Source organism: Enhydra lutris, unplaced genomic scaffold (assembly GCF_002288905.1).
Source record: "Enhydra lutris kenyoni isolate GAN:26980312 unplaced genomic scaffold, ASM228890v2 scaffoldscaffold22, whole genome shotgun sequence".
Lineage (NCBI taxonomy): Eukaryota > Metazoa > Chordata > Mammalia > Carnivora > Mustelidae > Enhydra > Enhydra lutris.
The window spans coordinates 39,523,119-39,811,476 of NW_019154106.1; the positions used below are offsets into that span (position 1 = coordinate 39,523,119).

Below are 288,358 nucleotides of genomic sequence, written 5' to 3' on the forward strand. Positions count from 1 at the left end.
AGCGTGGAGCCCAACTCGTGGGGCTTGAACTCAGGACCCTACGCTGAGATCCAGCCGGAGGCTCAACTGACTGAGCCACCCAGGTGCCCCTTTATAATTTTTTTTAATTAGGAAAAACATTTTAAAAGACTCAGTCATAGACAAAAGGGGGAGTCCTGTTTTCATAAACCTATCTGCCTCAACTGCTTAACGAAGCTGCACCCCAATGTCTGAGGCTACCGAGAATGGGGAGGGACAGGTAGTGGCAGCTCCTGAGTTCTCGATCTCTCTGGCAGGGTCACTACGGCCCTCACGCCCTGAACTGGGGACCCCAGCGCAGTGCGAGCTTCCGAAGCCCCAAAGCTGCCTCCCGCATCCATTACCTGGCACTGCCAACCGGTCTCCCCATCAGCACACGTGCACCCGCCACAGCCCGGCTCGCCTCGCACGCCTAGGGAGCAGGAGGCGGCGCGGGCTGAGCGCTACCTGCTTACCTGGGCGACAGCGGTGGCCACGCTGCCCGGGAGCACGGACGTGATTCCATCCGTGCCCAGCACCACGGTGCTCTGGCTCATATTCACCCAGCCCACAGCCGGGGTATTGTTCCGCTCCAGGGTGCCCTTGCCCACACTCACGTTAGCATCCCCCTCGGGGCCGCGCAGGGCCGGAATCTTACAATGAAGAGCGTTGCCGGGCCCGGCGGCCCCAGAAGGAGCGGCGGCCTGCGCGCTGCGCGCCTCGTTCAAGTCCCTCAGAGCTGCGGAGGCCGCCGGCGCCCGCGGGCTACTGAGTTTGCAAGCCCCCGCTCCCGGCCGCTCGGTCTCGCAGGCTCGCGCGTCAGGGGACTGGAAAGTTTGGGCGCCCGTGGAAGCGGACCTGGGCACACGCGGCGTTGGCGCGGCGGCGGCAGCGGGAAGCTCCAGCTCCGGGCTCGTCCTGGGTGCGCACGGGCCATCGCGGTGGCCCACCGCCATCGCCGCCCCCAGGCTGTTGACTGGTTGTGTGTTCATTTCTTTGGGAGCACCGCAATCCTGCAAATACAATGTGAAGTTCGTGCACAAACACAAAATCACGGCTGCTTTAAAAATACCTGTACCTGCATATAAAGACGTTCACCACTCAGGTCCAGACACAATATCTACGGAATAAACTGGAATCTGAATTTTTTTTCCCCTCTCCAAGAAAAACCGTATTTCTCAATTTGCCCGTCTTGGCAATAACCAGATGGCATAAAGCGGTTACTATTCCTCTCCTTGATCGTGGGAAAACTAAGGAAATAGAATTTTTTTTTTTGGAGGGGGGGAGAAGAGGAGGGTGGAAATAACCCTACAGCCATGAGCTCCCTGCTCTCTTTGGATTTCACATCACGGCTGTAGGTGCCCACCTCCCCATCACCATTGTAGAAAGATTCTTTAATTTTCCGCCCCATTTCCTTTGTCATTCAATATTGCACATTGCCTTTTTTTTTTTTTTTTTTTTTGCGATAGGCAAGCTGTGGCCATAAAGCTGATGCCCTGGCACCAGCGGGGTTTTCAGACCAAAGCAGTTGTGCAAATCCCAGCGCACCATCCCTACCCTCCAGGTAGCAAAGGTAGGGGTAAGGGCTGCAATCAACACAACAAGAACAACAACCCCACAACCACCATAATAAACCAGATGTAAAATACAAGATAGTAACCAGGTTTGTTATCTTACACAACCTACACACTTCCAGATTCCCAGATATGTAAAACAGCATGCAAAGTTTTTGGATTCTCCTTCTTCCTCCAATAACTAATCACAGGAGTCTAATGTCCTTCATGCCCCTACACCTGCTTGGGGGCCAAAACTCAGGACTAATTTTCATTTGCTTTTTCTCAATTGAGTTTCAAATGAAGAGAAATGCCTGCAGTGCTTTTTCTGTCTGCTTCCTCTCCTCCTGTTATCTTGCAGGGCTCCCTAAAAATTAGCACTAATATTTACTACTATACTGTAAGAATGGTCATATAACCTTCACCTCAACAGCACACATCTCATCTAACCATCTTTCATAAATGCACAGAACAGAACTCATTAATTTGCACCCGATCTAAGCACCGTAGCTCCAGCAAGCGTTCTTATCTCAATAGCCTCTAGGACTCCCAGCGCCTAGCCTCAGCACCGGCCCCTGGCTTTCAGCACCGAGGACAGTGCCCAGGATCCCAGTTAAGAGCTCTCTCCAACCTCCACAGCCTCAGGAAACTCTTTCGGACCTCAGGTGATGTTCGCAAAAACAAAATACCTACAGCTGTGAGACCTGCCCCCCCCGCCCCCGTTCCCCTTCCAAAATGCACGGAACACTTCAAAAAGAAGTATTCTAAACGAATCTGCCCTCCCTCCACCCGCAGCTCCCTCTTCTCTTAAAAGAACAAAAGCAAACACTCACCATGTCTGACACGGGCAACAGATTGAACCGGTAGAGAGTGAAACCAGCTATTGACAAGACTGGGTTTGACTCCAGCAAGAGAGGCGCTTTCTATATCTCCTTGGGAAAGGCCAGGCTTGCGTCAGTGCAAAGCAAGGTGCCCTTCGTTTGACATTTTCTTGATAACACAAGTTTGATAAATCATTACCCCCTTGGATTCGAGTTTTAAAGGGACAACAGCCGAGAGTGCGCTGGCCAGTTGTCCCTCCGGCGGGAGGGGGCTGCGTGTTCGGCGTGACTCATGTGGGTCTGATTACTAAACCGAAGCCGGCGGGAGGGGATGACAGAAGTTTGCCTCCTCCTAATTAAGGGAAACATGGGAGGGACACGTCCCACTGCACCCAAGGCGAGGCGCAGCCGCCAATAGAGCGGATTGGGCTATGAGGTGGGAGAGGGGGGAGGAATTAAATCACTGTCATGTTTCCGTCTTTCTCTTCCTCTAGATCCCATAGCTGCCTCTCCAATCTGCAGGCGGCGGATTCCACAGTATTACCCAGAGATCGAGGGTCTGCACGTAGCACCACAGCTCTGGGATGGCTGGTGCTCACTCGTCCTTCATTTATAAAGATGTACCTGCCCGCGTGTATGCAGACTTCAGATCCTCACGGCCTTACCCTAGGAGACAACCAGTGCTAGAGGGCTGTTAGACAGCCCTCCCAGAAAACTAGGGGTTTCGCTTACAAACTGAGGTCTAATATTTGCCTTCCTATTTAAAAAAAAAAAAAAAAAAGATTTTATTTATTTGACACAGAGAGAGACAGCTAGACAGGGAACACAAGCAGGGGGAGTGGGAGAGGGAGAGGGAGAGAGAAGCAGGTTCCCAGAGAGCCCAACTCTGGGCCAGATCCCAGGACCCTGGGACCATGACTTCAGCCCAAGGCACACATTTAACCACTGAGCTACCCAGGCGCCCCTGCCCTCCTGTTTTATCTCTATTAACACAAAAGACATTCTGGGTAAAATTGTGACTGTTCTCGTCGTATTTTTTAGGCTCCTCTGAAAATAGTTTCGAGAAATAAAGAGGAAATTACTTTCAACAGTGACTTCGTTCTTAGGTCACTTTCAAAGTCAAAAGACACCCATTCTTTATTCATAGCCCCTCAATAAAACCCCACCACGGCCCGGCCTGTGGAAGTGCAATGTCTGCGAGATGCTTCAAATCGCGATCTCCAACAACCAGGCAGCACGGCTGGGCAACCGGGAAGCCACGGGAGGATAGGATGATCTACCGTACTGCGGCAGGAGCGAGGGGTGGCCCTAAAGATAAAAAGATGGACTTTTCTGTTAGTACAAAGCAATGGCTATGATCAGAAGAAAGGGAAGACACCTTTACAAAGACGACTAAAAGGGGATTCGTAATAAAACGCTTCCCCTCTCTCCTTTCTGGCCGGCCTCCTTGGGGGAACCCCTGGCCTCGGGGGTTGGGAGTCTAGGAAGGCACTCAGTCTCTTCCCTGCCGTCCGCAGTCCGCCCCACCGCCTCGGGGTCGGCTCCGTCGCACTCCGCTGGGCCGTCCCAACGCGGCAGTCGGACAATGCCGCGGAGGCCGCAGGGGGAGGCTGCGGCGGCAGATTGCGGTGAGCGCCCCGGGCGCTGCGGAGGCCCCTCCCGCCTCCTTTCGACCTGCTCGAGAGCGCTCGGGTGCCGCGGTTCACTGGCTAGCCCGCCTGGCCCTTTCGAGGGCAACCAGCTGGGACCCACGGTCTGCACTAGAATGGAACGAGCATAGGTTCCCTGATAAAGCCTTCCTTGAGAATCGCCTTGCTTGCCGGGTTTCAGGTCGCTTTTTATTGTAGTTTGGAGTTAGCATTTATTAAGCTCTCAATATTGAACCATTGTGCAAGAGCTTTCCATGAATTATTACATTTAGCTTTGGCAACAGCCTTGGGAAACTAAGGTTTAGAAAGTCTCATTCACACCCCAGAAAATCTCCCCCCACCCCTCCTACAGGGACGTCGCGGGGACCCACTCGTCCTCTCTTTGGAGGCGCTCTCCTCAGGAAGCCAAGCGAGGTCGGGGAGGAGGAGTAAGGAAGACCCGGGTGGGACTACGCTGGGCTCTGGCAGTAGGAGGGTCAACAGACCAGGCGGGGCCCAAAAGCCCGCAGGAGCGCGTGTTTCCGCCTCGGGGGGGGGCGCTAGGAAACACCCCAGACTCTGGGAGCCCCGGGGAAAGCCGAGGGAGGCTTATTGGAGCTTCTTCTGAAACAGACCCCAGTTTCCAAGGAGCCAGACCAAGATGCCAGGGTAAGGGGCAGGCTTGACAGCCCCCACTTCCAAGCCACGAGGCACGGCCCTGGGTCGGGTAGGTCTTCCCCGTCCTCCCCCCACGCCACCCCACCGCTGCTGGCCCGGGACAGACTTTCTCCGCGGGCAGTCACGACTTGGAAAGGCTCTGGCCTTTCTGCGTGCATCTGAGCCGCCCCGCCGTGCGTGGGAGCGGGTGGCGCGTCCACTTGCACCCCGACGTTCCGGGGCGCACTGACGTCCCAGGCTGGGGCGGGACCCGGGAGTACTGCGGCCCTGGGCACAAGTGACGCTCCCGCCCCGGCTCAGCCCCCAGGCCTGACGTGTCGCCAGCGGGCCCTCCCCGGCCAAATGCGCACTTGGGTTCCCGCGTGGCGCCCGTCACGCGTCGGGCCCTTCCCAGGCGGTTGACGCGCAGGGAAGGCTGCGGGGTGGGGGCGTGGTGGTGGAGGCGCTGGTTGAGCTTCCCACCTCTCCCCACTTCCAGCCGCAAGATTCTAGAAAGGAGGGGCTGCGTGCCGAGTGCAGGGAGGGTCTGGGGCGGGGAGGCCAAGAGGGGTCGCTGTGAAGCCGGCGGGGAGGCGGGGTGCCGGGCCCGGCGGGCGGCAGGGTGGGGGTGTGCGAGGGCGGGAGGGAGCTAGCGTGGCGAGCCTGGAGGCCCGGAGCAGCTCGTCGGATGTGCTGCTGGGTGTCCGCGCTTGGGCGGCGCCGGGATGGAGCCGCAGTATTAAAAAAAAAAGAATTAGAATAAAAGGTGCCAGTCCCGCGGTCTCGGGCCTCCGCCCCCGCCCTCCGCGGCGCCTGTTTGGAGTGATAATCTGGCCCGCGCGCCGCCGCCAAAGAGGCCGTAAATCCGCATCCATCACCGCGTAGCCATTCGGTCGGAATTAACCAGTCACTACGGACTTAATTACTTTGTCAAAGATGAAAAATAGTAATTGATTTCGCCCTCGATCACTTTGCCCCCCGCTCCCTGCAGATAAGCAAATAAATAGCTATTTTGTGAAAATCCGGGTCTATACGGCATTTGTGGGGGGAGAGGGTGGCGTCTACTGAAGAAGGGGCCGTCCCGGTCCGGTGTTTGTGCCACGACACGGGGGACAAACTGGAACCCAAGCAGGAGAAGGCCTGGAGTGCAGCCCGCCGCGTTCAGGGTGCTACCCTCCACCCCACGAGGGAAGAAGACAGGAGGGAGAGGAGTCGGGGGTTTTACCAGCGCCTGCTCTGGGGTTAGCAGGCGCTGGCGGTACCAGCCTCCTGTCCTCCTCGGGAGAGCAGGTGAGAAAGAGCGAGGGGCTAGTTTGAGAGAAAGGGGAAGAAACTTGCCTAAGGCCAGCGGGCAGAGCTATGACTTGAGCCCAGATCTGTGTTGACTCCGGTCCACCCCACCACCTGGGATGCTGGCGTTGGAGTGATTTCGGGCGTAAACACCTTGAACCTCTATAGACAGTAGATGCGGAGGCTCAGTGTGGATTTCAGGTGTCCTTGACAAGAGACAAGAAGTCCTGCCGTATTTTTGTCTCACTTGCCCACTACTGTCCAGTTCCACTGCAGTGTTGTTTTCTGCTATGAATATGGATTCCGTAGACAGACTGAGCCACCGCCCAGCCTTTGTGACCTTGAGGGTGAATTCTCCATCTGTAAAATAAGGATGATGAGGGTATTAACCTGACTCAAGGGTTGTTTGAGGCTTAAGTGGGAGTAGGCATGTGAAGTGCCTAGAAGGGTCAGCCGCCTGGTTTGCTATCAATAAGCAATTGCTATTACTCAGGCTGGAAAAATTATCTGTTCAAAGTCCATCAGATTTAGCAAATAAAACAGTTCCTTCTCCCTAGTCCAGAAGCTTTAAAACGGGTAGACATGCACAGAGTGGAAAGCCGTACAAAGCAGATAATCATTTTTGCAACATTTTCCCTTCTCATTCAGTGGTTTGGTCGTGCAATGATCAAGTATTTATCTTCATTAAAAGAAAACTGGGAGCATCCTGAAAAGGTACCCAAACACAGATGTGCTGTGACCGTTGTCCGGAGACACCTTTTGTTTAGATCAAGGTAAATCTCAAGAAAAAAAGACAGAAGGTAGGAGATTTGTAATGAGCTTTACTGTCCAGTTCTCATCTGGACCTCAAGTGTCAGGGAGAACCAAACCAATCAAGATCAGCTTCCCTCACCAAGGCATTACAGTAGAGTCCAAGGCTGGAAATCAGTGGCTCGGCTAAGTGACTAGTCTGCGTGCAAAATGTAGGTTCCAAATCCTGAGACTCAGACAGGCAGGACGCTTGTTCCTGAGTCAGCAGTGGGGATGATTCTCACTTCACTGCAGCAAAACACAGGGCAGTGGGCGCAGGCGCAGATGTAGATAAGTTTAGAACAAGCTGCAAAGGATATTCAAGGTCATCTACAGTCCCACATGTCTCCCTTGCCAGTGAGAAAACAGAGGTCGAAGGAGGAAAAGCAAATGCTCAAGGTCACTTATAAATCAGAAACAAAGTCTAGCATCTATTCTTTTAAAGGGAGAGAAAAAGAAAAGGACTGTGCTCTCCTTTGATCCAGCAATTCCACTCTTAGGAATCTACTGGAAGAAATAATGGCTCAGTACAAGAATGTTGATTTATAACATGGTTGATTAAAAAAAGCCCAGGGAAAAAATATCCACATTAGATAAATAATAGAGCTAAAATATGGAATGATTTGCAGCTGTTAAAAAGCCTGATTTAGAGCCACACAGTCAGCTCAGACAGATTTTCATGAGGAGTTGTGGGAGAAAAGCAAGATGCATTAAAAGGTGTATAACATGATCCGACTGTGTGTGTGTGAGAGAGAGAGACAGAGAGACAGAGAGAGATCCAGTACAATGTGAAAACACACATACTGGCACCCAGTGTGCTTTGGGGTAAGTGGAGTGGAAAGGAGAGAGAGAAGACATGAAAAGGACAAACAAACAAAAAACAAACAAACAGGAAAAAGAGGGGATAAACCATACTTTAAAAAAGGTTGCAATTGTCCTAGTCATCAAATTTATGCAAAAAAAAAAAATGTACAAACGATATTTTTAAAATTCAGCCCTAGAAACTACTGCTTTAATTAATGAGGATGTTCACCCAACAAGCTACTTCTATTACAAAGTATTCAGCCTCTATCCATTTTACTGTCTTCCTCTGAGGAGCAGAACTCAGAAAAAAGAATTCAGTTAATTAAGAACCTGAGCCACTAATATTTGGCTAGTCTTCCTTCTAAAGCCCTGGCATTTTTTTTTTAAGATTTTATTTATTTATTTGAGAGAGAGAGAGAGGTCACAGGTAGTCAGAGAGGCAGGCAGAGAGAGGGGGAAACAGGCTCCCCACTGAGCAGAGAGCCTGATGCAGGCCTCGATCCCAGACCCTGAGACCATGACCTGAGCCGAAGGCAGAGGCTTAACCCACTGAGCCACCCAGGCGCCCAGCCCTGGCATTTTTATCTCCTAGCTCTGCTGGGCTGGAACTGTTAGAGGACATGATGTGGAAAACATGAGAATGCTCTGAGCCTCCCACCCCCATCTTTGTAACGTACGCTCAACTATGAAATAAACTAAAATTACACTACACTGAAAATTTCCAGTTTCTAATTCTTCCATAATGACAATATCGATGCTTTCTGGTAAATAACATATTTACTTCTTTCCTCTGCTCCTTATTCTCATCATTCTTCAAGCAGTCCTGCTTTACAAGTTGTATATGTTTGATTAACTGATGAGTGTTCTCCTTCCAAGTTCACATTCTTCCCTGTTTATCCATCTGTCAAATTTCCCAAAACCCAAAATGGAAGATACCATGTAACAGAGGTCAAGTCTCAAATATATTCATTATTGGAAATAAGAGATTTCTCATATATCAAGTGCAAGAAAATTGTTGTTTTATGTCTACAGTGTTAGTAAAGAAGATTCTCTGTTTTCTCTTGAATGATCCTTTTCCCCCTGGCATTCTGTTGTTGTCCTAGTTAGTGAAATTAAAAAAAAAAAAAAAATGAGTTCAAAGTCATGCAGACCTAGCAGGAATTCCCACAAGTAGAGCGGAACAGATGTTGGGAAGAATCACTATAAAAGCAGTTGATGGAGTTAACCAAGGCTATTGAGTTGAATCTGAACGAAGTTCAGAAAGACACAGTGGTCAAGACAATGGTCCAGGACATGGGACTTTGAAAATTCAAGACTCTTTATACCAGTAGGTAACACAGATAAGTTTCAGGACTTACGATTTTGTCACTTGGTGGAACCCTTGTAAATCGGGCCTAAGGGGCTATGGACATTGGCACCAAATTTGGTACTGCTGGTTCCCGTAATCTGCAGCACTCAGTACAGGACAAGACCATATCAAACAATGGCAGCTCAGTCTACGATCTTTGAAAGGCAGCCCAGTGTTAATTTATTATGATGGTAGTTGTCTCCTGGGATATCACCATTAGAGTCTAGAAATGATTCATGAAATCTTTTAACATAATCTCTTCGGGTCTGCATTCTGTTTCAGAGTGTTTCTATTTTGTTTCTATTTTCAGTCTCAAGGTGTTCCTGGATGGGAGTAACATGATATATTTATAGATGTTGATCTTTTTACGGTAATTTAAAATTAGACCTAAGTCAAGAGTTTGAATCCACATTCAGCCACTTAACTAGCTGTGTGTTCTCCAGGGGTTACTTATTTTGTGAGCCTTGTTTTCCTTTTCAGTAAAATGGGGTTTCTTTGGTGATTAAATGAGATAAAGTACATGAAAACTTCTAGAATAGTGTTTGGCTTGGACAAAGAGCTCCTTCTATCTTGAGAAATCAGGTTTTAGTGGGCTTGAAAGTTACCACCTGAATTGTGACACTATTATTCCCCTAAACAAGTAACAAAATGATTTCTTTCTGTAGATCTAATATTACAGGATAGTTGCTAGGTATTACTCTCCCTACCTTTCCTTTAAAAAAAAAAAAAGATTTTATTTATGTATTTGAAAGAGCAGGAGCAGGGAGGTAGGGCAGGGGCCAGTGCAGAGAGAGAGGGAGAAACAGGTTCCCCGCTGAGCCAGGGAGCCTAAAGCAGAACCCGGGGATCCTGACCAGAGCTGAAGACGGATGCCTGAGCCTCCCAGGTGCTCCCTCCTTATCTTTCTTGATGGGATATGATCTTTGCCTGGTGACTTTTTTCTTTCTTAAAAGTTCCAGGCCTAGTCATGTCTATGCCTCTGCATCTGCAGTGTCCTTTGCCCAAAATGTTCTCTCCAGAGTGAATTCCTACCTATACCTTTAGACCCACTGCCCAAAACCTATCTCCTCTCAGAGGCTTTTAATGAACAGTTAGTATCTCCATCCTGTGTGCCTCTCTAGCACTTGGTGCATTCTAATTATTTTCATGCAAGAAAGACACTAGCCATCTGTGGCTACTTCTGTTTAAATTAAAATTAAATGAAAATAAAATAAAGTGTAAAATTCCATTCTTCAGTCACACTAACTACGTTCTTAGTACCCAATAGCTACTTGCACTGGACAGTGCGGAGGACATTTCCATCATTGCAGAAAATTCTATTGCAGTGCCTTTCTAACTTGTGAACACGTCAAAGGCAGACGGGCTTGATTTTTTTAAAAGCCCTGTATTTCTACTTGTACTGACATGCCGAAGGCACTCAGTGTTTTCGAATGAGTGCCTTAAAAATCATAGAATAGCCTCCTGATATCTTATATGTCACCTTCCTGTCTTCTCTAAAACATATTATTTTGTATTTTAATTAGCTTTTTATTTTGTTTTTCTCATTTTATATCAATACATGTTCATTAGAAAATTTGGAAAAGCTCAAAGAACATAAAAATATATAATCCCACCACTCCAAAATATATCCTATTAACATTTTGCTGTAAGACTTCCTAGATTTTCATGTATAGGAAGACGGTTTTTGTATTTACAATATTGAGATAATGCTGTTCATAGTCTTTTGGGATCTGCTTTTTTTCCCCACTTATAATATATAGTTGATATACTCTGCCCCATTGCCATAAAATCTACATTATCACTTTTAATTACTTTTACTTGCCACAGATATTTCATAGTATATGAGTACATCACAATTTAACTAACAAGGCATTATTTCACATTTGGATTGTTTCATATGTATATGTATTTAGAGAGGGAGGGGGAGGAGCAGAGGGAGAGGATGAAGGAGAAAAAGAATCTTAAGCAGGCTCCACGCCCAGTGCGGAGGCTGATGTGGGTAGAGCTCCCACGACCTGAGATAGATCATGACCTGAGCTGAAATCCAGAGCGAGACACTTAGCCCACTGAACCACCCAGGCCCCACCCCTCTCATATTTATTACAGATTATAATAAGTTACCATTTAAAGGAATTGCATTTTTCTGAAAATTGGATCTATCTTATCTGGAACAGTTTGAGGTCTGCCTCAAGACATGGATACGGACCTGTACATGAAAATGCACCCAAGCCCTGAGCACAGGGTCACTGTACTCTGGGGTTTTTCCCAGTGATGCTCACTCTCGCCAGTGATACCCAGCAATCTAGGGCTACAAAATGCCATAGAACAAAAAGCCATAGTACATTTCCATAAGACTAAATCAGCTTTCTCTTTAGCATAAAGGAATTTTTTAAGTGAAAAGAATATTACTTGTTAGCTACAAATATTTATAATTGTCAGTATGCACACTACCCAAATTTTACAACTATTAGGACCAAAGAAAAAAGCCCATCTGTTTACACAGGATCTAATTAAACTGTTGTGAGAAATAATGCAAACATTATTGAAATGGGCAGGACTTGGGAATGCTTCCTTTACAGTGGAATTGCCTGATTCAGGGCTCTCTCTCTGGTTTTTACAGATGATATGGATGATGGCATGTTTTTCCAAGTCATTAACTTGGACACAGCTTTGGGGCCAAATGAGAAGCTACATCCAAACCATTCTAAAAGCCTGGGTGATTGGTGGAACTGACAAAGGAAGGACCCTCAGTCATTCACTGCTGTGGGAGCATTTGGGGAGTGTGATTGCCTGTGACAACTCACGGTTCAGTGATTCCTTTGTTGCATGAAGGCCTGGTTTCACTGATACTAAGAGAAAATGGTGGGTTTGTCCTCACATGGGTTATTCAAGGTGACACTGTCAAAGACATTTCCAATACTTTTTTTCCCCTTTAGAACTTTGTTCTTTCAATTTGGCCATTAAATGGGTTTTTTAAAATTATATTATAGTAAAATACAAGCAGAAAGAAAAAAATAAACATCATCCCACCATGACTTTTTTATTTGCAAGGGACAGAAACCAACTCAAAACTATCTGAAGCTCAAGGTACCAAGTAATGTCTAGGTCAAAGTCAAAATGGAGCCAGCTTCAAGGTGGTCTGGATTCCAGGCTGCCCACAGCATGAGGATCCTCTCTCAGAGTCCTGGACCCTGTCAGTCCCTCTATCACATGTTTTCAGACTCACCCAGAATTCTATGGACCCATGTTTACATACTATCATCCAAGGGAAAAAGAAAGCTACATCTCAACCACAATTTAGGAAGCTTTGGGAAAGGACTCGAAGAGGCCAGACTCTGAGACAAGGTCTTTGATGCAGGTGGACTATTTGGGAAGGGGACCCCCTGAGGGAGCAAGGAAGGTAAGACAGGAATGGGAGAAGAGTCAGGAAAGACAGCGTTAGTGAGTTACTACTGTGGGCCATTGGAGTTTAGCCCCATTGGTCCCTTTGAGGCACCATGTCCAAATTCTCCCACCAGGGGACAAGGAAGGTAGGAGGCAATGTGTCACAGACCCTCATCCCTTACTGGCTGGGGCTTGTTCCGGAGGGTGTTCATCCCCAGCTCTTGTCAAACTCTGCCCTTGAGCAGAGCAAGTTGTCATAGCACTGGAAAAATATCTACGTTTCTAAAATGGAGATAGTTAAGTCCTGCTTACCTCTCAAAGCTGAGGTGAAGATCAAATAGGAAAAGAGAATGGTAAGAGCTAAGTTAACTGCAAAATACCGTGCAGTCCTAAGAACTCAAATCTCTGTTTGTGGACCTGAGGCCCACAGATATGTTCTCAATCACAGAGGTGTCAGTGTATGTGTATATGTTGCAGAACAAGGGTGTTTCCTGAAAAGAAGCATGATCAAGAAGGTCACTTATCTAAGGACAAGGCCACTAGTGGACCTCAGATGAGGAAAGGAACCCGTGAGCCAGACGTGGCCATGTGCAGGCTGTATTGGCCACTATTTGTTTTCTTCTTGTTCCACGGTAACCGAGTTTAGCTGGGTACCTGGCAGTTAACGATGACATATCCAAATATTCCTCATGGCTCAGTGAGCCCTTGTCACTAAGTTCTGGCCAATGGTGTATGAGCAAATGCTGTGTGCTCTCAGGGTCTTGCCTTAAGAAACCTGAGCATATACTCCCCGTTCCTGTTGGCTGAGAGACAACAAGAGCGGTGGTCACCACTCTGGACTCACAAGTAAGAGCCATGTGGGCTGGGCTGGGGCGCCTGGGTGGCTCAGCGGGTTAAAGCCTCTGCCTTCAGCTCAGGTCATGATCCCAGGGTCCTGGGATCAAGCCCCGCATCGGGCTCTCTGCTCAGCAGGGAGACTGCTTCCTCCTCTCTCTCTGCCTGCCTCTCTGCCTACTTGTGATCTCTGTCTGTCAAATAAATAAATAAATAAATCTTGAAAAGAATGGCGGGGCTGCCTACCATGTCTTAGCTATGACATAAAACACAAATACATTTCTCTTGTTTAAACTGCTGTCCTTTGGGGTTTCTTTGTTGCAGAAAATTAGACTTTTTTTTTTTTTTTTTTTTTTTAGACTTTACCCTAATACATGTGAAACTGAGCCTGCCCAGGTGGGAGCAAGAATCTCCTGTCAAACTGGGGCCATATCCATGCAATAGACTATAGGATTACCTGCCATTCTGGCTGAGTGGAAGACCAATGGGCACCATTTTTCCTGAATGCCGTTTTCTGTCAGCCTGGCCTGCCAAGGTCACTTACAAGAGGCAAGCAGCATCTGTATCCGACTGAGGGCAGAGCGTGAGTGACCACCGCTACTCCAGCATTCTGCACTGCTGTTGGGCTGGTTTCCACTCATTAGCTGTACCCCACTCATGAGAACAGGTCTTTGCCCGCCTGCAGGGATCAGGACTCTGTTTGGTACCTTGTATCCATAGCCTTAAGGTAGGCGGTATTTTTCAGACCAAAAAACAATCTCAGAAGTTGAATGAGTTACATGAGGCCATACAGAGCCAAGGAGTCAAGGCTGATGGGTGTCAGTCTACAGCCCGTGCTGCTTCCACCGCAGGCATGGCCTTCAAATAAACAGCCTACTTCCAAGTATGGTTTAGGTTGCTTAACCACGTAAAACTGGCATTTGCCTATTGAGATGAGAATCCTGGCACTTGGAAGTCCCCCACCCCCCCCCCCAAAAAAAAACCATTCATTAACTGCTGCCCACCTTCTAGGCTTTTATCCTTCGAGAGGGTTTTTATTCTCTGGAAGCAAGTGTGACCATGCACATAGGAGCATGTGTCCTGGATACTTCTGAGAGCTGATGAAAGTTCTGGAAACATCCACACTGTAATGGGTTGAATTGTGTTCTCCCCGCCCCCAAATATTTTGCAGTCCTAAGTCCCAGGACCTCAGAAGGTGACTTATGGGGAGGGTAAAGTCTTTACAGAGATAATCAAGTTAAAATGAGGTCATGAGGCTAGGTCCTACTCCAGTATGACTGGTATCCTTATGAAAAAGGAAAATTGGGACATGGAGACAGAACACCTAGAGGGAAGATCTTGTGAAGGGACATAGAGAAGATGGTCATCGAGGGAGGCTTGGAACAGATTCCTCCCTCACAGCCCTCAAAGAAACCTGTCTTACCAAATGATACCTCGATCTCAAGCGTCTGGCCTCCAGAACTGGGGGACAATGAATTTCTGTTCTTGATGCCACCCAATCTGTGGTCTGGCAAACTGACCCACAACTATACATATGCACATACACCTCGAGTTCTACACACAAATTCTAGGAATTCATCCTTCACTCCAGAATATCCATGGACCCCCTGGTGAAGGACTCAGCAAAGTTCTATTTCCTGAAAACATTCCTATGCCCATAACAGTGACAACACTAACAAATGAAAGACAACTGTTTTAAAGCACTCTTCTGAGGCCTTTCCATGTATGCAATCAATTAATTATTCCAAAAACCCCAGCAGTCCCAAGAAGCAAATAAGACATTCTGGTACCTGGAAGTGGGATGCTTTGCTAAGAAATGCCCAATAAACTTGCTGGTTTAAAACAAGAGATTTAGGGGCACCTGGATGGCTCAGTGGGTTAAAGCCTCTGCCTTTGGCTCAGGTCATGATTCCCAGGGTCTTGGGATCGAGCCCCGCATCGGGCTCTCTGCTTAGCAGGGAGCCTGCTTCCCCCTCTCTCTCTGCCTGCCTCTCTGCCTCCTTGAGATCTCTGTCAAATAAATAAATAAAATCTTTAAAAAAAAAACAAAAACAAAAAACCAAGAGATTTATTTTCTCTCAGCTCTGGATGCCGGAAGACTGCAGTCAGTATCCCTGAGCTACAGTGAAGGTGTTTATATGGCTGTTCTCCCTCCACAGGCTCTGGGGAGAATCTCTTCCTGCCTCTTCCAGCTTCTAGAGGCTGCCAGCATTCTTTAGCTCAGGGTCGAGTCTGTCTCCTCATCACCTTCTCTGGGTGTGAAAAATTTCACTCTGCCCTCCTTTTATTTAGGACCCTTCTGGATAACCCAGGATAATCTCACTATCTCAACGTTCTTAACCTCATCACATCTGCAGATTTCTTTTTTTCTTTTTTTTTTCTGTATAGGATAACACTCATAGGTTCCAGGGATTAGGACACAGATATCTTTTATTGGGGGGTGGGTGTTTTTCAGCCTCCTGCTAACTGTGCTCTGGACCCCAAAGATTCACATCTGCCTCACATGCATAATAAAGTCACCCCACCCCAACATTCTCCCAAACTTCAACCCATTAATGGATCAACTCAAATCCAAAGTCTCCTCTAAGTATCACCCAGTCAGAAGTCCCAAATCTCATCATTTAAATCATCTACATCAAGTATGGGTGAGGCTCTGTATGACCCATCCTCCAGCAAATCTCCTCTCCCTCTGGGAACTTGGGAAGTTAGGAAACAAGTTGTTTACTTCCAAAATACAATGGTGGGGCAGGCAGTTACTGACATCCCCATTCCTCAAGGGAGAAGATGGAAAGAAGAAAGGGGTCAACCTTGCAAAATTCCACCAGGTTTCAATGCCTGGAAATAATCGTCTGTGGCTGGAGGCTCTGCCCTCTGGACCCATGACTTGAGGCACGTGCTATTACTCCATTCACTTTGCAGGTGAGAAAAAGGAGGCATGAAGAGATGAAGGCCTGGGGCACCTGGGTGGCTCAGTGGGTTGAGCCTCTGCCTTCGGCTCTAGGTGACGATCTCAGGGTTCTGGGATCGAGCCCCGCATTGGGCTCTCTGCTCGGCAGGGAGCCTGCTTCCTCCTCTCTCTCTCTCTGCCTGCCTCTCTGCCTACTGTGATCTCTGTCAAATAAATAAAGTCTTTAAAAAAAAAAAAAAAAAAAGAGACGAAGGCCTGCACAAGATCACAGAGTGAGCCGGAGGCTGACGAATGTGATGTGCAGGGACTTCCTCTGCAGACATTCTCTGGTTTATGAAGGGACCTAGAAAGGAATGGGGATTTTTTTGTTGCAAATGAAAAAATACCTGCCTAATAACACTGTTGTTAAAAATGTAAAAAAAAAAAACCACAACATTTATTTATTTGAGAGTGAGCGTGAGCATGGAAGGGGCAGAGGGAGAGCGAAAGAGAGAACGTCCAGCAGACTGCCCGCGGAGTGTGGAGCCTGACCTGGGGCTCAATCCTACAGACCCTGGGATCGTGACCTGAGCTGAAATCAAAGAGTTGGATGTTTACCTGACTGAGCCACCCAGGCGCCCCTAAAAATACTTTGGGAGCAAGCAGAGTACCCATGCCAGCTGCACTTTGCACCTCTGCCTTCCCTCTTTGTGTGTGGCGATCTCTTTGATGAAAATCTTGCACTTGGAAGGGAGAAGCTCTGGGGAGATGGGAGGCACTCTTACAGCTCCAGGTAGCTGTCCCATGCTGGTAACCCATATTATATACGTTCCCACATTGGTGGAGAGAGGCACCTTCCAGTCAGACCTCTTTGGGGTCTTAGCTCCTCTGCTACTAGCTCCATGACTTCAGGCAAGTGGTTTTTAGCCTCTATGCTTTTATTTCCTTTTGGGAAGTGAGGGAGTAATAGAATCTCTCTCATGGATTTGTTGGGAGTGACTGAAGTAATGTATGCAAAGTTTAGCACAGTCCTTGACACATGAAAGCTGTTGCTAGTATTCTTATTTTTGTTGTTTTTTCTCTTTGTTACCAGGTGATCTCTGGAGCTGATACCCTCTGGAGAAGGTGGTTTAAAGTCTGATCAATGCAGAAGCTACAAATCTTTTTTTTTTTTTTTTTTTAAGATTTTATTTATTTACTTGACAGAGAGATCACAAGTAGGCAGAGAGGCAAGCGGAGGGGTGGGGGAAGCAAGCTCCCTGCTGAGCAGAGAGCCCAATTTGGGGCTCGATCCTAGGACCCTGAGATCATGGCCTGAGCCGAAGACAGAGGCTTTAACCCACTGAGCCACCCTGGTGCCCCAAGGCTATAAATCTTTTTAAAATATATTTTTAAAAGGGGGCAGCTAGCTGGCTTAGTTGGTAGAGCATGTGACTCTTGCTCTTGGGGTCATGAGTTCAAGCCCCACTTTGGAACTAGAGCTTACTCAGACAAAAAATATATACATTTTTAAAAGAAAATGCCTCATATAGCTTCACCCTTATTGTTATACAGAGGTCAAATTCTTGTGCCCCTTTTCCGGTTCTTCTTGCAAAGTAACTATGGGAATATTAAATAAGTTCAATTTTCATCTTCCTAGATCTCACAAAATACACACATTTTTCCCCCTTTCTTTTCTCTTTCCCTTAGTTTTCTGGTTGATGGAGGGGGAACCTTTAGGAAAGAAAAGGTTATCAGATTCATAAACCAGTTTTCCAATTACTGAGCTTTTGCAAAGCAAGATGCCATAATTGCTCAAGGTGATGGGGAAAGAAAAATAAGAAAGTGATTTATCAGGAGGGTTGATGGTAGAAAGTTTCTGAAGACCCAGGGCATATTTCTCCCTGGCTTACCTGTCAGCAGACACGAGGGAAAAGAAACTGCATACTAACCAGAAAATCTGAAATACTTGTATAGCAACAATTCTTGTGCTAGAGTTTTCTTCCCTATTTTCACACACACTGGGAAGGAGAACGCTGTCATGAAGCTCCAGCTCAAGTGAGGGGTAAGGATGAGTTTAAAGTCCAGAGAGTGGGAGGTCCTCTGCTGCTGATCTGAATGGCAAGGAAAAGCTTAATAAATCAAAATAAACCAAGAAAGATACTGGAGGAACAGTTATCTGGAATTGGTGTGCTTTGATTTATTGTTATTTCCCACAACCCATCTTTGCTACACTCCATCTTCAGAAGGCCACGTGTGGACAAGGCCAAGGCAACTGCTTACAGACACCTGGCTCAGCACTGGCTGTGGAGTATCTTTTGGCTGATCCTGTGGTTTTTTTGCTTGATGGAATGGAACTTGCTCACTGGGGGTCTGAGGAGCACATGGGTGTTTTGTCTTTTGAAGCAATGATGGGAATTTTTCCTGTGGTAGCTTCTAGAACTCACAAGGTAATGAATTTATAACTCCTTTAACTGACTTCAGGTGAACAAAGCCTTTCCAACTGGGTTAATGTTTGACTTGGTTTTCTTTTTGCATACTGTTTATATTATCTATGTTTATTTATTCAGTAAATATTTACTGGGCAGTATGTCTAGACAAAGTATCCCCGAGAGTATAATAAACTGGACAAAGGTACTCCTGCCTTCATGAACTTTACAACCTATCAGGGAAAAGGATTATTAGGCTGCTGTGATTGACTATGATGAAGGTAATATATTGCTATTTAATAACAGCAAAATTCAAGGGAATGATTATCAGGAGTCAGGTACAAAGTACATTACATATATTAATTCATTTACTCCCTGGGATAATTAGATAAAGCTAATAATTTCTTATCCCCATTTGATAGACAAGGAACCTGAGGCACAGAGAGGAGAAATAACTTGTCCGAGGTTACCAACTAGTAGGTGGCAGAGCTGGGTGATGGACCTGGGCAGTCCAGCTTCAGAGCTGGTGCTATTCACCATTATGCTATAATTAAAGAAGCTCTAGGTGCACGGGGTCAGGGACAGAGCTCTTTAATGAGCAGGCCCGAGGCTGATTAGTGTAGTTATATCTAACATACACACTTTCAGCTTCAAGTAATGCCCAGTCAGCAGTGGCATAGACCAGGAAGGAATTATTTTTCTACAGCAAAATGTCAGGTGGTGTTTCTATCAAGGGTGCAGAGGCTGTAGGAAGCCTGAGTTCCAGGAGGCACCTCTTTTCTTCCTCCCACTGCTTTACAGCGGGTCCAAGTGTCTAGCCCATCTTCATGGGGTTGAGAGTTTTTGCTTGCATATCTTCCTCTTATCAGGAAGGGAAACCCTTTCCTGATGTTCCATAGCCAGAACTCTTGCAAATAATTAGCCAGAACTGTGTTATACGCCCACCTCCAGACTAAGACTAGGGCCTGTCTTCCCTGAGACTGAGGGATTTCTAGGAATCTGTAAGTAAAAAGAAAGGGAAGAGTGAATTTTGAGTTGGTAACCAATAGGGTCTGTCAGAAGGAATCCCATGTGCAAAAACTAAACAGAAAACCAGAACATGACAAAAACAAGGGGTGGGAAGAGGCTCAGTATGGCTGGAGATAAGCTTGACAGGTGGCAAGAGATGAGGCTGGGAAGGGGAGAGCCCACACCATGAAGGACCATGCATGCCATTTTAGTGAGTGGATAAAGGAGAATTTTAGACAGGGCCATGACCTGAGGTAAGTTGTTTATAAAGATCATTTCTGGTAGCTCAGTGAAGAATATCTGAAGGGAACAAGAAAGACAAGAGACAGGGAAACTGGTTGGGAAGATGTCCTGAGCTCTTGCACACACATGGTGGCGGAGAGAGGGGGGCCACCATATTTGGGAGGGAGAACCAAAGACAGTGATTGGATTTGGGAGCAAGGGCCTGAGGGACGCAGGAGAACATTCAGGAATATTATCTGCATTTCCACTAGTAAAAACACAAAAAGACAGAACTGCTGAAACCAAGCTTTGGGAATCAAGTTCACAATAGTGAGTGAGTTGGCAATTACCACAGAAGGAAATCCAAAAAGGTCATCCATTTTGGTAAATCTGAATTTTATTTTATATATATACTGCAACTCCACAGAGGCATCTACTTAATTTGTTTGTTCTGAAATCTGTCTCTATGCATCCAACATATTCATTCTGCTATTTCTTGACTTCTAATCCTGGAAGATGGGATTTAGGTTTCTCCCCACTTTACCTCTTCATCCTGCATCACACGTGCGCCCGTGAGTCACACCTACCCCCAGCTTCCCAGTATCATTAAGTCATAATTCGAGGTTAAAACAATATTCAGTGTTTGCTTTATTATGGTTGTGTGGATATTATTCATAGATGAGTCCGGTCAAACATTAAGATGCATTGTCTTTCTTGTATAATAAATTTTGATTGTACAAATTATATTATTTTTTATTATAAATTGCCTAGCTTTCTATGAATGAATCTCAAAGTAAATCATTACTTAACTCTTCCCTAGAGGTGTAAATATTCTGTCAACATATTCAAACACATTAGTTTATCTAATGATATCATTTTGTTTCTTGAACACATCCATTGGTGAGCCCTGAGTCCTGCTCCAGTGTAGGTTGGGTGCTAACTAAGCCAGTAGATCAGCTAGCTATTTCTGCACAGCAATCGCTCTAAAATGTAGTGGCTAAAGGCCACAATTGTGGGGCGCCTTGGTGGCTCAGTGGGTTAAAGCCTCTGCCTTTGGCTCAGGTCATGATCTCAGGGTCCTAGGATTGAGCCCCGCATCTGGCACTCTGCTCAGCAGGAAGCCTGCTTCCCCCTCTCCCTCTGCTTGCCTCTCTGCCTACCTGTGATCTCTGTCAAATAAATAAAATCTTTAAAAACAACAACAACAACAACAACAATTGCTTCATTCAGCTCCCTGTCCTGCAGGTTGGCAATGTGGGCTGAGCTCTTTGCACTGGTCCTCCTAGGCTTAGCTGGACTCCCTTAAGAATCTGCGGTTAACTGCAGCCCTGCTTGGGAGGGTAGGGGTGGGGCAGCTGGCCAGAGGATGGCATGCCCCAGGATCTCTTATCCCCCACTGGGTTAGCTCAGACTGCATGGTGCAGATGAGGACTCCAAAGACAGAAAAAGGAAATACCCAAGACCTCCTGAGGTTAGGATTGGAACTGGTTCACCATGACTTCCATCTCATTTTCCCGGCCAAACAAGTCACAGTGGCAGTCCAGAATCAAGGTGCAGAGAAACAGATTCCATGTTTCAATGAATGATTCTGGAAGTCATCTGCAAAGAGCATAGATGAGGAAGGTCACCAGCTGGGTCTCTCCATTCAAGCGACCACCAGTCTGAAGCATAGCCCCTTGTGCTGGGGTCTCCTCTCACTACCATCAGGCTTCAGAAACCATGTGGTGATTTTAACTGCGTGTGCAGGCAGGCGGTGGCTTGGTGGGTGCTGGTATCTTTAGGGCAGAGTAAAGTAGATTCTGCAAGTGTTGGGAAAACTGCAAACTGGTTTCAGCTGTTGCTTTAAGGTTTTTCTGCCAGGGTGAAGGTATGGCCAGCATGACCCTCTCAGGAATTGCAGATAGGAGGCAAACAGGAGGGCGCAAGTCCCTTCCTCCTTCCTCTCCCTCCCTTCCTCCCTCTCCAGCCCTCCCGTCCCCCTCTGGAAAACCCCTTCCCCATGAGCACAACTTAACAGGGAGCCAGCAGGCTGAGGTGGAAGGGATTTTTCAGAGTCTCTGTCCGGCATCACATAGCAGACTATTACAAGTGTGGGTTTATAGTTCTGAGGTAAGAGACAATATGCTAATAACAGGCAGGTCCTGTTTTCTGGTTTCTGTGTCTTCCTTATTTCTTGTAGCTTCCTGAGAAACGATGCACGTAAGGTACATTTCTTCAGGTCTTTTAGGTCTAAAATATCATTAGCCTACCACCACAATTACAGCTTGGCTGAGTATGGCATTCTAGTATGAAAATCATTTCCCTTCAGTACGTTGAAAGCACATCTCCATTATCTTCTAGCACCTACTGTGGGCACTAAGTCTGTTGTCATGTGGATTTCTGAACCTTCGTGGGTCACATGTTCATTGTTGATTGTTTGTCTTATCTTTTCTCTGTGGAAGTGGTTAGGATTTTCTCTTTATTCCCAGTGCTTTGAAATTTCACAGTGATTTCCCTTAGTTCTGTTTTTTTCTTTTTCTTTAAAATTTTTCTTTTTAAATTAATTCTGCAAAGTGCTCAGTGGGCCTTTTCAATTTGGAAACTCATTTCCTTAAACTGTGAAATTATACTGAAATGTATTGAAGTCTTTGATAATCTTTCTCTCTCTCTCTCTCTCTCTGGAATTTCTAATAATCACTTGTGGCATCATCTAATTTTCTTATTATTGTTATTTTACTGTTAGCAGAGTAATCCCCCTGTTTTTAGTAGAGCACTCCCACCTTCAGCAGTGCCTGGTCTCCCGAGATAAGAATCCTTCTGGTTTCACCTTGCCCAGGGTCCTTCTTAACTCTGCGCTGTGGACGGGTATTCACGGGATCGTGCAGGGCAGGACCAAAGAGGCAGAGTGGCAGGACAGGGCCTCTCACAAGGGCGTTCAGCCCATTCCTTTCTTTACAGCCCCACCTGAGCTCTGAACTTCAGATGTACTTGGTGCCTTCCATTTCTGACTCTCAGGGAGAATCGTAGAAGGTACCAGTTTCCTTCTTGGTGCCCCCTACTTGGGACTTTGGCTTCTGTTTTCTCTGGTCGGCTGAGTCGCTCTCACTTGCCCACCTGCTTTCATCTCTTCTGCTCTGCCTCTTTCATCTCTTCAGCTCGGTCAGTACAGCTGGAGGACATCTCTATCCAGAGGCCACAGACACATGATCCTCTTCCCTGAGCAAGATGGCGAATGTGCTTCAGAAGTTGTGCAATAATGTTGCAGAATGTTCCCCGGTGAATCAAGGTATCCTGGCTCTCTGTGGTCCCCTCCCACACTGAATCTGTGACTTGCCAATGGGACATTAGCAGACGCCAATCAACAGAAGTTTGTGCACTAGGTGATAGCCTCTGGCGGCTAGGAGCTCTGAGACTGCTGGGGGGAGAAGCCAAAGCCAACTTACTTAGTGAGAGACCACGGGGAGGGAGAAGCCAAACCACACAGCAGAAACCAGCCCTCAGTCACCCCAGGTTCCCCCGACCGCATCCACCCTGAATTCAATTAGTACCAGCAGAAGCACCCAGCCCAGTCCAAACCACAGACTCACACAATTGTGAGCAAATAAAATGACTGTGGCCATCGTGTTTGGATGAGTTTGTTATGCAAGGACTAACTGACAGGGAGGTGTTACACTGACGGTTTCTTTTTTGCTTCCTGTGCCTTTAGGGATCACAGATCAAGGCTATGCTGCTTTTGTTCTATGTGTAAGTTTACAGTTCTATTTATCTGTTTATCTCCATTTTTACATGGTTTGGGGAAGAATAAAAGAGTAAACTTAAACGTACAAATCAATTTCATCCATTTAACTGCAAGTCTCCGTTTACTGCTTCATCATCCAAAAGATATTTACTGAGCACCTACTGGGCATCAGCCCTCGTGAGGCGGCTCTCGTTTCATCTGTACAATAACACGCTGCATTGGGCATTGTTTTCCCCTTTCACAGATGAGACAACCAAGACTCAGCGAGGTCAAGTGCCTTGCTGGAGGCCCCACAATTAATGAGGAGGACTGTCCGGGTGTGTTCTTTCAGATGAGTGCCAAAAAAGCCCCCCATGGTTCCAGTATATTTTGTTGAACTAGAAAACAGACCCTAGAGAAGTGAAAGTTGGGATGGATGTAAGACCCATCATCAACCAGCTAGCTGGCCAGATATGGGGGGTGAACAAGAAACAACGGGAATGCCACCTCCTCTCTGCCTTTCATCTGGAGACGGCCATGGGACAGCACCACGAACACAAGGGACAACAGAGGCATGGCTGTCTTAATCGGGGAAGGCAGAGCATCTGCTTCTGGGGGACTGTCTTGGCTCTTTCTCCTTTGTCCCCACGTCTTCTGCTGAGCGTGGTTGTCAGCACCACTGTGGTCTGCTTGTATTGGGGAAGATTGGTTGGTGCCACTTATAGGACGCTTTCCCAGGGTAAATGGTAGCTTCTGATCGAGCTCCTGGGTGGTGGGTGCGGAGCGAAGCCCCATGAGGCTCAATATGGTTTACGGCTGTCAAACGGTTAAAATTCCAGGCGTTGCTTGGGAGGTATTCCCAGAAGGCCCCCAGATGACTTCTGCGCTTGGCGTAAGGGAAATTAAGTGCCGAAGGAAGTGTGTTCAATTTAGATCCATCTGGTCTGTTACTTCTTTCCTTTCTTTTTCTCCAGCAAAGAGAACTAGTCAAAGATACTTTGGGATTGCTTTAACCTGCTAGGAACCAAGGGTGTTGTCAGCCTCTCACGCTGAAGAGCAGAGAGAAAAAGTGCTCTGATTCCAATGGGTAGCAAGCTCAGCTTGGAGCAGAGGTGGCCATCCGGGCTGCGGGCTCCCCAGGACACAGAACTCGGGAGGAAAGAAAGGGTGTGTGGTTCAAGAACACGTCTAGAAGAATGCAGAGGTGACCCCTGCTGGAAAACGGTCTGTTGCAGTATCTGCTAGCCAGCACGTGACCACCTGAAGCTGGGACGAACAATGTCACTGGATTCCAAATAGGAAAACCAAAGCCAAGGATCTGGGGTTTTCCAAGTGGTCCTAACTTCAAATACTCATTCCCATCATCAGATCACGAGTCTGGAGTAAATCTATAAACCACATGAGCTTGTAAGAAAAGACATCCAACTACGGAACCCTGTATGGCTGTTACTGAAAATGGGGCTGATAATAATCTCCCCTTATTAAGCATTTGACCATATGCCAATCGCTGTTCTAAGTGCTTTACTGCCTTTTTTATTTTTTAGTCCCTCCATCCCTGCCCCAGGCAGCCTCAAGAGTAGGTCCTGTTATTATTCTCGCTTTAGATATAAGGGTACCGAGGCTCACAGAGGTTAGCTAGATTGTCCAACATCTACACCTCATCAGTGGCAAAGCTGCGATCTGAATGCAGGTGACCTGCCTCTAGAACCCAGGGCGACAGGGGTCAGAGCTACGCAGCCAGCTGGTAGCACAGTTGCCTCGGAGACGGACGGAAGCAAAAACGGATGGAAGGCTTTCACGTTCCACTTGATCAAACGCCGTAACGTGAGTTTCCCCCCTTAAATATGTGTTTCTTGTTTGCTTTCAGCATCTATGACAAAAGGAAAAGCCATGCTGGAGAAAATGGGATAGCAATGCAGCATCCCACCCCCCCTTTTCTGCAATGTAGCTTTTGAGCCAGGACAAGGCACTGTTCCCATTATGTTAAAGGTAGGAATTTATTCAGACATGAGGCGAGACTAGGCAGGGGGCCAGGAGCTACAACAGAAGTCAGGAATCTCAGCCTTATGGAATTATCTTCAGAACCCCTAGAAGCCCCCCTGTGGGGAAGTGGGGCACTAGCAGGTTTAAAGCGAGCCCCTGAGCCACAGAGCGGTGGGCTGGCAATCACAGGTAAGGGTGAACTGAAAGAGTCCGGAGCCTGGAGGGCAGGGCCGTGGGATGGCTGGAAGAATGAGCAGCTGGAAGCCCGGAACCCCCGGAGTGACTAAGGGAGCAGGGGAGGGAAACGGATGTGAGGTCCCACGAGGAAGAGGACGGTGAGCATCTGCCTCAGCCAGGAAGCGTCTTGCAGAGCTTCTGGTAAAGTCTGAAGGTCCATGAAGGTGAAGGGGTAGAAGAAGGTGAGGAGGGTTCTAGCTGGCCAAGGTGGGAGTATGTGAAAACAGGAAGGAATGAGTTCTCCTAGCCGATGCCACACAAGCGGCTTGGCCTTCACACAGAGCCTCTACCTGCGTGATCATTTTGCAAGGTTTCCCTCCTCTCAGGGATGCACACACCTGGGAGCGTGCAGGTCACCCTCTCAGCCCAGCAGGAAGGAGACCTCTCAGAGGGGTGGCGGCGAGGCAGTGAGGCTCTTCCGGCCAGTGGGTCTGGGCATTTGACAGCACCTCATGTGTCTGGCTCGCCGCTGCAACCACACACCCAGCACCAGGCCGGTCCCGCAGTAGGAACTCAATCATAATTTGTTGAGTTAACTTGCTTGATAAACGTGTGAAATAGCAGAATGCCACTGGGAAAATTGTGCTGTATCTTGGGGTGAAAATGTCAAACCTTTATTTGGTTTTTAATTAGTAATCTTCTTGATCAAAACACTAATAGGACCAACTGCTAGCATTTATTGAGCACTTAACAAGTGCTAACTTTTTACGTTTTAAGTAACAGGAAGCCCAAGGCTTATTTCGCTTTAAAAGTCCAGGGACAGGGGCACCTGGGTGGCTCAGCAGTTAAGCGACTGCCTTTGACTCAAGTCACGATCCCAGGGTCAGGGATTGAGCCCGGCATCGGGTTCCCTGCTGTGCGGGGGAGCCTGCTTCTCCCTCTCCCTGCTGCTCCCCCTGCTTGTGTTCTCTCTGTCAAATAGATAAAAACCTTAAAAAAAGGACAGATCATACTGGGTCAGGTAAGGTTTGATGAGGGGTCTGGCTTGGTTTCTCTGTGATTATTTAGTTCTGCCCTATTCCATGTGTTGCCTTTCTGCAGGCCAGATTTTATTCATGGATGCAAAATAGCTTCTGGCAGAGGCTGAGGCCACGTAATGCCTCATTCACACCTAGGAGGAGAAAGAGACAGAGAGAAAAATAGTGAGGCCAAATAATGCCTCATGCACACCTAGGAGAAGAAAGAGAGAAAAAGAGAGAGAGTCAGTCCTCCTCCTACCACCAAACAACATTTCTAAACTTTGCTGACTGAACCGCACTGAACTAACCAGGAAAAACCCCCATGGTGATTGGCACAGCCTAGGTGACTCATCCCCGAACCAATCAGTGTAGCAACAGGGCTGGGATTACCCGCAAGTGATCAGATCAGTCGTGACCCCTCCTTGAAGCTTGGTCGCAGGCCATCCTCACTAAATTTCATGGCTACTTTCAAATGGGCAGAGAGATAAGTGGATATTTATGAGGCAGACGAATATCCATTCATTCAATCCTCACAACACTCTATGAATTAGATCCCATGGAGAAATAAGGAAAAATGACGTCTGAGAAGTTAACCAACTTGCTCAAGATCACCAAGCTAGTAACTGGCAATGTGTGGATCTAAATGCACGTCTGCCTGACTCCAAAGCTCATGCACTTGGCCACTAGACTCTCTTCCCCAAATCTTAGCCATTGCATGAGTCTCTCTGGTTCCCTCCAAGAGAAACCCGTTCTTGTGATCACATCCATCTGTGCTGGAGAACTACTTGGGTCCAGGATGAATTTCCTCTGATACACAACAAGGATTCTCCAGAGAGCCTAGGCCATGAGCTCAGCTTCAGAGGCCTCTGGATTCCAGCCTCACTTCGGGGGAGCAACACACACGAACCTACTTGGGCTCTGACCAAGAGGTTACTATAAAACCAGGACAGACCGTCCCTGTTCTTCTCTCAGTGGTCATTCATCAAGCAGTTACTGAGCATCTGCTCTCTGAGGACCCATCTGTCTGAACTAAAGGCGGAAATGTTGTTTCCAGTGTCCTTGTCTGGTCTTTCATTTTGGTCTGCTCCTTTGTTTATCACACCCAGTAGCCTTCTCCTCCTCCTCCTGGACTAATGGTGGCTCTTGGTCTCATACCCACACCCAACCCATTTCCTTTCTCTGGACCCAGCACTCCTAGGACAGTAACTATTTGTCTCTTCTGGAAATTTCAGTTCGTTAACCATGGCTGTCTTGAGAAAGCGGTGGAGTCTGCATCCGGTCTCAGAAGGCAGGCATGCCATGATCCATTAATAATGTTTGCCCCAGGAGGAGAGGCTGGACTGCAGTCTGCATGGAGGGTACCTGACATTGCTGGGCCCATTCTCTCACCAAAGCTTCATGTTTGGGACTCACAGGCCAGCTGTCCCTGTGGCTTGAGCTCCCTGAGGATGAATTTCCTGGGCTAGCATAATACTGACAATCTCTACATTCCTACCTGCCTCTTCAGTTACATAACTTTGAATGAAGCTGGGCTGTTCGCATGTCAGGTACCAGAAGGATGGAGCAGTCCAGAGAGAAAGAAAAACAGCAGTGATGATACAGGTCTGACCCAGGCCAGAGAATCTGAAGTGTGATTTAGAATGTCTGGGTCAAAATGCAGCCAAGCACTCACTCACTCTGGGATCCTGGGCAAGTTTTTGCCCGTCACCTGGCCTCAGTCTCCCCATGTGATGTTGGGTTACATCAGGAATTTTTCGGTGGGGATGAAACCACTTCTTAGGGGGTGATTTGGACTTCTATAGAGACATTTTCAGTGTCACAATGACCAGAGGCTTCTTCTGGAATTCACTGGGAAGGGGACAGGAATAGTAGGTAACCTACAATACATAGGACAGTCCCTCACCGTGAACTGTCCCTCACAGTGAACTATCCCATGTCCTACTGGACACTTACGGACAGGAAAAACTTGTTCATAATTATCTGATGTTAGAACCTGGCTCTGCCTTAGAAATGAATGTAATTCATTTTTGGCACAACCGGTATACACTGAATTTTTGGGAAAATGGCATTACCATATAAATCAAGATAGAGTACGGCCTAAAAACACTTGTATTGAGTTGTGATTTACATACTATAAGATTCACTCATTTTTAAAGCATTATCAATGCTTTACAGTGAAGTATGTAACCAATTCAGTGATGTTGGTAGGCTTGATAAGTCGGGCCACCATCACCACGATGGAGAGTCAGAACATTTCCATCCCTTGTACCTGTCTGTGGTCAATTCCTGCCCCACCCCCAGGCAGCTACTGATTTGATTTCTGTCTCAATAGATTTGTTTTTTTTTTTTTCTAGAAGTTTCACATATATAGAATTATACAACACATGGCTCTTTGAGTTTCTGTTTTTACTTAGCCTAGCATTTTCTGAGGTTCAGGTGTGCCGTGCCATGGATGATTAGTCTGCTTACTTCTTAGGATTGCTGAATAGCATTCCCCTAAGTGTACCACACTCTTCTTTTCAACCCATCACCAGGTGATAAACATCTGGAAGTTCCCCCTGTTGTGGTTGTTATGAATAATACTGCTGGGAGCACTCCTGTACAAGTCTTTGCACAGACACGTATTTCTGTTTCTCTTGAACATATACTTAGGAGTAGAACTTGTTGGGTTACTTTGTTATTATTACTTTAATCGAGAGTTGTTTAAATTCTTTTGGAAATGGGCGCCTGGCTGGCTCAGTCGGTTAGGCATCTGCCTTTGGCTCAGGTCATGATCCCAGGGTCCTGGGTTCGAGCCTGGCATCAGGCTCCCTGCTCAGTAGAGCATCTGCTTCTCCCTCTGCCCCTACCCCCACTCATGCACTCTGTCTCTCTCTCTCTCAAAAATAAATAAAATCCTTAAAAAAATTATTTTAGAACTCACTTCGACCAGCACAAAATGAACCACCAAACCACCAATGCTGGGACTCATTTTGGAAAACTGACACAACTCATGGGGTCTGAGTCACCAATACAATACCCTACATTCCTGTGCATTTGGAGCTCACGCAGGCATATACGTTGAATCATATACATGATTACATGCATAGGAGGAGGCTCTGACTTCTTTCATTATGTCTCTAGTTGGGTTGTACCCAAATACGTCCATATTAAAGTATATATTCCTAATAAATTACTTTAACTTCTCCTATTTAGGATGATTTTTTAAAAAATCGTGTATGAAGGTTACTTATGTTCTGAATTTCATTTCAGGATAGTAAAGAGGGTCCATGTATTTTAGAGAAAGGGCGTCAAGGGACAGTTTGGGAAGGACTGATGACTTGAAGGGCCCTGATACCTGTGAGTTTTAAAATCTTGTGCTCAGAGCGGCTTAATTAGAAAGGCTACTGCAGGTAATCCAGACTTGAAGCAACAGCAAATCAGAGCAATTGTCTTGCACCAATTGCTGTGATCATCTGATTGTGGCCTAGCATTTTCAGGCCAGAAGCAGAGAGACTGGCAGAAATAAAAAACCCCAGAGAACCATCTTGAAAATGAATAGGAAGAGCTTCGGATTCTATTACTGAGCCTGGGTTTCACAGTGAGTCACAGAGTGGCAAGCTAACCCCGCAGGTCCCATCCCACATGCTACAAAGGCAGAAAGGGAGGCCTGCACAAGGCGGGGATGGGCCGCACGAGCCAACCAGGTCTGGGGGATCTTGGAAGCCTCCTAACTGGACTGACCCTGGGGAGGGAAAGGCTGGGAGGAACACAGAGAGCAGGCCTCAGGCTCCGCTTGCCCAAGCAGCTCCGGCCCAGGCTTTCTCCTCTCCAGTTAACCTGACCCACTGTCCCGGGTAAGAAGGCATCGCTTACCTGGTGTGACTCAGGCAAGGGAGCTGGGGAGGTCTCACCACCTCCATCCTCTTCAGGCGGTTTACCGAAGTACGTGCGTGTGTTACTTCACCTCCTTGGAGCCCCGGAAGACGACCCAATCTCCACCGCCTTACGTTCCGCGCTGCTTTCTTGCCCCTCGGTAAGGCAGGAGACCGCTGACTGGCTCCTCGCATCTGACTGTACACGTGGAGCGCGTCGGGTTCTTCCCACTCTCAGGGCTGCTTCGCCAGTTAAAGAAACATTCGTTAGAGCAGAGAGTCTGATGCTGGGAGATCAGGCCACGCCGCAGGGGGCCGCAAGCGCGGCCTTGGGACCCTCTGGACCTGCCTGTAAATGGGCTGTAGACAAGAAATCCCAAGCCTGGACTCAGCACTACCCCCCAACCCCACCCCCCCCACGCAGGAGCCCTTGCAAGTGAGGGTATGGAGGGAGGGGGGAATCTGGCGTTCTGGGGCTCTTTTGTCATTCCCCCCTCCCCCGGCAGAGGTCATCGTACAACTCTGGATTTTCACGGTTTGGGTGTTTTTGTTTTTGTTTTTAAAACACACAGACCCTGACAGCTCCTTTGCAAAACGGCTAGATGCCTGCAAAGGAAGCAACGTCCCAAAGGAGCTCTGGTGTCCACAGCGGTCCACTGGGCCTTGGCGACTGGGCACACACCGAGGACACGGCTGCGGGGCCGCCCTCGGCCGCAGGCCGCGTGTGCGGGGCAAGGACGCGGCAGGAACCAGGAGGACGCCTGGCCCAGCGAGCCGCCCTCACGGTGGAGGCCCGGCTGTCCGCGCGGAGCCTGGCAGCTCACGCCCAGGGTGGGCACTAACCTTCCTTTTACCTGTGGCTAGCTCCAGAGCTGCGCCAGGGTTTCTCTGGCATAAACACCGGGCAAGCGAACGTTCTAGGCTGCTGCAGGGTGCAGCGGCACGAGGCCCGGCAGCCAGCGTGCACAGGAAGAGGCGGGTCCGGGAAGGGCACGAGTTAACTGCACCTGCCCCGCCCCCTCCGCGGGAAGGCCAGCGCCCGAGGCCGGGCCTTTCAATTTGCCGCTTCCTCCAGCTCGCTACCTTCCCAGAGCAGTTTTCCGGTGTTTAGGTTGGAGGAACTGCGGACTGTGGGACAGGCACTTTGAAATCTGGCTTCCTTAGAGCTTCTGGAGCAAACTCCCCAGGTGTGGAGTAATGCGGAGCTCCAGGAGCCCTCTGGGAAGCGCTTTCATTACAGACATTTACAAAGGAAAAATTAAAAAGAACAGTAAGCCTGGTTTCGATAAGAGGCGTGTATCTAGCCCTGCAAAGCTGTGAGCGTGTGCCTTGCAAGCAAATCGCAGTGCCTGCCCGAGCATCCAGGGAAGCTGAGTTCACAGCTTTAAAAAACGAATGAGCATACCACCTGCTTTTAAGAACTAAAGCTAGAAACGATAAGGTTATTTTTTTTAATTTAAATTTTATTATTATTTTTTAAACATATATTTTTATCCCGAGGGGTACAGGTCTGTGAATCGCCAGGTTTACACATTTCACAGCACCATAGCACATACCCTCCCCAATGTCCATAACCCCACCCCCCCTCTCCCAACCCCCCACCCCCATCAACCCTCAATTTGTTTCGTGAGATTAAGAGTCACTTATGGTTTGTCTCCCTCCCAATCCCATCTTGTTTCATTTACTCTTCTCCTATCCCTTAACCCCCCATGTTGCATCTTCTCTCCCTCCTATCAGGGAGATCATATGATAGTTGGCTTTCTCCGATTGACTTACTTCGCTAAGCATGATACCCTCTAGTTCCATCCACGTCGTTGCAAATGGCAAGATTTCATTTCTTTTGATGGCTGCATAGTATTCCCTTGTGTATATATCTTCTTTATCCATTCATCTGTTGATGGACATCTAGGTTCTTTCCATAGTTTGGCTATTGTAGACATTGCTGCTATAAACATTCGGGTGCACGTGCCCCTTCGGATCACTACGTTTGTATCTTTAGGATAAATACCCAGTAGTGCAATTGCTGGGTCATAGGGTAGTTCTATTTTCAACATTTTGAGGAACCTCCATGCTGTTTTCCAGAGTGGTTGCACCAGCTTGCATTCCTACCAACAGTGTAGGAGGGTTCCCCCGATAAGGTTATTTTTAAGTCCATTATATGCTTACTGCCGATTAAGCACATACTTGCACCCAAGTACAGGAAGTCAGGCAGGATGGAAAGAAAGATAGCCAAGGGCCTTAGGGTCAAGCTGTTTGCATTTGCATCTAACCCCTCAACTTCCTGTCTTTGCAACCCTCCATCCTCAGTTTCTCATCTGAGCCCTCCTGGGGCTGCTGTCAGCACGCATGCGCACGTAATAAGCAACTCATCCAACGTTAGCGGTTATAAAGTGCCTGACCGCTAGTTTGCATATGCAGCCGCTAACCCATGAATTAGCGAATTTTTTTAGTAGGGGAATGGGATTTGTCACTGTACGCAAGCTAAATTGACTCCTTCATGGTGCACAAACGTGAAGGGGGTCATTCTTTCCCTGTAGGGCCCAGCACCATTCCAAGATCCGCTTCTATTCTGTAACGTGTTAAACGGGACAAGGTCCAAATCAATCATCATGTCCCCAGACCACTGAATTTTTTAAATGTAAATTCAGTGGTTTTTAGTATATATGCAAAGTTGACCAACACTGCCATAGTCTAATTTTAAATAAGTTTCATAACCAGCTCACCGGGGTGGCTCAGTGGGTTAGACCTCAGACTCTTGGCTTGGCTCAGGTGCTGGTCTCAGGCTAGTGGAATCCAGCGCCTTTTGGGCTCTGTGCTCAGTGGGGAGTTTGCTTGGGTTTCTTCCTTCTTCTTCCTCCGCCCCTCCCCTGCCCTCTCTAAGACAAATAAATTTTTTAAAAATTCATTTTCATTACCACCCTGCCGCCCCAAGAAACTGTACGTTCCAGCAGTCATTTCCTACTTTCTCCCAGCCTTCTGGAGTCTGTCTCTATGTATTTGGCTATGCTGAACATTTTATAAAAATGGAATCATATCATATGTAGTCTTTTGTGACTGGCTTCTTTCACTTACCCTAATGATTTCAAGGTTCATCACCAGTCAGTAGACCTTTGCATTGTTTCCACGTTAGTGCACCTAGGTCATGAAGGACTTTGAAGAACTGTCAGACTGTTTTTCAAAAGTGGCTGCACCTTTTTACATTTTTTATACTGGCAGTATATGAGGGTTCCAGCTTCTCCACAGCTTCACTAATACTTGTTACTATGTGTCCTTTTCACAGTTATTCCAATAGGTGAGAAGTACGATCTTGTATGGTTTTTATTTGGAATTCCTTCTGACCGATGATGTGGGGCATCTTCTTGTATGCCTTTTGGCCATTTGTCAGTCTTCTTTGGAGAAATATCTATTCAAATCCTTTGCCCACTTGAAAATTGTTTTATTTGTCTTTTTGTTGTTGAATTGTAAGTGTTCTTCATAGATTCTGGATTCAAGTCTTATCTAATATATAGGATTTGCAAATATTTTCTACCATCCTGTGGGTTGTCTTTTCATTTTCTCATTTTTGTTTTGTTTTGTTTTGTTTTTTGACAGACAGAGATCACAAGTAGGCAGAGAGGCAGGCAGAGAGAGAGGAAGGGAAGCAGGCTCCCTGCTGAGCAGAGAGCCCGATTTGGGGCTTGATCCCAGGACCCTGGGATCATGACCTGAGCCAAAGGCAGAGGCTTTAACCCACTGAGCCATCCAGGCGCCCCTTGAAGGTGTCCTTTGAAGCACAAAAGGTTTCAGTTCTCATATAGTCCAACTTGTGAATCTTCTCTTTTATCACTTGTACGTTTTGTGTCATATCTGAGATCATTGCCTAATCCAAGGTCATGAAAGTTTACTCCTATGTTTTCTTATGAGTCTTATAATTTCATCTCTCTTATGATTTTATCTTCTAAGAGTCTTATAATTCTATCTTTGTTCAATTTCAGTGGAACAAAAAAGGAAACTAAAACCTTGTGAAGGTGAGCTTTGCTCCAAATTACGTTGCTAATAAGTGTCAGGTAGGTAATTCTTAAAAGAACAGCTTAATTTTATGCAAGCTGATAGCAATATAACTTCAAGACCTAAGACAGCCTCAAGTCATGTTAAAAATCAGAGTCTAAAACCAAATTTATACTCTTCCTGAAATGGAATCCACCTTTAATTGGAGGCTGATAGTAGTTAAGAACAGACCTCATTTCTCGAGCAATTAGTCTGGGTCAGGCACTGTGTTCTCTATCTACTTCTCAAAGCCATATCGTCAATAGGTACTATTATTATCCTTATTTTAAAGATGAGGAAATGGTTCCCAGGTGCTTTTTAAGTAACATGTCTGAAATCACACAGTCAGTAAGAGGCAGAGCTGGATTTTAAAGCCAGGGCTCTCATCTTCTTGTAGGGCAAACTATTAGAAAAACGAATGACTATGGCGGAAACCCAAAAGGGCTTCTGACAAGATAGGTACCTGCTGATGACATGAAGTGGACGTCAACGGCCATGCCCATTCCTTGTCACATCTGTTGGTCATTTCTCTTGGTGGGGTTGTGTTGATTTGTGGTGGCGAGAACCCAGACACCACAAAGCATCTGGGTTGCAATGGAAGTCCTGATTCGTTTTCTTTAAATCCAATTTTCCACTTGGTTTGGCTAGGGCAGGAGGATGTCAAATTCTGTGACAGAGGTCAGTCCTATAAGGTGTTTGTCTCTATTTACATAATTCACTGGAACATTTTGTGGGGAGGGGGAATCCATCTTCACTGACATTAGCCTCGGGAACTCTCCCTGGCTGGAGAGAGAAGCAGTCCTAGGGTTAGGCCCGTACAGAGGTCCAAGCTTGCAGTTTCAACCAGGCATATTTATTTACATGTGGAAACTCCCAGTGGGAAGCTGAAGAACACAACTTAGGAGTGGTCCCCAAGTGGGAAATTGAATAGTACACTGAGCTCCTTTTATTTCCATTTAATTTACCGTTGGTATCATTACCATTATTTTGTTAATCATTTCACTAGCAATGATGTAACTTGGGACCAGCCGAGGTAATTGCGGCCAAATGGGGGAGACACTCATCTGCAGTACTGAGTTAGCAAAAGCTTTCATTCACCTTTTTAGAGATGGATATTAGTTCTTTCCTTTATTCACGGAGCAGAGAGCTGCCGGGAAATGCTGAAGATATTCAGAGCTCCCTGCAGCTTAATGAACTCTACACTTGGTTGAAAAGAGGTTTCTGTAATTTTCAGCTTGCTGCTGCCTGAAACTATCACTCTGCAAAGCCAAGTGGTCTCCCAAGATTCTAACAAGCCCAAGTGAAGCCCCAGCACTGCCCCATGGTCTGAGCAACACGGAGTAACTGTTTACCCAAGGCCCTCAGACACCGGACTCTACCATCTGATAGGCTGTGTGACTTTGCGCAAGTTGCTTATGCTCTCTGGGTCTCTATTTTCTTATTTATCAAAAGGTAATACCACCTTCTTTTGCATGATTGTCAGGCAGTAAATGGGGAAAGATGGGTAAAAGGCTCAGAGCATTCCTTGGTCCATACTAGGTATTTGATAGATGCTGTTTCTTTCTTGAACATGTGTTCATATGGAGGACTTTCCCGCTGAATTCGAGGTTATTTGGGAGCCAAGTACAAGGAAGTGTTGAGAAACTAGTGGCTGGAAGGAAGGTCGGTTTCGGGTGGCAAAAGTGAAGATGTTGGAGAGGCTACATGGGTGTTCATGATGGGACTCAGCACGCCCACCCTGAGGCTCCAAGATGGTCTTTGTCTGGGCGCTGGAGACCTCCTGTGTTCCTGCCACTGCCTGCCACTGTGTTCCCTCTGTGCCTCTGCCCTCGCTCCCTCCTCCCCTTGGTTCACTGCTGTCTTTCAGTCCTCCCACGTGCTAGACAAGCCCTTCTCAGAGTCCTTCCAGAGACTGCCCCCTCTGCCAGTCTCCTCTCTCCCCTAACCCCCCAGTCCCCTAGGTCGTCTTCAACCCGTCCTCACTGGACCTGCCCCGATCAGCCCTCCCAGATCACCCTGTGCTTCACTGCCCAACACAGATTGGTTCATGGGTAAATGAGCTTCTGTTTGTGTGAGGTTTTTAATTTTAAAGATGTCTCACTATCTGACAGTTGTTTCTCGAAGCCTGGGTCTGAGATTATTTTGCTTACACTCTAGGAGGTGTTCAGTAATACATGTTGAAAGAGTGAAAGACAAAACTCCTCTTGGGGAAAATGGGGGAAACAAACAGTAGCTTTGATGATGACTGTTGAACTCTCAGTCTTGGGCTGACTTTTAAGCAAAGGCAGGAAGATGAAAGCTTTAATCCTAGTTGACACAGTGTGCTTTCTAGCTGCCAGGAGCTCTTCTAAATACTTCTGTGTATTAACTTCTTCAATCTTGATGATAACCCTATAATTACTGTCACCCCCCATTGTAAAGATGAGAAAACTGAGGCATGAAGAAGTCGTTCTCGGGCAGTAAGTGGCAGAGCCATGACTTGGACCCAGACACTCTGGCTTCCGAGTGTATGTTCTTAGCCATTATCTTATCTATTCGACACACATTCTCCTTTCCCCCTGGAAAATGCTTTCCTGCTCCAATCCTCCCCTTCCCCACACATATACATGTTTTGGGTCTCAGATCCCAGGTGAAATAGGTCTTCCTCAGAGAGAACTTCTCCATCTCCCACCCTAGCTCGAGCCCCAGGTCATCAATACACACAGCATCTAAATTTTGTATTGCCCAATCCTGACTGGTTATTTCCTCTCGATTACAGGGCATGGCTTATTTATCTCTGGACACTCTGCAGCCACTAGCACAAGGTTCCGCATACAGTAGGTGCTCAAAACTTGGTTATGATGGAATGCTCCCATATCCTCAGGAGCTACCTGTTAATAATAACCACCTTTGGTGAAATGTCATTACTTACAAAAATTGCTTGTATGAGGCTTACCCAGCTATCTCACATCTAGAAATTTACCCTAAGGAGATAATCATGCAAGGACAAAATAATGTTGATGCAAGTATCATTGATCATGGCAAAAACTAGGAACAACCTAAAATGGTGATCAAGGGGGGACTAGTTAAATAAATTATGTTCTTGCCACATAATGGAATCCTATGATGTCATTAAAAGAATAAGATAAGTACATTTACAGATGATAACTTAGAACTTTATCCAAGCTGTACTGGGGAGTGTTTAAAAAAAAAAAAGAAGAACAGAAGATTAACCAGCCCCTTTATTGAGAGCTTATTGTCAGGTGCTGTGTTAAGCCCTTTTATATATATCAGCTCATCAATCATCACAATAGTCCTATGGAATAGGTTTGTTCTGTTATAATCCCCAAGTTTACAGACAAGAAAACTGGAGAGTAAGTGGCGAAGCCATTTCAACCCACAGTTATCTCCTAGCTTGTAATCTGTATTATACTGTCTTTGTGATCCTGTTACATATTATTGCATAAACACTATGACAGAGACTGCCAGATACCTTGGATATCCGTTTCTCCCCTCTTTCATGGTAATAGGTTTTGTAGCAGGGCTCATGGCTGCCAGAACAAGGACTACATTTCCCAGTGTCCTTTGCAGCTATGTAACTTAGTTCGGGCCAATGGGATATAAGCAGAAATATATGTATTCCTTTGGCCTCTCTTGCAATCGCTCTCTCTCTCTCTTTTTGTTCCTTCCTCTGTTTTCTAGAATGCAGATGCTGTCCTTGGGAACATGAGATGGAGGCCACATAAAGTATGGTGACAAGATGGAATGAGCCGGGATAAGTGACATGCCGGAGATCCTTGCCAATCCTGAACCACTTATGCAGACGTCCACGTGAGAGAGAAATGAGCTGCGATCTCGTTTACATCGTCATCATTTTGGTTGTCAGTCGTTTGTAGGTGAATGTAACCTAAGGCATGCATCCAGAAATTCTTGCAAGGATGTTCATAACGTTAACGTTAATCCCTCAGGATTGCAGGATGTGTAGTGATTTTTAAGTTATCTTCGTAATTCTCTGGGTACATGAGCCACTTCTTACAAAAGCAGTAAATCAAAAGAAAAATATACCACAGTACCCTCTACCTTCTGCCCTACAGTTTCAGTTCAGTGGCCAAGTTCTCACCTGCTCTCAGCCCATCCATAGCACCGTGTTTCTGGATGATTGCTCCCCCTGACTCTCTGGGGTGCACTTCTGGCTTGCCTGACATTGAGGTTCAAGCTTACATCTGCAAAAATGCATCTGCAGTACTCCATTGGGTTGGGAGGAGGGGAGGAAGATTAGCTCAAGGCCCTCCTCCTTCCTGGGAAGGGACGAAAACCAGAAAATCAAGCCAGTTAGTGTCTCCAGAGAGAAGACATATAGAAATAGATCTGTAGGTCATTCATCTATTTAATAAATATTGATGGGGGGGGGCATATATGGTTCTAAACTCTCTTCCAGATATGAGAATACAGCAGTGAACAAGGACTCTTTGTTGTCACGAAGCATACAGTTTAGAGGAAGGGACAAGAAGCACTTAGATTCCTCTGTGCTACCCTGTCTTACTGAGCTGGTCTGTGTCTGAATCCATCTGATAGTCATAGTTCCACTTCCCAGAAGATCTCAGTGTTTTACCGCCTTATTCATTCACTTGAAAAGCATTTTCTGAGGGCCTAGAAGTGCCACACTGTAAACTGGGAATTTAAAGGCAAAGACAAGTTGTTTTCAAGATTTGACTGGTCTGTTGTTTTCAAGATTTGACCAGTCTGATGGGAGTGTCAGCACTAGAACTGATTGCAACATCGTCAGACAGGAGTCAGATCTCATACTCGGTTCTGTCTGATAGCAAAAGGAACTCCCAGCCTCGTTTGGAGGAGGGGTACAAGGAAGGCTTTGGGGCCATAACAGCTGAGCCAAGTCCCACTGAATGAAAATTACCAGGTATGTCTCAGGCCCAGTGAAACGATTCTGAGATGCAGACATCAGCACCAGTGAAATGCACGGGGCCCTTTATCTTTCAAGCACACCAGAGGTCTTGGCTGTAGTCTAAAATGGGGTTCAGATATCTGTGAGATAAACAGATGAGTTCAGTTTCCTAATCCTGAAAAAACTTGTTTAGCAGAAAAGACAGGGTTGGGGAGGGGAGTAGGGTACCTGCCAGGCTCTTAGTCCCTAGCCTGATCCCACAGACTTCTGTCTGAGCCCTACAGAGGGCAAGCAGAAGGACATGCTGGAACAGCCGTTTGCAGGGCAGACCCAAGCAGCCTGCCAAAGGGCTAGGTGACAAGAAATGGTTAGAGGGCATGTCCTCCTTCCCATGAGCTCTCCCTCTGCCATGAGGCTTCCCTGAGCCAATGTAATACTGCCTTCATTCCTCAGGGCTGCAGGTCTGGGAATGCCAGAACACAGTGCTTTGAGGAGGGGTGCATCCTCACCGGGCACAGGCAGGATCTAAAGGGACATCAGAGGACCTTAAGTGGCTTCTCAGGCAGTGACGATCAGTGAGGGTCCCAGAGCAAAGAACATGTGGGGAAGACACATGGAAACTGGGGAGCTGGCCTTGAGGATTCCCAGAAATACTGTGGGAGGAGGAGGGTGCTGGATTAGGGGGCTGAGCCTGAGATCCCGTGCTGGACACCAACATGTGACAGCTCAGATTCCTCTGTCCCCTTATGTCTTAGCCTGGGCTCCCTGAAGGCAGAGCCTGAGATAAAGGCCTGCGTGGAGTTAGTTTACTTGGGAATATGCTCCCAAGGAGCAGGAGGGAGGGACGAGGGTAGTGAAACATACACCATGAGGATGTGTTGCTGAGTCGGCCACCCTGTGATGTGTGGGAGCTGCTGGGAATCTAATGGCCTGCATCTCAGGACTGTGCCCAGGGATGAAGAGGGGGAAGTGTCTGTCCACTGGCTCAGTACCCCTTGGTCACAGTGGCCCGAGGGTGTTAATTGCCCAGCACTTCCGGCAAGTTCTCAGGCATCCCACCCAGGCTGTCAGGAGAGGGGACCCAACGGGAGGTACTGCCTGGTGCCCCCGCTCAAAGCAGGCTGAAGTCTCTGCTGCACTGGTCACCACACAGTGGCCGGAGTCCAAAGCGGGCTGGGGGGATCTGAAGGAGTAGACAAGAGGTGCCCAAAACAGGCACCCATGAGCTGGTGAAGCCTCAGAAACCCAAGTTACAGAAGTTTCCAGAAACAAGCAAGAATAATGATATGTTGTTATTGTTATTAACAAATAATAGCTAATATTTACTGGATACAAATTACATGTTAAATCCTTATGGATAAATCATTGCACATAACCTCACAACAACCCCTTGTGGAATGTGCTATTATTGACCTCTACCATGCAGATGAGGAAACTGAGGCAGCACATCACTTCCTCAAGGTCACACAGCTTGTAGGTAGGAGAGCCACGCTGCCTTCCCATAAGTGAGGGGACAGGCAGCTTGGCTCTGGGGAGAGGCATGCATCTCCCCAAGCCCTCTGACCTTCTGGTCCACTGTCATGGACCTTTCTCTCAGTCGGGGGCCTCTCTATAAGATTGTTCAAAGTCATGGTGAGTGCATGAGGGAACGACTTAGAGTCCTCTTCCTTGGGATCTGAAACCCCGGGCTCTGTCACTCAGCTATGAGGTGGGGGATTTGTGTTATCATCACACACCACATTCCTTGTTTGTGCCCCATCTCCTCAGCTTTACAATGAAAGGATTAGAATGCTGCGCCTACAAGATCACTTTGGCTCTACAACTCACTGGCATTAAAGATAACTCACGTAAGTGGGTCCAGGGTAATTGAAGACAGGAATAAAGACCCTCTTAAACAAGATACAGATGGTAAAGCCCTTACATGGAAAAGGATGATGAATCTATTCCAAACGAAACGTCTCCAGCCTAGAAGAGACGTCCATAACCAAAGCTAAAATGAAGACACATGGGGGAAAGTGTTCATGAAACGGAGACGAAAGATTCCCATTTAGATTATATAAGGAATGCCTCAAATCAATAAGAGAAAGCTAGCCCAAAAGAACAGTCATGACTAGGTGATTCACAGCTAAGGAAACTGAATGGACAGTAAAAATATAAAAATATGTTCAGGGGCGCCTGGGTGGCTCAGTGGGTTAAAGCCTCTGCCTTCAGCTCAGCTCATGATCCCAGGGTCCTGGGATCGAGCCCCGCATCCGGTTCTCTGCTCAGCAGGGAGCCTGCTTCCCTTCCTCTCTCTCTCTGCCTGCCTCTCTGCCTACTTGTGATCTCTGTCTGTCAAATAAATCAAATCTTTAAAATAAGAAACAATATGCTCAGATTTACTAGTAATGAAGGAAATGAAGACGAAAACATGAATGAAATACTGTTTTTCCACCTGCCGGCATAGTGGCACAGAAACGTTTGGTCTTACCAGTGATTGGCACACGTATAAGGAAGCAGTGCCCCCCCTGGGTGGGAGTAGGGGGCCAGTCTGCCACTATCTGTTAAAACGTAAAACACTCATACTGGACCTCTGTGGTGCTCTTTCCCCATATGCCTTCAAGAAGCACCCACACCTGCCTATGGGAAGCCATGTCCAAGAATGTTCCCTCCAGCATTGCTTGTATGCATGATAAAACAGAACGGAATAGCAGCAAACCTGGCAGAAGAGGAAGCAGCTTAGATGTGTGTCTGTGAAGGAACCTCATTGGTTCCATCTTACACAGTAATATGCAAAAAATAAGAAGAGCGTGGTTGGGGTTCTGTGCCAACATGGAAAAATCCATAGTACCTATCAATGAGTGGAAAAAAAGTGAGTTGTGGAACAACATGGAGCGTGATAGCTTCACGGGAAACCAGAATCAATTGTTCCCATAGAAACTGCATGGAAGAGGGTCTGAAAACAAATGCTGAACTTACACCAGAAATCAGCTCTGGGGAAAGGAAGCGTAGAACGAGTGCCGAGAAGGCCTGATTTCTACTGCTTTGGTTTGTTTAGAAGGGGATATAGTCATGGATTTCTTGTGTGGTGTTGCAAAGCATAAAAATAGATCAGTGGTTGATGGCTGACACCTCTTTCTTTTCCCAGCCGCTAAAGAACAGAATTCCCATGCTGGAAATTAGGGGATCATCTGGAATTAACCAGCTCCTCGGCCAGCTCCCCCCATCTGGCTCTGCACCCACAGTGGCCTCTCAGGCCAGGCACTCCTCTTCCCCTTCAAAGATTCCATTAGCGCATTTACAGTGCTCTGACATTTGTTCACCCAGGGCTAACTGCAGGGCGAGGCTACGATTACGGTGGTGTTTTCTGTTTTTTTCATTTTTCAATAAAGAGAAAGGTTGAACATGTACTGCTAACATTCAACCGGGTGTAAAATCGTTTCAACCAAAAGACTTTGGAAATTGATTTTTGTGGTGTGCAACCTGAGAAACATTTGTCAGAGGTTGCTCGTGTTTAGTTCTGTTCGTTGGCAAGAGGTGCTATGGGTGTTCGTTTACAGCAGGGTTCTCGAAGGGGGGCCCCAGATTAGCAGCACTGGCGTCCCCTCGCAAGCCCCAGCCCAGATGCGCTGAATCAGACTGGGTGGGGGGGGAGCGGTACATCCCAGCGGGGGTATGTGAGCAAGCCCTCCACGAGATTCAGGTGAGCGCTCAAGTTTAAGAACCTCTGCTTGGGGACGCCTGGATGGCTCAGTTGGTTAAGCAGCTGCCTTCGGCTCAGGTCATGATCCCAGCGTCCTGGGATCGAGTCCCACAGCAGGCTCCCCGCCAAGCACGGTGCTTGGCGGGGAGCCTGCTTCTCCCTCTGTCTCTGCCTGCCATTCTGTCTGCCTGTGCTTGCTCTCTCTCCCTCTCTCTCTGACAAATTAAAAAAAAAAGGAACCTCTGCTTGACCTCACCAAATAGGAACGGCCTTTTAGGAAGCTGATCACACCTCTGCGGGGGGACAACCTAAACTGACCTGTTGACATTTCCATTCATCCCTCAGATCTCTGCTGAATCATCACTTTCCCCGGAAACATTTTCTGCTTCTGTTTTCCTAACGCCATGTACCTCTTCTCTCTGCACGGATCACAGATGCATCTTACACTTACGTGTGTGATGATCTGATTGAAGTCTGTCGCCCAGCAACCCCTCCCCCAACAGTGCTTGAGTTTACCACAGTGCCAGACACACGGCAGGCACCGATGGGTGTTTGTGCATCAGTGAATGAACATCGCCTTCACAGACAGCCTTCCTTGCCACCAACCGACTTTTCAACACATTTTTCACAAATCAGCAATGAAGCTTTCTTCGTCAAGATCCTCATTATTTATCCAGGTTGAAACCTCGGTGACCCTTTAAACTTGTCACATTCATTCATCTGCAGGTGCCAGCCAGCTGCCAAGTCCTGTGGATTCTTCCACTGGAATGTCTCCCTGCCTTCAATATTGTGTTCCTTCAAACTGTAGCTTGCAACTGTTAGTATCTGTTGAGCGTTTTATGTTTTCCAAAAAGTGCTTTTACTTCTATTAAAATATTAGCAACCATTGACTGGGGGCTCATGTGCCAGGCACGGAAGTGATTCCCATTACTGTGAAGGAGGTATTTATTAATTATTCTACATTTTCGTGGAAGGATAAAGCCAGGGTTAGAGGGGCCTGGGTAAATGGTGCATAATCACTCAGCTCCTAAGTGTTAAGAGATACGATTGGGCCTCGGATTGTGGCTGATTCTCTGATACATCCTCTGTGTTATAATGCCCTCTACCTATCCTTTGTCCACAGCCCCTCAAGCAGTAAGAGCTCGCATGTTTGGATTCCATACCTAGTGCTTCCTTGTTATCTTCCATGCCGTTCCTTCCCTCAAAGCCATGCAGTGAGAATAAGCATGCCTACTGGAAGGGAGATGGGCTCTGGGGACGGATCTGGGCTCAAACACAAGCTGTGGGATCCAGAGCAAGTTATTTCTCTTCCCTGAACCTGTTTCTTGTTCTGTAAAATGAGGGAAGTTAAAATTATGACCTTATAGGGTAGCTTTGAGGACTACACGAGATTGTTCACTTATCAGTATACATAGAGTGAGCACTGATCAAGGCTAACGCTTAATATGTCTCTTTCTAGTTCTCAATACATCACACCTGAACTCTGTCTACCTTTCAAGGCTGCGGGTAACCTGGGTTCCTCTTTTCCTAACTGCATTTCTCTTTATTCTAAAAAGACTCGTCTTTTTTGTTCTCTCAGTATAGATCACAATTGTTGCCGTCCCCATGTTTCCAATCCTAAAAAACACGGGTGTTCTTTGAAAAATAAAAACAATATACAAAACCACAGAGAAAAGAAAAAAAAAAATTCCTGTTCCCACTCTCCAGAAATAACCAAAACATCCGTTCTTGTATCCGTGTGTGTGTGTGACTGTACCTAGATAGGTTGTGTTCTGAAATCTGATTTCTCTCACTTTACTATATTGAGTAGACATCTTTCCATGCCAGTAAGTAGAGATCGTACCATCGCCCGTCGCAGCTGTACAGTGTGGTATCGCACACGTGTGCTACCGATGGACTGTATTGGTGAGCAACTGCTGTTTGACAAATCACCCTTCGGTTGTAGTGACTTATATGTAGCTCATGTAATTATACATAGTCTATATAGATTCCACATAGAGATGCAGATGTTATATACGTATCACATGTCTGCAGGCTGGCTGGAGTTTGGTGGACTTAGGCTGGCCTCAGCTGGGTTGTTCTGCTTCAGTTTATAGGGGCTCTGTCTATAGGGGCGAGGGTGGCCCTCCTCCATATGTCTCTCATCCTCTTTCTGGAACCAAGGATCTGCCCACATACCATTCAAAGCATACCACATAGCCAAGTCCAAAGTCAAGGAGTGGGGAAATAGACTTTGCTTATGATGAAGAGAGACATGTGAGTGCAGATTGGGGTGAAGGACTGAGACCAACAATTTAATCTATCGCATACATAATTAGTTTTGTTTCCCATTTTTTTATAATTATGAGCCTTTTTGAGCCTTCTGTACCTGGCCCAGTTTTATTTTCCTGCGATAAATTTCTAAAGTCAAATTGCTGTGTCAAAGGACATATGCATTTCAAATACTGATTTGTACTTAATAGTATTCCAAAAAGATTCTATACTCCCTAGTAACAGTGTCAGAGAATGCTGGTTTCCTCACATGTTTGCCACTACTAGATTTTATCAATTAGGAAAAAAAAAAAAAAAAGCTTTGCCCTAATATAAGAAATATGTTGTCCTAAGTTTATTACATTTCTTTGGTTATTAGTGAGGTTAGAAATATTTTTATGTCAGTTGGTCTTTAAGGTTTTTTTTTTTTTTTTTTTGAGTGACCTCTTCATGCCCTTTGCCTATACTCATTCTTTTTCAAATAAACAGATCTCCCCAGAACTAAGGTGAAGTCACAGCTTGCGTCTCTTAACCCAGATCTTGTGAGATTCCATGTGCGGTCCCCTCCCCACCCTCCCTTTTACTCAGGCCGAATGCAATGTGCTAAGCTGGCAAGAAGGCAAAGCAGAGGAGGGGTTCGTGCCCTTCAGGTGCCCGGGAGAAGAGAGTGCTAGGAGGAGGAGGAGAGCAAGGAAGACCAGGCCCTGGAGCCAGTCTTCTGTGAAAGGTGACAACCTCTGCTCCTGATGATGCTGACTCAGACGGAAGAGGCCTGCTATAACGTCACCGTCTTCTGGATGGCAAGAGAAAACTCCTTTCCAATCAACCACCTGGTCTATCCAAACGGTTTCCAATGAAGGGCATTTTTATTTAAATGTAAAATCTAAAATCCCAGTCTGAGTTGGCAGGTTAAATGACAAATCCTAAATCCTTCTTGTGTTGGCTAGAAATGCTTTGAACCAGTGGCTTCCTCCCATACTGCTTGCTGGGAAACTGAGAGGTCCAGCAGGGTAAGAACAAGGTTGATCCTGGCCTGTACTCAGGTAGCACTTCTCAGGGGCCCGCCATTGCACTAAGAACTTTGTGTATCTGCTAACTCATTAAACCTTCACCATGACCGCAGGAAACAGGAATTACTATCATGCCTACGTCGGAGCTGAGGAAGTTTGTTTTTGCCCAAAGACCTACAACCAGGAAATGGTGGAACCAGGATTCAAACACAGGTGGTCAGCTCTGGAGCCAGTGCTTTAATCACTGTGCTAGGATTTCCCCAAACGCACCGCGTGTCCCCAAGTAGGCTCAGAGAAGCACCCACCTCGCAGGATGCTGAAAGCTGTTACATGCAAAGGGAAACTTGGTGTTGAGGTCAACAGGTCTCCTTACCTCAAAACTTCTTAGGGACTACAATACGCCAATCTAAATGGTAGATTTTTTAAAGATGCAAATCAACCACCCGGTACTTCCCAAACATATTTGATCTTTAAAAAGATTTTACAGAATTTGTATTCCACAGACCATGTGTCGCTAAACGCTGTTAGAGAGGGCTTTGGATCAGGCCCACTGGCTTGGGGCAGCTCGTGAGTCAGGTGTCCAGTTTTCAGGTGATTGTGAGAGCCAGTGGCTCAACTCAGTCATTATTAAAAATTAAACCTACAGCTAAATAAATTACATTACAAAAGTAATGGATACTTAAGACTTTACAGCTTCCTAATGACTTAATTGCACTTGATTGTAATCTAGGCTCTTACGTAAGGTTATGCCTGTAGCTCTACTCCGGACACTGTTCTGTACATGTGCAAAATTTGTGGTCTCTTGAGCATCTCCCCAGCTCCATGTTCAGGGATGGCATGTTGGTAACTTGAAATCAGCCACGGTAATGGTACTGACACCAACAAAACAGGCAGAGCCTCCACATCAGGGCTCTTTTCAGGGAAGGAGGTCTGTTTTGGGAGGAGTGAATGTTAAACATTTACCAGCACATCATGGCAGACATGATGCTTAACATACTGACTTCACTGGTAAGCATGATTTGGGGAAGATGACTCCATGTCTTTGAGCTTTGGTCTCTGTTTCTTAAGACTGCTGTGAGGGTTACATATACCAGATTGGATTAAAGCCGTGCTCTCACACCCAGTCAGAATGACGCAGGCTCCTGGCGCTGTTCAAGACCTAGAGCATGAGAATCTCTTGGATGGTACCCAGGGATCTGCCTTTTCAATCAAGTTCCCCGGAACACGCAGACCTGCCCTTGGGGACCAGTGGTAAAACTGAACAGTAGAGAAGATTTCTGACCCAACAAGCTCCTTAGTCATATATCTCTTCCAGCTCCAGCATAAGCAGCAAGCACAGAATCAAGATTTCTCTTTCTAAAGTATGATTCATTATGGGGCTGAGGCAGAGAAAAGGCCACCCCTCCCCGAGCTATTTGATGACTATAATCCTTTATAGGTAGCTTGACCAGGACAGGACCACTTCTCTAGGCCATCCGAAGGATGTGGAAATAACTCAGTTTTGAAACTGTACTTCGTAGTGCTCTTTACTCATGTGCTTTTACCTGTCTTGCATCCAAATCTGGACAGGAAGGCGGGACAGCAGGACCACTGCAGGCCACGCAAATTCCCACGCTCTTCATTCACACCTGAACAAGGCCAACAACTAAATCAGATACACTGTATCAGCCCCTTGGTGGGACATCCCAGACCCTGTTCCTTCTCTCTCTTCAGCCCCAACCTGAGTATCAGAGGGGGTCTGATTTACTACCTAAATATTTTATTTTTACTATGTATATTATACTATATTATTACATTTTGCTATATAAAAAATATTTTACACTATATACACATACACATATTTTACTATATATATTATTATATATACACTTGGTTATAAAATCACAGAGTACAAGAGAAGAATCATCATCATAATAAAACAAGATTCCCTTGCTCCAGTCCTCTGGAGCAACTCCTCCCAAGAGCTAACCTCTTTGAATTTATTAAATAATTTAAAATTTTTCTTGTGGTCACTTTTACATTCCTAAATAATATATCTCTATTTTTGGATACATCCCTTTAGGAATTTTATGTTCCTTTTTTCTATGATAGAGGAGGATTTTGCTTATTTCTACTGCCATAACCTTCCCAGTGTCTATTAATCTTATTTCCATCATTAGTTACTTTAAACACTTCACAGATACACTTTTATTGCTTATTCCACAGACACTAGATTACTTCAAGTTCTTATGGCTACCCACCCAGACCCCTCCCAGCTTCTGTCTTTCCATATTATCAAGGCTAAATGGACTTCCGTGAGATGTAGTCTGCCCATTGACCACTGTCATCTTCTTGGCTCGGCATATTCAGGATTGCCATCAAATACTGGTCACATAAAATAACGGCAGAGAAAATAATTCTGAATTTCCCCAGCTATCCTTTGTCTACTTAAGGAAAACACAGGCCCCTTTTTCTTTTTCTTTTTTTTTTTTTTGCCCTGGATCACAGGAGTTATCTCATTAAACTAAATACCATAGAACAGCATGAGGAGCCAGAGCAGATGAAGGTGTAAGGGGAATAAATCCTATTAGGGTCCCAGCAGGAGAGTCATTAGAGACACACACACTCATGAAAGACCTGGGGCTCCACTCATGTTCCTGTGGTCTATGGTCCAGTACCAAAGAGGGGAAAATCATACACTGCTTGCTTTCCAAAAACACCTCAAAGCCACCTCTTAAAGGCTTCTTTTTCTTTCTTTCTTTCTTTCTTTCTTTCTTTCTTTCTTTCTTTCTTTCTTTCTTTCTTTCTCTTTCTTTCTTTCTTTCTTTCTTTTTCTTTCTTTCTCTCTTTCTTTCTTTCTTTCTTTCTTTCTTTCTTTCTCTTTCTTTCTTTCTTTTTTCTTTCTTTCTTTCCCTTCCTTCCTTCCTTCTTTCCTTTTCTTTCTTTCTTTCTCTTTCTTTCTTTCTTTCTTTTTCTTTCTTTCTTTCTTTCTTTCTTTCTTTTTCTTTCTTTCTTTCTTTCTTTCTTTCTTTCTTTCTTTCTTCTTTCTTTCTTTCTTTCTTCTTTCTTTCTTTCTTTCCAGATTTTATTTATTTGACAGACAGAGATCACAAGTAGGCAGAGGCAGGCAGAGAGAGAGAGGAGGAAGCAGGCTTCCCTGTCGAGCAGAGAGCCCCATGCGGGGCTAGATCCCAGGACCCTGAGATCATGACCTGAGCCGAAGGCAGAAGCTTTAACCCACTGAGCCACCCAGGTGCCCCCCCACCTTTGCCAATTTTAGAATGCACCAGATTATCTACTTTTTGAAAAGGATCAACATGCAAGTAAAGTAACAATCATTAAATGTGGGTGAGTGCGACATATAGGCTTCCAGTTACAGAATGAGTAAGTCACAGGAATAAAAGGCACAGCACAAGGGACAGTCAGATATTTTTTAATAGTGATGCATCAGGACAGACGGCAGTCACACTAGTGGTGAGTATAGCATAAACTTGTGGAATCACTATGTTGTATACCTGAAGCTAGTGTAACATTGTGTGTCAACTATACAGAAAAAACCAAAAATCAGTCCTAGCTTGTTGGTTCAGAAAGCTTCTCTACTGGTAGCTTGTCCCCAAATACAGGTCTGCATGTTCTGGGGAGTTTTATTGAAAATGAAAATTCAGGGTTTTCCTTTGGGCTTAAAACAATTTGCTCGCTTAGGCTCTGAAGTTTTGTGTTTTCTTCTGGAGGGGGAGCATAACTGGGGGAAGGGATGGAGAAAGGGAGAGAGAGAGAATCTTAAGCAGGCTCCATGCCCAGCACGGAGCCTGATGTGGGGCTCGATCTCACAAACATGAAATCGTGACCAGAGCCAAAATCAAGTCAGACACTCAACCAACTGAGCTACCCAGGCACCCAGGCTTTGAAGTTTTAAAACATCACTGTGATTGAGAAAAAAGAAACATTTAAGTGTGTACTGATGATATGTAAAAGGTCTAATTCGGAGAGGTAAAATGAAGTATTTCAGTATCACTGGCTAATTGTGGCAAACTACCAGTCTAGATTATAGGTCATAGACGCTGCATTCATTTTTTTATTCAACAGATATATACTGAGGTCCTACTATGCACCAGTGCACACTACAGCAGTTAATGAAATGGACAAAAATACCTGTCCTCCTGGAGCTTACATTCTAGAGGAGGGAGAAAGACAATAGAAAAGATAAACTATAAAACATATAGTATATTAGAGGCATTAGGGCTCTGAGAAAAATAAACGAGGGAAGAGAATTGGGATTGTGAGCGTGGGTTCTGCACCTTTACTCTGGCCTGGCAGAGAAATCGTGTTGAGAAAGTGACTCTTGAGCCCAAACCTGAAGGAGATGACCGAGTGAGTTAGCTGACCATCTGTGGCAAGGAGGCCCTTCAAGTGTGAGCAGCTGAAGATGAGTCGGTGGGAAAGTGTAGGAAACGGTTCCAGGGAGGGAAGTAACAGTGTGAGACTACAAAGCATTTTGTAGGTGAATGTATGGATTTTAGCTTTTACTCTGAGATATGAAGCTTCTGGGGGTGTTTGAGTAAATGAGTAACAATCTGATTTATATCTTAAAGGGATTACCTCAGCTGATGTACTGAGGACAGAAGGGGGAAGGGTAGAATGGGTCAGAAGCACAAAGGAAAGTTAGGAATGTCTTAAAAAAAAAATCTCAGTCAGTGGTTCTCAAACTTTCTTGGTTTTAGGACCCTTTTACATCTTAAAAATCACTAAGAATCCCAAAGAGCTTTTGTTCATGTGGGTTACATCTACTGGTATTTTACCATATTAGAAATTTAAAATGAGAAACATTTACATTTGCTTATTAATTTACTGAATAATAAACCCACGTTAAAAAATTAATATATTTTTATGGAAATAACTATATTTTCAAAGCAAAAATATTTAGTAAGAAGAGTGATGTTCAGCATTTTTATAAATCATTTAATTTTCTGGTTTAGTAGAATACAGCAGGATTTTCATAGCTGCTTCTGCATTTAGTCTATTAAGATACATTGTTTTGGTTGAGGTAGATGAAGAAAATAAGGATTTGTATAGATAATCTTCTTCAATACCCAACCCAAACTTGACAAGCTGTAGTTTCTTAAAGGTCATTTGCAATGTGGAATCTGAAACTTATCAATAAACTTATATTGTTTCATTAAAATCCAGGGTTTATTTTATCCTTAGAATGAATATTTGTAACCTTACACATTTTGAGTGGGGGAGAATATTAGTTCACAGAGTTACGCAGATCTTTCAAATGTTGACACATTTCAACATTGTATAGTATCAACAATCAAGGATGTTATTATTACTTTTGATCAGGTACAGAACATGCTACCTGAAAATATGGCATATTGGCACCCTGAGTATTTCAAGCTGAAGGAATTTGAGAAATGGCATGTGCAGGAAATCTTCTTCCTCCCTCCCTTCCTTCCATTTTGTTAGCTCTGCTTGTGATTTGTTGCTTCTCAGTAAATAGGTGAACTCAGTGTTCAATAGTGGCCATTAGAGTGAACATATATTTGACTGTTCTCATGATTTCTCCCACCTTCAGAAAAAACTCTCTGACTTTCTCCTTAAGCAGGTCATAAAACCCTCATGTGAGAGGGGCTCTCTAGTCCTGGGAAAAGAGGAATAACTCCAAAAACGAAGGAACACAGAGAGTATAGGCCTCAAACGAACAGGCCTTGCTGTTTCCCCCAGTTTACAACATTTAGCTTACCTTTGTCCTATCACATCTTCCTACAACTTGCCACTCTTCATCAAACCTAGCATGAAACCCTCAGCCTTTTCTTTGGGTCTTCCTTTACTTCCTTGTGAAGGCTCCTGTGCTACGTAAAACTTAGAGGCATACATCAGAGATATTGTGGGTTTAGTTCCAGATCACCGCGCAAGAAAGCGAATATCACAATGAGGCCAGTCAGCTGAATTTCTTGTTTTTTTTTTTTTTTTTTGATTTGTATAAAAGTTATGTTTGTACTCTACTGCAGTCTAAGTGAGCAAAAGCATTACATCTAAAAACAACATATAGCCTCTAAAGATACTTTATTGCTAAAAAATGTTAACCATCATCTGAGCTTTCAGTGAGTCGTAATCTTTTTGCTGGAGAGTCTTGCCATGATGTTGATGGCTGCTGATTTAGTCAGGGTGGTGGCTGCTGAAGGTTGGGGTGGCTGTGGTAATTTCTTAAATAAGACAACATTGAGTTTGCTGCATTGATTGACTCATATACAAATGATTTCTCTGTAGCATGCGATGCTACGTCAGCATTTTACCTACAGTAGAACTTCTTTCAGAATGGAAGTCAACCCTCCCGAACTGTCACTGCCTTATCAGTTAAGTTTATGTAATATTCTAAATCATCTGTTGTCATTTCAACAACCTTTACCAGGGCCAGATTCTATCTCAAGAAACCACTTTCTGTGCTCAGCTGTAAGAAGGAAGTCTTTCGCTCTTCGTTTTATAATGAGATTTCAGAAAGTCACATCTCCAGGCTCCACTTCTAATTTTGTTCTCTTGCTGTTTCCACTATCTCTGCAATTTCCTTCTCTGCTGAACTCTTAAACTCCTCAAAATCATCCATGAGTGTTGGAATCAACTTCTTCCAAACTCCTGTTCATGTAAATATTTTGACCTCTTCCCCTGAATCACAAATGTTCTTAATGGCAACTAGAATGGTGAATCTTTTCCAGATGGTTTTCGGTTTACTTTGCCCAGACCATCAGAAGAATCCCTATCTGTGGCAGTTCTAGCCTTATAAAATGTGTTTCTTAAATAAACCTTGAAAGTTGAAATTACTCCTTGACCTATGGGGCTGCAGAATGGATGTGGTGTTAGCAAGCACGAAAACACCGATCTCGCTGTCCATCTCCATCAGAGCTCTTGGGTGCCAGGTGCACTGTCAATGAGCAGTAAGTAGTATTTTGAAAGGAAGTTTTTGTTTTTTCCCCCCCTGAGCAGCACATCTCTGCAGTAAGTCATGTTGTAGATGGATGTGCTGTCATCTAGGGTGTGTTGTCCCATTTTTAGAGCACAAGCAGAGTGGATTTAGCATAATTCTTTGAGCCCCTAGGATTTTTGGAATGGTAAAAGAACCCTAGCTTTAACTGAAAGTCACTAGCTGCATTAGCCCCTAATAAGAGAGTCAGCCTGTCCTCTGAAACTTGGAAGCCTGGCACTGACTTCTCTCTAGCTGTGAAAGTCCTAGATGGCACCTTCTCCCAACAGAAGGCTGTTCTGTTGCACTGGGGGAATGTTTGGTGCAGCCACCTTCATTATTATGCTAGCTGGATGCTCTGGGTCACTGGCGGCAGCTTCTCCATCAGCACTGTTAGCTTCTGCTCGCACTTCTCCCTTACAGAGAGGCTTCTATCCCTAAGCTTCACCACTCAGCCTCTGCTGGCCTCAGGCTTTTCTTCTGCAGTTTCCTCACCTTTCTCAGCCTTCACAGAGCTGTAGAGAGATAGGGCCTTCCTCTGCATTAGGCTTTGGCTAAAGGCAATGTTGTGTTTGGGTTAAGCTTGTGTTTGGGTTAAGCTTCTATCCAGACCACTGATAACTTCCTCCCTATCGGCAATAAGGCTGTTTCACATTCTTACAATTTGTGGGTGTGTACACGGGAGTGGCACTTTTAATTTCCTTCCAGAACTTTTCCTTTGCATTTACAAATTGGCTAACTGGTGCAAGAGGCCTAGCTTTCAGACTGTCTCTGCCTCTGACATACCTTCCTCACTAAGCATAATCGTTTCTAGCTTTTGACTTAAAGTGAGAGACAGGTGACTTTTCCTTTCATTTCAACACTTAGAGGCTACTGCAGGGTAATTAATTTTCTTCATTTCAATATCGTTGCTTTCAGGGACTAGGGGAGGCCCAAGGAGAGGGAGTGAGATGGGAATGGCCAGTCCATGGAGCAGTCAGAACAATCACAACATTTATCAGTTAAGTTCATTGTCTTCTATGCGTGCAGCTTGTGGTGCCCCAAAACAATTACAACAGTAACATCAAAGATCACTGACCACAGACCCTTATAACAAATATCGTAACAATGAAAAAGTCTGAAATATTGTGAGCATTTCTGAAATTACAGACAAGAAGTGAGAAAATGCTGTTAGAAAAAAAAAATGGCACTAATGGTGGTTGTCACAAGCCTTCCATTTGCAAAAAATCTGGAGACCACGATAAAGCAAAGTGCAATAAAACAGATCAGTGTTAAGTAAATTTGTATGCTTTTCTTTTGTTAGTCTTCTTTCATTACAGAGGTCATAGCTGAGAACTCAAGAAAAGAGCATAGGGGCACCTGGGTGGCTCAGTGGGTTAAAGCCTCTGCCTTCAGCTCAGGCCATGATCTCAGGGTTCTGGGATGGAGCCCCGAGTCAGGCTCTCTGCTCTGCAGGGAGCCTGCTTCCTCCTCTCTCTGCCAGTCTCTCTGCCTACTTGTGATCTCTGTCTGTCAAATAAATAAAGAAAAATCTTTAAAATAAAAAAAAAAGAAAAGAGCATAAACTTGTTTTTCTTCCCCTACACCACTAATCTTTAAGTCTTAAGGACTGGGAAGCCCTCAAGCTCGTAGTGATATAGATTTTTAAAAATTCCAATTTTAGCTTGAAAACCAACATTTTATCATTAGCAACAAATTCTACCACTTGTTCTATTTGAAATTATTGATAAGCTCATTTTTTTTCTCTTTTGCAAGATAATGCCTGCCATAGTTTGTCAGTCATTCTTCCAAGTAAAAATAATATTTCATGGAAAAAAGTGGCTAGTTTAGGTCATAAATCAATTGCATAAGTGCTTTCCCAGGAGACAAATATTATATTTTAACATGCAGCAAGTGTTTTATTAGTATCATTAAGAATATTAAAAGACACATATTCAAGGGTCAAGATCTAATGAAATTAGTATTTACCACATAACCAAGGACATTTTAAAGAGAGTATGTGGTAGTGAAGAGTAAAATGATTAGTATAGTTGGTGCCTCAATTTGTGCTAAAGGGCCAGCACTTTTACCTATAATTGCTTTTGCATCATCCGTGTAAATGCCAATACAGTGAAAAAGGCAAACAATGTGTCAGTATTACTGCAAGAAGAGTTTTGTTTTGGAGTCACCAGGGGTCTGCTGGCCACATTTTGAGAACCAATGATTGAGGTGAAAGATGATGCTGGTTTGGACCAGGATGGGGGTGGTGGTACTTAGAACTATTTTGGCTCTGGATATATTTTAAAGGTAGATCCAATAGTTTGCTGGCCAGCTTGGATGTGGAGTTGAGGAGAAAGGTCGAGGATGACCTTAAAGTTTCTGGCCTGAGCTAATAAAAGAAGAAATTCCATTAACTGAGGTAGAGAAAGACAGCAGGAGCAGGGTTTGGGGATGATCAGAAATAGTTTTGGAACATGTTAAGTTTTAGATGCCCAGGAGACATCTAAGTAGACACGGCATGCAGGCGGCTGGCTATAGTCTGCAGTGGAAGAAAGACGGCTGGAGATACACACTGAGAAAATATCAACATCTAAGTATTTAAAATAGTAAGATTGGATGAAATCACCAAGGGAAGGAAGATGGGCAGAAAGATGGGAAGAAAAGAGATCTCAGGACTAAGGTGACAACATGTAAAAAGTGAAGTGGTGAGGAAAAGCCAACAAAGGGAACTGAAGAGTGGTCAAGGTGGAAGAGAGTGGGGAAGGCCAAGAGCGTGATCCTCAGCATCCACTACTACTGGTAGCTCAAATAAAATGAGGGCTGAGAATTGGTCACTGGAATTATCAACATGCACACTTCTCTGGTGACCTTGATAAGAGTATTTCAGTGACGTGATGGAGGCAGTGCTTCTGGTGAGCACAGGCTTAAAAAAGATTTCTATACCAATGCTCGTAATGGCTCCAGACTGGAAACAACCCAAATGTTCACCAGTAGGTGAATGGACTATTGACAAAAACAAACTTGATGAATCTCAAAAAACACTATGCTGAAAGACAGAAGTGAAAGAGTACATACGATATGACCCCCCCTTACATGAAGTTCTAAAACAAGCAAAACAAATTTATCTTGATGGCAATCAGGATAGTTTTTGCCTGGAAGAGGGAGTGGGGATACATGTTGACTGCAAAGTAGCAAAGGAAAACCTTCTGGTGTCAAAGAAGTGTTCTAAATATTAACAGGGGTGTTGAGTATATGCATAAACTTGCCAAGTTGTTATACTGTACACGTAATGTGTGCATTTTATTTTATATAAATTATACCTCAATACAGTTGTTCAAAAAATGGAAAGCAAGGCAACAGAGACCATGAACATGGACAACTCTTTGAGTGGTCTCAATGTAAAAGAAAAACTAGAAATGTGGCAATAGCAGAGGGAAAAGTGGGGTTAAAATTTTTTTCACCATAGCGGTACCTGGGTGGCTCAGTCAGCTAAGTGTCCCACTCTTGATCTCAGCTCAGGTCTTGATCTCAGGGTCATAAGTTCAAGCCCTGTGTTGGGCTCCACATCCAGCATGGAGTCTACTTAAAAAAAAATTACCATGGGTGAAATAATGGCCTATTTGTATATTACCTTGAAAATAGTAGAGGGAAAATTTGATGATACAGAGAGACATGCTGAAGCAATTATCTTTGAACTACTCAGAGAAGGAGATGTGGGACACAGGGAGAGAAGCTAGCTTTGGCTAGAAGCAGTGGACGTCCACTTAGTGGGGAGGCAGTATACAGGCATAAAAATTGGCAGGGCATGTGGTATGGAAACCTGTGGAAGTTCTCAGATTCATTCTATTTTTCCTGATAAAATAAGAAACAAGGACTTCACCTGAAAGAATGAGGGAGGAGGTTCTATAGGCTGGAGGAGAGAAGTGTAAAATAGTCATTGAAGAGACTGTGAGAAAAACAGACCAGAAAATAAGGAATGACTTCTGGACACTGGAGATTAGGAGTCATAAATTAAGACCAGACCATCAGTATGGTTGAGTGCCTTCCTCCAGCCTTACTGAGCTTCATATGTGCAGTCATGGGTTTGAACTAGAAGCAGAATTGTGGTTTAGCTGAGTACAGAAAAGTGAAAGAAGAGGTGAAGAAGTAGCAGCGATATGAAAGGGGGGTGATTATAATGATGGACTAGATTTTAAACTGATCCAAGAGGGAAGCGTAAACAGGAAGGGGTGAGGGACAGATGACATGTGGTATGAATGAGTGGATTTTGCTCAGTGGAGTTGAAGGACTGCTGGAATTGGATCACAAAAGAGTGTGAGCTGAAAACAGAGGGAGTTAGAATGATACTTAATGTTGAGATTTACACAGGAGTTTTGAGTTCTGGGTATGGCCAGTTCTACAGGATGACTACAGGACTGGCTGAATTTAGGAAAAGAGTAAGATCACTGGATGAGGTCAATGAGCTAAAAGGTCAGGGTATAAAAGGATCATTCACATGAAATCTTAAACTCACTGATTAGGCAGGAGCAGTGTGGGGCAGTGGTGGCAGTTAAAACTTCAAGGAATGCAAAATTAATCTGGAGGTGGAGAGTTTGTGTTACAGTCTTGTTGACAGAAGATAAAGATGGGACTCTGAAGTCCTTCCTACTTTGGAGAGAATGGTCCCTAACTGGCAACCAAAAGCAGGCAAGTCATCTAATGCACACCCAAGTCTAGGGAGATAAGTGGTGTGGAAGAGGACAGTCACTATTTAAGAGGTCTTCAGGGGAAGCAATATCCTCAGGAGGGCAAGGGATTTCAAAGAGAAAAGAGGAGACATACAGAACTGCACAGGGATATGAGCCTGGGATGCAGAACAAGCGGGAGGCTGGGGTTTCATCTTCCTTTACTATTTAAGTTACTGTTATCTTAATTTTAAAAAATTACAATGAACTCAATGATAAGACTATTTTTACAATATATTTAGTTATACTCTAGAGCTAAATGAATGCTAACTACTCCACATTAGTCAAGATGTTGAGGCACTATATGAAAACCGTTTCTTTGGTAGGCTTTTTTTTTTTTTTAACACTGAAAACTTTATTGGAAAAGACAAGTGAATTGCTAAGATACTTTAAAAGTACGGGGCGCCTGGGTGGCTCAGTGGATTAAAGCCTCTGCCTTCGGCTCAGGTCATGATCTCAGGGTCCTGGGATCGAGCCCCGCATCGGGCTCTCTGCTCAGCAGGGAGCCTGCTTCCCTCTCTCTCTCTGTCTGCCTCTCTGCCTACTTGTGATCTCTGTCTGTCAAATAAATAAATAAAAATCTTTAAAAAAAAAAAAGTACTTTGCTTATTTATCATTTCGCTTGGAAAAATTTACCCTAACTTTATAGTAAGGAAACAAACACAAAATCATTAAAAATACATGAGCCTCCAAGGCTTGATAGCTGGGCAGGGTCTTTACATAGCTTCCCATGGGGCCTAGTGATTAGACACCACATTCTAGAGTGAGAACCAAGCAAGGCAGGCATTGGGAGCCTCAAGGCATGTTGAAAAGTGCTGATATAAAGCAATTTCCCCAACTGTCTCTCCTAATGTTGGCAGTTGGTTTTGGGTCCAGAGCCCTCTTAGAAACCCAGAGGTTAGTGAGATTCACAGAAGTCCTTCATTAGTTTAGTTTGTAGCTCGTGGGTGAGGTTCAACCATCTCTAACTTTGAAAAAGTTGTTTGTTACCTCTCTGTCTCATTAAAACTGTCTAACTGAAATTGATAACCAGCTACAAAGTTTTAGTGTACTAATTTCCTTTGCACAGGACACTGTTGCAATTCCAAACACGTCTCAAGTATGTAAATATTATATATATGTATTTTATTTATTTATTTATTTAAGATTTTTTAAATTTTATTTATTTGACAGACAGAGATCACAAGTAGACAGAGAGGCAGGCAAAGAGAGAGGAAGGGAAGCAGGCTCCCTGCTTCACAGAGAGCCCGATGTGGGGCTCGATCCCAGGACCCTGGGATCATGACCTGAGCCGAAGGCAGAGGCTTTAACCCGCTGAGCCACCCAGGCGCCCCAATATTATATATATGTATTTTAAATTAGGGTGAAGTCTTGGTTAATCCTCTAAGTTTCATAAATGAAGTACATCTGGTTGCTTAGCTTCAAGTTTATATAAAAACTACAGTGTTTGTAATGTGTTCTATTAGGTGTATATTCTCTGCCACTGCCGTTAACGAACCTTGTGAAGAAAGTCTACGTACACTATTAGCTATCTCTGCTCCAGTAAAACTTTATCAAAATGGACCATGGGGTAGATCTGGCCCCAGGCCATAGTCTGCCAACCCACTGTAGGCAATGCTTGGCCTCAGCTATCTCACTGACCTTGCCTTTCATCACAGATTCAAATTCCATGACAGCAGGGTAGATTTAATACTGTTTTTGAGATATTCGTCACAGAAAAATCTGAATCCCTAGATGTTCTGGATCTATGTACAGCTTAAAGGATCATTTCTGGCATGACTGGGAGGAGCTAAATGATACATGATCCTGTTTTAATCTTTCTTATTCTAAGTTTTTAGCGGTACTGTCAGCAAGCTCGCTCCACCTGATAGCGGACTGCACACCTCAGCTCGCTAACTTCACACAATACATTTTAGATATTCTACTTTAAAAAGAGAGAAAGGTAGGTTAATGGAAAACACAGGCAGACCAGATTGGTTAACCTAGATTAAGTGGTAAGAAGCAAATAACCCTACAGGACCAGAATTACTTGCCCTCCTTTTCAAACAGGGGTTATTTCAAAGGGAAATGACAGCTCCCTCATTTATAATGCGTTATAAATTTATAATGTGCTAGCAGTTGGGGCTCCTTACTGGACTACTTTGTGCAATGCTGTCCACCCTCAAGAGTTGTTTTGTTGAAACACTCCTTCCAAAATGCTCTGTTCAAAAATTACTCTTTGACTGAATAGAGATGACTAGTTGGATGAATCCTATACATTACAATATAACAATGTTAATCTTCACAAAGAAAAATAGGAGGAAAAATGTATTTTCTTAATGGAAATGAAACAAAATCCTTGGGACAGAGTAGTTTGCTATCCCTAAATGTGCATTGGTCACAGCATGAAAGGACAGTGCATTTATCACCGTCAGGGGCTATGAAGTTTTAATTGTTTGTACCAGCTTAACAGCTGAAATTCCAATCAAAGAGCTAACATTTGGACTCTCATGGTCTCATAAAATGTTTAGGTACACACATTAGAATGTTTTGGCCTGCAAAGGCAAACAGAGACCTACCAACTATCGTTGGCCTATTTATAACCAGGAGAAAATCAAAAGAGCCACTGGATGAAAATCTAGGCACATCAAACAAGAGTTTTCAAAAAAAATCTTTTATGAGAAATGCTTTTTTAAATAGTTGAAAAATTTGTTACTCACTTACATGAAGGAAAAATAAGGCAAAAAAATTATGCAGTATTTGGTTACTTTAAAAATCCATTAAATCTTTTTACAGGGCTTCCTTATTTTTATCACTCTACTATACCCAAATTTGTACCTGAAGTCTTTCCAGACAAAATTTAAAGTACTTTGAGCTAAATTATCAGCACCACACATTTCTAATAATGTTCTAAATTCAAAAACAAGCTGGCCGGTTTAACCCCGTGAAAACAGAAATTACGCTTATAGAAGAAGCCAAGACTTAAAAGACTATGATCTGAAATACATCATTTGAAGGGGTTAATTTTGCCATTACTAGTAGTCCAGTTCCCTAAGACCAAAAGACAATTTTTAAAAGAATTTTGCTATATTAATTTCTGTCAAAATATTCCCACCCATTCATGTACTTAAGGGCACTATTTGATGAGGGAACAATTCCCAAATGAATCTAATGTAGACAGCACATACACTGTGGAAGGGATCCTTGACTGACTAATGATACTATCACGTAGCATTTAATGGATGTCTTCTATGTGTCAGGCACTGATTGAAGTAGCTGGAATGTATTAACTCATGAACTGGTGTATTCATAAAGGGAGAGAGAGGTGAAGGAACAGGACTACGATCCAGTAAGAGCCTACACCTAGGCACCGACCCCAGAACTCATGCGGCTCAACACCACGCCATGCTGCCTTGTGTAGGTCTTATTTTGAAAAAGAACCAGCTGTCAAACTGAAAAAAGTGTATGAGCCAGCTGTCCTTAAATCCCCATTTTCTTAAAGATGATTCCTTTGATAAGACTTTTTTAAATACTTCTGATCTTATAAAAGGCTTTAGTATGTTAAAACATTTTATAATGTTAATGGTTGTTGTACACATTTTATTGAATGTTTTCTATTCTGCCTTTCAAATTGAGTCAATAACTGTAAACAACACAACTGTAAGTAGATTAACAGTTACATGTTTAACTTTGCATGTAAATCTCGTTTGAAAAAGATATATTAGTACTTATTTTTAAAATAAGTACTTATTTTTCCCGACCTTTAAAGACTTGTATGAAACCTAGGATAAACACATTGAAATTAGATTTCCTGGGCAGTACTAGAAAACTGGCGAAATAACATCTGCAAAGATGAGAAGTTCAGAACTAGAGGGTAATCAACTAAGCTGTCTTTCAAATATGATTTGTGTGATGTTCTTTTCCATATTTTAGTCCCTCCCACTTGCTCTTTATTTATACTCTAATATTCTACCAAATAATACAATTAAAAACTACTCCTCAGAGTAGAAATCTGCAATAAAATGTACAATAGTTTGTATATAGTTACTAGTTTAATAAAACATTACCCAAATAACTAATCAGTTACTAGTGTTTAAAATTTATAGTAAGAAACATTAAAAACAACAAAAGACTACTTCTTTTCAAATTTAGGCCTATTTAAATATTTTCAGTATAGCTAAACTCAGTGTAATGGTTACATTCGTAAAATCTTGCTGAACAGACTTCCAAGACTGTGATAATAATATAGGTGGTCCACTAGGAACTGATGTTCCCTTCCTTAGCTGAATTATATGAGATTCCAACCACATGTCTCTCATCTTCAGTAGACTCATTAGGAAAGATCCATCAGCAACATGCTCACATAAAACCCCCTCTTTCCACTCCTACCCATAACCCACCCCTATACTAAAAACTGCAAGTTAGTTGTGCTTTCATAGCCTTTTCACTGGAGACCGTAAGTTTGAGTTGAATTATTCAATGTGAGGGTCACAATGAGAGAACGTGGATCCTTCTTATTCTTGTGGACTGTGATCCTTCCTTTCAAGGCTTCACCTATGGAAGAGAGGCAAAAGATGTGTTTAAGAATTCAAGGAATACAGTATGGCAGGGAAATAATAATGTATATCTAGTACTTCTTGCTTATCATTGTGAGACAGTTCACTCATTTTGGAAAAAAATTAATAAATTTTTAGGACAATTTTATGTTTAATTTTTGAACAAAGCAGATCTAAAAAAATGAAAAAAATTAAAATTAATTTAAAACATAACTGAATATTTAAAGCATGAATAACAACAATGTATTGGGAGATAATCCATGTATAGCACCATCTGGGGAAGTGAAATTTTTCTAACAATTGCTCAAAGGATTGGAGGGGGTAAATGGAAGTAAATTACTGAGAGTCTTAAGTTATAAATGAAATGGCATACCAATGTTTGATGGTAGTCTGGTAAGCTAAAAAGGCATGCTGGAACTCTCGAGCAACAATTACAAAAACAAACCCAACACATATAGTTAATTAGCCAAGAGTGGAGATAAAATGAAATAATAAAGAGTATTCAATCAAAAAAAAAAAGTAGGGGCACCTGGGTGGCTCAGTGGGTTAAAGCCTCTGCCTTTGGCTCAGGTCATGATCCCAGGGTCCTGGGATTGAGCCCCACTTCGGGCTCTCTGCCTAGCGGGGAGGCTGCTTCCTCCTCTCTCTCTCTCTGCCTGCCTCTCTGCCTACTTGTGATCTCTGTCTGTCAAATAAATAAATAAAATCTTAAAAAAAAAGTAACAAGGAAAAAAGCAAGAAATAACAGGGATACAGGAAAAAAAAAGCTAATGACAGAATTAAATCTAGTATCACCGATACTAATATTAACTGTAATATGTTTAATACTTTGAATGTAGAGACAGCATCAAAGTAAAAGGAAGGAGAGCTATTCTATATAATATTCTATATAATGTAACGCTATATTAATCAGAGAGTCTGAAATGGCAGTATTAACGTCAGACAAAAATGACTTCAGGAAAAAATATACAACCAGAGATAAAGAAACACATTTCAAAATAATCATCCAAATCATAGAGACCTAATGACTTTTATGTATGACTATATGACTACAGAGCTTTAAAATGCATGATGCAAATCTGACAGAACCACAGGAAGACACATATAATCCACAATTATCACCGGAAATTTCACCTCTCCTCTGTCAATAATTGCAATAACAACTAGACAGAAAACCAGAAAGAATATGGAAGATTTAACACACTATTAACCAACTTGACCTGGTTGACATCTACAGAACCAAGACAGATTACATCTACATATGCTGGCTCATAAAACAGATCTTAATACACTTAAACATAAAGAAATCATACAGAATATGTTCTCTGACCAAAACTGAATAAAATTAAAAATAAACAGAAAGAGGGCACCTGGGTGGCTCAGTGGGTTAAGCCGCTGCCTTCGGCTCAGGTCATGATCTCAGGGTCCTGGGATCGAGTCCCACATCGGGCTCTCTGCTCGGCAGGGAGCCTGCTTCCCTCTCTCTCTCTCTCTCTCTCTCTCTGCCTGCCTCTCTGCCTACTTGTGATCTGTCCCTGTCAAATAAATAAATAAAATCTTTAAAAAAAAAAAATTAACAGAAAGATACGTGAAGATAACTTGAATAATCCCAAAACATTTAGGAATTAAACAAAAGACTTTTAAATATTCCATAAATAAAAATCACAAGGAAGATACTCAAAGAAAAGTAACTTGAGGCCCCTGGGTGGTTCAGTAGGTTGGGCAGTTGGGCATCTGACTCTTGGTTTCAGTGCCTATTGTAATCTTATGGATAGTGGGATGGAGCCCCCTGTCAGGCTTCACGCTCAGCAGGGAGTCACCTTAACAATTCTCTCTGTACCCCACCAAAATAAATAAATAAATCTTAAAAAAGAAAAAAAAGAAAGGCAATTTATTTTCCTTTTTTTTTTTTTAAAGATTTTATTTATTTATTTGACAGAGACACAGTGAGAGAGGGAGCACAAGCAGAGGGAGTGGGAGAGGGAGAAGCAGGCTTCCTGCTGAGCAGAGAGCCCATGCAGGGCTCCAACCCAGGACGCTGGCATCATAACCTGAGCTGAAGGCAGACGCTTAACCGACTGAGCCACCCAGGCGCCCCAAGAAAGGCAATTTAAAACACTATTACTTTGGGGCACCTGGGTGGCTCAGTGGGTTAAAGCCTCTGCCTTTGGCTCAGGTCATGATCCCAGAGTCCTGGGATCGAGCCGTGCATTGGGCTCTCTGTGCAGTAGGGAGTCTGCTTCCTCCTCTTTCTCTGCCTGCCTCTCTGCCTACTTGTGATCTCTGTCTGTCAAATAAATAAATAAAATCTTTAAAAACAAAAAAACAAACAAAAAAACAAACACTATTACTTCTATTACTTTCACTTCTTAGAATAGCGAATATTTAAAAAAACTGAATTTTGATTTGATTCCTTAGGATGAATGATTAGAGGTGGAATACTTTCAAAAAAGGCATAAAGTATATTCCAGTTTTTAATTCCTGCCATCTTCAACAACGCTGGTGTTACTAGAAACAAAACAAAAAAAATGAGTAAAAGAAAACAATACAATACTTTTGTTATTTAAACACTGCCAGAATCGGACTACTTTGATTGCATTTCAGTGATGATCAGTGGTGATGGGTATCATTTCAAATGTTTAACCACCATCTAAAAAAAAAATCCTTTGTGCATTCAAGTTAGTGATTTTGTTGATGAGGATATGAGGTATTGTTGCAAATGTTTCTTTTTAGTGCATGTCCTCTAATGGTTGCTGCTGTTTGATTTAAGTTCAATCCTTAAGATAAGGGTCAAAATGGAAGTGTTCGATAGAGCTTATGAAGCAGGTCACCAAATTCTTCATTTCAAGTTTAAAGGATACATTGAAGCGTTCTATGTAGCACAAGTCAAGATGAGCTAGTTGTGGATACTTTTGATAAATTTTCATGAAAGAAAAAAAATTTAAGCATCAATAGTAAACAAAACATCTGAATAATTAAAACATCCTAACAGTAATTCCCTTATAAACTAGTATAATTTTCATGTCTTAAAATGAAATACAAGCAAAGTAACTATTTCTATAATAATCCTAATTTCAAAATGAGGGTGCCAACAGCACTTATTTAAGTTAATTAAATAGCATGAAGGGTCGCAGTAATAAATACATAATTCACCCTGCTGAACTCCAGTCAATTGTTTAGGCCTGACAAAAGTGCCAAGTCAGTAGGTGTAATACCAGAAGGGATCGTAGTAATTAATCAGTGTCAAATAGATATAAAATGACTGATGCCGTGAAGCATGTGTACTGTATGGGAGCTACAAAGGACACTCTCTGTGGAGCTGAGCAGTTACCACCTTGTTTTTATCATCAGCAGACGGCCATTAGTACCACAAAGCAGTGTTGCAGTTCAATCAAGAGCAAAATTGATTTCATTTCAATTCTGTTCTAGTGGCTTTTTAAAATTAATTTCTTCCAGAGCAATGAAATTTCATTTCCCCAGAAGGGGGAAAATTTTAAAATCATTATTATCACTATTAGAGCTTAAAGAATGAAAGAGAAAAAGAGAAATGGATTTTCCATCATATAAAAGCTTACTAGATACATACGGAGAAAGAAAAATAAATAGCCTGACTTTAGTCATATTTTCAAAGCAAAATTACATGAAAAAGATATGGATTTTTACAGTAAACACTGCCATATAAGTTCATACAGTAAAAAAATTGTACATTAAATGAAAGGGGACAAACACATTGAATTTAAACTTTAAAGTAAGTGTTCTCTAACTACTTTAAAAGTATTAATTCTGGGAGGATGTTCTGTTACTCCCAGAATGCTAGAAGTGCTCAAATGTTAACAGCATTTCTTCTGAAATATTTTTAGATCTAGGCTGTGAAGAAAATATAATAAAAAAGCCAAACACCAAACAAAACAAACTAGGCTCATTATTTTATACTTCCATTTTGCTTTTGGCCAAATGTACAAGTCTTAGTCTGAGAAATTCCTTATTCACACAACATCTTTTCTTATTTTTTAAATATCAAGTCTACCCTTAAGGGTGGAAAAAGAGATTTACTATTACTGAAAATATTCACACACCCGCCCCCATGCCCCACAATCTAGGCAGCTTAATGAAAGACATATTTATAATATTTTATTTTAAAAATCTTATCATATTAGTTTCTAGATACTAAAACAAGGCTTATATGTACAGTAAATTATTCTGAATACACTCTTGGCTTTATTTAATTTTATCTAATAATTTTAAAGCATATGAGTCCAAAGTTACTTTTAGTTTTAATTAAACACAACTACAGAGAACTCTTCAAACATGCCAAGATAAATTTGAACACCAAGCTATTCAAGTTCAATACTATGATAAAGTTTTTGAGAACATCACAGTTGACAAAATGGGACAACCAAATAAAATGGCCAGTAAATGCCTTTGGCATGATGTCACCCAAGGTGATTAGAGGAAATGAGATTTCAAAACAATGCATATTACTATACTTATTGGTACATTCAGTAAAATATTTACAATATGGCAAATACTACCATCAGATCAAAAAGGAGAAAGACAACTTATCATCTATTAGAGAACCCTTTATCACAGCATACTGAGATGTACTAACACAGATGTATGCATGAAATGATCTAGGAGAACAAAGAAGACAGCAATTAATTTTCTAAGGTGGCGGAAGATTTACAGAAATAAGCTGGGTAATGCAGAGAAAACTGAAATTTATCAAGTGAAAGAGGTCAAACAGCTTTCTAGGTAGACTATCTTAGACTAAGGCAAGGAGTAAGAAAAGATAGGAAAGTTAGCTAAAAAATGCATGGTCTGTATAAGTCCATATGAGCTGGAGCATATTATGGGCTACTGATGGAATGTAACACACTGGGACTGGAAATGAGGAAAAATGGTCCGATTGTAAAGGGCCATGGAAAGAAATTTGGATTTTATCCTGGAAATATTGACAGTCCAGTGAGGGTGTTTTTTTTTTAAATTAACTTTAGTAAGGCATAACTGATGGTAAAATGTGCATATTTTATGTGTGCAGCAATGGGTTTTATCACTATCTCACCTTCCTAAACTTTTGCCTACCCCAAGTCTCAAAGATTATCTCTTACGTTATCTTCCAGAAGTTTTGCAGTTTTATACATTTATATTTAGGTTTTTGACCCATTTAGATTTGGTTCTTGAATACAGGATAAGGTAAGAATTAAGACCATTTTCCTGTACAAATACTTAAGTTGTTCTAAACCTTATTTCTTGAAGATTATCATTTTCCCACTGAATACAGTGACCCTTTGGAAAAAAATTAACTAACTATACAAAAGTGGGTCTATTTCTGGATTCTCTACTTGTTATAATAATCTCTATGTCTATCTATAGTATAATATCTTACTGTCTGGTTTAATATAACTTTTTAGTAGTTTAGAAATCACATAGTATAAGGATTCCAATATGATTCTTTGAAAAATTGCTTGGTTACTCCAGGTCTTTTGCGTTTGCATACAAATTTTAGAATCAGCCTGCCAATTTCTTTCTTTTTTTTTTTCAGCTTGTGAATTTCTATCTTGCTGAGTTCTCTTACTAGTTCTGTAGTTTTTTTAGATTCCTTAGAATTCACTGTGGACACAATTATATTATCTATAAATAATGACAGATTTATTTCTTCCTTTCCAATGACTTTTATTTCTTTTTTCATTCCTTATCACACTGGCTAAGACCTCCAATATAAGAAAATAGAACTGGTGAATGTGAACATTCTTGCCTTGCCCCAAACAGAGGGAAAGCATTCAGTTTTGCTCCATTCAGTATGACGCTAAGCTATGGACTTTGTGTGGATGCCTTCTATCAAGTTGAGGAAGTTCTCTTTTATTTCTAGTATGCTATGAGTATTTATCATGAACAGATACTGAATTTTGTCAACTGCTTTTTTTTAATTAAAGATTTTATTTATTTATTTGACAGAGATCACAAATAGGCAGAGAGGTAAGCAGAAAGAGAGGAGGAAGCAGGCTCCTTGCTGAGCAGAGAGCCTGATGTGGGGCTCGATCCCAGGACCCTGAGACCATGACCTGAGCCGAAGGCAGAGGCTTTAACCCACTGAGCCACCCAGGTGCCCCTCAACTGCTTTTTCTGCATCCACTGATGTGACCATGTGGTTTCTCTTCTTTAGACTGTTAACATGGTTGACTGAGCCTGGTGGTGGATGTTAAGGAGGGCACATATTGCATGGAGCACTGGGTGTGGTGCACAAACAATGAATCTTGGAACATTGAAAAAATAAAATTAAAAAAAAAGAGAGACTATTAAATGATTCTAAAATACTTTTGAATTTTATATTATTGACTCAGTTTTGGATTCCTGGACTAAACCCCACTTGGTCCTAGTGTATTGTTTTTTTAAAAAATATTGCTGGACTCAATTTGCTAGTATTTTGTTGACAATTTGTGTGTCTATATTCATGAAAGATGTTGTTCTATAGTTTAATTTTCTTGTACAATTTTTGTCTGGTTTTTGGTATCAAGGCCCTTATAAAATTAGTTCTCTTTTATTCTCTGGAAGAGACTGTATAGAATTGGTGTTATATTTTTTTGAAGTAGCTGGAAGAATTTGCAGTGAAGCAATCTGTGCATGGAGATTTGTTTTATGGAAGGCTTTCAGGCTGGCTGCCTGTTTTTGTAAATAAAGTTTAACTGGAACACAGCCACACCCATCATTTACATACTATCCCTCAGAGTTTAAGGTGTTTGTGGATCCCTACTGCAGCCACTGTGCGGTTATTTGGGGGCTAGGATATAAGAGAACAAAGAGAAAAAAAAAAAAGAAAAATGGGGATTTCTCTAAGCATTAGGAGATCCTTGCCCCATTCCTCAAGTTAGAATTAGAGGAGCTAGTTCATCTGTGCTGATGCCTTAATTCTGAGTTTCGGGCTGCCTGAGACCAGACTGGGGATACTGGAAGCAAACAAATCATAAATTTATTACCAGTTCAGGGTATTCGAATTCTGGTCTTCTCCAATTTATCTGATATTATTTACTTTTCAGGGATCTCAAACAGCTGTTCCACGCATTCTGGTTTATTCAAGGTGCATTTCGGTGAGAAAGCTTATTTTTATTGCCCTAAAAATCCTCTGTGCTCTGCTTATTTGTATCCCCTGCCCTCGGCAACCACTTCCCCCCCCCCGCCCCCACTGTCTCTACAGTTTTGCTTTCTCCAGAATGTTATATAGCTGGAATCACAGTGTGTAGCCTTTTCGGATTAGTCCTTTCACTTAGTAACATGCGTTCAGTTTCCTCCATGTCATTTCATAGCATCAGAGTTTATTTCTTTTCAATAATATTCCATTATGTGGATATACAGACCATTTAGTTTTAATATAGTTATCCATGTTTGAATATGTCTACCATCATACCTTTTCTTTTTTTTTTTTTTTTTTTAATTTTATTATTTGACAGAGAGAGAGAGAGAGAGAGTGAGCACAAGCAGGGGGAGCGGCAGAGGGAGGAGGAGGATCCCCAGCAAGCAGGGAGCCCAATGCTGGGCTTGATCCCAGGACCCTGGGACCAAGACCTTAACTGACTGAGTCACCCGGGTGTCCCATACCATTTGTTTTCTATTTCTTTATGATTGTATCTTCTTCTTCTTCTTCTTCTTTTTTTTTAAAGATTTTATTTATTCTTTTGACAGACAGAGATCACAAGTAGGCAGGGAGGCAGGCAGAGAATGAGGAAGGGAAGCAGACTCTCCGCGGAAGAGAGCCCGACTCGGGGCTCGATCCCAAGACCCTGGGATCATGACCTGAGCAGAAGGCAGAGGCTTTAACCCACTGAGCCACCCAGGCACCCCAATTGTATCTTCTTTTGAACCAAATCTTTTTCTCGAGATTCCATTTCATCTTCACTACTAGCTTATCAGTTATATTTTGTGGCTTAATTAAAATTTTTTTTAACTTGTTCCTCTGGTGTTTACAATATACATATTTATCATGATTTACCATTAAATCAGTTCATGTGCAATGTAAAAACTTAATATATTTCCATTTTCTCATTAATTTTTTTGATCACTGCCATACATTTTATGTCTCTGTTTTGAAACCCACAATATATTATTTTTGCTTTAAATTATCTTTTACAAAATTAAAAAATGAGTAAACAAAGTCTTTTTTTTTTTTTTTTTTTTACAAAGTCACACATTTACCATTTCTGACATTTCCCATTCCTTCGTTCAGATTCCACTTGGTGATATTTTCCTTTCACTTGAGAAGCTTACTTTATCTTGTATTGACAATCTGCTGGAAATGAATTCTTGCAGTGTTTTTCTTCTGGAAGAGTCTTATTTAGGCCTCATTTTTGAAATACATTTATTCTAAATATAGAATCTAGATTGACAGTTTCTTTTAGCACTTTGAAAATGTCATTTATCATCTGGCTTACATAGTTTCTGAAGAATATTCTGATATTATTCTTTCTTTGTTCCTCTGTTTCATTTTTCTCTAGTTCATGTTAAGACTTTTGATATTATTATCACTATTTATTGGCAACTTGTTTGTGATATGTCTTGGTGTTGTTTTCTTTGTATTGAGCTTACCTAGGGTTCACTGAATTTCTTCAACCTGTGGGTTATAGCTTTTATCAAACGAAAGAAAATTCGGCCATTACTGTATCTTCAAATATATTTTCTGTCCCTGCTTCTTTGGGGGACTTTTTATGACATTTAAATTAGTGTGCTTCATACTTTCCCACTGGTTACTGTGGATGTGTTCATTTCTTTAAAAAGTCTTTTATCCCTCTCTGTGCTTCATTTTGGATATATTTTACGCTGCATCTTTAAGAACACGGACCTTTTTTTCTGTTAATTGCATCGAATGGCATTTTCACTTCAGATACTATAATTTCCATCTCTAGAAGTTCTATTTGGATTTTAAATATCTTCTCATATAACAGCAGTTATGTTTCAATATGCTTGTGTGCTTATTTCATTTCTGGATCTGTTTCTTTTGATTGACATTTTCCTGCATTCAGCATTTGATTGGAAGTTTAGGCCATGATGAATTTTATGTTGTTCAGTGTTTTTTGTTTTCCTTTGTTGCCAATAAAGTTACTTTGGTCCAGTTTTTTTTTTTTTTTTCTTTCTTTCTTTTTTTCTTTTAAGGCTTGTTTTTAAGCTTTGTTAAGGAACATGCAGGTTAGCCTTTAGTTTAGGGGTAGTTTATTCCTACTATGAAGCTATGGTCCTTCTGGACTGAAGAGAGTCCAAAAGGAGTCCCCACTCTAGCTGGTTGAAACTCAAATACCCAGAGCTACATGGAATCTCTGAGAACTGTTTGTTCACAGCTGCCTCAGATGCTTTGCTTGACCTCAGGGATTTCACCCTACCTCCATGCATCTTAGTACTCATCTAAAACTCAAGGGGCAAAAAACCAAACCAAACCAAACCAAAACAAAAAGCAAAAAAACTTAAGGGGGCATTGTGTGTAGATTTCTGGAGGCTTTTGCTGATTAGCATGTCTTCTTTAGTACTCTGCCTGTCAACTTCTGCTTTCTACTCACTAGTACTACCACCAGCGGTTTAGGAGGGTTTTAAAAAAAAACAAAAAACAAAAAGGTGTTGTATTTCCTTATATAATCCCTTCTTTATACTATCATAGCTGAGAAGGACCACATTTTCCTTACTTTGAAATTTCCCTTTTAAGTTTTTCCTGGTTGTATTTTAGGGGATTCCAAAATTTTGTGGTGTACTGGTCTTACTATTTAAATATAAGCACATATACAATGGCAATGAAAGAAATACAGAATGTAGACAAGGCAATATTAAAATCATAAATCTCCTTCACAGTATTCTGAAAAAGCTGAAACAGTTACTCTAAGGATTACTGGGTAATAAGTAGTTAGGATTTCAAAATTTCACTAGAATAAAATAATATTTTGTTGTAATTAGACAGGAGAAAATTCAAATGCTATCTTAAATCTCTCTCAAGATTTAAACATGAATGAATTAGCACTACCTTTAAAATTTAGCACTAAGATAATAAAATGGGAACTGTGAAGAAAGCAACATTTTCAAGTTTCCAAGTATCAATCCAAATACCAAAGCTATACAAAACCCAACCAAACAAAAATAAATGAAAATGTAATAAAATTTCATTTGTGCTCATCACACTTCAGTTTTGCTGTGCTCAAGCTTTTTGGAGAAAGAGAAAATGAGACCATCAAGGTTTTATTTCCATAGCACTACAATCTTAAAGTGAAAACATGACAACAAGGTGCTGCTTTACTCTAATAGTGTTTATGTGCATCTACCAAATTCAATTTATGCACCAACAGGGAAATCAAACTATACCTGAATTTTATGGAATATTTGAAACACAGAGAGAACAGTATAATGACCACCCAGACCCACCACTCAAGTTTTGTCAAATCTTAACATTCTCCCACAGTTCCCTCAATTTCTAAAAGGAATAATTCAGGTCTATGACACTGAATCCCCTTTAAAGCCTTCCCTGATCCTATTTCTATTCTTCTGCAGGGGCAGCCACACTGAATTCCCCAGTTATCATCTTTAAGTATTGCTTCTTACTTTGACTATGTGTGTTTGTACAGGAAACTGTTTCACAGGTCTTTAAACTCCATATAAACAATGTAATGTAGGAATCACTCTAACTTTTTTTGCTTAATGTTGCTTCTGATATTCACAAATACATGATCAATCTGTTACAGAGATTTTACTGTATGCAACTATCATATTTATCTATCTTCTGTTAATGGACATTCAGGGTGCCTCCAATTTTTCACTTCTACAAACCATACTGTTGTCAAGATTGTTGTAGACAGGCTGCAGGGGAGACTGTTCAGAATACATCCCTAGAAAAAAACTGTGGTTTTAGCGATGGATACTTATACATCTATACTTAACTTGAAGGTAGCAAATGTTCTCTAAAGCTGTACCAATAAAGACTATCAGCAGAAGAATATAAAAGTTCCATTTGGCTACATGATTGCAGGTACTTGGCCTTGTTAAATTTTATGTTTTTTTTTTTTTTTTCCTCTAGTGATGGCTAAGAAAGTTTCTTACATAGTTTTAATTGGCTTCTCTCCCTGAGTTCCTAGTGATTTTGAGTTTCTTTTCGTGGAAGTCTGTTATACATTCAGGCTTCATATAGTCAGAAAGCTTTCTGTAAAGGTGGGGGAGGATAACTTATATGTAATAAACAATTTAAATAATAGAGATTCCACAGTCAAATTCTAACTTTTGGAGCTAAGGGTATAGGTACGTAAGAACTCTAGATGCTCATCAGAGTGAGCAATCGATGAGGTGCAAGACAGAAGAATGCAGAATTGGGCCAGTCCTTGAGCACTGTGTAAGATTTGAGTGGGTACAGACTGGGGAGAGCCCTCTAGACACATATACTGAACACTGTAACTACTGAATAGCATTCTTTTAAATTTACACTTCACCTCTATCAGTGATATTTCTCTTTAGTCACTTTGGAAGTGAAAGCATTTTTACTTATATTTGCAACTTAATATATACTACTAGTTAATACTTAAAGAAAAGTTGTCAGAATTACTTTGTGGGACTCAAAATAAAAGCTACATATTAAAGCATATTTTAACTGGCAGGAATTATAAATCTAATCTAAATAAGAGTTTTCTTTAAATCACTACTTTATTGAAATGATATGCCATCTAAAATTTATGTAGCTCTAAGAACATCTTATCTTACTAGATGTTGCATTGTTTCGAAGACAGTGGGCATACAATAAGTCACTGTAGAATGAAGGAATAATGTTTACTTCAAAAAGAATAAGACATTTCTCTCCCTTTTCTTTCTCACCTGCTTTAACGGAAAATGGCTTTTCCAATAGAAATATTGTTTGTTTCCAGTGTGTTCTGGCACTCTGGGGGCCCGTGGAGAACACGACCTGCATTGGTAAGAGTTCAAAAGTATCTGATGAAGTACAAGATTTTTAATATCATGCTACATTAATCTACTACATCAAATACAAGCTCCGATTGCTTACAACAGCAAAATGCTTATGATCAAACACCTTGGGGCACAAAAATAAAATACAATGTATTTCACATAATTAATTCTTATGGGAAAACTCATGATACTTACCCTGCTGTGACAATTTTTCTCAAAATATATATCAAAGTAGCCAGCAATTGCCTGTTTAAAAAAAATAAATAATTATTAAACTAATTACATGACATAACAATTATTCAGTCTTTCAAGATCATGGCAAAAAGAAACCATTTCAAAGAATAGATACCTCTTATACTTATGACAGGTCACTATTACCTCCTGGAAAAGATGTTACATGTGAAAATGAAGTCATATAATTTGGCTTTCCCCACAGAAACAATATAATAATAAGGGCAACAAGGCTAATCAAATAACCAATATGTGTTTTATTAGAGAAATGACTGTGGTAGACTACTGAAAAGTGAGAGACCACATGAAGGAAGAAGCCTCAGCCAGCCCCAAGAGCTGACCCATGCTCTCCCAAAGACAGCCTGCTGTGCAGGCGGGAGCCATCTTGGAGCTCTCTGCTCCAGTCAAACCAGACAACTGCAGCAGCCTGAGAGACCTGGGGAGAAACCAGCAGAAGAACTAGAGGACAAGTCCAGTCCGGACTGCAGAATCATACACAAATAAATCTAAATGATTGTGACTTCAAGGTACTTGGTTTTAAGGTGGTTTGTGACACGGCAATAAATTTAACTTAAACATACTCTTTTATACAAAGATCTCATTTAATTTCTTCTGATCTTGTGCATCTAATTTTAAAGCAAAGTACTATGAATATTTTTGTAATGAGATCAACAGAATTTTTAAATGCCACTTTTTTGCTGAAGATAAACTAAAAATATATAATAGTACTCAAATAAAACATATGTTTAAGCATATACCCAAAGGAGAACCTCTGAGGTAACTCTAAGGGTTACTGTGATAGTATAAAACGGTCTCTAAAAGACAAATATTCAGATTAGGATATGTAATTTTCATTTCTTTTTAAAATTTAAATGATACCATCCCTTTTTCTTTCATTAACAGCATTAGGTTTATCTATTTTTAAAACTGGCATTAAAAAATAGCTTATAAGGTATTAAAAATAGGATACCGATTATTGAAAAATCACTATAAAGCTAGCTAATTTGTGTACTCTGCTGCTTTTGTTGAGAATGTGAACTTTTATTGATCTGTGAGGTTAATACGGATTGGGCCCAAAACAATTTCGATATTTAACACTGAGGTTCATTACGTTTTAGATACCAAGAGAGAATCAAAATACTATTTATAATTCTGTCAAACAGACAAAATATAAAACAATGTAGTACTCAGGTACAGATTATTATAGAAAACTATGTAGTTACTCAGAACATTTCTAAAACATGACTTCTATCAGTTGATTTCCTGGTACTCCTCCATAGACTAATTCAACTATTTTCTTAAATTTATTCCTGTATGCCAGTCTTGTTCACCAGTGTCCAGAGCAGTGCCTGGCCCATAGTACACAATAAATATTTGCTGAGAGAATGTGCTTATTATATACAATTCTATTATAGAACTTACCATACTACTTATAGTTAATTGTGCTATCAGACTACAATGTGTGTGTGTGTTTTTAAAGATTTTATTTATATTTGTCACAGAGAGTGAGCGAGTGAGCACAAGCAGGGGGTGCGGCAGGGAGAAGAAGCAGCAGGGAGAAGAAGCAGCAGGCTCCTGGCTGTGCAAGGAGCCCCATGTGGGATGGGGGATAGGATCCCAAGACCGATCCCAAGACCGTGGGATCATGATCTGAGCTGAAGGCAGTCGCTTAACCAACTGAGCCACCCAGGCCAGGCAGGCGTCCCAGACGGCAATTTTTTTTTTAAAAACAAAGCCTATGTGTAATTCATATTGTTGTTCTCCTTAATTTGCATAGGTCTCTCATGTAGCACGTTCTCAATACATTTCAGTTAAGATTTTCAGTTTTCAGTTTCTTAAATTCAGCTAGTCTTACTATGTTGTCAGGACACTTTATGAAATCAGTGAATAACCAGACTTAGAACTTATAATTTTCAACTGAAAAACTGAAAAAAGAGAATGTGGGAATCATGGGGGGGAGGAGAGGAACCCTACTTTGTAGGGACCCAAAAAAGTCTCAGCCTGACCTCTGAACTACAGATTAGTTCCAAATCAACATAACAAAGGCTGAGAGAATGGAACTAAAATCTCAACCACGGGCACAGGCCTTAAAAATCTCCAATCAACAAAGATCTCCAGAACATAAGAGAGATTTGAAAAAGCTGTACAGAGTTAGACTAATCACTAATCAGGGTATGTGTAGAAGAGCCCAAAACACTACAGCAAACGTTTAAAGAACTGGACTGAGATGTGAACCACCGCCTGCCCAGACATGGTTGACAGGGCTTATGTTTTGGCTTTAACTGGGTTGACTGCCCGCTCACACCAAACACCAACAACATTCTCTAGATAATTATAACAGGACCGACAGTACACACGACATAACACGCACAACATCCAGAAAACAATCCAAAATTATTCAACACACAAAGAACCAGGAAAATGTCTTTAAGAAAAGAGATAATCCACAAATGCCAACTGTGAGATGACCCAGAAGCTGGTACTGAGACAAAAACTTTAAAACAGAATTATAACCGTTATGGGGCAACAGAAATGGGGCACTGAAATGAAGTGAAAGATAGAAATTCTTGTAGAGAAAAAGAAACTACTAAATAAATGAATGAAAGAATGAATGAATAAATAAATAAATAGATAAAACTAATGGAAGTTTTAGAATTAAAAAATGTAATAACCAAAATAAAAAGCTCCCTGGGCTAAACTGCAGAATGGAGATGACAGGGAGAAAAAAAAAAAAATCAGTGAATGTGAAGATAGGTCAATTGAAAGTATCTAATTTGAAAAACCAGCAGAAAAAGATTGAAATACAATGCAGGAACCTCAGGAGCCTGTGCAACTAACATACAGGTAAATGGAGGTCCAGATGGAAAAAAATATAGGAGCGTGAAAAACCTTTCAAAATTCTATATCCAGCAAAAATATACTTCAGGAATGAAGGCAAAATAAAGACATTTTCAAGTAAAGGTAAACTAAAAGAATTCATTGCCAAAAAACTTTAGAAGAGATGTTAGGGGCGCCTGGGTGGCTCAGTGGGTTAAAGCCTCTGTCTTCAGCTCAGGTCATGATCCCAGGGTCCTGGGATTGAGGCCTGCATTGGGCTCTCTGCTCAGCGGGGAGCCTGGTTCCTCCTCTCTCTCTGCCTGCTTCTCTGCCTACTTGTGATCTCCGTCTGTCAAATAAATAAATAAAATCTTTAGGTAAAAAAAAAAAGAAGAGATGTTAAAGGCAGTTCTTTAAGCTGGTGAGCAACAATACTGGGAGGAAACCTGAAACATTAAAAACAACAGAAAAACAACATAAATGATCAACAGTTTAAGATTACTTTTAAAAGATTACTTTTTCCCTCAGAATTTCTTTAAAATACTTATGATTTTTTAAGACAAACATGATATAACATCATTTGGTGGGGTTTTCCATGTATGCAGATGTAATCACAAAGATCAGTGCAGGGGGATGGGTGGTTAGGAGGAGGAAGAGTAAAATCCCACCAACATATATAAATGTTTATAAAACTGGGATGTGAAGAAGGCTTTCTAAGCATCACACATAGGCAGAAACTTAAGAGAAGCTTAAAACTTTAGTAACAAAGCCATAATGAGATATTACCTTACACATGTCAGAATTGCTAGAATCAAAGAGGCAAGAAATAACAAGTGTTGATGAGGATGTGAAGAAAAAGGAATACTTGGCTGTTGGTGGGAATGGAAACTGGTACAGCCACTATGGAAAACAGTCTGGAAATTCCTCAAAGTTAAAAACAGAAATATTATATGATCAAGTAATTATAAGATCAATCCACTGGGTATTATACAAGAAAACAAAACCACCAATTTGAAAAGATACATGCACTCCTATGTTTACTGCAGCATTATTTACAATAGTCAAGATATGGGAGCAACCTAAGTGCCCATTGATAGATGAATGGATAAAGAAGATGTGGTACATACAAACACTGAAATATTCAGTCATAAAAAAGAATAAAATCTTGCTATTCACAACAACATGGATGGGCCTAGAAGTTACTATGCTAGGTGAAGTAAGTTAGAGAAACACAAATACCACATGATTTCACTTATATGTGGAATCTTAAAAAAAAAACAAAAAAACCAAAAACAAAGAAACAAACAAAAAAAAACCCAGACTCTTTTTTTCTAAAAGATTTTTTTTTTTTAATTTGAAAGAGAGAATGAGAGAGAGAAAGTATGAGCAGGGAGCAGAGCAGAGGGAGAAGCAGGCTCCCTGCCAAGCAGGGAGTTTCGGTGTTGTACACCCAAAACTAGTATGACACTGTATGCTACTTATACTTTCATAAAATAAAATTTTAGTGTCAAATTAAAAGATGAAGAAATCTGAGAGTATTTGCAATATATATATATAACAAAGGGACACTGTCTTTTTTTACATTAAGCTACAACAAATTAGTAAGAAAACCATGTCAAAAGAAATTAGAAAACAAAGCAGGAAATTTATAAAAGAAAAATCAAATAATAAGCATAAGTAAAAGATGTTTGACCTACTTAGAAAAATAAGTAAACTAAAACAATCAGGTACGATTTTCCTTGATCACGGTGGGGAAAACTTTTTTTTTTTTTGGAACTTTTTTTTGGGAAGATTTTATTTATTTGACAGAGAGACAGGTCACAAGTAGGCAGAGAGGCAGGCAGAGAGAGGGAGAGAGGGAAGCAGGCTCCCTGCTGAGCAGAGAGCCTGATGTGGGACTCGATCCCAGCACCCTGGCAGAGGCTCTAACCCACTGAGCCACCCAGGTACCTTGGGGAAAACATTTTTTAAAAGATAATATCCATAGTTAGTGGGGAAAGTAGCATGCATACTGGGAAAATAAACTGAAATGACCTTTCTAGAGGGAACTTAGCAATACATAATAAAAGACAAAACATCTGTATTAAAAAGTAGTCACAGAGAAAATGGTACACACGCTATGATTCGATCTACATATAGAATATTCAAAAACAGCACAATTTACAGTGTTGTAAGTCACAATAGTAGTTACCCTTCAACAGCGGTAGAAACTAGAAAGGGGTTACACGGAGGGCTCCTGGGCTGCTGGTAATATTCTGTTTCTTCAGCTGACTGCTGGATACATGGTGGGTATTCACTTTGTGCAATTTTATCAAACTACACTTAAGATCTGTGTACTTTTCTGTTGTGTAAATACATGTTATGGGCTCAGTCAAAATGTTTATATAATGCATATACTCACTGACCCAGTAAATCTTAACTTCCAAAAAATATTCTATGGAAATTTATCAAGTATGCTTGCAACGATTTATCTATAAGATGCCAATTTTAGCCCACATTTTCAACAACAGGTGACCAGTTAACAAATCATAATACCTCCATAAGATGGAATAACATTTTGGCCATCAAAAGTAATCCTATAGGTAAATATTTATCAATTTGGAAAAGCAGTCACAATATACTATTGGATAAAAGAATAATATATATATTATCGGCACTTACTACATGCCATGCAAATGTGAATACATATGTACATATCTGAAAAGATATTCACCAAGCTATTGAAAGTAGATGATAGATTTGGAATGTGCATATTCATCAGCCTTACCTATAATTTAGATTTCCCATAAAAATGAACAGCTTCTGTGATAATAAATTATTTTTAACACTTGAGTTAAATGATCTATAGTACTGCATGGAGAGACATTCAATTTAATTATTACCTTTTATCAGTTCCCTTAGCAACGCCCACCTCTGTACACCCAAAGGCTAGGTAGGGCAATATCTAATATGTAATAGGAACTAAATGAACTTGAAAAAAAAATGACAAGTTTTTCCAACTATAATACAATAATAATATTACTATAATACTAACAACTTCCATTATCAGGAAATGTCTAAATACAAATATAAATATAAATCTGTATAAAATACACAAAGCAAAACTTCATATATTTAACTCTGGTAAAAGACACTGGCAATATTACTATGATAGAACAAATGTAATTATAATAGAGTATATAGGTCTAAACGAAGAGGGGAGACTGATGCATGAGTTTGCAACAGAATTAAAAAAATCAAAGTATTTGAGAATACAAAGATATTTTAGAACTGTCTTCCAATCCCCAAATTGAACTATCTATGAAATTCAGTTAAAAATCAAAGAAACTCGTCTTCCCCCAAGCTCCCCAAATACAGTGAAAAGAAATACTGGGTAGTCTGGGGTAATAAAACAGTGCTAAGCCTCAAGACAATAAATAAAAATAAAGATATAATTCACTTTGATTATGATAATTTGGCAGGGGCCTATGACAAAGATAAATCTGAAGTCACATCTACTTTATAGTTCCCTCTGAAATGCATCATAGTTTCTTCAACTCAAACAGATTTACCTCCCTAATCATGTCTGGTGGAGGGTAATACCAAAATCAGTTCTACAGCACCCATGAAGCAGAAGCACGAGAAGCTAGAAGAAATTCACCTGCAATAAAAAACTATGTGCAAACCACCCCCCCAAAAAACAAAAAAACAAACTATGTGCAGATAATCGACTCATCAGACTGTTAAGATTCACATAAATGGGGCACCTGGGTGGCGCAGTTGGTTAAGCAACACACGTTTGGTTCCAGCTGGGGTCATGATCTCAGGGTCCTAAGATCGAGCCCCACCTGGGCTCCACGCTCAGTGTGGATTCTGCTTCAGATCCCTTTCCTCTGCTCTTCCTGCTCCTGTGCTCTCTCTAAAATAAATAAATAAATCTTAAAAAAACAAAAACAAAAACAAACCCAAACCAAAGAAACCCCACAAAACTCCAGAAAGATTCACATAATTGAGCAAGTAGAAAACTCTTGCTCTAAAAAAACCAAAGGGCATTTCTGGTTTTAAAACGGGTATTAACCCTCAAGCAGAATGCTACTGAAAGGGAAAGGGCTCCCCCCAACTTATAAGTGGTCCTTAATAATTAAAATAAGATATTAGACAAAAAGAGGAAAAAATGTCATTAAACTTGAATCATAGACTATAAAACCCAACTGAACTTCGATTAGTGTTTTTATTCTCTGCGAAGCCATTACAACCAAATACGTCAGCTGATTTAGGGACAAAGCTATTTATTCTGGTGAAGAACATAAATATGCCACTATTTTTCCATCAGTTTCACTACCTTGTTACCATCACTTTGACAGGCTACCTCTAGGTCTGTTGAATGTTAATTTCACTGAACTTACACTCTCTCTGTGGAAGTCATTCAAATGTAAGAATAAACAACAACCACAGGAAACTGAAAATGATGGCTAACAGGCAATGGTAATAAGTAACAGGAGCACAACTTGACATGTGCTTAAAAAAGATCAGATAGGGGGCGCCCGGGTGGCTCAGTGGATTAAGCCACTGCTTTCGGCTCAGGTCATGATCTCAGGGTCCTGGGATCGAGTCCCGCATCGAGTCCCGCATCGGGCTCTCTGCTCGGCAGGGAGCCTGCTTCCTCCTCTTTCTCTCTCTGCCTGCCTCTCTGCCTACTTGTGATCTGTCAAATAAATAAATAAAATCTTAAAAAAAAAAAAGATCAGATAGGTTATAAGGCCTAAGACTGGATACATTTCTCTTTTGTTCCACATGTATATGTTGTCAGGGGCAAAGGGAACTGCTGAGGGGAAAAAACAAGCATTAAAATAAAACATCTGTAGAAGTTGGACTAATCTGTAAAGGCAAGGTCACAGTTAAATAAATAACATCTCACTGATTATACCACCGTCAGAAAAATTTTTTAAAAAGTCCTTAGACTGAGGGGTTCCTGAGGGTGGCTCAGTCATTAAGCATCTGCCTTTGGCTTGAGTCTTGGTCCCAAGGTCCTGGGATTGAGCCCAGCATCGCGGGCTCCCTGTTCAACGCGAAGCCTGCTTCTCCAGTCTCCCGCTCCCCCTGCTTGTGTTCCCTCTCTCGCTGTCTTTCTCTGTCAAATAAATAAATAAAATCTTCAAAAAAAAAAAAAAAAGTCCTTAGACTGAGACAAGTGAGAGTCTGTGGTAATTAAGAACAACAATAGTGCTCATTGTAGAAGAAAACAGAATAAAAGAAAAATACATGCATATGCAGCAAACTTCTGGGACAGTCTGATCACATTTGTAATTTGGTGGGAATCCTCCACATATATAGGAAAATAATTCAGGCACGTAGCTTTGTTGTGCATCTTAAACATTCCTAAGCATTAGAATATAGTCTTTCAAAATGAACTGTTTCTTCTTTGTGGATTTCACAAAGAGGAAGAAAAAAACTCACAGTATGTGTAAACTGAAGATTTAAAAGTCTGTTTTAAGCCACGTTTTGTTTATCCCAGACACACAAAGGTAAATGCACTTCGTTTTTATACATGCTCATCTGAAGAACAATGACTTGGAATAAAAGTAAATTATTTTCTCATGTATTTTGGTGCGATGGGTATTTCTTTAAAGAAAATGTATCATGTGTGTATGGAACAGGATGGCAGCCAATGAAATAAGATCAGACTAGACCTTACGAGGAAATTAAAAATTATCATTATCACTATCACCTGCAGGGAGTAATTTATCATTTCTGTTCTTCATTGGTATCATGTTCCAACAGCGTGTGGTTACAGCAGATACAATTAGGCAGCTGGCCACAGAAGTAGGAGGATAATGTGCTTTTGATGGAGTTTATCCAAGCATGGAGATAGAGTGTTTGTAATCCATGCAGCAGAATCACTATAACAAAAATACAATTCATTTTTTGTTGGAGTATTCCTTTCAAAATCTTAATACAAAATTCAAAAGCCAACTGATGACGAGTCTGAAGCAAGTAAAGAAAGCGTAAGAAGTAAATACATAAAAATGATTACTATAGCTTACATCATTGTATATAAACAAGATGATAATATAAACATAAGCCATGCAAGCTGCTGCATAAAGAGTATGAACTCTGCTGTAATAACTGGTATTTAAACTAAGAAGATGAAATCAACAAATATGAAAATTGTGTATGATTTTCTCCCAGTATTAACTATACCTTAAATCATGGACTCTTTCTTCTTCAATTAATTTTCTATTTTATCCCAAGAGAAAATTTGCATCTTTTCTTTCTTTCATGATTCCTCTAGGGAACAATACATATTAAGTGCCATATACTCCTCAAGGGATATTGCCAAATTGAGTAGTGTTTGGAAATAGACCAAGCAATAGGGGAAGTAGCAAAACAGACAATAGGTCTAAAAATATTTTTAAAAAAGTATTTTTACCAAAAAACTCAATAAAATTATTTTTTGACCTACTTAAAATATTTCCAGGTTATAACTGAAATTTCTTTTAAATTTACTTATCTGGGTCCCTTGTAATTTCAAAATTGCTTATTAAAGTGCTTTTAGCAGGAAAGAAGAGATCACCTCTTCAGAGCCTACAACGTAAGTACTTTAATTCTGACATTTCATAAATTGAGAGCTTACATGCCCTAACTGCTCAACATTTTTTCCTAACTATAAACACAAGATACTGTTCTATATACTCAATAATCACTGACATTTACTAATATTTTCACTTTTAAAAACCTTTTAAAGTACAGTGTATATGCAGAAAAGTGCACTTAAGTGTACACCATGAATTTAAAAAAAATACAACCATGAAACCCAGTTTAAGAAATGAAACTCAGATCAAGAAATAGAACATCCCAGCACCCCAATAATCCACCCGAGCCAATCCTAGGCACATCTGGCCCAAAGGGTAACTACTATTCTGATTCCCCCCACCAGCTTTATTGAGATATAATTGACATAGAACATATAATTAACACATAACAATTATAAATTTAAGGTGTGCAATGTATAAATCAGATACACATATATTGCAAAATGATTACCATTAATCATTAATTAATTAATGAGTAATTAACCATTAATGTGATCAGCATTAGTGAAAACCTCCACCATGTCAAATAATCATCATTTCTTTTTTGTGGTGAGAATACTTAAGATCTATTCTCTTAATAACTTTTAATACTTATAATACAGTATTAACTGTAAGCATAATGAGGTACACTGGATCCCCAGAACTTACTCAGTTAGTATCCTCTGACCAATATCTCCCCATTTCTCCCACCCTCTATCCCGTTATTACCACTTTACTCTCTGTTCTATAAGTTTGGCTTTTTTAGATTGCACATGTAAGTGATAGCACGTAGTATTTATTTTTATCTGACTTATTTCACTTAGCATAATTCCCTTGAGGTCTATCCATGTTGTTGAAAATGGCAAGATTTCCTTCTTTTGATGGCTGAATAGCCCTCTGTGTGTGTGTATATATATGCACGTGTGTTTATCTTCTTTATCCTCTCATCTACTGATCGATACTAAGGTTGCTCCCATATTTTGGCTGTTCTAAGACTGCAATGAATATGGCAGGGTAGCTATCTCCTTGAGATTCTGTTTTCATTTCCTTTACATATAGTCAGAAGTGGGATGGCTGGATCATATATTAATTCTATTTTTAATCTTTTGAAGAAACTCACACAGTTCTCCACAGTGGCTGCACCAATTTACCTTCCAGCCAACAGCGCACAAGGGTTCTCTTTTCTCCACATCCTCACCAGCACTTGTTAGCTCACCACTATACTGATTTCTAAGATCACAGATTCATTTTCCCTATTGCATATTTCAACATAAATGGAATCATACATCATGTAGTATTTTGTGGACTGGCTACTTTCCTCACTATTGTTTTTTAGATTCACTTACACTGCTGCACATTACTTAAACTGTTAAAAGGCTGTAAGGCATATCTGACTAACAGTTTATCCAGTCTAGGACTGACTGACAGGCACTAAGTAGGTTTTTTTTTTTTTTTAAGATTTTATTTATTTATTTGACAGAGATCACAAGGAAGCAGAGAGGCGGGGTGGGGGGTAACAGGCTCCCTGCTGAACAGAGAGCCCAATGCAGGGCTAGATCTCAGGACCCTGGGATCATGACCTGAGCTGAAGGCAGAGGCTTTAACCCACTAAGCCACCCAGGTGCCCCTCTTCTCCCCCTTTTTGAGATATAATTCACATACCATAAAATTTTCATATTTAAATAAACTGCATAATTCAGTTTAAAGAATATTCAGTTGTACAACCATTGTTGCAATCTAATTTTAGAACATTTTTATTACCCCAAAAAAGAAATTCTGTATCCATTCCCCCTCTAATCCCAGACCTGTCTATAGATTTCCTATTTTGAACATTTCATATAAGTGGAATCATACAAATGCAAGAGCATATAAATGGAATGTTTTCATGGTTAGCTACCTGTACTTCGCATAACCTTTTCAAGGTTCATCCATGTTGTAGTACATACAGATACTACTTCACTGTATGGATCTACATTTTGTTTATTCATTCTCCAGGTGATGGACATCTGGTTTGCTTCCACTTTTTAGCTATTATGAAGAATGCTGCTACGAGCACTCATGTGAAAGTGTTTGTGTGGACATATGTTTTCATTTCTCTTGGGTATGTATCTGGAAGTGGATGAATTTTTAAGTTAATCTTATTCATAAACTCAAAATGGATTAAAGACCTAAATGTGAGACCTGAAACCATAAAATTCTTAAAAGAAAACATAGGCAGTAATTTCTTTGAATCAGCCATAGAAACATTTTTGTTGATATTTCTCCTCTGGGAAGGAAAACAAAAAAATTAAATAGAACTACCATATTATCCAGTAATTCCACCACTGGGTATTTACCCAAAGAATATGAAAACACTAATTTGAAAAGAAATATGCACCCCTGTGCATTATCTACAATAGCCAAGATAAGAAAGCAACCCAACTGCCCATCCGTAGATGAATGGGTAAAGAAGATATGGTATATTTATACAACGGAATATTGCTCAGCCATAAAAAGGAATGAAATCTTGCCATTCGCAACAATATGGATGGACCTAGAAGGCATAATGTTAAATGAAGTAAGTCAGAGAAAGACAAATACCATATGACTTCACTCATATGTGGACTTTAAGAAACCAAACAAAGGAAAAAAAGAGACCAAAAAAGCTAGACTCTTAATTAAATACAGAGAATAAACTGGTGGTTATTCTCACCTTCTTTCCTTTGGTGCTCCCATTTAAAGATATATTAGGACTTTTCTTGTATCCTCTATATCTCTTGCCCTTCCCAAATCTTCCTGCTTGTATCCCTCCATGCTTCCTTCTGAATATTTCCTTTTGACCTAAAATCTAGTTCAGTAAACCTCTCTACCTCAGTGTGCTAAGATCTGCTGCTAAACTCATTTTAGTTAAGTTTCAGAATATGTTTGACTCTTTTTCAAATCTGCTATAATTCTTTTTAAATGTTTTCAATTGTGGCTTGAAATTTACAATTTCTTTTGTCCTTCAACTTAGTATGCATAGTTATTTTTATTTTTAACTTTTTAAAATAGGCTCCATGCCTAAAATCAGGTGTGAACTCACGACTCTGAAGAGCCAAATGCGCTAACGACCGAGCCATCCAGGTCCCCAAAGAGTTATTTTAAAGTCCATATCTGGCATATCTAAAATCTGGAGCACTTGGAGCTCTGTTTTTATTGCTTACTATTTCAGCTGGTTATTGATTTATGTTGTCTTGTGTCCTTGTGTGACTGATTACCTTTGATTATAATCTGTACCTTATATCTGAAAAACTGTAGAAATAATTTAAGGCCAATGATAATGATCTTCTAGAAAGAATCTTTGTGCAATGAATCTGGGGGTGCGGGCAACCCTAAGATCATCTTAATCTAATAATGGGGTTTGAGAATGTCCTGGGTCACCCAGATGATGTGAAGCTAGGCTGCAGTCCATGGAAGGGTTTATTTATCTATAATTTTACCCTATTCTTGGGTGCAGTCTTTCATGGTCACAGTGCAAAGCACTGGGGAATCACAAAGGCCCGATGTTTATATTCCTATCCATGTGAGGCTATCAAAGGGCTACGCAAGTCTTAGCTGCTACTTCTGAATTGATAAATGCCTATAGGGCAAACGCAGACCCAAACGTCAGTCTCATTTCTCTGGATTGTCTTCTTTTCTGAGTTTTAGCTTGATAATGCTTTATTAATTTATCTCTCTGATACCTTCAATCAAATAGTGTTTTATATTTTCTTTAGCTTTTGTAGTTATTCTCAGCAAAAGGTTCACTCCATTTTATGTAGTCCACCACTATAGGGGGCAGTTTTATTACTGCATTTTTTCCTTGCTACTTAAGGCTCCCTGCCTATAATACTCCCCCATTCCCTAAACTAGCTTCTTCTCATTTACCATGTGTCTGTTTACACATTATTTCCTCTGGGCTTAGTCTTCTCTAATCCCGCCGAATAGATGTTTCTCTATTTCTCTCTGTAATAACACATTCCATGCTCAAAGTGCTTTTGGTTTAATTACAGAGCCCAACAGCCCTTAAGGGCAGTCTCACTACGTCTGTGCTCTCCTCCGTATCCTCACTGCCCAGGCACAACACCTGGACATTCTACCTCAACAGTGAAGGCAACTGTGCAGTTACAAAGGCATGAAAGAGCCAGGAAGTGCAGGCTCTATAGAAAATTAATAAAGAGTTGCTAAATGAGAGAACTAATAAATGAATAATGAAGTGATATTATATGCTCAACTCCTGTCAGCCTTTGGGAAAAGAAAATCATGATGCTTTACTTCTCTTATAACTTCCTATTTTTTAAATTCAAAATTGCTATTAGATGTCAACTACTTGAGGGAAATATTCTTTGAAGTCTACACCAACAACAGTTATTTGCTCCCCATTAATCTAGTGCACACGGTATTAGGAAGGCTTTCTGGAAGAAGCCATGCCTAAAGTAAAACCTTAAGTATGAATAGGATTACTGAGGAAAAGCAGATAAGAGTGTGCCAGGCCAGGGGTATCTTTTATACGCCTCTCTTATTAAAATTCTCTTATAGAATACCATATTACAATTATCTATTTATACATTGGCCTCTCTTAAACTAAGGTCTTGGGGATCAGAGATTATATTGGGTTGTACTCGCAGTACCTAACACAGAAGCCAGAGCTAGCATCCTAGTATACACGGGACTAGTATTCAACACATGCTGCTTAAATGAAAAGTTGTCTTGGAAAGCCTTTCTGCATGTGTGTGCTTACCACTAAACAACGTGCAGCCCACTGCTTCTCTAGATTTCTATCGCCTACCTGCTTCCTGGCAGAGCATCAGTCTCTCACTGTTTTATACCAATGCTTATTGTTCCTTATATTCCATTTTTCATGCTGCTTTTTAATGTTCCCTAAAAACTACCCACCTAAAGGCTCTATGGCCCATTCCTAGTTCCTCAAAAGGCAGAAAATACTATCAATGATAAGTAAACATTATAAATTTTAAGCACAAAATAGGAGATATATTGAATTTAAAAATCAACAAAAAACAAAAGAAACCAGTTTAATGATGGCTGAAGAGGTTTAAAAATGAAAACTCTTAAAACCCATTTTTGTTCCTAGGTGATCAAGTCCTACCAAATGCTACTTGGTTTTGTTTTTGTTTTTTTTGAAGATTTTAAAAAAATTTCTTTGGCAGAGAGAGAGAGGGGGCACAAGCAGGGGGAGCAGTAGACAGAGGGAGAAGCAGACTCCTCACTGAGCATGGAGCCCCACAGAGAACTCGATCCCAGAACTCCGGGATCATGACCCAAGCCAAAGGCAGACATTCAACTGACCAAGCCACCCAGACATTCCAAATGCCACTTGTTTTTACAGGCCTTTGGGACTATAAATTGAGAGATCAAACACTGAAAGAAACTCCGACAGACAGGAAAAAGGGGGCAGGTAGAAGATGTGGTGCACTTTACTTTCCAGAAATGAACAGGGTATTTTCTCTTTGGAAAAGTGAGGTAGGGGTACCGGTGTGACTCGTCGGTTAAGCATCTGACTTTTGATTTTAGCTCAAGTTGCGATCTTAGGGTCCTGGGAACCAGCCATGCATCAGGCTCTGTACTTGGTGGGGCACCTGCTTGAGATTCTCTCTCCCTCTCCCTCTGCCCCCGACTCACCCCAGCTCATGTGCACTCTCTCTCAAATAAATAAATAAATCTAAAAAAAAAAAAGTGAGGTAAAAAGATGGTTTCCTCCTCCCCATCTGAGCCCTACTAAAAAGGGATCCAACAGCTGAAGTGAGAACTAAGTACTTGGTGGCATTCATTGATGTTTGCCCTGTGGAGGCTGCAATTTTCAAAGAAGGTAATTATACCAGGTGTCAAAAGTTCTGGCTTTATATCTGTAATTTCAGTGTTTTTTGACTGCTTCCTCTGCACACTGCTGGGTGAGACAATAACTTACATTTCTGGGGCCACAGGACTGATTCTGGCCCACCCTGTATCCATGAGGTTGGATGCTGAATTAAAGGATGAGTAGAAAAGAATAAGAAATCAGGTGGAATGCTACGGTGCAATCTTTTGGGACAGCCAGGACATATCATTGTTAAAGCGAAGGGCATTCTGTAATAGCTAGGTCACTGTCTTTGTGATCTAGAAATTTAAAATGTGACTCTTTGCAAAACTGCAGGTAGAAAAAAAGTGATTTTGCTTTTAGAGGCAGCTTATTTGCATAAATGAAGCATTTTGAAGAAAGGTCTCATTTCCCCAATACATCAGATAGTCAGGTATATGGACAAATTAAAGAGTTTTCATTGCATTACCTTTGCCTGTAAAGAAAGTAGTCTTTGAGGGCGCCTGGGTGGCTCAGTCGGTAAGTGTCTACCTTTGGCTCAGGTCAGGATCTCAGGGACTTGGGATCGAGCCCCACATCTGGCTCTCTGCTCAGCAGCGAGCCTGCTTCTTCCCACCCACTCTGCCTGCCCCTCTATTTGTGATCTCTTTGCAATAGATAAAATCTTAAAAAAATAATAAAAAAATTTAAAAAAAGTACAACCTTTTCATTGAGAGTGCAACAAGGCAGGAAAACAAATGAAATATTAATTGGCTTATTTTATAGAGACTTTCTATGTGCCAGGCATAGTGGTAAAGTGCTTGTGTGCATTATCTCATTTAGCACACTCAAATAATGAGGTAGGTATTGCTGTTATGACCTCCGCTTTTCAGATGAAAAATCTGAAATTCAGAGAAGTTAAATACCTCTTTCTAAAGTCATACTAGTAAACTCAGTTCACTGGGTCTAAAGCTGAAGCTTTTTTTTTTTTTTTTTTTTTTTTTTAAAAGGAGGTTCCACACCCAGCATGGAGCCCAATGAAGGACCCAAACTCATGACCCTGTGATCAAGACCTCAGCTGAGATCAGGAGTCGGATGTTCAACCAACTGAGCCACACTGGCACCCCTAAAACTGAAGCTTTTAACCAGTTACATTAACACTGTTCAAACTTTCCTTTTTGATTTTAATCACTTTTAGAAAACTCTCTACTATTTCAAGATTGGCCCTTTTCTCATTCAGTCTTCTAGAAAAGAGAAAGATGGACTGATTTTGGTAACTGATATGTTCTGAGCCATATGGTATTTGTAACAAGATTTATTTCTCCAATTCTTGATTCATCTTCCAATAAAGACTGATCCTTCCTGTGAAGACATATGTATACATCAGACAGCTGGAAACATTAGGTGCTTTAGGATGTTCAGGATTTCTGAATGCCAATTTTCGCGATGGCTTCTGCCAAAGCATGAGTCAAAGGAAATCTGAACTGAGAAGATTACTTCCTTATAGGTCATTACTCTGGGGATAACTGCCTAAATCAAAGAGGAAAACACCTGGTCAAACTCATTTATTATCACAACGTAATAATGCTAATTGGCAGCCTCTGAGATAAGTCTGGGGGAACTCCCCTGACACATCCAATAAAGAGTTCACTATTACTGATTGTGTAATAAATAAGCCATTTTTATGCTTATTGCTGTGCTTGAGATAAGTATTTCGGTCCTGCTTGAGTGTGATTATTTCTCTCAAATTTATTCTGACCTTTGGCATTGCTGATTTCAAGCATGACCCTATTCCTATCTAGAATTAAATTATGATTGTAATGCAACGGAAGAATTTCAACACTCTACTCAAATTCTATTTTAGAACAATATGATGTTCAAATCCTTTTATAATATAACTCAACTGGAGGCTTTAAAACCACTGTTAATGAACTTTCAAAAATGCAGATTCAGAGGCATTATTTACAGCATGGCTTTCAAAGGAGGCTCAAGCATAGGAATCTCTTCGCTCTAAGGACTCAAGTTCAGGGTTTCTCATTTTGTGGACTTCTGCATTCTCTCTGAGCAGGTTTAAATAATGGTTTAATACTGCAGGTGATTCATCCCGCTACTCTACTCAATGAACATATACCTCAAAGTTATTAGGAAGTGGGAAACATATCTTTTTAAAAAATTAAATTTTTCTTAATGGTACATTTCCAAGGAAAAAGTACAAAAATAGAAAGGAAGGCAACTAACCAGAAAGTAAGTGAAAAAAATCCAGATTTTAAAAAGGCTAAAATCCTCTGGGCTTTAGCTCAGAAGGCTAGACTCTGTGGTTGGGAAAAAGAAAGATACGGGGTGGGGGTCAGACAGAAGTATGCAAGATTTTATAGGCAATGCAATGGGTACACCTGGACTTTAGTCAAATACAAACAATATCAGAACTAGATAGAATCCCTCTGAATATGAGACAAAGCCCCCTTTTATAGTAGAGTCATATATTACGTGAAGAATTAAGTCACATAATGGTTAAATCAAGTAATCAAAATTACTCTGGAAAATCCCTAATGTATAAACCATCCCTCAGTAAGTTCAATTCAACTAGTTTTTCTGGCAATGGTACAAATCATTTCTGGGCTCCAGATGAAGTAGACAGCTTGTAACAGAGCGCCATGTTGTATTAAAAAAATATGTTTTTGTTTATTTTGTAAAAAGATTTATTTTAGAGAAAGTGTGTGCGTACACACGCACGCGTACATGCATTAAAGTTGGGGGGAGGGGCAGAGGGCAACAGAATCCTCAAGCAGTCTCCCCACTGACCACGGTGCCTGATGTGGGGCTCGATCACAGGCCCTTGAGATCATGACCTGAGCCAAAATCAAGTCGGGTGCTTAACCGGCTGAGCCACCCAGGCGCTCCATGGTGTATTTCTAAACTTTCCAGATTTTTTTTTCTGTTCATGAAGAATTCATCCATGTTGCAGCGTATACTCAAGATCACCTTTTTTCATTGACATATACTACTCCATAAATATACTACATTAATTTATCCATTTTACTGCTGATAAACATTTAGCTTGTTTCCAGTTCGGGATTATAATCAAGTAGGCCACAATGGACACTTGTGTACATATCTTTTGGCAAACATGAGCACACTTTTGTTGTGTAAAGACCTAAGAGTGAAACAGTTAAGCCACAGAGTAAGCATGTGTTCAGCTTTGGTAGCTATAATAGCAGGTCGCCGTGTCGTATGGAAACAACTTAGCACAGGACCTTTGCCTTATCACTCTTACACATTTCTTAGTATGCTGTCATTAGTATTTTTCTTTAAAAACATCTACGTATAAAACATTTTAAGCACACACACAATTATAGAACCTCTGAGTACCTGTCACCCATATTCAACAGTTAGCACTATTTGGCAAATTTACTTCATCTATTCTTCCTCTGCCCCCTTATCTTTGCTGAACTGTTCTGAAGCAAATGCCCGATGTCATTTCTCCCCGAAATACTTCAGTTTACATCTCTAAAAAATATCGACACTTTCTTATATAACTAGAATGCCATTATCACATGTAACCATAAAGTGAATTTAAGTATCAGTCTCCCTCATTTATGCTTTGTGAATAGAAGAACTGTTTTGGCTTGTTATTATATCCCCAATGCCTTCCAGCTCTTAGCACATAATGCTACTCAAAAAACAGTCTGAGAATAACTGAAGAGATTTAAGTACTGTCACCACCACCGAAGCCTAACTATAAAGGTTTAGGTTTCAGAGAAGAGTACAAAGTTATGGACCATGCTCTAGATCTTATGGTCATTTATATAAGGAGAAATCTAAAACTGACGGAGAGGTAGAATCACATAATTAGAAATGTCCTCCCCCCAACACATAAAATTTACTTAATGAAGCCTATTAAAATATATACCAGATGTCCCACTAAAATCTATGATGCAAGTTCAAAACAAATCTTACAATTTCTAAGCAGCACAGATGTGTTTTAATAATTAGTTTCCTTAGCTGATTAGCTTTGCAAGGTCAAAATTAGGTCAATTTACACCTAAAAGTACTAAGAGCTGATTTAATACCCAAGAAATGAATTTGGAACTAGCAGGTTTCAACTGTCAGAGATTTTTCAAAAGCCTTGAAAGAAGATTTAAGAACACAATTACAAAGAAATAGGCTCATCTTAAGTTTATTTGTAAGCTATTGGAAAAATTTAAAGCTTAATTAAAAAGTAAAATAAAAACAATACTATGAGTAAGGAATCATTAAAGTTTGAATTTTAAACATTTTAAAGTTTCATTTAATAACATTTGCATTAGCCTTAAAAAAAACTGTAAACCAAAGACTTGTTTTGACTCCCTCAAAAGAATTATCAGTGTCTCTCAAATATATCTATCATTTATCAAGTATGTCATTTAAAAAAGGGGAAGGAAACCAAAATGAGAATTGGGAGGTAACATACAATTTATTTTTTAGTTCATGGACTGAATTTATGTTCATTTACTTTTCCCAACTTTCAAAAATCTTAAATACATAAGCCCAGATTTTCCACATTGGTATTTTAAAAACAACGCAGGCAGGGACTTCTGTTTCTAGTTAGGATGTAGAGGTTTGCAAAGGGTCTTCACATTGATATAACAACAAAAATAAAAACACCTTCACTAAACTAAGCAATCATGTTTTTCATTAATACAGAAGAATCTTGAAGGCAAAGAAGTCTAGATTAACTATTTTCAGAGAGGAATGAGCCAGCCAGCCCCCTCTAATTGAGCAGAGAGAAACAGTGGCTTTCATACCTGAGGGCATTTATCCAATGTTGGGACCCTTGGTGGGAAAAACAGCAAAAAATGCTGTAGGCACAACAACCTAGCTGGAACAAGGAGAACCCAGTCAATTTTTAATGGGCAGGTCTGAGCTAGTATGGTACACTAGAGTCTGGAAAAGCCTGACAGGTAGAGCTAGCAAACCCAGAAGGTGGACGAAGCTGGTAGTTGTGCTTCGAAGCAGGCAGAAGTTTTCTTGCAATGCTTAGATCCCAAAGCCAAAATCATCTACAAGCACACAGTTCACTGTCACCATCAACACGACATTACTACTCAACTCTGCCATTTGCCTAGGAGATGAAGTTGTTTGTTTCAGGCACCTTAAGAAAACCTGTCTACATGAACAGACCATTCAACTAATCCCGAGAGAGCAAATGCCTTCTTCTTAAAAGAGAAAGCTCAACTAGACTGTTTACTCTTCAAGATACACTTTGAAACTCACCCTCTCATTGCATCTATCAATTCTCAACTAGATCATGAGCCATGCCAAATCCACATAAGGACCTTTCCTCCCGTTGCCAACTTCCTGCTCGGTACTGACAGATCCACTGATGATCAGATTTTCCAAACCTCATAAATATCCCGACTTTGTCTCTCTCCCTAAACTCAGCTGTATTTTGACTGTCTTCCCAAGAAACTGTGAGAGAGAGAGGCCTAATCCTGTGCCCCTGGTACCTAGCCCTGACCAACCTCAATTCCAAATTAGGTAAAAGGTATCAGCCCTTTAAACCTAGCTGCCAGGCAGAGGTAAGTGGAACCCCTTCTAGGGGAAAATATTACCTATTTAATCTGTATTATCCTTTCAAATAATGGCTAACACAAAATATAAAATTATGAAATATGAGAAGAAAGAGGAAAATGTGACCCATAATCAAAAGAAAAAAAGCAACAGGGGTGTGCCTGGCTGGCTCAGTCAGAGGAGTGCACAACCCTTAGTTTCAGGGTTGTGAGTTTGAGCCCCACACTGGATGTAGAGATTACTTACGTAAATAAAACTTAAAAAAAAAAAATAACAGAGTAGAATCACAGTTGGCTTAGGGAAGTAGCAAATAGATCTTAAAAGAGTGATTATAAATATGTTAAGAAATTTAGATTAAAAGATTGACCAAACTAGTTTAAAAAAAAATGAAGGAATGATAACTCAAAAAATGAAAATAGAAATTATGGAACTGAAAAACATGATATTTAACATGAAAGCATTTAGCGGCTATCTTAACAGCAGAAAGACTGTAGATGAAGAAAAAAAAGTGAATTAAATAATAGGTAAACAAATTATCCCAAAGTGAACTTCTTAAATGGCTACTATACTTCAGTCTTTTCCTTCAACCTTTTCATCCTTGGAATCAGGTTCCCTCATTTAAAATAAAATCTTCTGGGGAGCGGCAAAGTGTTTTTTTCTTCCTCATAGAATCTTGGCTATAGAATTTAATTACCAACTACAATATTTCCTCCAGAAAATATCTCTTTTGTGTTCCCGTTCCCAAACTACTCTGTGTATACATCTATACTCAGAATTTTATATTCATACTGAAATTTTCTTAGCCCCTGTCTCCTGTCACTTAAGTGCCTTTTCAGGACAGAGAACAGGGGTGTGTGTGTGTGTGTGTGTGTGTGTGTGTGTGTGTGTGTGTATGTTGTGTGCGCGCACCTTTGTACATAGATTTCAGACAGGTGCCTGGGACATAGTATTTAGTATTTGTTTAACTGAAAAATCTGTTAATATAAATCCTTATATTAATGATTTTTAAAGTTATGATAAAAATTAAGAACCTCTCAAGGCCACCATACTCATATTAGTGTACTTTGTACTTTGATAAAATCTGGAAGACTTTACTGTAAGAGGTTTTTAAGTACAAATATAAAAAAAGGTCTGTTGGTTTTTATTTACTCCAGTGGCTCATCTTTAATTTAGCAACTGTAGTAAAAGAAAAATGCCTAGGAAAAATATTGTTCTTTGTTAAATGACGTTTAGGAATATATTAAGGGAAGTTTATGCAAACTGAACACTGTTGTACCAGTCATTGTTAGTGCACGCTAGCAGAGATGCAGAATAAAAGAAAATATAATGCTGAAATTAAAAATATAAAAATGATCGGGGCGCCTGGGTGGCTCAGTGGGTTGAAGCCTCTGCCTTCGGCTCAGGTCATGATCTCAGGGTCCTGGGATCGAGCCCCGCATCGGGTTCTCTGCTCTGCGGGGAGCCTGCTTCCCTCTCTCTCTGCCTGCCTCTCTGCCTACTTGTGATCTCTCTCTGTCAAATAAATAAATAAAATCTTAAAAAAATATATATATATAAAAATGACTGCTCTAAGAGTTAATATATCAAATATTATATCAATATATCAAATATATATCAAATTATATCAATATATCAAAATATATCAAAATCTTTACATGTCCTACACACAAGATTTACACATGTAATCTGATAAAATCATCTTAAATATTTTCCTTTTAAAGGTAAACAACTCATTTGTTACATAAAAGGCAGTATGAAGAGTCATTCAATGCATATGCTTGCCTATATCTTTAAGGAGCTTATACACACAGATGCCAGTATAAACCCTGATGGAACACAAAGGGAGAATATTACACAATTGCATAAATGACAAAAATACACTAGAACTCACAAAATATAACATATTAGTTCTAAGTTGTATGGCTTTAAACCACTTCCCTTTGAACACTTGTAAACTTTTCACGTAATAATGGACTCGATTGCTCATTTACTGCAATGTTAGGCAGCCTGTTGTCATAGTCAGATGCTAACAATTCATACCTCATCGTAAAAGCAAAGGCAATTTGACCTAAACTGTCAATAATAAAGATACATTAAAAATGTTAAAAAATTGCTATGTATGTGCTACTAGTCATTGGAAAATTATCCTTTAACCAAGATCCAAGACACATATAATTATCATAACCTGTTAAATTCCCCAAAACATAAAAAAGTTTATTAATACAAAAACACTACATTAAAAATGCTATCAAATTTCTTCTGTGGTGTGTGTATGTGCCTGTGTGTGTTGGTGGTGAACACTGCAAAGAAAAGATGTTTTATTAAAGGTTCTAACAAACTTGAGAAAGCCATCTAAAAACACTATCAGTCTACAGCACACATGCTTTTGAAATTAAATGCAAAGGGGTTTTCTTAGCATCTTGTTACTTTGAAAAATTCAATTTCCTCTAACATTTTAATTAGGCTACAAATTTAGAATCTCATTAGAAATAAATGGTTATGCATATATTTAAAATGGGCTTAACTACTCAGAGTAATCATCCATCTTACTTTTTGGCTATGCATTCAAGTTTTAAGCAGGAGGATTTTAATATTTTTTAATATATTCGAAGGTTTGTACTCAGCAGTAGAAAAGCAGATACTTTTTTCTTTACCCTATCTAAAGAAGCCATACCTCTTCCTCTCCAAAGTAACTTTTCCATCTCTTTGGCAGGTACTGCCTTTTTTTTTTTTTTTTTTTTTTTTAAGTATTTTCACTAATTCTTCTTACACTATAAAGGAGAAACAAAGTTCCAATTAGGCACTCATCCTTTTTAATACCTTTGTTGTGGATTATTCCCAAGTAACCAGGCGAATAATCTATTTAAAAGTAGCCTTAGAGACTAGGCTTGTATAATAGCTCCAGATGGTTGGTAGCAGAAGAGTGTATGGAGTAGGCACCACCTCAAAGAGCAAAAGATAGTTGGAGTAGATATGGATGGATAGTTGGGACTCACAAATAATGAAACTGTAATAAAGGTATTACAGGCCACAAACCCTTATTCATGCCAGGCTCACATTAGGGTAAGCATGCTGGGAGGGAAAGAAAGTTCTTAAGACATGTAGATGCTTGACTGAAAAAACAAAAAATACACTCTGAAAATATGAAGAAAAAAATTTTTTGAAGATCTACTTTTTCTTTGCAACAAAGAAGATGGGCTATGTCACTTACTTTATCATATAAATCTGTTAGCCCTTTCTCTGAGAAAGAGCGTATTTTGATCACACTCTCTCTCTCCCTACCAACAACTGCTAGACTATTAGCTGAGAATCACATTTTTCAGACCTGTTTCATATGCAACATATTTTAGATTTTTCAGATCTGTTTCAAATGCAACAGGCTACCTCTCTTCTTCCACACCTCAAATATCTCATTCATAAGTTTCTGTATCTTCCCTTAATAGCTTGTACAATCCTATCAGAGTTGTTTTTTAGGGGGGTCAGGATATTTCACAAGACACAGTGATTTATTTTTCTTCACCCCAAAAATGGGAATATTAGTACCTACTTCAAATGGTTATTAAGAAGACTAAATGGAAAAAAAAAAGGAAGACTAAATGAAATAATCATTTTAAAGTGATTAGCATGTTGTCTCGCATGCAAGTGTTCAATGACTAAGACATTATCACTAAGACAATTTTTGTTGACAAATTATTTGACAGAATAATCTCAGAAGGGTTAAAGTTGAATAAGTACTAAAATTTCTATGTTCAGTACCTGGCATGTATCCAATAAATATGGTTTGAAACTATACATTCCTCTCAAAGGTGATTACAGGAGTATGTTCTTCAGCAGTGATCAGACTTATACACAAGACCACTTCAACCTTCTACCACCTCCTACCTAAACACCAGACTTACCTCGTTTCCAGAATTTTATACTGAAATCATTCAGGCATGCTGGGAATAAAAATATTAATCTAAAAGGCTCTTTAAAGAAATAAGGTAATATAACAGTTTCTTTTGGATTTATCTTTCTTATGGAACTCTTTAGGGGAACAAATGCAGCAAGTACCTACTTGATATGTTCTTTAATACAAAAATTTCTATTACAGTTTTTGTGTTAGACTTTATGAGCTTTTTTGTGTTTGGTTTCTATTTTATTCTTTTAAACATGCAGAATAAAACCAAGATCATTAAAGCGAAAGTACAATTTATTTCAACAAAAAGCTTCTTTTACTCTATGGCAAGTAACAGGAATAGAAAATAATTCTATATATGCACCGTGAAACTCTTCTGTAGCACAACACTACTGCAGCTAAAACTGCTTGCTGAGACTTTTTAATCACTAGTGTACAACTGGACCTATGTGCTGCCAGAGGTGCTGAATGAAGATCTGGACAGAGGAACTGGACAGCATGACGTGGGCAGGGGGTATAGGAACAGGATGGGAGTGAAGAGCTCTGCTCATCTGGGTTCGTCAGTGGGGCCTACCACTCACTGAGAGGGCCAAGGGCTCTCAGGTTTACAGGGTCTGCAGTGGTACAGGCCTGCTTTGTGGCCAAGCTAGTTCTAAGATGCGGTTTGAGAGTATTTTGTCTATTCCTTTAGCTCTCCCAGTGTGTCTGGAATTATGTTGCTTAACTCTTCAGTAAATCACCTTTTGCTTTAACAAGCTGATTTGGACTTTGTTGTCTAAAACTAAGAACCCTGACCAATAACCCAAAAAATAAAGAACATTTCAAAAAAACTCAGTAAACTCCTCTACCTAAAGCTAAAAAATATCCACAGCTAAAAACAGCTTTTCAAGTCTTCACTACAGTTTTACATTTGCTCTCCTCTGATTCATGTGAAGGGCACGGAAAGATGACCTAAAATAATATTACTTAATAATACTGGTAATATGCCAATTTCTATCTAAGAATTCCCTTATAGATCAATCAACTGTCATTAATCAAGACATCTTTTTTTAACTCTCAAGGATTACTAGCATCAAACACAGAGCTTAACTCTAAGACTTAAAACCTTTAGTCTATAATTTCAATTGAACAAATTATTTCAGTTACTATAAAGGACAACTGGAAAATCTGGGAGAAATGAATGGGAAGAATGAAATTTTGTTTTTATCAGTTAAACAAATATAATAGGTATCCCCAAATAAAATAAAAATAAAATAAAAAATCTGGGATCTAGATAGCTACTTTTTAAAAACTGTAAAAACAATTTCAATGAAAAGAATTCCTCAAAACATCAAAGCACACCGTTACACTCACTTGATATAAAATAATTATTAGATCAAAGTGAACAGAAACAATTTTTAAGAAGTCATAAAATCTTTTGTATGTCTATCTTTTAAAAAGTCAGGTTCAAGAGTCAAAGTCAACATGACTATAATCTGTTTCACACAGTTATAGATTATATAGTTTTCAGTAAAATTTTAATTTTGAAGGTACAATTAGTATTTCAAAAACTATACAATTAATTTTTAATATAAATATTTGTATCAATACCACTTACATAAAATCATACTTTCTTAAGTAAAGGCTCACATTTTATTAACATTCTGAGTCTCCTGGTAAAAAATACTGTTATCTTAGTATTAATAAACAGTTAGAAAATATTTAAGAAAAAAATTAATATATTTTAATAACCTAACATTTCTGGCTACTTTATAGGTGCTTCCACATATATTAATTCATTAATCTGTGTAACTAGTCTACAAGATAGAAATTATTACTATTTCTCTTAAAGCAGTTGATTAGTCTGAGGTATAGATTACCTAGGTAACTTGAGCAAAGTAAGGAACTAGTGAGTGCCAGAACCAAATGGGAATCCAGACTAACTTTTCTAATGCCCATTACACCAGGATGCTTCTTTAAAAAAAGGTAAATCATCATTTCTTTCTTATATTTTACAGAGGAATATAAAATATTATACCAAATGAACATATTTTACTTCCATCTATATTGAGTGTTAAGAGTTATCAGGAGGTGTAGGACATGAACTTGTCTATGAAGATAAAGACGAGTACTCTCAATTAGTTACATGAGAGGCAATAAGGAAGACTCTATAAAGAAAAATCATTGCAAACATGGTGTCCTAGTACTTTCTCCTCTCAACTAAACTAACTTTTTTGAAGTCTACTGACCCATCAAAACAGATCTGTTCAATAGCCTAACAAAGGCAAAGATAGACTGTCGAAGGCAATAGTCTTTTTCATTCATCACAGGTCCGGTAATTAATTCATTAGCCTGCCCATCAACTGCACTGCTAGTGAGATTTGTGAAAGGAGATGAAACCGCTTACCGTGCATATGGATGTCTTTGTAATTTGCAGGGTAAAATCTGAAGAAAACTCCAAAGCTGAGACAGATGTTGTATGGCAATCTATTTGCTACCCATTAAGAAAGAGTGGAAGGAAGAATTTAGTAAAAATAGTGAAAACAAACCCAAAACCAAACAGATAAATATTTCTTATGCAAAAAGGATTACTGTAAACCAATGGTTTGCAAAGTTTAATCATTCGAACCTCACTTCTGGGGTTGGTTTTTTTTCCCCCTCTTTTTCTTTTCTGGGGTTGTTTTCAAATTTAAAGGCTACTAGCACTATCATTTAATTTTTGTATAAACCAAATGAGTATTTTTTTACTTAAGACTTCTTGTAAGAACACTATATATCAAATCATGGCTCTGATGTGCTACAGTTTTTATGAGATACACTAAAACATCTTCAAATAAAATTCTTTTCTTGTTTTCCAACTAAAATAATTTTGTATACCATTAGTGGTACACATTTGCTATAAATTATACATGATAAGAGTCAACATTTTTATAGAAAATGCCAACTTGAAAACATAGGCTAATGAAAAGGATAAGGTATTTTAGAATTCCTTTTTGTAACTGCATTTGAAGGAAAGTTTGTTAGATATTAGGAAAAACCGTAACAAATAAAATCAAAGAGCCAAGCCAAGGAAGAAGATTCAACTCAGGAAAACAATGGCCAAAGAGCCTTATCTTTCTGTTCTGCCCTGGTTCAATTCCTTCTTCATTTCACTTTGGAGAGCAGGGAGGTCATGAAGGCCTGACTTGCCATGAGTAGATTATGACACAGCATACACAATTCATAGGACTATGTACTTGAGCCATTACCCTCTTTTAAATAGCTTGAAAAAATTTTAAAGAAGTTACAGTGTGGCTGAGTTTTATTTATAGAGCATTGTGGAACATGGAACAAAATATATTTACCCAAGCAAACAAGTAAATAAATACTGATTAACGTTTAAAAAAAAGAGAAAGAGTATGTGTACTTTTTGAACATCTTTGTTATTAGTCTAAAATCTTCTATTTCAACTATTTATTCATAGAAGTTTTGGGCATTAAACAAAGAGAGAGCACTATAGAGAAAAATAGTCCCTCCCCCCACTACCCTCCTCTTTCTGCACAGCCTTGAGGCTGAGTTGGCTGGAACTGTACACTCCTACCCAGAATCAAGGAATGCAAATAAATCTCTTATTATCAGTGTACCACAGGATTCAACAGTACTATAATCATTAACCAGGTTACAGTTTTTTCTTAAAAGCTAAATGCAATTTTAATCAGCTTGCTCTTGTTGAGAAACTTTTAAAGTTTATTATAATATGCCAACTTTAAATATTTTATCTATGAAGAAAATTAACAAATATTTATTGAATATCCATTCTATGCAGAGAACAATTATTGATGCTATGAAAGTGTGACTACAAATATCAGACAATGCTCTGAACCTAAAACTGAACAAACTATATCTAATTAAAACAGACAAATTAAGGATTTTTTAAGAAAAGCAATGACTTTTCACTGCAAAGTTATTATTTAACCTATGTAAATCTGACACAGCAAAATTCACAATAAAACTAAAGAGTAACATGATGAACGGTAAGATTTTAAAACACAAAAGGAATTAACTGAGAAATCTGAACAGAGTAGGGCTTCAGCTTCATAGGCAAATTCAGTGTAATTACTTAATCTGAAAAGCTGGAAGAGATTTGAACGTGAGATGTTAAACTGCATAGAACATATGATATGAATGAATAATCTCACTGTAAATGAGAAACTAGAATAAGGCCATGGAGGTAGTGATGAAGCATAAATGATAATACAGCAGGACTTTTCACCTTCAAACCCCTCAGAGTAAGGAACTGTGATATACAAAAAGATAAGTGATTCCAATGGATGATACAGTCAACTGGTAAATACTGTAACCTCAAGGTACATTAGACTGGTTAATATAGGAAGGATAACCACTGTTTTGAAAGCCCATATACAATATCAATATGTTAATTTCAAATACTGAACTCATAAATGAAAACTGATAAAAATGGCAATTCTGTTAAAATACAATTGGTAAAAACACCTACCTTAATACTACAAGCATCTGAAATAAGAGTGTCTGGATCTAAAACTTCCACAACAGCTTCTGGAATAACTGCTTTCTTCATACAGGACATGTTGAAGCCATATACATTATCCCAAAAAGCAATTCTATCGGCATGTTTATTCATATCACTTACTGCCACAAGGCTGATAGTGCAAATATCAGGGTAGACTGTAACAGATAAAATTCCCAACAATTTATCATTATCTCCCTTTGTGGCAAAATATACTTTTTTTAAAAGGCTAAATACAAATCCCCAAATCATCAGTATGAATTATTAGCAATTGATTACTAGTAGTGGGGGATTGACACAGATATAGATCAGGGAAAATAACCAAGTTCCATTTTGTAGCCTCTTTAAAAAAAAAAGATTTCCATTACAGTGATGGCAAGACTAAAAGAAGGATTTCAACAATGGGTTCTTATTACAATAATTAAAACAAGAGAGCAAAATCAAATAAACTGGAAATGAAGATATTTGTTAATATTAAACTTATAATATGCTAACTTTACAAAGATACTAAATCTTTATACATTACTCTGAAACATGTAGAAAGAGACAAATCATTTAAAAAGGGGCAATTACTGGTGATGTAATAAATAGTAAGAAAGGGGATGTAGAAGATACTGAGGGAGCTCACAGCAAAAAAAGCTAATTCAGGTATGGCTATAGTAGAGGTGCAGGATAGTATATAAGAACTGAAGACCACATGAATTAGGAGCAGGGAGGGAGTGTTCTAGGCAGAGTGAGCAGCGTGCATATGGGGTCACAATTAATATACACTCCAATTGAAGAGAATGAGATATAAGACTACAAAGGTAAGCGGGGAGGAAAGAAAACACGGCTGGATTGACCATGTTAGCAAACTGGATTTTATTCTAAGACTAACAACAAGCCTGTGAACAATCTTACACAGGGTTACAACCTGATCAGATTTTGGTTTTGGAAACGCCAGATTGAATACAATGTGGAGAATGAATGGAAAGATACAAGATTAAGACAAAGACAAAGTGAGACAGTTGTAATAACCCCGGTGATCTGAAGTAGAGTGATGGCTGTGGGAAAGGAAAGGGGGAGATATAAACAGCCGGCCCTTGAACAAGACGGGTTCACTTACACATGGATTTTTTTTTTTTTTTTGGTAAATGTGTTTTCTCTTAGGATTTTATTAATAACACCTTTTCTCTGAAGAGTACAGTATATAATACATATACAAAATGTAATGATCAACTCTTTATGTTAAGGCTTCCAATCAACAGTAGGCTATTAGTAGTAAGTTTTGGGGGAGTCAAGAGTTACAGATTTTTGACCACACAGAGGGTGGGGCAGTTGATGCCCCTAACTCCTGCACTGTTCGACGGATATTTAGGGGGAAGAACTCACAGGATTGGCTGGCTGTGGAGGTAATGAAGGGGGAAAAGTCAAGGACAACAGTTTTTAGCTTTAGCAGTGGGGAAGATCTTGGTACTATCCCTTACATTAGGGAATAAATAAGGGCAGATTCAAGAGGAACAAAAGAGTTCAGTGCTTATGGGACAAATGGGTAAAAATATCCAATAAGCAGCTAAATAAACAGGACTGAAATTTAAGAGATGATCTGGGTTCAAGATATAAATTTGGGATGATGATCATATGAATGGAAATGTGAGTTATAGGAGCTCATGAAGTCATGTAGGGAGAGTACACGATGAGTACTAGAATTTAAAGGTTGTATAAAAGGAAAGGAGGCTGATAATAAATGGCTGGGGCTACCTAAGCAAGAAGAAAATCAGGAGAGTATTAAGAGAGGTGATGGAAGACAGTGATTTGGGAAGAAACTGTTCTAATAACAAGAGTAAAAGTATGGCACCAAATTAAAAAAAATATTGGGGGTACCTGGGTGGCTCAGGTCATGATCCTGGGGTCCTGGGATGGAGCACCACATCAGGTTTCCTAATCAGTGGGGAGCCTGCTTCTCTCTCTCCCTCTGCTCCCCCCCCCAACCACCTGTGTTCTCTCTTGCTCACACTGCTCTCTCAAATAAATAAATAAAAATAAATAAAATTTAAAAATATTTTTCTCTGACAAATAAATAACAAAATTAATTTTGTCCGTCAAATAAAATCCAGGGGATTCATATATTAAAATAGAAATCACATCTTCTTAGATCAATAAACTGAAAGCAAGTATAGATGTATCAAATAAATGCAAAAAAGAAATAATTCCATGATTACTAACTAGTTTTTACACTTAAACAGCAGAGAAATAAGCCTCCCCTTCCTCCAAACTTTGTTTCTATCCACGGCCTTTGGAATTTATCATTCAATCATAGCAGTACTAAACTGTCTTCCTAATAAAGCCCATGATAAGATCTGTTGGCATCAAAGCGATTGCTCCTCTCAAGCCTGATGTGTGAGACACCTAGAAAAAATACTTGGTGCTATGTCATGATAAGAACTTTCTCAAGTCCTGCCTAAGGGGCACGTGAGGCAGATGTGATCAGTGCACTGGGCCACAGCACTGGGTACTGGGCTACCATGGACTGTTGAGTTACTTCTACTGTCCTCTTCCACCCACATGGTTAGGTTTCCTGACTGTTTAAATTCCTGACTAATGCAAATTCTTCAAGGTATCTGTTTTGTTGCTGACTATGCTGAGCCAGCAAGAACATTAGCTACAGGAAAGCATGTTTAGTTTAGTTTTTTTTTTTTTTTAAGATTTTATTTATTTGACATAGAGACAGTGAAGAAATGGAACATAAGCAGGGGGAGTGGGAGAGGGAGAAGCAGGCTTCCCGCTGAGCAGGGAGCGGATGCAGGGCTCAGTCCTAGGACCCCGGGATCATTACCCAAGGCAAAGGCAAACACTGAACGGCTAAGCCACCCAGGCGCCCCACATGTTTGGTTTCTTAAACCAGATCCTTTGGTGAAAAACACTGAAGCAGAAACAGAATTCTAAAGTAACTTCGGATACTTGGCAACTTCTAGCTATCTTTTGTTGGACTTAATATGACAATCATACAAGTTTCACACATTTTGCCCTATAACTCCATCCTTAAAGACGAATATAGTTAGGGTACAGAGCAGGGATCAGCAAACATTTTCTGTAAAGTAACTATTTCAGGTTTTGTGGGCCATATGGTCTTCGTTGAAACTATTTATCTTTGCTGCTAGAACTGTGAAACCAGCCACAGACAATAAATAAACAAACAGGCTTGGCTATGTTCCAATAAAACTTTATCTACAAAAACAGGCAGCAGGCCAGATATGGACACCCCTGATATGGACAAGGGAGAAATGGATGAGGGAGGTCATTATCAGAGCCACCATATTGTGCTACTTCAGGGAATGCCATTCACACTATGGTCTATGGGAAACTGAGTATCCTTCCGAGTCAGTAGTGCACAGACATTCAAACTAGTTCTTCTATTTCAGATATTATTAAAAATCTTTGTGAAAAATTTAAAATATCATTAGTCCCTATATCAAGGGGTGGCAAACAATGGCCCATGGGTCAAATTCAGCCCCTGCTTGTTTCTATAAACAGTTTAACTGGAACATTGCCACTCCTCATTTATTTACCTATGGTCTATGGCTACACTGTGTTCTAGAGGCAAAGCCGAGTATTTGGAACAGAGACTGGAGGGCTTAAAAAGCTGAAAATATTTATTGTCTGGCCTTTGTAGAAAAAGTTTGCTGACCTCTGGCTCTGTATCAAGCACTATGATATACTAGTAATATTAGCAAGAAATAAGGATAATGTTTTCATAAGGAAAAAATGCAATTTATTAAAATAAATTTAAAAAACTTTAAAAATAGCTTGGTAATAAGTAGAAACAAATGAAAGAGGAATCTGACTTTATACTTTTTCTAGGGTTGAGGTATATTTTTCAAGTAATTACATTTCACAAAGATACAGAAAATCATGGTTTATTTGTTAGCATTTAGAAATGAAATTATTTTTTATCTTTGTTACTAAGAATCATGAATATTCATAAAGGACCTGTAATCAGTATTATAGGTCAGTTTAGTTCCATATCCACCTCCTCACAGCTGGCTAAAATTTTGGGCCACCTGCCAGAATCCTGACTAACCCTTTACTTTCACATTGACACATTTGTCATTTGATTTTTGTCAGATAGAAGCATAATTGAATAATTATTCCTTTTTGTAGGTGAAATTAACAAAGCGCTGATTGGACAAAGCACCCTCTTAACAGACCATTTATAAATTCATGGCTTTGACATCTGTGTCCTTCTCGATTCACTGCCCAGAATTCATTTGTCACTAGAACAGCTCACATGGTGAACAGATAAAGATGGGAAATCCTTTATCCCTTACAAATGCCTCACAAACTTTGGGACGCTAAAGGGTAAGACTGAGATGCATAAAGAAATAATTCCTAGTAAGCACTGGCATCACTGCATGGATATAAAGAACCAGAGAGTAAAAAGGTTTAGAATAAAAGGAGATAATAAGTCAAAATAAACTATTCTTTTCACAACACATGTCAACAATATGGAGAAGGATTTTAAACAGTCAATGACAAAATGATTGATATGTATAAAGGAAAGTATACTACTAAGCTACTAAATCAGCAAACATTCTGAAGTTGAATAAGCTTAAAAATCAATTTCCAATTTATATAATAAAGATATCTTCAAAAAATTCTTATTTGGAAATTAGAAACATTTTCGCATCATTAACTTATAAATAGTGACTAGGCCCAGCTTAGCTAGCTGCAATATACACTGAAAAATTATATACTGAAAAACAGTGAAAAATGATGCTACTACAATATCGCTGAACAAAACAAAAATAACAAATGTGAAAAACACAGATCTGAAGATGAGAAAGTAGACAGTGAATTATGGAAATACTAAAGGAAACCTCCAAGCACTATGAACGATGAGCAGTGACTGATTACACTGAGATAAACTGTGTGAAAGTAAAGTCTTAATAGCATGATACTTAAATTAATTTTAAAACTTATATAAAGTATAAACCTAACACTAATCTCATTTTACTAGCTATAGCTCCTTTCACTGTAAATCTGTAGTATACCAGATGTAACTCAGGAGGGGAATTAACCATTTTGAGCAATCATTTCATTTCAAGCATCTCATTTAATGATTCTGATTCTATAAAGCTAGATTATAATCCTCATTTTACAGATAAGAAAACTGAAAGTAAAGTAACTTGCCCAATTACCAGTCTTAATCAGCTAACTAGATAACTAGTTATCTGACAAAGCAGGGATTCAACATAAGGTCTACCCACAAAGTCTGTATGCTTTCCATTATGCATGATGCTACATTTTATGCTTTTCAAATGGAAGAAGGAGAAAAAGGAGCCCCAATCCCTCCAGGTAAATGGGCACTTCTTAACAGAGAAAGAGGAGGGTGAAAGGGGTTGAGAAAGATTGGAGATTAATAAAATGTCAGGGTTAAGTGAGGAAATGGAAACATTCAGCCTTACTTATTCCAGCTGAGTTAGGGAAGGAGATCATGGTGCAAAAAGAAAAACTAAAAAGGAAAGCAACCAGGTAGAAATGAGGGAGCACTGAGTAAGCTGTACAATTCAGCTTTCTACATAAAGAATATCAAGGAAGGCACAGAAGCAAATGGGGACTTCATAACATATATCAGGTTTCCAGTGCAAATTCCAATGCAGAACTGTGGACAGAGACAGAAGTACTGGTGAAGCATATACTCCCCTGTATCTGCCACTCTATTTTGCTGCCCCCTTCTGAACCATTTGTGAAATTCTCTATGTTAACAAGGCAGGAACTGCCTCCTCTATGGAGGATGAAATGACAGAAGCTTCCTTTCGCTCACTCACTTGTAAGTTAGGCATACACATATGACCTACGTCCACCAATGATAAGCATCTAAAGTTCTGGGTACTTCTCAAAGGCAGCAATGCCTGCTGTTGGTAAGATCAGCAATGTCGTATGTCCGCTAGTGCCCAATATTAGGGTAGTGGAATCACTTCTAATGAGGTCCTGTAACATAACTTTAAACATTATTCCTGGCTGCATAGACTTCTAGCCTGGTTTTCTAGTTCTCACAAGAACCTAAAAACCTACCCTAACTATCCTTTTAATAAAGTCCTGCTCTGTTGAATAGCCAAGGTAGATTTCTATTTCTTCCAACAGTAACCTCAAGTGATACAAAGGTAAATGTATATTTTAAATAAATTCTTAAAAAAACAAACAAATGAATACATTCTTTTAAAAAAAATAATTATTTATTTGACAGAGAGAAAGAGATCACACGTAGACAGAGAGGCAGGCAGAGGTGGGGGTGGGGGAGCAGGCCCGCTGCTGAGCAGAGAGCCTTGATGCGGGATTTGATACCAGGACCCTGAGATCCAAATGAATACATTCTTAAAATAGGACTCTCCCCCTACATTTTGGTTCAAAAGGATCTGATGTGGAGCCTGAACATCCATATTTTTAACAAAAGGCCCCAGAAATTATAATGGCCTGTCAAGATCAGAAAACTCTAAGTTAGGAACTGACTGCCTTGCCTTGGTAATTGTACATTGTATTGGACGCAGTCCTCAACTTCCTATCTTTGATAATTACAACTCAAAGATGTATATTCTGAAGAACCCCAGAAAAAATGTGAGTCTAGTTTTGTGAGGGAGAAAAACTTTTCATTTTGCTTGTAATGAAAGGCAATACAAAGAACATTCTTTTCTAGTAATGTGGAAGAAGATATCTCCCTTCATGAGCTCCTAAATTTTCTATGCAACAATTGTGATTTTACAAAACTATTACCAGTTCTAAGGATGTTTCAAAGAAATGAATCATTTCTTTGTGCCCCTATCTGACCACAATTTTAATCTGACCCATTCCTGAGAATGTCAACCCTGATTACTTGATGAAGGTGGACACTGCTAGGCTTCTAAGCTGAAATTTACTCTTTTGTAATTAGCAGTTATTTTGTGGGGAGGTTCTCAAAAACTAGGTAAACATTCCATTCTTAATCAAACTTTCAGATTATTCATTTATTTATTTATATCTCAATGGACTTGTTTCCTATTTTATTCAAAGAGTTATAGCACCTCTTGCCCCCCAAATTAAAGGAAGAAAGTATGGAATGGTAGAAGTAAAAAACTGTCTATTTGCAAACAACATGACTGGTCACATAGAAGAGCCTAAGGAATTCATAAAACAACTCCTAGAACTATCAGGTAAACTTAGCAAGGTCACAAGATACAAGGTTAATAAACAAAAATCAATTGTATTTTTATACTAGCAGTAATCAACTGAAAAATGAAATTTAAAACTTTCCACTTGTAAAAATGACCAAAAAAATTAAATACTTAAGAATAAACTTAACAGGGGTGCCTAGGTGTCTCAGTTGGTTGAGCGTCCGACTCTTGATTTCAGCACAGGTCATGATTTAAGGGTGGTGAGACTGAGCCCTGCAAAGAGCTCCGTGCTCAGTGCGGAGTCAGCTCAAGATTCTCCCAGGCCCTCCTTCCCCCACTCATGCACACATAACACACACACTCTCTCTCTCAAATAAATACAATTTTTAATAAAGAATAAACTTAATTGAAGATGTACAAGATCTCTACATTGCAAGTTACAAAATAGTGCCAAGAGAAATTAAAGGCTTTAAAAAATGAAAGGATATATTATGTTCATGGTTTAGAAGACTTCATACATTGTTAAGATGCTAATTATTCTCAAGTTGATCTATTCATTCAAGCCAATCCTATCTTAATCCTAGCAATCTTTTTAAAATTGATAGACTGATATAGATTCAAAACTGGTAAGATTCTAAAATTTATTTTAAAAAACCACATACACGTATATACACACACACACAGACCAAACTGCCAAAGCAAATTACAGTAATTAAGACAGTATGGTATTGATGAAAAAGAGACTTACAGATCAAAGGAACAGAATACAAAAACATATCCAAACATATATGGCCAATTAATTTTCAACAAAGATGCCACACAATTTATGGGAAAGGATAATCATTTCAACAAAAAGTGCTGGAAAATATTAACATCTATCCTTACCTCACACCACACATAAAATTAATTTGAAATGCACCACAGACCTTAATGTCAAAGCTGCAACGTCAAGAAAAACACAGGAGTATTCAGTGTAACCTTGAATAAGAGTCCTCAGATTGGACATTTTTCTTAAGAGGACAGAGACTGAGCACATTTTTAAGAGTCATCTGTATTCCTTTTCTGTGAGCTGCCATTCAATTCTCTGCCCAATATTCTATTGGGTTTGTGGTCTTATTTGTAGGTTATTAAGGAAATTAGCTTTTTGTTGGTGACAGGAATTGAAAAGTTTTTCAGTCTGCACTTTCTCATGTGACTTTGTATATGGCATATGCTGCCATTTAGGAATTTATTTATATAATCAAATATATCAATCTTTCTTCTAATAAAGGCATCTGAATCTAAGTTCTTGTTTAGAAAGCCACACTTCCCAAGTTTATAAAGAAATACACCTATGTCTCCTTCTAGTATTTTTACTTTTTCTGCATTTAACCTTGACTCATGTAATATTTACACTGTGCGCATTTTTTACTTTATAATTTATTGTGTTTTCTTTTTTAAAAATATTTTATTTATTTATTTGACAAAGAAAGAGAGAGAGAGCAAACACACACAAGCAGAGGGAGCAGCAAATGAAGAGGGAAAAACAGACTTCCTGCTGAGCAGGGACAACTGACACGGGGCAACTCAGGGCTCAATCTCAGGACCCTGAACCGTGACCTGAGCCCAAGGCAGATGCTTAACAACTGAGCCACCCAAGCGCCCCTGTTTTTGTTTTTGTTTTTTATAAATTTTAACACAGAGGGCTACCTAACTCTCTCAATATAACTTACTATAGTAAATTATATGAGATGCCATATATTATTTGGTTTACACCAGGATTCTCAATTCTGTTCAATTTATCTGTCCATTCAAGAATATTGTTTTAATTATTGAGGTTCTATAATATGTTCTAAATTTGGCACCACTAGCCTTCCTGTCCCCAGCTCCCCCACACTGACACCCTTCTATCTCAGTTTTCCTTTACGTTACTACGAAAAAATTAAAAAATCCTAATTAAAAACACCAAAACTGTTTGTTGGAATTACGTTATAATTTTATAAAATTTATCCTACAAAAATATCAAATGCACACAAAAATAAAAGAGCATAATTAACTTTCATGTACTTATCATCTATCTTCAACAAATGTCAATGTTTCTGGATTACACTAAATTTTAAATTATTTTTGGGAAAATCAATATCCTTATGGCACTGATTGTCTTTTTATAAGAACATGGTCTATCTTTAAAATTATTTATCCTCCTTCTGTGTTTTAGTAGTAAAGCTGTTTGCATATAAGTTTTATTTCTAGTTATGTTATTTTGTGGCTCAATAATGTACTAAACTATTTTATTATTTGTTATCATTTTTCAGTTGATTCACGTGAAGTGCCTAGGTCTGAATCACAAAATCTACAAAAAAATTAGTTTAATCTACTTTTCTTTTTTTTAAAAAAGATTTTATTTATTTATTTGACACACAGAGAGATCACAAATAGGCAGAGAGGCAGGCAGAGAGAGAGAGGGGGAAGTAGGCTCCCTGCTGAGCAGAGAGCCCTGTGCAGGGCTCAATCCCAGGACCCTGAGATCATGACCTGAGCCAAAGGCAGAGGCTTAACCCAGAGCCACCCAGACGCCCCTTATCTCCTTTGTGATTTATCTTCTATGTTCTAACAGTACTGACTAGTACTGTTGGTAAAATATTAAATAATGGTGTAATAGTAGCCATCTAAATTCTGTTTTAATTATAGAGGAAATGTGTTTAGTATTTCCCCATTAACCATGATACAGATTTTCAGTTGAGATAAGTATACTTTATCATATAAGCTATTACTGATATTTATTATATTTATTATATTTATATTTTTAATTTATTATATTTATTGATATTTATTGATATTTATTGATATTTATTATTGATATCTCACTATTCATATTTTCTCATCTAAAAAAATCAAGAATATAAATTGTATTTTATGAAAAACCTTCTGACTATCTATGAATACGGGCATGATTTTATGTCTTAGCTCTAAGCCCTACTCATATGATTGATTATACAACATTTTGCTCCAATTCCCTTTTGTCTGGTATCAATAACACCATGACTACTACTTTCATTATGAGGGGATTTGCCTATCCTTTTTCATCCTTTAAACTTTTCCAAATAATTTTGTTTTAGGTATGCCTCTATAAAGTATAGAGAATTATGGTTTGGTTTTGTTTTTTGTTTTTTTTTTTTTGTGATCCAAACTGAACTTTTTTTTTCTCTGAAAAGGTGAGTTTAACCCGTTTACATTTATGGATATGACAAACATTTTTTTGGATCATCCTTTACCATTTTATATTATCTTTTCTGTATCTGTAATTTTTCTTTTGTTTTTAAGTAATTCACTACATGATCTTTTGGACTTTTTCCCAAGGATTAGTTCTTACATTTAGGAAGTTTGTGGTTTTGTTTTCATAGCTAACTTTGTAATTACATTACAGAATACTTTCAGTTCTCTATTTTCAACACTATTAATCTCCTATCATGAACAATGATGAAATTAGTATATTTCTTTATTCCTCCCTTCCCTTTTTCTCATATTTATTTTTTAAATTCAAAAGATAGATGTATTGATGATACTAATAGCGAATACAGAAGTGGGCACAGAGTTAATACGCAGCTTAGTAGAAATCAAACCATGTCATAGTCCAACTGACTTCAAGGTGGGAAATGGCACTTCACGTTTTTTAAATGTCACTATTATTAAGGTATAATTTATATGCAATAATAAAACTTGCTCTTGGGGAGCCTTGGTGGCTCAGTGGGTTAAAGCCTCTGCCTTCAGCTCAGGTCAAGATCCCAGGGTCCTGGGATCGAGCCCCGCATTGGGCTCTCTGCTCCACAGGGAGCCTGCTTCCTCCTCTCTCTCTGCCTGCCTCTTTGCCTACTTGTGATCTCTGTCTGTCAAATAAATAAATAAAAAATCTTAAAAAAAAAAAAGACTTGCTCTTTTTGGCCTTTTTGGTGTATTATTGTACGTGATTTGATAAACACATACAGTCATGTAATCACCACTACAATTGATATAGATAGAGTCTCTCACCACAATCCTTACCACTAGATTGTAATCAATACTACTATTTTAATATTAACTCTGCAGTGCTAAATGTGCTTACAATTCTATTACTTGATTTGTCAGCTTTAAATGAGATTCCATGAATTCTTGCTATTAAAGATAATGCAACTCAAGTATATAAGCTTCTTCCCACCTGTCTCCTGCATTCTTTTTCCAGTTTTTGTAAAATGTAGTATTTGACACTGTTAGGGTATAAAATACACACACACACACATTCTAGGTAATCATCCTAAAACATACATTTGTTTTTGTCTTAATTCTAGTTGTAGAAATACGCATAGGTCATAGCACATCATTCTTTCCCCCCAATTTTTAATTTAAATTCCAGCTAGCTAACATACAACGCAATATTAGCTTCAGGTATAGAATTTCATAATTTGTCACTTACGTACAATACCCTGTGCTCATGACAAGTGCCCCTCCTTATACCCATTAGGTATTTAACCCATCTCCCTGTCTACAGCATATAATTTTCTTAGTTTTCCTCTTTATCTATAGGTTAGCTGAATGTAAAACACTATGGTTCCTGAACACAGCTTGTGCTTTATAAATATTAGCTAAAAATAGTAGAAGCAATCTTTAGTAAATACATTTCCATTAACTTTATAAAATCATTTTTATTAGTAGTAATAGTGGTCAATAATACTGGAGAATTTGCTTGGTGATAATAGGGAGAATATACACTCTGGCTGACTGTGTTTTATAAAGGACTTCCTCCATACCATCTTATATATAGTGAGACATAAACTGTACCTAAATTCATGGAAAAATATCAATTGTGGTCCCTTCATGCTTATATGAATCTTTAGTATTTTCCCCTCTCTCATAATTCACATCATTCTTTTTAAACAATCATTGCATTAACTGCTTATTAAGTCTTTCTTTCAGAAAAACATAAAAGAAAAATTTGCTTTGTAACAGAAGAACGAGCACCTGATGACTGGTGATATTCATTAGGCATTCTCAAACACAAAGGAAGTTAAATGGTCTACTTCACGTTACTCATTTCTGACTTTGCCTTCTTTTCTCAATTCTGTCAATAAGCAACATTCAATAGCACTGCCTAGGCAGCTAAATGCTGCCCTCTCTTCAATACTCTGCTACTGTTTCACCAACTATAACCTCATTATTTTCATGCTGTAAGTTCTTAATGAATTTCACTGAGAGTTCAATTTAAATGCATTAAGTTGCTGTCAGTCCTTCAGTAAGATCAATGAATACCATTTGGGGAGGTGTGGAAACAGTTTCCTGAATCTTCCCTAGAATGTCAAGGCAAGAATCAGAATAAAAAAAGTACACTTTAGTAGGGATACAAAAAGGGATTCTGAAAAGAACATGAATATTGGAATTGGCAGATCTCAGTTTTTAAAAAAAACAGTCAAAGCTTGACCACTTAAGACGCGTCCTCTAGGACACCTTTGTTTCTAAAATTCAGAGGGCTGTTGTGACGATTAAACATGTAATAATATAAATAAAAGTATAGTATTAAGCAGCTAGTAGACAATCAACAAATGGTAGATGGTATTAGTTTCAGTCTCTAAGTATAACAGTCATTTAAAAAAAGCCACTCAACTATAGATAGATGTAGCCAATTTTTGCAGGGTAAAGTATATCTAAAAATTCTAGCCAGGTTCATGTCAGAGATCAGTAATACATCTTGAAATGCTTGCAGGAAATATAGTGATAAAATAAATGAAAGTATTTTGAAAAAGAAAGGCAAACAATTTAAAAGCTATTATAAAAGAATTCTATTGTACTGGAGAATTTTCTGCGCTTTGTTTTGGCCTCACTGATTTTTACGGTACCATAATTGCCAAAGTGATTTCACAGAATATGGATGGGCAGGAGGCATAATTATGATCGAGGCTTTATGTCACTAGTTCAAAATGTCCAATTTTCATCTACCTTTTTTTACATAATAATTTTTCGGATTTTATATTTTATTTATCTATTTGAGACAGAGAGAAAGCATGAGATGAGGGGAGGGGAGGGAAGGAAAGGGACAGAGGGAAAGGGAGAAGCGAACCCCCCACTGAGCAGGGATCCATCTCAAGACCCTGAGACCATGACCTGAGCTAAAGGCAGACACTTAACCAACTGAGCCATCCAGGTGCCCCTTTACACAATAATTTTAACAACTGTACTCTGGCCACAGAAACCACCTGTTGATCTTGAAGGTTTGAGAAAGTGAAGGTTCAGGGAGAGGTGAATGAAGGGAGACAGATGCCATTCAATTCAGTTTTAATGATTTGATTCAATAAACTTACATGATGCTCTATCTATGTTCCAGGAGCAGTAGAGCTTGTTCAAGAGTCAAATATGAACAAAATAAAATCCCTGCCTTGAAACGGACTGTTTGCATATAACTGTTCACAGCAGAAGGCTTATAAAAACACAATCTCACTTACAGTGTACAGAACATGAGAAAGCTTTCCAAATTTATTGGGATCCAATAAAAAATACTGATAAAAAATCCCGAACGTCCAGTATAAAAAATACTGATTGGGTATGCCGCACTTCATAAACAGTCATTTTTTTAAATGTTCTCATTAAATTACAGAGATGACAGGTTTATATATTTAGTGAAGTCATGGAAAATTTTCCAGTAAAGTAGGTACTTTCCAACCTAGTATGAAATACTCTTTTAGAAAAAAACAAACACCTAGATGTCATAAGGATTAAAAATCAAAAGGAGTTTCTGTTAAGGTTTTGATTTCAACATCAAATAGCTTCCAAAGCTAGTCCTACCACTAGTATTTTTATACAAAGCATTCTTGAAATACCATTAACTTAGAGTCCTGCATATTTTCTATAACGTTCTACTATCAACAGTATAGTAAACGACTGTCTTCAAACTTCATCTTATGGAAACATCTTTCATTTCTATTGGGAAGTTTCTCAGTCATGCATAGTTTATTTGAAATCCAAAGGTTCACTTAGTTCTGCCAGACTAAAATTACATTATTAAAACTAGAATTTTTACTCACCCGATCCTCCTTTTGCCAAGTATTTGTTCTTTGCATAAAGGACAGAATCTAACATAGACTCAAAAAGAAGAAAATAGCCCTGCATAAATAAATATAAAAAAAGGATTTTAGAAATGTGTAATCAATATCCTCAAAAGTATATCAACTTAAATATCTGGGCTACTCTTTCTATAAAAGATTATTTTTTTGTCTCTGCCATGTAATTTTCTACAAAGTTTGAAGTTACTTTTTGCATTAAATTCTCCAAGTACATTTAAAAAATCAGGCCAGGGTATAAAGAGGACCCAGACAGTTTATTAGAGTCAAATGTACTGAACCTTCTTAATCTGTGCTTCTGCTTTCTAGACCATTGTTTCTTCCTCATTAAAAGGAAAATCTGAGACAGAAATTGTTAATGTACCCTCTAATTACCGAGAATATTGCAGTATTAATCCAGACAGTGGCTCTCAACCAGATTTTTGTCCACTGGAGGACATCTGACAATATCTAGTGCCATTTTTGATGATCACAACCCGGGGGGAAGGAAGGGTGCTACTGGCATCTAGTCAGGTAAAGCCAAGAAATGTTGATAAACATGCTACAATGCGCAAGAAGCTCTATGACAAAGAATGGTCCAACCCCAAAAGCTGATAGGGCTAAGGTTAAGAAAGCGTAGTCTAGGGGCCCCTGGGTGGCTGAGTGGATTAAAGCCTCTGCCTTCAGCTCTGGTCATGATCCCAGGGTCCTGATTGGAAGGCCACATCGTGCTCTCTGCTCAGCAGGGAGCCTGCTTCCCCCCGCCTCTCTCTGCCTGCCTCTCAGCCTACTTGTGATTTCTGTCTGGCAAAGAAATAAATAAAATCTTAAAAAAAAAAAAGAAAGAAAGAAAAGAAAAAGAAAGCCTAGTCTAGAATAGCATTTCCCAAAGAGCTTCTTATCCAGTGAGTTTCTCTTCTGTTAAAAAAGTAAATAAATAAAGAAAGGAAGAAAGAAAAGAAAAAGAAAGAAAGGAAAAAAAAGGGAATCTTTAAGAAACCCAGATGCTTTATCCTCCTCTTGAGATTCATAATGCATGTCATCACGCTGATAGTTCTGGGAAGTGTTACGGTAAAGAGGACTACTGAACATATCTTAACTATGTGTTACCCTTTTGCTTACAAACCTCTTTTTCCCCTTACTTTACACCTATCAATACCTTACACAACTAGTGTTCTATGTTCATGAAATACAGCCCTACAGTACTCCAGATTTTAGACACCAGTAATGAATCCTCCACCAAGAAAGGATAATCATAGCACAGGTGAAAAGAAAATTTACCACTACGGGTATCATGAGTAAGGGATCAATGACAGTTTGAGTCAGTCTTTCTCCTTCTAGAGTCTACCCCGCTCCCCACCTGGAGCAGCAGGAAGAGTCAAGTAATCAGTACGGTGCTTAGCACAGCAAACACTTTCTTACTGCTTAGAGTAAACCAACAGGAATTCTGCCCTAATGACAGCATTCTAAATAAAAACTGTTCTCACTTACTCATTTGTTCTGTGCACAAATAACTGTTTGACAGGATAAATGCAATACTCTTTAACCACATGAACAAAGACTTTTTAAAGGGGTCTCTAGAATAGGAAAACCTGCAAACTTGAGATGGATAATCTTCACAAGGGATTATTATCATTATTTTAAAAGATTTTATTTATTTATTTGAGAGAGACTGAGAGAGAGAGGGAGAGAGCATAAGAGGGGGGAGGGTCAGAGAGAGAAACAGACTCCCTGCTGAGCAGGGAACCCCATGCGGGACTTGATCCTGGGACTCCAGGACCATGACCTGAGCCAAAGGCAGTCCCCTTAATAAATTGAGCCACCAAGGTGCCCCAAATCTTCACAAGAGATTAACAGCACATTTAAATTTATAGAAAATACAGCTCACAAGCCTGAATCACTTTTAAAAAAACCCACCTAATTAAACTGCCACTAGCAACTCTATATTGATGTTTACCCACTCCCAGCAACATACCGATTCACTGAAAAGAAAATACTTGTCTACAAAAGAAAAACTTAGCAACAAAGCCTTTTATTAATTTGTTTACATTAGGAAAATTAAGGATTTGGTGGAAGCTGTTCTTCTGGTTAGAGCATCTCAGTAATATGTCTAACTCTTACAAGTTTGTTCACTATTAGTATCATCTGCGTATTCAAAGAACAAGGAACTTTTGGAAGTTAACTAAGCAATCTTTATCAATCTGACATAATTCATGCAGATCTATGCACACAACTCCTTGTAAATAAGCATTCATGTGTTAATTAAAGTGAATTTTAACTGAATTATTCAAAGAGAAGTCTTCTGTTTTCCTATTACTTCTTTTTTTCAGATGAGGCAAGACTATGTGTATGTGTGCACAGACAAAGGAAAAAGATCATATTAAAACATTAATTTAAATAAAATAAGTTAATTCACATTTTGATACATACTAAATATTCATTAGGATGTCTAGTCTTTTTTGGAAGGGGGCAAAAAAAATTAGTTTGTCATTGATTTGGCACTGTGTCCAACTGTTTTTAGTATTAACTTTCAAAGTAGTTGGCAAAAAGCTAAGTATTTTGCTTCCTATGTCCAAACTGTCTTACTTCCATGTACTACAAATAAACCAACCTCTTTTCCATCAGTAACTGAAAGAAGCTCCTTCTAAAAACATGCTTATTTACTGTATCTATGATAAAGTTATTATTAGCTATCCATTAGAGATTAAATTGTGGCATATTTTAAACTGGTGCTACAGTCAATGCCAATAGTGGTGAAAAGGGTATACTCCTGGGTTTAAATCTCAGTGGAGTCCCTTTTTTAGAAAAGATTTTATTTATTTATTTGAGAGAGAGAGAAGAGACCCTGAAAGCATGAGTGGGAGCGGGGAGGAGGAGGCAGGGGAAGAAGGAGAAGCAGACTCCCTGCTGGGGCGGGGGCTCGATTCCAAGACTCTGGGATCATGATATAAGTCTAAGGCAGACACTTAACTGACTGACCACCTGGGCACATCACGGAGCCCCCTTTCTCTATATGACCTTGGACAAATTAACATCATTGTGCCTCAGTTTCTTCATCTGTAAAGTGACAACTATGGTATTCTACTTTATAAGGCTGTTCTGAAGATTAAATATGTTAATACATATAAAAGATTAGAAAAATAAATCTTATTAATTTAGCCTAAAATTTAAGAGCTATTTAAAAAATATATTTGTGAAGGCTTGTCAAAACTTTAAAATTATATTTAATAAATTAGAAAATAAAGTTTTACCAAGCTGTCCAGAATCATCTCATGTTTATTTAGTCAATGGGTCCTATATTACAACCCATGAGTCAGAACTGGAATTCCTCTTTTTTCTTTTTCTAGGGGGTTTAGAGAATACATTTTCCTGTGTCACTTCTTTCAGACCAGTGAAGATTATGTATATGTGTGCACATACAAAAAAATATAAAACACTCAAAATTTCTTTACATTAAGAAATAGAATTTTAAAACCCCCCAAAAGTAATTTGGTCATATTGGCCAAATTAGTGCCAATTCCAACTTCAAGATTCTTCTCACAAAGATAATCACAAGGATTTTTTCCCCGCAAGGCAAAAAAAAAAAAAAATCAGCTTTATTTAATACTTCAAATTTTGGTATTTACACTTAAGACACTCCCATATGTCTGCTTCTATTTAAAACAGTTAACATCAATAAGCATTTTTCCACATAGCCTATAATGATTACCTTAGCTAAGCTTACAATTCTGATTAAACCATATTAGAGATAGTTCCTATGGTCTTAACTATTCAAACAACCTAATATCACATTACAGACCTCAACAATAGAGAAGTTCAATGCCTTAAGTCATATGACTGGATGAATAACACTGGACGATTTTTTGCTCCCCTTAGAAAACACTGGTTTTATGATTCAATTCCTACTGCTGCTAAATTCAACAGTAAAATCAGGTGCAAACAAAGAAAAGAAAGATAAACATCCTTGGCAGCAAAAATACCCTTTCGATAAATGCCATGTTTTTCCTTCCCATTTTCTCAATCAGTCATCATTACTGATCAGAGAATTTCTGAAAGCAAACAATCAAATGCTTTTGTTGACACAGGTAAAGGACTTAGCACAGTTCTTGGCATAGGGTTAACATATAAAACCTGTGAAAAACTGTATCATATAATTCTTTAATTTGGTAGAAATCACTATGTGGGCTCAGCTACCATGTCATAGAATTGGGCTAATATGGATGGAAGCAGAAGGCTGATGCAAGTCTTTCTTCTTTCATCTTTCCCCATTTTTATCTCCCTTTTCTCTCTGCATTGTTGTACAATTAATAATGGTATTCTATATCTATAAATTTTTTACTTCAGTATCGAGGTATTACTTATGTAAGTATATGATGAGGCTTCTAATCTATCAAAGCAGTTTGTAAGCCTTAACTTAAAGACTAGCTGAACTACTAAATCAATGGAAAAGCATTCCTTCAAACCAACAATAGATTAATATTTCTTCACATTTAGACTCAGTGAAGACTGACAATTTCATTGGTCATTCATTTCACTCAGCAGTCAGAATTCTGCTCAATTATTACCTCCTCAAAAAGGATTTTCCTGATGTCTCCACATAAAATAGAATCTTTTTCCTCTATTATGCTCCATCTATTTACCTTACTTTGTACTTCACTGTGATACTCATGAATTAAAATGTAGTTTATTTTTGTGTTTAACTCTTGACTAAAATGTAAGCTTGAAGAGGAGCAAGGACTTTATACTGTTTGAAGGTACATTCCTAAGGGCTATAAATGTGGCTAGTAGATTGTAGGAACTCAGTAAAAAACTTTTGAATGAATAAAAAAATAAGAGTTATTAGTATCATACATCATTATATTTGTTAAAAATGAAACAGTACCCACTTTTTCTTATTTTTCTTGTACTTAATAAAACTGGGTATTCTGGGAACCCTTTTTGAGCCCAACACGGTGCCTGCACTCACAACCCTGAGAATAAGACTTGCGCTGAGATCAAGAGCTGGCATAAACCATAGGACTTAAAACACAGCTCACAGTCACAGGAATAATTGAATGACCCAGAATTTGAACCTTGGTTTAATTACAGAGTCACGTTCTGAATAACTATCATATATTGCTTTTTTCTAAAAAAAAAAAAAAAAAAAAAAAGATTTTATTTATTTATTTGCAGAGAGAAACACAGCAAAAGAGGGAACACAAGCAGGGGGAGTGGGAGAGGGAGAAGCAGGCTTCCTGCTGAGAAGGGAGCCCAATGTGGGGCTCGATCCCAGAACCCTGGGATCATGACCTGAGGTGAAGACAAACACTTAATGACTGAGTCACCCAGGCACCCCCCATGTTGCTTCTTAAGCTGATATACCTAAATGAGAATAAGATTTAGTGTTTGTATTATATTATACTACCTTCGTAATTAAGGACTCGAGTGTTCTGAAATGAAAAATTTCCCATTAAGCATATCAAACAAGATTAGAATTTATAATAGGTATTTGAGTCATAATATGCCAGAGTGATAGCTTAGTTGGCAACTGGGTATAAGCCACTGTACATTATGAAAATTATCAGTTTAGAAAATCAATGCAAATATTAGAATATATGTAGAACCAATATATGACATCTATGAGATAAATTAACATATCTAGCTTTAAATATTAGCAGAGAAAAGATTTATATATGTATTGCTAACTGTTGTCCTTTCTCTCAACTTTCCACTTTGCTAAACTTCATTTTACTATAGGCTCTCTAGGTGATAGAAGAGCCTTTAATTTCCTGGGAACTGTCCTTGGTTCTGAACCAAGTCATTTATTACTGATATCAGAAGGCGCTCCTCCAAATGCCCGGCTCATCTGCAGTGTAATTCAGACTGTAATTTCACAGGCTGCTGCCTCACCTGTAGGGGTGCCATCTGGAAGAGAATTATACCCAATATTTTCTCCCATGATGCTCATGGAGCACTCTTTTCTCCAAAGAGACATTTACTTTTTTAAAATTAAAATTTGCATTTATACTTCAACAATTAGTTACTACAAAAGAAACACATTGGATTAAATCTGGGACTAAGATATTAACATTATTCATTGAAATAGGAACCTTATTTTTAAAATGTCTGTTACTATCTCCTTAGAATAAATTAATGATAAAAGATACTTCTGATACCTTCAGTATAAAGTTTTCTCTCTCTCTTTTTTTTTAGTACAAATAACTGAGTTACTGATACACTCTTAGGCAGAATTAATCATTAAAAAAAGAGAGGCAGGGGAGAGTTACAGATAAAATGAAGAGTTAATCTGTAGAAAGTCTAGTGACAAATAATAACTGAATTTATCTAAATATAAAAATAAAAGATTAGTTTTAACAAATAAGCAAGGCTATAAAAACTAAACCCAATTTTCGGTATACTTCTGAAGCATAATAAATATTTCATGACACTTTTTTCCAACACTACTCTCAGTTTTATAAAATTTACTGTAGATAGAACTGTTACCTACAGTGACTAGAACTATTAATTGGTTGTTAACTGAAAACAATATGCTTTAAGAAAAAAACACAAATAAATGTAGCTATGTTTACTAATTCTCTTTTTAAAAAAGATTTTGTTTATTTATTTGACAGAGAGAGACAATACAAGCAGGGGGAGTAGGAGAGGGAGAAGCAGGCTTCCTGCTGAGCAGTGAGTCCAATGCAGGACTTGATCCCTGGACCCCGGAATCAAGACCTGAATGGAAGGCACACACTTAAGGATTGAGCCACCTAGGCGTCCCTATTTACTAATACTCTTTAACGGCGAATCTATCATGAGGATTGTCACAATTTTCCTTGCATAAACCACACTTACAACGTACTGTAAGTAATTTCCAGTTTGGGTTATTTTAAAATAGAAAAAAGAATCTAAGGGTACCTTGCCAAGTGGAAAATCTCTGAATTCCATAATTCCCACCTACTCGCTTCTATTCTGTCACAATCGTTTTACTCACTACTTTACTCAACAGGAATCTTTTTTACAGTCCTGTTCAATAGTTTATGCTAATATTAACTGATATTATATAAAAAAGCAGGGAAACAAACACAATAAGCTCTTGGTAAACCTATAACCCAACTAATACAAGCAAAACAGGAGGAGCACACTGAAGGTAATTTACCAGCTTTAAGTGTTCAGTTAGCCATTGAAATCTAGCACGTTATACAGAGAGAACGCAGAAAATCATTAATTTGCTGAATTAAATGCAGACTGGTTAAGGAAGTGTCTATTGTATATCTGTGTGACAAAATATATTCTTAATGATGATACCTTTTAAAGAAAATCTTCCTTGATGTCCCATATTAGGTCAGGTGCCCTTTATAATATGACCTCATTTAGAAGTTGAGTTATTATCAGTGCATAGGAATGAGAACTAAAGGGTTTCTCAACCTTGGCACTACTGACATTTTGGGCCAGGTAGTATTTTATTGTGGAGACAATCCTGTCCACTGTATGATGTGTAGTAGTACTCCTGGCTTCTACCTACCACAGGCCCACCAGCACTCTCCTCCTGTCTCTCTTCCTCCCTAACCACCTCCCCCCACCCCCCTGGCTATAAAAACCTAAGATGTTTCCAGACATTTCCCAATGCCCAAATATTCCCAGGTGGGCAAAACTGGATACCCTTCACCATGAGAACCGCTCTAAAGACATCCAAAAAGTAATTAGATAAGTACTTTCTCCTAATCTACAATGCTCTCTGCTAAAAATGTACCAAACTTAAGTTTTTACAGGATATAATATAATCTTTGTTTATTTCACTGTTAACATTTATAATAGCCTTACACACTGAATACCTGAATTGTAAAGTTTTTTCAGTGATTCCCTAGTCTATCTCTTGCCTCTTTCAACTTAACATGTGCTAATGCAAATGAATGTATCACAAACGTGATAAAGAAGATACTGAGATACTTTCCTTACTGACAGCTCTACAATGACTGAGACAGGTGTTACAGCCACACACTTGGCAAAGGCAAGGTGGCCGCTGTTACCACGCAACAAGAATATTGTAGGTTTTGCATTTGTTTACTGTGGAATAGGTAAGAAAAATAATGTTTTGAACATGTATATGTACACACATACACACACACAGACATCTTTTCAATGTTTTACATATATGGCTAAGATAAACTTCTTAAAGCAGAATTTATGGATTAAAAGACATGCACATTTAAGATTTTGATCTGTGTCATCAAAATCACTCCAGAAAGACTGATAATTTTTATTCCCACAACTATCTAAGTGAATTAAAGACTTAAAATAGCTTAAAAAGTCATAAAGTCTGTGGAGAATATTTTCATGTTCTGGGGTGGGGTAGAAGTATTAACTATAAAGAAAAAGATGTAAGTTTGACTAGATTAAAATTCAGAACCTCTGTTCATCAAAAAATAAAAAGAATTAAAAAGGCAGAGTTTGAAAAGATACCAAACACACACATATCTTTACTTCCCACAAAGAACACTATTCATTAAGAAAAAAACAGGTAAGGGGCGCCTGGGTGGCTCAGTGGGTTAAGCCTCTGCCTTAGGCACAGGTCATGATCTCAGGGTCCTGGGATCGAGTCCCACATCGGGATCTCTGCTCAGTGGGGAGCCTGCTTCCCCCAACCCTCTCTCTGTCTGCTGCTCTGCTACTTGTGATCTCTGTCAAATAAATAAATAAATAAAATCTTAAAAAAAAAAAAAGAAAGAAAAAAAAACAGGTAATCCAAAGGAAAATGGACAAAGAATTGTACACAATTACTATACAAAACAGGAAATCCAAAGAGCCAATAATCACATATAGAGATGGTGAACCTCATTACTAATTTAACACAAATAGAAACTACTACTGACTAGTAGAGTGGCAATAAATACAAAGTCATACAATGTCCAGTGTTGACAAGTCTATGGAAAAATAAAAAAAAGTTTCACAACCTTTAATAAGAAAAGTTTGGCATCATCTAGTAATGGAGAAGGGCAGCATGCCCTGTTATCTAGCCATTCTACTTCTAAATAAACGTGTAGAAAAGCATGCTTGAGTGTAATGGCACACATGTACCTGTATACAACAGCACTATTACTTGTCATTGTGAAAGAACTGGAAATGATCCAGTGTCCACCAACTGTAGCATAATAAACGTACTGTTAAACAGTCACATAACAGAATATACAAAAATGAAAATGAACAAATGATCCATACTGGCATTATTGATGAATGTTACAAATGTGACTTAGTGAAGAAAGCAAAAAGCTATTTTTTAATACAAAAACATAGTTATGTTTTGATTCCATTTACATAAATCTCAAAAACTGGAAAATATAAACTAAACTGATTAGGAATATAAATGTAAGTGGCAAAAACATAAAACAAGTAAATGACTACCACAGAGGTCAGTAGAGTAGTAAGCTCTCTGGGTTGGGAAAGAAGTTGTAGCAGATACAATTAAAAAAATAAAAAGAGAAATTTAAATAGATTTGAGAAGATATGTAAAAAAAGACATTTGAAGATGAAATTAGTATATAAAGATATTTGAAGAAAGCTGAAAAGATACTTGGCAGCTGCTTTCTATCTACCTAATGATTACACAGGTGTTCATTATATAACTATCTCTTATACTCCTCTGTAAGTTTATCCTATCCTCTGTGCATGTTGTATTTCACAATTTATTAAAAGGAAGATTTTATGACTAGTTATATAATATGCAATAGTTGGGAGAAGGCAAAAGAAACACACACTCAAATCTGTTTGTAAATGTTAAAATGTGTCTGGAATAGTACACAATTAATGAGAAAAGTGTTAAAGTAAACTAAAGGACCAAATTTAACAGGGACAAAGAACAATACTTCATAATGATAAAGAAGCCAAACTTTATCAATAACACATAACAATTCTAATGTGTATGCACCTAAAAACTACATAAAAATATCTGAAGCAAAAACTGACAGAAGTCAAAAGAGAAACAACTCCTGAACTATAGGTAGAAACTGCATTACTTTTCTTTTAGTTGTTAATAGAACAGATAGGCTTAAAATAATAAGCACTTAAAAGATTTGATACATACTATGAACCAACTTGACCCAATTGACAAGTATATAACAGTCCATTCAACAACAGCAGAATACACATTCATTTAAATGAATGTGGAACACTCAACAAAACAGACCATATTCTTGGTCTGAACAAATTTAATGTAATGGTAACATACACATTATGTCCCCTGATACCAAACATTTAGAAATTAAGCAACACACTTCTAAATAATTCATTTACCAAAGCAGAGATCACAAGGCAATATTTTGAGCTGAACAAAAAATTTATGGGATACAGCTACAGTAGTCATAATGGGAAATTTATAGATTTAAAAGAGAAGAAAAAAGCAAGGTGTAGGATAATATGCAGAATATGCTTATTCTAAACTAGATATAAGGGTGGGGCTTGCCATCTATTTTGTTCACTGCTTTATTCTGCCGAGAACAGCCTCAGCCACATAGCAGCCACCCAATATTTGTTGAAGAAATGAATGAACGTGCCAAGAGGTAGAGACTTATGTTATAACTTATTATAATGTTTCAGAAAGGATACACTAGAATTTGGTAACAGATTTTGTTGGGGGATTCAGTGTAGGTCCTGAGTGGTAGTGTAAAGACAAGATAAAATTTGTAACTTCTATGTATTATACAGTCAAAAAGCATTTTACATGTATATAACAACTATTTGTCAGAGAAGCTCCTATTTTATTATTACTTCACTTGATTGTTACTTTCCATGCAAGAAGAATGAAAATAATAATAATAAAATAATAATAATAATAATAGTAGCAGCTACCATTTATTATGTGCTTGCTACTCTCTGTCAAGACTACTTCCTTCCTTCTACATGCTCTTCTGAAATTTGAAAAACTTCTACCATCTTAAAGGTCTTTCCCCTAGGTGGCACTCTCACTTAATGAACAAAAGACGGAGAGTCAAATTGGTTCTTTTGTTCAAACTGCAGCAAAAGGTCCAATAAGCAAGACTACCAAAGGTAAAACCAGAGGTGCCTAGGTGACTCACTCGGTTGAGCGTCTGACTCTTGGGTTTCAGCTCAGGTCATAATCTCAGGGTTGTGATAGGCCCACAGCCGGCTCCACAGGGGAGTCTGCTTGAAATTCTTTCCCTTACCCTCTTCTGCTCCTCTCCCTGCTCACATGCTCCCCCCACCTCAAATAAATAAAAAGATCTTAAAAAAAAAGAAAAAGGCAAAACGGAATCATCTCAAGATCTTTCCAAATGCACATATGGGTCTTACTCCAGAGTTACAAAATCAGTTTCCAAGGATAAAGGTATGAAATGCAGTATTAATTTTTACTTTTTAAAAAAGGTTTTATTTTCCAATGTGGGGCTCAAACGCACAACAATCCTGAGATCAAGAGTTGTGTACTCTACCAACTGAGCCAGCCAAGTGCCCCAAAGAATATATTTTTTTAAGATTTTATTTCTTTATTTGACAGAGAGAGCACATATAAGAAGGGGGAGCAGAGGGAGAAGCAGGCTCCCCGCTGAGCAGGGAGCCAGATGTGGGACACAATCCCAGGACCCTGAGATCATGACCTGAGCTGAAGGCAGATGCTTAACCCACTGAGCCACCCAGGCACCCTGAATATTAATTTTTAAAAGTATTCTCAACCCCCATACAAGTTGGAAAAAACCCATTAATTATAACTGGCTATTCTACTTTAAAAATTACAACTAAAGTATTAGCTAGTATTTTTATTAAAGAGAATTCTATTGGAGTACATATATATGTATATATATGTACATACATATATATGTACATACAATTTATAAAATATGCTAACTGTTGTTTAACAGAAGAGTGAAAATATACATACATACATATCTAATATTTTTTAAATAAGTCAAAACCATAAAAAAAGGTTATTCACTAAGGGACAAAAGAAATAGAATCACATCATTTGTTCATAATTAAAACACAAAATTAACTAAATAAAGGAAGAAACAATGTCCCAAATTGAAGAACAGGAAATAAATAAATCTGATTGTATGTCACGTTGGTTACCTAACCAGTGAAAATAATTACTTCAAATGACTTTCATACACCGTACACTGTGCATTTCCTTTGATATATTCTAGAACAAAAGAAATTACAAAGAAATCTTCAACTGCATGTAGATGCCTTACTGTTAGTAATAAAGGTGGTATAAAATTTGTGAAACTATAATAGGCAATTACATGATAAAGGCAATAAGTAATTAGCATTATCTTAAAAATCAAGATTTTTCTGTAGAGAAGAAATATAAGTATAAAATTAAAAGCTTTAAAAATTCCATAAGCTTAATTTGGAAAAATCAGTATAAACTCAAAATTTTTCATATTAAAAAAAAAATAGCTACGTCTGTCCATGAAAATAAACATACAAGCAATGACATTGTAATGATAATTCATTACTCTGAAAATGGCAAATAAATAGGAAATATTGAGATTTTATCCTATTTTTCCTATTCAACTACGGTTCATAACCAAATATTTGATGAGAGAAAGTACTTCAGAAATAATTTCAGCTACCAAAGAATAATTGGTACAGGTAGAATATCATAATTTGGCAACTCTTAATGAAATAATGAACCCGAGAAATCATTTTCAATGCTTCTAAAACCATTAGGTAGGTTTATAATGAATAGATTAGCCTGATAGCTCCAAAAAGCCACTGATCAATTTTAGCATAATAGAAAGAGACAACCAGAGGGGGTATAGCTCAGTGGAAGAGCATTTGACTGCAGATATTGATTGAGTCCCTTGTTCAATGCAACAGAAACTAAACACCACTGCTCCCCATGAAGTATTCTGGGGAAAGGGGGACAACTTTACTATGTTAAACCTCTATTTCTGGACCCCATATTTCTGGTTTACAAGAAATACAAAGGATAGAAAAACATGTTAAGTGACACCATGAGGATGCAATTGTCAAAATCTAGAATGCAGAAAACTCTACAGGGCAACTGACTCAGTTTCTCAAAGAATGGCAAGAAAAAAAAAGGAGAAGGTGAACCTATAGACTATAGATTTTAGACCTGATACCAAAAGCATGATCCATAAAAATAAAAATTGATAAATTGGACTTCATCAAAATTAAAAACTTTTGCTCTGTGAAAGGCTTTGTTAAGGGGATTGGCTACAGATTGGGAAAAATATCTGCAAACCACATATCCAATTAAAAGCTAGTAAAAAAGAACTACCAAACTCAGCAGTAAATAATCCAATTAGAAATTGAGCAAAAGACACAGACATTTTATTGAAGAAAAGACATAGAAGGCAGATAGATATGCATATGGAAAGGTGTTTAACATCATTAACCATTAGGGAAATGCAAATTAAAATTACAATAAGATATCACTATACACATATCAGAATGGCTTCAATTAAAAAATAGTGAGAATATACAATGTTGGCAAGAATGTAGACAGATGTTGCCACTGGAATGGTCATGTATTGCCTGTAAGAATATAAAATGGTACAGCCCCTCTGCAAAACAGTTTGGCAGTTTCTTATGGAACTAAACATTACCATATGACTAGCTATTGTACTCTTGGGCATATACCTGAGAGAAAGGAAAACTTATGTACATACAAAATTATATACACAAATGTTCATACAGCTTTATCTGCAATAGCCCCAAACTGGATATTCTTCAAAAGTTAAATGGTTAAAACAAGTATGGTATATCCATACCATGGAATACTACTAAGAAAGAGGGGAGAGACTATGGATATGTACAATAATTTGGATAAATCTTCAGGGAATTAAACTAATGAGAAAAGCCAACCCGAAAAGGCCATATACTGTACAATTCCATTTCATTCCTGAAATGACAAAATTATACAAATTGAGAACAGATTAGTGACTGTAAGAAGTCAAGGCTGGGGAGTGGAAGAGGGAGGTGGGTGTGGCCATAAAAGGATAACAGAAGGGCTTCTTGTAGTGGTGAAAGTTCTGTATCCAATGGTATCACTATCAATATTCTAGTTGTGCTGTTGCACCATAGATTTTCAAGCTATTATCATTAAGAGAAACTGGGTAAAGAGAATAAGGCATTTCTCTATTATTTCTTACCACTGCACGTGATATAATCTACAATTATCTCAAAATAAAGAGCTTAATTAAAAAAAGATTTATAAGACAAATTAATCATATCCTGATTCAAACAAATCAAATGTAAGAATATATATATATATATATATATATATATATAATTCATGAAGCAATCAGGGAAATGTGGACACAGCCTGAATATTAGGAATTTTTTTGTAATATGGAATTGTGCCTATATTGGTAATTTTGTTTAGGCTCAATGACATAATACATAAAGGCATAATAAATATGGATTTTAAAAGTCTTTATCATTAAAAAAGATAGCAAAAAAATGTAATAGTGCAAAGATAAATAAAACAAAAACGGCAAAATATTGATAATTGTTGAAGCTAGGTAATAGGTGCATAAGATTCATTGAAACATTCGTTCTGAAGTTTTTTCATTGGAAATTTTCCCTAATAAAGTGTTTTTAAAAATTAAAAAGAATAAGTGACAGTAGTCTGCATTTGTAAATGTCCCAGGTACACAGCAAAACAAATGTCAAATCATTTGGGGTAAAACCCAAGCACCAAAGAGTTTTCCATAGATAAAGTTCATTAGAAAATAAATGGCAGAGTATCGAATAGTACTACACACTCAAATAAACAAGCACCAAGCACCATGAATGAAGGCTAGTAGAAACAACAGTCAGCAAAAGAAGACCTGCACAACTGCTGGTATTGTTTACAATTTATGAGATTAAGAGGCTTGAAGATAAAGTAACAAGCAAACAAAATTTTAAAAGAACCTAAAGAGAATTCCTAGAAGTGAAAAAAAAAATTTAAAAAGAGATAAAAGAGAGAAAACGCAATAGATGAGTTTAACAGATAATTAGAAAGATTCAGAAAAAATTAGTTAAAAGTTGGAAGACTGAAGAAATTATCCAGAATACAGTCAAAAGAGTCAGAACAACAGAAAATATGAAGAAGTATAAGAGGCATAGAAGATAGATACGTCTAATAAACATGTAATGGCAATTCTAGAAAGGTTTATTAAGCAAGAAACAAAAACTCAAACAATAAAAGAATTCTGGTAAACTTTAGACTGTCTTATTCATCAAATCACACCAAAAAATAATGCAATGACAAGCCATGTGCTGCTAACAAACATAATTGATAGGGAATCCATTAGTGGTATCCATCAAGACAAGCTAGGTTATCCTACCTTAACAAACAGTTTCCAAATCATCACCAAAAACAAGAACAAGATTTATTTCTTATATTACAGGCTGACAAGAGTCATTGCTTATTATAATTCCTCAGGAGTCAGGCTGACAAGCTTCCACAGTAACTGATGCATAGAAAGGGGATAAGGCAAACTGTGCACTGGATATTAAACATTCTGTCTGGATAGGACTTTCACTGGCCAGAGTAAGCCACAGGGCCACATCTGACTTTGAAGGGGACAGAGAGTTAAATTCTAATATGTGCTCAGAAACCACGAGATGCAGAAAACATAAGAAGAGTCCTAACAACAGCCTGGCAACTCAAATACATAAGGAGTACTCAGAAAAATAATAAAAAAAAAAAAGATCTTCAAAAGAAATATAGCCAAAAGAAACTGACTGAAATTTCACAGAATGCCAAAATGAGCCATAAACACACTGAATGTGGGAACTGTTAGTTCTTAAACATTATTAAGTATTAGAATTATGTAGTGCCTCTCAAATTCTTACACAATTACACTCCAGAATTTCCTTCTCTGGTTACATAATGAAATGGAAAAAACTAGGAATTAAAAACAGTCACAAAATTTATTATTTTTTATCTTGGGAACAAGCTTGTAATGGGCTCTATCTGTTGGCCATATAAAAGAATGAGATTTCTTTCTGTCTTTGCAGTCTTTTCGTGATTGCCTGTGATGCACATCACAGTCTGGCTTACTGCTTATCTAACAAAAAAAACTGTGTGTGTATTTTCTCTTCTTAAAAACAGTAGTCACAATAGAACTGAACAAGAAAAGAGAAAATGATGTCAAAATTGATATCCATAAGAACACAAATATAAAATAGGTGCTCTTCAGGGTTTACTGGTTCTGCAATGAGGGCTCCTTAGAGCACCTCATCAGCTTATGTGGAGAACAAGGGCTCAGTGCCTTTGTTTTATTAATGGTAGATTATCTCCCAAATATAATACTTGAGTGTTTCTTCTTTTAATAACAGCATAAAGGATAATAATTCAGGAAAAAAGTAATACTTAAAACAATTTTTAAAAATCACTTGACTGTTGGGACACCTGGGTGGCTCAGTTGGTTAAGCGTCTGCCTTTGGCTCAGGTCATGATCCCAGGGTCCTGGGATCGAGTCCCATATCAGGCTCCTTGCTCAGCAGGGAGCCTACTTCTCCCTCCACCTGCCATACCCTGCTTATGCTCTCTCTCTCTCTGACAAACAAAAAATAAAATCTTACCAAAAAAAATCACTTGAATGTGGGATTCAGCTAAATCAGTACTTAGAAGTATTAGCTTCAAATGCCAAATACTAGGAAAAAAAAAAAGTTGGAAATCAATGATCTACACTTCCTTTTCAAGAAGCTAGAAAAGAGCAGCATATCAAACTCTAAAGAGAGTAGAGGGAAATAACAGAGACTGAAGCAGGAATCAATACGATAGAAAACAAATGTTGATTGAGAAAAATCAATAAAGGCACAATTCGGGTTCTTTGAAAAGAGCAGTAAGTGACAAACCTTTAGCAAAACTGATCAAGACAAATTACATGTCATTTCCTAATAACAGGAACTAGTTTAAGCCTTGAGTTTGTTTCTGGTCGCTTGCTTTTATTGGCTAGAAGCACCAATTAATAAAATTAAGACTGAAGACTGAATTCCTGAGAAGGTCCTCACATTCACTCAACTTCATGTTACTTTAAATTGGGTATTCCCAAATAAATGTTCTAGTATTAAAAAATGGATAAAGGGAAACAAATGGATAAAGGGAAGAGAATGGAAAATGGAGCAGACCAAATCGATCTATCACCACTACTGAAGTATTTACTCAAAATATATAATCTACCAAAAACAGGTCAGAAAAAAACACTCATTCATTAGAACAGATCAAAATTTACTGTAACTCACTCCTGCCCTAATTCTTACTTCACCTAACTAAACAGTGACTTCATAGTTCTACCATCTAAATTTTACCAATTTGGAGCCTCCAGTAAAGAAAATATAACATGTAACAGATCTGTACTCCAAGAGAAAAAAACCTCTGAGGACAATTATCTTCATTAAGCCTTTTTTTTCTTTTTAAAATTTTTTAATAAACATATAATGTGTTTTTATCCCCAGGGGTACAGGTCTGTGACTCGCCAGGTTTACACATTTCATAGCACTCATCATAGCACATACCCTCCCCAATGTCCATATACCCACCACCCTCTCCTGTCCCCACTCCCCCCAGCAACCCTCAGTCTGTTTTTTGAGATTGAGTCTTTTATGGTTTTTCTCCCTCCCAATCCCATTTTCTTTCATTTTTTTCTTTTCCTACCTCCCAAACCCCCCACAATGCATCTCCATTTCCTCATATCAGGGAGATCATATGATAGTTGTCTTTCTCCAACTTACTCACTTCGCTAAGCATAATATCCTCTAGTTTGATCAATGTCGTCGCAAATGGCAAGATTTCATTTCTTTTGATGGCTGCACGGTATTCCATTGTATATATATATATATACCACTTCTTCTTTATCCATTCATCTTTGATGGACATCTAGGTTCTTTCCATAGTTTGGCTATTGTGGACCTTGCTGCCATAAACATTCAGAGCACCACGTTTGTATCTTTAGGATATATACCCAGCAGTGCAATTGCTGGGTCATAGGGTAGTTCTATTTTCAGTTTTTTGAGGAACCTCCACACTGTTTTCCAGAGTGGCTGCACCAGCTTGCATTCCCACCAGCAGTGTAGGAGGGTTCCCCTTTCTCCGCATCCTCGCCAGCATCTGTCATTTCCTGACTTGTTAATTTTAGCCATTCTGACTGGTGTAAGGTGGTATCTCATTGTGGTTTTGATTTGTATTTCCCTGATGCCGAGTGATGTGGAGCATTTTTTCATGTGTCTGTTGGCCATCTGGATGTCTTCTTTGCAGAAATGTCTGTTCATGTCCTCTGCCCATTTCTTGATCGGATTATTTGTTCTTTGGGTGTTGAGTTTGCTAAGCTCTTTATAGATTTTGGATACTAGCCCTTTATCTGATATGTCATTTGCAAATATCTTCTCCCATTCCATCAGTTGTCTCTTGGTTTTGTTAACTGTTTCCTTTGCTGTGCAAAAAAGCTTTTGATCTTGATGAAATCCCAACAGTTTATTTTCGCCCTTGCTTCCATTGCCTTTGGCGATGTTCCTAGGAAGAAGTTGCTGGGGCTGAGGTCGAAGAGGTTGCTGCCTCTGTTCTCCTCAAGGATTTTGATGGATTCCTTTCTCACACTGAGGTCCTTCATCCATTTTGAGTTTATTTTTGTGTGTGGTGTAAGGAAGTGGTCCAATTTCATTTTTCTGCATGTGGCTGTCCAATTTTCCCAGCATCATTTGTTGAAGAGGCTGTCTTTTTTCCACTGGACATTCTTTCCTGCTTTGTCAAAGATTAGTTGACCATAGAGTTGAGGGTCTATTTCTGGGCTCTCTATTCTGTTCCATTGATCTATATGTCTGCTTTTGTGCCAGTACCATACTGTCTTGATGATGACAGCTTTGTAATAGAGCTTGAAGTCTGGAATTGTGATGCCACCAACTTTGGCTTTCTTTTTCAATATTCCTTTGGCTATTCGAGGTCTTTTCTGGTTCCATACAAATTTTAAGATTATTTGTACTATTTATTTGAGAAAAATGGATGGGATTTTGGTAGGGATTGCATTAAATGTGTAGATTGCTTTAGGTAGAATAGACATTTTCACAATATTTGTTCTTCCAATCCATGAGCATGGAACATTTTTCCATTTCTTTGTGTCTTCCTCAATTTCTTTCATGGGTACTTTATAGTTTTCTGAGTATAGATTCTTAGTCTCTTTGGTTAGGTTTATTCCTAGGTATCTTATAGTTTTGGGTGCAATTGTAAATGGGATTGACTCCTTAATTTCTCTTTCGTCTTGTTGTTGGTGTAGAGAAATGCAACTGATTTCTGTGCATTGATTTTATGTCCTGACACTTTACTGAATTCCTGTACAAGTTCTAGCAGTTTTGGAGTGGAGTCTTTTGGGTTTTCCACATATAGTATCATATCATCTACAAAGAGTGATAGTTTGACTTCTTCTTTGCCGATTTGGATGCCTTTAATTTCCTTTTGTTGTCTGATTGCTGAGGCTTCTAGTACTATGTTGAATAGCAGTGGTGATAACGGACACCCCTGCCGTGTTCCTGACCTTAGCGGAAAAGCTTTCAGTTTTTCTCCATTGAGAATGATATTTGCGGTGGGTTTTTCATAGATGGCTTTGATAATATTGAGGTATGTGCCCTCTATCCATACACTTTGAGGAGTTTTGATCAGGAAGGGATGCTGTACTTTGTCAAATGCTTTTTCAGCATCTATTGAGAGCATCATATGGTTCTTGTTCTTTCTTTTATTAATGTGTTGTATTAATGTATTGATTGATTTGCAGATGTTGAACCAAACTTGCAGCCCTGGAATAAATCCCACTTGGTAGTGGTGAATAATCCTTTTAATGTACTGTTGAATCCTATTGGCTAGTATTTTGGTGAGAATTTTCGCATCTGTGTTCATCAAGGATATTGGTCTGTAATCCTCTTTTTTGGTAGGATCCTTGTCTGGTTTTGGGATCAAGGTGATGCTGGCCTCATAAAATGAGTTTGGAAGTTTTCCTTCCATTTCTTTTTTTTTTTTTTTAAGATTTTATTTATTTATTTGACAGAGAGAGATCACAAGTAGGCAGAGAGGCAGGCAGAGAGAAGAGGAAGCAGGCTCCCTGATAAGCAGAGAGCCCGATGCGGGGCTCAATCCCAGGACCCTGAGAGCATGACCTGAGCCGAAGGCAGAGGCTTTAACCCACTGAGCCACCCAGGCGCCCCATCCATTTCTATTTTTTGAAACAGTTTCAGGAGAATAGGAATTAATTCTTCTTTAAATGTTTGGTAGAATTCCCCCGGGAAGCCATCTGGCCATGGGCTTTTGTTTGTTTGGAGATTTTTGATGACTGTTTCAATCTCCTTACTGGTTATGGGTCGGTTCAGGTCTTCTATTTCTTCCTGGTTCAGTTGTGGTAGTTTATATGTTTCTAGAAATGTATCCATTTCTTCCAGATTGTCAAATTTGTTGGTGTAGAGTTGCTCATAGTATGTTCTTATAATTTCTTTGGTGTTAGTTGTGATCTCTCCTCTTTCATTCATGATTTTATTTATTTGGGTCCTTTCTCTTTTCTTTTTGATAAGTCTGGCCAGGGGTTTATCAATCTTATTAATTCTTTCAAAGAACCAGCTCCTAGTTTCGTTGATTTGTTCTATTATTTTTTTAGTTTCTATTTCATTGATTTCTGCTCTGACCTTTATGATTTCTCTTCTGCTGGGTTTAGGCTTTCTTTGTTTTTCTTTCTCCAGATCCTTTAGGTGTAGGGTTAGGTTGTGTACTTGAGACCTTTCTTGTTTCTTGAGAAAGGCTTGTACCACTATATATTTTCCTCTCAGGACTGCCTTTTTTGTGTCCCACAGATTTTGAACCATTGTGTTTTCATTATCATTTGTTTCCATGAATTTTTTTCAATTCTTCTTTAATTTCCTGGTTGACCCATTCATTCTTTAGAAGGATGCTGTTTTGTCTCCATGTATTTGGGTTCTTTCCAAATTTCCTCTTGTGATTGAGTTCTAGCTTCAGAGCATTGTGATCTGAAAATATGCAGGGAATGATCCCAATCTTTTGATACTGGTTGAGACCTGATTTATGACCCTGGATGTGGTCTATTCTGGAGAATGTTCCATGTGCACTAGAGAAGAATGTGTATTCTGTTGCCTTGGGATGGAATGTTCTGAATATATCTGTGATGTCCATCTGGTCCAGTGTGTCATTCAAGGCCTTTATTTCCTTGTTGATCTTTTGCTTGGATGATCTGTCCATTTCAGTGAGGGGAGTGTTAAAGTCCCCTACTATTATTGAATTATTGTCAATGTGTTTCTTTGATTTTGTTATTAATTGGTTTATATAGTTGGCTGCTCCCATGTTAGCGGCATAGATATTTAAATTGTTAGGTATTCTTGTTGGACAGACCCTTTGAGTATGATATAGTGTCCTTCCTCATCTCTTATTATAGTCTTTGGCTTAAAATATAATTGATCTAAGGATTGCCACCCCAGCTTTCTTCCGACGTCCATTAGCATGGTATTGTTTTCCACCCCCACACTTTAAATCTGGGGGTGTTTTCGGGTCTAAAATGAGTTTCTTGTAGGCAGCATATTGATGGGTTTTGTTTTTTTATCCATTCTGATACCCTGTGTCTTTTGATTGGGGCATTTATCCCATTAACATTCAGGGTAACGATTGAGAGATATGAATTTAGTGCCATTGTATTGCCTGTAAGGTGACTGTTACTGTATATTGTCTCTGTTCCTTTCTGATCTACTACTTTTAGAATTTCTCTTTGCTTAGAGGACCCCTTTCAATATTTCCTGTAGAGCTGGTTTGGTGTTTGCAAATTCTTTCAGTTTTTGTTTGTCCTGGAAGCTTTTTATCTCTCCTTCTATTTTCAATGATAGCCTAGCTGGATATAGTATTCTTGGCTGCATGTTTTTCTCGTTTAGTGCTCTGAATATTTCATGCCAGTTCTTTCTGGCCTGCCAGGTCTCTGTGGATAAGTCTGCTGCCAATCTAATGTTTTTACCCTTGTATGTTACAGACTTCTTTTCCCGGGCTGCTTTCAGGATTTTCTCTTTGTCACTAAGACTTGTAAATTTTACTATCAGGTGACGGGGTGTGGACCTATTTCTACTGATTTTGAGGGACGTTCTTTGCATCTCCTGGATTTTGATGTTTGTTCCCTTTGCCATATTAGGGAAATTCTCTACAATAATTCTCTCCAATATACCTTCTGCTCCACTCTCTCTTTCGTCTAATTCTGGAATCCCAATTATTCTAATGTTGTGTCGTCTTATGGTGTCACTTATCTCTTGAATTCTCTCCTCGTGGTCCAGTATTTGTTTGTCTCTCTTTTGCTCAGCTTCTTTATTCTCTGTCATTTGGTCTTCTATGTCACTAATTCTTTCTTCTGCCTCATTTATCCAAGCAACAAGAGCTTCCATTTTTTATTGCACCTCATTAATAGCTTTTTTTAAATTTCAATTTGGTTAGATTTTAGTTCCTTTATTTCTCCAGAAAGGGCTTTTATCTTTCCGGAGAGGGTTTCTCTAATATCTTCCATGCCTTTTTCGAGCCCAGCTAGAACCTTGAGAATCGTCGTTCTGAACTCTAGATCTGTCATATTACCAATGCCCGTACTGATTAGGTCCCTAGCCTTCGGTACTGCTTCTTGTACTTCTTTTTGTGGTGAGTTTTTCTGCCTTGTCATTTTATCCAGATAAGAATATACAAAGGAGAAAATAAAATAAAATGTTGTAAGGGTGGCAAAGACCCCAGGGAAATGTGCTTTAACCAAATCAGAAGAGACCCCAAATCGTGGGAGGGAGAAAGGGGATAAACAAGAAAAAAAAAAAAAGAAAGAAAACAAATAAGGAAAAAATAATAAAAAAAATATATGTATGTACAAAAAATATAGTTAGATACAATGGAGGATAAAATATGACTATAATAATGAAGGTTCAAAAAAGATTATTATTATTTTTTTTTTTGGTAAGGTATTGTTAAGATAAACTAGTTTTAAAAAAAAACGTTAAAAAAGGAAAGGGTAAAAGTTAAAAAAAATTAGCAGAAGGAAAAAGAAAAAAAATATTAACTGCAAGACTAAAGAATCATAGGGAGAAAGCCACGAATTCCTTGCTTTGCTTTCTCCTCCTCTGGAATTCCGCTGTTCTCCTTGGTAAGTGAAGTTGGTCTTGGCTGGGTTTCTTGTTGATCTTCTGGGGGAGGGGCCTGTTGTAGATTCTCAAGTGTCTTTGCCAGAGGCGGAATCCCCCGCCCTTATCAGGCTCCAGGCTAAGCAATCTGCTCAGGTTCGCTTTCAGGAGCTTTTGTTCCCTGAGGGCTGTCCGTAGAGTTCCGGAGGACGGGAATGATAATGGCGGCCTCCCAGTCTCCGGCCTGGAGGAGCCGAGAGCTCAGGGTCCCGCTCCTCAGTGAGCCCTCAGAGAAAAGCACCCAATTGCTCCTGTCTCCCTGGTCTCTGGTCTCATTTGGAGAAAAGCGCTCAGTCGCTCGCGCTTGGAGAAAAGCGCCCGGTCATTTCCTCTCCCTGGCCTCTGGCCGCGCTCTGAGCTCACCCAGCCTGCGACCGGTTCAAGGTAACCCCGAGCTGAGAGCTCACTCCTCGGCTTTGTCGCTGTAGCTGGTTTCCCCGCTCTAATACCTGCAAGCTCTGCGACACTCAGACACCCCCGGTCCTTCTGTGACCCCACGTGGGCTTCAACCCGGTTTAGCCTCTGGAGTGATGTCCCTCCGTGGTGCAGACTTTTAAAAGTCCTGATTTTGTGCTCCGTTGCTCCGCCGCTTGCCAGGAGCCGGCCCCTCCCCTCATCAAGCCTTTTTAAATCAGTTTCAAAAAGCAGTGTAAGTCATGGCTTCTTAAACTTGTCCCTTGAAGTAGCTCTAATGGCAAAAGAGAATGAACTGAAACGCCCAAGGAACTAGGAAGGACTTAGTAAAATCAGCCCTGGGAAGACTCAAAAACCTATGAAGGCTAATGTTTTATCTTAAAAATTTGTGAAATTTTGCATTCCGCTTCAAAGAAATACAAATAATGCTTTTTCCCTCCCAAATTTTCACACTATACCTAATCTGTTATTTCTCAAACACATGATTGGCAGGTTCTCTAAATCCAGGCTGAGGTGTGTAAGAAAGTTTTCTTTATTGCAAATTGGTGACATTTATATGATTACTCAATTCTTGTGAATCAAGTATCTGTTCACGGATAATTTTTGAGGAGAAACACTTCACACTAATCATAATAATTACCACTGTGCCACCTCAGTTACATAGGATCATCTAAGTGAGTTTATATTAAATGTCCAACTGTCTGAAAATGCAAACTAGAAATTTTAGGAGCTTTCTTTCACTCACAGGTAGAAGTAAACAGCATTACTTCTTCTGCTTTAACAGAGGGCTCATACACCAAGGGGAAAGCACTAAGAATGTTCTTCACCTAAGTGTTAATAGTCTTTACATCAAGTATATTATCATTTTCAAATTTTACTTACTGAATAACCTAGCTAGGCAGTTCATTCATTAGTAAGTAAGTGCTTAACAGACTATACAACTTTCAAAACCAAATAGCTAACTGAGATTCTATTATGCGCAGAAACTGCTTCAAGAAATTTTTATCTATTAATTTATTTAATCCTCACAAAAACCCTATGAAGTAGGTATTACTATTATCTTCATTTTATAGAGAAAGAAACTGAGGCACAGACAAGTTGTAACATGCCCAAGGCAGCAAACCCAAGCAGCAAAACAGGGTGAAGGGTAAGGCAGTCTGACTTCAGGGCAACATGGTTAACTCTCTCATATGTTTCCTCCCTGACTTCATGTGCCGTATAGCAAATTATAAATAAGATCATATCTATGGCTAGTGAATTTCTACATGGTAAAGTTCTCTTGTGGTGTACATTCCCTCATCATTTACTAATGCTAAGCCCTGTGATAGAATCTGGCCATACCAAGTAAATGCTGGCTCCCAGTCTCAGGAGAATGGAAAAAAGGTACATGAACAATTAATTACAATACAGTGTAATCTGTGTTGTTAAAAACCAGACCAGGAAAGGTCACCTGTCCTCATGGCAGTTGGCTGAAATGGCATGGCTTCACTGTCAGACTAAACTAAAGATGACAAAAACATTTCAATACCCACCAGTTTAAAATGTGACCTATGACAGGCTTCCTGGTCACTTTGTGGATTGCTGATAAGCCAAATCACAAGCCATGTTGTTTTTTAAATGGTATCTTGAAATGCTAGTCATTAATTAAGGGTATTAAATATGAACAGACAATATCACTATGGGTGTGTGCATGCCATGTCTATAACACAGATACACTTGTGCTGGTGAAGATTGGGTAGGAAAGTTAATTCCTAAATTTCAAGGACACATCCAAGAATATTTGAGTGAAGAAAAATTTTAGGTAGCTTCTGTGAAAACAAGCCGAGATAGAAAAATTGGAACAAGGGACCTTAGGCAATTTGAATGCAGGTCAGTAATGATCACTATAATGAAATATAATGTGTAATTCTGCCGATAATCCTGATGACAGAGAAAAATAAAGGTGCAAACAAGAATCATTGCTGGCAATCATATCATATGATGCCAGGATCTTATCTACATATTTATTAGGTGGTCACGCTAAAGACATAAATGGAAAATACGAACACCAAATGAGTTAATCTGGCTTAACTGGTCTGTAGCACAGAATTAGGAACACTTGGGCGCCTGGGCGGCTCAGTGGGTTAAGCCTCTGCCTTCGGCTCAGGTCATGATCCCAGAGTCCTGGGATCAAGCCCCACATCAGGCTCTCCACTCAGCAGGGAGCCTGCTTCCCCCTCTCTCTATCTGCCTGCCTCCCTGCCTACTTGTGATCTCTATCAAATAAATAAATAAAATGTTTAAAAAAAAAAGAATTAGGGACACTTACTTTGAATAGTTTTATTAGGCAATCAGAAATAAACTGTCATAAAGAATGGTTTTATTGGTGGAGTAAATTTATGGAAAATGAAAGGGAGATACTCATGGGCATAAGTATTAACATCTTGTAGAGATTAAACTGACTTAACTCATATTTATTTATTTCAGTTATTTATTTAATATTGGCTCATTTAATATCAGTTATTTATTTAATATCAGTTATTTATTTAACTGACAAAAATTTTAACAAATGGAAATTCCATTCAATAAAAATGAAAATGTAAAATTAAAGGAAAACCTAAATCTGGAAATTCTTAACTCTAAAAGGCAAGTGATGCCTATTAAATAATACGCTAATAGCAATGATTTGGCTTTTAAAATTACATCCTTAACTAAGGACATCTTCCAAAATAAAGGCAAAGTTCATGAATAGTTGTAGACAAAAAAAAAATCTAGATTAACATGGAATAGTTAGGGGACTACAGGAGAAGAAAAGAGATGTACATCTCTGTAACATATGATACCTACTTTGCTACATTAAACATCTGAGTCCAATTTTTATGCAGAGTATGTATTTTTTTGTCTTTTCTTGTTGAACTTTTAAAAAAAGAGAAAAAAAAAGTATGCTATGGCTTAAAATTGTGTGTTTCTAGATTTTTGTATCATTACCACCATATGTTTAAAAAAAAAAAAAAAGGAAAGAGGATTCTATGCAATGTATTTTAGTTTTAAGATGCTGGTTAATGGAAATGTGCGTTTAAAATAGATTTAAAATACTCAATGATTGGGGCGCCTGGGTGGCTCAGTGGGTTAAGCCTCTGCCTTCGGCTCAGGTCATGGTCTCAGGGTCCTGGGATTGAGCCCCGCATTGGACTCTCTGCTCACCAGGAAGCCTGCTTCCCACTCTCTCTCTCTGCCTGCTGCTCTGCGCCTACTTGTGATCTTGTTCTCTGTGTCAAATAAATAAATAAAATCTTTGAAAAAAAAATACTCAATGATTTACCACTTGCCCACTATTTCAGCCAAAGCAGAAATATCTGGAAAATGTTAGATATATTTTAAAAAGCGTATCTGCTCTTCCTGTTTAATTAGGTCTTTGGAATTTTCCAACTACTGAGCTCAGAAATCCTGGAAGTACCCAATTTAAAAAAGAACTTATAGGATTTAGAAAGTACTATAAATGATTATTACCAATCTACAAAGTTGACTCAAATATTCCAGCACAAACCTATTTAAAAAGCTTAACGCAAATTTTATTAGAGAAATAAGGCTATCTGAAGTTGACTGCCTTAGAATAACTGCCATATATTTGAGTCTAGTGCTCCACCTGACTCGTTTAACACCATCTGCTAGACTTCAGTTCCACTGACACCTATACGGAAAGGAGGACAGTAAGATAATGCAAACTCTTAAGTTACACCCTTGTAAAGAGGAATAAGGAAAGTTCTTAGTTAACACTTCCTGAATACACTGATTTATTTCTCTTAGGGAAGGGCTTCTGAAAGCATCTTGGTTCCAAACAACTGGTTTTCATTCCAGGTTCCTATGACTCAGAATTATCTGTATTATACTGCCTTCCTAATAAAGGCAGAGATCATATCTGACCAATCCTCCAAAATGAGAGGTACCCTTTACACCAATTACAGTCTAGGAGACCAGAAACCTTAGGTCATGAAATAGAGAAAAATGAATGCAGGAAGTTGTTACCTTTTACAGAAAGGGTAAAAGATACGATACGGTAAGTGATCAAGAAGAGACAGAGACAACTGGACACCAGCAGACACCAGGAAGGAACTACTATTCCTAGGCTACGGAGACAAAAGGAAGAAGCACTGCTACAAGAGTCCCGGGCCAGAGTCACACAGTCACTGGAATTAATGACAGACTTATCCAGTGGGAACTGGAGTCACAAAAGAAATAGATTCTGCCAGCAATATAACTAGAGGCAAACAGAAGCAAAGAAATGTCCTGACTTTTCCCTTTCTTTAAATCCCCCATCAGTGTTTCCCATTGGGTTTCTCAAACCCCATGGAAGATGGCTGTCCCTGGAGCCTAGAAAAAGCAGCCTGCAGAATTAGCCCTCCTTCAGTACAGAAGCAAGTAGGAGAAGAGTGTAAAATGCACCTGAGGACAAGTAAGCCCAAGACCAGCACAGCCTTTCAATAAAGTTCATATTGTAAATGTGACGATCTCACAAATTCAGTCAACCCAGTTAATTTTTTGCTATTATACCAACTGGCTCTAAGATTTCAACAGAATATTCATACTTCTAGATCATCTTTCAGATTTTAAAATGAAAATTCCTAGAACATCAATATCTAGAAGTATAATTCTGCTAGGCAGGTCAAGAACTATGCAACTAGTTATACCCAGATATGCAAAAATGTTCAACTGAGGTGACAGGAAGTTTAGTAAAGTCTGTCTCAGTTTGCTTATATCCTAATTTGAAGTAATTTAAGAGATATATTTTCCAAGAAAAGCAAAATGGTCCCTGGAGAAATGAGGATGTCAGCCAACATTTAGTATATACTATTATAAATTATTCCTGAGTAAATGCCTCAAATGTGCTTCTACAAAGCCCCTTTAAAAGATGCTGGATTTTTAATTATATGTAACTAAACCCCTATCTTTTCACCCAATTCATAAAAGAAATCAGAGTGCTAATACAAATTCTTTGGTATAAGATAAATAATGACACTGTGATTAAAAATTATTAAAAGCCAACTCTACCATAAAAAAATCAACATACTCTTTCATGTACAAAAGAGGTACTGCTAACAATGGTGACTGTCACCAGCTCTAGACCGAAATTTACTTATACATTAAATCTAAACATTTCAAAAGGTCCCTGAAATCCCTCCTATTTTGCTAGAATTATTGCTATGTTTATTCAAAATGTACAGATAATATAAAGCATAATGCATTTTTTCCCAAAAATTTTTGATAAGTTCATTTAGTGAAAATATATGTATCAAATACAGGTTTTTTTAAAAAGGCTTAAAAACCTTCCAAATACTTAAGAAATCTTTATTTAGAAATACTAACTTGTCTTCATCAAATTGGCATTATCAACAAGTCAAATTAGTTGTTGAATACCATTAGTTTTACTTCATATACATTTAAAAATAAACATTCTGTACCCTGACTTATGATTTCCAAAGCAAATTCTAAAACTATATAACATATCTTAAATTTATTGTGCCATAAAGGACACTGAGTACATGGCCTGACTTAAGAAAGACAGGACATTCAGTATTACAGCAATACTGGCAACATCATGTTAAGTTTGATCAAACAGTTCTACTAAGTCCTTACTAGACCTCAAAGACTTTTCAGCAAACATATGTAGTTCTCTACAAATTTAGAAAACAGAAAAATAATAATTCCTTATTATGATTTTTAAAAGTAAAAAAGCTAATTTATTCTCTTTTTAATAAGATTACAAATAGCCAGTAAGTGCCATATCAGAATAAACTACCATAAAAAGACTGTAGCTGTTTTTAAAATAATGCCGTTTTCCTGCCATTTATCAAATATAATTAAATGCAGAAAACTACTACCTATTCATTGCTTTCTTTTTTTAAAACCAATACAAGTAGTTTTTTCTGCAAACACTTACCATCCACTCAGATATAATAACATCCACTTTTTCTACAGGAAGGCAAACTTCTTCAATCTTTCCTTTAATTAGTATAATAGTATCTTCCAGTTTATTTAGTCTGAAAATTATCATAATGAATTAAATTAGTATATTAGACTCAGAAAACTAGCCAAATTAGATAATTTCTTGGTAACTGTTCGGGTTATTTTGTATGTTCTAAGTTTGATTACTCCCTGAGCACTAGAATTAATTTTTGATCACTGCATAAATGTCCACAAATGTTTCTGATTAATATGGCAATACCCTGAACCAATATTGAAAACTTCAGCCTGAAAAGAAATCTGAATTTTATTAAGAATGTATGTCAATAAAGTTACTGTTTTGTTTTGTTTTGTTTCCAAAGGGAGGGGTAGAGAGACATACAGAGCAGGCAACAAGAGTATATTTTAAAGGCAAGATGTGTTTCACAGTGGAGAGAGAATTAAAAGCCAGAAACTCTTTATTTGAACTCTAGATCCTTTAGTAATTGTCAGCTAAGTGATCTTCATCAAATTATATCATAATTTTCTGAGCCTGTGTGCTCATGTGTAACAGAGAATGATGATGCCTGCCCTATCTACTTCACAGCCTATTATGAGGATCAAATATCTGTGAAAGCAGCACATACTTCCTCAGCACGTTATTTCCTCAAAATATTGTATGCTGCACAAAACCTGACTATCTACTACCGCCTTAAATTATTTAACCTTGTCCACTGACACTTATTAGGTATTTTTATATGCTTGGTCTAAAACTAGCACGTATTTTTCACCTTCCTTTTAAAATATGAAGTAGACAACGGAGTTGAGATAATTTCAAAAAGTTAAAAGCAAGCTGCTAAGTTTATATCTAGTTAAATAAATAAACTCTCAGTCCTCAGAGGATGTACATCTGAATTACAAAGGACTTTTTCTGCTAACAAAGGAGGATGTCTTTTCCCAACTTCACTGAAGTATCATTTACATAAAATTAAGTGCATTCATTTAAAGGGTAAATTTTGTTGACTTTTACAAGCGAGACATTTGAGTGATCAATATCATCATCAATATACAGAACATTTCTACCTCCTCGAATTCATTAGTACTCTTTCCCAGAAAATCCTCCGGTTCACAAGCAAACACTGACTTTCCTTCTTTCATTACATACTAGATTTTTATTTTGTAGTTTCTTATAAATGGAATGATAACAAATGTACGTTTTTGTGTGTGGTTTCTTTCAATAAGCATACTTTTTAGATTCATGTATACTTTTGTGTATATCTCTAGTGCATTCCTTATTGTTGCTTAGTATTCCCGTGTGGCTAAAACAATTTTGTTTATCCATACATCCATGGATGGAATTTCTGCCTGCTGCTCCCTCTGACTGCACTCTCTCTCTCGCAAATAAATAAAATCTTAAAAAATATATATGTTCAGGGGCGCCTGGGTGGCTCAGTGGGTTAAGCCGCTGCCTTCGGCTCAGGTCATGATCTCAGGGTCCTGGGATCGAGTCCCGCATTGGGCTCTCTGCTCGGCGGGGAGCCTGCTTCCCTTCCTCTCTCTCTGCCTGCCTCTCTGCCTACTTGTGATCTGTCTGTCAAATAAATAAATAAAATCTTTAAAAAAAAAAAAATATATATATATATATATGTTCATAGGGATACTGATCTGTAGTTTATTTTCTTGGAATACGTGTTTGACTTCAGGATCACTGTAATAGCCTTTTAAACTATGTTGTGAAGGGTTCTGTCAACCTCTAAGAGTTTAGTATTAATTCTTCATTAAATGTTATAAGAAATTTGCTATTTGAGCTTGCAGTTTAATTTATGGGAAGGATTGTAATTACCAACTCATTTTCTTTTTTTTTCCTTTTCTTTTCCTCCTCCTTCCTTCCTTTCCTTTCTTTCTTAAGATTTTATTTATTTATTTGAGATAGAGAGAGATAGTGAGAGATGAAGCCCAAGCAGGGGGAGAGGGAGAAGCAGGCTCCCTGCTGAGTAAGAAGCCTGATGCAGGACTTAATCCCAGGACCCTGGGATCATAATTGGAGCTGAAGGCAGACACTTAACGGACTGAGCCACCCAGGCGTCCCTCATCCTTTATTTCTTCAAGGGTTTTTTTTTTTCCCTGTTCCTTTATTTCTTTTCTTTCTGTGACCTCATTTTTTTCTATTGTAGATCTTCTGACTATGTTCTTTGTCTTAGCTATGCTTCTGTAGTGCTCTAAAGCGAGTATTGGCAAACCTTTTTGAAAATGGCCAGATTGTAAATATTTTAAACTTTGTGAGTCACTTGTGCTGCTTCCTTCTTGCTTGCTTCTTCCTTCTTAACAACCTAAGCCTGTGAACATACAAAAATGGGCACAGGCTAGAAGGCCATAATTTTACAGTCCTTGTTCTAAAGATTCAATTCAAAGACAAATTATGTGTAACACCCAGTGCTCTACATCAAAAACTAATGATGTACTATATGTTGGCTAATTGAACATAATTTTTTTTTAAAAAGGCAGATAAATAAATAAATAAATAATACATAAATAAGTACATAAAAAGACCGAGATTGTCAGACTGTATAAACATAAGACCCATCTGCTTTCTAGCTTCAAAAAAATCCAGTCTAAATACAAAAATGCCATAGATTAGAAGTAAAAGAATGGGGAAAGGTAATGGTATGAAGACACAAATAATTTATAAAGCTGAAATGAATATATAAATATCATATAAGCAAAACATTATAAAACTTTAGGAGTTCAGAAGGGTATTTCATAATGATAAAGAGATTAAATAGTCAAGAATATGTGATAATACTAAACCTATAGTTATCTAACAAAGGCTTCAGAATACATGAAGCAAAAACTGACAGAAATTAAAGGGGAAATAGACAAGTTTATAATCATGTCAGGAGATAATCAGTACTTTTCTGTCAATAATGGATAGAACAAGTAGATATAAAATGAATAGAAGTATAGAAGATCTAGTTGACACTTACATAACACTTTATCAAAAAATAGAATGATATTCTTTTTTTTTTTTTTTTAAGAGAAAGATCATAAGTAGGCAGAGAAGCAGGCAGAGAGAGAGGAGGAAGCAGGCTCCCCGTTGTGCAGAGAGCCCGATGCGGGGCTCAATCCCAGGACCCTGAGATCATGACCAGAGCTGAAGGCAGAGGCCTATCCCACTGAGCCACCCAGGAGCCCCAGAATGATATTCTTTTTAAGTGCACATAGAACATTCATCAACGTAGATTACATATAAGACAATAAAAAGAAGTCTCAATAAGTTGAAAAAAAATTTAAATCTTATAGACTGAGCTTCTTGGCTTACTAAAATTTAATTATAAATCAATAACAGAAAGATATCTGATAGATCCAAAATATTTGGCAGTTAAATAACACATTTCTAAATAACGCATGGTTCAAAGAAGAAATAACAAAAGAAAGACTATAGAAAATATTTTGAACTGCATTAAAAGCACAGTGTATCAAAATTTATGGGATGCAGCTAAAGCCATACTCAGGAGGAAATTTAGTTTTAAATGCTTATATTAGAAAAGAAGAAGTTTTTAAAACCCATGATCCTAATGTTTCATCTTAAGATATGGTAGAGAAAGAAAAGTGAAATATACCAAGAAAGAAAGTAAGTATCAGAGGTCAGTGCAATACAAAACAAAACAATAGAGAAAATTAATGAAAACAAAATATATTTAAAGAAGATAGCATTAATAAACCTCTAACTGGAATTATCAAGAAGAAAAAAGAAGATACAAATTATCAGTATTAGGATTGAAGAGGGGAACATCACTATAGATCATACAGACAAAGGATAATGAAGGAATACTACAAACACCTTTATGCCAATAAATAATAACAATTTAGGTAAAATGGAAAAATACTCTGAAAGTTCTCAAAATTGATTCTAGAAGAACTAGAAAATCTGAATATACCTAGATCTAATAAATTAAATGAGTTGGTGGGTGCTTGGGTGGCTCAGTCTGTTAATTGTTTACCTACGGCTCAGGTAGCAACAGGTTGCTTCTTAATAGCAACAACAGAGGCCAGAAGGTAATAGAATGATAATACCAATGAACTAGAGCAGAGGTGAGCAAACTTTTTATTAAATTGCCAAATAATAAATATTTTAGACTCCCAGGCCATATGGTTTCTGCTTGCAACTACTCAAGTGCTATTGTTGGATAAAAGCAGCAATAGACAATATGTAAACAAAAGGGCATGGCTATATCCTAACTTTATTTACAAAACATGTGACCGGTCCATGGCTGAAGTTTATGGACTTCCATACTAGAGCATTATGACACCAATCCAGAATTGCCACACAGATAAAATATCTCCAAGATAGAAGCAGAATATATTTTTGAACAAAACAACACCATTTTGATTTTGTTTGGCTATAGCCATAAGTACACAATGAAAAAAATGTTAAAGAATTAGTTCAGGAAGATGGAAAATGATCTGAAATACTGAAATATGAAGGAATAAGAAAAGAGGATGGACTTATGGGTGAGTAAATACAAAGGATCATGAACCACAGATTTTACCCAGGGTCAAGCTTTACAATTTCAAAAATATATGCAATTTAGAGGTTCTAATTAGGGAGAAGTCTGGGACATTAAGGGCAGCTGCTTTGGTCTTTCCTTCTCTATGTCAGGCATGTATTCTCACCCAGTGTAGACACGATCTCTAAGTAAGGAGGTCCTCTCCATGTACCAGATTGTTCCCTACTACATGAGTCTCTTGACTGCTAGTATCTTTGAAATTATTAATGAAGCTTACTACTGGGTAATATCTCTGGGTAATCAGATTTGTGTGAGTCTACTGGAAAATGAGTTAGCTCAGTGTGGTGCTAGCAGAACTCTCATACAGATCCATAAGTCACAAAGGTTCGGGGCACTTTTAAACCAGGAAAAGGAGGGAACTAAAAAAATAGAAAGATTAATCCTCAGATGGTTACCTAGGCATCTTTGGTATGAAATGGGAATACTCAGACTCAGAGAAATTGGCCATTGGCCTGGCAGGCATCAGTAGGCGGAAGGGAAGACAGTGAAAAGTTCTATTCTCTGGCTGTTATTAGCATGTCTGAGAAATACTAGTCCTTTCAGGGAGGAGAGAGAGGCAGGAGAAAAAAACCCTGCAAGAACTATTTTTCCTCTCACTGGAAAGCCTCCTTGTGCTTATATGGCTACTTGGGGACATGAAGTATCCATTAGGAAAGTAATGAATTTAAGGCTATGGGTTATCCCAAAGGTAGGTGGAGGACAAGGTGAGAGGACTCCTGAGTGCTGAGAGTATTTTGTGAAAGAAATAGGGCATTTCACAAAGACATACCAGAAAAGCCTAGTGAATCATTACTGGCATGGACAATCAGGAGGATGCATCACTTATTTTACATACAACAGAGCGGAAAGGATTACTTGAGCTGATGATAGATTCCTATGTCGCAGTGAACAGGTGCTTCTAGGTGGTACAACAACTAAATGCTCAGTAAGTAAAAGCTGGGCTACAGTATACCTACTCCATGAGGGTAACTGCTCTATCCTCTTCCCAACACACAGATAGCCCTCTAAAGCAGAAGGAATGCTGTGAGTGCAAGTAAATTTAGACTGGCTTTATAAGTAACAATATATCGAATGACAGAGATGATGATGTGGAACTCATTGACTCCTCATTCTTGAGCATTTTATGCAACTTTGTAATCAAGATGTAGTTTCTGATTACATTAATTACCAAGAATGGGACTCCATGATGTTGCTGATATACAAAAGAAAGGGGGAGAGGGGGATCAACAAAAGAAAAAAATGGAGTAAACAAAAACCAGCTCATTGAGAAGGACAATTTAGATGGCTTTGGAAAAACAGTGTGAAAAAGAGGAATTAGATAAGTTCACTACTAAGGACTTAGTAACAAGCTTTGTAGAGGACGGTTCATATCTTAGTAGGTTCATTAGGGTCTTTATAGGCTTATTCTTAGCAGAAATTATTGCAGAAAATGTTAGAAGAAGAAGTTAAAACAGCTGACTTGTGATTCATGTATAACCTTTACTGGGGGATATTCAACCTGTGGGTAAATTTTCCATTCAAAGTGACTTAATGTCTTTGAATTATCTGGGAAGTTAGAAATTAACAATACACTTGGATATATTTTAATTTCCAGTGTTTAAGTGTTTCATGTTCCTTACAGAAATACAACTGATTATTTTTAAATTATGTCAGTCACTATACAGTATATCATTAGTTTTTATGTAAGGAGGGCATGTATTGCATGGAGCACTGGGTGTTATGCGCAAACAATGAATCATGGAACACCACATCAAATACAATTAATTTTTGTATATTAATTTGTATTCAGCATCTTGATAATTTTATTATTGGAATAATTTATTTATCATTTATTTCTGAAGGGCATATTTATAAACATACCATTAGTAAATATGAATAGTTTTCTTTTCTCATTTTCAATTCTCATAGCTTTCTTTTTAATGCCTTGCTGTACTGGGATCTCCTTTACAGAGTTAGAAATAGTGACAGCAGATATCTCTGTCCTGTTCCTGAACTTAAAGCAAATGCTTTCAATGCCTCATCAAGACATGGGCCTTAGAGCTTGTGTTTTTTTGTAGGTACTATATCTCATGTTAGGACATTCATTTTTAGCTCTAGTTCGCTAAAAACTGTAATCCATTGATATACTGCATGGATATGGAATTTTATTAAGCCATTTTTTCTGCATCTAGTGAGATGATCTCAATAGACTGTTCTGGTTGATGTTCTCATACGTAACCAACCTTACATTCTTGGGATAAACTTTACCTTTCAATATACTGCTCAATTAGTTTTCTAATATATTGATTAAAATTTTTGCATATATGTTCATGAATGAGTAACCTGTAATTTTCTGTTCTACTGCCTTAGTAGAATTTCAGTATAAAGGTTATACTGCCCTCATATATGGGTGCTTGATTCTTGACAAAGATGAATGACACTGCAAAGTGGAGAGGAAAGAATGGTCTCTGTAATAAGTGAGACTGGGACAAGTAGGTCATTTAAACAGATTACAAAAAAAAAAAAAAAAAAAGAATAAAACTTTCATCCCATATACAAAAACAATGCCCAAGAGATCACAGGGCTAAATGTAAAAAACACAACTATAAAGTATTTACAAAAGAATATAGGAGAATATCTTGATAAGCTCAAAAATAGCCTTAAACAAGAATGTTGCTGTGTGAAAATTGAGAATTCAGTACATCAAAAGACACTATGAAGGGAAAACGCACACAAGAACGAGAGAAGACATCTGCACTAGATAAAACCTATAAACAACTAAAATTTTAAAAATATAAAGATCTCCTACAAATAAAGGAGAAGCTCCAACTCAACAAAAATCTGAGAAAAGATATCAACAGATATTTCACAGAAAAGAAAACTCAAATGGCCAGTAATCACCTAAAAAGGGGCTCAGCCTCATTAATAACCATAGAAATGCAATTTTAAATTGTAATGAGGTGCTCTAAGACCAACTGGAAAAAAATGGAAAAGATGAGACAATACCAACCAGAACCAGTATATATAAAAAGTCTGTAACAGAATTTTTCGTAATAGCTCTAATCTGAAAAACCTAAAAAATGTCCGTCAAGAACAGATCAGAAAATTGTGATAGAGTCATCAACTGCGGTCCTTACAAAAATAACCACGAATGAACTCCAGTTACACATACCATGAATGAACACTAAAAAAAAGTGTTGAGCAAAAGAACCTAGACAAAAAGAATGCATAATATATCAATTTATTTATTTAAAAATCAAGAGTTGAGTAAACTAAACTATCTTTTTTTTTTTTAAAGATTTTATTTATTTACTTGACAGAGAGAGATCACAAGTAGGCGGAGAGGCAGGCAGAGAGAGAGGGAGGGGGAAGCAGGCTCCCTGTTGAGCAGAGAGCCCGATACGGGGCTCAATCCCAGGACCCTGGGATCATGACCTGAGCCGAAGGCAGAGGCTTTAACCCACTGAGCCACCCAGGTGCCCCTAAACTAAACTATCTTAAATGGATGGCGATGTCAGTGGTTAAAGTAGAAAGCAAACAAAAGAAGTAATTACTATCAAAGTTAAGATGGTAACTCAAATAGGCAAGGGCAGCACCTGACTGAAAAGGGCAAATGGAGGTGGGTGGGATTCTATCTACAATGTGGTAATGTTCTATTTCTCTTTACTTATGCACATTTAATACGTATGTTATACTTCATGCAAAAGTTAAGAAAAAGGGATTGTTTATCATATTTGGGTTTTTTTTTCAAATAAGTACTTAATAAAATTCTGATAAAACTGCTGTGGTTGCTTACTATTTACTGAAATATTTATGTGGTTCTAACAGTTACAAACACTTCAAAAGAAACAAAAAGTGAGCTTCCTAAAAGAGCAAAATGTTCCCATTGCCTAGAAATATCTTCAGAATGCTAATGCTGAAACAAGATGTGTTCTGTAAAAGGCCATCTGCTCAGGCTGTTTATTGTCTGCTACAAGTCATAATCCTACTTGCATCAGTAATTACTTGTTCAAATATAAATATAATAGGAAAAATTAAGATTTCCGGCAATACACAGAAAAAAAGACAAAGGCCATAATTCCCAGTAATTCTGTATTAAACAGCTCAACACAGATATCATTCACATAGATAACCTCTTCCTTGAGACTGCTCATCTTAATCACCACCTGATTTCCCATTCATGAAAAAAACTATACATTTTACTGACTTTTCTTAAGTGTCTACTCACTAAACCTTTCTTTAGCATAAAAGCATGCCAAATGAATTTTATCTCTAGAATCACCTGCTCAGAAACTAGCTTTAATCTACAGAAATACGACAATGTAATAAGAAGAATATTTTAAGTAAGTCTCTTAACTCCAGTGAGTACTCCAGTGAGTACTGAAACCATCTATTTTCTGAGTGAAAATTCTGTTAGGAAATAAGATGGGAAAATATTGGTCATTCTATCATAAAAGTAGCAATTTTATTTCACGATTCGGAATATCAGCATGATTAATTATCTTATACTGGGCATATAGATTTGAAAGACACAGTCCACCCATTTAAGAACATGGTCTAAGGGAGACAGAACAGTAAGCAGCATAGGGTACCACAGAAGCTTATATAAAAAGCCCTTAAGTAAGGGGCATTTGAGTTTAACCAGGAAAAGTCAGAGCACCCACAAAGACATGTGTGTCTTTGTGGGTAAGGGAGGGTCATCTGTGTGCGTGTTTGTATAAAAGAGAAATGCAAATCCGAAGAACTATAAACAGCTCGATATGATTAGTGCAAGAAGAACACAGTGACAAAGTTGAGAGGTAGAGGTGATACTGAAGAGTCTAGATTTTATTTAAAGGCAGTGAAGAGTCATTTCACGATTTTTTAGAACGGGAAACATAGGATCAAATGCGTAATGTACTTCTGTCCAATGTGACTTGAAGACCTAGTCTAGTCCAAAGAAGAACATGGTCTAATAGGGAGATAAATGCAAGCAGTGTAAAGCATCAGAGAAGTTCCTGCAATGAAGACCTGTAGTCAAGTAGGTGGCATTTAAAGTTTGTGACAAAGTAATTATGGAGTTCATCTAGAATACATGAGTGCTAGAGAAGAGCAGGGAGGGAATATCCTGATACAAAAACATATACAGTTTACATAATATTACTTTGCTTTCATTTCACTGTGGCACCCAAGCACAGATACTTCTCTTTTGTTCCCTAAGCACACGCAAATGACAATAAAGCAACGTAAAATACAACAATAAATTGATAAATGTGTAAAGATTTTAGGAGTTGGTATCAAAGAAGCAAAGATTCTAATAATTTAGTGTAAGAAAAAAGGGAATTAAATTCTATTGGTAAACTTGTCAAGAAGGCTCCAGGGCTTGGTGTATACAGCAGAGATTATAGTGGAGGTGGAAGCCATTCTTCACAATGGCTTTTTTTTTTTTTTTAAAGATTTTATTTATTTATTTGACAGATAGAGAGACAGAGAGAGAACACAAGCAGGGGGAGCTGTAGACGGAGAGGGAGAAGCAGGCTCCCCCCCCCCCCCCAAGCAGGAAGCTTGACGTGGAGTTGGATCCCAGGACACTCGGATCATGACCTAAGCTGAAGGCAGACACTTAACAGACTGAGCCACCCCGGTGCCCCCCAAAACAAGGATTCTTAACCATTTGAGACCAAGGGTAGATGTAAGTATATCCCATGAAAAATAAATACACTACCAGGCAGATCATTTCAAATGCAGGCCCCTGACATGGAGTCAGAATAAGGCGTGTATTCCTTGAATACAATGAACTGCCTCCCTCCCAAATTATCATTTGTGTTTACAGGTATATAGCTGTGGAATTACTAACACTGAGAACATTTATTGTTTAAAATTAGCAATAATTCAGCTTCTAACATAACAAGAAAAAATGATGAAAAGAATCATCTAGATTCAGGCACAGAAAATGGGCTTTCAGGTTTGATGTTGATTTACCTTTGAATGTTTGATGTCCCAGGTCTTAAAATTTATTAATTTATAAATTCATTCATTAAATAAGTATTTAAGTTTAATACCTACCATGTGCCACACACATCACATTTCCTGGCGGCAAAAAAAAAAAAGGAAAAATCCCTGTCTAAACTTGAGGAACTGAAATTCTGGAAAAACTTGCATTTCTATGTATTTCATCTCCTGACCTAAAGCTTTAAAAAGACTTACCAAGTGGCATCTGGGTGGCTCAGTGATTAAGGCCTCTGCCTTCGGCTCAGGTCATGGTCCTGGGGTCCTGGGGGGGGGGGGGTCCTTGGATCAAGCCCCGCACTGGGCTCTCTGCTCAGCAGGGAGCCTGCAACCCTTCCTCTCTCTCTGCCTGCCTCTCTGCCTACTTGTGATCTGTCAGATAAATAAATAAAAATCTTTTAAAAGTAAATAAATAAATAAATAAATAAATAAATAAAAATAAATAAAAAGCCTTACCAAAATGCTGATAGTGATCTCTCATACTAGGATCACAGAAAATCTTTAGTTTCTTCTTTATCCTCTCTACGTCTTCCCAACACAAAACACATCCTTTTCCCCTACTTTTTTACTTAAAGGGGAGGAGAACTGAGTAGGGAAATCAGTCCCACTGCCCTGGAGAGAATGGCTGACAGCTGCTCAAGCAAAGGCAAAGTACAAATAACCAAACCGGTTACATGCGGCTGTATGAATTTAGGTGAGAAATGTAAGAATGTGAATTAAGACATGGATTCAAGACATGTCAATGATAGATGAGGGATGGATCTGAGAAACAGTAAGGATTCTCAGTTAACAGGATTCTCTCCAACAGGAATGTTGGTAAAAAAAAGAAGCAAAGGTCAAGTGTGAATCACAGGTTTTCAATTTTTACTTGTGAGAAAAGCACCAATGCAGATCTATTCTCTCAGGTCTTATCTCTGTAACTATGGCAATAATTCTTGACCAGACTCTACAAAACTCCTGAACACTCACATATATATTTTAAAAATATAGTTGGAGGGTAATGATGCTCTTCTATATGCCCCAAGTCATGGACCAAGATAAACCAGCCTGACAGCATGTTTAAAGCAAACATGAATATTCCTGATGCGTACTTGGGGTCTGACATGCATTTACACCATGGTGGGTGGGGGGCGGTCACAGAGCAGGCGCCTATATGACCAGCTCTCTTTGAGAACTATGGACTCTAAGACTCAAGCAAACTTCCTCAGGAAGAGACATCTTACATGTGCCTCTGAGGTTTGCAGTTTACATTTTGCGTGACTCTTGCAAAGAAAGGATTACTTGGGAGCCTCAACATGACCTCTTAACTGTGAATACAACTCTATATTGAATGTAAGGAATAGAAACTTACACTGGACCACTGGACTAGAGGGCAGTCATGAGACCTTCAAAACAGGATCACTGAGCGGACAGGAAATTAAGAATTTGGTGGGGTGGGAGAAGAAATGAATTTACTTTTCTTGTACTATGTCTTGATCACCTTCATTACCTTCATTCTGTGTTATTTCCATTAAATTAGGAACAAAATGTGAAGGAACATCCTTACTTCAAGAATTTTTCCTGGTATATTTTGTGATCTTGTTCCTTGATCACCTTCATTACCTTCATTAGAATTCTATGGTTTTTGAGCAGCAAATACGTTTTTTGCCATTTTAACTTCATTAGCAGTTCAAAATTCTCTGCAGCTTTAACTCACTTTTCTGTGTTATTTCCATTAAATTAGGAACAAAATGTGAAGGAACATCCTTACTTCAAGAATTTATCCTGGTATATTTTGTGATCTTGTTCCAAATCTGATATAGGGGTCACCACTATCTTTAAAATCATTATGTTAACTCTTCTCAAAGAACTTTACCAAGCATCTGCCATGAATCAGACACTTTGCTAGGTGTTCAGAATAAAACGATTAAGAAAATATAGCTCCTGTCCTAGAATCCAGAGGACACCTAAATAAACATGACAACAGATCAAATATTCTCTAGGTTTTTCTTAATGTTTCATTTCTAACAGTATTCTAGATACAGGCAATATAAAAGATTGCATCTTTAATGTCATGGTGACACTGAAAGCATTGCACCATGGCTGTATGATGGATCAACCTTCTCCTGGAAGCTCCTGTGCAACAACATGCAGAACTCTGAATAATGAGCTATTCCATGGCTGAGTCAATGAGAAGCCAAAGGCAGCCTGAGTTACAGCAAAAATTTTACCAGATGCTACCCCTGCTTCCTGAGGGTGAACACAGTATACAATTGTCTGGCAATTCCATAGCTTTGCTGTCCTTAGGTAAATTTATGTTTCTAAAATGATCATTCACTGTGGAGTTCGAAGTACGACAGCATGAATAAGAAACAATTTTTCATCCTTCCATAGTTCACTTGGGAGTTCTATTTGGCCCTGTAATACAACATCTTTGAAAAACTATATTCTACTTTATATCATGTCTGCAACCTCAAAACTGCAAGCCTGACCTTCATCTTAAAAAAGAGATCTAATATTTCTAAAGAAATGTGTTTAGAATGAAATAATGATTTTAATGTAAACTGACATTTCTTTAGAAATATTAGATCTCTTTTTTAAATAAAGGGATACAAATTATTTTATCACATTCTGAATGTAATTCAAGGACTGAACACTAAATATATTTAAAAATAACGAAAAATGCATTTTAAAAGTGTCCCTCTTAGAATTTAAAGAGTTTTTTTTTTTTTTCAAAGACTCCATCTATCTATTTGACAGACAGAGATCACAGATCACAAGCAGACAGAGAGGCAGGCAGAGAGAGAGAGGGAAGCAGGCTCCCTGCTGAGCAGAGAGCCCGATGAGGGGCTCGATCCCCTGGGATCATGACCCGAGCCGAAGGCAGAAGCTTCAACCCACTGAGCCACCCAGGTGCCCCTTTAAGTGCTTTTTTGCAGATATCAGCTTACAGAGTTCTATAGAAATTCTACTGTGTACAGTTCACTGATGTAACAGCCTCAGAAGAGCAAAGACTCAGAATGTGCTAACTGGAAGAGTTGTTTTCACTGACTGTGATAATTCTGGAAAGCTCCAATATACAATAATAGACAATTATAAGAGAAGTTGAGAGGGGGCACCTGGGTGGCTCTGTCAGTTGAGCGTCTGACTCTTGGCTTGGCTCAGGTCATGAAATCCAGCCCCATGTCAGGCTCTATGCTCAGCATGCAGTCTGCTTGAGAATCTTTCTCACTATTCCTCTGTCTCTCCCACCCACCCCATGGATGCAGGAGCTCTCTCTCTACAGAAGAAGAAGAAAAAGAATGAGAAAGAGGAGGAGGAAATAATCTTGGTGGGGGTGGGGAAGACAGAGAGAGAAGTTGGGAATAGATTTCAAGGGAAGAGAGTGAATACAGAATGAAACTGGCCAAAACTTGAAGTTTAATGGTTTAAGAGAGTAGAGACTGTGAACAATTGGGGAAAAAAAAAAAAAAAAAAAGGCAGAAAAGAGAGTCATCATATTTTGGGGGGATAGCTACAATAAATGATATTTTAGAAATATAACCAACATAATATAAAATATTACTTGAGGCACTGGTGCCAAGCTAAACATACCACTACTACTACTAATTAATAATATTACATTTACTGCTAAAATTTAGTAAGCAGTTACATGTCAGCCATTTTGTAAACCACCATGAATGGATTCAATCCTTATAACAATGTAACCACCATCAACCTCACTTTATAAAGGAAGAAACCGGAGATTAAAGAAGTAATTTGATCATTACTATACAGCTAATTAATCAAAAAGCCAAAACCAGAAATCAAGTCATGTGTTTCCAGATGCTGAGAGAAATATGCTAGACTGCCTCCTCATCTGGTAGAACAATTAGCCAGTAAACTGTGGGAGTATTAAAAGTAAACTGTCTCCTACATACCTTTTTAGGGAGACATTCACAAATAGAAAAATAGAAGTTCTTTTACCCAACAGTATAAATTTCAAATTTTCAAATGGAAGACAAGGGAGAGATGCTTATAGACACTATGGATGTAACTATCTTTTTCACAAAATAAAACAGGCAAAGGACAAAATCTCTTCAGAAACGGTATAATGTTGGTTTAGCCAAACAAAATTTATCTAAAGCAAAAAGGGCTGATTTTCAAATTCTATGGGTTCTAAGTAAAGCAAATTATTGCGTACAACTAACACAAGCCCTGTAAGTAAGTTAAACGGAGATACAGCCCAGTAAATCAACTGTGAGGATGAGGGAGTCAGGCTGCCCAGGATCTAATCCTGGCTCCACCACAAATAAGGAGACTTACTCAATCTCTGCCACCATTTCTTCATCTCTATAATAAGGATAATCATATACTGTAATTATATCTACCTCAAATGAGATTCAACAGAGAGTACTAAATTAAGGTTAGCAATTTTTATTATTAAAATGAAGTACCTAAAACCAAGTGCTAAGTCATTTTCAATAAATGCCCTTATGCAAAATTTCCATACACTGCAGCACTACATTTTATATACAATGAATGTGAATATAATCATTGTATAAAGATATTTCTAAAAAGTCACTAGGCATTCTATGTGAAACAAAAATAAAACAATATAAAATAAAAGGACTGTTATCACCATCCTTTTCCTTTTCTTCCATAAAGGAATTAAAACGAGAGCACTTTGTAGAAACCAAAAGTGAAAATTAACATGTAAATGCACATGGTCTTTTATAAGATTAGAGCTTCAAATAGAAATATCTTACCATAATCTTCCTACCAACAATGTATTTTTGATAATTGTTCTAAAACAATCTCTTCTTGAGAACACTGTTCTCATATTTGTTTGGACGGCAATGCACAAGCAAGTGAGGGTGTTCTTTATGGAAACCCCAAAATGATAATGATGTCCTTACTGGCATCCTAAGAACTAGGAAAAACTTCACTAGATTACAGAGTTGCCTATATACATGCAACATATATGCCATTTTCTCCAGTGTGAAAAGAATAAGCACAAACCCAGAACTATGAAAAATCTAACCAAGACCAATGTAATTTTTCATTAACATCAATTTGGTACTTGTTAATAATAGTAGCTGACTTTTGAGTAGCTATTATGGGCCAAGCAATATGCCAAAGAGTTATATGCATATCTTACTTATAACTTACCTTGCTCATAATCATGAGGTATTCATTATTATTTTAATTTTGACAGTGAAACAGCAGGTGATGAAGAGGTTAGATATAATTTTAAGTTCAAATAGCTGGTAAGCAGGAGTGAGGATTCAAACCAATCCTGACTCAAACCTTGCACTCTGAACCACAACACTAAACTCTACATGATTCAATAACATCTACAAGTTTAAACATCTTACATAATTACATTCAAATTTAATACTAATAAGGAAGAATTAATATTAATCAATTTTAAGAACAGAACATGAAGTATCGATGGGAGGACCATTGAAGAACTGCTGTTGGGGATGTAATGTATGCAGGTAATTATAGTTAATGATATTGTATTTAAACACTTAAAAGTTTATACACTTGAAAGTTCCTAAGAGAGTAGATCTTAAATGTTTTCAACACAAAAAGAAATGGTAGTAACATGATGCAATGGAGGTGTTAGGTAATGTTAACTGTAGCATACACAAAGGTATGGAAGCAATACATTGTGTATCTTCAACTTATACAATGTTATATGTCAATTTTATCTCAATAAAGCAGGGGGGAATCACAGGGGAGAGAATTGCTGAGAAGCTCCTATTAGTTATTTACTCTGAAAATTACTCCTAAGTTCCAAGTATAAGGTGCTTTCTTAAGAACACAGCTGAAGAAATCTAGTTCTCTAAGCCATAGTTCAAATAAAGTCCTTCTTACTATGACATAAGCCAATTGTAGTCAATCCTTGATCAATTAACCTATAACTCCTCAAAGAGAGAAGATATTCTAGAGAATAAAATTAAGTTTTAGGAGATAATCTAAATCCACTCTGCTTTGTTTGTAATCATTTTGGAATTCACTTATTTAAATTTGAAGGAGGCACAAATGTTAGTGTTGCAAAAAAGAAAAAATATAACCCTTAGTCTTTAGTCTGATTGCTATTTGCTGAATATGAAACGAATATTCAGTTTTGTTGAGTCCTCTAACAATATTATCTTATATGTCAATGATTTCTAATTTTGAATTATTATAATTAGCATATTTATACCCATAATTGGAAAGATAAGAAATTGTATAAAAATAATTGTCATCAGTGAGAACTGTGAAACGACTGTTCATACCTCAAACATGCCTAGTTCAATCTAACCTAAAATCTTATTATCTGGAATGAATTTTTACTAAAAGACACATGTCTTGAGTCTGCTTCAGATAGCTAGTAAAGACAAGAGGATTAATCATCATATTTAAAAATAATCTTAAATCAAGCCTTAAAATACATCTACCTTATGATATCCATTGCCTGGTAAAGTATTTCAGACTGATCAACTCCAAGAACTTTCTTTGCCCCAGCTTTAGCTGCAAACATAGAGAGAATTCCAGTTCCACAACCAACATCCAAAACCACCTAGTGTAATAAAAAAACAGATGTTATTGAGAAGGTCTAGTATTTTAAGTTCTATTTATATATATGACATTATCGGGAAGGAACAGATCACAAAATTTAAAATTTTACAGATCAATGATAGTAGTAATTTCTATTAAAAAAAAACACAACTGAAGATATGACTAAAATGGGCTGTTTTAAATTCCTTTTTTGGGGGGGGTATATAAGTTCTGTGCCTAAAATGGGCTTGAACTCATGACCCCAAGATTAAGAGTCTTATGCTCTACTGATTAAGCCAACCAGGCACCTTGGTTGTTTTACATTCTCAATAGCATATCTGGCTATATTCTGCTACAATCAGATGCAACAATGTAAATTAAGAGATGTTTTATATGAAATATGTGATTTGTATAGATTTCATAAGGAAGTATTCTGTTTATAATTTCCCTACTGTATGTATGCATGCTCTAATTTAGGTTTAGTAGTTCTAAATTTTAGCCGAAATAAACTTTCTCAAGTTTGAAAGGCAGGAATTAACTTAAGCAGGATAAGAACCTGATTCAATACAATTAACAAATGCTTATAAAGGAATCCTAGATGTAGAATATTGTCATATCCCCTCCAGATCCAAAATTAAATATTCAACTCATTTAAATAATACAGCTATATTAAAAATACATTGGCTTCTAGAATTCAGAACTTCAATATAAGTTTTAAAAATGATCCTTGGGGCTCCTGGGTGGCTCAGTTAGTTAAGTGTCTGCCTTCGGCTCAGGTCATGATCCCAGGGTCCTGGGACTAAGCCCCAAATTGGGCTCCCTGCTCAGTGGGGAGCCTGCTTCTCCCTTTCCTCCCCGCTTGTGCTCTCTCTCACTATCTCTGTCTCTCTCTCTCTCACATAAATAAAATCTTTAATAAGTAAAAAAAAATAAAAATAAAAATGATACTCTCTTATCATTAGTGAAGGTAATAAAAATCAAAGTTTAAGATGATACTGGAGGGGCACCTGGGTGGCTCAGTGGATTAAGCCTCTGCCTTTGGCCCAGGTCATGATCTCAGGGTCCTGGGATTGAGCCCCACACGGGGCTCTCTGCTCAGTGGGGAGCCTGCTTCCCTCTCTCTCTCTGCCTGCCTCTCTGCCTACTTGTGATCTCTGTCAAATAAATAAATAAAATCCTTTTTTTTTAAATGATGATACTGGAAACAGGTAAAAAGCAATTATTTCTAAATTAAGAATTGCATGTTATTTTCAGGACTGTATAGTGAAACCTGCAAAAACAAAAACAGGGCGCCTGGGTGGCTCAGTGGGTTGGCTTCTGTCTTCGGCTCAGATCATGATCTCAGGGTCCTGGGATTGAGTCCCGTATCAGGTTCTCTGCTTGGCAGGGAGCCTGCTTCCTCCTCTCTCTCTCTGCCTGCCTCTCTGCCTACTTGTGACCTCTCTCTGTCAAATAAATAAATAAAATCTTTAAAAAACAAACAAACAAACAAAAAAAAACAAATTGCTGAGGACACACATTAGGCAAAGTACTCAGAGGTATACTACTCTGTGAAATTACTGAAAACTGTAGGGCCTTAAGCCTTTCATTATTGATGGTCTAAATCCTATGTACTCATCCCAAAATATGAAATGATTTCAGTATTCTGTAAATATTAGTACAGTTAAGAGCAGGCACTGATCACAGTAATGGGATATGGCCACAAACAAGACCAAGCCCCTGTCTTAAGGAAGGGGAGATTCTCTTGTGGAGAAGACCAATGAATGAACAAATATAAAATAATGTCAGGTGGTAGTGTTATAAAGAAATTCAAGCACCAGAGTAGAGATTAGAACAGGGAAAAGGGAACCATCTTTTCAGAATTTTAAATAGGTCTGTGAATATGTTTCCCCACATGTGAGCACAGAACTGAAGGCAATAAAGGAGCATACTATGCAGAGATCTGGAGAAGTGTCTTCTGGCCACGGAGGATATCAAAGGCAAGGCATGAAATACCAGGCAAAGCTAGACCAATGTGGCTAAGCTGGGTGAGAAAAGGTTGAGGTGAGGTCAGAGATTAAGAAGGGACCATATCACACAGAACTTTTGGATTTTATTCTGAGTAATGGGAAGTTACCGTAAGAAAAACAGAACAAGAATTAAGAATTTATTAAACTGTTCGAGAATTATTTTATTCTTCAGCTAGGTAATATAGTCAAATAGCTTAGACATAAAAACTGTATTTCTTAGTTATCCTTCAAGAGACTTTCTATGCAAATGTAATGCAACACATTTTTTTTTCTTTCCCCTTTTGCCCTCGCTCCGTACTGCTTTTCGTATTTAACAATGTAATGTAGAGATCTTTCTGTATCAATTCATGGAACTTCTTTCTCTCATACAGTCGTATAGGATTCCATATTATGGCTGCACCATAACCTATGGACCTAGTTCTCTACTCATGGACATTTAAGTAGTTTCTGAAATTTTACTAAGATAATCAAAGGTATAAATAATCTTATACCCAACTGCATTCACACATGAGTAAATCTATCAGAGAGAATATACATATTTGTAATCATGGCAGACATAATCAAATAAATTCTCTTCCTTGGGCCAATCTAACCAGCAATGTTTAAGTGCTGATGTCCTTATAGGTGAGACTAGCCTATGAAACATACGATCACACTTTTGGCTATTTGCCAATCTTGCAAGTACAAAATAATAATATATTGGTCTAGTTAAAACATGTATTTCCATTATCATGAGATTTAGCATCATTCCTTATGTTGTAAAGTCATACATAGTTCGTTTAGAAACTATCTACTTATATACCCCTCCTCTATTTTTCCAGTTAAGTTTTTTCTTATCAAATTTCTAACCAAAATTTTCTTAATAAATCTTGTCAAACAACAATTCTTTGTAAGTTAAGGAAATTAAACCTCCATAATAAAACCTGGAATGTTTCTCTCAGCATATATTTTTTTAAGGAACTCTTGTTTTAGTAGCTATGAGAGATTATAGTTTTAAAGATTTTTAAAAATATATTTATTCTGAGAGAGAAAGAGAGCATGAGTAGAAGGAGGGGCAGAGGGAGAGGGAGAAGCAGACTCTATTTTGAGCATGGAGTCTGATGCAGGGCTCGATCCCAGGACCCCAGGATCATGACCTGAGCTGAAGGCAGACAGTTAAATGACGGAGCCACCCAGGTGCCCCACTCTCAGCATATATTTTTGTCTTTTGATTCAGCTTACAGTGACTTTTGTTATGTAGAAATTCTTTACTTATAGTAAAACTCATCAATCATGTCTTTTATGGCTTCCTTCTGGATTTTCATAATTAGACTGACCCTCCCCATCTTCCCTATTTCATCCTCATACATTTCCTTCTGGTATATTTATGGTTTCATTAATATACTCTGTTTTTATCATAGTTTATATTAAGAGATATGGTTTCAACCTTACTTCTGTTCAGATGGCTAACCAACTGTTCCAACATGCTACTGAGCAGTGTGTTTCCCTTACTAATTTGATATGTGACTGTTAAGATCTGCTGAATATCTGTGTCCTTCCAAAATTTATATATTGAAATCCTAACCAAAAGTGATGGTATTAGAAACGAGGGTCTTTGGAAGGTAATTAGGTCATAAGGGCAAAGCCCTCACGAATGCAATTAGTACCCTTATAAAAGAGGCCCCAGGACAGATTCCTCTCCGGAGGAAGAAGGCATTTTATGAACCACAAAGCAGGCCTTCACCAGAATTAGCCAGTGCCATGATCTTGGACTTCCCAGCCTCTGTAACTGTGAGAAATTTCTGTTGTTACAAGCCACTAATAAGTTCATGGTATTTTTGTTACAGCAACCTGAATGGGACCTGGAGCATTAAGTAAAAATTATGTATATATTTTGGATTTCTATTCTGCTCCATTAGTTATATAATCATGTGCCAGTAACTATACTAATTATAGAAGCTTTACAGAATGTTTTAGTACTTAGTAAGGCTGGTCCACTCTCTGGGCCACCCTCACTACAAAATTTTTTTCACAGTGTTTCTGGAAAATTTTGTATATTTATTTTTTTCATAAGAACAAGAGAACAAACTTGTCTAGGCTTTTAAAAAAAATCTTAGTATTTTTATGGGGATTGAGCTAAAAATTCTAAGTTAATTTAGGGAAAATGGACAATTTGAGTTTTCCTACTCGAGAACACAGGCTTTCAGTTTGTTTAAATTAACTATCATGTTCTTCAGATTTAAAAGTTTTTTTCATATTAGCCCTGCACATTATTTAAGTTTGTTCATATGCATTTTATCTTCTGTATTGTTTACTGTTATGAGTGGAGTGCTTCATTCCATTATATTTTGAAAACACAATTTACTAGAACTGAGTCCAAAAGAGAGAAAATCTAAACAGCTTGATTTTCACTGAAGTAATAAAGTTGTCAAAAGTTTACTACTCTGTGTCTCCTATCTTGTGCCCCTCAAAGAAGGGTAAGGCCCGGATGCTTTCATCCGGAGAGAATCTGTGCCCTGTCTGAGTTGAGTCACCACATTTTAACATAGCTACTTCAACAAAAAAAAGTTAAGGATTTTAAGATGGAAACTACATGTCATTGCAAACAAAACTAAAACATATTCTTAAGTTACAAATATAATGTGTTAACCGTAACAGCAAGAAAATACTATAATAGGTAGCATATATGCTTACAGTACATTAGTTTGAAATATATGGCATAAAATAAAAATGGAAAAATAAGTAACACAATCGTAAGTGCTAAGTTTCTAGAAACTTTCACTGAAATAAAGTATCTGCAAAATTTCAAAATTAAAAATAAAAAGTCAGTGTGGAATTTAGAAGTTTGATACTATAGTATTTGGTAATGGTGACTGAGAATATCAACAGTCACACACTGTTTATGGAAAGACAGGCGGGCAGCACTAATACCATCTAAGGTATAAATATTCTTTTTTGACTCAGTAAGTCTACTGCTAGGAATTTATCTTATTATTGTACTCTTATATTAAAAACAAATTTAAGTATTTTATATATATATTTTTTAAAGATTTTATTTATTTATTGGACAGAGAGAGATCACAAGTAGGCAGAGAGGCAGGCAGAGAGAGAGAGGAGGAAGCAGGCTCCCCACCAAGGAAAGAGCCCGATGCGGGGCTCGATCCCAGGACCCTGGGATCATGACCTGAGCCGAAGGCAGAGACTTTAACCCTCTGAGCCACCCAGGCACCCCTAAGTATTTTATATTTTTAAATGAATTGTTTCTAGTATTAAAAATTAAAACTTATGGACATTCTTACATTGGACATATGAGCCAATGTTAATAAGGAATCATCTCTAAGGAAAGTTGCTGAATAAAGAAAGCTTAGTACAGAAGGATATATATTATGCACTCCAATTAAAGTATGTGTTCTTTTGTAACACTATATACACACACACATAATTTATATACACATGCATACATATATATGTGTGTGTGTGTGTGTGTGTCTTAATGCTCATTTTGCAAATGAGGAACATGAGAGAGTTTCAGAGAGAGAGAGAAGGGTATAGATCAGGATCATAAAGTGGATAATTTGCCAAGCTAACATGCAAACATAGGCCAATCTGCTTTTAAAGCTATATTTTTAAAAATATTTTTAATTATATATTAACTACTTATTATACCTAGCTCAAAATTAGGTAATAAACTAAAAATATAATCAAAGGAAAGTAAAAATGATGACAGAATAAACTAACATTATTTTATAAAATGTTGAAGGAATTTGATTCCTTTTTCTGAAAAAAAAAAAGGAGAAGAAAAAAAGTGAATCAATTTAACTGTAGATAATAATCAAAAGCATAGTGAAGGCACTTAACTGTGAATTTCTTCAATGGATTACAAATAGAAATTATGAGTGCGTGATAACACGATTAAATGCCACCCAAAGTTAAATTAAATCTGAGAAACCATATGGCCTCCACAGGAGGTTTGTGAATTCAAACAATAATAAGAAAGGAATAGAGGAAAGAAGGCAAGAAGGGGGGTTGAGAAAGAGAAGCAAGGAAGAAATGCATTTTTAATTATAAGCACCTTTTTGAAAAATAAATCTCTACTATGCACTACATAATATGATATAGAAGCTAGGGTTGTATAAAGTTTGTCTACCTAATACAGATAAAAGCAAACAAAAACAATGTTAATAAAACTTAGGAAAACAAGTTATTTCATACATTTAAAAAAGAATTAGATTTAAATAATTTTATGAACATATTCTATCATGGCCCACAAAAATAATATGACTAAATATGAAAAATAATGTCAATTAAAATATAACTAATGCATCCCACTCTAATTATTCATTCTATCCTAACATAATGGTGTTTCAAGAGCAGTGGCATAGGCTTAAGGGCACCAAACTAGGAGTAAAAACCCTCAGGTTTGTTTTTATTTTAGCTGCCTGTTTTAGGGCAGGTCAATTAACCTACTGGTCTCAAATATCTACATGTGCAAAATGAGATAAACACTTGCCCTGCCTAGTTATAGGCATACTGTACAGTGACAATGACGCAACATGTTTGAAAGCAATATATAAATTATCAAATGCTACTTAAATATATGACAGCAAATTTTCTAAATCTGTAGCCACAGTATAATAAAGAAAAGTATCCCACATCACTTAAAAATATGAAAGCTCTAGATTATTTAATATTGTTAATTATAGAAATTAAACCATGAAAGTGTTCTAAAGAATTAAAAATTGATAGGTATAATATTTTACATTGCAATATGTTTTTGAGAAGCCATAAATGCCAAGCAAGACTAATTACACATTGATTAACTTAAATGAAAACATTTTAGAGAAACTGCTAAGGAAAAACAGTCCCAAATTATTAATAAGCTGTTTTCTGATTTTGGCAGATTTAACATCTTCAGTAGGAGCAGTAAATAAAACACAAAATAACTGAAACATTATCTATTTTCCATGGGCATGTATTTTGTCTGAAAATGTGTAACAAATATATATAACATTTCTATAATACCATTAAAATAAAAAACTAGATGCAGAAGTGACTGTGTATGTCTCTGAATCCACTAAGATACATTCCACACATGTAGAAATATTCAGAATTACTTAATTTCTCAGTGAATAATCTTCTAATTACAAATATTTGTGCCTTTTCAGTAGAGTCTTGGAAATCTACTGGAAAAGATGCTCTTAACTTACTTTCACTTAACAAATTCTTACAGTATTTATATCAAAAAGTATTATGAAAGGATGGCTCAAAAACAGTGCTTTTGCAATTTAAAAAAAATCCTAATATCTTCAAACCAGAAGGGGTTAAAATGATTTCATTTTATAGATGAGGCCCAAAGAAATCCACCCACTTCTCTAAAATTATTATTTATGTGGTTCCAGAGAAGCCAGGCAGGACTAATGATGCCCAGACCAGTACATGCTTAATTTCTCTACAACATATTAATGAAAAAAATAAAATAAAAATCTGGGCACAGTCTACCTACAAATATAAAGTAAAATTTTTAATAGTAACACATTTGCTTCATGGGAAACAAAATGGTTTTTAGGACATATTAAATAAATTGTTCCAGCACTTGGGTATAAATATAAAAACTATAAAAAAATTCTTAGTCTCTGCTGTAATAACATGTAAAAAGCACACAAAAAAGCTAAGTACAAAGAACTGATAAAAACCAAGATTTTAAAAAAGAAATCACCTATTTGTGTATAGAGGGGATCAGTAAATACAAAGAAACACGTACTGTCATAAACCTTTCATTAGGTAATGCTTTGGTGAAGATATCAGAGAACCATATAAATTCCAACTGTCTAGCTCAGTTAAGTCACAAGTAAAACACAGCCTCTTGGGAAACAGAGAAAATGAAAAGCCAATCTGTATTATATTCCAAACAAAATGCAAATCAGGAAAAGGATTTTTTAAAATATAAAGATTGCTAGCCACTGCTGCAATATCACGTAAAGCTTATAAAATAACCTTCGAGAACTATCTTTTAAAATGAAGGTGAAAGGGGAATTATAAAAACCTGGTATGTTATCAATATACATGTTCTTGAAGTGGAAAGAGTGGGGGAAAATGCCCAAACAAAGTATATATGCGGCAGAAATGATAATATTTTTTATTAAATTAGTGGACTAATTTCCACCAAGAAAGAACAAACAGAAAATCTGAACTTTTAGGTAAACATGTCAACATAGAAAAGGAGGGAAGGAGGAAGTGAAGAAAAAACGAAAACAATTCATAAGGGAGGAAATACAAATGACAAAAATTTCAAACACACACACACACACACAGTGTGAAATTCCATCTTTAAAAAAACCTGAAATGGTATTAAGACTAAATATAAAACACAAAGTGTCTTATAAAGGAGCAGATGAGGTCTTAAAAGAAAGCGCTTAAGTTCTACCTTACAATATTTGACTCTACTTATAACTTCTTAAAATTATTAATTTTTAACTAATTAACATATACTAATCACTAAAAGTATGCTTTGGTACAGGGCTTATCTGATACATTTGAAATTCATAGGAATTACAGTACATCAACAATATGTTTAAGCAAAATAATCTGGATAAGTAAAGTTTAACTAAACCATGTTACTGTAATTAATGAATCTCAATTTAAAAAAAATCTGTAGACTGAATGATAGCACCAATCAGCATTTCTGCTATCAGGATTCTGCACCACAGAGAAGCGTCATAAAAGTCTCCCATGAAATAAAGCCAGAGTACACTAAATCAACTGCTAGCACAATGAGACCCAAATGAGGACTTCTACCGCCCAAGAGCCTTGCAAAAGGTACAATTCTGTAGCCAATGCTACTCACCTTGTCTTTGAAGATATGTGGATTTTGATATATAAAATCTCGGTAACTTTCTGTTCGTACTTTGTCCTAGAGTGGAGAAAGAAAAACATTCTGTTTATAGGATAGACTGAAAATATAAAATTTCTAGGAAGATATTTGTTATTTTATCACACATTGCTAGTTTGCTTGGAAAGCTAAGCTTAATTTCTTTGTCCTAAAAGAAAACAATAAAAAATAGAAACACCAACAACACACAAAGAAAATTACTCAAAGTTGGATAAGGTCTAAATTCTTAAAGATGTACACATTTTTGTCTTGATACATGTTATCATTTTAAGACTTCAACTGATAATTAAAGCTAACAGAAGCTGAATATGATGTTTTGCTCCATCAAATAGGGCCTGGAGTCTAGAGCCTGACAACGTATAGTAAAGGGAGTCTACTAGGTTAAATGTTAAAATGCTATGTTAAAATATGGTAGAAAAAAAAGCCAAAACAGATAAATGTTAAAAGTTGTGGTTACATATAAAAAATGAAGCCACACAGAGTATGGTTTTTCTAAGAAAGTCACTGATCAGCACCTATCTGATTTATAATCCTGTTTTGTTTCTAGAAAAGTCTGTAGTAGGAAATGATGCTTAAAAGCCTATAATCCCAAAGGTAAATCATTTGAGCCCTGCAGCTCACATTTGAGACTTCTACACTCTGGAGTCTCACATGACCTGTGACTGACGCAGGCATCGAATGTGAACATTTATTTTAGTTCATGAATAGAGCCGATTCCCTTTTCAATTACTTTAGTTGAGACACATACAGACAGCAAATTAAGCAGAAAGGGCCTCTGCTGCCAAGTAAATAAAATGAGCACAATAAAAATAGAATAGGAATTCCAGCTTTATTTGGGTTTCACACTAGGTAAAAAGAAATGTTACAGCAAATACTATGATATCAAAATTCAGGCAATCCATACTGTTCAAAAAACAATTTTAGGCCAAAAAAACCCCCAAAACCCATATAATGTCTCAAATTAAAAGCCAAGTTGTTCTACTTAATTACAAGATATAAAAAAATGGGGAACTGCAGAATTAATTCCATGTTTTCTGATGGAATTATTTCTAATTGCTTTATATAAAAAAATGTATACCATTCCATACATTTGTCATTTTTATACTCATCTTGTACTACAGCCAGTGATTTTTGGTGGGTGAACATCAGTCTAGGAGGCAGTCACTCGGAAAGCTCTCGCCAACCACACTGCCTCATCACTGCTCCAACTTGATCACAAGCACCCGAACGCCTGTCCTAAATCCATGTACCGCTGCTCCCTCAACTACAGTCCTTCATCCGGGCTCTTTTTACAGATCTATCTGCTTTCATTCAGGTGCAATAAAATCCAAAGTATACCAGAGTGCCTTGGGCATAGCAGAGCTTCAGTTTAGTAACTGAAGTCTTGAAAGGAAAACCACTACAAATGAAAATGCAGGCAAATAAAAGACTAGCACTCATAACCACCTGTAAAAATGGATTCTAAGAAAACACAAACACTTCAATACAAAACAAGATAATAGAAATTTTAAAAATTGTTTTTTTCACCAGCCTATTAAAACTAAGGAACACAAAAGAAGAATAAAATCAGAGCTCTAATACTAAGAAGCAACATCATTTTCGAAGACTAGTAAAGTGCCATGGAATTATTCCTACAAATACAAGAAAAAACTTAAGAATGAGACTACAGAAAAGTATATACTACGAATTTTATGTATATATAACAGTATGTTTTAAATGTATAGGCTCATGGAGGTAGAAGGAATGTATGAGTCGGATGGAGATACAATCAGAAGAATGCACTAAAGAAAAGTTATCTAATGGTACTATGATCTGTGATAAATGTTTACCAGGATGAACAATATTTTTCTTGGAAAAAAAGAGAGTGATACATCTCAGATTTACAACATTAGTCAAGAATGACTGTTCTTCAGAAAGATAAAGTGGCAAAGGATTTTGAAAGTTCATGTAATCCATCCTTCCATCAGCTGTTAGCTCTGGAATTCAGAAATGTTATCTTCATCCGAACACTAGAAAGTAAGATCACAAAGTACCTTTATTTCTAATTATAATCACAACATATGCCATCATTGAAATACCTGAGACTAAGCAACCAAAAAATCCAAATACTCTTCCCATAAAAGCAAGGCCAATTCTAAGCATAAAAATAAATCCTATCCATGGTTTCTCAATTTTAAATTATCTATAAATATCAAATGAGATTGTGGTAATACTGCAATCTTAAACAGGTTATGTGAGCTAAGAATTGCTTTGATAAGAAACAGAATATTGCTTGATACACAGAACATTTCCTGCTCACCCACAGTATGTAAGTTAGCAAAATATAAATTGGAAAAATAGTTCTTTTTGCATGGAATATATGCTTATTTCTTATGAATACTTAATCAAGTCATCCCCAAGGAGAGGCAATTACATTGTGTAACAGCTAATGGGAAGTGAGGCATGGAAAATTATACTAATAGGGATTCTTAAACGATTCTCTAAAAGGGAAAAGGTAGCACTGAAAACTTCAAGGTGGAATTTCTTAAATCCATATGTACATCAAAAGGACTTAAAGATATATGACCAGGTGTAAAGATCCTCTAGTTATGGATTTACAGCGACAAATGTCCAGGACAGACATTTGGAAATAAGTAGTCAAAATGGATTTCCCTGATGATTGTATCTAGGATATGTTTATGCCCCACCTACTTGGAGTCTCAGTAACCTTATCTGTCTGAAAACCCACACAATTTCCATACTAAAGGCCTTAAAGGTTCATGGCATTTAAATTGATGGGGTGATTTAAAATGACAAACATGGGCTTAAGTGAACCCCTTAAAAAGAATTCTAGACACAATAAAATTAATTTTAACAAAGAAAACAGAGTAAATCAATTTCTTTTAAACAAACTCACTCCAACTTAAAATAATTTATCACTTATAACTGTTATTTATAATGTTATTTATAATGCCATTACCCAAGTGACAACAAAAAGCACAACCTACTGTGACATGTCATTATTAAAGGAATGACATGACACTGCTTTAACAGACCCCAAGTAATTACAATTACTATTAATCAGGAGACCTCCACCCTGTGATCTTGCAAACCTGACTCAACAAAATACATACATGTTATTATTAAATATCCCTGGTTATTTTAAATCTATCTGTGTCAGAGGAACATGGTCTCCAGGCTTTCCAAAATAAAACAATCTTGTGAGGAAGGATTTAGGAATGTATTTTTTGTTGGCTGGATTTAAGAAAAGGCAGTGGCATCTAAAATTCACAGAGATGAACATCTAACACTTTCATGAAGTTTTTTACATTCCAACACTTGTTCTACTATAGTTTTACCGAATTAAAAAATTAGATGTTACTATTTTACAATCTGTAATACATAATCAAATGTGTAATTACTACGTATGGCTAGAAATTTATTTATATTTTATATGGACCTTATCATTATAAAAATTAAAACCAACCAAATTTAAAAACTTGATTTGACCAATTTAGGAAATTCTACATATCGATGATTTCAAATGTAACAAAGTTATGCTATGACAATTATAAAAATTATTTACAATTAAACTTTTTACCAAAAAATTATTTGCCCAAACTGAGGTCAATATTACTATTTAGAACACTAAAATTAATCATCCCCTTTGTACATTAAAAGACAAATGCATAATTTGTTACTATTTAATAGTTGCTCTTGAGAAGATGAAAACCAGCAGCAGTTTTCTCCAATGTTTTATTTCAAGCAAAAGTAAAGATTTCATAAAGATTAAGAATGATCTTAAATCGAATTTACAGTGGCTGTGATGCTCCTGTAGTCTTTTCAACCCAAGATGCGCTATTAGGCACCAAAGAGATTTAAAAAGCAGTTCTAAGAAAACACAAAAAAAAACCAGTTCTCCTAGAGAATATATACTAAGAACTCGTTTCATTCGGTTTTTCCTTTAGTACGGATTTGGAGCACTTTGTGCTCTTTTCTAACCTTTAGCATTTCTTCATGTATCCCATAATGCCCGTATGAGCTGAAATAAACGCCATCCTCATCTTCCTGGAGGTCTGCAATGGCAGTAGTAGATGACGAGCAGGTTCTGACATCTACGTTCATCACAAAATCCTGAGCAAATTGTCTGTAATCAATTTGAAATACACCCTTGAGACAGGTTTATTGGACCATGAAAAAAGGAAAGGCTAGAGGTTGAGGGAGAAGAAAAGGGAGGGAGTCTGGTATGCAGTGTGATGAGCCTCTAACTCAACATTCTATCTGAAGCAACGGAAGGCTCCCCCTGCTGGATCTTAAGCAACAGCATATGCAAACTCAGACGTAAACATGCCTTCTGTGAACCACAGAAACAGATTATATAGCTGTTTGTATCTTTCAACTGAACAAAACCACATTATTTTGATTCAATTTTATTATTTCTATTGTTCTAAAATCTTATTTTAGCAGGTGAATGAATCAGTGTGGTATATTTCAACACTATTAATATTCTTTGAAACCACAATATTTCATCAAAGGGTTATATGGGCAGAAAGTTGACCCAAATTGAGAATTATTTACCTACACCACCACCACCCACTGCAGCTCTAAAACTCAATTCCCTCTCTGATGACAACATATTAAGTATCTATAATGTATGCACGGGGGAGAGATGCTAAGCGGGGGGGCCAACAGTGAAGTTGTTGTTGGTTACTAGATTAACCAGCATAAAATCTCAAAAAGGAAAGGGAACCACAGTCAGCTACACTTTGTTCCCTGGACATTCTAGCAAACCATCAAATGGGTACTGAGGGAATGGCAACCAATTTACAAAAACCCAACAGCTAAAGCTATACTTTGGAGAAATGCAGAATCTCGGGCCCTCCTTCAGACCTCTGAATCAGAATGTACAGTGTGACAAATTCCCAAGTGATTCACATGCACATTAAATTCTGTGAAGTATATTCTGTGAAGTAAACCAGTAGAAGGCTAATTTACTCACTGGACAAAATCATCCTATGTATCTCGTTTTCTAATACTACATAATTATACTTTGGTTCTTTAAAAACAAAAATTTCAACACTGTATTGTCCCCAAACCTAAAAAATATTAATTACTCCCCCTTAAAAGGCTAGGAGAAAAAAAGTTAGTGGACAAATCTATTAGATTCTATTAGATTACCGAGTAATTCAAAGGAAGGCAATATCAAAGAACAAAAGCACTCAAGAGGACAACACTCCTAGAACAATAACCGCAAACACAAAAGTAATTATAAAGAATGTGGAAACAGGCAAAACCACAAAATTCTGTTAATCAACTACAACATATAAAAATGTTGCATACCATTAATTAACTTAAAATAAATTTAAAATTAAATACCTACATTGTGCTTTCCAATACATGAAATGTTTTACCATATTCTACCTTATTATTAGCAGTATTACTTTGGGGATCTAAATAACTAATATTCTGTAAGATTGATAAATTACTTCATTCTTTGCAGATCCTCACGCGCTCTAGCTAATGCAGCTTCAGCAGACAGTGCCCTGGCTTCCATATGTTTCAATTTTTCAACAACAGATGTGTTTTCACTGAGTCCATTGGGGTATGAGAATGGGACTGACACTGGTTCATAAAGATCTTCTACATCTAAAGAAATAAATGGACATTATTATCATGCCATCTTCTAACAATGAAGCAAATATAAACATATTATCAATAAATATATACTAAGGGCCTATTATGCAGCCAACTGAGAAATAGTTGTAGAAGTACTTCTAGTTAAATAAATCTTTAATATCCAAACTTTCCATTTAAATTTAAAGAGCATTCTGTTAGTCTAACTTTTTCATTAGGTGGCTAAATTAACCATATATTAAAGCATTAATTATACTGAACCAAACTTAGAAGCAAAAAAATGGAAGGAAAAAGCCCTAATATGTATTTTTTTTTTAAAGATTTTATTTATTTATTTGACAGACAGAGATCACAAGTAGACAGAGAGGGGGACAGAGAGAGAGAGGAGGAAGCAGGCTTCTTGCTGAGCAGAGAGCCCGATGTGGGGCTTGATCCCAGGACTCTGAGATCATGACCTGAGCTGAAGGCAGAGGCGTTAACCCACTGAGCCACCCAGGCGCCCCCCTAATATGTACTGATCACCAGATTTCTTCCAAGCACATACATCTTATTTCTTCCTCAAAACAAACCTAAGATATAAATATTTATCCCTATTTTAAGGCATGGGAAATATAAATTTCAGAGAAATTAAGGGAGCTGCCCAAAGTCACTTGGTGATTTAATAAAAAAACTAAGATACAAACCCATGCCTGCCCTCCTAGTTCATATTCTTGCCACCACACTAGGTCCCTTCTCAGACTCTGAGTCTTTATCTATAGAATAACAGGCATTACATTTAGATATTTACTAAGGACAGTGTGTACATAAAGAATTTTATACATTCAGTAACTTTTTTATCCTAGGTAATGGGTAGTGTAATCTATACACCAATGTCTTATTGCTGGTATTATGACATCCTAATTCCTAATATCAAAAGACTTAACTTTAATATCTTGATGTATAAAGTCATTAATTTCCACTGTAGAACTAACAACTCTGCAAACAGAAGTTAATATATGGAGTTAGTGACTGTGGTCAAAATCCCAGTGTCTATTAATCAGTCCAATTAACCTTCTGATCAACTTAAAACAATAAAAATGATGCAGATATATTTTCTCTTCAGTACAGCACTGGAAGAAATATGGCTTCATTTTTCCATATTCAGTTTTTAGTTGTGACACTTACAGAGTTGAGAAAAAAGAACTAAGCTTAACAAATACATGAGAATACAACTTAGAGACTAGAGCCTACATCGAACTTCTTCTGAGAGCAGTAGTACAATATGCCACTAATCTCCAATCAGTCAGAATACTGAATCACTATTTTAAAACAACTATAGATTCATTTGCTATTTACTTCACCAAAAATTAATGAGAACAACAAAATACGTTAAGGACAGTACACCATATTTTCTAATTCTTACTACAACTCATTTTCAAACTTCTTCAAACTGTTTAAAAGCCAGCTTGTTGGTCTAAATTACAGATGAAAACTGAACAAAGGAATTGATTTCTTTGTTTCAGCAAGTTTCTCTGTTTGCTTTTTGCTGCAATAAAAGACAGAGTAATCTTTCAACACTAATAATATGTAGATAATCATATAAAGGAAATGTTGAAAAGGAGAAAGGATTCAGTCAACATTAAGATCCATAACTACAGTTTATCAAAAGTCTAATTCAAAGTTCTAAACCATGTTCAGGAAGATGAATTTCCACATCTACATTCTGTCTCTGGAGGTTCAGATCACCTGGATACTTCATTTTGGCAGCTGAGAACTACCACAAAGGATGGTCAATTCATCAAGAAGGCATAACAATTATAAATGAGTATAAACCTCACAAAAGCAAAAACTGATAGAATTAAAAGGCAAAAACAGACAATTCTTTAGTCATAGAAATGTAAATACACCCCATCAATGACTGATGAATTAGAGAAATTAAAAAACATGTAAGAAATCACAACTAAAATATCCAACACCTTCAACTATTTCTAGACTAGTGGACCCAAAAACTGTATCTGACACTCCTGTAGAGTACTGATTTTACAGTCAGTCTGTCAACTTGAGTTTGTCTGATGTTTTTTCATTATTGGAATAAAGTACAGCAGAAAAATGATGTTGTATTCTGAGTGCGTTTTTCCAAGGTGTCAATAGGACTTACTAATGGTGACGTTAACCTTGATCAGTCAGTTGTGGGAGTGTCTGCTGGAAAAAAAGTTAATATCTCCTTTGTATTTAAACTTCTTGGGGAGATATTCTGAACTATGCAAATCCTATTTCATATTAAATTTTTACCCACTGATCTTAGTGTCCATTGGTGCATCTTTTCTGCAAGTTATTACTATGGTGTTTGCATAATGGTCATTTTCTCTCTTCCCTTCTAAAATTTTACTCTAGGTTTGAGCTGCTCCTTCTCCATTTATTTATTTAGTTGATTTCATCAGTATGGATTCAGGTATATTTATTCTATCCTATGAGCTAAAACCCAACACTATCACTTTGTGTTCCTCAAATTCCTCCAGATTTGGCCATGAAGAGTCCTTCAGGTTGGCTCCTGTATTCTTGTGTAAGTCCCCTCTTCCCCCCCCCCCCCCCCCACCTTTTCTTTTTAAGCACTTCCTTACTCTGTGGAGCAAACTGTTCCAGAGTCCTCTTGTATCGCCCTATGCCATCCATGGAATCAATCACTTCTCCAAACTTTTAAAAAATTTTTTATTGAACAATGGTGTTAAAATCTGGGCAATAGGCACGTTTACTGCTACTGGGGTTTTTCTAAGCTTTCTCAACAGAGCCAGGAAATACATGTGTGTATACTAACCTACACATACACAGACACCTGTATTCCCATACCTATGTGCATGTATATTAAAAACTGAGTTGATACTGATACCTCTGATTCCAATCTATCACTATAGGACTCATTTCATCCTTCTGTACTTCCTTATCTGACACCTCCTTCCCAACAGTGAGAAACCTAGCTCTTATTATCCGTAATATATTTACTTACTTGTCCATGCTATTACAGACAATACATATTCCCAGAATTGCTAGCTCAAACCTTACGAGAAAAACCTTTCCTGACTAGGTTACAGAATTTATGTAGTCTTTTTTGCAATATCCAGTCAAGATTTTAGTGACTCAAACAACTCTTTCCTTCCCCACCCCCTTCAGCTGTTACATTAGTCCTGTGTTAATACAGCTGAGTTCATTCGTTAGTGTTTGTATTCCATTTTGCACCACCACTACCCTCATACCTCCTGGTTGCTTTGTTGGTTTTTTTTTTTTTTTAATTACATGAAGGCTATGAGAAATAAAATACCTCTGTCCTAAGAGTGGGGGCTATACAGAAGGTACATTCTCCAAGAAATGTCACTCCCCCATTATCCCTGTTATGTCTACCCCACTGTGCCCTCCTATCGCTGTCCCACTAAACCCCATATGTAACTACTCTCTTTAGTCTCTAGTTTATCTTTACTGTATTTCTCTTGCACAAATGAGCAGACACACACATTTTCTCAAATCCCTTCCTTTCTTACATGAAAAGAATATCATACCATAGATACTCCTTTGAGCTTTTCCTTTTCTTATTTAACTGTATGTCTTGGAAATCACTTTATCAGTTCAGAGAACTTTGGATTGTTGTTGTTTTTTTTTTAATAGATGGTGTGGACCTACCAGAGTTTACTCAACTACTCTTCTATGTATGAGCACTTAGGCTGTTGTCAATATTTAGAAATTACAATGTTATCTTGAATAATCTTGCGTACATGTATTTTCAGAATGTTGGACATGTACCCTCGGAGCTGATTCTTATCTGTGAAACTGCTGTGTTAAAAAGGGCACATACAGTTTAGTTAGGTGTTGCCAAATTTGCATTCTACTAGCAATGTATCAGTGCCTGTACCTTCTCTGTCAACAAAATACGTCATATTTTAAAACTATTTACCGGTCTGATAGGTAATAAAAGGTATCTCACTGCTGGGCTAATTTCGAACTCTTTGGTGAATTGTCTCATCATGTACTTTTTCCTATTGTTCTATCAAGTGTTTGATCCTTTGTCCCTCAAGGTTTAAAGGTTCTTTGTTTATAAAAGAATACTGACACTTTGTGGAATATTTTCCAATATTACATTGTACTTAAAAAAAAAAAACAACTCATTTTATTTACTCAGATTTCATTAGTTTTTCCTAACATCCCCTTTCTGTCCCAAGAGCCTATCCAGGATACTATAATTCATTCAGTTGTCACATCTCCTTAAGCCTCTCTTAGCTATGACAATTTCTCAGATGTATCTTGTTTTTGATGTCCTTGATAGTTTTGAGGAGTACTAGTCAGGTAGTTTGTAGAATGACCCTTACTTTGTGTGTCTGAAGGATTTTCATGGTTTGACTCAGGTTATTAGGTTTGGGGAGGAAGACTAGAGGGAAAGTGCCATTCTCATCATACATTATAAAGAATTTATAACATCAACGTGATTTATCACTGATGTGATTATCTGGCTATGCTAGTGTTTACCAAGTTTCTCCCTTATAGTTACTTGGCCTCCCCTTATACTATACTTGCATTGCCTATTTTCTTAGTCATCTTTTTAAATTAATTCAATCATCTTTAAATCCTCAAAGCCTAATACTTAGCAGATGCTTGATAAATATTTATTGAAAGGCAGTGGAGGTTCAGTGGTCAATAAGCTTGGAGCCAAGACAGCAATGACCTTCTCTTCTCTCTCTCTCCACCAAGGGCTAGGAGCACTATTTGAGAGAACACAGGCAGCACACTAAAGGACATGCCCAGTTCAAGTTCTCCCTTTTTTACTGGCCTCTTTGAGTGTTCCAGATCACAGTCGTGGCTTCTTCATCCAAACTCCTGTAGACCTTATTTATTTACTAGTAACAATAAATTCTCCTTTATTAAGCAGTTAACCCTCTGACAGGTACTGCGCTAATATGCATTATCTTCGCAACAATTCTACAAGGTAAGTGTCAGTACCACCTTTTTACAAATTAAGGCTGAAGGAAATTAACTTAATATTCCCGTTGGAGAGTTAGATTCAATACTGATCTGCACCCACAGTGACCAACATACAACAAATATTTGTTGATATAACCTCTCCCTCTTCTGAACAATACTACCTTTTCCACTTCTCACAAAACTTACCATATCTGACCTCATAATACAAGACAGACATTTAAAAACAAAATACTCTTAAGGCTGTGGCCTCCCTATGGGAAAGAGTCATTTCTTCATGTTTCTAAGGCATTGATGTACCACTTTTATCCTGTGAGTGCTCAGTGGGTGATTTTGAATTTAGGAAGTCATGAAGAGCACTTAGTGGGCACTTTGTCATTTATCAAAGAGATCACTTTGATCACTCTGGGGAGAAATGAGATTAGAGAGAATTTGTAAAAACAGGAAAAAATCAACCCAGGACTCACCAAAATTTTGGAGCCAGAAAGAATCTCAGATGAAAACTTAGTAACAAAAAGTTCTGTCCAGGGTAAAACAGTTCCTGAATCCAACATCAAGGTCCTAACTACTACATCACAGTACCATACAACTTAATGATTGTCCTTCTCAAGGAAATGAGTAGTTTTCTACAGCTCTCACTAATCAGAGAACTGCTCAAGTTCACATTGTCAAACTTCTGTATGTGAAGGGACATGTCCTTTTAGAATGGTCTTACTGAGCTGAAGAGAGCAAATGCTTTACATCTAAATATGGTATAAATAAGGGGGAAAAGAGTATTAACCCTGATAAGTTATAACAATAAAGTATCTTAAGAAGCCAATAGAATTTTCCTAAGATCCTTGTTTAATAAGGAATGAGCTGGGGTGCCCGGGTGGCTCACTCAGTTAAGACCCTGACTCCTGATTTCGGCTCAGGTCATGATCTCATGGGTCTTGGGATCAAGCCCCACCTTGAGCTCCACACTCAGTAGTAATTCCGCTTGAGATTCTCTCCCTCAACCTCTCCGCCCACTCACATGTACACACTTACACTCTCCCTCTCTCAGATAAATAAATCTTAAAAAGAGTAAAATAGGAAATGAGCAATTGCACAGAGCAAATAAGAAAGCTATAGTCAAGAAATGAAAGTAGCCCTGCCACAAGGAAGGCTGTAGAGTTAATGTATGTAGATAAGCCCTTGGAAATTCGAGTGGAATCTGTTTTGCATTAAAACAAAATCTCAGTAAATTAGATGTCTTAAATTAAGTCAATTATCTGATCTAAATGCATCAGACAAAAGCAGCAAATACTATTAAAACTACTTTAATGTTACGTTGAAGCAGAAAAAAATTTAAAAAATGATTTTGAATCAGTAGATTTAAAAATTTTGGTTAATTAAAAATAAATTAAAAATTCAGTTAATTTTAGTTAAGTTAGCTAAATTAAAATTTTAGTAGACTAAAAATTAGTCTACAATTAAAAATTATTGGGGCGCCTGGGTGGTTCAGTGGTTAAGCATCTGCCTTCCACACCGGTCCTGATCCCAGGGTCTTGGGATTGAGCCCCAAATCTGGCTCCCTGCTCCTCAGGAAGCCTACTTCTCCCTCTCCTACTCCCCCTACTTGTGTTCCCTCTCTCGCTGTCTCTCTCTGTCAAATAAATAAATAAATAATCTTTAAAAAAATTATTTTCTCAAGTGTCCCTATGTTTCAGAACATCTTATACACAGTATTAAAACAAACTTCTACCTCTAAATTTCTCTCTAGTAATGGTCACTGTAACTATCAAACAGCTTTCATACTGAAACCAACTACCTGGTAAAGTCTTTAGAGAATTAAGGAGATGATATACTTTCTTAGAAAACTTAACCACTATTTGCCATTATAAATGACCCTGTGTTAAAGAAGACCCAGTAGGTTCATCTTACCAAATTGAAGTAATAGGTCATCTTCTAATACTGGCTTCAAATACTCTTCTTTCTCCCAAGGCACTGGGTTGTATATGGAATTCATATACTCAACTGTAGGATTCTGGATGTAAAATTAATTGCATGTTTTTTCATTGTATATAGTATTTCATTGTATATAGTCACAACGCCCCCACCCAGCAAAAAATAGAAAAACTAAGCAAAAAAAAAAAAAAAGGGGAACCATGTCTACCTCACAAAAAATCTGTATTTAAGGAGTCTATGCGTCACCTGTCATTTCATTAACTTGACTGGATGATTGCTTAGATTAAGCAATATGGTTTCAATGAACCTTTTTATTGTTTCGATTTGGGGAAAGTAGCATCATAAACATTCATTGGAATAGAAGCGAAAAAAGGACTAAGTATTTGAAAAATAGAACAAAAAGACAACCACAGTGCTTGAAATCACACTAGTAATTATTTCTGATTCAGGGAAATCCCGTTTATCAGTATTATCTGACACTGAATTATTTTTTCACATAGCACCAATTCACCTCTTGGACATAGTTAAAAATGATACCTTACTAAGCATGGTGTGTATTCATTTACTTGGTGCTTGTTATGTCGTACTAGTTCCTAATGTCCATGATTACCCCAGTATGATTACATAGCAGTTCTTTGTATTCTTCTAAAATCAACACCCCAACAGGCACTGTGGTATTTCTTTAGTTTCCAAACAAAACTGTAAATTAAGCTACTGACTTACCTTGAGTCTAATAAAATTTATTAGCTTAATGTATCCATAAAATTCAAGTCCTAATGAGGAAAAAAAAAGATAATTCACCTATTTTAATATGCATTTTGTTTAAATAACATATTCTACAGAGGCTTCTCTGATTAGATAAAATATTTCTGTTCTCTAAACTACAACTTTAAGTATTTTGAATTTCCCATTAAGAATTAGAAATAACAACTTTAATACTTCTGAGTATTTTAATTGAGAAACAGCCACATGGATAACAATTTCTAATGTTTTTCTTGCATTTCTGAAAAAGTAGGAAATTAATTTTTAGAATTCAAATCTTCATTTGTAAGAACAATACAAATCAGGAAAATTCGGTTATAGATTTTAACAAGTATTTGGCAGCTGATAATTAGAGCCAAAAGTCTCTAAATCCCCTATTTTGAGGGTGCCTACCAAATTACAATTTTGCCTGGACATGGAGTATTCAAATGATACACCAGCTTTTACATTAAGTGATATAAATTAAAAAAACAATGAGCCTTGTTCTCTTTCCAGAAATGAAGCACCATTTAAAACATGGAAAAGTAACAGGATATCCAACCAACTGAGTATTATTTGTTGTGAAAAATGTTGTTATGAGAAACATAACAGCCTTGAAGATGTTTTATAAGCATAATAGCATATAAAAACCCCTATTTGTTAAGTAAAAAAAAATTAAAAAATTATAAAGTATGATTCCAATTTAGTTTAAAAATGCACATAAAAAAAAACCAATAAATCACTCATGTCTTATAAAAGCAGCCACAGTTGAATTTATGATTTATAAACACATTTTATCACACATTGAATGTCTTTTCTAGATGATAGCAAATACAGGGACTAAAAAAAACCAAACCTGTATTTAGTTAATTTTAGTGGAACAGTGTAGCTCTTTTGCATACATTTGAAAAAGCAGACCTTAATTATAAGGGAAGTATGTTCAAACACAAGTTTCAAAAGAATCATCTAAATATTTTGTTTACCACCTTAACTTCATCACTCCTTTTTCTATACTCTTACCAAACTCAACCTTTTTGCCCTGAAGTTCATGTTATGCTTTGAACTGGTAAGTTGTCTTTTTTCACAATGACCCACCCTTTTCCAAAGTCCACCTCTATCCTTGCTCTCCCTAATTCTAATACGATAAAAATGCAATCATATGCCAAGGTTGCTTTTTTCCCCCTTTTTAGTTTTACAGTCAATATAAGCTTAAATAGAGTGAATCTCTTCTAGAAGAATGATTTATAATTAGTCCTCCTTTGAAGGCCACTTGTCAAAAAAACTTCATAAGAGAGGTTTTGTTGTATTTTTCATGACACTGAACTTGTGTAGGAAAGAAAAGGTCTGGAGGAATACAAAGTTTGAACTTAAATTTCACAACTAAAATTTCCTTTATTCTAAAAAATACTCACCATGTTTATGGACCATGTTATCAATACTAAATTGATGCTCAGATTTACAGTGTGAAAATGTTTCTTCAGCAGATGTAAATAACCTGAAAAATCAAACCATAACTTCATGAAACAGTTCCCTCAAAAGTCTAAATATTGATTTCAGGTGAAATACACACTCCCCCCACTTCTGTTAAGTCCTGTTTTATATCCAAATAAGAAAAAGCAAACATACCTGTAGATGAGAGGGACCCAGCATTTCTAAAGGGAATTAGTACCTCTGTGTCCCATTGTATACCCTACAAACTACATTTTAAATGTCAAAGTTAATTTATTTGCCAAATAATAGCACTGAGTTTATCAAAAAGCTTTTAAGGACAAGAACTCCCTTTGATAGCTTCTGTCAAGAGATGAAAACTCCCTACAGAAGATTCTTTTCTGCTCTGTGTCAATGCTGCTTTCAGAGGCTTTGAACTGCGAGAGCTCAGACTGCTTTTAGAAATAAAGCATAAAATGTAATTTTTACAGCTGGCATACTCCCAAAGTGCTTATTCCAAAGATGACCTTGCAGTGTTCTGAAAGTACTTGTGTTACAGACACTGTGAGGACCAAGCCTCTTCATTACGGGACCTGTGAAACTGAAGGATACTGGAGATAGGAACACACAGCAAGGAGCTACCTATCCCCTCAGCAGGCCTAGCACCTATGCAGCCGTTAGTTTTCAACAAATGTTTATCTTGTTGTACTTATACGGCTTATCACGAAGTACATCCCTGATGCTCAATAAATGTTATTTTACCGCAACGAGTGTAGTAGACATTCTGTACCCACGCAAATGGCGCTACATGGGAGAACAATGACAAATCAAGAGGAGCTAATATGCCACCAATCAGCATCCTGCCTAGACTTATGGGAGACTGGAAAATGTTTGTTCAAGTAACATTGGCCCATGCCAAGCAGGCCTCTTTCACACCCACTTCCAAAAGGCTGACCAGAGTCAAAGCTTCCTGAGATGAAGAGGCAGAATTTTTAGTGGAAAAACGTGGATTTGGATATACGACAAACCCTTTGTGAACGAGTTATTGATACCATAGCTTCTTTCTCCCTAAGTGAAAAGGGCATCAATTCCTTTCCCTTCAAGAGATGGCGAGCCCCTACCTAAGAAAGGTGATTCTTCAGATGGCTCAAGGGGAAATAGTACACCTTAGATGCTCTGTACTCATTAATGAATTATAGAGCGATAAAGCTGGAAGGGCCCTGAGAGATGATCTGGCTTAGTGACTGGCAAACTTATCTCATTAGAATCATCTCAGAAAATGCCTTTATAAAAATGTAAGATTCCCAGGTCCCACGCCTGATTTGGAAGGGCGGAGGCGCCGGGTTGAGCATCCTTTAACGTCTCAGGAGACAAGGGTGCACCGCTAGACTTGGGAACCACAGATTCAGAGTTCGCGCACGGGGAAACTGAGGCCGGCGGAAGAGAAGCTAGTATAACCCGGTTTCCAGTTCACGGCTCTTCCCTCTACAGCACGGTGCTTCTTTCTCAACAAACCCTCACTCCACACCACGGGCTCAAGGATTCGTGGGCAGGCCGCTCGGGCCGGGCATCAGACGAACGCACCACACGGACGCACCGCGCGCGGGCACCCTAGGGGTGGCGCCTGGCACAGAGGCGGACGAACCTGTCACAGAACAGGCAGGGGGTCTGCTGCTTGTCGTGGGGGGGCTCAGCATCGTCCTCATCCTCCCAGGCGGCCTCGTCACCGCTGTCGGACAGCTCTGGCAGGTCGTCCTCGTCCTCCATAGCGCCCCGGCCGCCTAGCACACGCAAATCATCAGCCCGGCCCCAGACTGACGCCAGTGCTAGCCGCACGCACGAGGAGCAGGGTGGGGGGTGCGCCGCCCTCCTCCCCGCTCCCCCGCGGCCCTCGCCAGCGCCTCCCCCACTCCCAGCCAGGCCCCACCGTCCCGCCCCGCAACCGGGACGGGCAGCGGAAGGCCAAGTCTTTCTCCCGCCCGGCGGGCTGCGCGCCGGGCGAGCAGGGTGCTAAGTAGCCAGGGATACCCACCCGCAGCGCCCGACGCTAACGAGCACATGGCTGTGTTGCCCCGGAACCCCGCGCGCCTGGGGGCGGGGACCGGGCTGGGCAGCGTGCGCGCAGCCGCCGCCGAGCTCTCCGGGCCCGGAAGCCTGGGAACTAGCGCGAGCGCGCGGCAGGGACGGAACTCGCGGAGTCTCACAGCCGCCCAGAAATGCGAGAACGCGCGCGCGCGGGCTTGGGAGCGCTTCCGGCCCCGAGGCCGCGGTCGTTGGTCACGTGAGTTGGGTGGGCGGGGCGGGAGCCTGTCCTCCGCTTCCTCCAGCGCCAAGGTTCGTGTATAGCGCGTAGATTCGGCGATGAATCTGGTACTAAGTGTCGCAGGCTTTGATGTGACTTTTGTCTCCTCCTCGCGCCGCGGCAGGTCTCACCGGGAGACCTTCGCCTGCGCCCCTGAACCCAGAAGCTCAGAGACCCGCCGCCGCGAGTTTACAGTGGGCACCGCGCCCTCTGTGCGTCTCTAACTCGACGAATGGGCTGTTAGTGGAGGGGGCGGCCGACCCGCGGCGCCCTCTGGTGGCAGAGGCGGCGGAGCGCAGGCAAGGACCCCAGACTACACTGATTCCTGAGGTCTCTGATTCCCTTGGGGCCCAGAGAGGACTGCAGGAGCCAGTGTGGGCGTACTAGAGCACTCACAGGTGCCGAAGCCTGACGGACCGTTTTAAGGATTTTCGTCTTCTAAGTGCAGTGGTTAAGTGAGAGCATGGACTCAGATCGAACCCATTTTGTCTGAATCCTATTTTCTTTCTTTTTTTTTTTTTAATTTATTTGACAGAGATCACAAGTAGGCAGAGAAGCAGGCAGAGAGAGAGAGAGGAAGGGAAGCAGGCTCCCTGCTGAGCAGAGAGCCTGATGCAGGGCTCGATTCCAGGACACTGGGATCATGACCCGCGCCGAAGGCAGAGGCTTTAACCCACTGAGCCACCCAGGTGCCCCTCTGAATCCTATTTCTGTCACTTTGTCAGTCTGATCTTGAGCAAGATCAAGACTTTTCACCACCTCCACTTCCTCACCTACAAAACAGGGAAAATGAATGCACTAGCCATAGAGCCACTGGATAAAATGACTTAATACGTGTAAAGTGCTTAGACAGTAAGTGTTAACTTTATCCTAAACAATGGGAAGCAGCTGACAGAGTGGCTCTTCCATACCTTCAGAAAGTGACATTATGGCTGCTGGGTGGGAAGAACACAAATGTTCTGTGCTTCATGCCTTTTTTCCCCCTTTCCTAACATGTACTCAAACTACAGAACGCTTTCTTGGGTAGGAGTGGGCAGCAGTAATTTCTGTAGGTAACTGACCAAGCTTTAGTTCCAGAGACTAGCACATGTTTATCCAATTAAATTGACTACCTTGGTGTACCAGACTCCACATAATCCTACCTGATTTCCATATCAACCCAACTCTTCAGCCTTTGATTTAGGGCTCATCTTCCCACCTCAAAGCTTTTGCTAAGAATTCTCCACAAATACGAACCATCATTTCTCAAGAAGTTTCCACTGTCTTTCCAGCAGCCCTCCATTAGTTTCTTTCTCAGCATGTACCATTATCTTGTTTGTTTGTTTTGGTTTTACCCCCAACGCTGTACCATGAGGGTAAGGGCCTTGTCTCTTTGCTTTCATTTCTCTGGCACATAATAGATGGCCTAACTCATAGTAGGTACTTGGTGAATTTGCTGAATGAAAATGACACCTTCTATTGCTAAACTCTTCTGAATGTACTCCTCTTATCTGTAAACTATAGGACAGGATCTATCAAATATTAGTTTTGAATATTTGTCCTTATACTGCCGGGATAGCTGCTGGCTCCAACAGGTTAGACTTACTGTTCACTGATGTATCTACACTTCCTGTGTGTCCAGGAGCACTTAGGAAGCATTCAGTATGGTGAATGAATTCAAGGCCTTTTGTGACCTGGGCCCATCCACCTTTTTGCTTCATCCTTCCAACATAAACTCCTTCTCCATCATGGGCCATCTTCTCCGTGTGTGTGTAACATTTGGAGGGAAATCTGCTAAATTCCTTTGTAACACCCAGTCAACACTAAAGTAAGTAGCCCACAGTCTAGAGGGGTGACTGAGCCAGAATCTCGTCTCTTAAGTTTGTGTCTCACCACGATGCTGGGCTTGGGAAGGAGCCACTTTCCTCTCTACTCCACAGACAAACACAGACTAACCCTCCCCCTAACATCCCATCTCACCACTGAGGCCAGAACAAAAAGTTGAACATGACCTGACAGAAGGTTTTGTGGGTAAGGAAATAACATAGAATAACTTAAAATTGGCCACTGGGGGTAGCTGCTTTTAGAGCCCACAGGCCTTAGGATGTCCTCATAGGGTCCCCTCACTTCATGCCGCTCTTTGGAACCCATGCCTGGCAGGAGGAATGTTCCATCTCCTTCCTCAAGTCCACATCCTAAGACCCCACCCCTTCCTAAAATACGTCTCTTTCCTGGGTGACTGACAATGGGACTGTCCAATCCCTTCTACAGATATACACCCCCAATTAAAGGGGATGGCCTTTATCCTCTGGTATCTCCTGAAGCTTGAAATGTACTTGGCATACTACAGACCCTGTAAAAATGGACTGAATCATTCAAATCACTGTTTCCCTCAGCATAGATGTTAAGACAGGTTTCACCACTATCCTTTGTTTGTGGATCGAAACTAACACTGGCTAGTCGACTTTGACCCTCCTTCCACATCTTTCTTTCCTTTCCCATAGTTTTTAAAGTGTGGCACTTTGACATACACTTCTACTGGCTTTGTGAACTTTTTGTGGTTAATCACTACTGGGATCCTAGACCCTATAAAAGAAACAAATATTTCAATTTTATCCATCCATAGCAAGTACTCATCCAGTCACTGTTAACTGGAACTTCCTGGAAATACACGGCTACCAGAGGCTTTGGAGAGTGGTTAAAAATAATATAAGCTATGGGTCAGGCTGACTTGGGTTAGAATCCTGGCTTTGCCATTTCCAGCTTCAGGTCTTCAGCTTTGGTCCCTTGGGCAAAGCACTTAACCGCAGTGAGCTTCAGTTCCCCATCTGAGACATGGGGATGATAGTAGCACCTGCAAGGATTGTAAAGATTGTGGAGGGTTACAAGACAGAGAGCTTGTGTAAAGGCTGGCACTTAGCCAGCACCGGATAAATACTAGCTCTATTCTATCATCCAACTAGCCAAAATGCTGCATATCAGCACTGACACTTGGACATTTCCTAACAATCACCCAGGACTTGTCCATTTATCTTCTTTCCTATATTTAATTCTCCCATGATCTTACAAGCTCGGTTATATAATGGCTTTTATTATACGTTGTAAAGAAGTAGTAAGGCAAGACGCCCACTGATACAAATACAGCAGTCTGCAGCGGGTAACTCAGAGACACAAATGACGATTTTAGAACAGAAATCATCTGCATAATATAAGGTTTGTGCAGACAAGCCTTTCAAAGCAGGCCTCCCCACTAGTGGCACCAGAACCACTAGGGGAAGCTTTAAGAAAAACAACAGGTTCCTGTGCTCATACCCTGAAGATTCTGCTTCAGGGATGTGAGGTAGAGCCTACGGAACTCTGTTTTTGAAAAGCTCCCTGGGCAATGTATCGATCCGTCCGACCAGGCTCTGCACTGCTGGTGCAGGACACAGTAATTTGTTACTGGATCCGGCAGCTGAAACTAGGGAAACCACAGTTAAAGCACACTGACTTTTTTTAGACCCTGAAAGTACCAGTTAGGCAGTGGGTGTTGAGTTCCAGTAGAAAGCGTTTCTCCGGTGCGGTCATGGCGTGAGAGAGCTATCGGCTCTCCCCAGGTCATGGATGGCCTTATTATCCAGAAGTTCCTTCTTCTTGCCACTTGGGTTCACTGCGTTGTTCAGCATTGCCCTAACCACAGTCGTCACTGGCACAGAGTGCCCACTGGCCCAAGATTCTGGTAAGGAGCCAAAGAATTTCCTAACCAACCACTCCCCTGGGCGAGATTCTTGCCTATCACACAGCAGAACTCTAAAGAGAAAAAGAAAAGCAGAGGAAGAGATGGTTTATTGTCTTCAGACCATACAGGGTGTTATGAACTGTACTGTGCCCACCAAATTCATGTTGAAGCTGTAACCCCCAGTGAGGCTGTATTTGAAAACAGTGCATTTACGGGGTAATTCAGATTAGTTTAGGTCGCAAGGGTGGGACCTTGATCTGACAGGATGGGTATCCTTACAGGGGAGGGAGAGATTTCAGATACCTCTCCATACTCACACAGAGGAAAGACCATATCAGGGCACAGAGAGGAGGCCATCTACAAACCAGGAAGAGAGGCCTCAGCAGACACGGACTCTGATGGCAACTTGACCTTGGATTCTACCCTCGAGAATTGTGAGAAAATAAATTTCTGTTGCTTACGCCACCCAGTCTGTGGTGTTATTCTGTTACGGCAGCCTGAACAGATTAATACAATGGGTGAAAGGTTTTATTTGGCGAATGAAGAGGATTTTTTTTTTTTAAGGCAGCAAAAGCGACCCAGGAAATTCCAGACTACTCTGAACCTGGCACCAACAAACGGTCTACCCTTTCCTTCAAAGCCAGAAGGCATGTTCTTCAGAGGAGCAATTCAACTCTAACCAACTTCTTTCATATCTTAGATATCCTAGTTGTCAGCCTCTTTACATGAAAAACTAACTTCTAGGGAATAACGAACAGTAGCGTACTATTAGGGAGTATGAATACTTACCCAGGCCTAAAGACAGAGTAACGATCAAACTGTAATTCTTCAACCCTAGCTTCTACTTCTCCCTGTTAATAAAAATCACTTGTATTTAATCAAGAAGACCAATTTACTGTAATGCTTATGAGGGGATAACTTGGGGGTTTGAAGATAATCTGCTTCCGTGGGTCTCAACAATTGTAAATATTGTTATCTGGAATTTTCGAATCTGGGAAGTTAAGGAAGAGATCGTTTATCCTGATAGGCAGTGTAGAGTTATAAAAGATGTCCTGAATGAGAGGATGGCTGCCTAGTCAGTCCGGCCTCTCATGTGATTGATTTTAGAACAGATCCAGAGAGTAGGTAACCTGTTAGGAGCTCAACCATCAGTGAGTAACTTCTCCTTAGTCTGGAATTAACATTGCAGGCTGATGAACATCAACCCTTTTTTGGTTTCTAGATAGTTCCAGTGGGTCAGAAGATGCACAGACTCTCTCTATTACTGTCTTTCTTACAAATCCCATCAGATTTCAAGAGACAGTGAGATGACATCTATACGATGGCTTTAAATTAAATTTGTTAAACAAACCATGAATTTTCATGCCAGGCATCTCTAAGAACAGAAGTGCCAGAGGAGCTCAGGCCACAGGGACATCTGAAGGCCTTGTGAATTCAGTGGCATGCTCTCCTCTTTCCTGGCCTGTTCATACTGTTCATTTGGCGCTCACCTGACACATCACATCATCTTGGGTAGCTTTTTAAAAAATTCATTAAAAATTAATGCTTTTTAGTATATTCACAGATATACTTCACCACAACCTAAGTTCAGAATTATTTCTTCACCCCCCTGCAAAAAACCCTACACCAACTAGACTTACTCCCATCCTCTCCCCCCCAGCCCTAGCCAACCATTAATCTTCCTGTCTCTATATTTGCCTATTCTGGATATTTCATATACACAGAATTCTACAACTTGTGGCCTTTTGTGAACGGCCTCTCTCTCTTAGCATAATGTCTTCAACGTTCACCCATCTTATAGGATGGATCATGCCTTTTTACAGGTGACTAATACTCTTTCCTATGCATGTATCAGATTTTATTCAACCATTCATCAGCTGGTGGATATTTGTGTTGTTTCTACTCTGGCTATTGTGAGTAATGCTGCCTCAACCATTCATATACCAGTGTTTATGTGGACAGATCTCTTAGCTTTTATGAAGATAGGTTCTGTCTCTATTAGCAGGGTGCATAGAAGAGTTAACATAGCAGGCGGACACTGTTACCTTAGGAAGGCCTGCCTGCGAGGTGACCTTTGGTTTGTGTCTGGGAACTTGGATTTCCGGAGTGTCCCCGTCATTTCCTAACTGATAGGGTGGTTTATATTGCCTCAGCTATTTGTACAAATTATGTGGCTTATGCTGAACACTTGCTTTACCTCTGGAAGTTTATAATTTTTTTTTTCCACACTCAAGGTGCCAATGTGATTGACTCCATCAAAACTGAACTCTGGCGCTCAGGCGGATTTCTCTCATTTTTCAACACTCATTGATGAAGAAATTTAGCACATGTGACTCTATTGAGAGAAGACTCTTGGAAGCTCATACCCATTTCCTCCGACTTCACTCGATGAACTCCTTCTCTTTACTGACTTTGGGCTTCACAGCCTTTTATTGTAATAAATCATAGCTATGAATATAAATATATGCTGTGTCTTACGAGACCTTCTATCAAATTACCAAACTCCGGGCTAGCCTTGGGGAATCCCCAAACAAGCAGATTAGAGTTACCTTGAGGGCAAGAGCCATGACCAATACTACAATGTCATCTACTCTGGGAAAGTTTAAGAATCACGGCCTCAAAGTCTCTTCTAATACTCAGATTCCATGCTGCCATTCAAGACCAGAGCTGTCACAACTGATTTTGTGATTATCAGGTAATCAACACAGGGAAAGACAATGGATTTCAAATCACTCCTGTTTACTGAATATATCCATGCAAAAACAGTACCTGCTGCTATGAAAAAATGGATAATATAGTGCATTTCTATCACTTAGCATTTTATATTACTTAGTATTGCCAATTAGCCAGGGTTCTCCAAAGTATATGAAAGACAGAAACGTGCACAAACCTTAACTTGCAGATATAAAAAACTGCTTGACTTATCAGCTCCCTTAGAGGACAGCAAGTTAAAATGTTTACACCCTCCAGCTTTTGCCAGCTCTGCAGACTTGAGGACATAATCTCGATCAACACGAACAAATCCTTCCTGAGGGGGAAAAAGGGTATGAATTATTTCCAAAAAGCTATGAGTTCAGCTCAAAGATGACGACTCAGGTTGGGCGACAGGCTAGGAGGCCTGCAGGAGAATGGGGATCTAAATAAAATGCACCCAAGCAGAGGCTCCGGGAAACGCTCCAAGCATGATCCTCAGGACAGACAGACCAGCTGCGGCAGCAAGGCCAGTGAAATAATAAGAACAGTGACATTGAGACAAAAACACCAAACAAATCTGCAAGGAACAAAAGGAATAATAAGACCAGGCCAAGAAATGGCTTGAAGTCACACATCTCTTTGTCTTTTAGTAACCTTCTGATTCTCAATTTTCTCTGTGTCAGCTCTAATGGGCAGGGATCTTGGGGTATAGCTGAGAACTCTATCCAGGCACTATCAGAACAAAGTCTATTTAATTTCCCATTTTTGTGTATGTTTTACAACATACTTAATATACCAGGAAAGAGTGAATCCTCACTTTTTTTTACTGATGGGTATATAATCGAGAATGTTGGAGCGCCTGGGTGGCTCAGTGGGTTAAAGCCTCTGCCTTCGGCTTGGGCCATGATCTCAGGCTCCTGGGACCAAGCCCCGCATCAGGCTCTCTGCACATCGGGAAGCCTGCTCCCCCCTGCCCTTCTCTGCCTGCCTCTCTGCCTACTTGTGATCTATCAAAAAAAAAAAAAAAAATGTTTGGGGACCCCTGGTCTAGACTTAGTCGGGTGAGTGTAGGAACAGGATATTTCTTCTTAATTCATATCTCAGCATTAATGTATGCTCAGCACATGACAGGTAATCTCAAAACATTTGAACGGATGAATAAAAGTCCAATGAAAGCAGAGAAAGCCAAACCCAGTTAGAAAACAAAACAAAACAAAACAAAAAACAACTAAGTGGCAATAAATGGGAGTGGAGAGAATGGTACAAACAGCAGAATGTAAATCACTTCCAGGGTCTAATGGAGGGACACATGCCTATACCCAGACAAGGGAAAGCCGGAAGCAACAGCTTCTCAGGATCACCACCAATGCCGGCATCCTCAAATTCCAGAGTGCTGGAGAGGAGTCTAAAGCCTAGTAAACTTTAGACCTACAACTACATAATGAGGTTTTCTATAAGGACGATTCCAAATCAGAAGACTACGTTACCACCATAATGATATTTTTTAGTTCAAGATTTGGCCTAGGGGACTTATTGATCCTAAATGTTTTATTTCATAAGGAGAGGTGGGTCTTACCCCTCCGGAAACCATATCCAACCGCTTCATTGAGAGATGTGAAAACAAGGGCCAGTGACCTGGTGAACGTCCGGTCGGAAGAGAAAACTGAGAGCGGAATGCTGATTCTTGCCTCTGAGCCATGCTCTCCACTGTGCCCAGTACCTGCTCATCTCACACTGCCTGCAGCTAATGCAGAGGGCTCACTCGTAACTGGGGTGGCCCCACAAAGATGTCTGTGTGCCGTTCCCCGTACCTGTGAATACGTTAGGTTATACAGCAAAGGGAAGTTCAAGCTGCAGGGGAATTAAGGTTGCTAATCAGCTGACCTTAAAATAAGGTTATTCTGGGGGCACCTGGGTGTCTCAGTTGGTTAAGCAACTGCCTTCGGCTCAGGTCATGATCCTGGAGTCCTGGGATCGAGTCCCACATCGGACTCCCTGCTCGGCGGGGAGTCTGCTTCTCCCGCTGATCTCTCTCCTCTCATGCTCTCTCTCTCTCTCTCTCAAATAAATAAATAGAATCATTAAAAAATAAAAAAAAAATAAGGTTATTCTGTGTGATCCAACTGGGCCCAATGTAATCACAAGAGTCCTTAAAGGTAGAAAAGGGAAGCAGAAGAGAAGGGATGAGCTATGCAGTGTGAGGAGTACTCAGTCCCCTGTTCCCCCCCCCGCCGAAGACGGAGGGAGGGGATCGCACACCAAGGAACGCAGGCGGCCCCTAGTAGCTGGAAAATGTAACAATGGATTCACCCTACCCCCCACCCAGAGCTTCCAGAAGGGAACACAGCCCTGTGGAACCCTTGATTTTACCTCAGCAAAATCCATGTTGCATTTCTTACTTATAAAACTGTAAGATGATACATTTCCGTTGTTTTAAGCCACTAAAGTTGAGGCAATTTGTTACAGCAGCCATAGGAAACTAATCAGATTTCAATTTTAAAACAACGGGCCCAAACTTTTCCAGATTTGTATGGAAGTCGGTCATAAAAGAAAAGTAAGCATATTGTAAGTATAGAGCTCGGTGACTTTTCATCAACTGAACACCCTCTGTAGCCAACCCACAGATCAAGAACTAGAATGTCACCATGACCCCAAAAGACTTTCCTATATTCCTCTGTCAGCAGTGACAGTATCTATTTTTTTTAAAGATTTTATTTATTTATTTGACACAGAGAGAGAGATCACAAGCAGGCGGAGAGAGAGCGAGCAAGAAGAGGAAGCAGGCTTCCCACTGAGCAGAGAGCCCGACGCAGGGCTCGATCCCGGGACCCTGGGATCATGACCTGAGCTAAAGGCAGAAGCCTTAACCCACTGAGCCACCCAGGCGCCCCAGTGGCGTATATTTTTAACCACACCTGTTACCTGCAGGGCAGTGTTAGGTCTCACGTGACGTAACATAAACGTCACTGGTCACCACACATCACCACCCCTTTTTCCGTGTTGTACATGTGCACGTTTGAGCCTCACAACAGACTCGCCTACTCGCTGACTCCAACTCACGGTGCTGCTCTTCCACACCTGTGTGAAGCAAACCGTGTTCCTGCCCTGCCCCTCAGGGAGGGCCCTGAGTCTCCTCAGAGCCAGTTTCAAATTGAGATTTTACATGCGCTGAAGGAATCCTCAAACTCTGATTCCGAGAACAGGTCCGTTATTCACAATGAAATCCCAGCGCTGACTAGTGAAATCAATTCCTTTTCATTGTTGCTGCTGTTTTAGCCCTATTTCTTGGAAGCGTCATCATAGTTGTCTCTGTTAAAATGCTTTTTTTTTTTCTTTCATCAGCTTCTTTAAAAAATAAAGGAAAGATTCAGCCAATCACAAGTCCCTGGACCGACGCTGTCTCTCTCGCTTAATCCAGGGCCAGTAAAGGGATAATTTGATTAAACTGAGACCCTAATTTATTTGGCTTTAGTTCTGGATCAACCTCTTCTTAATAGAGTCCTGCCATCTCCAATTGTTTGATGAAAATTAAAGTGACATAAATGCCATGGGACTTTTTCAATCTGATTAGTCAGCGAGAGCACGTCAATACCACCCTAGCCATCAGACTCTGGCGTCCTTCCTTTCACGGGCCTGGCTAACAACTGACAACCGCTCCATGAAGGACGAGCGCCCACGCTGCCGCGCAGACCCCCACACTGGGCCCGTCATCCCTGTTCAATGGGCCCTGTTGATGAGGTGCCCATACCTTTCTCCACTGCTGTTCTCTGGACAAAGCTAAATATTGTTTTATTAGCAATCAATGGCTGTTAATCCAAAATGATTTCACAAATCCTCTGAGCCCCCAAGCTGATTATAAATACGCATTTTTCCAAGCCCACAATTTTTGAATTTCACTTCCCCCACCCTGATGCGTGGCCTTTTAGCTGATGAATGAAACTCAAAAGCAGAGGGGTCAACGGCTTTCAAGGACTTAGAAACCAAACTTAAGCGTGGATCCTGGTGACAGACTTGGAGATACCGACACACACCAATTTTCTCTGCAGTGAGGAAGATTCCATTTAGAGATAGAAGGAAGCTGTCTTTAAAATCTAATTAACATCCTTTCTTGTTCTCTAGCGGTGCAGATAAAAACAACAACAACAATAGAAGAAACAAGCTAAAACAAGCTATTTCATAACCCAGAAACATAGTTTTCATGTGTTTTCCCAGAAAAACCATATTTAGTTTCCCAAACCATATGGCAAGAGAAAAGACATCTCTTCTGAGAGCATTACAACCATTCTGTTGCAGTGTCTTTATGATTCTTTACTCAGTGTATCTTATTTTAAGCTAGAAATCAGAGTTTCTTCCAGAAAAAGGAACTGATTAAGTAAGTTTCTATTATAAATTTCCTTTCCCAGCACCCGCTCGAAAGAATAAACACAACGTAATACAACTTGGCAGAATCTCCACAGGCTCCACAAACCATTTACTCTTCAAATCTTATTAAAATCCAAAGCTACTAAGTATTTCTTCTAATCTTCTTTACACATGCCTATAAACTAGGAACACACCAGCTTACAAACAACTTCTCCTACTGAGGTATTTCGGCACTGACGGGCATGACCAGAGAGCACCCCACAATGACTCAACATCCGCAGCTTCCTTTTCTAAGGAGGAAGGATCTGTCGTTGTAAAGGGGCGCACTTAGCCACATTCCTGCTTCAGATTCTTTCTGCTTTACTCCCATTTCAACCCAGCCCTATAAATTAGACTAGAAGACAGAGATGCAGACAAACAACAAATGGTATATAATCCAAGACCTCATTGGTTGGTGTTTCTGGAGGGCATCTCTCTATTTGATGTACAGTGGTGGAACCAAGATCCCGGTTAGAGAAAAAGCTCTGGATAGAAATCAAATCAAACAGATAACTGAGATTCCTGAGTCTATCTCTTATGTTCTCACATAATGTTTCCATGTGGAGTCTTCTTTTCTCTGGGTGATGGAAGTCAAAGAATTCTGCAGACTAACAGGGGTTTCAGTGGCCACCTCCTTCTCAGTACTGACGAGGAGGCACCCGCCCATGGGAGCGACCCAGCACACCCAAGGTCCCATGGCTATTTGGTATCCAAACACAGCCTCAAGCCACCGAGGCCCTATGACTTCACAAGCCCCCTTCTAGACATCGAATCAAATGGTACACATGACAACAGGCGGCAGCAAGCTTTTCTCAAAAAGGATGAGAGAGCAAACCCTTTCAGATTTGCAGGTTTCTGTTACAGCAACACAGCTCTGCCATCACAGCAGCCACAGATAATACATAAAGTAATGAGAGCAGGAGTGTTCCAATAAAACTTTATTTATCGATACTGAAATTGGAATTTCTTAAATTTTCATGTGATATATTATTCCCCTTTTGACATTTTTTAGCCATTTGAAAATACAAAAACCTTCTTAGCTCCATGGGCTATACAAAAACACATGGGCTGTATGTGGCCCACAGCCTTGGTCCGCAAACCCCTGGATTCGAAGGATGTTTCATTAGAATCAGAAGCCAAGAGACTCTAACGAGGCCTCATGAATGTTACAACGGCTGCTTTAATCACATTACTGGCATTGTCCATTCAACAGAATCCAAGAACCTGGACCGCGAGGAAGCCAATGGAGAGGCAAAACCTTATGACACCACCTCGAACTCACTAGCCACATCCTTCTCTGAATACAAATAAGGGGAAAACGCTATTCTCAGTGACATCTTCGAGTTTCTGCTCTACACCCCAAGCCAATGTAGATCTGGTCTTCAAAGAGTATTGCAACCTTTACTAGCACACAAGTTGCTTCTTATGGCCAGGTGAAGGCCATCTGGGACTCCAGTACATAGAAAAGCAGCAGGAGAGGAAGACTAACACACCCTAATGCCTTGCGAAAGCAGCTCCAACAAGAGGATGGTTGGCTTCGTCTAAACCTCCCAAGATGCTACAAATAGTTGCTAAATTTCCAGTCTTGGAGTTTCGGACCCAGTAGATCTGGGGCCAAGTAAGGAAGCCACTGCACGGACTGGAGAGCTGGGGCCTGTGAATGTGAAATCATCTAACACGATTTAAAGAAATGGTTTTCCAAATAGCTGAAAGGGCCAACAGACCTATCCCTACACCAGTTTCAGAGGAAATCTGAGAAGACTGAACTTTATGGGTTGTAATGTTTTCCCCAAAACTCCCATGTTGAAATCATGAGTTCTAGTATCTCAGAGTGTAACCTTATTTGGAAACGGGGTCACTGCTGATGACATTAAGTTAAGGTGAGGTCATACTGAGTAGGGTGGTTCTTAATCTACTTGGACTAGTGCTCTTGGACTAGTGCTGTTGTAAAAAGGAGATATTTGGACAGAACCACACATACTTGGGAAAAACACTGAATGAAGAGATAAAGATAGAAGGAGGTCATCTATGTCATCTATGAGTCAAGAAGAGAAGCCTGGAAGTTCCTTCCCTCCCAGCCCTCAGGGGAACCAAAGCTGCCAACACCTTGATCTCAGATTTCAAGCCCCTAGAGCTGTGAGACACTAAATTCCTGCTATTTAAGCCACCCCAGGTATGGTGCTTTGTTATAAGAGCCCCAGCAAATTCACACACTGAAGATCACAGAGAAACAAGATGGCTACTCAGAGGGTGTCAATAATGAGACAGAAACCCGTAATTTCTTGACATTTCTATACTGGAAAGTCCTATTGCTAAGGAAAACTGTGGGATGTTCCAGTTACAAAAACAGCTCCAGAATGACACCAGGCTTGTACCAGCTTCTCAGTATCTATTTGATGAGCTCTTTTTCTGTAGACAGGGCTGCCGACCCAGAATACCAGTAGGATGAGCTTGGAAACCCACAGTCCCCATCAAACAACTATTACTACCTAGCCACTTGGAAACTGTCACCTCTTTCGAATTGCCTAAAGTTATCACAACCTCCAAATTTTGTATTGCATCCAACCTAAATTAGCATCAAATTTCTTTAAAAAAGACTTTCTGGAAGAAATGTCAGTTTTCTTTCTGTCACTATCCTCTTGAACCATTTAAACCCCAACTCATTTCTGAGATTACATTTGGCTTACTAGTTTTTTTCTCTGCTTATCCATTAATCCTTCTATCTTTTCAAACCGATTTTGGAAAACAAACTGATTTTGGAGCCTGAGGGGTAGAGAACCAACTCCATCTTTTAAAAAATAGTCTGGAGAGGGAAGACATCCGATTCCTCTGATTAAAATTGCTTTACACAATTTCAGTGCAACAAGGCAATGTAGACTTTTTCTTGGGGCACCCTATAATGAGATTTGCCTTATGTCATGAAAATCAACTGCTCTATGCCTAATGCAGTGGTTTTTATTTTGCTGAGTCACTGTCAAAATCAGGCTGGCACTTGAGACAGTTCAACTTGCGGTGTGCTAGAACAAAAGTTTTTCAATGCTTTTTGGAGGGCACACTGCTTGTGACTCTCCCTGGGACAGAAACTATACTAGATGCTGAGCAGGAAAATGACCCTTTCTAGGAGACACAATGTGCTAATTCCTGGGAGATTAAACTTCTCTATAATCCAGACTTCCCAGCACAGAGCTCAAAACCCAGCTGGGTCCCAAAGTGGACATGATAGAACCGCAGAAGATTTGGAAATACATCCCTACCAAAAGCATAAATAGAATTATTCTTTGAATCACCAACAGGGCCAGAGAAATACATCTGAGCTGAACTCCTTAGTTGGTATGAACCAACAGTTCTTAACCACATGCCCTCCTAATGATTCTGATACACAGGCCTGTTCATAAATCTATGATAAGGCCCCACAGAAGCATCATGGTCCTGCATATTTAATAGACACATTTAGGCACCTATGTGGCTCAGTCCGTTAAGCATCCAACTCTTGCTTTCGGCTCAGGTCATGATCTCAGGGCTGTGAGATGGAGTCCCACTTCGGGGCTCCGCAATGGGCATGGAGCCCGTTTGGGATTCTCTCCCTGTCTCTCTGCCGCTCCCATCTCCCTCCCCCTCCCCACTTTCACTCTTGCACTCTCTAAAAAATAAATAAATAAATAAATAAATAAATAAACAAACAAACACATTTAGCTCCAACAATTTTCTGCCAGAGGAATAAACTATAGTCAAGGTATAAATTAAGATGTATTAACACGTGCTGAGGATCTACATAGTAAGCAATGACTTTTTTTTTTTTAAGATTTTATGTATTTATTTGACAGAGGGAGAGATCACAAGTAAGCAGAGAGGCAGGCAAAGAGAGAGGGGAAGCAGGCCCCCTGCTGAGCAGAGAGCATGATGCGGGGCTTGATCTTATGACCCTGAAACCATGACCTGAGCCGAAGGCAGAGGCTTAACCCACTGAGCCACCCAGGCACCCGGAAGCAATGACTTTTAACTAGATAGTAACCTAGGACTTCTGGACAGAGGCCAATGTGATTTAGAACACCATTAAAAAGACGATAAAATGTGGATTAGAACAGTTCTGCGTCAGTTAGGGCTGAATCACCACTAAAGGCTGAGTCATCACTAACGGCTAGCCGAATCATGCCTCTGTTTTGATGTTCTGTATCTTAAGTTTAAAACTTGGCATGAAAATAGGTTGATGTAAATCATTCATGTGAGAGAGAACGCTTTAAGTTTAAAACATTTATAAGAAAAAAAAAACTTATGGCTAACAGCATGAGCCAGTTACTTTTACTCAGACATAATGGTTTGCCTTAGTCAGGGGATGTAAAGACAGCAATATTTGTAAGAGGCAAGACCTTGTAAATATTTATGATGTCTCCAGCACGAAGGCCTGAACTCAAGGGTTACTTTGAAGGAAAGATGAATTTATCAGTACTATTCAAAGTACAGCAAAGGCTACGGCAGTACGTGAAATCGTAAATGATAAGAGCTTATTACATGTAAGCACTACGGATGTAAAGAAAAAGAGTAACCAAGAAAGGAATCATTGATATTACCAGCCAGCGAAAGAGAAAGGGGTCTATGTCTTCCTTACCGCCCCGGCTTTTTTTCTGGTAGTACCCAGGCAACAAAATCCAACATCATGACCTTGAAAGGCAGAAGCGTAGTCATCCAACTTCTCAAAGTCCACCACTTCTTGATTCTAGACAACAAGGACACAGCTGTATATAACTTGATGTTATTAAAAAAGAGGGGAAAAATACTCCTCTAGATTTAAAGAATAAATTATAGAACATTACTGAACAGGCTGCTCATTTATCATAAAACTTTGCAAGCTCTCTGCTCTGGCATCTTTTCTCCTGCCATTCTTCTTCTATCTTTTCCATGCAAGTCTACTTAGTAAGGCAGATTCCTACAGCATGAGAATCATAATTCCAGAGTGCTTATTTTACCTAGCAAGAAACCTCTGATAGAGCTAGAGTGGCACTGGTGCAGAGTGGCAAAAAACTGGGGCATTAGATATTAAGCATGGATACACTCAATAATGTACATAATATTAATAAGGTACCGTGTAGTTTTTCAGACTGATGAGCAAGTGACTGTTACAGGTACTGTTCACCAAATGGATACTTTGCTGGGAGACAAACCAGGTTTAATAATATAATTAAACAGAAATAAAATTAAGGAAAATGCATAATCATAAAAATTTTTTGCAAGCTCATTTTTTTCCCACTAAAAAGCAATTATCTGAATTCAAAATCAACAATGCACTGTATGTCCATGGTACACATAACTGGACCATAAGTGATTCGGATCTCTAAAGTCAGGTTCAATTTTAATTTTCTCTCTGGAAACATAAAAGACCTGTCTATACTACCAGGAGGGACACCAGTGAAGTACAATGTCAGGGCAAGTAATGGTGTTTGGAATCTCAAAGACCTAGGTTCAACTCCCGAGCCTGCTACTTAGTAAGCATGTAATTTTGGTCAAGTTATATGCCTCAGTTTTTCCAGCAGTAAAATGGGAATGATAATCTTTCCTTCAGTCCAATTCATGAACCACCTGTATTAGAATCAGCCAGTGAGTGCTTGATAAAAAGGCATATTAGGAGGTGTCACACCAATACTTCTGAAGCAGAAAATGCATTTTTAAAAAAGATTTTATTTATTTATTTGACACACAGAGTGAGTGAGTGAGAGAGGGAATACAAGCAGGGGTAGTGGGAGAGAGAAAAGCAGGCTTTGCACTGAGAAGGGAAGCCAGATGCAGGGCTTGATCCCAGGACCCTGAGATCATGACCTGAGCTGAAGGCAGATGCTTAATGACTGAGCCACCCAGGCGCCCCAGAAAATGCACTTTTAATAAGCATCCTAGGTAATTCTTGTGCTCACTCAGATTTAAGAACCTCCATGTAGGGATGCCTGGGTGGCTTAGTCGGTTGAGGGTCTGTCTCTTGCTTATGGCTGAGGTCATGGGGAGATCAAGCCCAGTCCAGCGGGGAGTCTGCTTCTCCCTCTCCTTCTGACCCTCCTCCTGCTCATGCACTCTCTCACTGTCTCTCTCTAAAACAAATAAATAAATGTTTAAAAAAAAAAAAAAAGAACCTCCATGTCACTTCACAAGTTTGTTGTGAAACTTAAAAAAGACAGATTGAGAAGTTCTCATCATCCAGGAATTCAAATAAAATGTAGTTTTCCTTCCCTACCATCAGCTCTTTCAAAACAATTTTTCTGGCACTGTAAACATGCTGAAGAAAAATATGTTCCCATTAAGTGCATAACCCAAAGACATGCCACCAAAACTCAATTATCAAAGCACGGAACTCAGTATCAGTTTCTAATTACCAGAGGTATTTGACACACTCCATGAAGCCAGGTGTGAAGACCACATATGAACTAAGTCTGAGCAAAGATGTCCATTTTAAACAGAAAAGTCCTGATGGACACAGAATAGATGTAAAATGATCTGACCATGGACCTACAGGGGTTAAGAACATTTATTTGTGAGACCACTTGTTGTTTGGGATGTTCTACCTGTGAAGCCCAGATAGGACAGGACTTGAAGCCCGTGGGACCAACTTCTATAGCTATGGGGATCTCGGGATCACATTATAGTTTAATTTACTGTATTTCACAACTCCCTTTATATGGGGAAAGGGATCTCCACAGAGCTCAGACTGCAAATATTTAGGGAAAGTCTGGCATATCCTTTGGTTAACCATGAAAGTGTGACAATGAAGAGAATATTCCATTTACAAGGCTACAGCCCTGGGATGTTAGGTGGGGCAATTCTTGTAGGTGAATAATCTCACCTTTATTGCCATAGACCTTGCCTGCAATTAACTGACATTAATACTGAGTGGGCACGTAAATAAAACAGGCAAAATGGTTGAGAAAATGGCCCCAGGTTATCAGGCGGTCTCCAGAACCCAGCTTGAATGGCTCTGAAAACTGGCTCTTCTGTCTTCTGAGCCCTCATTACAAGCCAGGCTGGCCTTATAGGGGTCTAGAAGGAGAGAAGGGCTTTGCCCAAGGTCATATAGTGAGTGGGGAGGCCAACCCGGGCCTGTAACCAGGACTCCAGTTTCCAGGAGGGGCTCTCACACACCATTTTGGGCCACACTGTGATCACCTCTCCTCCACCACAGGCCAGGAAATGTTCAGCCTTTAGACATGAATATATGTTCACTCCGAAGAATCACTGCTATTATATTTTTGAGTCCCAGCTCAAATACCCACCACATTTTTATAAGCATCTTCATCGAAGGTGAGCTTTCTCCGGCCAATGAGCGTGACTTTGGAAAACAGGCTCTGTTCCAAGATTTCTTTTAAGAGCACTCTGCCGGTTTCTCCGCTGGCGCCCAGAATAAAGACAGATTTATTTTGCATCCTGAAGTCTTCCCGAAGCTTCGGCAGTGCCTCAGTCTCGGCCATGCTGCAGAAATAACATCGATAGCTGCTGGTCTTGGGATGTTTAAGGGATGGCCCTAGCTTAACCGGGGTAACAATGGTGGTTTATTTGCTCTGGGAAAAGGTATGTTATTCTCCGAAGTCTGGGCCCAGCGACAAGTGCTGAATCGCCAAGCGGAAAGTGCTGAATCACCCGCAGGGCGTGGCACCTTGGCCGTCGCCCGAACCTGAGCCAATCTACACTTCCAAAGGGACCCTAACAGAAGAATACGCCCAGGTGCCATGGCACCCAAAGGCCTCGTTCCCGACGCTACTCCGGGTTCCAACCCCATCCCTCCTCTCCCCCACTGGGGTGCAAGGGCCCAGCTCGGTCCCCTGCGCGGAGGGGTTACCTGGAGCCAGGCCCCGACCCCCCGTCCTCACGCCGCAGCAGGAGCAGGGCGGCGACCAGTGTCACCGCTGCAGCCGCCACCGCCGCCGCGCTCAGCGCCGCGGGCCCGGCTGTCCGGGCTTCACCCCCTCCCCGCGGTTCTTTGCCCCCTCGCCCCATTCAGCGAGTGCTCCTCCCAGGTGCGCCCGGGGGTCGCCAGCAGCAGAGTCTGCGCCTACCCGATTACGTCTTCGGGTGACTTCGCGACGCCGCTTCCTCACCCCGCCTAGCGGGGCGGGGCCTGGGGGAGGGCGGGGGGTGGACGGGTGTTTGGGCGCAGGGCCAGGTCGGCCGCCAACACAGGCGCGGCGCCAGACGGTGTCGCGAGCTTGGAGACCGCCCCCTAAACGTCAGCAATCGCGAGCACCCTCTTTCCGCGCTCCGTGTCACCACCCAGGCTAAGCTCGCCCCATCCATGGCCTCAGCCAATAGACTGGACCTTTGCTGGTTTCTAAAACATGTTTCAGTTGTATATTGGACAACTCTGTCTCAAGTTCAGCACGTCAAAACCTTAACCTTTGCCACCCAACCACCCCAAACAAATGAAACAAACCTACTCCTTGCCTCTCCTGGGTTTCACTGTTCCTATATGCATTCTCACACTCCTCACCCCTCCCTCCTCTCTCAAGTCAGAAATTTGGGCGGTCCCCTTTGACTCCTTTTCCTGGCTTTTCCACAGCCCATTTTAATCAAGTCCTGTCCTATCTGCCTTTCAGATACTTCTCTTGAGTAAGCCTTGCTCTCGCCATAGCTCACCAGCATAACCAGTTTCCCTGCCCGGTCCCAGGCGGTGAGCCAGGGTGACCTTCCACACCGGATCCTGAGGTTCGCCCTCCCAAGCCACATCAGCAGTGTTTAGAATGTAACAGTCTACACCGGACAAGCTCAGGGTCTTGGAAATCCCGAACAGGAGTTAGAATCACAAGCAGGAATCTAAACGACAGAGACAGAGTGTGTTGTTGGTTATTTGGGGCTGCCCAGGACTCAAATTCTATCCCTATTTTTGGGAATTCCAAAATAAGTGGGAGGCAGGACCCCACCTCCCACTCTAGAAGCCAAGAGAAAGCTTTGCTCCCTCACCCAACTCTTTGGTATTGTGTGTAGGTGAGACCTGAGCTCAGTTCATCAGACACTGACAGGTTTTTCCGCTTTGCGGGGAGTATTAAGTAGATGCAGTGGAAGCCTGAGATAGGGTTTGGCTGGGTGGGAAAAGGTATAGGATAAGGGTATCCTCTGATCTGTCAGCCAGCTGATGGTGTACTCGGTTCTGTGTTTTGCCTTCTTAATTCTGGACTGTTTACAGAGCCTGTTCTTTATAGTTTCTGTTATTCTTCTAAAAATTTCGTTTCCTGCTTAATAACCAGAGCTACTTTCTCTTGCTTGCAATAAAAAAACCTTGAATGATACAGAGCAGAGTGATTTGTTCCCCACTGGCCTGTCATGGTGCTAGGATCCCTCCCTTTGAGTCTTTACAGCTTTTCTACTAAAATGCAACTTAAAATCTTGTCAGCTAGCCCTGTCTCAAGAATTCATTCATCACATCTGTTGCAGAGATTATTAACTTTCCTCTAGTGTACATTCTTCTTCTCTTCCGTATTATTTTTTAATTGTGGCATAATTGCTATACAATAAAACGCAACCATCCTAACAGTTCAGTTCCATGATTTTAGACAATTTTGTATACACCTAGGTAACCCATCTAAACCAAGATCTAGAACATTTCAGTCATCTTGGAATCATACCTTCATTTCTCTTTCTAGGCAATCCCTCCCCATCCTAGAAGCAACCATTTTCTGATCTATTAATACAGATTAGTTTTGTCTGCTACAGAAGTTCATTCAATAAAATCATACAGCATATACTCTTTGGTGCCTCAAGTTTTTCTGCTCAACATAATGCTTTTAAGACTCATCCGTATTGTTTGTAGGGTTGCATTATTTTTTTTAAAAGATTTTATTTATATATTTGGAACAGAGAGATCACAAGTAGGCAGAGAGAGAGGGGGAAGCAGCTCCCTGCCAAGCAGAGAGCCCGATGCGGGGCTGGATCCCAGGATCCTGAGATCATGACCTGAGCCGAAGGCAGAGGCTTAACCCACTGAGCCACCCAGGCGCCCCTCTAGGGTTGCATTATGACCTTCAAAGGTCCTAGTGACTTCATGGGCCCCTTTCTTAATAAAAAATAAAGTTAAAAATTCATCTCTTATATTTGTGTTACTATAAAAACAAGTATGTCTGTATTAATTAACATTGATAAAATGTTCTCTTCAGGCTTAAAGTTCATTTTTTCCTCCTGATAGTAAAGAAATTGGAACATTCTCATGGGCCTGGCACTGCACCTGCTGTGCCAAATGGGTAAGACAGCCCTGGTTGTTTCATGTATTTTGTACTTTGTTCCTCTGTATTGGGGAGTGGCGTTCCATTGTATGAATATCCCATACCAGGTTGCATTATCCTCCTCTTGATGGACATTATTCTCCTCTTGGTTTGTTTCCTGATTTTGGCTATTATGAATAAGGCTCCTATGAACATTCTTGTACCAGTCTTTCTGTGGACACGTATTTTTATTACTCCTAGGAAAATACCTAGGAGAGGAATGACCGAAGAGTTCGCTCAGCTGAACACATCATTTTATTCTCCTACCCACTTGGTATCATCGATCTTTTTAATTTTAGTCATTTAGTGAATGTTAAATGATGATATGGCTCCTCGTCTTTCTTTTAGTATAGAGTCCCAAGTTATATTGGACAACATGGCTGTCCATTTAGATTCTATATTTCCCAGTCTCACTTGCAAGCCAATGTGACCATGTGACAATGTTTTAGCCGATGAGTGGTGAGCAGATATAATATGTGCCTGTTTGAATCACATTCTATTTCATTTATTTTTGCATTTTTTAAAATTTATTTTTTTATTTGAGAGAGAAAGCATGAACGGGGCTGGGGCCGGGAGAGGGAGAGAAAGAATCCTCAAGCAGACTCCCTGCTGAACATGGGGCTGGTCCTGGGGTTTGATCCCACAGCCCTGAGGTCATGACCTGAGCCAAAATTAAGAGTCGGAGGCCTAACTGACTGAGCCACCCAGGTGCCCCTTGAATCACATTTCAAGAAGGAAGTTCCCTGCTCTCCCTTCACTTTCCCTTTCCTCCTATCATTAGGCCAGAACATGAAGGTGGTGCATTTTGAGCCACTGAGCCACCTAGTGAGCCAGCTCTGACCATGGGAAGAAAAACGCCCCAGGCCATGGCAGAGCAAGAAGTTAGAACCTGAGAACCATGACTTCCTAGAACAGAGACACTTACCCAGCCTGGACTGTCTGCCCTCCTGTGGGCAGTGGGAGAGAAGTAAAGGTCTGTCATGTTGGAACCACCTTAATTTTGTTTCTGCAGCTTAGCTGACCGTTGCCTAAAATCCTTTTAGTCAATCTTGCCAATGGGTACTTAGTGATTTTTTTTAATGTGAGCTAAATACTGTGCGAGGCACTATAGATTTTTCCAAGATGAATCAGATACCATATACAATTACTCTCTCCTGAAAAGGCAAGTCATGAATAATACTCGAGGAGTCAAAAAGTACACGATAAAATTCTTAAGCATCCCCAAAACCTTCATAGGGTTTTGCACATGCTAAATGCCAAGTGAGTATACAAACAAGTAATGGAAACTCAGAGAAAGACAAGCCCATGACTTTTTTCTCTGACAGTTGGTAAGCATCAAAGCCCTGAGATAATGTGACATGTTCTCAGTCACAAAAGTCCATGGCCAGTGGGGAAAGAAAAGCATAAAGGAAGGAGGAGAAAAGGAACATGGAAAGATCCTGGGTGAGAAGACCTGTCTGGCAAGTTCAGGTTTGACATCACCTTTACTTAAATCAAGTCTGTTCATTATCTTGGCCTCCATTTTGTTACCTGTAAAATGAGAACTGTTTTATTAGGTTCATTTTGCTCCAAGGAGCAGAGACTCTCACCCCTGCTATATTGTAGGTGAGTACTGTAAGGACACACATATTGTGTAGGGGAGACTGAATCTCCCAGAAACCTGAAATATGATCTGCCATAGGGTTTGGCTTCATGGAGACAGAACTGAAAGGGTCGTTCCGTGTTTGGCTCAAATGGAGATTCTTTAGGGTCAAGAATCCATGCATCTTCACTTTTCAGCTATATTTTTTACTTATACCTTAATTTAGACTCTTTCTGTTTGTAGCAATTGAAACACCAACTCAAAATGCTTGGAGCAAAAAAAATATACTGACTCATGCAAATGAAAAATTAGTGTGCGTGACAGCCGTGGGCATAACCTAGAGTCAGGTCTTAGCCAACAGGGCCAGAACTCAGTCCTTTTGGCTCCCTTGACTCTGGTCTCCTTCAAGTTGATCTTCTCTCAGACCCCACAAGATAACCTGAAGGATGTGAGCAGCTCCAGCCCTTCACCCTCTGTTTTAGCCAGGGTCAAAGATAGGAAAGCTAATGGCACTCCAAGTGGGTAATCTAGGGTAAGTGTACTAAATGGATGGTGTTTAAAAGATCAAAGGTGGGAGAGATGTTGAGTCGCTAGAACTTAGGACTGTCCCACAGGAGCTGTGATCTTCAGTGGAGGAGACTCCACTGGGGAGAAGCTAGGGGAATAATGCTTCAGACTTTCTCTTCTCCCTCCCTCTGGTCTCCTGCTGGTACTTCAAACTGGCTGAATTCAACTAGAAGTCAGGGGGAACTTACATGGTGCAGACTAGGTTTCTCAGGGGCATAGAGCAGGGGGAAGAAATAAGGAGAGTGGATCATTCAAGACATCAAGTGCATCCTCCCAGATTCAAGTTTAACAGAAAAGGGCACAATTGTAAACAAAAGTCCCTCTTCATTCTGTTTACATTCTGACCATCACCGTGGCCAATGGAATGGAGCCTGGATGGGGGTGAGGAGGTAGAGCCCCCAAGGAAAGTAGATGTCACTATTAAGAGAAGAAAGGATAATGAATGTTAAATGGCATCTAAAGTGGTCATACTTGTCCATTTGTTAGCCCATTTATCCATAAATATCTATACTGGATAATTTTTTTTTTTTTTTTTTTTTTTTGCAAAGGAGGGCTATACCTGAATGTAGCATGACTGGGACATCTGGTTGGGAACAGAGAGTTTGGATTTGGTAGAGATAGGTTTTTGGAAGAAAATTTTGCAGTATTCCTCTGTCACAGAACAAATGCAACCATGAATTGCATTCAACAGTTTAGGTAGCTGATTTAGTATATCTACTTATGTTCTTGACAGTGTTTTTTTTTTCCTCCTTTTGAAAGCTGTGGGAGTGGAGAGCTCTTGGCATATGTGCCCATGTTTCCTTTCTGGCCGCCATGCTAATTTTTTTTTTTTCATTTTATAGGTGGAGAAACTGAGTCACATATCTGTTAAATATTTGATCTAAGATCATAGAGTTAAACTTTGGTGTCAGGACAAGAACCTAGATATCCAGATCAATGACAAAATATTTAGTGATACTACTGCAACTCTAGAATCTTTTTTATGAAAGCATAGTTCTTCTTGTTTTTAGCTGATTGTCCTATATTTGTTGTTGTAATATTCAGGTTCCCTAGCATTTTGGAGTGTATTCTGTCAGTGATCCGTGTTGAGGGAATGTGGTAGGTGGGAGTGAGGCTGGTTTTGAGGGGCCAAAAAAATCAATATGGCTGTAATGGGAGGATGAAAGCATATGACAGGGACAGAGGAGAGGACACTGGAGAGGCAGGTGGGGTCTAGACTATACAGGAACTCCTAAGATAATTTATCATTTTAATTATTATTTATTTTTTAATTTAGTAAACATAATTTCTTACCATTGTACTTTCAATGGTTTTCTTCAATTTAAAGTAGTGACATATTAATTTAATTACTATTAGTACATTTATCAATACTTATTACTATCAATACATTTAATACAGTATGTAAGAATGAGGAAATTTTTAAAATTTATTAAACATTTTAAAAAATATTAAGAAAAAGGGAGTGTATAGTACATGCAGGATATGACGAATTCATGAAGATAGTACTTAAATGAGTACCATTTGGAAAACACTGGTTGCTGGGCATTTTTCCCTGCAGACCTACTTTTCATCCTGCATCCTTTTCCGTGACCCCAGACCTGACCTCCAAGGCACTCACTATCTGGTCTCCCTTGTCCTCTGGTTTCTGGTGGAATTTGGCCAGTGGGAAGCACAGGTGGGAGATGGAAGGAGGAGAAGTGTGAATTTAGGGTGTTTATCCTCCCAAGTCTCGTCTTAAGGGTTGTTGTGGGTTGGCGCTCTAATAGAGAGCACAATTCCTGCCTGCCTACCTCCCTTGCAGTTACAGGCACTCTCCCAGGTTTTGGTAACCACCTCCTGACATCACCCATTCAGACCCTAGTGTGGTAAAGCCTCCTGCTATTGCTGGCATTGGGACCCAGCACCATCCCTCGTTTGTTCTTCTTAACCTTTCCACACCCTTGTAACTCTTCTCTTTTTAAAATCTCTTCCATTCTACCATTTGAACACACTATTATTTACTGTCAAAACTCTGACCAGTGTACCAGTTACACTGGAATTCCTGAACTTTGAAGTCAGGCAGAAGTAGATGTAAATCCTGGACAGCCTCTGAATAGCTGTGTGGTCTTGGTCAAGTCCAAGTGGCCAAGCAAGTATCCATCAACCCAAGAAGCGTCTACCTTATGAGGCCAGGCACCACATCTATCTCACCACCAGAGCCCTAACTTTGGGGGCAGTGTTTAGCACTTAGTAGGTGTTCAAGAAAATTTTGGTGTACATGGATTTTCTATATAGGAGACCTAGAAGAGAAAGAGGTCAGCTTGTCAAATACCCTTACTTTACAGATAATGCCCAAGAACGAGGTATGACTTGTGCAAGCAGTAAGCCTCAGGCGTGCTCTTTAATAGTGACAACACGGGGAAGGGTGAAAAGAGGAGGAAATATGACAAGGAGCTCATGGACAAAGGTGCCCTGCCCATACCACCCCATGTCCTTGCAGAGCTCATCTCCTTCCCCAAATCACAACACCTCAAAAGACAGCTCCCTTCTGAGGGGGAATTCATTGGGTTAGCACATCTGCTTTCCAGTAAGAAGAAGCAACATGAGGCGTGCCTGCGAGGCTCAGTTGTTTAAATGTCTGCCTTTGGCTCAGGTCATGATCCCAGGGTCCTGGGATTGAGCCCTGCATTGAGCTCCCTCCTCAGCAGAGAGCCTGCTTCTCCCTCCCCCTCTGCCTGCTGCTCTGCCTACTTGTGATCTTTATCTCTCTGTCAAATAAATAAATGAAATCTTCAAGAAGAAGAAGGAGGGGGTGGGGAAGGAAGAGAAGAAGAGGCAGCAGCAGCAGCAGCAACAAGAGGGAAAGCACATTAAGGATCCGAGGGTCCTATACAGAAAACCACGAAGGGGAACCAGCCTGGAACAGAGGGTTTATTTGAGACACTGGGCTGGATGAGTGGGGAAGCCACAGATGTCTTGAGCCCTAAAAGTCAAGAAGAAGTGAAGGCCTGGTGCACTAGTGTTCTAGGGCCACCATAACAAATCACCAAAGTAGGCAGCTTATAACAACAGAAATTTATTCTTCCCCAAGTCTAGAGGCCAGAAGTCTGCAGTCGAGGGGGCAGCAGGGCCACGTTCCTGCTGGAGGATGTAGGGGAGAACCGTTCCTTCCTTCTTCCAGCTTCTGGAGGATCCAGGCATTCCATGGTTGTGTGCGCACTCTCTGCCTGTCTGTACATGGCCTTCTCCTCTGTATGTCTGTGTCTTCTCTGTGTTACAAGGATACTTGTTATTGGGTCACCCAGATAATCCAAGATGATCTAATTTGGAGACCTTTAACTTAATTACATCTGTCAAGATTATTTTTTCCAAATAAGGTGACATTCACAGGGGTTGGGATGTGGACATATCTTTTGGGGGCCACCATTCAACCCACTACAGATGGCAAATGGGACAAATGTTCGTCAAATTTAAGCAAAAGAGTTGCTCGAGCAGCTCTGCATTTAGTGGGTGAAGGTGAAGCTGGCAGAGGTGTGCAGAGAAGGGATAAATACAGAAGAGGGCTTGTGGTTGAAGCCCTCGCCAGAGTAACCCAAAGCGGGAAGGTGTGGACCAGAGAATCACAGCAGGAAAGAGAAGGAAGTAAAGCATATGAGAGTCTTTCTAAAATAACTATCATCCTTGGTTATTCAAAGTTCTGTGCAATAGAGAGCATAGGATTTCAAATTATAAGCCCCAGCTTCAACGTTGACTTGTTGTACATTTGGTCAAGTCTTTCTTTGTAGTCTCCTCACCTATAAATGGGGGGATAAGAGCAAAACCAGCTGACTGCCCAGATTAATGGCAAAGTTCCAATTAGACAGGACATGGGAAGGCAGAGGAGGCTAGTTAACTGGATATGCCATGGGATCAGTGCACCTGGTTTAAAGTCCTGGCTCTGCCACCAGCAGCTAAGTCACTTTCAGCAAGTTCCTTAGACTTTCTATTCCCTGGCTTTCCAATCTGTCAAGTGTGAATGATGGTAATTACCTAACTCATGGAGGTTTTGGCGGGGGGTTCAATGAGATGATGCAAATAAAGCACTTAGTATCTAGTATTTGACAGTCACTGAATGCATGTCTTATTACAGGGAGGAACTTTGCAAACTTTGTTTTTAAAAAAAATCTAAGTACTGAGTGACTTGTCATTCTGACTACTCTGAAGCATCTCTTGAAGCTTCAGAAAGATGAAGATGGCTGGGTCTTACCCTAGACCTAGAATTAAGATCCATCGTTGTTTTTGTTGTTTTTTTTTTAAGATTTTATTTATTCATTTGAGACATTGATACAGAGAGAGAGAGAGAGCTGAGCGGGGGGGGGGGTGGCAGAGGAAAAAGGAAAAGCAGACTCCCCGCTGAGCGGATAGCCCTATATGTGGTTCGGTCTCAGGACCCAGAGATCATGACCTGAGCTGAAAGCAGACCTTAACCATCTGAGCCACCCAGGTACCCCAAGATCCATAGTTTTTAAAGCTTCTCAGATGAATCTGCTGCACGAAGGAGAAATTCACCATAGCAGAACACGTTATTAGGACCCATTTCCTAATATCCATAAGGAGAACAGTCTTTACTTTAAAGAGACCATGTAAGTGGCCTGAAGTATCCCGAGCCTAACTCCTCCTTTAAAAAAAAGTGTAGTACTTATTACATGTCAAGTACCATTAATGACTTCTTATGTATTGACTCATTTAATATCTACAACATCCTTACAGAGCAGGAATTTTTGGTATTACAGATAAGGAAACTGAGGCACAGAGAGGTTAAGCAGCTCACCAAAATTCACCCATTTAGAAATGTAGGTAGGTAGCGCCGGTGTTGGAACAACAGTCTTCTGGCTCAAACAACGACCCCTGACAGATTCTCTCAAAGCTGCAGTGTCTCTCAAGAACGTGACCTCTCTAAAACTCAGTTTCCTATCTGTAAAATGAGGATTATAACATGACTTACTTCACAGGGTACTCGTGAAAATTAAGTGAGATGCTGTACGCAGAGTACTCAGCAATGTATTTAGAATCTACTAAGCACCGATTGAAAGTCAGCCATATTATTCATAATTTTAACATAGGATCACTAATTGTTTAGTTACACGGAAATATAAGGCAGGTTCCAACTTCAGTGTAAGAATCTTTTATTTCCCAGCTGCCAGGCCAGGACACCTGATTCAAGGCCATGTGGGAATCTGTCACTTAAGTTTACCTCCTAAGCTCTGTTCGAGTCTAGCACTGGTATGTAAGAATTCTTTGGTGTGTGCAAGAGGGCTTGAAGAGCTAAAAGGGCCATTTCATTAGCAAAGAAACACAAACTGCAGGACACCAAAGGACAAGCCCCTTTAAGTAAAGGAAAAATGAATGGGGAACAGCTGAGTCTTCCCTGCAGTTTCAACTTCTCAGGGAATTCAGAGCCTTAGCCCGAGGAAGAAGGAGAGACCTAGAGAGGCCAGTGAGAGGGTCCTGCCAGATAACACGTGATACACACTTCCCCTACGTGCCGTTTACAGGCGGTGTGATTCTCTAGGAATAGGAGCCGGGGGAGAAGTCAGACTGATAAAGGAGATCACAGGCCCTAGGGGGACTGGGGAAGCCCAGGTCACACAATATTTTACAACCCCTGACACAGGCACTGGTTATAGTAGCGTGCGGAGAGACAAAACGAAAGTGTGGTCTCTAAGGGTGTGTGCTCATCCTGTAGGAAACAGATCCGGTTTCAGTTTCACGCCCCTCCACTCCGGCCCGGGTCAGCACCCTTGATTAGTTTCCGCCACAAAGCACCAGGGGGCGCCAGAGATGGCGGAAACGTCAGTCTTCTCCGGACCCGCAGTGTTAGAAAATCCTCTCTGATCTTCATGTAGTGAAAGAACGCTCACTATTAGTTCTTTTTATTTATTTTTTTTATTTTTAAAAGATTTTATTTATTTATTTGACAGACGGAGATCACAAGTAGGCAGAGGCAGGCAGAGAGGAAGAGAGAGGGGGAAGCAGGCTCCCCGCTGAGCAGAGAGCCAGATGCGGGGCTTGATCTCAGGACTCTGGGATCATGACCTGAGCCAAAGGCAGAGGCTTTAACCCGCTGAGCCACCCAGGCGCCCCTGATTTTTTTTTTTTTTTTTTTTTTTTTTAATGAAATGACTATAGGCATAAGTTTACTGGCTAATACTTTTGGGTGAGGTCGGTAGTTCACAAATGAAAAATTAAGCATTGTTGGAGAATGCAGAAGTAAAGGAGATTGCTAGGGATGAACTAATCCATTTGTCAAACATCTATTAGCTGCTTTCTGTGTGCCTACTGGTTAGATGCTATCAGGGACACAAAAAGTGAACACATGATTTCCCCCTGAACTCCTTAGCAACTCACAAGTCAAAATGTTCATAATGCTCTCTGGAACTCTCCTTAGCCTCTTCATCTATTCACCATTAATGTCTTCAGAGGAAGTCTGTGGAAGGGATAAGCACAAAGGCCTTGGAGTATGAAAGCTGGGTTCGATTCCCCGCTCTGCCATTTTCTAGCTAGGAAGCTGCCTGGGCCCTACTTTCCTCATTTGTAAACTGAGGAGGTTACAATACCTACCTCGTTGGGTGTTACAAGGTTTCACTGAGATAATTCATGCAAAGTGTTTGGTACCGCATCATATTTAAGAGCTCAGTGTCTGTTCATTCTTATCCAGGTACTAACCGTCCTTGGGAGTCCAGCTGAAATCACAGAAAGATTAGGTCCCAAGGCATTGTCTCATATAATTATGCAGGCCAATAATCTCTCTTTGGTTCAATCACTTGCAGCTGAAAGCATCCTGACTTATATGGTAGCTATATTTATTAATTCTCAAATCTGTGTCAGTTTCTGTGCAAAGTAATTTCCATGTCTTTACTGTCTTCTCTTTTAATCCTCATAATAGCTCTATGAGATAGAGATGAAATGGGTACTGATATGATTCTCATTTTATATGAGGAAACAGTAAAAAGCATTAAGTAGCCCATGTAAGTTCACACAGCTAAAAAATAGAAGAATCAAGATCTGAAGCTGTTTCTAGTCCTACTCTTACTATAAAATCGATGTTCCCAGAAATGACAAAACCATGTGCTTTTGTAACATGTTAGAAAGTATGACCTCAGTCATTTGAGACTCCATGTTACAGGCACACTTCCATACACTAGTACCTTCACTGACTTTTCCTTTCCCTGAGTACTGGTCAAGGTCACTATCAGAGCCCTCACATTTATCCCTCAATTACCCACCATGCACTCCTATTTACAGTCTTACTAGAAGGAATAGTCCATGAAGGCAGGACTTTGTGTTGTCCTCTGTTATGTCCCCAACACCTAGGAGGACACTTGACACAATATAGGCACTAAACAAACATTTTCTGAGTGGCTGAACAAACAAATATGGTTCAGCTTTCCTTGACCACATTGGACAACTTGGAGACTAGATTACTTCAGAACATTATGCATTTGACAACATTGGTCAAAAATCCCTTTGGGGGGGGGTGCCTATGTGACTCAGTTGGTTAAGCATCTGCTTTCAGCTCAGGTCATGGTCCCGGGGTCCTGGGATTGAGCCCCATATCTGGCTCCCTGCTCAGCAAAGAGTCTGCTCTCTTCTCTCTCTGCCCCACCTCCCACCCTCTTGAGTGTGTGCTCTCTCCCCCTACCTCAGGTAAATAAATAAAATCTTTTTAAAAATTCCTTTTTGTTTCTTTCTTCCATATCATCTCATCATAGGAGCTAAATGCACATGCGTACACATGTTGACCGATAGATATTTCAACTCTATCCTTAAAACGAGCTCCTTTCCTTCAGATTCCATAGCAGGATCCTGTGAGCACCTGCTTAGTCCACCTCAATGGAATGTGAATGTTCTCACCTCTGTTCTAGGCTCCATCCTTAAGGAAAAAGCAGGGTTTACATTCTTGTCACTGTTGTGATGCAACTGGCCACAGCACAGAGCCTGAAAGATCTGCGGTTCTCATCCCCGCCTTGCCACTATTCCTTTAGCCTCACTTAAAACTCCATTTCCTCAGGTGTAAAATAGGAATGATCTCTCAGCTTTCTGTGAGGATCAGATTATATGGTTATGAAAAGGCTGAAAAACCTAGCAAGATATCCAAAGGAAGGCATAAATTTAATACATACATACTATTTCTGGGTAAAAGAGGTTTAGAAATCTCATTTTGATGACTGAATGTCTTATATTGATTGGCTTGTGAGGGTAGCATAGGATCTGGCCAAATGCAAACTGGAAATAATTTAGCTACATAGAATTTGGAAGAAACCTATTTGGTTCCTAGCTCCTAGGACAATTTCATCAAAATATGGTTTGGTGAGCAAACTAAATTAGGAAAAAAACTAATTTTTCTCCGTTACTGGTTTTACAAAAATTGGTTGTTTTGGTTTACTTTGGGGAGAGGGTTTTTAAAAATGTATATATATCTTTTAGCATTTTTGTCATTTTGAGGAATTTATGTTTCTTTTCTTCTGAAGTCATTTTAAGTACGCCTTTGAGTTGGAGTTTTCATCAGTTTGGCCATTTGTCAAATGTGTTTCCTCTCAGGAGAACCATTGGACATGGATTGGTTATTTATAATGGGAATTCATAACTGAGTCATTATAAAAACGAATTGTCAGAACACAGCTACTGGACAACTATTGTAGTTTGTCTTTCAAACATCAGAGCTCTTAGAAACTGGTTGGTTTGGGGTCTTTTTACCACTTTTATGCAATTTACTGTTAAGAGAGCAATGATGGGGAGAAAGTCTTGAGTGCAGGGGAGGGAGCATTCAGGATTCCAGTGTGGACAAAGACACCATTATCTGCGAAGAACCTTCTAAAATCTCAATTTAAATGTAAACTCAACTGTTGAAGTGGAAAAGGAAGGATTACGTGGGAGGAAGGCAGTGAGGGGTTTTTACTGGTCTTGGTGTTGTCAGCTCGGAGGAAAGCACAAGAGGGCAGTGCAGTGCTAAGTAGCTCAGAGCTGACTGCAGCGATAGACCGTCAGGAAAGGGAAAAAGTCAAACTCTTAGAATAGGATGGTGTTTGTCAGGACCTGGGAGGTAGGGGGATGTGGGGAAGGTTGGTAAAAATGTACAGACTTCCTTTAGAACGGATGCCGTGGCACACAAGATTCTTGGGACGATTGGAAAGGACAAGGGACAGGAAGTGCTCAGGACAAAAGACCTGCAGCAGAACTGATTACTATGATTGCCAAATTTTATTGTTACAATGCTACCCATTTCTGAGCAAGACAAGTAATATGCAATCTGATTACGATAGCAGACAGCTCATTTTCTTCCTTTTCCTGGGTGAAAAGTGTAATTAGTTTAGAACATGCATTCTCATGGTGAAAAACCATCTATTGACTGTGAAGATCAGTATAGTATAACTCATTGGAATATAGAAATTAGAGTTTCTGCAGAAACACAACAGATGAAAATGTCCTATTATATGTTACGATGTTGGTAAAGAAAGTTTATGAGGGGTGCCTGGTTGGCTCATTTTGTGGAGCATGTGGGGTTGTGAGTTTGAGCCCCATGTTGGGCATAGAGATTACTTAAATATGAAACCTTAAGGGGCGCCTGAGCAGCTCAGTCAGTTTAGCTCAGGTCATGACCCCAGGGTCTTGGAATCGAACCCCACATAGGCGGTCCTCTGTTCAGCAGGGAGCCTGCTTCTCCCTCTCCTCCTACTGCTCCCCCTGCTTGTGCTCTCGCTCTCTCCCTGACAAATTAATAAACAAAATATTTTTTAAAAATCTTAAAAACAACAACAAAGTTTATGAGTAGAGCACAGCAAGTCAAGAATTCATAATCCCGGGGCGCCTGGGTGGCTCAGTGGGTTAAGCCTCTGCCTTCGGCACAGGTCATGATCTCAGGGTCCTGGGATCGAGCCCCACATCAGGCTCCCTGCTCAGCGGGGAGCCTGCTTCCTCTTCTCTCTCTGCCTGCCTCTCTGCCTACTTGTGATCTCTGTCTGTCAAATAAATAAATAAAATCTTTAAAAAAATACACATAAAATTTTAAAAAAAGAATTCATACTCCCATTTTTCTTGTCAAATCCCAATACCTGTTCTAATAACAGTAGTAACAACAATAATGTAGTCCTTATTTTCTCAATATAAAAGACTGCCAAGCCTTAACTGGTGAAAAGAATTCACCTGGGCATACAACAACCATCCTTCCATGACTTCAATCATAATAAATCACTGTGCTATGGATATATCAGTCAGCAAGTCAATGTTGTCTGGTGAGACTTTAAAGAAAAAAGAACCAAGGACCAGAAGGAGTCCCTGAAGCTCCCTGGTCCCCTAGAGATTGTTGCATGGGAGTCTAACACTTCATAGGGGTAAATATTCTGCAGATTCAGGAAGATTTCTACCATCACTACCGACCTGGAAACATCCAGGCTGAATCAAGAATTCATCTGGGAATTCAAGTAGAAAGACTTGAATTTATTTTCAAATTGTACATAAGCAAAAAGATGAGTGCAATATCAGCCGCTAGTATTTTGGGTTTCTGGTGATCTGAAATACTCTCTATATATGCCCTTTAGAAACCTTACTTTTTAATTAAAATGTAGCATCCTACCTTATATCCTTTTTGGTACAAATCCAGCTACATGTAAATGATTGGAATGAAATGCAAACATAGTAATTAAATCTTAAGATAAACATGTGCTTGTTGTGCTAAAATAATTTTACATGCTTATTAAGATAAAACATCCAAAATATAAGCATTTATTTGAAGTTAATTTCGGCAATAGTCTGGTTGTGCTAATACAACAAAAAATAACCCCCACACAGCCATGTTATACTGGAGAGGATTCACCATCCTCCCCTGTAACCTCAAAAGCACCTGCTTTAATTCACTCTGCTTATAACAAAATCATCATTCAGTTTTCTTTTTTTTTTTTAAGGTTTTATTTATTTATTTGTCACAGAAAGGGAGAGAGAGAGCACAAGCAGGAGAAAGGGCAGGCAGAGGGAGAAGCAGGCTCCCACTCAGCAAGGAGCCCGGCAGGAGACTTGATCCCAGGACCCTGGGATCATGACCTGACCTGAGCCGAAGGCAGACACTGAACCGACGGAAACACCCAGGCGACCCATCATTCAGTTTTCTAATATTCTACAAAAATGGATATCAAAGCTGCTATCTTAAATGTATTGTGCTTTGGTAATGAAATGTGCACTGCAGGGACACCTGGGTGGGGGCTCAGTTGGTTAGGCATCTGCCCTTGGCTCAAGTCATGATCCCAGGATCCTAGGATTGAGCCCCACATTGGGCCCCTTGCTCAGCGGAGAGTCTGCTTCTCTCTCTGCCCACCTCTGACCCTGCCCATGCTCTCTCTCTCTCTCTCTCTGATAAAGAAATAAATAAAATCTTAAAAAGAAATGTTCACTGCAACTATCTGAGTTGCAAGGACTATATGTTTATAGGAGAAAAGAAGAAAACAAAAAATATGTTCTTTGTAGGAAAACTAGTGATTTATATCAAACCAATTCTAAGAGAGTAATGGTTATCAACTTGGATAACTATGGCTAGTGGCCACATGGAGCCTTCATCTGCCAACTAAATTCCTCAATTTAAAGTTGGAAGGTCCCTTCCCTTGGAACTGCACGGGGAAGATCACACACTTCCGACAGGGCAAACATCAATTCATTTGGTTGGTATTCCTCTTTCCCTGGGATAAGACGGACTGCCAGAGAACATTAGTTCACTCTGCAGTCATGGTTCAAAAGTGAAACTAATTGTTAGTAAAACATGCTAATTGTCGGAAACAGATGCTTTAATATGGGTAGGTCATTCTTAACAGTGTAATCAAAACTCTTGGAATGATGATCTGCCCTTGAAATATGGATTCCAGAACTCCCGAATTTAAGAGTTGGAGTTTTTAAGCCGTTCCCGCAGCCTCTTGGGATTAAGGTGGAGACTCTTCTGACCTTATAAAACTCCCCAGGATTCTATTCCTATCTTACTAATTGATTCTATGTGCCTGCTCACACAAATGTTTAAGTCCTTTCCTGGAGTCCAAAGTGAATCTGATATACATGGAAAAAGACCACTGAATTTGGAATCAAAAGATCTGGACTTGACACTTTCTATTTGACCTTTGGCCAAATCCTTTATCTTTTATGGGTTTTGGTTTCCTCATCCGTAAAGCTAATAGTCCTCACCTACCTCAAAAGAGATGTGAGAATCAAATGAGCTAAGGTATGGGAAAATATTCAATAATCACAAAGCTGCAGACATTTAGGAAGTTTATAAAAAACTAAAATCAGGTTTAGATCTTAAATAATTATGCTACTAGGAATTTTGGTTATGATTATTCTCCATCTACATTAGACATTCCACTCACTCAGGGATCTGACACCTAGGACAAAGTTCTACAGAATTTCCACATCTATCCACTGCTCCTACACTTTCTAAGCAGTTGGGGAACTGTCAGCCATTACACAAATTAAGCTGTTACTGAAATGACTAGTACTATTATACTAAGAGCCCATGAGCCACCTGTTTCAGAAAAGCCTGAGGCTAAGTTGTCTAATAAGGCCTGGGCTGAGGAGCTTCGTCTTGGAACGTAAAATGCATATCCTTTATGAATAAATCTAGCTTCCGAAGAATGTGACCGTCTAGAGAATCAAGCAATCCTAACATGCTTGTCAGCAGCCCCAAAGTCAAAGGCCCATATTGACAAGCAAAGTAGCAGGGAAAGTATCTGCCACTTGCACAGAGCTTTCCAGTTTTCTATGCATTTCCATATGCTACAAATGGAATGTGTATACGACTCTTATTATAGGGGCACTGTCAGTAATTTGAGAAGTGGCAACAAAAACTAAGGAAGGAAACAGAATGAGTTAAACGCCTCACAAATATCTTAAAGCAAAACTGTAAAATAGATTAAATACACAGACGTATACCAAATTGAGCTATGATATTAATATCAATCAGAATATGAAGCCATGCTTGTACACAATGGAGCAAAGATTTGTGTCCACTCAGTGTTTATTTCCTCCTTCCTCCCTTAGTTTCCTAACTCTCCTTTGGGAAAATATTACTCATTTTCTAGTATCTATGTACTTTCGGTAATACTGATCTCATCCTTTGGTCTTGGGGTTAGCCCTGATTGCTCTATACCAATCTGAATAATCCTGACCTCTGTCATTATTCAGGAGTGGTCCCATCATGAGAAAACTTAGAAATTTTGTTTGAAGGCTATAGGAAGCACCTTTCTTCCTAGATGTGAAGGAGAAAGTCCACAGCCCAGGATACCACTGGCAGCCATTGTAAAACTAAGAATGAAACCAACCTACCAATAAATACACCTACTAGAAGAGCAGAGCAGAGCTGTACACAGAAGAGGGGTGGAGCCTAATCCATCTCAGGGCTTTCCAGTTATGAAACCCAATACTTTCCCTCTACTTGGAAATTTCTGTTCTTGCCACACAAATCACCTGAAATGATATATTTAATAAAGTACTTTAACATCATCTCTTGCATAATTGGACCCTCACAGTGACTCAGTGGAGTGGGTTTTAGTGTCATCTCTACTTAACAGTAGAGGAAAGAACTCTCAGGTTCATGACCTGCCCAAGTCCATCCATACCGCGATACATGTTACAGCAGGAAATGGAATCAGGTGTTCTAGTCTAAAACAATTGCTGTCTAGTCCACCATGTCATGTTGAAATGCCAAGTTAAGAGCACATTTTGAACTTTTATGACTTAGGCAACATATAAGGTTTTGTAATTATTAATATTATTAAAATATAGTAGGCATATACTATAAAATCTAGAATCTCAATCTTTGGTTCTCAGCAGTGGTTAGATTCCTTAATTTTTAAAATCTTTTTGCCATATGGGTCCTAACCTGTGGTCTGAGCATGGTGTGATTTTTACTGAGTGTAAGGCAGTTCTTGCTCTGTGCTGCACAACAAAGCAGAAATACTGATCTTAAACTATGTGAAAGTTCAGCTATAAACATCTCATGGTTAGTGCTACTGGCACTGATGCTAAGAGCATCACAAAGAATCTTCAAATTGCTCAATCTCAAAGCATCTGTCAATCTCAAGCCATTATTCTTTGAAGCTAGATAATAAGACCCTATATTAACCTACTGTTAGTTTCTCAGTGTTTTGCTAAAAAGCCGGTTCTCCAATGTCATGGATATGAAGTCTCATTTTAACAGAAAGGCTCTACTGATATTCATTCAGCAAAAAATTTTAAGGACAGACTATGTGTCAGAAACTACTGGAACTCAGTTACACATTTGAATAAACCAGTTTATTCTACCGTTGCGTTTCCCTGTCCTTTTGTTTTAATCCAGTCAGCCAGTAATTAGCAATCTTCTAGGTCGAGCATCTTCTAGGGAATGTGAGGGATTCAAGAAATGCTCTTTGTCTTTGAGAAACTCACGAGAGAGTTGGAAAAAAAAAAAAAAGAAATACTGAAACATAAAACCATGTAAGAAAAACTGAATTACATGCTCATAATGAATATCAGAATGGACCCAGTTTTCAGAAAAGACTTTAGGAAGGTAGTAAAACACAAAATCAGTATCAATAGGGGTAACAATCCTATTTTCCTTAATAGAGGGTCACTATGCCTCAAGAAGACCTACCTCTATAAATTATGCTCACTTTATGCAAAGATTCCTGCTTTTTTACCTGGTTTAATCATCTGATAATAGGAATAAAACTAAAGCCTTCTTCATGGGTGGTTGTGATTATCCACTCAGATGTACAAGATGAAAGCAGTTTAATATCAGTTAGGATGCTTTCAGTTGTAAGTAACAGAAAACCAATTTTAATTTGAGCTTAGATGATACAAGGAAGGTACAGGCACCTGGGTGGCTCAGTTGGTTAAGCTTCTGACTCTTGGTTTCAGGTCGGGTCATGGTCCTAGGGTCGTGAGATGGAGCCCTACATCAGGCTGTATGCTTAGCACAGAGTCTGTTTGAGATTCTTTCCCCCTCCCCTTCTGCTCCTCCCCCTATTAGTGCTCCCTTTCTCTAAAATAAATAAACGTAATCTTAAAAAAATAATACAAATAATGTATTCTCTTTCTTAACTCCGTAGTGGATCAAACTTTAAGTACAGCTTGAAGAGGGCTCTACCATTGTTTCTGTCTGATGTTCTTGAATTTTTCCTTCTCTTGTGTAATGTCTTCATCTTTAGGTTGGCTTCCTGTGCTTTTCAGAGTTTAATACCAAGACCCTCCTCATCAGAATCTCCTACTGAAGTTGAATCTTTGGATGTAGGATGGGGAGAGGGTGTCCAGCATGTTTATGTATGAACAATATTTCAGGTAACCCTAAGGCACACTAAAGACTGGGAACCACTGGATAGCTCCGAAGGAGGAAGGCTGAAAGAACATAGTCTACTCCAGATTTTCCTATTGTAGGTTAGAATAACTATAAAGCTTTAGCTAACTACTTTAAAGCACAAGTCCATTTATTCTTATTCTAAAGGTACTCAGAAAGGAACTGAAGTCTGAGACTCTGTAAACATGATGTTTACCTCCAGTCCCTTGCCTGTATCCTTCCCTTCAGACATTTAGCACATCCACCATTTTCTTTGCATGAGAAACTATAGAGGGAGAGGCAGATGGAAAGTGAGCCTGCAGAGAGTATCACTGGAATTTTTTAGAGGAGCAAAGAAAACAGACTCTGGCTATATTAAGGAAAAATGAAAGAAGTCCATAAAGTAGACACTAAGTGCTCACAGAATTGCCAAGAGGCTGAGAGACCAGGCGTGGAGACAGTGAAGGAAGCATGAGACTCCTGGGAGGGTAAGCATCAGGAATGGCCACACCAATAGTCTAGTCCAAAGTCTACTCTGCAATGCAGATGATGTCCATCTCTCCCAAATCCTTGCACTGCTTGCTCAAGATTGATCCACCAGAAGTCACACGTCTATTATATCTTACATGAAATGGAGAGTGAAATCTAGCACCTTGGGCTTCTAGGATAGGAGCTAGCTACTATCTCCTACCAAGACGACACACAAAAGGGAAGTATCCAGAAATGAAATAAGAAGTGAGACTACCTACAATTCAATATCAAAAAAGCAAGTAACCTAATTAAAACATGGGTAAAGGACATGAAGAGACATTTCTCCAAAGAAGATATATGAAATGGCCACTGAGGCATGAATATATGCTCAACATCACCTATCATCAGGGAAATGCAAATCAAAACCACAAAGAGCTATCACCTCACAGAAGTTAGGAAGACAATTATAAAAAAGGAAAGATAAGCACTGGCAAGGATATGAAGAAATTGGAACCCTTGTACAATGTTGGTGGGAATGTAAAATGGTGCAACTCCTAAGGAAAACAGTATTGAGGTTCCTCAAAAAATTAAAAATAAACATACCATGTTATCTAGCAATTCTACTTCTGGGTATTATATATAAAAGAATTGAAATCAGGATCTCAAAGATACATCTGCACATCCATGTTTGCTGCAACATTATTTACAGTAGCCGAGATAGGGAGAAAATCCAACTATCATTAACAGATGAATGGAAAAGGAAATGTGGCATTTACATACTATGAAATATTATTCAGCCTTAAAAAAGAAGAAAATCCTACCACTTGCAGTAACATGGATAAACCTGGAAGATATGATATGAAGTGAAATAAGCCAGTCTCAGAAAGACAAATACCGTAGGGTTCCACTTATATTAATAGTCAGACTTACAAAAGCAGAGAGTGGAATGGTGGTTGCCAGGAGCTGGAAATAGGAAATTGTTGTTCAATGCTTCAGTTATACAAAATGAGTAACTTCCAAAGGTCTGTGATACAACATAGTGCCTATAATTAACATGGTCTTGTGCCCTTAAAGATATATTAAATGGGTACATCTCATAGTAAGCGCTCTTACCACAAGAAAAAAGGAGGACACAAAAAACTTTTGAAAGTGAAGGATATTTATTACCGTCATTGTGATGGCTCCATGGGTGTATGCATATGTCTAAACTCATCAAATTGTACATATTAAAAATGCACAGTTCTTGGTTCATAAATTATATCTCAATAAAGGCGTTAAAAAAAAAAAAGTCGTGGGACTAAGGAATGGCTGGGCAGCCAAATAATGGCAAGTGCCCACTACAGGGGGTTCTGCACTAAAGCATTTCCAAAGAACCCGGAGCCTGCCATCCAGAAAAGAAGCCCCCCCCCCCCCCCCCGGGTTTAAACGGTTTAAACAGTAGCATGACATGCGGCCATACAGCATCACTGATGAGTACCAAGAAGGGACCAAAGGAAGTTCCAAATTTTCACCCATCCCATTTAGGCGACACGCAGGGCATCTAATGAGCAGAGAAAATGCCTGCAGTTCGGGAAACGTCCAGTGGGGAGGGCTGTTTTTCCTTTCCGATAGTATTTATTTCTGGGAGTCACATTTATGTCTAGTGAGACTTAAATTCAGAACTTGGGAGTCTTCCTAGGATCCTAGAAACTCTAGTCTGTGAAAACCATTGGAGATCAAAAAGCACACTGGTTTGAAAAGGTCCTTGCTTCAGACGCCCTTCTTCACAGCCTGGTATGTAAAGTAGATCTAAGTACAGCTGCGGTGGTCGGTGGTCGGAGTGGGGTGCAGTTCTGAGCCTCCTGCGTGGCTTCCCCCACGTCATCCACACCCTCCCAAACCCCCGTCCCGATACCAGACAAGCCCCTCGAAGCACCTGTGCCACCCTAAGTTAGTCACCTACTGCTGCAATAAAGCTGCATAGTAAACCAATCCTCAAACTCGAGGCGTTATAACCAAGGGCATTTATTTTATCTCACAGTTCTGCAGAATGCATGGGGTCTTGCGTGGATTAGGGGAAGGAAAGGTAAGTAACTGTTTAGAGTTTAAGGGAAGCCAAGAAGGCCCTGCTGCCGTAGTATATACTGCAAATCCTTCCACTGGCGATCCCCTCCTTCAGGTCCTCTCCTTCCTCTTCTGTTTCAATCAGATTCTGTGAACTTACAGACTGTCTGCTCTGTTTTTGGTCCTATACTGGGTACTTGAGAAGCAGAATTCAACCAATGGTGGGAGCCTTTTCACGAATTTACGCTAAAAGTATGAATGATTTATTGGATCTGTTCGCCTCATAACTTAAAGCCACGGAGAGCACAGATGTCCACGTGAATGAAGGCAGTAGGGCCCTTTTGGGCAGAAGGGCAGGACACAAACAAAGTTGCTGAGGATTCCCTCAGCCTATTGTGCAAAGATCTATATCTTATACTTTTTATATTTCCCAGGACCCCTAACACAGTGCTGTGTATTCAATCGATGATCAGTAAATACTTCATTAATTTGTTCATTTGATGAATTTTCATGCACCTGTTGTCTCCCAGGCAGCAGGTACTCGTCAACTGATTGGTCTGTCTGGCAAAACAACTCCAAGAGATCATCACCATTCTTCTTGACTCACTATTTCCAAAAGGCATTGGTACCATAGGTCCAACAGGACATGTTACATAGCCAAGCTCTGTGAACTAGAGAGTGTTGCACAAATAACCAGGGATTTCCCTTATTATCAACATCAATATGGAGCAGAGATGAGAGTCTTAAAATATGATCCCTGCTTCAGGTTCTAGAAGGATAGAGTTCTTGGATGAGGAAGGAACTCCAAAACTATTTTTTTTATCATTTGATCATTTACGATACCCCCAGACACTATGGTAGTTGCTAAGAGTATGGCAGTGAACAAGGCTTCACATCCTATATCCTCACAGAACTCGCAGTCCAGTGTGCTGAGGGCTGAGAGCCATGTGGTGATTGTGATTTCTCTAAGTCAGTCTGTACTGAACCTTCTGTCTGTGCCAGGCCTGTGCTAGGAGCATAAGTGTTTACAAAATAAAGCAAAGTAGAACAACCACAAGACATCCTTGCTTCTAGGCTACTCAGAGACAAGCAGCTAGAACGCTAGAATGAGGTGCTGAAATTGCTATCATCCAGGATGTACTTGGACAGCTCCAGGACACGGAACAGGCTGCTGTGTCTTCTAATTGGAGATTGGGTGTCAGAGGAAGCCCCACGGAAACACTGACATGGGCCGAGCTTTATCAGAAGCGGAGTTCACCAGAAGGATCTGTGACTGTTAAGACTTTACCCTTACGGTTAACACTGGACTATTCAAAACATACCACTGCGGAAGACACTCAGACACAGAAACCACTGCAGCAAGGTAGACTTGGGCTTAAGTTGGCTCATTTATAAGTGCAGTTACTTAAAAGTTACTTTTCCCCTGATTTTGTGAAAATGTCCCCACTGAGACCTTGTCATCCGTAACACATCACTCTGGACATCAGGTGTTTGTCGACAAACGTGGTTGACAGTCCACTGATTTTCCTGTTTTAACTTTGTCTCTCCTAGACATTGTTTACCAACCTGAACCATGACAAGTGGAAAGAGAGAATGTGGGGGAGAGGGGGAGGGGAGAGAGAGTAAGAGAGAGAAGGAGGAAGAGGAGGAGGAGCAAGAAGAAGAGGAAGAGGAGAAGGAGGAAAGGAGGGAGGGAAGGAGGAAAGGAGGGACGGATGGAGGGAAAGAAGGGAGGGAGGAAAGGAGCGGTGGGAGGGAGGGATGGAGGGAAGGAAGGGATAAGATCCATTTCAGGGACAGATTCATTTGGAGATTAGAATCCAGTACAAAAGAGACACTAATTTTAAAAAAGAACATCATGGCCTGGCACCAACAGATGTGAGACAAGCAGGTTAAAGAGCCAAGAGAAAAACAATGAAAATAAGCAGCTGAAAATAACCGGACAGCAGGGAGTCAGAGAAGACAGGTGATGGAGAGGCACCCAGAGGAGGTGACCTCATTCCAAAAAACAGGCAGAAACTAGGCTGTTGCTCTACTTACTAGGAAAAAGAGTAAAAAGTATGTAAAATTTTACCCCTGTGCATACAATCACCTAAAAATAAAAATTGCTTCAGCAGAGGTAAAGTGGTTAGAAAACTGGCTGTTCGCAGAGAAGGAAAATGACCATTTCCTATCCTGAGCGCAGTGAGCAGTCTGAAAACTGTCTCCCCAAAGCCCACTGAGAGTGTGCTTTGAAGGACCTAATGGTGGATGGGGGTAAGAGGGGGGTGGGGAGGTAGTTTCCCCACCCCTCTACTGAGCTTTTGTCCCAGGGCAATTTCGTACTTTGATGATGGTTCCTATTTGTCACTAGCTTGAGTTCCACTAAGAAGTCTTTTTCAGCTATTTTGCAAAAGAACAGTTGGAATAGATTTCCAGGTAAGATGACAAGGCCTATTTCTGGTTGCTGTGGCTGACTTCTAGGAAGTTCCATCCCTTGAAATGTTCGGATCCCAGGCAGCTGCACAGGACTTGATTTTCAAATAGAGTCCGAGGACCGTCACTTCCCCCGGGGGGATTTGCCCTTTAAGCTGCAGAGCGACAGGCGTCAAACGATACCCATCCTGACGCAGGGAGCCCAGGGAGAAATTTTACATTTCACAGCTGAACCAAAACTCACAATGCGCCAGGGAAGAATTGGTAAAAGGTTGAGCTAGAGCTACGGTCTTCAAATTGGAATACTAATGATGACCTTTAATGAAGCCTGACAGTACAATCTGTTTCTCATTGTTGCTTAAGGGCCTGCTCCCAAGCACACCCTGGCTTTCAAGGAAGGGACAGACTGGGATAAATGGACCCTGCTGGTGAGCAGGCCTGAGCACAGCTGATCCTTCAGCCAGGATTAAATTAATTAAAGTGATTCTCTCAGCCAAAGAATTAGTCTTTTTATCTGTCATTATTGTATTGTTTATTAATCTCCAATGGGGGCTAATTGGTATCTGAGCTTTTGGGGACAAGGGATCTTAGAGTGATAGGGATGAAATTGTTCTCATTTGGAATGGGGTGAACAGGAAGGGTTGTCTTAGTACTAGATGTGAAACGAGCTTGTTAATTTAAGACCTTCATCAAAAGACTACAACAGCCCAAGGCAAGGACAGTAAGGCAAAATGAACCTATATGGAGAAAGGTTTAGCTGTGTTGGCTTTGCCCCAGATTAGTAATCAATGGATAGTCACTAAGAAACCTACTGCAAAGGTGGCATGGTGCCAGGGAATTAGAGGGACCCATTCATATGCCATGGCTCCTTAAATAGGGTGCACTTTAGTTAATGAGACGCCCGAGTCCCATGCCCCAGAAGAATCTGGGGAAAAAAAACAAACAAACAACTTGAATACCCGTCTAGTTCAAACTCCCAATTTAACAGATAATAAGGAAATTTCAATCAGTCATGAGGCAGTTTCTCAGGGCTGGGGTATTTCTTACAGTGGGAAAAACATATCAGGCCAGATGTCACCTGGGTCCAAAGGGAATATGATCCCTCCTCCTTCTCTGCTTTCAGTTCTACTCTCAGGGCTGGGATGAACGTGGAGGGATGATCCCCAGAGGAGATCTTGTGCCTGGGAAGATAGGGGAGGAGTAGATACACGTCTTGAGCCATCCTAGCCTAGGAAAAGAGAGAAACAAAATTCTGCTGGCGTTAGTGAAGGCTAAGTTTGCAAGTGAGAGAAGTTCTACTGTCCCATGCCTCATGGCTGCTCCAGGAAGGTATACTCTGGGGGAATTCCTGTTCTGAAGGTTGCCCTGCTTTAGCAGTTCTCTCCTATTGCTCTGAGCTCTGCCATCTGGGGATTGCTAAAGAAGCAAATCGATTTCAAGACATTATTTTGCAAGCTTGCCATCTCTCTCTGGCAATAACAACCCTTAAAACTATGGTGGGCTGCAAGATAGTTTGTATTCTGTTAGTGACAGCAGACGAAGGCCCAAAGCCAGAAATTCCGTTCATGATCCCTGAACACAGACACCACCCTCATGGTTTCTGTCTCTCAGCAATAGTCTTGCTACTCTATTTCCACTCTGATCACGTGGTGCCACCTTGGCCCCTGCAAGCAACGTAATAGCCTGAGGTAGGAAACAGTCCAGGCTGCCTCCCAGTGAATGGCTGTTTATAACAGTCAAGATAAGGAGTACATAGCAGCAGGTGTCTGGGAGCAATAGAGAGGGTCAGGCTTCCCTGTCACATGGTTATACTGAGACCCCCAATATTATTTTTTATTCTGTATTCTGTCTCCTTCCTTTGTTTATACTATCCAGAGCACCGATAAGGATTCAGCTTTTTCAACTCTCACAGGTACGGTCGTCTTAAATTACTGGCCATAGCAGGAAGAGCATCTCAGTAAAGACCCTCTGTTGCTGGTGCTCACTTGATGTATGCTGGAAACTCACAAGGGCTCTGCCCTGTGGTGAACACCTCTGCCCATGTCAATGCCTGGTAAAGGGTAGGGATAATTTCAGAAGCTGCACACTACAGGGGCCACTTCTGCTGCTGCTGTCACTCGAGAGGAAATGTGACCTGCTGTTTCCTTGCTGGATCTCATTCAGAGGGGAAAAGTTAAAAGACTTGTGTCCCACAGGACTGCCCCCTCTAAGCCATCTGGTTATAAAGCATGGGCTTTTCTTAAAGGCTTTCCCGTCTGCACCCACTTGTAGTTCTAGGTTTTAGGCTGCCCTAGAGCCCGGGACAGGATACCTAGGAGGGAAAAGAGAAGCAACCTTGGAGGATCACAGCTGGGTTGTCCCTCAGACAGTGGGTTTTCCCACAGTCTGCTGCTCTACCCCCCTCCCAGAGTCCTCTGAGAGTTGCTTTACACATTCTGTCCAGGGTTTTAGTTGTTGTCAGTGGAAGCAATGGAGTGAAGGAGGCTTGTTCCATCTGGATCAAAACCAAAACTCTTCCGTGTCTTTTTAACATGTGTCCATTATTCTTTAACATATCCTTGTTTCTGATTAAACAAGGCTCTGGGCTCATCTTAGATTGTCTTTGCCCCAGCCCTTGAACCAGTCATTTCTCAAAGGAGCTCTGGTTCCTTTTAGCAGAGAACAGTATTGGGGAACCAAGATCCAGGCACTAGATTGCTACTGCTTTTGGGTTTTGCTTCTTCTAGGCCCTTTCCTGCTCCCAGGTTTTCTTGGTGGACAGACCTTAAAGAAGCAGCCTCAGAGCCACAGATAATTGTGCTACCCGGCTATTTGGTTTTAACATTTTAAAATAAAGTTATGTTAAAGTAAGTAAAATTAGGGGCGCCCGGGTGGCTCAGTGGGTTAAAGCCTATGCCTTCAGCTCAGGTCATGATCTCAGGGTCCTGAGATCGACCCCTGCACCTGGTTCTCAGCTCAGCAGGGAGCCTGCTTCCCTCCCCCTCTCTGCCTACTTGTGATCTCTCTCTCTGTCAAATAAATAATAAAATCTTTAAAAAAATAAGTAAAATTAGAAATTTATTCGACAATACACTAGTTGCACTAACCAAGTTTCAAGTGTTCAAGAGCCACATGTGGACAGTGACAACCGTATAGAATATTGCTGATATGGAACATTTCTGTCATTGCAATGCTGGTCCAGATTTCAGCCATAAAAGTGATTATCTATATTGTTTTTGAAAATAAAGCATAAAGCCTACATCAGTGTTTTCAGAATATCTAGACCTTAGATTAAATACACAACATCACCTATACACAACCCAGGATTTGCCTTACAGCAAAAGGATGGTCGATACCTTCAAACAATCAAGGTGCTTTTGAGGCCAGCCATTTATCTGTTTAAGTCAGCTTTCGCTCTCAAAGAAGACCAGGGATTATAACAGCATCTTCTCGAGAACCAGTGCAACCAGTTTCTTACACCAAATACAAAAATAAACTCGAAATGGATTCAAGACCTATATCTGAGACATGAAACCATGAAGCTCCCAACAGAAAACACAGGTGCTAATTTATTTGACATTGGCCTCAGCAACATCCTTCTAGATATGTCTCTACACGCAAGGGAAACAAATGCAAAAATAAAACTATGGGGACTATTCAAATAAAACGTTTTGTACCATCAACAAAACAAAAGGGAACTTACTGAATAAGAGAAAATATTCTGATAAGGGGTTAATATAAATTGTATCATGAACTTATACAACTCAACATCAAAAAGACACAAAAAATCCAATTAAAAACGGGCCAAGGGGCACCTGGGTGGCTCAGTGGGTTAAAGCCTCTGCCTTCGGCTCAGGTCATGGTCTCAGGGTGCTGGGATCGAGGCCCGCATCGGGCTCTCTGCTCAGCAGGGAGCTTGCTTCCCTTGCTCTCTCTGCTTGCCTCTCTGCCCGCTTGTGATCTCTCTCTCTGTCAAATAAATAAATCTTTAAAACAAAACAAAACAAAACAAAACAAAAAACCAAAAATGGGTCAAGCACTTGAATAGACATCTGTCCAAATAAGACCTGCCAATGGCAGAGAGACACATGGAAAGATGCTCAGCATCATTAACCATCAGGGAAATGCAAATCATAACCACAAGAAGATACCATGTTATACTTGTCAGAAAGGCTAGAATCAAAAAGACAAGAAATAACAAGTGTTGGTGAGGATGTGGAGAAAAAGGAACTCTCATGCACTGTCACTGGGAATGTAAATTGGTATAGCCATCATGGAAAATAATATACAGGTTCTTTAAAAAATTAAAATATAAATACCAGACAGAATGGGAGAAGATATTTGCTAACGACATATCAGATAAAGGGCTAGCATCCAAAATCTATAAAGAGCTTAGCAATCTCCACACCCAAAGAACAAATAATCCAATCAAGAAATGGGCAGAGGACATGAACAGACATTTCTGCAAAGAAGACATCCAGATGGCCAACAGACACATGAAAAAGTGCTCCACATCACTCGGCATCAGGGAAATACAAATCAAAACCACAATGAGATACCACCTCACACCAGTCAGAATGGCTAAAATTAACAAGTCAGGAAATGGCAGATGCTGGCAAGGATGCGGAGAAAGGGGAACCCTCCTACACTGTTGGTGGGAATGCAAGCTGGTGCAGCCACTCTGGAAAACAGCATGGAGGTTCCTCAAAAAGTTGAACATAGGGTTACCCTATAAAACAGCACAGTGCATAATGTCCTTCCTGTCTGAGTACCTTAGGATGGAGACTTTGATGTCTTGATGAAAACTGTTGAAGAAACTGATAATGTTCTCACTTTTTCAGCATTCTTACTAAAGCATCATAAATCCAGGCCAGCTGACAGTGATTGTTTAGAGAAAAAGCGAAAAAAAAAAAAAAAAAGTCTCAAAATTGTGTCATAGAATAAAAGATGTAGAGCTACACCAGGAATTTAAAAAAATATATAGATATAGATATAGTCATTAAATGAGATAGATCTATCTCACTTAATGATATATTTATCATTATCAAGTGTTATTCAATATTCAAATATTATATTTAATATTTATATTAATAATATATATAAATATTTAATATTAAAATGATCTATTTATCATCATTAAATGAGATAATGCACATACAGAGCTTAGTATAACACTTGGCACAAACAGTGAGTTTTCGTTACATTTTAACTATTCTTTTGATTCCTTTTTTAAAAAAATAGAAGTTTAGTTTCTTTTTTAAAAAAAAGATTTGTTTTAGAGAGAGAGAGCATGAGCAAGGGGAGAGGCAGAGGGAGAGAGTGAGAATCTCTTTTTTTTTTAAGATTTTATTTATTTATTTGACAGAGAGAGACGTAGCAAGAGAGGGGGCATGAGTAGGGGGAGCAGCAGAGGGAGAGGGAGAAGAAGGCTGCCCACTAAGCAGGGAGCCCCATGCAGGACTTGATCATGACCTGAGCCAAAGGCAGCCACTTAACCAACTGAGACACACAGGTGCCGGGAGAGTGAGAATCCTAAGCAGACTCCATGTGGGTCATGGAACCCGACACAGGGCTCAATCCCAGAACCCTGAGATCACTACCTAAGCTGAAATCAAGAATTGGACGCTCAACCATCTGAGGCACCCAGGCACCCCAGAAATTTAGTTTCTGAGTCCGAGTATATTCTCTTTCCTCCTTCTCTTATGGTGACAAATTTCACAACTATGTGGAGCCCTTTTGGTAAGCTCTCTGCATATATTATCTCATTTAAACCTCAAACAACCCAGTGAGGTAGGTACCATTATTATACCAAGCTCCAGTTAGAGTAAATATCTTGCCCAGAATCACAAAGCTTGCAAGTGGTAGAGGAGCGATTTTGTGCATATCATCTGGCTCTAGAGCCAGGACTTCTAATCTCCGTGGAAGAAATTCCAGAATGAGTTGCAAAATCCTTTCACATTAATTTATTATGTGAAAAGGTTCAGAAAATATTGATGCCAAAATATAAAGCCTTATATATGATAAGACAAACTTTGCCTTCTAACACCTAGTGCAAAAAGAGGTTGGGGACATAGATTTAGAAACAATGTTGACGCTCGATGATGACAATGACGATGGCGGCAAACACATATGGTACTTATTTTGTATCAGACACTGTTCCAAGCGCCTTATATACATAACCCATTCAATTTTCACAATAACCCTATAAAGTAAGTACTATTATTATAACGATTTTTCAAAAGAGGAAATGAAGCAGGGAGGTTTAGTGACTTACACAAAACTTCACAAAACCAGTAAGCCTGAATCTGGGATTTGAACTCAGTCTGACTCTAGAGTTCACACTCCCACCCACCATACTATATTGTTCCAGTGCCGCTATCCTATAGCTAGTGATCTCTGTTACTGAAGAAATCATTCAACCGTGACTACCCCTGCCATGTTGAACTTAAAATTCCTCAAAATTGGGGTGCCTGGGTGGCTCAGTTGGTTAAGTGTCTGCCTTTGGCTCAGGTCATGACCCCGGGGTCCTGGAATCGAGTCCCACATCAGGCTCTGCCTGCTGCTCCCCCAGCTTGTGCTCTCTCTCCCTCCTTCTCTCTTCTTCTTTGACAAAGAAATAAATAAAATCTTTTTAAAAAACTTCCTCAAAATTGAGGCTATAAAGTCGTTAGCCTTATCCAAAGAGAAGCATATAAATAGAAAATTTAAAAGAGCATATCCAGTTGTTGTGTGTAATCTGTTCCCTTAGGGCCACTGGAATTCCTATTCTTCTCTAGGCTCTCCCACATTTGCTTATTATTTCTTTATCATTCACATAAACACACACACACACACACATACACGCACACACACACACACACACACACACACAGCTCCTTTAGAAAAACTCAACTATTATGTTTGTCTTTCTGAATTATTCTGACTCTTTGCACTTGAGACTTGTAGCTCCTTGAGTTCCAATATGCCTGAAACAAAAGAGGAGATCAGTTGAAAAACATGAGTGGATTTTCTTAGAAAATTGCATGCTTCCATCACAGGCCTGTTGCGAGGATCAAAGTGAGAATGTGCGTGATCTCGCTTTGAAAATTCTGAAGGCCTTCAGAAATGTAAGGGATAGTTATTGTCACCATACGAAAAACAAAACCCTGGGCTCTCTTCCCAAAACAATTCCCCAAACACAGTATCAACAGGAAGGCAGAGCTGTGGTTCACAGTCTTTCTTTTTATTGGGTCGGACTTTAGAGTATTTTCATTTTTTTTTTTAATAGCCATTAATATTTGTCTCCTTGGAGTTGCACAAGGCTTGCACAAGCTCCCGGAGACTGTGCAATAAGATTCGTTTATGAATTGGCCAACAGATGACACCTTTTTTTCAAGGAAATTTGCATTTGTCATTGCAATAATTGAATTCACTGCTCAACACATGAATAAATTCCTCAAAGAAGTCTTTGTGTTGTGCTTGGGATTAAGAGTACTTTTTTCTGTCAAAGCAAGGCAAATTCTGCCTGAAATGAGTTTCTTTCTGCAGCACAAAAAAAGTGAGTCGGTGAAAAGATGTTAAGACAATCCTTTGCATATGAAGACCTCAGTTGAACCAACTTCCCCTATGACCTGAATAAAGTCAGAACATTTCTCTGGACCTTAGTTTTCTTAGCTACAGAATGGGGAGGATGGCCTAGAATTCTGTGATCCCTTCGGACTCTAATATTTTATGATCCTATGAATCTTCCCTGCAGAGATGCCCAAAAAATTAAATATGGTATGTCTCAACCTGACAGTGGAAAACCTTAGTGCTCCAGAAGGAAATGTAAGACTTCATTCTATCTGCACTATAATAAAAAAGTACCTCTAACTTTATAGTTCACAGAGTGTTTTCACATATATTATTTCATTTGATCCCTACCATAAATCTTTGAAATAGCAATTTTCATTCCATTTTATAGATGACGAACTTGAAACTTAGAGCGAGTTGTTAAAAGTCTCTTCCAAAATTCCACACTTAATAAATGGTGAGTCCAGGACTCAAAATGTGGGTCTGGAGTAGTATAATTTCACCTCCTACTCCATGATGCCTGACAACTTATTATAGGAGATTTTTATTCCTTCCTTATGGGTTGCAGATGTTGGTATTGAAAATCATGCCAGGGACGCATATATTCTTGCATGAAACGATGATAAGAAATTGGCTGAGCAAGAAAGTTGAACTCTTACTGAGCCTATTTCATAAGCATCATAAAGGCGAAGGTCCCACAAGCAAACGAAATGCTAAAATGCTGTATGTCTACATTCACTCGCTTCTTCCTTCATTCATGAATTCAGCACATATTTGCAAGCCATTCAGTATTACTAGGCATGGTGCTAGGAGACAACAGCATTGAATAAGACAATGTATAAAATATATAATACAACAGGAAAAACAGACAAATAGGAATTGTTACGAATCTTCTGCTAAGCAAAATTTAGAATGTTATAGGAACATTGAGAAAAAGCATGTGACTGTCTGCAGCCTTCCCAAATAACACGGCTTTCAAAATGAGAACTGGAGGAAAGGCAGACCACTGCTCACATAAGCAAGAGGGAGATGTAAATAAGAGGGAGATGTTCTTTTTTTTTTTTTTTTAAGATTTTATTTCCTTATTTGACAGAGAGAGAGAGAGAGAGAGAGAGCACAAGCAGGCAGAGTGGCAGGCAGAGGGAGAGGGAGAAGCAGGCTCCCCGCTGAGCAGGGAGCCTGATGTGAGACTCTATCCCAGGACCCTGTGATCATGACCTGAGCCGAAGGCAGATGCCCAACTGACTGAGCCACCCAGGTGTCCCGAGGAAGATGTTCTATGTAGAAAGAAGAGCATGTGCCAAGGCAATCCTTGCTTTTACTTTTAAAAAGTTACTGCCACTTTTGGGGCACCTGAGTGGCTCAGTGGGTTAAAAGCCTCTGCCTTCGGCTCGGGTCATGATCCCAGGGTCCTGGGATCGAGCCCCGCATCGGGCTCTCTGCTCAGTGCAGAGCCTGCTTCCTCCTCTCTCTCTGCCTGCCTCTCTGCCTACTTGTGATCTCTATCTGTCAAATAAATTAAAAAAAAAAAAATCTAAAATAAATAAATAAATAAATAAATAAAAAGTTACTGCCCCTTTCAAAAATATGTTTCTAAGATTTTTAAAGTACAAAAATGATGAGTGTGTTGTGTCAAAGGAAATGACACAAAGATCTATGAAGAATAAGTTAATATTCTAGCTCTATCCTCTTCCCATTTCTACTTAACCAGTATGAATTGTTCTTGTGTAGAATACCCCACTTCCCCCCATCATACTGTTATGATGTAGCTAATTCGTTTCAAAGTGCTTGAATCCAGACAGTGTGATTTTAGGTCGGATTCGTTGGTTTAAGTCACAAGCCAAGCCAAGTCAGTTGCCCTAATTCAGACGTGGTTACTATAATTGCATCAGTTATCTTCATCTTTGATCAACACAAAGACATTTCACTGATCAGTCTAGTAAATGTCAGAAATGGGTTTTTCACAGGTGAAATTAGTAGCTTATTAGCATCATAGATGTTTAAAATGGGTTCTCATTGGTGAAATTGGTGGTGTTCAATTACATACAACTGATCTAAACTCTTTTAGAGACACCCCACTTCCTTGCATGGATAGGGTTTAAATGTCTAACAAGGTCTGCAGCCTGCTCCCTCAGGGGTGGTGTCTAAGACTCGATCCTAAAGAGTACTGATCCAGCGGCACCTGGGTGGCTCAGTCGCTTAAGCGTCTTGCCTTCTGCTCAGGTCACATTCCCTGGGTCCTGGGATCGAGCCCCAAATTGGGCTCCTTGCTCAGCGGGGAGCCTGCTTCTCCCTCTCCTGCTCCCCTTGCTGTGTTCTCTGTCAAACAAATAAATAAAATCTTAAAAAAAAAAAAAAAAAAGAGTACTGATCTAGTTTGTTTGGGAGGATTTCTGAGGGCCTGATACAGACCACAAGGAAAATAGAATCCTTCCCTGCCATATTGTCACATCTGGCTCAAGGGAACTTGTCATGCAAGATGGTGAGTAAAACAATTAAAGGACCGAGCGGAACTTAGCTGAGCTTCTATGACTGGTGATATGCCTGTGTGTGCTTGCTTGTTATAAACGTTCATGAATGAAGTGGGATTGAGTCCGAGACTTGCTCACTAAACCTACCTAAAACTTTCTTTTTTTAAGATTTTATTTGTGCATTTAATAAATATTATCAAATAGAGAGAGAGTGCCTGCATGCATGCTTGTTCAAGCAGGGAAGATCTGAGGGTGAGGGAGAGGGAGGAAGAATCTGAAGCGGACTCTGCCCTGAGTGCAGAGACCAGACTCGGAGGGCTCCATCCCACCATCAGGAGATTTCCACCCATGACCAGATCTCCACTTCTGAACTCCACCAGAGCCAAAACTAAAAGTCGGATGCTTAACCAACTGAGCCAGCCAGGTGTCCCAAACCTACCTGAAACTTTAAAGAGGTTAATATTATTTACTAATATGACCCTAGTCCCATTTAATGCATGACTAAATTGGTTTAGATAAGTTCATAGTACACACAGATAGCCTCACGCACACATACTTGTAAAATTTTATAAAGTAAGAACATATCATACCAGATTCATTTTTTTTATTTAAAATTTTTTTATTTACATGGGATGCATCTAGGTTAAGGGAGAAAGATATAATGTAATTTGTTTAAAGACTGAAAAAGATTCCATAGAGTAGATATACTCGTTTGTTCTACCATTTACCAGATACCACTATTAATGAATATTTTCCATTTTATTTTTGTTTCTATGATTATAAGGATTGCTATAATAAGCACCCTTGAACTTAGAACCTTATTTTAATGTTTTTATTTTTATGGAGTGTATTTTTTTAAAGCAGGATTGCTAGAGGTAATGGAAGTTTAATACACTGAAATGAAGTCTATTTTAATATGTATCACCAGATTACTTTCCAAAAAGCCTGTAATAATAGACACATTCCCATATCTCATTAATTTATGGGAATAGCAGATTTCTATCATCTTCTCCAAGTCACAGTGGTATTGCTCTCTTAATGTTTTGCCAATTTGATGGGCAAAATGATGCTTCATTGTTACTATGTTTGGCATCTCCCTGATTACTGAGGTTAAGTCTTTTGTCTTATGTTTTAGGACTTTTGGATTTTTTTCTTAAGTGAATTTCCTGTTTATATTATTTGCTCAATTCTAAGGTTTGTTTTTTAAGATTTATGGGAGCATATAGAATAATAGAAAGATTGTTTTGTTTGTAAGGTAGTTCTCATTTTTTTCTAGGCTACCACTGCTTTTTAATTTTATCATGGTGTATGTGTCACTTTAAAAAACATCTCTCCCTTATATGTTTATAAAAAAATTTAAAAATTTAAAAAACAAAAAACATCTCTCTTCCATCATAGCTTCATGGTCCTGTGAACAAAAAGGTTTCCCTCATAACAGGTTTCTATAAACATGTTTCCAAACTTTCTAAAATTTTAATTTTATTTTAAAACATTGAAGAATGCAATCCCTCTGTAATTTTTCAATAAGTTGTGAGTAAGGGGGTCTTTTTCTTCTAGGAAGGTAGTCAGTACCATTTATAAAATGAAACATGTATTTTTCCTGAAATTGAATGCCACATCTCATATCTTTTTTTTTTTTTTTTAAAGTAGGCTCCATGTCCAGCATGAGGCCCTACATGGGGCTTGAGCTCATGACCCTGAGATCAAGACCTGAGCAAGAGTCAAATGTTTAACTGACTGAGCCACCCAGGTGACCCATAGATCTTATATCCTAAGTTCTCAAATGCATAGATCTCTCTCTCTTTTTTTTTTTTTTAATTTTTCTATTTGACTCCAAAGCTTGCTTGCTTTTTTTCTTTCTTTATATTTTTCTATGTTCCTGCCACTCTTACACTGTGAGAACAACAGACTTATAATAAGTCCTACTTTCCTTGGCTGGTTTTTATTTATTAAGAAAAATGAATTAGGGGCTCCTGTGTGGCTCAGTCGTTAAGAGTCTGCCTTTGGGTCAGGTCATGCTCTCATGACCCTGGAAGAGAGCCCTGCTTTGGGATCCTTGCTCAGAGGGAAGCCTTCTTCTCCCTTTCCCACTTCCCCTGCTTGTGTTCCCTTTCTTGCTGTGTCTCTCTCTGTCAAATAAATAAACAAAATCTTAAAAAAAAAAAAAAAGAAAAGAAAAATGAATTAGGTGAAATAGCAAATTATTTAAATTTTTAAAGTTTATTATTCAAATGAGAAAGGAAATGGAAAACAGGTCGTAAGTCTGGTTTACCTAACTAAGAGACTCTGGAAATGTCCCTGACTTCCCTCGCCTTGCTCATCTGCAAACTTGGCATTTATAATTTCCACTTATCCCACAGGTTTATTTTAAATAGCTAAGGAAGTTAGACACCAAAAATAATGTGTAAATTCTAAATGGCATTACACATATCAGTTACCCAATGTCATGTAGGATGTCATATGTGGGATACCTAATTCTTTATGGGCTATGCTTGGATCCGCAAGCATGACCACCTCTTACAAAGTGTCACGAGCCTGCTCTCGTGTCTCCCTGTCAGAACAGAGGAATGGTCTACGAGACATTAAAATCACATGTGTTTTCAAGGCCCTGGCCAACTAATTGGGAGGAACTATAGAAAACGAACGGCAATAATGAACAATGCGGGGTAGAAAAGCTGCCTCCCCAAATCCCCAGGTTAAATAGACTTAAGAATCCCATGTTGTGGCCTGGCCTGGGGAGGATTCTAAGAGGATCATTCCCCCATGGCAGCCTGGGTAAAGGGTGAAAGGTTAACAGGCCAATCCCAGGACAAGGTGTTGGCCCAAATTAGGTGTTTAGAACATTTGCTGAAGGACTTAAGTCTGCTGAGTTCTTTATTTCCAACAGCAAAAGTGTTTAGGGAACAAAAAAAAGACTTTTGTAAGGAAGAATTCATGAAATCTAGTTGGGTCCTCTCTTCTCCAAGGGAACCAAAAAGGTTAAAAATCCCCCCTCCCCATTTCAAGGAGATGATTACAAATAAAAAGCAATAAAGCTTGTTTTGTGTTCTGGGAACGAACATAAATTGGTTAACAGCTCCCTTTCGTTTAGAATTACTCTTCCACTGAGACCAAGCAGAACCACCAAGAAGTACTTATGATTACCTAGTACTCTAGCATCTAAATACTTCCAATATCTTTTCTGCATTTTAGAACAATGAATTATCCAGGGAAATCCAGGTTTGGAGCAAGGGCAGGAAGAAGGAGATAGTTTGAGAGCTGGAGGAAAGAAGTGTAACTGGACACCTGCCTCATGCTATAACCCCACACACTCCAAAGGCCAGAAGAATTTTCTGCAGTCATCCTGCAAAGTACTTAGGCAATGACTTTGGCTATGCTGTTATCCAAAGATGGAATTCTATAGCGATGAGATCACGCGCCTGGAAAATGACATTTTTGAGGGGGAGAGAAAAGCATTTCTTCAGGCATTTTTGTACAACATGCTCTGAAAATGTGCCTGGCCAATTTCATCTAGCACCAGAACTCTCATATCATCTCTCTGAATTCTGATGATGTCGGCATAGATAGAACACAAAGAATCACATCAGTAAATTCATGAAACGGGCACCAATCAAGTAAGAGTTTACCCCGATTTTGCAAGAAAATTTTAAAAACCGTTGCTGTGGTACCTCACACTAACTCCAAACTCCATAAACTACAAAATTTAGAAAATATCATGTATTAGATTCAGATAAAAAAGGTAAATAGTGGAGGGACAGTGGTGGTGGCAATTATTCTGTTTACAGAAGGAACTGTGAGTAGAATTCTTTCAGATTGCAAGATGCCTTTATGGATTTACATGTGGTATATAGGAGGCAAAAATGTGAATTATGACCTTCTGTGTAAGATAAAATAAAATGCTTCAAAGGCATTCAAAGATGATGAGCCTGAAACCCCAATCCTTAGCAACATGAAATCCTTCTCATCTCTGGTCTCTTGTAACCAAGTGCACATTTTCAAAAAATGCTTGCTGGAGGTTGAGGTGCTGCTCTCTGTGGAAGATGGAACAAGACCATCTCTCCTGGAGAGCCATCCCAGGTGGTCCCACACATCCCTAGCTGCTTCTCCCTGTGTTGCTGCCCTCAGACACCTGCAGGGAACACTTCCCTCCGGGTGTCCTGCCTTCCTCCCTCCAGGGCGTTTTTGGTCTTTGTTTCCCTGTACCTGGTCGAGAGCCCAGGACGTACTAGTTTTGAAGTAGAGAACTGAGAAGTCTCTCATTTTATTTTATTTTTAGATTTTATTTATTTATTTGAGAGACAGTGAGAGGGGCAGCTAGAACCAGAAAGAAAGCACGAGTGGAGGGGAGGAGCAGAGGCAGAAGCAGAAGCAGACTCCCCACTAAACAGGGAGCCCAACACGGGGCTCGATCCCAGGACCCGGGGATCATGACCTGAGCTGAAGGCAGACGCGTAACCCACTGAGCCACCCAGGTGCTCTGGGACTCCCATTGTAGAAAGGGTTTGACTCTGCTGTTTTTCTGCTAGGCCCCATTGACTCATGTTTCATGTTTTGCCTCTGAATAAGCCACAGAAGCTATGTTCCCACTCCAAGCAGGAAACAAGAAAGTTTATCCTAAGCCCCAAACACCTGACAATATCTAAGAAGAGCCAGATCCCAAACATGTTCCAAGACACCAGCTTCAAACAAACCTCAGCTGACACTGGCATCAATGTCCCCTCCTTCAGCAATTTAGCAATTGGCAATTTTACACATTCCCTGGACCCTTATAAATCCCTAATCCCAAACAATGATGAATCTCATTGTTCTCTCCTTTCTCAATCTCCCACATACCCGGTCTGCTATTCCCTGTCGCTCAAACTATTCAACAAACTGTTCCCACTTTCGCTGGCTTGCGCTTGATTTCTACCCTGTGTGAAGCCAAGGACCCTCTTGGCTGGTCTGTGGGACCCTCCCCTGTGTTCCTGGACCGGCCTGGCCACATCAGTTTGATTAAATTTTGTTAAATAAAGGTGCATGAGCATCTAACCTCTTCAGGAGTTGTGGGAAAAGGTGGGTGCAGAGGCTGTATTTATTCCGCAAATAGTGATTAACGACTTAAGACCTGCCAGGCACTGTGCTGGGTTGTGGGGATAAACACAAGTGAAACTGGGTTTCTGCCTTCAGGCAGTTTATAATCCACTAGATCACCGAAGCCAACACAAGTCACCGGGGAGAGGATGCAGCAATGAAAAGAGGAAGGGGATGTGTATGTAGCCCGAGAAAGGAGGTTTGAATCCTTCCTCATCATTCCCAACCTGGCTAACTTGATAACCAATTCGTGTTAGTGTAGCCTCTACTTATGCCATGTAACCTCCGTGGTCCAAGTCTGAATCATACCCACTTTAATAAGTGGCTGGTAAGAATCATGAAGAGAAAGCATGCTACGACATCCAGCCATCCCTGGCACCCCACACACACTCAGGTGGGTTCCTGTTCCTCTTCACTTTAATGAAAAGTGAGGGTAGAATATAAATTTATTTCTGCGCTATGATGACAGCTATGTAATCATTATGCATGTTTCTGGGCCAACACTAGGAGAGAGAGTGCATAAAAAATAATAAAATCCATGTAGAGGGGGATTAGAGGTGATTTTTCTCCCCTCCCCCCCAGGCTTTTTATTATGTTTCATTGATCCTTGGAAAATAAAAGAGTTATAATTTTTAAAAGTCCAACTTATTGGGGCACCTGGATAGCTCGGTGGGTTAAAGTCTCTGCCTTCGGCTCGGGTCATGATCTCAGGGTCCTGGGATCGAGTCCCGCATCGGGCTCTCTGCTTGGCAGAGAGCCTGCTTCCCTATCTCTCATTCTCTCTACCTGCCTCCCTGCCTTCTTGTGATCTCTGTCTGTCAAGTGAATAAGTGACATCTTAAAAAAAAAAAAGAAAAAAAGAAAAAAAAAGTCCAACTTACTGTAAGATGACGAGAATAAGAGATATCCTTATGGAAACAGGCATGAAAATTTATTATTTTCCCAGTAGAGATAGTTTGTAGAAAATTAAGTCATAACATGTAAAAGTCTTTCTTCACCACGAGAAAATTAGAGAAATCTAAAATTCTCCAATCCTGATTTTGTTTTTTCCACAAGCCTTCCTTCTGTTCTTTCACTGGCATTTCAAAAACCTCAGGCTTAAGAGAACCCTGGCAAAGCACAGAAGAATTCCAGTTTTGCCCAGTCAAGAGAGTATACCCCTGGTTGAGCACCTCACCATTTCCCCATGGGGGGCTTCCTTCGGTTTACACCAATCTGAGGACTAGGAAGATAATATAAACACAGGGTGAGGGGGGTGACCCAAAGAGAAGGAGGGGGCCTCAAACAATCCAGCTGTTAAATTCTTAACTATCAGAACACAGTACCAGCTGAAGAAAATTTCTGAAGTTAGACTGCCACTCAACCAGTCTTTGGCTCCTGGTTAAGATGCCTGGGGTCGAAGTGATCTTTCTAAGTTGTAGGTCAGGTCATGAATCTGCTGAAAGGCTTCCTGTGGCTCCTGGATATCACAAAATAGATAGGCGCTAATCTCACTGAGAAAGTCTTTATATTGGGACATGTCAAATTCACGATGTGGGGATACAGCTTTCTAAAGTTTTGGTTTCTGCTTGAAATCTCAAATTTCACCATTAGCCACAGGTGCTGTGAGTTGGTTTTCTTGAAATGACAGGTCCATCGCATTCCTTTGCAAGAAAATGTCAAGTGCCCACGTCTGAATAAGCCCAGTTTGTTGCTCTTTCATGTAAAAATGCCATTTCATGGAAAAAGCCACTAGTTCAGCACAGAACTTCAACCATCAGATAGGGCTTGCCTTGAAGTAATCATCACGTTCTGGTAAGAAGACGTGCCTCGTACGCACTTCCTAGGCCATCACACAGAATATTAAAAAGATATGTACTCAAGGGTCAAGATTTGATCAAATTAATGATTTTCACACTTCATTCTCAAGAGAGGCTGGGATTTTTTTTGTTTTCCGGCAAGTGAGTGGTGGTGAAAAACACAAAGGTTGTTCTAGCCATGCTGTGCGCTGCTTTGTGCTAAGCTTCCGGTTTTACCACCATTGTTTTTGCACCATTAAGGTAAATGTCAACCTATCAAAACAGGCAAATAGCATCTGAGCATCCAGTAAAAATAGTTTTGGGGTGCCTGGGTGGCTCAATCGGTTGGGCATCTGTCTTCAGCTCAGGTCATGATCTCAGGGTCCTGGGATCAAGCCCCACATCCGGCTCCCTGCTCCGGGGAGCCTGCTTCTCTCCCTCTCCCCCACCCCAGTTCATGCTCTCTCTCTCTCTCTCAAATAGATAAATTAAACAACAAAAAAAAAGTAAAAATAGTTTGACCTCACAGACTCACTTTGAATGACTGTGTAGACCGCAGGTCATGAGGGCCAGGCCTGTGTCCCATGGAGCACTGAAGCCTGCTCATACTGGCATGCAAGAGCTGATGGTTAATTTTTTGAGAATTTTTGCAAGATGCTTGACATCACATCAGCGGTTAGACATGATCCATGGTAGGAGCCTTTACTCCGTGGAAGTGAGTGGACTTACAAATCAGGGTCTTTTTTCTCTTCCAGAGACCTGTTTGTCCTCCGTCTACCAATATACCACTGTCTCTGTCCCTATTTCCTTGTGAATCAAAGTGGTGAATGATATTGAGTCAAACTCCCTCTCGCTGCTCCCCAGCAGTTTCTCAGGCCCTTCCTCCTGGGGGGAAAGAAAAAAAGCCCCTACCAGAGGCCACTCTCATGTCGCTGTGTATGCCTAAACACCCAATGGCCGGATTTATTAACTTCATATCTTTAGCGAGGAGTTCATGTCAGACCTACCACAGGCCTAAAGATGGCTCCTGCTGGGCCCCCAGGACGAGGACAAATGTTTAGGCTAAGAGTGCGAGCGCGGCATGAATAGACCTAAATTAGGCCGGGTCTAATAACCCGTTTACTAACACCTGTATTAGTCCTCTATCACTAGGGGTGAACTGCTGTCGGACAAGGCATAATCCCATAAGCTTTCCATTTGCATATCCCTCATTAGCTGATTAAAACCTGAAGAAGGCAGGTTTCTGCAGCTGGTGGGCCCATTCCTTCACACTGTCTGCCTGGGTGGTTTTGGGTAATGAAGTCATGTGGGTGGATGTGAGGTTTATATGTATGGAAGGGATTAAGAGCATTAGGATTTGTGTGAGCTGATGTTGCCATATTCTCTCTACTGGAACCCAGTAATTGGATGGGAGGAGAAATGGCAGACCCATTAGTTTTGTCTGTTTACTCAGGAGCAGGGTGCTAGAGATTCAATTTTGCTTTCTTTGGCTCCCTCGCCTTTGTGCAGCAGGCCTGCTTTGTCTCCTCCAGCCCTGAGCACCTCCAAACTCCAGCCAGCCCCACTAAGGCGATTCAGCCACAAAGGAAAGACGTCGGTGCCTCGGGGCCCGAGGAAGAGAAAATGCAGCCCCGACTCAAGTACTACTTGAAGGCAGTCCCATCCTGCTAGCCCAATCCTGGGAGACAGAGCAAGAGATAATTGAAATTTATCAACACTTCTGGAGTCCTTTTTTGATTATTTTATTAGTTCTCCACGTTTGGGATTAACAATCCTCAGCATCAAACGCACCGCAGGCTCCTTACTTGGGAAATGAATGGTTAGACATTTCGGGAGTCTTAACAAAGCAATTGTTGTATTTGCCGGGTTTGCATAATTTTAATAGACGAAAAATAACACGAAGAAAAAATCCATTTCCTGTGCTGTTTGTACAGCTGGAGACAGAGCTCCTTGTGCTTGATGATGTAAGAGATGCACCATTGTCTCGCCCCTAACCCCGACAATGAGGTCCCACTAATGTTGCTAACAAAACCAGACCAGGCAATTCGGAAAACTTTGAAGCTGAACATTGTCTCCAAAGTGTATGGGGCGCCACAGACAGAACTATGTTTATTCATCAGCAGTGCTGGGGTTTGCAAAGCCGGGAGATGACTTGCACCAGCAAAGAGTGAAGAAGGGAAATGTGGGCGGATCACAAGGCCCGAGTTTGAAGCCAGGGAACAGAACAATGTGGATGAGGAATTTTATTTGTCTTCCATAAAAATACTGGAGTAGTATAGGAGAATATTTCAACGCACTTAGATTCTGTGAAGGTTTATTTTGTATTTTTAGTTTCCTTTATTAAAAGCCACAGCCCCTACACAGATCACCCCCTCCCAAATTGTAAAGTGAAACTTGCAGTGCAAGTACTTTCACCAATTGCTGACATATTCCATTGCAATTGGGTTTATGCTGCGGTATGTCTTTACTGAGGGGACACATTAAAAAATCCACCAAATGCAAGTCTGAGTGTTTGAGCTGGGTCATTTGCAGGGTTTTAGTGACAGCTTGTTTAGCGAGATTAAGGGATCGAAAGAGACCCTCATAAGCAACAGAGAACCAGCAATACCTATTATAAAAGGTTTCTCATAGTAAAAGCAAATCTTCAAAAACAAAACAAACAAAAAACCAACAAGCAAGCCAGAAAAACAAACAGATGAATAAAACCCCACATCCTAACCATCCTGTGGGCATATTTATGTGTGTTTCACCAAACTGCGAAACAAAACTCTCCATTCCTATCTCCCTCCGCCTCTTTTATTTTTAATTATTTTGTCCATTCCTGGTAACATTGTTAGTAAAAGCAGTTGGATCCTCTGTGCTACATGCTCGATTCGGCTAACGTTTTTGAGCCCCTACTCTCTGTTGTGTTAGGGTTAGAACACACTCAACAAAGCATGCCTAGTTTCAACCCCCATTGGGCATTACCAGTATGTATGAAAGGAAACATAATTAGAAAGATAAAGAGAAAAAGAGAGGAAAAAGTTTAAACCTGGTTCATATGATCCTTGATGCCAGAGATTTGTCAAATCTCAAGAACAGAATGAACCTTAAAGGCCCTCCAACCCAACCATGCAACCAACCCTCTAAATCCCCTCTTAGCAAAAATTCAATATACCCCCTTACATGTTCCAAGCGTTTGTGACCTAGCATGTTCTTAAATCTTTGTAATCCTGATTTACAAATTGATCTTCTAGCCACTTTGCCTCCCACCAAAGCTTATCTTTGCATAATATATTCTTCATGGGGAAAAATTTAGCATTTTTTGAGCCCTCACTTACCATACAGCATGCCAAACATACAGCATCCTGTGAAGTGGGAATAGTCCTTCTCATTTGTAAGTAATGAAACTGAGGTCAGCGAGGCTAAGCAGCCTACCCAAGGACACACAGCCTCTAAGCAAATCAACCGCCTGTTACATAACAAACCACTTCCAAACTCATGGTTTAAAACAACAGCTGTTTTATTATTTCTCGTGATTCTGTGTTTTGGCTAGAAGATTATGCTGCTCTGGGCTAGGGTGGCTGGGGCTGGATGGCCTAGGAGAGCCTCACTTACTGGTCTGGGCCTCAAGTGGGATGATGAGGATGGCTGGTCCAGGTCATCCTTAAGGAGGCTAATGTTGATTTGTTTAGATAGTGACAGCCTTTCAAGACAGTGAGAGCAGAGGCTACAAGGCCTACTGAGGTCTAGGCCCTGAACTCATAGCTACTTCCTTGTATTCTGTTGATCAAAGCAAGTCACAAAGCCAGTCCAGGCTCAATGGGTGGGAAAATAGAATCTACCTCTTGATGGGAAGAGCTGTAGAGAATTGTTGGCCATTTGCACTTGAACACGTGGTCTGTGATCCACACTCTTAACTCTAGAGCCAGAGAGTCTACATGCACATCTTGGCCTTGCTAGGTGTTATCATGATGCCTTGGGAAATGTAACTGACCTCTTCCCATCTGTTTCCTCATCTGTAAAATGAGGATAATAACAGGACTCTTCTAGAAGTGTAGTTATGAGGACTGAATGAGTGGATATATATAATGCGCTTAGAATACTGCCTGGTACAGAGTCTGCACAAAGAGTGATGATGATTATTATTGTTGTTAATAATCCATATGTTGTACTGGCTATCTCAATATTTACTAACGTTTAGTATGTGCTAAGAGCTGGGGACACAAAACAAAGGAGCTCAGTGGGAAACATTTAATCCTCATTTCCTACCTCTTTATGTAGCCTCCACATTGGGCACTTTACAGAGAGTTCACTTAATTCTTATAAAAATCTAGTAGTTTAGGTGTTATTCTCCCTGGTGACAGGTAAGCTGAGGCAACAAGACATGGTCTTTTTTCTCAAAAAGCTCAGATTTCAGAGTGAAAATCTTTACCAAGAAAGGACATTTGTTAGGTTATTTCACAAGACACAGTTGTGTATTACTAACTCACTGGGGCTCAACAGCAATTTGTCACCTCTGTTAAGCAGATGAAGACCCTGGTATGCAGAGAAGTTAAGTCTAAGAGAGGTCCACAGCTAGCACAGAGAAGAGGCTGGGCTAGGACTGGTGTTTCAGGCACTCCATTATAAGCTTTTCCATGACGTCCCAATGTCTCACTTACTTAGATCAGTAATTGTCATGTGGGGAAGAAAAAAGATGCCCAGAAATTGCTAAGAAAAACTTGGCTAGAGGAAGGCAGAGCAATGAAATGAAGCATAACATGGCTGTCTCTGGAACCTTCCACACCCTGGCATAACACTTCCAATTGTTTGCTGAGATCAAGTTTGGATGTGGTATGCCTACTGAGCAGATATGACACGAATGGATCATAGCCCTTTCAGGACTAGAGTCAGGGAGCCCAGGTCATAAAAGGAAATAATTCCATGGCCAGCTTGGTCTGGCATGATCTCACAGATCTCATTAATCAAAGACTAGGACACTCATGACTGGAAGAGCTTTTGAAAGACTGGGGATCTTCCACTTAATTTAGGGTTGCAACAGCTCCCAGTCCAGGGCTGCCTGGCACGTGTGGACTCCCTTTGTACTTTGCAGGGGACTGATACATGCCATAGAAAGAGCAGGGTTGGAGTCAAAACAGACCTGGATTTTGATCCTGGTGGCATGGCTATGCACTGGGCAAGTCCGTTGCTCTGTGACTCCTTTAGATGGCTGCTGTGTGGAGTATGTGAAGTCCTGCATACACAGTGCTGAGCATGGTGCCTGGCACACGGTAAACTCTTCGTATTTGTGAAGGAAGAATTGATATAATCAGAGTGACAAACCCAGGCATCGCTAAATCCTGACCTGCACTCTCCCTTCCTTCTGAGGGAGTTAAACATGTGAGGAACAAAAGTGGAAGGAAATCAAAGTGCCCTTTTGGCATTCGCTACTGGCACACCCTTGTTCTCACGTTCAGAAAAGCTTTGGTGGAGCACATGGTTTCAGCTTGAGGACGAAGCACAGACTTTGCATTCTCCTCTCCTCCCAAATTTCAATCTCAGAATCATCTACCTTCTGGGGGATTTACAGGAAAAGGAAGTCAAGCAAGTGAAAGAAAAAAGCTGCCCAGGTTTGGAAAGAAGGAAAAGAGGGAATAAAAAGGGATGAAAGAAAGAAAGAGGAAGAAGCAAGGGGGGAGGGGAGGAGAGGAAGAAATAGAGAGAGAGACAACTGGGCCCACGCTCATGTGCCCAGAACCCTGCCTGGATCTGCTCACCACACAGAGGTAGGAGGAAATGGTAGTGGTGTTTTAACACAGTGACCCTGTCTATTGATAACCATGACCCATTCAATGTTTCAGATTCTTGTTATTCATTTAGCAATGCTTCTTCCCTTGACCGGGTTATGGAAGATGGTGAGTGGAGGCAGGCATTGGGAGACAAGGCTGGAGACTCACCTACCCTACGGCACCCAACACGCTATAACTATAATCACTGTCATTGCCATGGCTGCCATTGTTATACTCCTGTGCTTCAGTGTCCCCATTACCAGTGGAAAGGAAATTGAATCATAAGGACTTCCTTTCAGCTCTGAATAAATTATAGCAATATTTCAGAAAAATGTGGATAAATAAAAACCCATGTAAATAAAAATTTATTTTCTAATGATACACTGAGAGATAGCATGACATAAAAATAGAGCAGAGAATCCTACACGGGCATATTATTTAACCTCTCTGAGTCTTAGTTTTCTGATCTGTAAATAAGAACTAATGATAACTATCTCCCAAATTTGGAAGAATGTGTTAATGTAGAATAAAGTTTTATAGGTGCCTAAGATTCAAGACATAGTACTTCACTGTTATTATAAATATATGGTATAAGAGTTTATCATCAGTTCACACCTTCATTATGCTATTCAAGGTACTCCTATTTTTCAGCTTTAAGTGTTTCATTCCTTACCCACTACCACCCCAGGTCCAAGAGGAGCACTAGAGTAGAAGTAGTATCAGATTCAGATTCAGTAAGAACTTGAATTGAACCTATGATCTGCAGTTTTATGGTTTTGTGACTTGGAACAAATCATCTACCTTCTCTGAACTGCTTCCTCAACTAGAGGATAATTGTGTGGCAAAACTTCTAGTTATCAACCCCAGGATCCATTCTCTTCCTTTTTATCTGAGCATGCTGCTGCCTGATTAGAAGACTACATTTCCCAGCATCCTCTGCAGCTAGCTGTGTTCACATGACTGAATCTAGGCCAGTGAGATCTAATTAGGAGGGTTCCATGCCCTTCTTTAATTTTTCCTAGTTGTTGGAAAAAGGCATAATGGCTAGAACTCAACAAACTTCTTGGCCCCTGAAGATGACTGAACAGAGAGGTAGAGGAGCCTAAATACTGAGACAGTGTGACTCCCGTGCCAGCCCTACAAAGACTACCTCTGATTATCCTTATGGGTAATTAAAAATAATCCACCTATTTAAGCTAATTTATTTTGAGTTTTCTGTCAGCTGTGGTCAAACCTTTATAAGATAATTAATGTGAAAGTGGTTGGTACATTGTAAGCCCTCAATAATTTTAGTTTCCTTCTCTTATCTTTCCAGCAATTTCATTCTTCTTACAAAGCCAGAGAGCCTTTCTTAAATTCAAATATTAAAAACCAAATTCCACAGATATGCTCATGTTATCCCCATTTCAAAGTCATTGATGAGGTCATGATGAAGGTCAGAGGAAATACTTCTGTAAAAGTACTTTGTACATTGTAAATCTCCATCTATACAGGAGGCATGGAGACCTTTCTCGGTATGGCCACATCTCTAACCAGCCTTGTTCCTGTTCTCATCTCCTGCCTAATCTCTCCTATCCTCTCCTAACATCTCCTTCCAGACATCTTATTTTCTCTCTATACCAAACTGAATGCCTCATGCATAAGTCTTAACTTTTTCTACTTAAGGCAGAGAAGAATAAGCACAAACCCCAAGAATATCTGGGGACAAAGCCTGAAGCAGCCTTATAGAAAAGCCCAGAATTTCTTGGCAGCATTAGACTTTATCTCAAAAAATTAATTTGAATTTTTTTCTCCTTTACTATATACTCCTGTTTACATTAAAAAATATATATATACTATTTAAATCACTCATCCTTGAGTAACCTGTTGTTTTGAGAACGCAGATCCAGATCTGGGGAAGGAAGGCCACATTTGTCATATCTGTGCTTTTTGTGCTGTTTCTTCTGCCAGAAACGTCTTTCCCTGAACTTTCTTCTTCTTAAGTCTCCTCTGTAAACATGTTCTCAATTCCTTCAAGCAGACTGAATCACTCTCTGGCATGTTGTACACTCCTCTCCTATAGTACTTGAGAGATTATATCTGAACTGGTTTCGGGGCACATGGTATTGGAAGTGAGATGGCTATATCTCCCATTAGTCTATAACATCCTTCAGGGAAATGACTAGAATTTTGTACCATCATCACCATTATAACCACCACATACCCATACCCAATATGGCCTCACACTGTGCCTAGTCCATAACAGATGCTTGTTCAAAATTAGATGCAGTGAACAAACTGGTGAATGTTCAACAAAGAAGTCAAAAGAAGAGATATCTTTGTGGACCTTAGACTTCAAATTTCACCCCCATGCATCATCTAGTTTGGCTTAGGTCAATGCCAGCTGTGACCTCCTCCAGGTATATGGCTTAGTACACTTCTAAAATGGACCCTGAACCCTTCTACATGTACAATGGATAGATAAAAGCAACCATCTCCAACTCAAGTCAGCCCAGCCAGGAAAATCCACTGCCAATGTCCCAGTGGTTTCCGAAATGTCAATACTATGAAGGTTGACGCTAAGCTCCGCACACCCCCACATTATCAAATGCCCGTTTGCTTCATGTTTTGTCTGGTCTGTCAGCACCATTTACTGCTGAGCAGGTCCCTTATCTTTATTGATCACTTAATTTATCTTTTCTTAACTTCCCTTGCACCGTCTGGTGCCGTGTGTCCGTCTGTTGAGGCTGTCATGACTGGTTTGCTCTTGAAATAATAGGGGCAGCAGGTGGTGTGACTAAGTCGACCCTTCGCAGAATGGGGGACCATTCCCAGTCCCTGTCTCAACCTGCCAGTGTGTCTACACCCTCCCAGCTGTTCCACATTAAAGCAGTCAACTGTGACTTTACAGTCCGAGTTTTACACAACTGTTTTACAAACTGGGAAGAAGGTCTTTTGTCACAAATCCTTTGTCAGGCAGTAGAATGGGGGGAGAGAAAGCCAGTTCTGAGACTTGGTGCATTTTAATGATTATGCAGATAGATGCATACTCCTTTGCTTTGGTAAAAAGGGGTGTGGGTTGGGGGTTGGAGGCTGGCTGGGAGGAGAGAGCAAACTGACTCCTTGCTCTTGGGACAATTTAGTAAGGGGAGCAACTGCTCTTTCAACACTAGTTTCAGCTTCAAACACTACTCCGTGAAAACCTTCGTTCCTCTTTTAAAGTGAGAATAAGGGCAATTAGAGCCCTATGTCCCAGGGTCAGTACTCTGGGGGCAAGTGTTTGCAATTGAGAAAACAGCAAGAAAATTATGCCTTTGGGATTTGAAAGCCAAGTGCCTTTATGACTTGGGGCTTGTAATCACATGTGAGAAGCCATGAGACAAAGTGAAAAGAGCAGAGACTTTTGAGTCAGATAGATCCCAGCTCCAAAATTCAGTGATTTTGACATATCTCACTGTTGACAATATGGTATATTTGAATTCCTATTTCTTAATACAGAAATCTTTGATATGACATTTATCTCTATAACCAGGGGTTGATTAATCAAAACATTTAAACAATGAAAACCCATCTCTCTCTCTCTTCTGCTCTACACACACCCACACACCTACCCCTTCACTTTGATTATAAGCTAAAAGGCAAGGGAAAGACAATGTAAACTTATCGTTATGGAAAGAATATATTAGGCTAAGAGTCAAGAAATCTTTCTTTCTCTCTTGTCAACACTAACGAGCTGGTTGAGTTTATGCATAGCACTTAAGCACTGCGAGCTTAGTTAGGAATAATCAATCAGAGAAAGATAATTATCATATGGTTTCACTCATATGTGGAATATAAGAAATAATGCAGAGGACAATATGGGCACATAGTGGGAAACTGAGTGGGAAGAAATCAGAGAGGGGGACCAACCATGAGAGACTCTTGACTCTGGAAAACAAACTGAGGATTGTGGTTAGGGAGGTGGTTGGGGGGAATGGAGTAACTGGGTGTTGAACATTAAGGAGGACACACGATGTGATGAGCACTGGGTGTTATATGTAACTAATGAATCATTGAACACTATATCAAAAACTAGTGATGTACTATATGTCGTACTATATGTTGGCTAATTGAATTTAAATAATAAAAAAAGGGAACTATCAAATGTAGTTTATTTCTAAGGTGGGTGAATCCAGAAAGTGGATGGTAATGGTAGAATGAGCAGAGAAGAATCATTATCTTTCTTTTTCCTCATTTATATAGGTTTGCAGAGACAGAATTTCTACTTTCTTCTAGATGTTAGAACAACAGTTAACCCTTCCTCCTAATGACTACTCTCTAAGGTGGGAGAGGGCTAGATTCTCTGCAGTCACTTCTCTCTCCTGGGTGATGTGGGGCACTAAATGTTGCTGACGCATGTCCTTTTCTCTTTCTGGTTGGCTGGCCCAGAGGTCACAGGTACTATACTCTCCTTCCAGTCCTCATCTCTTAATCCTTGTGGTGAACAAATCTGGGTTAGAACCCAGGTCCCATCAGCAAAAGCAGAAATACTCAAATGTGACCTGCTGACCCAAACGTTTATGACCAATCCATGATAAGAAATGCAGACACTGTCATTAAGCATTTAGAAATCGGTCAATTCAACCTAAGCATGAAGCAAGTTCATTTTTCATATTAAAAACTAAATATTGATATAGCCAAGAGGAAAATATACAGCATTAAATGTTTATATTGGAAACTAAGTAAGATCTTTAATCAACAATCGAAGATTCCATTTATGAAATTTAAAAGAAGGGATCAAATTAAAACCAAAGCAAGCAAAGGGAGGGACACAATGAAGAGCAGAAATCAATAAAATTTAAAAAATAGAGACAAATCAATAAAGTTAAAAGTTATCCCTTGAAAAGATCAATAAAGTTGATAAACTTCTAGCCACGTTGATCAAGAAAAAAAAGAGGAAAGACACAGATTACCAATATTAGCAATGAAAGAGAGGACATCAATATAAACCCTACACAAACTAAAAGGATAATAAGATAATATTATAAACATCTTTACATCAATGAATTGATAGCTTAGGAGATATAGACAAATTCCTTGAAAGATATAAAGTAATCAAGAAGAAATAGATAATCTTAATTGTCCTTTATTATTTTCTGAACATTCAGGCATGATACTCTCCAGTTTATATTCTAGACCCTAGATTATATTCTTTTGGTGTCCCCCACAGCTCTTCAGTGTCTTACTCATAGAAGGCACATAGCTATCTGTTTAATAAGTGCCATTTTAAAATTTATTTTTATTTTTTATTTATTTTTCTTAAGTAAGCTCCAAGACCAATATGGGGGTTTGAACTCACAACCCCAAGACCAAGAGTCACATGCTCTACTGCCTGAGCCAGCTTTATTTATTAAAGCAAACGAATTTGTTATCCAAGCTATGCTATAAACAATCTTCAGGCCTAGAATGGGTTCACTGGTGAATTCTACCAAACATTTAAGGAAGATATATGCCAATTTCATACAAACACTTACACGAAATAGAAGGGACAAAAACATTTCCTGAGTCATTTGATGAGGCCAGCACTATCCTGATAACAAACTCAGAGAAAGACATTATAAGAAAAGAATTTCATGAATACAAACACAGAAATCCTTAACAAAATTTTGTCAGATTGAATCCATCAATATATAAAAGATTATACATCATGATCAAATAGAGTTTATCCCCAAAATGCAAGGTTGATTTAATATTTGAAAGTTAGTCAGTCATGCCAGCGAACTAAAAACAAAATGCTCTGTGCTCATATTATAGGTGCAAAAGAAAAAAAAAAGTAGTTGGCATTATATGTTTATAAAAAAAAAAAAGTAGTTGACAAAACACCAACATCCATTCATGTTATCATAACATTTTCAGCAAGCTAGGAATAGGAAGGAATTTCCTGAACCTTATAGAGACCATTTATAAAAACTTGTAACTAACATTGTACTTAGTGGTAAGAAAGGGGATAATATTCTCACTAAAATCAAGGAGGCAAGGATGTTTTTGCTCCATTATACCGGAGATTGTAGCCACTGCGAAGATGCAAGAAAAATAAATAAAATAATTGTAAAAGAAGAAATAAAACTCTTTATTTGCAGACAACATGATCATCTAGTAGAAAATCCACATAATCTATTTTTAATGGTCCTTGAAGTAATAAGTGACTTTAGCAAGGTTTAATATGCAAGTCAATTTACAAAAATCAATTATATCTATTTATTAGCAATGGACAATCAAATTAAATTTTAAAATCTCACTTGCGATAGCATCAAAAAACATGAAAAAAAATGAAATAAATCTAAGCAAATATGTGTAAGATTTATGTGGTGAAAACTATAAAACACTGATAAGAGGAATTAAATACCTACATAAATAGATATACCATATTTATGGATCACAAGACTCAACACCAGGAAGATGTCAGCTCTGCTTAAATTGGTCTATAGATTTAAATAAATCTCAATCAAAATACCAGTAAAATACTTTACATAAAATAGAAATCAAAAGCTTATTCTGAAATTAACATAGAAAATCTAATACCTAAAGTAGCCAAAACAACTTTGAAAAAACAGAATGTCAACTGATTTTGAGGAACTCTGTGCACTAAAATATTAAAAATATTAAAAATAGACATATTAAAAATAGAAATATCATATGACCCAATAATTCCACTATTGAATATTTACCCAAAGAAAATGAAAACACTAATTTGAAAATATAAATGCACCTCTATATTTAATGCAGCATTATATACAATAGCCAAGATATGGAAGCAGACCAAGTGTCCATCAATAGATGAATAGAAAAGGAAAACATGGTTCTTGTATAAACAATGGAATATTATGCAACCATAAAAAAGGATGAGAGCGAGTCATCTGAAATAACATGGATGGACATAAAGGGTATTCTGCTAAGTAAAATAAGTCAGACTGAGAAAGACAAATAACATATGATCCCATTCATAAGTGGGATCTAAAAACAAATAAGCAAATGAATAAACAACAACAACAACAAAAGCAGAATCAGACCTAAATACAAAGAACAATCTGATGGTTATCAGAGGGAGGAGAGTGGGAGAATGAGTAAAATAGGTGAAGGGTGAGGGAGATACAGCTTTTGTGTTATGTAATAAATAAGTCACAGGAATACAAGGTACAATATAAGGAATACAGTCAATGATATTGTAATAAGGATGTAATGGGACAGACGGTAGCTATGCTTGAGATGAACACAACTTAATGTACAAACTTGTTAAATCACTATGTTGTACACCTGAAACTGAAATCGTGTGTCACCTAAACTTAAAAAAAAACTTACTATAATGCTACACTAATAAAGATAGTGAGATAGTCAAGTATAGACATATAGATTAAAACAATAGAGGATCTACAAATTTGCTACAGACATAGTCAACTGATTTTTCACAAAACTGTCCCGGTTATTCAATGGGGAAAGTGTAGTCTTTTCAGTAAATGGTGCTGGAAATAAATGGAACGTTCATATGCCAAAAATATTAAAATGAAATAAAATCTCAATTTTTAGTCACCACATAAACAAAAGTTAACCCAAAATGGTCACAGATGTAAATGTAAAGACTAAAACTATAAAATCCCTAGAATAAAATATGGGGAAATATCTTTACTATTTTATATTAAGCAAATATTTCTTAAATTTAAGACACAAAAGCCATGAATCATAACAGAAAAAATACTGATTAAATGGACTTAATAAAACTTTTAAATTAATGTTCTTTAAAAGCCATAACTAGGGGTGCCCGGGTGGCTCAGTGGGTTTAAGCCTCTGCCTTCGGTTCAGGTCATGATCCCAGGGTCCAGGATCAAGCCCCGCATCGGGCTCTCTGCTCAGCAGGGAGCCTGCTTCTCCCTCTCTCTCTGCCTGCCTCTCTGCCTACTCGTGATCTCTGTCAAATAAATAAATAAAATCTTAAAAAAAAATAAAAGCAATTACTAGAAAAATTAAAAAAAATCAAACCACAGAGACAAAATATTTACAAATAATTTGATGAAGGACTTACATTTAGAACATCTAAAAACTCTTTTAACTCTTTATAATAAGAAAAAATTTTTGGTAGCAAACTATTTGAACATACACATCACCAAAGAAGAGATGTGAATGACCAATAAGCACATGGAAACATGCTAACATCATTAGTTACTAAGGAAATGCAAGTTAAAATCACAATGAGATGCCACTTGTTAGAATGGCTAAAAGAAAACAAAGCCAACTGTAGGAAGTGCAGGTGAGGATGTAGAGCAAATGGAACTCTCATACATTGTTGGTGAATATACACAACAGTGTAGTCACTTTGGAAAACAATTTGACAGCTTCATATAAAGGTAAGATTTGTGCTTACCATATGACCCAGTAATTTCACTCCTAGCTATTTACCCAAGAGGAAGGAAGACTCACATACCAATAAAACCTGTAGTGACTGGTGCTGGCAACTTCATCCATAGTCATTAAAAATCAGAAATAACCCATATGGTTTATCAACTGGTGAATGGATAAACAAAGTTTGTTAAATTCAACCACTCAACAATTAAAATACTACTCAGCAATGAAAATGAATGAATTACTGATGCATATAATAACATGATGAATCTCAAAAGCGTCATGCCGAATAAAGAAGTCACACAAAAAGGCTCCATGCTGTATGGTTCCATGTATATGACAATTTATTACTTGTTTTATTGTTGTTTCTGGAGATTTTCTATTTATTTCTTGTCTTTGTCACTTTTGGTCTTTCCTTTTCACTCAAAGAGTCCCCCTTAATGTTTATATGACTTTTTGAAACAATATGAAATTCTTTGCAAATTTGTGTGTCATTCTTGCTCAGGGGCCAAACTAATTTTTCTGTTTCACTCCAATTTTAGTATATGCACTGCCCAAACAAGCACTATATGATATTTCTTTAAAAGGCAAAACTAGGGGCGCCTGGGTGGCTCAGTGGGTTAAAGCCTCTGCCTTCAGCTCAGGTCATGATCTCAGGGTCCTGGGATCGAGCCCTGCATCGGGCTCTCTGCTCAACAGGGAGCCTGCTTCCCACTCTCTCTCTGCCTGCCTCTCTGCCTACTTGTGATCTCTCTCTCCCTGTGAAATAAATAAAATCTTGAAAAAAAAAAAAGATACAAATCTCCAGTTACAGAAGGAATAATTCTGGGGATCCAATGACCAGCATAGTGACAAGAGTTAACTCTCTCTGTCAGAGATACTCTCTGTCAAATAAATAAATAAAATCTTAAAAAAATAAATAAATAAAAGGCAAAACTATAAGCAATGAGGTCAGAGTTGCCAGGAGCTAGCATGAGGTAACATTCTGGGGATAATCAGACTATTTTATATCTTGAGTGGCTGGTGAATTTTAAAAATGTTTGAATGTACACACAATTGTACAATTGCATCCTTTACAACTATTAAAATGACATTGAAAGAAATATATATATATTTATAACTGTGTGTGTGTGTGTGTGTGTGTATATATATATATATATATATATATATATATATATATATATATATACAGAATTTTTTTTTCAGAGAGGAAATAGGGGAGGACAAAGAGAGAGGGAGAGAAACTTAAGCAGCCTCCACGTCCATCATGGAGCCTGACACAGGGCTTGGTATCACAACCTTGAAATCATGACCTGAGCTGAAATCAAGTGAGACATTTAACTGCTTGAGCCACACAGGCACCCTTATTTGGGCATATTTTTAAAAGAGTGATGTAATATACACAAAGAGGGTTTATTTTAAAATTTCTAAAATGATTCAACATAAAATAATCTATTTTTTTCATAAAATAATCTATTAACATCCATTCCTGATTTTAAAAAACCCCAATAAACAAAAAAAGTAATAATGTAACTTACTATGTTACATTCCTCAAAAAGTTATGTTACCAAAACATAACTTTATGAGGAATTACCTATAATTCTCAGCCAAGATTCTTCTAAGTAATAAAATACCAGAAAAAGAAATGAAATGAAAAATCGGAAAAGTAGAGACAGTTATAATTATTTATAGATTATATAATTTGCCATACGGAAAAACCAAGAAAACAAAGACAAGGAAATGCTGTTACGTGTTTCAGCATAGATGAACCTTGACAACACTATGCTAAGTGAAATAAAGCAGTTATGAAAAGATAAAAACTCTGTTCTCCCACTTATATGAAGCATCTAAAGTAGTCAGACCAATTAAAAGAGAAATTACAAATAAAGGGCTAGGAGAGGGAAAAGGGAGTTGGTATTCAGTGGATATAGAGTTTCAGTTTTGCAAGGTGAGAGGTCTATAGATCTTGATGCACAACAATATACATATAATTAACACTACTGTATTATACACTAAAATGGTTAAAATTATAAATTTTATCTTATGAGTTTTTTAACCAATATAAAAAGTACTATTGGAACTAATTACACTATTTGTCTATTATTGAACAATAATTTATGAATAGAATGCTATAGAAAAGTAGCAACCAGTTGGAAAATATCATGGAAAAATAGGTGCCAGTAGTAAAAACAAAAAGAATGATATAATACCTTGGATGAAGCAAAACTTGCAGAACCTATTTATTTATTTATTTACCTATTATTTATTTAAGAGGGAGAGAGAGAGAGAAAGCACAAGCAGTGGGAGGGGCAGGGGGAAAAGCATGTAGTGGTTGATCCTAGGTCCCTGGGATCATCATCTGAGCCAAAGGCAGACGCTTAACTGAATGAGCCACTCAGGCACCCAAACCTATTTAAAATAACTATAATTTTATAGATATGTTTAGCAAAATTTTTCTAGATATGTCTCTTTAGGCAAGGGAAATAAAAGCAAAAATAAACTATTTTCAGTTACAACTTTTTTTTAAAAAAGATTTTATTTATTTGACAGAGAGAGATCACAAGTAGGCAGAGAGGCAGGCAGAGAGAGAGAGAGAGAGAGAGAGAGAGAGGAGGAAGCAGGCTCCCTGCCTAGCAAAGTGCTGGATGCAGGACTAGATCCCAGAACCCTGATATCATGATCCAAGCCGAAGGCAGAGGTTTAACCCACTGAGCCACCCAGGTGCCCCCCTAAAAATAAACTATTTTCAAAATAAAAAGCTACTGCACAGAGAAGAAAACAACAAACAAAATTAAAAGGCAACCAGCTGAATGGGAGAAGATATCTGCAAATGACATATCCAATAAAGGGTTAGTATACAAAATATATAAAGAATTTATATAAATCAACACCCAGAAACAAAGAATCCAATTAAAAAATGGGAAGAAGAGGGGCGCCTAGGTGGCTCAGTGGGTTAAGCCGCTGCCTTCGGCTCGGGTCATGATCTCAGAGTCCTGGGATTGAGCCCCGCATCGGGCTCTCTGCTCTCTAGGGGAGCCTGCTTCTTCCTCTCTCTCTGCCTGCCTCTCTGCCTGCTTGTGATCTCTCTGTCAAATAAATGAATAAAATCTTTAAAAAAAAAAATGGGAAGGAGAAATGAACATTTTTCCAAAGATATGCAGATGGACAAGAGACATATGAAAAGTGGCTTAACATCTCATCAGGGAAATACAAATCAAAACTACAATGAGATATCACATCAAACCTGTCAGAATGACTAAATTCAACAACACAAGAAACAAGAGTTGCTGAGGATGTGGAGAAAAAGGAACCCTCTCGCACTGTTGGTGGGAATGCCAACTAGTGCAGTCACTGTGGAAAACAGTATGGAGGTTCCTCAAAAAGTTCAAAAAATAGAACTATCTTATGATCCAGTAATTATGCTACTGGGTATTTACCTCCAAAACACAAAAACACTAATTCAATGGGATATATGCCCCACTGTGTTTATAACAGCATTATTTACAATAGCCAAATTATGGAGGCAGCCCAAGTGTCCATCGATAGAAGAATGGATAAAGAAGATGTGATATACACACACACACCACACACATACAGGAATATTACTCAATTATAAAAAAGAATGAACTCCTGACATTTGCAATGACATGGATGGAGCCAGAGAGTGCAATGTTAAGTGAAATAAATCAATCAGAAAAAGACAGATACCACACACTTTCACTCATATGTGTAATTTAAGAAACAACAAAAGAACAAAGAGAGACAAACCAAGAAATAAACTCTTAACTATAGAGAACAAACTGATGGTTACCAGACGGGAGGAGGGTACAGAGATGGGTTAAATATGTAATGGGTATTAAGGAGGGCACTTGTCATGAGCATCAGATGTTGTATGTAAGTGATAAATTACTAAATTCTTTACCCAAGACTAATATAACATTGTATGTTAACTATACTGGAATTAAAATACAATAAACAAAACAACTACAAAACTTTACTGAAGAACATAAGTGAAAACTTGAGTAAATGGTGAGACATGGTGTGTCCTTCAATGATAAGGCTGATTATATTAAAGATGCAAATTCTTCTCAGATTAATCTATAATTTAATGAAATTTCAATAAATGTTCCAATTGTATATTTTAAAACTCAAATATAATTTTAAGTATATCCAGAACATTAAGGTCTGAGAATAGTCTAGAACATTTTTTAGAAGTATTATAAACAGTGTAAAGGACACAGAGGTCGTTGTCCTAGATATTAAATATTAGAACATATTAAAAAACAATAGTAATTAAAACAGTGTGGCACTGTGCATTTTCGTTTTCAGAAAAGAAGGAAATTTTTGGAACATAATGATAAGTTCAGAAACATACCTTTGTATATAATGAACTTGATAAGTGATTCAAAATATTGAGGAAAAGATCTAAGGTCCACTATCAATAAGTAGAGGTGGGACAACTGGCTCATCATTTGGGGAAAAAAATGTTAAATCCTTATTCTTTGTGACATATCCAAATAAATTCCAAATGCTCCATTTATTTAAATGTGAAAGATAAATATCCAGCTAATTATAGAGTGGAAGAGGACTTGACAAGGTTGAGTTCTGATATAGATCTATAAGGAAAGGTTGACAAGTTAGAAGAAAGTCAAAACTTCAATGAAGAAAATATTAGGAACATAATGAAAAGAGGCAAATGACAACAGAAAACACATTTGCATTACAGTAGATCATCAAAAGAAAAAGAAACTTCTTACAAATAAATGAGATGAACATTTAACTAGAGATATAGGCCATGGACATAAGGAGAAATCCATAATATAATTCATAGAAATAGGAAATGCACATCAGAAAAAATATCCAACTTCCTAGTAATCAAATAAATCCAACTTAAAATTGGAATTTGGGGGCACCTGGGTGGCTTAGTTGATTAAGTGTCCAACTCATGGTTTCGGCTCAGGTCATGATCTCAGAGCCATGAGGTGGAGCCCCACGACGGGCTCTGCAATCAGCATGGAGTCTGCTTGAGATTTTCTCTCCCTCTCTTTCAAGTAAATAAATAAATCTTTTTAAAAAATCTTAAGAGAAAATCGGAATTTGTTTTCATTTTAAAAATATTACCTGCAGTGTTCATCTTTGTTATGCTGATGGTAGATATGAATTTATACCACTTTATCAGGAAATATGATAATACCTTCTAAAAATTCAGAAATATTTGTATCTTTTGACTCAGAAATTTCCCTGCAAAAAATTTATATTAAAGAAAACATTAGGGGCACCTATGTGGCTCAGTGGATTAAGCCCCTGCCTTCAGCTCAGGTCATGATCTCAGGGTCCTGGGATCCAGCCCCCATTGGGCTCTCTGCTCAGTGGGGAGCCTGCTTCCCTGTCTCTCTCTGCCTGCCTCTCTGCCTACTTGTGATCTCTCTCTGTCAAATAAATAAATAAATTCTTAAAAAAAAAAAAAGAAAACATTGTTCAAGAGTGCATTCTGCAAGGATATTCAATAGAACATTGTTCATAAGTATAAAAACTTGGAAACAGCTGAAACAGATTGGTTTTAAAAATGTCTGTACGCAAGATTGCATCCTTTGCAACTATTAACATGACATTGTAGGAAAATATTTAATACCATAGAAAGCTGCTTAAGGAGAAAAGTAGATGCAGTATGATCTCATTTGGTAAATTAAGAAAAAATACAAAGAGTGGAATATACAAGTCAAAATGTTAATAATGACTTTTCTCTTTTGTATCCTGTATTATCTAAATTCTCTAAAGTGAAAAATTCAATTTAAAAATGATCCATTGCTTATTTTGTTTATATTGTCCTTATGTTGCAGAGTAAATCTAACCATGTTCATACATACGTGATTCTACATGTCAAGTTTGGGCCATATTTTTATCATATCATATTCCAATTATTTATTTAAATGCCTATCTCTAGCAGACCATGATGTCTTTCAGACTTATTCATCTTCAGTATGTAATATAATATTCCTTACACGTGATGAATAAATATTTAAATTTGAAAAAAAAAATGATGCTTCACCAAGTAAGAGATTGGGGAGACAAACACATGTCAAGATGCTCACTTTCAATAGTTAAAGAAATACAAATAAAAACCACAATGAGATACCATTTCATACCCATTAGAATGACTGAAGATTTTTTTAATGACAATACAGAATTCTAGTGAGCAATGAACTCTCATATATCACTGGTAGGAATGCAAAAATGGGAAGCTAATTTGGAAAACTTCGACAGTTTCTTCGAAGGCTAAATACACAACGTGCATAAGACGCAGCAACCCCAGGTATTTACTTAAGAGATATGGAAACATGTGTCTTTCATGCAAATATTTATAGCAATTTTATCCATAATTAACCAAAACTAGAGACAACTCAGTGGTCCCTCCACTTGCGCATGGATAAATAAATTGTACTATGTCCCATACAATGGAACACTGCTCAGCAGTGGAAAGGAATAAATAACGGATACAAACAACAACACAGCTGAATCGCAAAAGCAATATGTTAAAGGAAAGAAGCTAGACGTACGTGGCTACATAAGACACGGTTTTATTTATATGTCATTTTGGAAAGGAAATATCAGTGGTTGTCAAGGAGGAAGTGGTGAGGGGGTTTAATTGCAAGGGAACTTTCTGGGATGATGAAATATTCTATACCTTTATTAGTCCCATAACTGTATACCTTTATTCTTATCAGACTGCGCACCTAAAAAAAAGTGTGAATTCTGCTGTATGTAAATTATACTTCAATAAATTTGACTTATAAAAACTATTCATATACACAATGTGTACTCAAAGTATGCATATAATAAAGTAGGCATTAAATGTGAGGAATTGCTCTTTTACTTATCATTTTTATTTTATTATGATTTAGGAGTGGCAAAAAGTCATGAGTGTACTAGTAATTTTATTTACTAATTGCCCATAGGCACCCTTTTGGTGAACTATATATATAGTTTTGTAATTCTTCTACTTCTGTTGTTTAATTACATTAATGGAAACCTAATTTTATACCTAATAAACACCTCAATTTGTGTTTTCTATGTCTTTGCTTTCTTCATTTCATTTGCCTAGTACTTCTTTGCTACTGCATTTGATACATTTAGAGGTCATAAAGAAAAACTGGTTCATCAGTACAGATAGTTCTAGAAGCACCATTCTGGAGGCAGTGAATGTAAAGCCTTGCCCCCCTCCCTTGTCTGTGTGTGTTGTTTCCCTTGTAACTGGTTTGGATCACTTTCTATCCTTCAGAGCCAATCTCCTCTTTACAAGCAGGTAACAATTTTAGAAATTCCACTGGGTCTCAAGTTCAAGATTATTTTCCAATGTAGCTCTACTGACAATCTATGACTAATTCTCAACTCTTTCTGAAATTGGCATTTGACGATGGAGGGAATGATTGGACACATCAAAACTTTAACATGAAGATCCTTCCAGTTTAAAAACCCTGAGATTCTACCAATCTCCACCAAATAAATAAATTTATTTATTTAAAACAAACAAACCGTGCTCTGGGGTTTTGCCAGTGTCAGTGCATAGAGAAACCTCCTTAACCCTAGTCCTTTTCACCATTCCTGGCCACTTCCCTTCAATCCAGCCAACGATTACAGATACTTCTTCTTTATCAGGTCCCTACTCATGTAATAAGTTTATAATAGGGAAGATAAACTAAAATCCGTGTCCTTCAAGAATGTGTAGCTTATCTTATGATAAGAATTGTTTTTCAAAACAGTGATTTCAAAGCCAGTAAGGTCAGTAATTATCAAGAAACATTCAGTTGGGTTTTCTTCCTTAGGTAATTAGATAATTAGCTTGATTTTTATAAACTTCCGTTCTCCTATTGTCTTAGGCTTTTGTTTAAAATTGTTCTGTATTTACTTATATACTTAGAGGTTTTTCCGTTGACACAGCATTAATTTCCTCTGGTTTGTCGATATGTTCAAGTATTGGAAGATAAGGTGTATACAGAGATCCCCATTTCCAATCTTTTTCTGTGCTGAAACGTTAAGGCCAGGACTTTAAGAGATAATGATCTAAATGATTTTCATTTTGAAACTAATTGTTTAAGTCCAACCACCAATTAAAAAAAAACAAACCTTCTTTCTGGAATTTTTTATGAAAAGTTCTGACTTTCCTGATAAGCCCCCTATTTTTGTATATTACAAAATGGGATTTATGTAATTTATCATATTTCCCTTTGGTTTAAGCCAAAGATTATATCTCCAGTTTATAATTACTTAATCCTCCCTTTATATGATTTTTGTAAAAAAACTGTCTCACAACTTTATTTAAACTATCTCAGAACTTCTGTGGAAGATAGCAGGTATACAGCACTCAAAAGTAGAATGATTAAATTAATAATGGCAGTTTAAGAATGGATTCTATTAGGTCTTTCCTTTCTTTGTACTACTTTGTTTAATTACTTAGATTTCAAGGACTTTCAAGAGCCTAAATGTATTACTTTTAATGAAATCCTATAATGATATATAATCAGGTATGAATATTTATTGCATCAAAATTGGATATTGTTTATTATTTCCCTCCTAATGAAATCAAGGATAACTTATTAGGTTTCTGGGGGGGGAGATAATTTTTTTTTAAACAAAAATAAAAAACTTCATAAGTAACTAAAACCATGTAGTGGGGAATTCTATTCCCCAAGAAAATCCTAGGTAAAAATTTGAAATTAGGCTTTAAGAAAAAAATTCAAAATAGTATACAAGAGATCTTGGCAACATGAATGACAAGCAACATGTTTTCTTAAGTACAGTGTCAAAAGTTTTAAAATTTTGACCTATAACCAAACTCTGAGCTTCAGGTTTACCATAGAATACAAGCTTCATCAAAGATGATCCTATTTCCAGTATCTCTTATACCTCCTGCATCAGTAGCAAAACAATGTGAGCAAGCAGCTGAAATACTTGCCATCACACCCTGAAAGTTGGACTTTTTCTGAACATCGTCATTTAAAAGTTCTCCAGTTGGTGTTATTTACTGTGGTCAGGCGATCAAATAGCAGGGTCTCTCACCTCAGGGACCCAGGGCGTAAATTAGAAAGAAAGCACAAGTGAACGGAGTTTGGTGGTCATTTGAGACCCTGATGGACATTTGTCTACCTCACAAAAGCCTCTGTACAATTGGGCTCAATTTGTCACGACTGACAGTTTCTGCTCTAAAGAGGCCCAGATCTGGAGTGGCACAGATGTTATAGTTTTTCTCATTCTTCCGTTTGACACAGGGAAGAAATTCACCCAGCAGACTTAATCCTTCCAAGCAGTCTGCACAACCCCAAACAGGAACCTTTTCTCTTTTCTTCCTCTCTCCGCGGAGTTCTGGTCAGTTCCCTTAGGAAAAGAGAAGCTGCCCCCGCTGCCACGGCCTTTTCGGAGCAGCAAGAGCCCTAGAGACACAGTCATCTCAGGAACCACTAGAATGGGGCTACAAATTGCCAGCTGAGAGAACTTCCCCACAGAAGTCTCTGACCTTCTGGAAGGCAGAGCCCAGCCTATCCATTGCTGTATCTCCTACCACAAAAGCCCAACTTGGTTGATCTCAGAATAGGCTGTCCATAAATGTTACATGAAATTGACCGAGGAGTTTGACATGTCACCTTCTATGTCAATGAGCCCATCTCAAATTCCCCTTACACTAGTTGCAAAGAAAGCCCAATTTGTAATCAGGTATCTACAGCAGGGTCCTAAGAAGGTACAACTGCAGTAGTTTCTAGTAGCAAAACTCAACAAATGCCCGTGGTTTTTGTTCCCAGAAAAATGACCCAAGAAAACAAAAATGGTTGTGTAGGTACCTTGCAGTGAGTACAGTTTCCAAATAACTGTCTTAAGTGTAATTGAATCTGTCCTTTAACAACTCACAAATTATCTCCTGACAACTTGAAATAATAGACCTTTTTGTTAAAAGGAGAAAGCTTGTGGAGACCAAAGGTTAAACAGGTCTTTTCATCATGATAAATCACTGGTTAGTGAGGTCACTATTGTTGGGTATTATGACCATTCCCTTTAATGCCATTACCTCCTGGTTGTAAAGCTGACACTACTAATGGTCTTCATTCTTTGAACTTCTCCACAATATTGACTGGCTTCTCGGAGCAGATGTTCCTTGGATGACATTGCAAGAGGGACTACAATTCCTACTCATGGAAAGAGTTTCAGGCAAGCTAATGGAATCCAGGCGGTCTAGGCTTTTGCAGAAAGGCAGTAAGAGGTAGCAGGAAAAAAACAAGGAGACGGCTTTAATTCTGGTATAATAACATCAATTTGCCGTGAGGACCTGAGGCAATGTAATGTAGTAACTAGCACCAAGAGCTTAATGAATGCTCATTAATTAGAAGTAAGGTGACAAGTGCAATTAATATTTGTTTCGTTCCTTAAACATCACAATAGCATACACCGTCTCACTTATCCTTATGAAAACCCTGGAAGTTGCATACACTGCCACCACTCTTAGATAAAGAGGCTGAGATCCTGTAGAGAAATTATTTCCCTTGGTCCTGCAGATACCAGATGATAAGGAACACGAACTTCTTGCTCTCCCATACAGCCATGGCCGCCAGGAGAAGAAATTAACCAGTTATGCCCCAGACTGTGTAGTATCAACAAACTACTCCAAAGAGTTCCTTTACAAATGCCAAGTGCACAAGAGAGTAGTTCTTCTTTTGCATTTGATGAATGAACAGAAATACAACTATCTAATTTTCATAATAGAAAGATTTTAGAGATCAGTGATGTAAGGAATACAGGCAGGCAGCTTAGCAACACTTGAAGTCAGGCAACAATGAATGTATCATCAATGTCAAATCTTTGGCAACATTCTAGGGACAGAATGGCTTCCGGGGCACTGTGCAATTTTTGAATCACAAAGATTCCTTTTCTTGTTGTTGTTGTTGTGTTGTATTGTTTTGCTTTATTTTGTTTACCTGGGTCAAAGAATGAAAACATGAATGAATAATCCAAATATGTTGCTAATATGAAGTCAAATATGTGTGATACCTTCCAAAGCCACACATGATTAGTATTGTGTAGACAAGAGATACAGAATTTTGGCATGAATTATACATCCTATCCAACAACTCCACTGCCTTTGTTGGAGGAAACAGCAGCAACGCAATTGTGGTCACCTGAGGGCTAGTAGGCACTTGAAAACTTTGAGTGAAACTGAAAAATATTTGTATGAATTTATACCATTTTTGTTTCATCAAAACTGGAAGCCTTGAAAGAACTTAAATGCTTTACTCTTTGGGTTGCTAATAAAGAACTTTTCTCCCAGGGGAATGAATGTGGAATCACCAATGCTTGCTGCCTTTTCTCCCCTCGTAAGTAATTCTATCCACAGCTTTAAGCAACCTTTGTTACTTCAACCCCCAGTCCAGCCAAAACAGCGTGGGTTTGCTTTGCTTTTGAGAGTACACTGAAGATTTGGGGTTGGGGGTGGGAAGGGGGTGATAAAACAATTTAAAAAAAGGGAGAAGCAACAGAACCATCTGTATCCAGCATACTGGACTCTCATTAAAGACGAGGACTGTATTTTATTCACTTTTCTACCCAGCAGACAGAAAGCATTCGATACATGTCTACCGAAGTAATTAAATAAATACATCAAGATACAAATGCATGAATGAAAACTTCACAGATACACTGTAGATAAGAGCTTAATTACTTTAGACTTTCTTTTCTAAAGCTGGCTCCCTTCAAGTACTTAATTTGTTATCACAATATCCATGGGTCAGTTAGGTGGGGAATCAACCTGTCTATGTCGACAGATGAAGAAACGGGTCCACAGAGCAGGGAGCAAATGACATAAGAGTGAAATGTTAATTTCAACAAGCCTTTGCTCTATTTTATTTTATTTTTTTAATTGTGAAAGGGAAACCATCCAAAGGAAAACTGTGCAAGAGACAGTCTCAGTTGTGCATATGCCTGCAAAGAGGAAAGAGGTTTCCGTTCTAGGAAAAAGAGTTAAAATCTTCCCTTTTGCACAACAAAGAATGGAACATGGTATTGAAACATTGAGTTAATCTCCCAAGTGCTTTGTCTCTGCAACACCAAAGACACCGAAATGGGGGGAAATGCTGGATGTCTGGACTCTCATATCAAAGCCCTAATAATTAGCTCTTTTTCACTTTTTTTGAGAACACAACCCTGGAACCACAAGGGGGATTAGGCAAATGTTAATTAGTAGGGCTTAATGTCCAAACCAAAGCTCAGACCAGGCCTTTTCAGCGTTCAGATGAAATCTGAAAACAAGTCAGGAACACTTTGCAATGTTTCAAAATATATGAATACTAAGTCCTGTCTTGGTAAAATGGATATCCTGCTTAATTTCATTTTTCACCCATTTAGGTATCACAGAGAATCTAAATTGGAGATTAAACCCCATTCTTTTCCTTTCAGGGTTTGTACAGACTCAGTCTCTAATTAACTTAAATAAGTAATTCCGAGAACCTCTGGACAAGTCAGTAGACAGAGACATGCTGGGAGGCTGGCAATTTACATTTTGCTTGAACTCAACAACAATCCTGTACGGTGTTAGGTTTGGTTGGTATAATTACTCCTATTTTAGATGAAGGAACTGAGGCTCACAGGTAAAATGAGGCTAGGACATAACAACTACTAAAGAAAGACCCTTGCCTCTCTGCTTCAATGATTATGGGACTTCCCCTGTCAACAGCTCAGTTTGGTGATCAGCAGAATGGGGTTTCCAGTGTCTGCCGCTCCTTAAAATGCCTCCATCTAATCTGTGTGATAGTATGGAGGGGCCAGATAGCTTCAGCTGTAACTCCAGGGGTGATCAGCTCACAGATTGTCAACAGAGCACTATCTACGAGTGGTGAGCTAACGCTATCTCAGAAAAGATATACTCCAGAAAAGGCCAAGTCATTCTTGATCGATAATTCACACTTTGCTAACTAGCATAAGGAAGTCAAACAGGGGAACACCTAGCAGTGGAACAAACATCCTGTTAAACAGTATTATAAATGTTAGGAAATCAGCTCTCATTGGTAAAGTGAGAGGCAACCAAGTTTCAGGGAATGGGCTAAAACAGGTTAGGGTTAGGGTTCCATCCCATGCTTATGCGAACATGGTGTAAGAACCTACTGAAGCTATTTTCTGAACCCCGAAGGAATGCACCCATGGCTTGACCTCTAATTGGTCCTGCATTCAGCCATTGCTTTAGGAGGGTTTCTGATTGTGCGATGCCAACTAGAAGGCAGAGAACACTGCCCAGAAATGCTGCTGTGTCTGATGCAGGTGAATCTTCCATATGCATGACTGTTGGAACACCCGACAGAACAGAGAGCTGGCGACTAATCAGGCTCTCAGGTCAGAGTATAGAAACCACACAGAACTGTTAGTAAATATCTGTATGTGTCCAGAATTTAGTCTAAGACTTACCTACATTACACATTTATAACACAATTTGGGAGAGAAGCTAACTTACCCACCACTAACTACAACTATCTACCAAAATAAATCTGAGTTATTCAAGGATCGGACTGGGTCAGGTCCATGCATAACGACAGGCATTAGTGTGAACCAGACATGGGTTCAAGTGCAGCTTTGCACATCAGTCACTGAACCACAGTTGTGGTTTCCTCGGTGAGACTTCTGGCTCTGTGGTTCTTTGATTGCACATGAGCTCTGGGTGAGGATTTCTGTTAATGACTTAGACAGTTACTTCACTCTGCATTTTCATTTCCCCATTTACAAAATGCAGATAATAACTGTGTCTACCCCATAGCATTGTCATGAAGAATAAAAGAGATGATCATGAAAAATAAATAAAAGAGATGATTATGCAAAATTACATCAGTGATCATCACATAGTAAGTGCTCGCTACATGTGACCCACTGATTATTACCGTTATAATTTCAAAGATCCCAATTCTTTCACTTTATCCAAGACATGCTTTCTCCTGGAGGGAAACACTCTAGGAAAGAAGAGGTTCTGCAGAGATGAGAGGCTAGCCTCTACTAGAAGGCTCAACCCTTAGTTTTCTGTGAGTTGAATGATTCCCCACTCTGCGAAAGCCAGCTGGCTGAGCCGCCACTCTGCCTAAAAGTCCTACAGACCATGGTGCTCCTGGTCCCTCTGTTTCCACCTGGAGGGCTTAGGAGAGAAGGGAAGCAGAGGTGGAGTTCAGGATGCAAAGGTACCCCTGAAGTGAGGCAGGTGAACACAAGAAAGCATATTACCCATTTAGCCTCCTTGGGTTTCTCCCACAGTGCAGAAATTTATTGATAGGAAGAAGGCATTTCTTCAGTCAGTAAGTCATTTCAAACAACTGTAGCAGACATTTGCCATTGTTTTTGGTTAGTAAGCACCAACCTCCCTGTCTTTTGGGGAAACCACCTCCATGGTCTCAGCATGAGCCCAGCTCTACTTTTCACAGCAGAAAATGATGAATCAGATATGCCCTCTCCTCACATGACCAATGCTTCCATGGGGCCTCACATACCCAGGGGGTACACACGCCTGCAGCAACATTGACATCCAAGATCCCCATGAGACTACTGCCACAGCACCGATTTTAGCACTATTTCTTGCTGCTTCAACCTCTTTCTGAGCCTGGTCCCCCAAGTTGCCCATTAATTTGGTGATCTACCTTGTTCTTTAAAGCATGTTCCTCTTTGGATTAAGTTTTCCAGAGATATTTTCTGTGGCTTACAGCTAAGAGCCCAGGCTGATTTACCAAACTATTATTGGGCACCGCTGATGCCCCAGTCACAGGAGCAAAACAGAAGAGATCCAAATACCCTGAGAAGCTTGCCTTTGAGGAGGGGTAGAAGACAGGTACCCAATCCATCCGACCCTCCCTGATTCATCACTGTGATCACTTAGTGCCTACCCTGCCCATAACATTGCCTGTCAACAGGATATATTCTGATCTTCAGATTCATTATATTCCCAGCATTTAGCACAGGGCTTGACAGGGAGATGGGCTCAATATGTGTTTGTTGGAGGAGTGAATGAGGAAATGAAAAAATATATTACAATGTGTCACCAGGGGTCAGTCTTCCCCGATATTACTACGCTGATCCAATCATATAAGGAAGGCAGGATCAATGTTTTATCCTCTCCCTTTATTTATTTAGAATAATGAGCTGGTGCTGTAGGATCTTCCAAAGATTACACATGAAGTTCTGTTTTGGAATCTTTTGATTAACACTTTGAATTAGGAATTTAAGTACATTTAATGTGTTCAACCCGTTGCTGTTATTCGTCTCATTGATAAACAAATCGTGCCAGCTTTGGGCAGTAGAAGGCTCTTCAAGTTGGCCCCATTAAACAGCTGCAGAAAATTTAATAATGCATTTGAAAGTCTGATCAGCAATTGTTTAAAACTTTTTGATTGTCTCTATTTTTCAACATTAAAGGTGGTTTTTTTTTTCATTTAAGAAAGTTATAAAAATTGCTCTGTGTTCAGCCTGGTGAATGGTGCTTGTAAGTGTCCATATATGTGTCTCTCTTAGTGTCCTATCTTGCCTAATAGAGGGTCTTTCTCCCAGACACAGTCCTTTGCAGGCCACGGCAGCCTGCAAGCGTTGGGCAGTCCTAAACTGTACCCATGAAATGACACAGATGACAACCACACGGACACAATGAGACTAAGGTAGTGGTCCTGGGGTTGAAAGAGGTTAAATGAAACCAGGAGGCCATTAGACTCTGGTGGGCTCTAATGCCATGGCAGCCTACATAAGCAAACCAAAATCTAAGTCTTATAAATGCTTCAAGGTTATAGCATCAAAACCTAAGGACAACCAACTGGAAAGAGTCAACTAGGCTTTGAGCTAGAGCCAATCAAACAATTTCCTTGCTTCGCTTGCACCTCATTTCTAAAAGTCCTCAGCCAACTCCTGTTGGTGGAGGACTCCTAACCACCTCTGGTTCGGTGTAGACAACTGGAATCACTTCTTAAAAAAATTTTTTTTAAACTCTTAAAAAAATTTATTTTAAAGATTTTATTTATTTATTTGACAGAGAGAAAGAGAGATCACAAGTAGGCAGAGAGGCAGGCAGAGAGAGAGGAGGAAGCAGGCTCCCCACTGAGCAGAGAGCCCGATGTGGGGCTGGATCCCAGGACCCTGAGATCATGACCTGAGCTGAAGGCAGAGGCTTTAACCCACTGAGCCACCCAGGCATCCCAACTCTTAAAATTTTTAATATGCCTCCATTTACCTTTAAACAGGAAGAAACGCTGATAGCCCTTCTGATAAGAGGAAATTAGGAAAAACTGGGGGGAGAGGGGTGACAGTTGACCCAGAACATGAAGCAAATGCATGAGATCGTGACAAATGATGTAGGTAAGGCAACGGACAAAGGCGACCACAATGGTAGGGGAGCAGCATGGGCAAGGGTCAAGGGTGGAATCTGGGGGAGCTCAGAGCCTGCTCAGCAGGAACCTGGAAGGCTAGGGGATCGACTGTGAAGGACAGAAAGCACCCACCAGAGTACATGTAAGCATTTTTGCTTTTTCAAAGGACTTGTCTTATGCCGGAAGTCTTCCCTGGATCGTTGCCTTGTGTAGGTCTGGTTAATGTGGGCTCTTTCCTACTTTCCTTTGCCTCTGATTTCGGAGACAACTCCCCTGTACCCCCAATACGGATCATTCTCTCCTCAAAAAGGTGAGTATATCCGTTTCATTCCCACGAAGACAGCCCACACTGGCTGCAGCCCCGCCCACAGATGCAGAGAGCCCCAAGTTGAAGACCCAACTAAAGAGTTGGCCACGGCCAGGCAGGTTCTGCCAAGCCCCCCACTGCCTGCATGCAGTGCCCCCCAGCTGCATGCCTCTGCTGAAGAATGTGGCTCTACAGGCTCCGCTCATTTATCGGGTTTCTAAGTGAAAGAAGTAAAATTTGTAAAAAAAAAAAAAAATGCTCATTTCATGTACACTGATGAGCATAAAATCGTTCCTTTGTCTCAGCTGCTAAGAAGGACAATGGCTGGTGAGATGGTCCCTCTCCCTCCCTCTGTCCCGAGTACAGCAGGCCGGGCCACACAAAGACCGCAGGGAACCAGGATCAGCCAGAGTTGCAACTGTGAACACCAAGAGGACGGTGCCCTGGCCCGGACCTCCTTCGGCTCTAGGCCCAAGTATAAAACAGGACCTGGACCCCTGGACACGACAGAAAATACTCCTCCCTGAAGTGCAGCTTCTGCTCTCATTCAGGAGTTGAAGGTTGAGACATCAGACACTTCATTTACTCATTTATTCTTTTACTGTTTCTGCACTGGCTTCTGTGCCCTAGACACTTACTAAGTACTGATTTGTCCAGACCTTTGAGAAAGAGACGGGAAACAGCAAATCAAGCCAAGGATTTTTCCGAGAATAACTTGGAAAAATTCAGCAGCCCTGTGATGTTGAGATCCAAATACACATATTCGATTCCCAAATGCACATTTTTTTCTACACTTTAATATCACTCAACTAGGGATAAGTCCTATAACCAGTAGCACCTGAAAATTCTAAATGGCAGGAATTTTCCTTTCTTGGTGGTATATAAAATAACAGTGTGTATAGCAATTGAGGGTGTCTTGGATGGGGGGGGAAAACCTCACAGTCAAAGTCAATGGTAAAACATTTGAAATCAATAAACAGAGAAAAAAACCTGGTAATGGCAAACTCTGCCCATCTTAAAGGAATTTCCCTCCCCATCCCAATCCATCAAAGAAATATTCTCCGGTAGGCAGAATTTTGTTTTATCAATCTGAATACGAGACTGTATATGTAAAATTCCCTAAGAGCATCTGCTTCCCAGCAAAAGAGCATGGAAACGGAATCAACTCTGGGCACACAGACTTTGTTCTTACCAGACCACACAGACTTGGTACTTACTATTCACTTTCCATTTGGAAGCCTCTCTTACGTTATCTGGAAAAGGTAGACGACAACATTTCCTTCCCAGAAGTTGTGGGGTTAAGTGACATAAAGTGTGGCACATAGGAGATGCTCAATAAATGCTACTTCTCTTTTTATATAGAATTATGTGTTATACTTGACATAAGAGCTAAAAAAAAAAAAAAAAGAAAGAAAGAAAGAAAGAAAGAAAAGCTCATTCAATCGGCAAAACATACCCATCAGGCAAGGAACTGGTAACCTGAACAAGGTCACACATCTGGTAAAGGAAACGTGGCTGGGTTTCCAAACAGTCTAGTTCCCTATTTTCTAGACGACGGCCAACTCCGTCAAAACCCTTATCGCAGGTCCCAAGCCCCACACTCTGGTTCCTAAAGAGCCCCAACCCATTCAAAGGACGAAGCTCAGAATAAACAAACCCAGAGAATGACATTAAAATGGCTAGGCTCTTTATAAGACATTGATTGATTCTAGTGAACATCTGTGTGAGTTATTGTGTCAAAAATGCAGGGGTCATCATTAGCTCTGATATGATCCGATGCCTGTGACCCTCTTCCTCTGACGTCCTCTGGGGGCCACCAGTTCTGCCGACACAGCTGCCCTGCCACCCCAGTTTGCGGCTATATTGACACAGCCATTTTCATGGTAGGCCTGTTGTAAATTTGTTGTTACATGGTGCGTCTGCCCCAAATTGCACGGTGTACGTAAATTTTTGTGTGTGTGGCGGGCCTGGCACGGGGGTTGGGGGGGGTACCGGGACTGAATGGAGCCTGTGATGGGGCAGCCCGCAGGAGACCTAACCCTGATAAATTGTTTACTTGTTAGCAATGGGGCTCAAGAGTGGGCCGGGGGCTGCAGGCTCAGCGGGACAGACGTAGAAGGTGGACCCACGCCAATTACCGGCCATTGTGGCGTCGCACCCCGTGATTGACACCAATGTCTCCCCTCTCACCATGGGTCCTTTTACTATCCCAGACCCAACACAAGCCCCACTGTGCTAATACCATGGTGTCTTCAATTTCCTCTGCTGCCAGCGAAAATTAACCTAGGCCTCCGGCCTGCAGAAAACCTAAGGCCTTTATTTTATTACGCATTTTCCCCCAGATTTTCAAGGATGAGTTAAAAAATAGAGGTTGCTAAGGCCAGTTGGGCAACAAAGGAAGCAAAGGGACAAACATTATCTTTGGATGACTGACTTCAAAGTTAATGATCTTCCCCACTGAATTGCGCCCTCCACTCTTCAATGAGGTCTACGCCATCAGATAAAGAAGCGCTTCTTTAATCCACGAACACTCCTTTGTCCCTTTGTGGCAAAATGATCATTTCATCAGTTTCGGGTACTCTCTGCCCGGAGAGTTTTTAGCCTGAGTGATTCAGAGCAGGAGAGACAGAGAAGGGTATTTCTCTACTGCATTTTTCCTCAAGTGACGGCTGAATAACTATGCAAAAAAATTAAGGCATAATGACCCAGCAACAGTGACAAAACCTAATTAGTCACGGAGGCCACTGGGTAATGAGCCGCAAAACCCGGCTCTTGAGTGTGTAATAACTGTATTTTTCTCCATTTCTTCCCCTTTAGTCACAGCCTTGTGTGGCATTTTTAACAAACTAAAATGGCACCAGATGCAACAGGGTTCAGACATTTTAACTTGAATTAAGAAACCATATGTTCCGATAAGTCATGGTCTCTTCTTTCCCACAGACTAGGTCCTCCATCTGTGAGGTAACACTCTGGTGACGAGGGAACGATGGTCATTGGGATGAGAACCCCACAAAGATGACTGGGTGTTGGGGTTGGGAGTGGGGCCTCCAGAACCCTTCCGAGACAGAGGTTCCGGCCCCCCTGGTAGCCTCGATGTTCCAGATGTGAGGCAGACACACTTCCGGAGCACAGTTAGACTGAGAAGCTTACGTAGGAAGAGAAGGTGGGAGGAGGCAGAGGTGGGAAGGACTTTGTGTCCAAGCAAGAGAGTCTGGATTGCTGAGGATTGCCTGTAACCATTTATGACAACATGAGCCACTTTTGAGTGGCTTAAGGCACATCTGAGACTCACAAAAACCTTGGGGTATAGGATAGGCCTTCTCACCTCCATTTTTTGAGGTAAGGCAACCAAGGATCAGTGAGGTTAGGAACTTGCCCATCGTCCTGGTCAGAAATGCAGAAATCAAGATCGGAAGCCACATCTATAATGTTCCCTCTTTCTTGTCATTATTGTACTATTTATAATAATTTCCTCTTGAGGCGCCTGGGTGGCTCAAAGTGTTAAGCCTCTGCCTTCAGCTCAGGTCATGATCTCAGGGTCCTGGGATCCAGCCCTGCATCGGGCTCTCCGCTCAGTAAGGAGCCTGCTTCTCCCTCTCTCTGCCTACTTGTGATTTCTGTCAAAAAAAAAAAGGGGGGGGCACCTGGGTGGCTCAGTGGGTTAAAGCCTCTGCCTTTGGCTCAGGTGATGATCTCAGGGGTCCTAGGATCGAGCCCCGCATCAGGCTCTCTGCTCGCCAGGGAGCCTGCTTCCTTTCCTCTCTCTCTGCCTGCCTCTCTGCCTACTTGTGATCTCTGTCAAATAAATAAATAAAATCTTAAAAAAAAATCTAAACAATTTCCTCTTCAAATTTGAAAGATTTTAAAGGTTAGATGACATATCACATAGTTTGGCATGATATGTCTCTTTGCTCTCCCCCCATGCCCCAGATCCAAAGTCAGTTAGGTAAAATGTCATTAATCCATCATTTGAATTTTGAACAGGGCATTATCCAGGGTGTGCCCTTGGCCCCACTCTGGGTTTAAAGTGGGGGGTTTCTGATCCCAGCCCGACAGTGTTAATGTGTGTTTCTCTTTTGCTTTCTGTGAATGTCGTCTTATTTCTGGCTGTCACCAACTACGGTGCTGTGACTAGGCTTATGAAAGAGCAGGTATTATGATCTTTGTTCTCTGAGAGAGAGGAAGGCAGACTTTTCTTTTGTCCTCCTCCACACCTGGCAGACCAAGGAGAAGTCTCCCCTGGCTGAAACCAACCCTTCCTAGACTTCAGTGAGAACCTCATTTCCTCTGGACCTCTGACCATGGAATCCCATGAGGGCACCTTGAATGTGAAATCCCATGTGGAATACAGGGTATAGAATTACCCAAAGAATGCAGACACAGGTTTGGACAAAGACCACTACCTCCTTGGGGAATTTTACAACAGCATGCAGTAAAAAAAGAAAATCCAGCCCCAATGTTTTCCCTTATAACAGGAACAACACATAAAATTTAAAACGACAACAACAACCAAAGAAACCAACCCACCAACCAACCAACAAAACAAACAAACAAACAAACAAAAACAGGACCAGCTCTACCAGTCGGGAATTTACAAAGTATAAATACTTCTAACTCCCCATATAACTCTGACACAGCATGGCCTTGTGTCTGGGACTGCGCAGCGTGACAGTTCTTTGTGTCTCTAACCCAGGACCAGCCGCATGATTTGCTGGGCCCAGGGCACGATAAAAATGTGGGGTCCCTTGTTCAAATATTAAGAATTTCAGGATGGCTAGAGGAGGGCATTCAACCCAGTGCAGGGTCCTTGCAAGCTCAGGATCCTGTGCGATGGCGCAGGTCACGCCGCCATGAAGCCGGCCCCTTGAAGAGAGCGACCGCGTCAGGATCAGGTAGGAAAGGCACGCACTCGACCACCATGAACAGAGAAGGCCGCCCCACATTATTTCAGCTTCTCACTCAGAACGGCTCAAAGTTGACTCTTTCTTCTCTAAACTTTGAACTTGAGAAAGTCTACTTCGGCATCTCAGCAGTACTGTATGGAAAACAGGGAGTCTCACCACGCAGACAATGCCATTTCTTCTTGACTCTTCTCCAAACTTTCATCTATTCTCGTCCCGGCAAGCTTGGCTGCTCTGTTCATTGGGCCTTTTCCTGCACTCAAGTCAAGTCATTATCCTCTTTTTATATACTGCACTTCGTGCCCTTGTGAACCTGTTGAAAAATCCTGAAAGAGAGTTGAAAAGTACCACTGGCTCCTAAAAATAGTGCTGACTAGGAGGCAGAAAGGGGGAACTCCGGTTTTATTCAGTGCTAAAGATAACACCACCAGAATGATAGACTCCTCCGAATTGTTTGTCCCCACTGGCCATTGTCCCCTGAGCACTGAATGAGCCTCTCAGCAGCTCATGAGGGCCTGTCACAGGTAGGCACCCAACAGGGATAATTCCCAGCCTATGCTTGACTGCCCCTTTATAGACACTCACTCATGGTTCTGAAAGGGCTCAGACACTGTTGAATAAACTCCTACTCGCTTCCATAAACTTTTTCTCCCACTGAATTTTCCGGGGATGTGAGCAGCTTCCCAGCCTCGCCGGAGGATGCTTCTGAATGCACTCCTGTTCTGAATCAAAGCCTGACAGCCAAGCCTCTTTCCAAAACAAGAGAGAAAAACGGGGCTGTTCGTCCCCAGGACGAATCTATACTTTCTCCTGCAGGTGAAGGCCAACTCCCAGTGGCTCAGGCCTTCTTCCTGTTCTTCTGATGAGTTTATTTATTTGGCTTGGAGGAGACTATTTCCCCCCTCTGGAAGGAAAAAGCCTCTGTTTGTTGTCTGAGCCCTGTCTCTTCTGGTTTTGATAAAGAAGGGCAACCCCTGCAGGGCATCGAGACTCTGGGGGTGTCTTTGTCTTCAGAATGGCAAAGAAGAACATGCAGGAGCTTTGGAGCTGCACGAAGCTGGGTTGGAATCCAAGCTCTACCTCTTACTAACCTGTGGAGCCGCAGGTCACTTGCCTTTCTGAGCCACGGTTTTCTCAACTATAAAATGCAGCTAATAGTAACCTATCTCACAGGCTCTTTTCTCCCAGAGGTTAAAATAGATCACGTATGTAAAACATTTAGTAAGATGTCCAGTAGGAGACAGAGCTCAGTAGAAAAGTCGACGTTATTACGATATTACTCTGTTTTTCTTATGGTATTCCTCGCATTTACCAGACTCAGGAGCCCTTTTAAACCAGTCGCCGGCTTCTGAAGGACACTCTCCACCTACCATTCAGAGACCTCTCAAGTGGCTTCTCAGTAAAGGAGACAATACTTCTTCCTTAATACTTATAACCCAACTCTTTAAAATGTCCTAGGTGGACGCATGTTGTTATACTTCTGTTTTAAGGTCATTAAGGCAACAGGCATGAGAATACTTGGGAAGGAAATCATATGAGACTCTTATTACTGTTCTTTTTATTCTGTAGTCCTTGCTTACCTTCTGTTTCATTGGATGAAATAAACAAAGTGAATGCTTTACCCTCCTCTTCCAAAAGGATTTCTTTTAGCCAGAAAGAGAAAGATGAGTCCAAGAGTAATGGCAGCATCCCATCCTTCCCTTTGCCCCCACGTTTCCCTGGAACATCACTGATACACACTATGCAAACTTCAAGTACATCCATCTCTGAGATCTCAATTTCTAAATGCCAAGTACTTCCTTGATAAAACCAGAAGTGATTTCATCTACATACTGACTGGTGTGTGGATCTTTAAAAATCAGTAGGGCTGGGGGCTAGAGTGGAGGCTGCCCCACTGAGCCCATTAGTATTCTTTCTCTGATAAGAATAAACAGGATGGTGCCTGATTCTCTTTGTTCCCCCTTTAGGATTAGTGCAAATCTCCCTGAGGCAAAGTACTACCAGGATTTCTGGGAAGTCAAACCAGCATGAAGCTTGGTCCTTGTCCTCCCAGGGGTCACAGCCCTGCTTCTTGGTCCTCTTCTCTCCCAACGCTATAATGTTAACATCCCCTTTATTTTGAAATAGAGACATTATCATACAAGATATAATCTACTTACATATATAATAAAAAAAAAAACAAAAACCAACATATGCCCTATAAGTAATATAAAAGAGAAATAAAAAGAAAATAATTTATAATAAAACAACGTGTATTTTGATATATGAATACGAGAGCTAGGTTACGCTACTGGTTTA

General features: G+C 39.6%; 3 protein-coding genes across 5 annotated transcripts in view; all 3 read right to left on the reverse strand.

Annotated features, from left to right (window-relative positions):
• Positions 1-1,408, reverse strand: part of LOC111149935 (solute carrier family 6 member 5) — a 50,418-nt gene extending 49,010 nt beyond the window's left edge. Inside the window, exons 1-2 of the mRNA XM_022507211.1 lie at positions 1,310-1,408; positions 474-1,010 (exon numbers count right to left, since the gene is read on the reverse strand). Coding sequence (XP_022362919.1) covers positions 474-1,010; positions 1,310-1,408 — 636 coding nt within the window. The remainder of the gene's footprint in view (positions 1-473; positions 1,011-1,309) is intronic.
• A 59,192-nt stretch (positions 1,409-60,600) lies between these two features.
• Positions 60,601-189,912, reverse strand: LOC111150069 (protein arginine methyltransferase 3). Of its 2 annotated transcripts, XM_022507407.1 has the most exons (16): positions 189,877-189,912; positions 189,490-189,625; positions 187,829-187,911; positions 186,399-186,448; positions 185,652-185,754; positions 178,658-178,817; positions 177,174-177,318; positions 173,148-173,213; positions 164,216-164,337; positions 147,272-147,371; positions 117,796-117,874; positions 103,611-103,798; positions 101,523-101,609; positions 74,494-74,544; positions 74,209-74,296; positions 60,601-62,383 (listed from the first exon to the last, which is right to left on the reverse strand). In XM_022507407.1, the coding sequence occupies exons 1-16, from the start codon at positions 189,902-189,904 to the stop codon at positions 62,274-62,276; spliced, it is 1,596 nt and encodes a 531-aa protein (XP_022363115.1). In that variant the 5' UTR covers positions 189,905-189,912; the 3' UTR covers positions 60,601-62,273. The 2 variants fall into 2 exon arrangements, with proteins under 2 accessions (XP_022363115.1, XP_022363117.1); XM_022507409.1 differs by lacking the exons at positions 186,399-186,448; positions 189,490-189,625 and having other exon boundaries at positions 189,877-189,904.
• Positions 189,913-193,202: 3,290 nt separating this feature from the next.
• LOC111149711 (HIV-1 Tat interactive protein 2) lies at positions 193,203-209,002 on the reverse strand. Of its 2 annotated transcripts, none has more exons than XM_022506941.1 (6): positions 208,969-209,002; positions 208,189-208,384; positions 205,545-205,652; positions 196,734-196,871; positions 194,633-194,694; positions 193,203-193,914 (listed from the first exon to the last, which is right to left on the reverse strand). In XM_022506941.1, the coding sequence occupies exons 2-6, from the start codon at positions 208,381-208,383 to the stop codon at positions 193,689-193,691; spliced, it is 729 nt and encodes a 242-aa protein (XP_022362649.1). In that variant the 5' UTR covers position 208,384; positions 208,969-209,002; the 3' UTR covers positions 193,203-193,688. The 2 variants fall into 2 exon arrangements, with proteins under 2 accessions (XP_022362649.1, XP_022362648.1); XM_022506940.1 differs by lacking the exon at positions 208,969-209,002 and adding an exon at positions 208,752-208,821.
• Between the last annotated feature and the right edge of the window lie 79,356 nt (positions 209,003-288,358).

Coding starts and splice junctions, on each gene's coding strand:
- LOC111150069 (XM_022507407.1), bottom strand. CDS start 189,904: ATGTGCTCGTTAGCGTCGGGCGCTGCGG. Junction 185,755..186,398: donor TAAATTTTATTAGACTCAAG/GTAAGTCAGTAG, acceptor TTTTACATCCAG/AATCCTACAGTTGAGTATAT. Junction 74,545..101,522: donor CAAAGACATCCATATGCACG/GTAAGCGGTTTC, acceptor TTTTTTAAACAG/GCAATTGCTGGCTACTTTGA.
- LOC111149711 (XM_022506941.1), bottom strand. CDS start 208,383: ATGGCCGAGACTGAGGCACTGCCGAAGCTTCGGGAAGACTTCAGGATG. Junction 194,695..196,733: donor TTTTATATCTGCAAGTTAAG/GTTTGTGCACGT, acceptor TTTTATTAACAG/GGAGAAGTAGAAGCTAGGGT. Junction 193,915..194,632: donor TACTCTGTCTTTAGGCCTGG/GTAAGTATTCAT, acceptor TTTTCTCTTTAG/AGTTCTGCTGTGTGATAGGC.